The sequence below is a fragment of the Bos indicus genome, chromosome 7, assembly GCF_029378745.1.
Source record: "Bos indicus isolate NIAB-ARS_2022 breed Sahiwal x Tharparkar chromosome 7, NIAB-ARS_B.indTharparkar_mat_pri_1.0, whole genome shotgun sequence".
Taxonomy (NCBI): Eukaryota; Metazoa; Chordata; class Mammalia; order Artiodactyla; family Bovidae; genus Bos; species Bos indicus.
In genome coordinates this window covers 24,960,072-25,248,429 of record NC_091766.1, presented here as the reverse complement: position 1 = coordinate 25,248,429, position 288,358 = coordinate 24,960,072, and positions in this window count along the sequence as shown.

Here is a 288,358-nt window from a genome sequence, read left to right as displayed (position 1 = left end):
CAAACCTTTTATTTTAAAAAGAACTTTAAAATATTACACTTACTTTCAAGTTATTTTTACTTTTGTTTGCCTTTTCCAGAATAGTTTTTGGCTATTTTGTTGGCACAATTTGCAGGAAATGGATTTAATTTTTTCTGAAACTTTTAAAATATAGTCAATAAATACTCTACTATCTATTTTAAAAGAAAGAATAATCAAGTTTTTGCTTTTTCCTCCCCCATCAACCAAAGGAATTTCTCAGTTAATTTAATTAAGAGTATTTCCTCAGGAAAACTTAAAATAGATGCAGTCGATAGACTTGCTAATAGACTTATATGTTTAATTTAAAATTTTTTTGAATTTCTTATGGATTTGTCTGAATTTCTTTTACACACTCCTATTTCTTTTACTTCTGTCCCCCTTCATCTCTCTGGAATAATGAAAGTTTCTTATGAAAGTGGAGTCTTACAGTTTCAAATTTCCCATCTTTAAACTATATTAGGCAATTCATGGAGTGGATTTTTCAAGCCAATTGAAATAGCACATTTAAGATTCTTGGATGAGGAAAGCCTTTATAAATAAGATTTTCCTGTTCAAATATAGAATGGCTCCATGCTCATAAGAAGAGAAATTTAAGCTAGTGTGTTAAAGGATGTTCATTCTTAAGATATTTCTTTCTCCACAGTCTGCTTTAAATGTCTTTCTCAATATATAAATCAAGTAAAATTACTTTTCTATAATTTTTCTTACATTTGTATCAGTACTTTTTTAGTGACTTTATCATTAAGTTGATATTTGAAAAGTTTTACTGAAGAATTTTTAAAGTTTAATTCTCTTAGTGTTTCAAAAGAATAACATAGACTTGGCTACCTTTAATGTTACAATAGATGGTTTTTTTTTCATTCAAAAAAGTGATACTGAAACATTTTTACCTTCTTTAATGTAATGGTTTTTTAAGATGATCTTGGAATTGACATAAAAACAGACCATTATTGGTTCTCCTAGGGTCACCATCTTAGTGCTTCTCTATTTTTTCTCTCTCCAGCCTGAATTTTGCTTTGCAGAGTTTCCAGTTTCTTAACACTCCATTTTTATGACCTTGTTTCAAACTCACTTTGCCCCCAAACTAGATGCTACTTAGCTTTCTTAGCAACTCTCATGTCACAGTAAATCCCTCTTTATATTGACATATTTTTATACAGCATTAGACTGAACACGGAGAAGGCAATGGCACCCTACTCCAGTACTTTTGCCTGGAAAATCTCATGGATGGAGGAGCCTGGTAGGCTGCAGTCCATGGGGTCGCTAAGAGTCGGACTCGACTGAGCGACTTCCCTTTCACTTTTCACTTTCATGCACTGGAGAAGGAAATGGCAACCCACTCCAGTGTTCTTGCCTGGAGAATCCCAGGGATGGGGGAGCCTGGTGGGCTGCCATCTATGGGGTCGCACAGAGTCGGACACAACTGAAGTGACTTAGCAGTAGCAGACTGAACAAGTCATCTTCCTCACTCCCACCTCAGACACAGTATCCCCCCTATTTACAGCTTCTAAAATAAAATCCTGATTTAGAATATATTCCAAGATATCAACTACCATATCTCATGCTTGGTAATACCCTTGGCCTGGATTTTCTTTTATATATATGTAATTTTATTTATTTTTGGCTGTTCTGAGTCTTCGTTGTGGTGCAGAATTTTTTTCTGGTTGTGGAGAGCAGGGATGACTCTCTAGTTGCGGTGCCTCGGCTTCTCTTGTGGAGCACCAGTGCTAGGGCATGTAGGCTTCAGTAGCTGGAGCACGTGGTCTCAGTAGCTGAGATTCCTGGGCTCTAGAACATAAGCTCAATACCTATGGTGCATGGACTTAGTTGCTCTGGGGCATGTGGGATCTTCCCGGACCAAGGATTGAACCCATGTCTCCTGCATTAGCAGATGGATTCTTTACCAGACCACCTGATCTGCCTCTTGAGAAATTTGTATGCAGGTCAGGAAGCAACAGTTAGAACTAGACGTGGAACAACAGACTGGTTCAAAATAGGAAAAGGAGTACGTCAAGGCTGTATATTGTCACCCTGTTTATTTAACTTATATGCAGAGTACATCATGAGAAACGCTGGACTGGAAGAAACACAAGCTGGAATCAAGATTGCCGGGAGAAATATCAATAACCTCAGATATGCAGATGACACCACCTAAAGTGAAGAGGAACTAAAAAGCCTCTTGATGAAAGTGAAAGTGGAGAGTGAAAAAGTTGGCTTAAAGCTCAACATTCAGAAAATGAATATCATGGCATCCAGTCCTATCACTTCATGGGAAATAGATGGGGAAACAGTGGAAACAGTGTCAGACTTTATTTTTCTGGGCTCCAAAATCACTGCACATGGTGACTGCAGCCATGAAATTAAAAGACGCTTACTCATTGGAAGAAAAGTTATGACCAACCTAGATAGCATATTCAAAAGCAGAGACATTACTTTGCCAACAAAGTTTCATCTAGTCAAGGCTATGGTTTTTCCTGTGGTCATGTATGGATGTGAGAGTTGGACTGTGAAGAAGGCTGAGCACTGAAGAACTGATGCTTTTGAACTGTGGTGTTAGAGAAGACTCTTGAGAGTCCCTTGGACTGCAAGGAGATCCAACCAGTCCCTTCTGAAGGAGATCAGCATTGGGATTTCTTTGGAAGGAAAAGCTGAAACTCCAGTGCTTTGGCCACCTCATGCGAAGAGTTGACTCATTGGAAAAGACTCTGATGCTGGGAGGGATTGGAGGCAAGAGGAGAAGGGGGCAACAGAGGATGAGATGGCTGGATGGCATCACTGACTCGATGGACATGAGTCTGAGTGAACTCTGGGAGTTGGTGATGGACAGGGAGGCCTGGCGTGCTGCGATTCATGGGGTCGCAAAGAGTCGGACACGACTGAGCGACTGATCTGATCTGATCTTTACCACCAAGCCACGAGGAAAGTCCTGGATTTTCTACTTCTGTGAAATGAGTGAGATTTGTCTCTTGTCCCACATGTGACTGTCCAATCATAGTTATTTTTATCATTATATTGATATGATCAATATGATCATATTGATCCCGGTGGTGGATCTTTACAGTCATGTTATTGTCTCCAAACTTCCGCATGTGTTACTTTACATAGAATATAGTTTTTATTTTTTTTTTTAGCAAACTGTATTTTTAAAATGTATCCCCTCCACACTATCTTTATTAATTCTTCTAGTGCATATTTTCTCACTATGCTAAAGACTCAGACATAAAATTCTTCCATAGAACTGTAATTAGTTTGTACTTGCTTGTAGCATGCTTCTCATGTGTGTGTTTATATAATCATTTTTTAACTGATGAAAGAGAGATCACCTGTCATTTTGGACCAAGGGCTTGGTATTAAAAAAAAAAAAAACAAAAATAAGCATTCTTTATTAAGATGTCTGATATATTCTGTTACTGTTTTCTAAGTTGTATGTCTTTTCAATGGCTTATGCAGACGAATACATTGCTCTAATAAGTTGGAACTCTATTTTTAAAAAAAGTAAAAAATTGAAGTAAACAAGCTCTTAGAAGTCAAATATATCAACACCATGAGTGATTTCCCAATGGAGTCACATAAAAAAGACCTTCAGTTTAGGACTGAATGTCTGATATCATGATTAATGAAGCAAGCATAATCTGTCTTAAATATATTTACACTTTTGTGAAATGTAATCTTGGATCACATAGAGTCCATAAATTAAATCACAAAAGAAGATTCCAAGATGAAATCACATTATTACATAGAAACGCTCAATTTGTCAACTTTGAAATCCCATAATGATGTCCTTTTATTTCTTGATATCCATTTGCTTGTTTTGGTGTTTAGCCCAATGGAAGATATCTCAGGAGATCATATGTTACAAGTGAGTGCAAACATATGAAGCAACTTGATGGTCTGGAGTTTATATTTAAACAAGTTTGCATTATCCTAGTTTAATTATGTTGCCCATAATGTAGACAAGTCATATTTTTATTATAGTGAAAAAAGGCTGATCTCAGAAGCACATAAACTGGAACTGGTGGGTCACATGAATGTATAGAATCAGCTCTGCTAATTCCATACAGATGTGCTAGTACATTCCTGTAAATTTTCAGACTGAAAAGGAAATGTTAGTTACACCCTTCCCCTTTACAGCCTTGGGTAAAATACTTCACATATTGTACATATGTTTTACTAACAGAAAAGATAAAAAGGCCAAAATTAAGAAGTAGTTACTTTGGGCTTAGTATTTTACAGTAAATATAAAAGAACAAGTGTGTTTAAAACCTATATACAATTCTTTTTCAGATATCAGTCCCTGTATTTCAATGTATAAAAGTGTGGTTTGTATTTTTTTTTAGCGATTCAATTACACACACACACATATATATATATATCTATTCTTTTTCAGATAATTTTCCATGAATGGTTATTACAAGATATTGAATATAGTTGCCTGTGCTATACAGTAGGTCTTTGTCCTTTATTTTATATATAGTAATGTGTATCTGTTAATCTCCAAACTCCTAATTTTCCCCCACCCCCTTCCCCCTGTTTCTTTTCTAGATCTGTGAGTCTGTTTCTGTTGTCTAAATAAATTCATTTGTATCTTTTTTTAAGATTCCATATATGTTACATCATGTGATATTTGTCTTTGCCTTCTTTCACTGAATTTGATGATCTCTGCTGCTGCTGCTGCTAAGTCGCTTCAGTCATGTCCGACTCTGTGCGACCCCATGGACGGCAGCCCACCAGGCTCCCCCGTCCCTGGGATTCTCCAGGCAAGAACACTGGAGTGGGTTGCCATTTCCTTCTCCAATGCATGAAAGTGAAAAGTGAAAGTGAAGTCTCTCAGTCCTGTCCGACTGTTAGCCACCCCATGGACTGCAGCCCACTAGGCTCCTCCGCCCATGGGATTTTCCAGGCAAGAGTACTGGAATGGGGTGCCATTGCCTTCTCCAAGGTCCAACCATATCATGGCAAATGGAATTATTCCATTCTTTTTATGGCTGAGTAATATTCCATTATATATGTATGTATATCATACATACATATATATATATATGGCTGAGTAATATTCCATTGTGTATATATGAATACATACAGGCTTATATGTATATATATATATGTGTGTGTATATATATATGTGTGTGTGTGTATGAGATATCACCTCACACCAGTCAGAATGGCCATCATCAAAAAGTCTACAGATAAATTCTGGAGAGGCTGTGGAGAAAAGGGAACCCTCCCACACTGTTGGTGGGAATGTAAATTGGTATAGCCATGATGGGGAACAGTGTGAAGGTCCCTTAAAAAACTAAAAATCAACAGCTACTATATGATCCAGCAATCCCACTCCTGGGCATATAGCCATAGAAAACTCTTAACTCAAAAAGATACATGCACCCTCAATGTTCACAGCAGCACTGTTTACAATAGCTAAGTCATGGAAACAACCTAAATGTCCATAGACAGATGAGTGGGTAAAGAAGATGTGTTTTATATATGTGTGTGTATTGGAGAAGGAAATGGCAACCCACTCGAGTGTTCTTGCCTGGAGAATCCCAGGGACGGGGGAGCCTGTTGGGCTGCTGTCTATGGGGTCGCACAGAGTCGCACACGACTGAGGCGACTTAGCAGCAGCAGTGTATAAATAAACCTGTATATGTATATATACATTCATATATATACACAATGGAACAATGGAACATTACTCAGCCATATGTATGTATATATGTGTGTATGTATGTGTGTGTATGTGTGTGTATATATATATAGGCTTCCCTGGTGGCTTAGTGGTAAAGAATCTTCCTGCAATGCAGGAGATGCAGGAGACTCAGGTTTGATCCCTGGGTCAGGAAAATCCCTGGAGGAGGGCATGGAAACCCACTTCAGTTTTCTTGCCTGGAGAATCCCATGGCCTGAGGAGCCTGGCGGGCCACAGTCCATAGGGTCACAAAGTGTCAGAAACAGCTGAAGTGACTGAGCACACATATATATATGTGTGTGTGCTTTTCTCCACAGCTTCTCCAGAATTTATTATTTGTAGGCCTTTTGATGATGACCATTCTGACTGGTGTGAGGTGATATCTCATTGTGGTTTTGATTTACATTTCTTTAATAATTAGCAATGCTGAGCATCTTTTCATGTGCCTGTTGGCCACTTGTATGTTTTCTTTGGAGAAATATCTATTTAGATTTTCTGTCCATGTTTTCTTGGGTTGTTTTGTTTTTTGATATTGAGGTATATGAGATGTTAATATATTTTGGGAATTAATTTTATTTAAAACCTACACACAACTCTTTTGCAGATATCAGCTTCCATATTTCAGCATATAGAAATGTAAACTGTATTTTTAAAGAGTGATTGAGGGAAACAGTTGATTGAGAAAACTGATATCCATTTCTATTATTCCATGATAAATAATATAGTTATCATGTGGGCATGTTCACCTTTGGAGAATTGATATAATTATACTCCACAGATATTAACAGGGGTATTGACCTCCCTGAAGGAAATATATAGTGACTAAGATAGCACTAACCTGGAATCTTTGACTGGTATTTCTGTATTCTCCAGACCAATACATCCAAAATGGCTCTTTCGATAATAGGCCTATTTAGAGATGAATCACTGGACCAATGGTCAGACACAGAAGACAACTTTAATGTCTGCCATGGTTTTGCTTCGAATGGAGGAATTAGAAATCATCTAGTCCAGGAGGGGCAAATGCATAGTATGAATACTGACCCTTCTCCTCTCATAATCTCCTTCCCCAAAGAGTTTGAACTTTACTATAGAATCTTTTTTAATACAGCACTGTGGTTAGCCATTGCTATTCAAACAGAAATGGCACACGAACTGTCATCCCTGATTTAGTCCAGTGCTCTCAAATGGCAACCCACTCCAGGATTCTTGCCTGGAAAACCCCATGGACGGAGGAGCCTGGTAGGCTACAGTCCATGGGTCACAAACAGTTGGACACAACTGAACGACTTCATTTTCTCCTTTTTTGAAGAGTAAATAGAGGCTGGGAACGGCTAAGAAACTGGTTAGAAATACCTGGCAAGTAAGTGGCAGGAATAGAACCTGAGTCTCTGAATTTAGTCTTGAAGATTTGTATTCCAATAGTTCTCTGGTGGATATGGAGATTTCTTAATAAGCATTTTAACCAACCAATATCTAAAGACAGCTAAGATCAGGTATTCTTTGTTAAAGTACTTTGCTATAGGGAAAACCATCTGCACCTAAAATAGTGCATGGCACAGAACAAGGACCCTTTTTTTTTTTTTTTTTAACTGAAATAAACAAATGGATGAATGAATAAATAGATTGAGAGCTTGATTCAAGCTAGTGGCTGCTTCTGACATAGGAAGCCAGGGGGAAGTAAATGGTGATTTGCCCTTTCCAGAAGCAAATCACCTCCTTTCTTTTGATTTTTCCTTCTTAAGTTTCCTGTTTCGTCATGTGGAGACAGGAGAGTTGGGCAGGCATGGAGGCCTGTGGTACTCAGCCACCATAACTCCAGCCAGAAATAGACAGACAGGAGAGGGGTAGCCCTGCTGGAATCGTGCAAGTCCAAGAAAACGTGTCTCATTCCTGCATGGCTTTCCTTCTGAGCTGCACTAAGAATCTAGCCACCTACCGCCCTACTGTGGACAAACAGCACCCTTGCCAACTCACTATGTACTTTAAAGGAAGGGGCCATCTCACTGTGTACCGGAGAGGACTGCAAAGGAGGAAGCTTTGTAAGGACTTTGGTGGATTCTAATTTTACTGCCCATGTCATCATTACACTACACTCTGAAAATTCTGTTACATAGGTATTATACCTGAGTAGATTGACAGTTTATCTTTATTTACAACTGTTTTCAATGATGTTACACTTTCTCAACAACTCAGTGCTTGCTGATGAAACACAGTGTCTGTGAACATCCCACGGCAACAGCTTTTCCACTACTCCTGCGTTCCTTCCTGCCATTGCCTTTTCATCATCAATACAGATGTCTCTATATCTTTGCCAATTTATTTGATGTGTTCTAAAAACTGATTTAAACACTGAAGAATTCATTCTCCTGTTGTATATGTTTCAAATGCTTTATGAAGCAATAAATCAACGTAGGTGAACATGGACAATCTACAAATGTCCTTCCTCTTTTCTTCGTGAACCATAAAAATTTCATATGTCTTTGTCTAAGGACTAATTTTTCAAGCATGTCCAGAGTGCATTGTTCCTGAGACTAACTTACCAGATGATGTTATTAATTGTGTTTTTGTGGTATTGCTTATACTTACTGCCTTAATAATACCTGTTAGTGTTCATAAACTCATCTCTAGAAGCATCTATACTCTTTTATGTGTGATGTTGTAACTTGTTTTCAGAGAACTTTTTAATGAATTCTTAATGTTGGGGCAGTGGATAAGTCAAAATTTCGTTTGTATATACTTTTCAATTTCATTAATCTGATCCATTTACATCAAAGGAAGCTGAGACCCTTGCTGTTATGTTTTATTTTATTTCAGAATGATGTAACTTAGTAGAGACTATAAAACATTGTGTTTCCACAAACATAAGATGGTCAAATCTAAACATTTAAACATAAATGGCAACCCACTCCAGTATTGTTGTCTGGAGAATCTCAGGGACAGAGGAGCTTTGTGGGCTGCCGTCTATGGGGTCGCACAGAGTTGGACATGACTGAAGTGACTTAGCAGCAATGCCATTAAAAATGTAGAATTTTTATTCTTTTCCAATAGATATGTATGATTAATGTGGTAAGGGTCCTAGGGTTTCTCTCCTCCAATAAAGGCTGTTTTTAAATTGGTTGTTACATTTTAGATATAAGAAAATGTGTTATTCTGTGTGTTTTAACTGCATAAAACATATTGCACTATGTACCTGGGTGTCCTAATTTTTGAGTGATGATCTACATCTTTGCAGTACTTTTCCCCCCTTCTCATTCCTCCTGTCAGTATAAGCAACGATAGTTGAGGTTTAGTAGACCCAGTATGGTGTTATTTGCTGTTTTTGCAGTGAGAATAACTGACACTCACCCATCTCGTTCTGGTTTTGCAGGTGCCTCCCATGAGTCCTGGGAGAGTGTTTCTTTCTTATACTTCCACTAGTCTTTCCTTCTATGAGAAGGCGTGAGTTTAAAATACCCACCCTCTCTGCGTCTATGAACTAAGAATTTGCGGGGAGGCACAGACAGCACAGTTTGGGCGCTGGTCTAAGGCATGGGGCAAGATACAGAAAATGTTCCCAGCCGAATCTAGCTCCTTTTTATGTGTCTTTCCAGGTGGAAAGTTTCCAAACCAGACAGTTCACAGGGAAATACTCTAAGGGTGCCTAGGATCTCTCTACATCCCTTTTTCTTATTGTGAGGGTCAAGGAGAAACAGGAGAAGACAGGACATTAAGGAGGGCTACTCAGGAGATGAGGAGGCCCATTTAATTTATTTTACAAGGTGTTGGTTTCCTTTAGGAAATTCCATAGAACATGAAGAGTTTTGGTCACTTGTTCATTTCTTCAAGGGCAACAAAGTATATTTCTTGAGAGATCATAGTCTCTGGAGGATAACCATCATGACTTCATAAATGTGCTAATTTTATTCAGATCTCATCAGACCTTCAGTGAAGTATCTCCTTGGATCCACCTGTGAGGGCTCTCATCCCTAAAACATCATCCCATATTTTCATCTTTCTCAGTTTTTCCTAAGCACCCAGCTTAAAAAACCAATAAATCCATCAGGTCCTCCTGACTGAGGCACTCAAGGCCTCAGGTTTACCCCATCATTTACACAAGTCTATTGTACCCACAGAAAATAGAAGACAATTCTCATAATCTGACCAAGTTACAGTCAGATTACTTCACCTCCAAGTAATTGATTTGGCTTTTGAAAATACATAGAGGCAATGCATTTCAGCTCTGACATACAAAGAGCTTGGAAGGGGGTATTTCTGTTCTCAAATAAGAAAAATACTGAACAAATAGAAAACCAATGACTTAGATACATCAGAAAACTGGGGTCACAGGGAAGACTAATACTGTGAAATATGGAGAGTCAAGGTGAACACAGAAATTCACAGTCACAATAACTTATTTGGAGCAGAAGCCACTAGAGCCATAAACTGGTAGGAAAACTTTGAGCCTAGATATATCACCCAACAACAATTTCCATTTTTCTCAAACTATCAAGGAACATTTTAATGAATTGGTGGGGGCCAACTATGAACTAGCTTGAGAGAGAGAGAGAGAGAGAAACTCATGTGGATCCAGTCTTGGTGGGGATCCAATACTTTGGTGGTTATTACCCTGTTCTCAAGGTGAAGATCTAAGAAAAATCCTCTCATGTTTCTGGCAGAAAGAGGAGAAAAGCAGCCATTTGGAATTATGCCCACAATGCTCTCTGTAGCAAAGGCCTACTAACCGCAGGAAAGGACTTAAGTAGATCTTTTCTGACCCGGGGAAGGGCATTTAGCCAAATCAGTTCCCTCTAGTTCTTCTGTTTTAGGTTTTTGGCGTGGTGGGGGCGGAGGGGCTATAAAACATTTTCGAAGGTCACAGTCCAAGGACTTAGGCCCATTCAAAGAATGAGATAATATTTTAAATTATTGAACCTTTCAATTTCCCACATCTTACCATCATGTTTCCAGGGCCACAGAGTATCAAAATAGGCAAAAGCTGATAGAACTGCAAGGAGATAAAGATAAATCCACATTCTAGTTGGAGATTTCAACACCCTCTTCCTTTCCAGGAACTAGAAAATCAGGAAGGATGCAGTCAAACTGAAAAGTATCACTTATTGACTAGATCTGACTGACATTTATAGACCACAACACCCAATAACAAAATACTGGACAGTTTTTTTCTCAGTCTTACACAGACAATTCATCAAGGAGATCATATTCTTTAAAAGTATATAAATTATTCCAAGTTTTTTCTCAGATTGCAATAGAAACTTACTAGAATTCAGTAACAAAAAATTAGCTGGAAAATCCCAAATGTTTGGAGACTAGATAGCATGGAGATAGACAATTAATGGGTACCCAATAGCAAGTTCGCAAGTCACAATTCAAAGATCCATTGGGTTGGCCAAAAGGTTAAGTTTCTTACTTTTTTTTTTTTTAAGTTTTTGCCTGCAGTCTGAAAGGAAGGAATAATATGAAGCTTTACCTTCCTCTTTTGACCAGGCGCCACAGAGAGAGATCTGGGACACCTGTCTTTGAAAATTCTCACCTTTCAACCTCCATTAGTTTCCCCAGGAGCCCATCTGCAGGGTGTGGAGGGAGCAGAGTGTCCCAGTGGATCTCATCCTGGTCACCAGAAACTGAAGAGGAGAAAAAAATAATTATCCCTTCACACCTTATGGTGGGGGCTTCCCTCATAGCTTTGTTAGTAAAGAATCCGCCTGAAATGCAGGAGACCCTGGTTCGATTCCTGGGTCGGGAAGATCCCTTGGAGAAGGGAAAGGCTAACCACTCCAGTATTTTGGCCTGGAGAATTCCATGGACTGTATAGTCCTTGGGGTCGCAAAGAATCAGACATGACTGAGTGACTTTCACTTCATTCACACTTTATGGTGAGTGCTTGACTGAGACTGCTTTTTCTCTAATATGCTGCATAAATGGTTAAAAGTTCTCTACTGTGACCACTATAATTCAAAATTGTTTTTGGTAAGATTAACCTGCTTATTCAGCTTAAAAACAACAGTTGGATCACAGCTCAGCTTAAGTCGGACCCAGCTCATCTCTCCACCCGGTCCGATTTCCAGGCAGGACCCAGTCCGTCCCCAGACGCAGTCCGGTTCCTAAGTCAGGCCCAGTAGACTCACGCTTGTTTCTCTAAGTCCTCTGGAAAAAGAAATACTCAAAGTCTGAAAGCTTGTAAATAACACAAGCTGTGAAGCTAGAATCCGCAAAGAACTTCCTCCGGACCTCCTGGGGCATCGAGAGAGCAAGAAGCTCAAGGGGCTCAACAGGTACCTCCGTTTTTGCGGTGCTCCTGAGGGCCGGGTCGCCTTCAGTTTCCTCTTCTGGCGCCAAAACTCCTAAAAAAAAAATTGAGATACCTGAAAAATTTTGAGTTTATTTCAATAAAAATCATTTGAATCTGGCAGCATCCAATCTAACAGATATAAAAGGCACTCTGAAGAGATGTACACACTGAGACTTTTATAGGTAGAGGGGAGCAGGAAGGTGGACCTTATTATACTGAGGCAAAAAAACACAAAAAAGCAGGTTGGTTAATTGCGTAGTTACTTTCCTTAGGGGATGGCAGGAGTGTTTCGGGGAGATTACCTTCCTAACGCTGATGGATTGGTTTAAGATTCTGTTTCTGAGAGAGCTGCAACTAATTAAAGTCTTGGTTTGGTTGCGTGGGATTTAGATTAAGTGACCTCATTTGGGGCTTGTCTTTTTTTTTTAAACAGAACCAAAGCTGCCGCAATTATGATTACGGCTAAAATTTGAGTCTTTATTATTCTAAGAGTTATACAAATGTTTAATACGTTTTTATCCTCACAACAATCCCCAAGAGGTGGGTATTATTATTTCTATTTTTGAAATAAGGAAACCTAGGCACAGAAAGGTTAAGTAATTATCCATGGTGTGTAACTGAAGGCAACAGAGGAGAGATTTGAACCCAAAAGTCTTGATTCCCCAACATGTACCTTTAACCGCCTTGGAAAAATCTCTGTGCACACGTGCAAGGTGTTCTAGATTACAAAGGCAGAAATGAAATTGTTGGATTACACGTGTGATCATGGTCTTCCCAGCTGGCGCTATCTTAAATAACCTACTTGCCAATGTAGGAGATGTAAGAGACACGCAGGTGGATCCCTGGGAGATATAAGAGACATGCAGGAGGATCCGTGGGTGGGGAAGATCACCTGGAGGAGGTCATGGCAACACACCCCAGTATTCTTGCCTGGAGCCAGTCCACAGTGTCACACAGAGTCGGACACGACTGAAATAACTTATTACCCAGAACACGTGTGAGCATTTGACTACTTTTAGAGTTACAGTACCAGTTTATAGTCACACCATCGCTAAATGAGTGTTTTATGTCCCAGTCTCGCTCCTCATGCGGAGAGCAGATATTCTGTGTGGTCTAAACTGATCATATGTACTTGCTGATAACTTGAAGCCTGGAAGTTCTGTGCCTTCAGCTACACTTACAACATCAAATTTTGTTTTGGTTCTGTTACATTTTTTGAACATGGTTGTCTTTAAAATTTTTTCTTTTTTAATCTTGTTACAAGTTTGAATAGACAGCATCCTCAAAACATGAACTTTAGCACTACTTGTATCATCAATTCATTTTTCACTATAACCACCAAATATTTCTTTTAAAAAATATTTGAAGTATAGTTGATTTACAGTGTTAATTTGCTGTATAGTAACATGATTCAATTATACATATGTATATTCTTTTTCGTATTCTTTCTTTTATGGCAACTGTAAGTCTGTTCTCTAAGTCTGTGAGTTGGTTTCTGTTTCACGGGTAAGTTCATTCGTGTTATATTTTCGATTCTACATGTAAGTGATATCATGTGGTATCTGACTTTCTCACTTCATTTAGTATGATAATCTCTAGTTGTATCCTTGTTGCTACAAATGACCTTCTTTCTTTCTTTTTATGACTGAATATTATTCCACTGTATATATGTTCCACATTTTTATCCATTCATCTGTCAATGGACATTTATTAGGTTGCTCCCATGTCTTGGTTACAGTAAATAGTGCTGCTGTATTATAGAACATAGGGGTACATGTATCTTTTCAACTTAGTTTTCTCTGGATATATGCTGAGGAGTGGGATTTCTGGATCATATAGCGACTCTATTTTTAGTTTTTTGAGGAACTTCCGTATTGTTTTCCAGAGTGGCTGAACCAATTTTATATTCCCACCAACAGTGTAAGAGGTTTCCCTTTTCTCCACATCCTCTCCAGCATTTGTTATTTTCAGACTTTTTCATGATGGCCATTCTGACTGGTGTGAAGTTATACCTTATGGTAATTTTGATTTGCATTTCCCTAATTATTAGTAATATTAAGCCTTTTCATGTCTTTTGGATGTCTGTATGTCTTCTTTGGAGAAATATCTATTTAGTTCTTCTGCCCATTTTTTGAGCAGGTATAACCACCAAGTATTTCTTAAAACTCTTATTCCTTTATTGTGTTTACCAAGGCTCAACATGTGTTTGTTGGTCATCTTTCTGATGAATAAGACACTGTGCTAAATTCAAGGGAAACAAAAATAAATTAGGCAGAATTCCTTGCTCTGAAGAACTTATTAAGGAATTAGCTACATAATCAACTAATTATAATGAAATTTGATAAATACTGGAATGGAAGTATAATCATATCCTATGAGAATATTCATAATAAAGTATTTCTTTTTGCTTTAGGTGGGGCTTAAGGATGGTGATGTATATGCTGGGAACTAAAAAATAAGTAGTTTTTTTTTAAAACTTTGAGAAGAAAGTGAAGTTATTTACTGAAAGGAACATAAACAATTTCTTGAAGGCCTGAAAATTCATAGCATATTAATGAACCAGCAAGTAGTGTCAGTCAAATGGTGGATGATGGGATTTGGGAAAAGAACTCATAGTTTATATGATTGAGAAGGTAAATCGGTCAAAGCTTTGCAAGTGATTGCCTGTGTGGCAACTGAGAGGAGAGAAAGAGTTGTAGTTCACTTTACCTTCCCATTTTGGTTTTTATTGGTTCTCTATGCATTTTAACTTCACATATCACTTTTATTCCTTAAAGAAATTTTTACCTTAACAGCTCTTGAAAACTTATACCACTTTTAGACAATGACTTCTTGTTTTCCAGTATAATGGGGTTTCCCCTTAAAGTCCACTAAATAAAAGTTGGATAAAAAGTTATATTTCAACGTTACTGTTTCAAACAAAGGCACACTCACACATTTATTTTATACAACAGTTTCTAATCAAAGAATACTACTTGGAGCAAATTTGAAATACATGCTACATTTGGATGAACCGTAATGTTGTGTTTTGCCTATGGCTGCCAAGCAAGAGAAATTATTATGTATCCTCTTTGCTACTCTTCATTCTTGTGCATATATATGATTTCCTCATGTTTGAAAGTGCATACTTTTCTACTCAAAGATTCCAATCTTTTCTATTTATGTCAAAGCCTTCCGTTTCAGGTAGTTATTTTAGGGTTAAATTTTTAAGAGGAAGAGAATTCTCAAGTTCATACAATACTTATATTAAATGGTTGCCCAATATTCAAACAAGTGACTTTACTCCAGCTTTTAAAGAATGATGTTTTACCATTCTTCTTCCAGCCATAATAAATCATCCTCCTTGGGGAATATTATAAAACTTCATTACATTAATTTATATGTACAAACAGCATTTATTCACTGTTACATTGATTACTTTTATAAGCATTTTAAAAAGATTTATTTGTTTGTTTCTTTTCTCTTTTTTTGGCTGCTCCAGGTCTTTGCTGCTGTGCACCAGCTTTCTCTGTTTGCAATAAGTGGGAGCTACCCTTCGTTGTGGTGTGCAGGCTTCTCATTGTGGCATTTTCTCTCATTGTGGAGCACAGGCTTTAGGCACATGGGCTTCCGTAGTTGTGGCTCATGGGCTCTAGAGCACTGGCTCAGTAGTTGTGATGGGATAAATTGCTTCACAGCATATGGAATCTTCCCTGGTCAGGGATCGAACCTGTGTCCCCTGAATTGGCAGGTGTATTCTTAGTCAGTGGACCACCAGGGAAGCCCTGTAAGCATGTTTTTATTATTCAGTTAATGTACTATCTGTCTGAGAAAAGGTTGGATATATTAGACTGGTATGGACACATCCCATATTTTTATAGTTACCAACTTTTCACTTAGCGGCATTATTTTGGAGAATAAGTTAAGGCCATTACAGGAGGAATAGGTGCATATGGATTTCACATAAGATCTCATTTATGAGAGCACAACTAATAAAAACAGAATTGTAATCTACTTCTGTAGATTGACACGATTATGCCTATTACATTTGATTTCAAGAAAATAATTAAGTTCTGATCACTTAAGCCAAAACAGATAATTTATTGGGAAAAAAGAAACAAACGACTGTGTATCAGTTATTTCATCACAGAATGTTCTAAACAACCAGTTTGAGAGGGTAACAGTGAGGGCTGCTAAGGTTCCTGGTAGTTAGCAATCCAGGACTATCTTTTTATCTGTGCTGTGGTTCTAGTTGGCTTAATTCTTGTCTACCTCTGCATCAGTTTTAGATTCCAAGGAGAGATATCTAATTGGCATGAACTGGTTTACTCCTGCACTTCAGTGATGACTTTAAACAGGACACAGTTTCCCAAAGTAGGTTTTTTATTGACTATAAAAATGAGAAAGGTGCTTGTTACAGGAAAAACAACAGATGCCCACCAAATTTTATCAATACCTTCCCCTGTGGCTCAGATGGTAAAGAATCTGCCTGCAATGCAGGAGTCCTGGGTTCTATTCCTGGGTTGGGAAGATCCCCTGGAAAAGGAAATGGCAAACTGCTCCAGTATTCTTGCCTAGAGAATTTCACGGACAGAGAAGCCTGGTGGGCTACAATCCATTGGATCATAAAGAGTCAGACACAACTGAGTGACTAATACACACATACATACATACCAGTTCATACACACACAGAGGAATATATTTTCCTCCACATGTTGTTGTTCTTCAGTCGCTAAATTGTGTTGGAGTCTTTGTGACCCCATGTACTGCAGCACATCAGGCTCCCCTCTCCTTCACTATCTCCTCAGATTCATGTTCACTGAGTCAATAATGCTATCTAACTGTCTCATCCTATGCTACCCTCTTCTCCTTTTGCCTTCAATCTTTCCTAACATCAGGGTCTTTTCCAATGAATTGGCTCTTCACATCAGGTGGCCAAAGTATTGAAGTTTCAGCTTCAGCATCAGTCCTTTCAATGGGTATTCAGGGTTGATTTCCTTTAGGATGGACTGGTTTGATCTCCTTGCTGTCCAAGGGACTGTCAAGAATCTTCTCCAGTACCACAGTTTGAAAACATCAATTCTTTGGCACTCAGTTTTCTTTATGGTCCAACTCTCACATCCATACATTTCTACTGGAAAAGCCATAGCTTGGTGATATGGACTTTTGTTGGCAAAGTGATGTCTCTGTTTTTTAATATGCTATCTAGGTTTGTCATAGCTTTTCTTCCAAGGAGCAAGCATCTTTTAACTTCATGGCTGCAGTCACCATCTGTAGCACTTTTGGAGCCCAAGAAAATAAAATCTGTCACTGCTTCCACTTTTCCCCCTTCTATTTGCCATGTAAACTTTTAAAAATACCTTTAGCTGACATAATGAATCTATATCAAATAGAAAGTGCTCTTAGAACTGTAGAGCAGACTAACCAAATGATAACCATTTAGTGTATTCAGCTTTGTTTGGAATCTCTGGATTATACACCATCCTTGTTTCTGCAGCTAGTCATAAAGCCTTACCCCAGCCTTTTATGTTTTTCCTTCACAATGCTTTGTGTGTGTTACTGTTGTCATTGTATTGTTTTTCTGAACACCTTTTAGACAGTGTTGACCTTCTGGTGAACAGTCACATAGTGCATAAATATTTTTAGCCCTGGTCTATTCTGAGAGTTCCACTGGGGAAAACTATTGGTCAATGTCCATACATCAGTATAGAGACTCTTCTTATGTTATCTTTCTTTAAAAAATAGCAGATAAGAAGAGGTGCAATTCCAAAGACTGCCCATTGGAAAGATTGTCTTTCTCCACTGTCTTTCAGGGCCACAAATAAGTAGGACTGTAAATCAATAGACGATTATACTAGCTGTTGGTGAAAACTGTTGGAGAACCATCTGAACACCAGTTTTCATCCTCATTCATTCAATCAAAAGGAACTGCTAATCTATTGATATAGGTTTAGGAAGAAGTGCATCTTTGAAATGTTTGACATAATACAAATCTTTGAAATTCTCCCATGTGGTAGACTACTGTCTATTCACCAAAATCACTGTGCTTTTATTCTTCCCAGAATTATTTGTAGGTTATGTCTAGCAGCTTCCTTTATAGTTAGTTAGGTGTGATTATGTGACTGTGTTCTGGCCAATGAAATGTAAGCTACCATTTTCAGGGGAAGGCATTTAAGAAGTCTTGTGCTGCTTTTGCAGTCTTACAGACCCCATGTGATCAAGTAGATGCAGAGGATAACAATGTTCTTCTTAGAACACTGGTTGGAACATTTGGTTATGGCAGAGATTTAAGAGGCAAAGATGCTGAATCTCTGTGAATGCATGCCACCGTCCAAGAACACTCATACAGGAGTTTCACATGACAAAGAAATTTACTGCTATTGGGTTAAATGCCTGAAATTTGTATGTATTATGAAAGTTAGTATATTAGGCTCTGGATTGAGGAACACTAATACCTTGCATTTGGCCCTTCCTACCATAAACTTTTACTCTAGATCAGTGAGCTAGTATAGGGATTCAACCAGTGGCTAAAGACAGCCATTCAAATATACATCATTAAGCTAAGAAAATAATCATTGAATAGGTTTGTGTTCCACTGGCCTTGGGCAAGTACTCCATTTTGGAACTTACCCTATTAACCTTACTCTGACTGTCAGACCACAATAATTTAATGGGTTTCTGGAACTAAGGTTAGCTCATAACCCAATACCACCTAAAATGTTTTGGTAGTAAACACCTAAAATACTACCTTTCTTTAATTTTCACAATGCAAAGCATCTTAAGTTTCTTTGGGGAAGACTGCAAGAAAAGGCTAGAGAACCTATGTATGGTGGTATAGTAAATCCTTCTTTAGAGTGTGATTTTTGTCTTTACTCAAGGACCTCTAAGTTTGAAAAACTGGCCCAGAGGCCGTGACTGTAGTGGATAACTCAGGTTGGTCTCTAGAATATTTTTGGTTATACAGAGCTAGTGAAATCTTACTACCTACCATTGCTACTTCTGTGGTTCCACGATTAACACACTTCAGCTAGAGGTCTCTGTGGGTCTGGCATTCTTGGAACTAGCATGATCATCTTGACTCTATTTTTGATGTGAAAACCGGGATGACATTCCACTAGTACACACTGGAATCTTGTAGTGCCCAGTGTCCATTTTGATTCCTGGTACCTGTACTCTACTGTTTGTTCATTAACTATGTTGAATTTACCCCTGGTGATAAAGATGTATACTGTACTTCAGCCACCACCTGGACTTGGCAACCCAGAGATATTTTCATTCCTATTTTTATTAAAGCCCAATTATGGTGGTTCAGAGAAGGCAATGGCACCCCACTCCAGTACTCTTGCCTGGAAAATCCCATGGATAGAGGAGCCTGGTAGGCTGCAGTCCATGGGGTCACTAGGAGTAAGGCACGACTTCACTTTCACTTTCACTTTTCACTTTCAGGCATTGGAGAAGGAAATGGCAACCCACTCCAGTATTCTTGCTTGGAGAATCCCAGGGACAGAGGAGCCTAATGGGCTGCCATCTATGAGGTCGCACAGAGTCGGACATGACTGAAGCGACTTAGCAGTAGCAACAGCATGGTGGTTGGGGGCTAGTGGAGATGATATGTTTATCTCAGAGGATATATATTTTAGAAAAGTTGTTACATTTCTCACATGATTTTACAGTGTGAAAAATCTTCATCAATTATAATAATTGAAATATTATAAACCAGATTATTCAATTACATACTACTAATGAAAACTTTCTACTCTTCCGGTTCACAGAAAGAAATATAAGATTGGCCACCATGGAAAAGCCACAGTTTGCTAATATTATGTCCATGTGTTTGTGCAACTTTTATAAATTTAATAATTCACATCTTTTCATCACCAAACATTTTAGTATAAACTAATATTCCAGGGAGCTGTGAACCCATTACTCCACCACTTACCTCCATATACACATATAATGTACTATGAGATGCATAGCGAAAAGTTACAGGCACAATTGGAAGTCTACTAAAAATGTTTTAAGGTCATTCCAGTGCATCTATTTTTTTTTCAGTAATTAAGGATTTTGTAATGCATTGAGAGTCAAAGAGTGGTAGAAGAATGATAAGCTTGAGGATAGTGATAAATGGCTGAAACTTTATACTTAGCTTTGGGAAATTGGAAACACAATGGATTGGTAAAATGACTACCAATCAATCAGTAATAGCCCTCCTTTTTCACACAGCTGAAAAATGATGATCTTGACTAGAATTGAAGCCAAAGTACCATGAGGTCTTTGCTCCTTCTGCTTTACCGTATTGCCTGCCATGGGTACTTGATCCACCTCATTACATCAGTCTAGATCTATGTAGTTAATAAAATGATGTTTGCTTCAGGTATTAAGATGGATTTACGATGGTGGACTTGGAATAAATATTCTTTTTCATTGATATTCCAGGGCTGAGTAATCAGGGAAATGGTGAGATGGAAGCTAACGCCCAGGGGCTGTAGTACTGAAAGTAAAATGTAGTGGAAGCCTTCCTTAGATCTCAGAGTGAGCAGCATGTACCAATGCAACATGAAAATTCATAGAGCCTCTGTGTTTCTCTTTAATGCTACACAAGAGTGAAAGAAGTGGCCTAACTTATCAGGCATGAGTTTGAGTAAGCTCTGGGAGTTGATGATGGACAGGGAAGCCTGGCGGGCTGCAGTACATGGGGTCTCAAAGATTTGGACGTGATTGAGCAACTGAAATAAACTGAACTGAACTGATCAGATACTTGGAAGGTAAAAGGATTTGTTTTTCTGGTATTGAAATTTTTCTATGGTTAAAGCACTAGTTTTATAGTGTTGTAGAATAAACACTGTGAAGATTCTGTGTCTTATCATTGGCCTGAATGTTTTGTCTCTCTGTGTGAGAATGTCAAACTGTTATACAATATTACTTCACACAAGATTAACAACCCTCACTTCATTGTTGAGACAACACCTGAAATAGAGTATCAACTATATTTTTTTCCAGTTAGGCTGAACGGAACAATGAAATCTGAATGGTTATCCTTGTCTTCTCTTTCAAAAAGGGTTTGTCAAGGGACCGAATATGGCAGTAGTCTTTGAAAAGTCTCTCTAGGTTCAACTCCAGGAAGCTCAGATCTTTTATAAAAACTCCAGCACTCACTGAGTCCCCTAAGAGTGATCAACTGAAGATGTGTAATATGAAACTTTGGTATGAATTGTTAACTTCCCTCAGATGGGGCAAACCACTGTGTCTTTTAATGCACTAATGGTATCAAGATTCATAAGCATCAGATGCAACCGCATTCTCACATTTGATACCAATTTGGTATTTTAATAATAAATTATAATGCAGGGCATTAGGGAAATTATAGCATATCCTCACCTTCAGCTTACTATGGCTTGACAATTTCATAAAGGCTTCTTTCAATCAAACCCCCTTCCCAGGTTTGAATAATAGGATCATAACAAAGAGAAAGATAAGGCAGAAATTCAAATTTAGGACTCCTTTTTGTTAACGAGTAATGGATTTCCCATATTCCATTGAACACTTTAACCATTGCTCATTGGCTCATGGGGAGTATTACTTTCCCTCTAGTCTCAAATGAAATAGAAATAATAAAAATACTTTAGGAAATTTTTTTTTCAGGATCTGCTCTTAACTCATATTAACACTTATGGAAAGTTATGCAACTACTGGACTTTGAAAACAAATGGAACCTTTAAACACCTTTTTTTTAAAATGCAAAGTTCCAACTATGAGATTTGACCATAATCACATTATTGTGATTCAAATGTTCTCATTCACGATTTCCCAGCTTTCATCAGTTCATGTGCTCAGTTGCTCAGTCGTATCCATCAGTATTTTATATTAAAATGGAAAAATTAATACCCTATGCTTTTCCTAGGAACATATCTTAGTTGCTAAAAAATTTTACAAAATTAAAATGTCAGAAGGGTCATACGGATACCTAGTCTTACAGGCACTCAAAGTTTTCATTTATTTCTGTATAGTTCACAAAATGCAAAAGAGAGAAAATTATTTAAAATATATACATAGTAGTAGAATTCTGTTGCTGTAATGTTTTATAACAATCCTAAAAGGGAACTTCAGGCCCTTCATATCTCATCTTTTTAATAAATGATATGAATCCAAAATTACAAGTCTTATTGCATCTCTAACTTCTGCAATATCTGTTTTAAGAATGAATTAACCCAGCATCATTAATATCCTTTCTCTTCCATATATTTTAAGGTAAAGCATATGGAAGAATTGACAATTCTAAACATAGTTTCCCAAATTAGATATATTGATGGTATACTTGACTGTAAGAAATGTGATCAGGGTTGTCAGTGAAAGTGGCTGTATTGTAAAATGGAATTTCGTCATATATTTGCAAATATTTCATGTTTGTCAGTTGAACAGTAATTTTCATACTTGGGCTTCAGAGAAAACAGCCACTAAAACTTTCATTTTTACTTGAATTTCAGATGAATTTTTAGAGAAGACAAGTTTGGAGGTCTTTGCATGTTAAGTATAATTATACATTTCTCTTCTGCAATAGTGTATGATTTCAGGCCTCAATTTTAAACAACAACAACAAAAAAGATTAGAATAAAAAGATGAAATGTATGGTCAGCCAGGGGCTGACATGAATTTCGGGTTTCCAGAAAACAAGGAATTTTCCTACAAAAAAATAGGCTGAATGTTTTTTTATAAAGTTCACGAGTTGTAACCCCTGGGTGTGACAGTGTGTCTTAACTCTCACTAGGTCAAGCAAGTGCCATTCTTTTCAAAGTGATAGGTTCTTATTTCTTTAATATCAAGTGACAAAGTACAGTTTCAAAATGTAATAATCTTGTCTTCTGCATTCAGCAATGTTTTATCTCCATCAGTCAGCTTGGCTACTTCTGGCTTACATAATAAATAAATAAAGGATTCCTTTAGTATAGACGTAGAACTTGAAGGTCATGGGGACAGGGATGAGACTCTAGAAAACAAAACTGAAGAATATCTTATTGCCTACAAAGTGTGGAAATTAGCTATGGAGTGGAAATTAATAACAGAAAAGCACTCAAGTTTATGAATCATTCATTTATTCAGAGACTTTTTATTGCTTACTGGGTAGTAGATAGACTGCTATTGAAGAGCACACAGTTGGCTGCCTTGGGGATACTGACAAATAGGCAATGACAACTTGGCGATAGCCTTTCCAGAGCTTCAGACATAGTGTTAAGGTTTGAGCAATCAGCGAGGCTTCTGGCCGAGGCAATATCTGAACTGCAGTTAGAAGGAGGAGCAAATTTAGCTAGGGGAATAAGTGTGTAGAGAAAAAGACATTCAAAGCTCTCCAGGCAAAGCCTAAGGACAATAAAACATGATATATATGGGGAAATGCAAGTAGAACTACAAGGCAAGAAGTGTTAATAATTGCACTCAATTGGCAATAGAGGCTACTTAGCATACTGAAGATATGCTAAGGTGCTTGGACTTCTTCCTAAGGCAGTGAGTAGCCACTGGATAATTTTAAGCAGAGAAAGGATTTGTTTTAAGTAAGTCATTTTGGTGTGCTGTGTAGTCAACATGCATTGCTGGTGGAGCACAGGAGGTTAAAGTTCTAGAGGCCTTGAGGGGCTACTGCTTGTAATTCATTTGTGATATCAGAAAGGTCTGCCCAAGGGAATGGTAGAGAAGTGGACAGCTTTGAGAGAACTGGTGAGGAGCGGAGAGGTAGGCCTCTAAGTCAATTCCATTTATTTGCTTTGGGGAATCTGGATGATTGTGTTGAGAGAGGGAGTGCACGGGAAGTCTGGGGCTCACCAGGAACGTCTGAAATAGAGATTGCATTTGGGCATTACGCCGCCTTACTATACCTTCAAATAAATTCAGCTGTATCTGGCTGAAAGGGGATAGCTGGCCAGGACCAAATCTTTATTTCCGGTGCTAGATTTAGATTAACAGAGGAAACTTGAATTATTGGCCTCTATGAAAGCCCCTGACTGCAGAGGAGAAATTCTCCCTTCAGCAGTGTTGGGCTGTAGTCCATTTGGAACAAAAAACCTGGAAGAGGAAAAGACAAAACCTTCATTTGGATATTGTAAAAGGAAAGAAGATATTTCAAAACTGACTGAGTAAAGAGGAGTTAATACCAGTATTACACTCTGTAGCAAAACTCTGTTTTATGTATAGTCATTAAATTGTAAAGAAAAGTTATTTATGTGGAAAGTTTATACAGTTTTTGAGTTTCTGCCTTGACTTACAGAAGTTCACTTTGTAGACTTTTTACCCCCTCTGCTGTCTTGCTGAATATAATTCTCAATTCTGTGGTGTTTCCAAAAATTAATCAGTAGTTTAATTAGTCATACGTATTTCAGGGGTTCCATTATGGCAGCATCTTTGTACTTAATTACTTCTTATCTGCTGAATTACTCTGTTTTTGGACATCTAGGACAGGGAAGATCTTTTGGGACCTGAATTTCTGAAATTGTAATATGAAGTGTATGCATAGGTAGTTGACACCTTTGTCAAGTAGAAAGTGATTAGAGTTGGTGCCTGGACAGGCAAAGGGTCAGGCTTTTCCAGGTCTCAGGTGTAAATCCTGTGATGTTTCCTCCTTTATTTTTCTCTCATTTATATTAACTCGAGGCAGAGATTTTGGCTCAGCATTATCTGACTTTCTGACGTATTTGGTTCCTGGCTGTAGGCAGAAAGGGTCTCTTAACAAAGCCATATATTCTCCCCTTCCTGCTTTCAGATGGATTAGCCCTGATGAAGTGGCCACCTCATCTAAAGTAGTGAAGCAATTTTGTCTCACTTGGCTCTTATAAGTAATGGAAAACAACTCTGTCTGATTTAAGGAGAAGGAATTTATTAGAAGGATAAAAGGTAGGAGATGAGAAGAGGCCAGAAAATGAGAGCCCAGGCAGGGTCTTGCCTCGGAAATGCTCTGGTTAGAGTGCTGCCTCTGCTGTTGACAGTGTACTGACAGTAAAGCTATTATCCTACTCATCCCTGCTACTGACAGTGCGTCATGACCTTTCATCTCTGCGTCACTCACTGAAGGTGCAGAAACTGGGGAGGAGAGCTCCATGTATGAGACTAGGCACATGTACCTGTTGCTGTTTGAGGCACGAGGAGGGCACACTTGGCTACCTGTGTATCAGGAGTGAGCCATGTCTCTCTCCCAGACTCACACAATCAGGATTCTTCCCAGTTAGAAGGGGTTTATGTAGCCAACAAATGACAAATACCATCCTAATTTATTCTTTTGTCTACCTCTGTTTGTTCTGCACACATTTATGTTAAAAATACCTTCACCCAAGATAATGTAACTATTCCACATACAACTTAAAATGTGTTTCTTCCTTCTCCAAAGGCAGAGAGCCCAAAGTGAGTCAGGGTCCAAGTCCAGAATCTCTGGGTGATGTCTATTTTCTCTAGTTTTGGTGCAATCCCACTTCAGAATTCTGCCATTCGTGGCATGCATTACATCAATACTTAGTACCAGCAAACCTCCTCCAGAAAAGGAAACTTTATTAAAATGTGTAGATAAAGCCCTGACTCAACAAGGAAGGAAAAATAGCGGCATTAGTCTTTGTTTCTGCAACTGGCTGCAAGGCAGTAGCTGGTATTTATAACTTTCTTCCTCCACCAAGTGTTTCTGTTTGCTTTGCTCTCTGCTAGCACCTCAGCTGGCCGGAATTCATTACCCAGTGGGGTCACTCAAACCTTCACTCCTGAGGGATCTAAGCTTTTGGTGGTTCTGCCTGAATAGATTGCCAGAGTCTTTGATTAACTTTTAGCACTGGACTTGGTAATATGAGAAGGTGTTCTGTTTATTCTCCTCCCTGCTTCCATTGTATAACAGCAATCCTATTTTTCCTTGAGAACTAGAATCAAACAAGGAAGGCTAAAATACTCTCTCTCTCTTTTTTCTGTCTTTCTTCATAATGACATGAGGAGTGTAAAATGGCCCAGTGGAAGTCTCACTTCCATTAAATGTTGAAAGCATTCCTCTATTTTCTATTATTTCTACACCAGTAAAAAGAGTCTGGAGATGATGGAATGGAAAGAAAAATTTTGTGAAGTATCATTAGTAATGGCAACCTACTCCAGTATTCTTGCATGGAGAATTCTATGGATACAGGAGCCTGGTGGGCTACAGTCCATGGGGTAGCAAAGAGTCGTACACAACTGAGTGACTAACACTTTCACTTCCACACTAATTGTGAATAGCACCATTTTTCCAGTCCTTGGTTCCTGGATTAATACAACTTGGCTTTGAGAAAAACAGAATCCACTTACTTCTTGCTGGTTCAAAACAGGTACTGCATCTGAGGAACCACGCCATTAATTTTCAAAGTATTTCTCCTACATGATGACTTAAATCAATCTTCACTAGCCTATTCTACTTATTTTGACTCTAGATGTTGCGTACATGATAAAACCAGTGTATCCACTGGTCTTGTTTAAAGTAAAAACCTTGGTCAGAAGCAATGTTGTGTAGGAGGCCAAGACCCAGTTTACCTTGATGTGGACAAATGACCATCAGTTTTCATTTTGTGGATAGAGGTGGACAGCACTAGAATCCTAGGTTCTTAGGAATCAGTGTCGGCTCTCAGTGTGCATGTGTGCTAAGTCCCTTCAGCTGCGTCCAACTCTTTGTGACCCAATGGACTATAGCTTGCCAGGCTCCTTTGTCCATGGGATTCTCCAGGCAAGAATACTGGAGTGGGTTGTCATGCCCTCCTCCAGGGGATCTTCCTGACCCACATCATTTGTCTCCTACGTTGCCAGGTGGGTTCTTTACCACTAGAGCCACCTGGGAAACCTTTTGGCTCTCGGACAATGTCTTATATTTCTCTAAATATTTGAATTTTGTCTTTCGCTGTAACACAGTTAATGTAGTAAATATCCCAAATCACACAGTTGGTAAGAGATGGAGCCAGAATTTGAATTCAGGTAGATTGACTCTCAAATACAGGCTCTTATCTCTATTCAATGCATCTCTTCCCTGAAATTTGTTACTTGCAATTGTATTATCTTTCAAGATCACTAACCTCTTCTTTATTGGTAGAGGCTTGGGTCTGTGAAATAACTTTGTTCTAGGAACTAAGAGAGATGTCAAGGATTTAATATCTATTTTGGTAGTCTTTTTTTTCTTTTTTAACCAGACCCCAAAGCTTTTCAATTATTTAAGTCAAGTAAGACTTTAGTGGGTTGTCCTTCTGTTTCAACTCCAGAAACTCCAGAGTTGATTTATCATTGCCAGATTATCTTGGCTGGAACATTCTGATTGCTATAGTAACTATGCTTTCTTTCCCTCAGCAGATTAAATGCCACATAATGGACATCTTACTAAAACCAAGGAATCTGATTCATTGGACATTACTCCCAGTAACATCCCCAAGAGAACTATTATGAAAATACCTTTCTAAAATGTTGGTGCTATTTTCACTAATGTATATCTCCTTGGTGAAAAAAGTGAGTTCTGGGCCCTCTCGGGGAATGTAGAGAGTGAATTAGACAGCTCACACATGGTAAATCCACTATGGTCTTCCTATTTTCTGAAGTATTTGCATTCCTTCCTTTTTGACGTACCAAGGAATGTCTGGTATTTCAAGGGATAGGATATGGAAAAATAAACCCTCACTATACCTGTAACTGCAATAGATAGAAACACTTTTTTAATTAAATTATAAATTTTATAAAAGCAAGTGAATGCACACACTTTTAAACATGAAGGAAGAAAATAAGGCCTATGACAATAGGCAGCAGCCCCTCTTGCATACCCATTTCCCCCGTTTCTGCTTTCAGGGACAAGGATTATCAACTATTAGTTCTTTCTTCTGCTATATTTCTAAATAGTCTGCTTTTTAAAGTTATTTGGAACTTTCCTGATTTTCAGTTATAGGTACTATCCATCACTTCCAATGTAGTTATAGCATAATTTTGGGTTATATCAATATTGAAGGTCTACATTCCTTTGACTATATTAATGTTATTATCAACTAAGCTTATAGTGTAGAGATATTTTACTGTTTGGTAAAACTCTTAGTTTTTCTTGGAGTTGGTAATGAATTCTTTTAATATTTTTGTTTATTTTGTATTCACTTATTGCTAGCAATCTTCAGATATGTGGAACTCACATAAAATCACAATAAAATCATAAATCAAGTACAACAGATAAGCCATCAATCTCACTTTTTTTTTTCCCCATGAGTGACATCCCTTTTTGAACTGTCTGTTCTGCAGTGTTTATTGTTAGACCAAGTGCACATTTGGTGTCCTGAGGCTTCTTGTTACAATTAAGCTAAGACGTCTTACATTGCCCTTATATTGAATTTCATTTGCTGGATGCCATGTCTTCCTTTTTCTCAATTTACTCTTTTGTATTGGTAGAAGCATATCCTACTGAGAAAAGATTTTTATAGGCAAATTTTCTGAGATTGTTAACCCCAAAATACCTTTATTCTACCCTTACATTATCTTCTAGATTGTAGTCTGATGCCATTATTTTGTTTTGCATATTTTTTGTGTGTGTGTATAGCCTCTTGAAGTCAATAGGATTTTTAAAAAATCAGCAGTGTCTGGGATTTCTTATGAAAAATTTTAACTGTAAGGCAGAAAGTGAAGAGGAACTAAAAAGCCTCTTGATGAAAGTGAAAGAGGAGAGTGAAAAAGTTGGCTTAAAGCTCAACATTCAGAAAACGAAGATCATGGCATCTGGTCCCATCACTTCATGGGAAATAGATGGGGAAACAGTGGAAACAGTGGCAGACTTTATTTTTCTGGGCTCCAGAATCACTACAGATGGTGACTGCAGCCATGAAATTAAAAGATGCTTACCCCTTGGAAGGAAAGTTATGACCAACCTAGATAGTATATTGAAAAACAGAGACATTACTTTGCCAACAAAGGTCCGTCTAGTCAAAGCTATGGTTTTTCCAGTGGTCATGTATGGATGTGAGAGTTGGACTGTGAAGAAAGCTGAGCATCGAAGAATTGATGCTTTTGAACTGTGGTGTTGGAGAAGACTCTTGAGAGTCCTTTGGACTGCAAGGAGGTCCAACCAGTCCATCCTAAAGGAGACCAGTCCTGGGTGTTCATTGGAAGGACTGATGCTGAAGCTGAAACTCCAGTACTTTGGCCACCTGATGCAAAGAGTTGACTCATTGGAAAAGACCTTGATGCTGGGAGGTTTTGAAGGCAGGAGGAGATGGGGACGACAGAGGATGAGATGGCTGGATAGCATCACCGACTCGATGCACATGAATTTGAATGAACGCCAGTAGTTGGTGATGGACAGGGAGGCCTGGCATGCTGCAATTCATGGGGTCACAAAGAGTTGGACACGACTGAACGACTGAACTGAAGCTTCATTCTTTTTTGAAACGAGTCGCCAGTCCAGGTTCGATGCACGATATTGGATGCTCGGGGCTGGTGCACTGGGACAACCCAGAGGGAGGGTATGGGGAGGGAGGAGGGAGGAGGGTTCAGGATGGGGAACACAGGTATACCTGTGGTGGATTCATTTCGATATTTGGCAAAACTAATACAATATTGTAAAGTTTAAAAATAAAATAAAATTTAAATAAAAAAATAAATAAAAAGCTGTCTATTGCTTATGAAACAAACTGTCTTAAAACATACTGACTTAATACCATAAGAACTTATTATTTCTCATAAATCTGTGGTGTGACTGGGAAATGTTTTTTGCTTAATACAGGATTGGTTGGGGGCACTGGATAGGTTAGAAAGTCCAAAATAGTCTCATTCACATGAATAGCCACTGGTACTGGCCCCTTGCTGGAAGCCTAGCTGGGGCCCCAGTTCTTCTATACTTGGGCCTCCCTGCATGGCTTCTTGGACATACCCAGAATTGGATTCCAAGATGGGGCATTTCAAGAGAGTAAGTCCTAAAGTACAAGCACACAAGCTTTTGCTTACATTATGGGTGCTAGTGACCCATTTACCAAGGCCAGTCACATGCAAGACCAGAATCAGACAGAGGAGAGACTCTTGGGATGTGTGCTTCATTAAGGGCGTTTGAAGTTTACAACAACCTCCCTTAAGTGTTCCTTGCTCTCATTCTCTGTTTATGTAGCTATTTCTTTTTTCCTTGATGGCTCATTTGTGATTCCTTCTACAATGCTAATTTTATAATCTTCTAAAGGGTTTGTTTGTTTGTTTTTTTTTTTTTTGGTCTCAATGCAATGTTTGAGCTGTCAGGGAAGCCCTGCATGCAGGTCGAGAAGCAACAGAACTGGACATGGAACAACAGACTGGTTTCAAATCAGGAAAGGAGTACATCAAGGCTGTATATTGTCACCCTGCTTATTTAACTTCTATGCAGAGTACGTCATGAGAAACACTGGACTGGACGATGCACAAGCTGAAATCAAGATTGCCGGGAGAAATATCAATAACCTCAGATACACAGATGACACCACCTTTATGGCAGAAAGCGAAGAAGAACTAAAGAGCCTCTTGATGAAAGTGAAAGAGGAGAGTGAAAAAGCTGGCTTAAAACTCAGCATTCAGAAACCTATGATCATGGCATCTGGACTGATCACTTCATGGCAGATAAGTGGGAAAACAATGGAAATAGTGAGAGACTTTATTTTTTTGAGCTCCAAAATCACTGCTGACGGTGACTGCAGCCATTAAATTAAAAGACGCTTGCTCCTTGGAAGAAAAATTATGACCAACCTAAAGAGTATAGACATTACTTTTTCAACACAGGTCTGTGTAGTCAAAGCTATGGTTTTTCCAGTAGTCATGTATGGATGTGAGAGTTGGACTAGAAAGAAAGCTGAGCGCCAAAGAATTGATGCTTTTGAACTGTGGTGTTGAAGAAGACTCTTGAGAGTCCCTTGGACTGCAAGGAAATACAACCAGTCTATCCTAAAGGAAATCAGTCCTGAATAGTCAATGAAAAGACTGATGCTGAAGCTGAAACTCCAGTACTTTGGCCACCTGATGGGAAGAACTGACTCATTTGAAAAGACCCTGATGCTGGAAAAGATTGAGGCAAGAGGAGAAGGGGATGATAGAGAGTAAAATGGTTGGATGGCATCACCATCTCGATGTACATGAGTTTGAGCAAACTCCGGGAGTTGGTGATGGACAGGGAAGTCTGGTGTGCTGCAGTCCATGGGTCTTCCAGAGTCGGACACGACTGAGTGACTGAATTGAACTGATGCAATGTTTGAATGAAAATTAAAAAAAAAACAAAAACATTTTTTAAAACAAATATAATTTAAAAGCAAAAAAAAAAAAAAAAAAAAAACAAAACCCAAAAAACCCATGATGTTAATATGAGAGAGAACGAAGAGGTCCTAATTTTTCCCTTTTTCCTTATACTGACATCTTAAATTATATCAGCATTCAATTATATATATATATTTAAGAAAATATAACATCTTGGTTTTTCATTTTGGTGTTTTTGCTTTCTACCTTGAAAACATTAAGGATGTTTGGAAGGAGTTTACTTGACAGTAGTTGACTTGACTCCACTGTTTAACTTTTAAGCCTGACATTATAGAGTGCTATGAATTAAAGTTCTGTCTTAAAGCCTTTTACTTTTTAAAAAGCCATGCTTATTTTTACTATACAATGATAAAGGACCTTGGTAATTGTGGATATCACTGTTTAAGCACATTATGTTTTAGAGTGGTGATGGTTAGAGATAGTGAATTCTGAGTACATCTTCTTTACCAGTACGGTGTGAATGATTTATATTGAAATGTATCCCACGGACAGAGAAGCCTGACAGGCACAGGGTTGTGCAGAATTGGACATGACTGAAGTGACTGAGTACGTATACCGTATATAATTTCATGTATCACTTTCTAGATAATCCTAACCTCCCCTTTTCCCCACCAAAGCTAACACTGTGGATTCAAATATATGTCACCACACCTTTTAAAAAACTAAATCTGTGGGATTGAATTTAAATTAACCATAAATTATAGTTAAAAACCAAGGGTAGAAGCAATTGATTACACTGACCAGCTCACTATCAAGGATGCACTAGTAACAAGGCATCCTGAAAAATGTGTGAGAATTCTAATTATTGTCTCATTGCTAATCTATGTATGGAAGCCAGTAGATTCAACACTTTTCTTAGGAATGTAACATAAGTACTTAAGAAACTTATTTTTCTATTCTTCTAGAAAAACCACTAGAATATGGAAAATTCCAGCATTTTAGAAATTTTACTCCTCTTCTGGAAAAACTATTTGTACTTTCAAATATATTAGAAATACCCTAACTTCAGGGGTGGTCTGTTTTCCTCTTCTGTAAAAATACACACACTCAAAACTGTCTAACCTTCAGCATCAGGAGGGACAATCTACTTTGGAAAATTGGTTATAAAACCCCAATTGTGCTGGGGTTGAGTAGCTGTGAGATAAATTTTAATCTTACTAGTCAAACCGTGGCTTGTGCTTGATGTCATTGGGAGTGATATAAAATGTACTAGGTCTGCCACAATAAAATGTTCGTTGTTTCTGAATTCTACCAATTTTTTGAATTATGAAGAAAAGTTTTTCTCTAAGAAAGTGACTGAGGTGAGATAGGACAAATTGAAGTGGTTTTTTAGTCCATTTTTTTATATGAATGGGGACCCAATGGATGCAACTGTCATTTTCCCACTTCTCTGTTAGTGGCTGGTCGTTTCCTCCTCTTTCCCCCCAGAAACTGAACAGTATTTTTATTTTTTTCTAAAGTTTTTTTTTTTTTTTTTAAGTTAAAATAGAACCTATGTGTGCAGTCACTATTGACTAAAAATCACATGCCAAAAAATCCCATGGACGGAGGAGCCTGGTAGGCTGCAGTCCATGGGGTCGCTAAGAGTCGGACACGACTGAGCAACTTCACTTTCTCTTTTCACTTTCATGCATTGGAGAAGGAAATGGCAACCCACTCCAGTGTTCTTGCCTGGAGAATCCCAGGGACAGGGGAGCCTGGTGGGCTGCCGTCTATGGGGTCACACAGAGTCAGACACGACTGAAGTGACTTAGCATAGCATATATACTACAGAGATATATTTGCCTGATTTCAAATTGCAAAATTTTCTTGGCATTCTTAAATGAAGGAAGCATTTAACTTTTGAATTAATTAACAACAAACCCAGGTGCACACTTTTAAATGAAAAATCAACATTTGAGAACATCATAAATATTCATTCATTATAAAAAACCTGAAAAATATGACTGAAAGAAATAAAAAGCAATTTAAAAGCTCAGGAACCCATGAAACACATTATTAATATTTTAGACTGTATCTATTTTGACTTTAAATATATATAAGATGTAAGATAATTTATTGAAATAACAATTTTTCTTTTGTCCTTCTGCTGTAGGCAGTTTCTTCTTTCATCTTCCAAGATAGTGGCCAAGTCCTTGTTCCTTTACCTTAGGAAGTTAATAATGACTTTTGTGTGGCAGAGCCAGAAGTAAAAGTTGCCAGACAAAAAGCAATACCTGTTGAGACTTTTTCTTAAGGGTGGATTCATGGAGCAGTGAAGTCAGATTGTCTAAGTGGAGAAGGACCTCCAGGAACTGGGTGGAGCTGAGGAGGAGCTTCTAAGACTGGATGTGGAGAAAGTTGTCTGAGGCCTTCTGCACCCTGTGGTTTCCCAGGACTCCAGGGACTGTTGGGGCTTCTAGGGGACTAGATGGGTGGCTTCCTTGGAGGCTGGGTACCAAATACTGTGGTACTCCACCTTGGTCCTGGGCTCAAGCTTGCCATCTCACCTGCAAAGCCTTTGAGTTCAAGTTTCCAGGCAGAATGGGATGATGACCATAACTGCTGCGACCTGTTTGGACTACAAACCAAGGGGACTAGAGCACGGAGAGTTTTCCCAAGTGTCCTGGTCTACATGTGCCTCTGGGCTTCTTGCATAAGCCAAAAATGGAAGAAGTCCTTACAAACTCAACTGAAATAAAATTTCCTACCATTCAAGTTGGTGGAGATTTGGAGGAAATGCTATTTTAGAGACACATACTAATGTGCAAAATGCTAGGCTGGATGAATCACAAGCTGGAATCAAGATTGCCAGGAGAAATATCAGCAACCTCAGATATTCAGAACTATACAAAAAAGATCTTAATGACCCAGATAAACACAATGGTGTGATCACTCACCTAGAGCCAGACATCCTGGAATGTGAAATGAAGTGAACCTTAGGAAGCATCAATACAAACAAAGCTAATGGAGGTGATGGAATTCCAGCTGAGCTGTTCCAGATCCTAAAAGATGATTCTGTGAAAGTGCTTCACTCAGTATGCCAGCAAATTTGGGAAACTCGGCAATGGCCACAGGACTGGAAAAGGTCAGTTTTCATTCCAATCCCCAAGAAGGACAGTGTCAAAGAATATTCAAACTACTGTCCCACTGCGCTCATTTCACATGCTAGCAAGGTTGTGTTCAAAATCCTTCAAGCTAGCCTTCAGCAGTACGTGAACCGAGAACTTCCAGATGTACAAGCTGTATTTAGAAAAGACAGAGGAACCAGAGATCAAATTGCCAACATTTGTTTGATCATCAAGAAAGCAAAGGAATTCCAGAAAAACACCTACTTTGCTTCATTGACTACCTTTGACTGTGTGGATGACAACAAACTGTAGAAAATTCTTAAAGAGATGGGACTACCAGATCACTTTACCTGTCTCCTGAGAAATCAGTATACAGGTCAAGAAGCAACAGAAGCATGTTCCAACAGACATGGAACAATGGACTGGTTCAAAATTGGTCAAGGAGTTTGTCAAGCCTATATATTGTCATGCTGTTTATTTAACTTATATGCAGAGTACATCATGCAAAATGCTAGGCTAGATGAATCACAGGGTGAAATCAAGATTGCAGGGAGATATATCAACAACCTCAGATATGCAGATGACACCACCCTAATGGTAGAAAGTGAAGAGGAACTAAAGAGCCTCTTGATGAAGGTGAAAGAGGACAGTGAAAAAATTAGCTTAAAACTCAACGTTCCAAAACCGTAGATCGTGGAGTCTGGTTCCATCACTTCATGGCAAATAGATGGGGGACAAAGTGGAAACAGTGTCAGATTTCATTTTCTTGGGCTCCAAAAGCATTGCAGATGGTGATTCCAGCCATAAACTTAAAAGATACTTGCTTCTTGGAAGGAAAGCTATGAAAAACCTAGGCAGTATATTAAAAAGCAGAGACATTGCTGACAAAGGCAGTGCCGTATAATCAAAGCTACAGTTTTTCCAATAGTCCTGTACAGGTGTGAGAGTTGGACCATAAAGAAGGCTAAATGCTGAAGAATTGATGCTTTCAAATTGTGGTGCTGGAGAGGACTCTTGAGAGTCCCTTGGACAGCAAAGAGATCAAACCAGTCAGTCCTAAAGGAAATCAGCCCTGAATATTCATTGAAAGGACTCATGCTGAAGCAGAAGCTCCAATACTTTGGCCACTTGATATGAAGAGTGGACTCACTGGAAAAGACCCTGATGCTAGAAAAGATTGAAGACCGAAGGAGAAGGGGGTGGCAGAGGATGTGATGGTTAGATAGCATCACTGACTCAGTGGACATTAATTTGAACAAACTCCAGGAAATAATGGAGGATGGAGGAGCCTGGTGCGCTATGGTCCATGGGGTCACAAAGAGTCCAACACAACTTTGCAGCTGAACAACAACAACTAATGTGACATTTTAAGGTGAAATTCTGATCTACTGTACATAAGAGTCCATCTGAGACTGCACTCAAGATGAGTCACAACCCATGGAACTGCAAACATTTGATTAGGTACTCTAGTATGGCTAAGATGACATTTCCTTCCATCTGAGGATCCAGAAAGTGATATAAGTTTATTTGAAGAAAATTTTAATACTGTCCTAGTTCTTAAAACTGAGCCCAGTGGTTCAGAGTGGAAACTCTAAACTGCTTCATAGGTTCAAGATGTACCTCTGCCATTTAGGTTCAGTGTGACCTTGGAAAAGTGACTTAGCCTTTCTATTACTTGGTTGTTTTAGCTATACAATGATATCAACAGTAGTACCTGTGTCATAGGGTTGTTTCCAGGAATGAATGAGTTAGAACAGTAGAGCCGTGTTGGGCACATAGTTGTTGACATACCTGACACAGCTGCTAAGTTGTGTCCGACTCTGTGTGATCTCATGGACTGAACGTTAACTGTTGGTATTAACTTTTATGGTTGCCTAGACTTGTTCCCATTACTTTTGGGTCCACATCCAGAATTGCTGAGCATGTTCTGTAGCACACATTGTTCCAACAACTCATTAGAACCCTCAAAGAAGGTTTTTTTGAATCAGTATTTTCCCTCTTGTTGGTAAACTGTTGGTCTGAGATGAAACCAACTATCAGAAGGCATTGTGGCTTCTGGGTTCATTAAGAGACAGTAATGAGAGTGAGTTAGAAAGGATCATAAAGAATGCTTAAAAACCTCTTAGTGGTTAGAAGATGATAAAGGAAAGAAGGGAAAGCAAATGCAGCCTTTTTCGTATTTGCTTATGACATGACTTTCTCTAGGATTTTTAGATTACAGAAGAGATGTAGCTAGTGACTATTATCAGAGAAGGCAATGGCACCCCACTCCAGTACTCTTGCCTGGAAAATCCCATGGACAGAGGAGCCTGGAAGGCTGCAGTCCATGGGGTCGCTGAGGGTCAGACACGACTGAGCGACTTCACTTTCACTTTTCACTTCCATGCATTGGATAAGGAAAGGGCAACCCCTTCCAGTGTTCTTGCCTGGAGAATCCCAGGGACGGGGGAGCCTGGTGGGCTGCCGTCTATGGGGTTGCACAGAGTCGGACACGACTGAAGTGACTTGGCAGCAGAGATGTAGAAGGTAAACTCTGAGAGCTCTATTTGAACTTTGAATTTCTACAAAAACAAAAACTGTTCTTGGAGAGTGGGAAGCACCCATTGACTGCTATTGGTCTGAGTCCTAGGGTAAAAACATGCAGTGGTACTGCTGAGAGCATGGTCTAAGATTCTGGGCCAGGAAATGAGGGAGAGTGTTCTGCTGTGAGGATAATAATAAATTATTGAAAACTGAGGGTCGGTTTCTTAAAGGAAAAAGTCATTAACCACCCTCTAGCATACCACACATGCCCATCTGAAACTTGCCTTGGATGTTTAACTAAGAAGTAGCAGCAAGAGTGGTTTCATGGGCTGAGAAATGGTGACTGATGGGAGAATTTAGGTAGAGTGCTGGCAGAATTCCTTCTGCTGTTTCACTCTTAGGTGTCTTATTTGGTGTAGATTTTTGGTATATAAGCATTAACAAGTTAAGGAAATTCTCTTTTATTTCAACTTCATGGGTTTTGTTTTTGAATGGTTTTGTATTTAATCAAGAGCTCTTTCTGTATTTGGGGCTTCCATGGTCGCTCAGTGTTAAAGAATCCACCTGCCCAAGGCAGGAGACTTGGGTTTAATCCCTGGGTTGGAAAGATCCCCTGGTATAGGAAATGGCAACTCATTCCAGTATTCTTGCTTGAGCATTCCCGTGGACAGAGGAGCCTGGTGAACTACAGTCCATGGAGTCCAAAAAAGTCACACACAATTTAGCAACTAAACAATAACAACAATTCTGTATTTGCTGGGGTAATCATATGTTTCTCCTTTAATCTATTATACTGGTGAACTATAGTAATAGGTTTTACATTAAATCAGGCTTGTGTTTCAGTGAAGAAGCTTTCTTGGTTGTAGTATATTGCATTGTATACATGGTTGGAATCAATTTGCTAATGTTATATTAGGGTTTTTTAAATCTATGTTCCTAAGTAAGATTGGCCTATAATTTTCTGTTTTTGTAGTACCCTTGTCAGATTATGATATTTGAGGCTATATTCATCTCATTAAATGATTTTAGGATCTTTCTACTTTTTTAATTCTCAGAAACTTTAAGAGATGATCTTTCTCTTGAATATAAGTTAGAATGTGCCTGTTTGTCTGGTCCTGGTAGGATCTGTGTGATTCCTCCAGATTAGGGCTGTTTTTGCTTCAACTAAGCTTGGGAGCCTTATACTTCTTAGATCACCCTGAGTTACATTTGTGAATTGAATAATTTTGGTCTTCTTGGGTAGTATAGGTTTAGGTTGAAGAAGGCTACTTTTTAGACCCAGATTTTCAATAACTACTCCTCTCTTTTCAGTGTCTATTTAGAGGAGACACTGTTTTTGACTGTCTTTTGAGCAGTTTACAACTTGAGAGTCAAGTTTTATAAGCAGAGGAAATTTTCTCTCCTTAGAGTCTTCCTTTTGATTCGGCTTTGAAGCTTATCCTTATCTCTTACTCTTACCTACATAAGATTTTGAAAATCTAAGTTTGGGGCAGCATCAGGGAACTGTTTACTGACAGCTCATCTTTGCTTTTATGAGGATTATTTGACTTTTAATCTAAGACTTTCAGTTGACTTCAAAGAAAGGGTGATCCAGAGCTTGCTTTGTTAATAGAAACTCAACAGTGTTATATATTTATCTTAACATGTATAAGAAATCAGAGAAGGCGATGGCACCCCACTCTAGTACTCTTGCCTGGAAAATCCCATGGACGGAGGAGCCTGGTAGGCTGCAGTCCATGGGGTCGCGAAGAGTCGGACACGACTGAACGACTTCACTTTCACTTTTCACTTTCATGCATTGGAGAAGGAAATGGCAACCCACTCCAGTGTTCTTGCCTGGAGAATCCCAGGGACAGGGGAGCCTGGTGGGCTGCCGTCCATGGGGTTTCACAGAGTTGGACACGACTGAAGGGACTTAGCAATAGCAATACTAATTCCCTGGTGGCTCAGATGGTAAAGAATATGCCTGCAGTGTGGGAGACTTGGGATCAATCCCTGGTTCAGGAAGATCCCCTGGAAAAAGGAATGACAACACACTCCAGTATTCTTGCCTGGAGAATTCCATGGACAGAGGAACTTGGCGGGCTATAGTCCATGGTGTCATAAAGAGTTGGACATGACTGAGTGCCTAACACTTTTCACTTTCAATATTCATTAAAATAAAGAGGGAATTTAAAATTGGTTGAAAAGTATGCCAATCAGGTGTAAATCATGAAGACAGTAAGCCACATGACTATTGTGTTAACAAATGTAAAGAGTAGGTTTGCATTGATTGTGAAAGCAGATGCAGATATACTGGGGTACATTATATAAAGCTGATATAGTCAGAGAGTGGAGAATGAAGCGAGAGAAGCCACAGTTAAGAACAGAAAGAAAAGCAACATTTCTTAAATATATATGCAAGCTCTTAGACCTCAAAGGAGAAGGCAATGGCAACCCACTCCAGTACTCTTGCCTGGCAAATCCCAGGGACGGAGGGGCCTGGTAGGCTGCCATCTCTGGGGTTGCCCAGAGTCGGACACGACTGAAGCGACTTAGCAGCAGCAGCAGCAGCAGACCTCAAAATCTTATCAGGGTGTCAGACAGTTTCAAGTGGTAACATGAATTACATCAGAGCTTCTGGAAGCTAATCTGTGTCCTCTAGGCCTACCTTAAATATGGAAGGCTGGAGTTATTTATAGGCAGACTGCTGGGCTATGTGCTGGACATCCCCTCGTCATGAAGTGCTAGGTACAGCTCATCAGTCTCTCAAGATCATATGAATAATATGACTGAAGAGCACATTTTGATACAAAATGCTCAGGGCAGGAACACAACCCCCATCTACTACCTTCTCCCTACCTTAGGCTGCTCAAATCTGGTTCAAGGATGCTTCTGAACTCAGTGCTATGGCACAAGAAAAAAGGTAAGTTTCTTAGACTTATCTGACTACAGAGTCCTTACATGAACAGTGGAAGTTTTAGAATTGCAGGTCTAGCAGAAATAGCTTGTCAGGAATTATGTGTATCAGGCAGGACCTCAAAGGAAAAAACTATCACACTCAAATTAGAATAATTTGAAAAGAGTTTATTTATAAAAGAGACTGATTACCAAGGTGTGTGCGTGTGCTACTGGTGGGTACACAAGAGGGAAAGAAAGGCAGAAACCTGGAGCTAACAGAAGCAAGCTTTCAACATCCCCAGAGCTAAATGGACAATGGGAAGGAGATATTACCAGAATCTAGGAGAGAATATCTCATAGAGCAGCCACCTAGAGTGGAAAAGTGACCTTCTGTCAAGGACACAGGCTGTGCAAGGTGAAATAACAGAGTAGCAATTAGGAAAACAAATACTCTGGCCTCCGTTTCCTCCCATTCTCTGTATCCTTCTGGCCAAACCAAACTGGAGGTCATAGGACTTGGGAGCCTATTGGTATAATCCATGCAATTCAGCTTCCCTAGATAGTGAGCAAGGTAGAAAAGGATAGGGAGTCAATTTGGAGGAGGAATGAAGTCAGTGATTTTTGAAATATTAGAACTGAGCTGTAATTGAAGATTAGTCAATAACTGCATCAATTTGTAATCAACTGAAATGTCTAATGCTTCACATGTGTTGAAAGTTGAAAGTGTTAGTCACTCAGTCATATCCGATTCTTTGCGACCCCATGGTCTATTCATGGAATTCTCCAGTGGGTTGCCATTGCCTTCTCCAGGGGATCTTCCCAACCCAGGGACCAAACCCAGGTCTCCCACGTTACAGGAAGATTCTTTACTATCTGAGACACCAGGGAAGCCCATGTGTAATTATCAGTAAAATTTTTACACTCTTATTTCAACAAGAATTTATTCATTGTGTCAGTCATACCAATTTTCTTCATATTTTGTAGTTCAGTGTTTCTAATTTCACCTATTTTATTCTCTTTGGATGTTATTCTGATTATAGGTCTTTCAGAACTTTCTCAAAATATCTTAGTTTTCCAGGAACTCTGCCACTGGCCTATTTTTCACTCCTCCAAATTTTTGAACTGTCTTGGATAAAATCCATGCAGACAGAGTATTTATTGATATTGGGTCATGCTAACTCATTTATCACTTCTGTCTTACTGACTTTGAACTCAGTGCAGTGGGGTATGGAGCCAGTTCAGAAGAATGTTCACTAGGGCTTTACCCTTTTCAGGAATCATGTTGATAGTGATTGTATGGTGACTTTTATTGATGATTATAATACACTTGAGTGCATAGATGAATAATATATAGCTTTGATGTACTTTGAAAATTTTATTTGATAACAGAATTTGTAAAAACTTAAAACATTTGAATATTGGATTATATTATATTTCTGAGAGGAAATCATGGTTTAAATGAAGTAATACCAATATACCATGTTGTAGAGAAGATCATATAAAGAGGAAGTACAAGGAGTTATTATTTTTCGATCACTTACACAAGTCAGTTGATGTGTTTGATATTTTACAAATGGTATTTAATTGAGTCACAATAACATTACTAGTCAGATTATCTGAACTGAGAGAAACATATCTTGTGCTTCCAGAAAAATATTATTGGATTGCATTTTAAGGTCCTTATACCAACATAAAGTAAATATTTAATGTGGAAGTCTCTCTGCCCAGTGGAAGCCAAGTAATCCAGCTACTATTCAGTTAAATTTCCAGGGACACTTGAGGATGGCAAGTGCCTGGATGACTATAGTGTTCTCCCTGTTGTTCTCTCTGCTTTCCTGGGTGGTTCCTCCATTCTGTCACTACACTATTACTGTGAAAGTGCTGTACTCAATATGCCAGCAAATTTGGAAAACTCAGCAGTGGCCACAGGGCTAGAAAAGGTCAGTTTTCATTCCAATCCCAAAGAAAGGCAATGCCAAAGAATGCTCAAACTACTGCACAGTTGCACTCATCTCATATGCTAGTAAAGTAATGCTCAAAATTCTCTTAAGCCAGGCTTCAACAGTACATGAACCATGAACTTCCACATGTTCAAGCTGAATTTAGAAAAGGCAGAGGAACCAGAGATCAAATTGCCAAAATCCGTTGGATTATCAAAAAAGCAAGAGAGTTCCAGAAAAATATCTATTTCTGCTTTATTGACTATGCCAAAGCCTTTGACTGTGTGGATCACAACAAACTGGAAAATTCTTAAAGAGATGGAAACACCAGACCACCTGACCTGCCTCCTGAGAAATCTGTATGCAGGTCAAGAAGCAACAGTTAGAACTGGACATGGAACAACAGACTGGTTCCTAATCGGGAAAGGAGTACATCAAGGCTGTATATTGTATATTGTCACCCTGCTTATTTAACTTCTATGCAGAGTACATCATGAGAAATGCTGGACTGGGTGAAGCACAAGCTGGAATCAAGATTGCTGGGAGAAATATCAATAACCTCAGATATACAGATGATACCACCCTTATGGTAGAAAGTGAAGAGAAACTAAAGAGCTTCTTGAGGAAGGTGAAAGAGGAGAGTGAACAAGTTGGCTTAAAACTCAACATTCAGAAAACTAAGATCATGGCATCTGGTCCCATCACTTTATAGCAAGTAGATGGGGAAATAGTGAGAGACTTTATTTTTGGGGGCTCCAAAATCACTGCTGATGGTGACTGCAGCCATGAAATTAAAAGACGTTTGCTCTTTGGAAGAAAAGTTATGACCAACCTCAGTTCAGTTCAGTTCAGTCGCTCAGTCGTGTCCGACTCTTTGCAACCCCATGAATCACAGCACGCCAGGCCTCCCTGTCCATTACCAACTCCCGGAGTTCACCCAGACTCATGTCCATGGAGTCAGTGATGCTAGACAGCATATTAAAAAGCAGAGATATTACTTTGCCAACAAAGTTCTGTCTAGTCAAAGCTATGGTTTTTCCAATAGTCATGTATGGATGTGAGAGTTGGACTAGAAAGCTGAGCGCTGAAGACTTAATGCTTTTATTTTTTATTTTTTTAAATTTTATTTTATTTTTAAACTTTACATAATTGTATTAGTTTTCCCAAATATCAAAATGAATCCGCCTCAGGTATACATGTGTTCCCCATCCTGAACCCACCTCCCTCCTCCCTCCCCGTACCATCCCTCTGGGTCGTCCCAGTGCACTAGCCCCAAGCATCCAGTATCATGTATCGAACCTGGACTGGCAACTCGTTTCTTACATGATATTTTACGTGTTTCAATGTCATTCTCCCAAATCTTCCCACCCTCTCCCTCTCCCACAGAGTCCATAAGACTGTTCTATACATCAGTGTCTCTTTTGCTGTCTCGTACACCGGGTTATTGTTACCATCTTTCTAAATTCCATATATATGCGTTAGTATACTGTATTTATGTTTTTCCTTCTGGCTTACTTCACTCTGTATAATAGGCTCCAGTTTCATCCACCTCATTAGAACTGATTCAAATGTATTCTTTTTAATGGCTGAGTAATACTCCATTGTGTATATGTACCACAGCTTTCTTATCCATTCATCTGCTGATGGACATCTAGGTTGCTTCCATGTCCTGGCTATTATAAACAGTGCTGCGATGAACATTGGGGTACACATGTCTCTTTCCCTTCTGGTTTCCTCAGTGTGTATGCCCAGCAGTGGGATTGCTGTATCATAAGGCAGTTCTATTTCCAGTTTTTTAAGGAATCTCCACACTGTTCTCCATAGTGGCTGTACTAGTTTGCATTCCCACCAACAGTGTAAGAGGGTTCCCTTTTCTCCACACCCTCTCCAGCATTTATTATTTGTAGACTTTTGGATTGCAGCCATTCTGACTGGTGTGAAATGGTACCTCATAGTGGTTTTGATTTGCATTTCTCTGATAATGAGTGATGTTGAGCATCTTTTCATGTGTTTGTTAGCCATCTGTATGTCTTCTTTGGAGAAATGTCTATTTAGTTCTTTGGCCCATTTTTTGATTGGGTCGTTTATTTTTCTGGAGTTGAGCTGTAGGAGTTGCTTGTATATTTTTGAGATTAGTTGTTTGTCAGTTGCTTCATTTGCTATTATTTTCTCCCATTCTGAAGGCTGTCTTTTCACCTTGCTAACAGTTTCCTTTGATGTGCAGAAGCTTTTAAGATATTCCTCCTTCAGCGGTTACGAGACCAATATTTAGTATACTGGGCACAATCCATCTGGTGGCAGGTAATTATCTAATTGTCATTACCAAAAAGAAAAAAATAGGTGAATTTTTCAATCATGTAATCTGGAAAGCAACAGATTTTGATGTCCTTCCTTATACAAAGACGATGTTGCACTTAACTGATATTCAGTTACAAGATAATAAAACTTTCCTAGCAATGATGAACCATGTCTTGAGTATGGATGGGTTTTACTTTTCAACAACATATGATTTGACCCATACTTTGCAGCGGCTCTCCAACACTAGTCCAGAATTCCAGGAAATGAGTCTCTTGGAAAGGGCAGATCAGCGGTTTGTATGGAATGGTCATCTTCTCTGAGAACTTTCTGCTCAGCCAGAGGTCCATCGGTTTGCCCTTCCGGTATTACATGGCTTTATTACCATGACTTAATGCTTTTAAACTGTGGTGTTGAAGAAAACTCTTGAGAGTCCCTTGGACTGCAAGGAGATCCAACCAGTCCATCCTAAAGGAAATCAGTCCTGAATAGTCAATGAAAAGACTGATGCTGAAGCTGAAACTCCAATACTTTGGTCACCTGACGGGAGGAACTGACTCATTGGAAAAGATCCTGATGCTGGGAAAGATTGAAGGTGGGAGGAGAAGGGGACGACAGAGCATGAGATGGTTGGATGGCATCACCAACTCAATGGACATGGGTTTGGGTGAACTCCGGGAGTTGGTGATGGACAGGGACGCCTGATGTCCTGTAGTCCATGGGGTCACAAAGAGTCAGAACCAACTAAGTGACTGAACTGACTGAACTGACTGACTGACACTATTATCTGTATTCTTTTGGAAAATTCAGTCTAGCCATATCGCTTTTTTTACTTAAAACTTTAATTTTAATAGTAGTCATGGCACTGAAACTAAAATAGAAATCCTCAGTATGCCCCTATGAAGCCCTGAGTGACCCGACTCTCTATTTCCCTAGCTTTATTTCACCCATTTCCTCTACTTTTATTGCCTGGATCATCCTTACCAATTTCTATTTCTGAAAAATTCCTGTCCTTTCAGGTTTCAGATTAAATGTTACTTCTTCAAGGAGGCCACCACTCACCTTTCTACCTCAGTAAGGTCCCCTGCTATTCTTTCCAATAGCATCTTTCACTTTTTTTTTTTTTTTCAGATTTATTACTTTACTTTGTAAGTATACATGTGTTTCTGTCATTGGCTGCCTTTCCCATAAGACTGTATGTTCCATGAGGTGTATTTGGTTCATTGTGGTATCTCTATGAATGGTCTAAGGCCTAGCAGTAACTAGGAGGCACTTAACTATCTGTGCCTAGTGAGGGAATAAATGACTGAAGTGCTGTCCTTGTCCTCAAGGGGTTTCATGTTAGAGGTGGCAAAGTAAAGAAATATGATCCTTTCAGTGTGGTAAGTCCTAGGAAAGCTGGTGCACAGTAACACACGCAGAGCACATCAGAAGGGTCCTACATGTAGGCTCAAGCCATTGCTTCCTTGGAGAAAAAAATAAACTCTTTCTTTTTAATAAATACCATATTAAATATGTGATAACTCAGCTAGTGACAAGGGGCTGAATGGTAGAGACACTCAAGGTGATGAGAACACAGTCACAGCCTTCCTGGCATTTGCATCAATTTCCACTATCAAGGTCTAAACAAAAAGCAAAAGAAAATTAAATGTAAAATGAAGTTGTGTGCTCAGTTGCTTCAGTTGTGTCTGACCTTTTGCATCCATGTGGACTATAGCCCACCAGGCATCTCTGTTCATGGGATTTTCCCAGCAAGAATACTGGAGTGGAATGCCATGTCCTCCTCTAGGGGAATCTTCTCAACCCAGGGATTGAATTTACTTCTCCTGCATCTCCTGCATCACAGGCAGTTTCCTTACTACTGAGCCACCCGGGAAAGCCTGATCAGCCAAAACAGTCTTGAGAAAAAAGAACAAAGCTGGAGGTATCATGTTCCCTGAATTCAGACTATGGGACAAACCTACAGTCATCAAAACAGCATGATGCTGGCGCAAAAATAGATACATACATCATTAGAAGAGATTGGAGAGCCCAGAAATAAACCCCACACATATGCCCAATTAATCTATGGCAGAGGAGGCAAAAGTGTACAATGGGTAAAAAACTGTATCTTCAATAAGTGGTGCTGGGAAAACTGGACACATAAAGAATGAAAGTAGAACATTTTCTCATACTACATACAAAAATAAACTCAAAGTGGATTAAAGACCTAAATGTACGACTGGAAACCAGGTAGCTCTTAGAAGAAAACATAGGTAGAACACTCTTTGACATATATCACAGCAATATCTTTTGGGTCAGTCTCCTCAGGAAATGGAACCCAAAACAAAAATGAACAGATGTGATCTATGTAAATTTAGAAGCTTTTGCACAGCCAAAGAAACCGCTGACAAAAATGAAAAGACAGTCTACTGAATGGGAGAAAATATTTGCAAATGATATGATCGAAAAGGGGTTAATATCCAAAGTATATAAATTGCTCATACAACTCAATATAAAAAAAAGTAAACCCAATTTTAAAATGAGCAGAAGACCTCAATAGACATTTTTCCAAAGAAGACATACAAATGACCAGTGGATACATGAAAAGATGCTCAACATTGCTAATCATCAGAGAAATGCAAACCAAAACCACAATGAGATATTGTTTCACATATGTCAGAATGGCTATTGTCAAAAAGGCCCAAAATAACAAATATTGGCAAGGATGTGGAGAAAAGGGAACCCTCCTACACTGTTGGTGGGAATGTATATTGATGTGGCTACGATGGAAAATAGTATAGAGGTTCCTCACAAAACTAAGAGTAGGACTATCATGATCCAGCAATTTCACTCCTGCATATGTATCCAAAGAAAACAAAGATACTAATTCAACAAGATACACGATCCCTCATGTTCACAGCAGCATTATTTAGAGTAATAATAGTCAAGATGTGGAAGCAACCTAAGTGTCAGTAGAGGAATGAATAAAGAAGATGTGATGTATGTATATGTTGTTGTTCGGTCACTAAGTTGTGTCTGACTGTTTGTGACCCTGGGAACTGCAGTATGCCAGGCTCTTCTGTCCTCCACTTCTCTTGGAGTTTGCTCAAATTCATGTGCATTGAGTTGGTGATGCTATCTAGCCATCTCATCCTCTGCTGCTGCATTCTCCTTTTGCCTTTAATATTTCCCAGCATCAAGATCTTTTCCAGTGAGTCAGCTCTTCACATCAGGTGGCGAAAGAATTGGAGCTTCAGCATCAGTCTTTCCAATAAATATGCAGGGTTGATTTCCTTTAGGAGTGATTTCCTAAAGGAAATCCTAAAGGTATATATTTATGATATATTAAGGTATATATTTATGATATATGGTGTATATATTTAAGTATATTAAGTGAAGTGAAAGTCACTCAGTCATGTCCAACTGTTTGTGAGCCCATGGACTATACAGTCCATGCAATTCTCCAGGCCAGAATACTTGAGTGGGTAGCCTTTCCCTTCTCCAGGGGATCTTCCAACCCAGGGATCAAACCCAGGTCTCCTGCATTGCAGGTGGATTCTTTACCAGCTGAGCTATCAACTTTAAAAAAGAATGAAAATTTGCCATTTGCAAAAACATGGATAGACCTGAAGCATGTTATACCTAGTGAAATAGCTCAGACAGAGGAGGATGAATACCATATATTATTGCTTATATACGGAATCTAAAAAGTAAAACAAATGAGTGTAACAAAACAGAAACAGATTCATAGATATAGAGAACAAACTAGTGGTTACTAGTGGGGAGACGGAAGGAGGGAAGGCCAAGACAGGAGTAGGCGATTAAAAGATGCAAACTACTATGTATAAAATAAATTAACAAGGATATATTGTACAGTACAAGAAGTATAGTGAATATTTAATAATAACTTTAAATGGAGAATTATAAAAATATAAAATTCCTATGGTGTACACCTTAGAAAAGTTATAGCATTATAAATCAACTATACTTTAATTAAAAATGTAATGGGAGCCATGCCTGTACAGGGCTCACCTAAACAGACCCTCTGTGGGTTATCTTCCATATTCTCTGTTTACCTTTCTGCTAGATGATTGGAGAGGACCCACAAACACCTGAGAGTTGAACTTGAAGTTCCTAGAGACCATATAGAATGTCTCTCCCCACCACGAAAACTCATGCTGAACTTTAGTATAAATGAATAAATATATATTGTGTTTAGCTAGTGAGAAAAATTGTAACTAGGGTCAAAAGAGAGGTATACCTTAAGCTGTGTGGGTAGTAAAAGAAGGAACTGGGTCACCCTTAGAGGGACTCCTAATGCAATACCCCTTTGACGATGACCTTGAAGCATCAGCTAGACCTAGGTAGGTGAGATGGGACAGTGGAGAGGAAAGGGAAAGATTTATTACAGGCAGAAAAAATTAGGTACGAAAAGGTACCTAATACAGTATCCTAACATAGTCAGGATACTATGGGAGTGGTTTGCAGTAAGGACTTGTCTTGATTCAGCTGGGAATATTGGTTAGGGCCTTAGGTAAGCAGAATTCTAAAATACCAAAGATTTCATTTTCTAATCCTTGGGACCTATGAATATGATGAAATTGCACAATTATGAATACATTACTTTACATGAAAAAAGGGGCTTTGCTACCTTTCAACTTTCACTTTACCTTTTCTGTGGTCTTCAGTCACAGCTGTGGCCTCCAAGCTAGATTTCCAGGGGACTGTTCTTCTCTGCATTTCTTCTCAAATATGACAGAAGCTCCTCTTTCCAAGTGCAGTTTACACAGGCTGGAGTTTCAAAATGACTTTGGGAAAAATGAAAAATATATAGATAGTATAAGCAACATCACCATTTTGGTGTGCAAAGCACACAATTCTGAGTTGTTCACTACAGAGCCCTCCACTTTGCATCCTGTCTGGAGTTAAGTGCAGGCACCTACAATTTTCAGGAAAGTCTCTACGTCCTGGCCCTCACATCCCTGTGGTCACCATTATCCTAATGCCTTGCCATTTGGGCATGACCCTATGGAGATAAATGTTTGTCTTGTAAACATATTGATCTTAATGAATCAATCAGTGTTTTAGGATTTAAAAAACTTTTTTTTATTGTGTAAAACTTGAAAATAGGTTAAATTATAAGGAAGAAAATGAAAAATCTTGTAATCTCACCATGTGTTTACTTTATACATGGATATATTTTTAAAATATAGAATATTTGGATATTAGCTCTCTTCTCTTGATTACAGATTAGATAGCTTGATCTTTCTTCCATTGTTAAGATCAGGAGAGGTAGAGTACCTTCTGCTTCGCTTGGGATCTCAATTTTATAGCCTTAAATTGAGAGTCTAAAACATCACGGCATCCACCTGTTAAGCCTCCTGTTTCTTACCACAGAAGTGTGACTTTGTTGTTGCTGCTGCTGCTGGTGCTAAGTCGTTTCAGTTGTGTCCGACTCTGTGCGACCCCATAGACAGTAGCGCATCTGGCTCCCCCGTCCCTGGGATTCTCCAGGCAAGAACACTGGAGTGGGTTGCCATTTCCTTCTCCAATGCATGAAAGTGAAAAGTGAAAGTGAAGTTGCTCAGTCATGTCTGATTTTTAGCGACCTCATGAATTGCAGCCTACCAGGCTCCTCCATCCACGGGATTTTCCAAGCAAGAGTGGGGTGCCATTGCCTTCTCTGGACTTTGTTGTTACAGGGCTTTAAACAGACATCGTAAGCATGCTTCATTTAGACAGCATGTTTAAGACAGTTCAATTTAAGTACTTCTAAGTAGGAGTGTGTACTGCAAGAATCACACATTCACTTCACCTATCTAGCTTTTGTGGGCATTTGAGATTGTGACCATCACCTTAAGGAGATCATCTAAAGTAATGAATAATATAAAAGAACAAAATAACCATCTTCTTATAACGTAAATTACTTAAGTATGTAATAGGAGATTGTTCCCTTCATACAAACCCACTATCTATCCATTATACATTAAGGAGGAAATAAAAATAATGGCCCCTTATGGAAGAAGAAAGCCACAACTGTGGTACAGATATGGTTCACATTTGAAGGCTGTGGAGATGTCATCCTGTACATAATGCCGTCAGAATTCTCTATCAGCTGCTAGGAGAGAAATGAAAGTTTTCATATCCTATAGGTCTGTGTTAAAATACTAATAGTTGTGAACAGAGTGACACACCAAAGCACTGATGTGCACTAATATATTACTGCATATTAATTTATTATATCAGTACATGTCATCTAGGATAACAAGGAGGGCTGGAGGAAATGGAGCTCGAGATGAAAGAACAAAGGAAGAAAAGGTCCAGATTGTGGTGCACAGTCTGAAGTTATGTGCAAGCTGAGCCTCACAGTGAGGGACTCACACTGAGGTTAAATAATGAAAGGGAAACAATCAGGAATGCTAGAAATATATCTCACTACACTGTTTTGGTTGAATTCAGTTCTGATTCCCAGGCCTCAACAGTTTGTTCTCCAACCTTTCTGGTCAAAAGAAGCATTATTCCTCCAGTGATGATAACGGTTCCAAAGAACAATCAGATACTCCCCATCCAACCGTCTAGTTCTGAAATATGCCAGAATATTCTTGGTTTGTGCTGGGATGAATAAATGGATGAGGGGAATTAAGAACTACTGACTGGAAAATGATTTTTAAATGCAGCCAAAGAGGCATAATTTTCTTTTTTTCTCAAGAGGTCATTCAAAGCAGACAGAAAGACAAATAGATTATCTTTCTTCTAAAGAGACTGTAGCAGGGGTGTTCCATAAAGAGAGTCCTTTAAAGCTGTTTGATGTAAAGTGTTCTCTTACTGTATATTAGTTAAAAATATTAGAAATATACAATTGAGGTATTTTGTTTCATAGTTTAAAGTTTTTCTGGATTATAGTTTAAAACATCATGTTCTCTTAGGACACTTAAAGAATTTTCAGTGAAACATCTTAATTATTTTGAATATTTTCATCAAATTGGATTTGGTTATTTCACTCCAAATTATAAATTAAAAAGAATGTTTTTAGAGCTCTAATTTATGTAATTCTAGCTTAGTTTCCCTTGGGATGAACCTCTATGAAGTATATTTTTCATATTTTTAATTATTATTCTATTATTTTCATATCACATTTGGTTTTCATACAGTCTTCTAGAGTTTAAAATAAACGTGTTTCTATAGTTTGTAATTATCTTTGTGTAATAAAAGCCTTTTTATTTTTCATTCATTTTAAAATATCAGTCAATCAAACAACTTACTTTTCTTCAATTGAAAATCAGTAGTAACAATGAAATTTGCTTTGAAAATCATCTTTACTCAGTGCTTCCTTTCCTAAGAGGTCATATTTTCTGAGTATTAAAAAAAAACTACTATAGAAGTAATATCTATATTCTTATATCTAAATGTATAATACTATGGAAAGCAAGTATCAATGCACATCAAAACGATGAAATAGCTTGCTTATGGATAGCAATAATCTAGAATATAATATAGTACATTACAGGAAAAATTCAGCTTAATTCTTTATGTTAAAGAGGGCAACATTGTTTGGAAGGGAGAAAATTTTCCTCTTACCTTTTCATGTGTGTGCCAAGTTGTTTGAGTAGTGTCTGACTTTTTGTGACCCTGTGGACCGTAGCCCTCCAGGATCCTCTGTCCATGGAATTCTCCAGGCAAGATTACTGGAGTGGGTTGCTGCGCCCTCCTCTGGGGGATCTTCCTGACCCAGGGATCAAACCCACATCTCTTATATCTCTTGCATTGGCAGGTGGGTTCTTTACCACTAGCTCCACCTGGGAAGCCCTTACCTCCTCATGTTTACTTCTAAATATCATGACACAGGACAAGTTTGTCGTTATGTGTTGGGAACATTATATGAAATAGAGGACTTCTGTTGTGGAGGCTGCCACATGCTCACTCATTCTTGCTTCTTCCTCCAGGACACACAGATGTCCTATATATCTTAGTGTTCTTTGCAGTTTGATGTCTCCAGGCAACTGAATTCTCTCTAATGCCACATGGATAGAATTGATGTGCCTTTCAGGCCTAGTCCACTGAAAACTCTTGCACTGTTTCCAGTTGTTATTCTCTGTGTCAGTTTCCTAGGTGTATGCAGAAAAGTGAGCAAGGGATTCCTAGGCCTTAAGGAAAGATTGAGCCAAGTAATAGGAAAAACTTTGGTTCCTGAATGATGCCGAGCAAGAACTCAGAATTAGACTTTGTAAGAGTGACAGTCGAACTTATATTGTGTATGCCACTGAGATTTGAGGATCTATTTGCTAGTTGATTGACTTACCTTAGCTAATACAGCTTAGAACCAAGGATTAGAATCTCTGATATGAAGTTCTGAGATCTCAAATTTTATTTTTTCAGTAAACTTACATTGAAGTTAAGGAAATTGGGCTTTATCTGGCTGTGGGCAATTTGGTTTTCTCCTTCCAAGTAAAAGCTGATAACTTAGACATGTAAAAATGTTTTTCATCTCTTGAAGTCAGTAAAAAATTTAAAATATAGAAAACATATACTAGATCTAAACCAGTACCAAAAATCATTTAAGAAAATGAGAAACTCAGTTAAATAAGCTAAATTGATAGTAAAAAAAAAAAAAAAGGTCTTTTTTTTTTTTTTTTTTTTTTTTAAGTAAGTTGTGTGCAGAGGAATATTAGCCTAAATCCACAGTCTGCTTGTGGTTCAGAGAAGATGAAACAGTGCTTTTAGAATGCCGTTCGATTCTCAGAGCAACCAGAGCAGAGCAAGAAAAGTGAACATTTTCTAGGTATTCCTGAAATAATCAGGATATTTTGCTCCGTAGCATATTAAGTTCCAGGTTTAGTTTCTTTAAAGAGGGGCAAGAACTTAAAGAGAGCTGTGATGAAATCAGCGTGCAGAATCTTTCTGCATTTTTGTTCCAATCTTATTCCATTTTATCACTTATGCTTAAAATAATATCATTTTATAGTGACTTGCCATTATCAAAAATTACTTAACATCAGAAAAAAAATGATTTTTTGCATTCATTTTTCTTTGGTTTACATAACATTTGATAAAAATTTGTTTTCAGTCACAAGGATAGTAAGTTTTATAGCAGAATGATTGAGTCTTGGTAACCACCCATGTGGTGGTAGCCAAATTGGGTGGCCATGGCAGAGGATACTTATAGCAGTGAGTATTCAGCAGACCACTGTTGGAGAGAGTCTGCTACTTCTTAATGTTATGCTTGGGAAAATGGTCTTTAAGGAGAAGATACAAGGAGAAAATTTCTTAGGAGAGAACACAGGGTGCTGTGAATAGCCATCTCTCCTCTCAAAGGTGTAGGGATGGGGTTGCATTACCTCTTAAGTCTCACATGTAGAGAGGAGGTTTTAATGAGACCATTCTAAGAGTAAGGTATTACTCTTACCTGTGAAATCTCTAGAATGAGTGATACCAGGCATCATGCTGGCAGTTAGCAAAGGAGAGTGACTTCATTTAAGGGCTCACTTTCAGATTTTCTCAGGACTAGGAAATATTATCCATGAATCAGGTATGGAGATAAAAGTCAACACAAAGAAGGTCCTATGAGGGCAGGCAGCCTAGACTGAGGGATAAAGATTTTTGAAGGAGGAAGCTGAAGTTACTGTTATATTTCTTTGAGCTGAGAAAGAGCTACAGAAAGGATAGAAGATGGCTTAACTGTAAAATAAACTCAGAGTTTTAATTATTAAAAGGTTCTGGACATTTTAACATTTCTCTTGGGACTGTTACATCCAAGGACAGGGAAAATCTAGCCACATTAAAATTAAGAGATAGTTGAAGACAAAACAGTGTTTTAATATAATTAAATTATATTAGTTGTGTTTCAACTTAACTGAATATAACTTTACACAATACAGCATTAATGCTGGTTTTCAATAATCAAATACATTAAACTGCTCAGAAGAATGATATATACTTAGAAGTCTATCACAGGAATAAACTTATGTTATCTATTTATATTTTCAAAGTTTAATTGTCATGCTACTTTCTTAAACGCTCAAATACTAACCCATTATATGTTATGTACAGAATAACCTGAATACTAGCCAAAATAACCTAAATGAATAAGATAAATCTGTCAACCACTAATATTTAAAATAACTGATTTGTTTTTCATTTCTAATCCAAGTTATTTTTTTATCTCTTCATAAAACCCACCCTCTTCACCTCTAGTATCATCATATTTCTTTGAGTCCCATTTTTAGTATGATTATATCTGTTGAGCGTGTATCATCTCCTGTATTTCAATTAGACACTGAGGCAGAACCTTACTACCATAAAAATCTCATAATGATAACCTTTTTTTCCACTAGCGTCTTAGGATAATCTGTCACTGTGTACACTTATTATGTTTAAGTACAATCACAACAATATTAAGACAGTGTTTTATTTTATGAAACATCTGTATCTTCTCATTCACAGTTACTTGCTGACTCTTTTATTTATTTATTATTTTTTAATTTCCCAGAGGCTATTCATGGTAATTGCCTCTTATTTTCCTAGTAATAAATCCCAATACTTCACTAACCTCATCTTTAACCCCATTAATTACATCTTCATTAAAAATTTTCTTATCACAGTATGTTTCTTATGTTTGTTCAGATGGCAGTTTCTTTTATTTCCTTAATAGCAGAATAAATTGCTGTTATTCTTCTTGATAATGTAATTCCCTATTCTTTTATAACTGACTTCAAAGTTCCATTTTCTTTTTATTACTAGGTGAAGGATCTAAAGTACACTGTTTTCTCTAAGTAGGTTGGACTCAGAATTTGTACAGAGAAAGTGAAGTATGTAAGTCTAGAAAAGTAACATAAAAGGTTGATAGAGTAATCTTAAATACATACTAAATGAAGGAAGCCTTTCTTAAAATCAACATACACTATGATTTCAAATATATGACATTCTAGAAAAGGAATAATTGTGGAAACAGTAGAAGTATCAGTGGTTTTCAGGGGTTAGGGGTGTGGAATGGATGACTAGGTGGAGCTCAGAGGATTTAGGGAGCAGTGAAAGTATTTTGTATGACTCTGTAATGGTGGATACACATCACCATGCTTTTGGCAATACCCATAGAACTACAACACCAGGACTGAACCCTAATTTAAACTAAGGACTTTCACTGACTGTGGTATCAAGGTTGGTTTATCTATTGTAATAAATGTACCACTCAGGGAGGAGATATTAATAGTCAGGAGGGCTATAAATGTGGAAATGGGCATATAAGAATTATCTGTTCTCTCAGCTTTGCCTTGAGCCTAAAATTGCTCTAAAAATAAATTATATTTAGAATAACTTCTCATTTTAGTAAGTGGAAATTCCATTTCCATTCTTGTGATTGCTCAAGAAATCAAAACCAAAAAGCCCTAGACCCCTAGCTCCAGAGTCATTCTTGATGTCTATTCTGTTCATATACCATATCCTATTCATTAGCAAATTCCATTGGCTCCATATTTAAGATTTACTGAAAATCCATGTACTTTTCAACCACCTGCACTGTTACCACCACAGTCAAACCACCACAATCTGTTGTATGGGTTATTATAAAAATATTTTCTAAAAGGTCTTACTGTTTTACTTTGGCCAGTTCAGTTCAGTTCAGTTGCTCAGTCATGTCCAACTCTTTGTGACCCCATGGACTGCAGCACACCAGGCCTCCCTGTCCTATCTTTTTGCCTTTTCATATTGTTCATGGGGTTCTCAAGGCAAGAATACTGAAGTGGTTTGCCATTCCCTTCTCCAGTGGGCCACATTTCATCAGAACTCTCCACCATGACCTGTCCATCTTGGGTGGCACTACATGGCATGGCTCATAGTTTCATTGAGTTAGACAGGCTGTGGTTCATTTACTTTGCCCACCCTTCCCTAAAAGCCATAAAAATAGACCTCTTAAAATAGATTCTAGTTGACCAAAAAATTGATAGCTGTAAAGAAAACATTTGACAAAGCAAATCATCATTCATAATAAAACCTTTCAACAAACCGAAGAGAACTTCCTTAAGCAGAAAAAACATGTTTATAAAAAACCTACTTCATACTTAGTGGTGAAATACTGAATGCTTTCCTTCTAAGATTGGGAATATACAGAGATGTTCACAGTCACCACTTCATTTCAACATTATATTGGGGATTCTAGCTGGTGCAGTTAAGCAAGAAAAACAACTAAGTCATTCAGATTGAAAAGGAAGAAATAAACCTCTATTCACAAATACCATAATCTTTTACCTCAAAAATTCTAAAGAATCTATTTTAAAAACTACTAGAATGAATAAATTAGTTTAGTATTCTTGCAGAATACAAGATCAGTACACACAAAAAAATCAGTTGTATTTCTACATACTGGCAATAAACAATCCTAAAATTAAGAAAACAATTCCAATACTTAGGAATAAATTTACCTAAAGAAACAGAAGACCTATATATAGAAAACTATAAAACACTGATGATAGAAATCAAAGATGACACAAATGGAAAAATATACCATGTTCATGGATTGGAAGAATCAAGGTAGTGAAAATGAGTATACTATCCAAAGCAATCTATAGATTAAACACAATCTCTATCAAGCTACCCATGGTATTTTTCAAAGGACTAGAACAAATAATTTCACAATTTGTATGGAAATGTAAAAAACTTCTAATAGCCAAAGCAATCTTGAGAAAGAAGAATGGAACTGGAGGAATCAACCTGCCTGGCTTCAGACAATACTTACAAAACTACAATCATTGAGATAGTATGGTACTGGCAAAAAGACAGACATATAGATCAATGTAAGAAAATAGAAAGGCCAGAGGTAAATCCAGGCACTTGTGGACACCTTATCTTTGACAAAGGAGGCAAAAATATGCAGTGAAGAAAAGACAATCTCTTTTACAAGTGGTGCTGGGAAAGCTGGTCAACCACCTGTAAAAGAATGAAACTAGAACACTTTCTAACACCATATACAAAAATAAACTCAAAATGGATTAAAGATCTAAATGTAAGACCAGAAATTATAGAACTCTTAGAGGAAAACGTAGGCAGTATACTCTCTGACATACATCACAGGAGGATACTCTATGATCCACCTCCCAGAGTAATGGAAATGAAAACAAAAATAAACAAATGGGACCTAATTAAACTTAAAAGCTTTTGTACAATGAAGGAAACTATAAGCAAGGTGAAAAGGCAGCCTTCAGAATGGGAGAATATAACAGCAAATGAAACAACTGACAAAGAATTAATCTCCAAAATATACAAGCAGCTTATGCAATTCAATACCAGAAAAATAAATGACCCAAACAAAAAGTGGGCTAAATAACTAAACAGACATTTCTCCAAAGAAGACTTACAGATGGCTAACAAGCACATGAAAAGATGCTCAACATCACTCATTATCAGAAAAATGCAAGTCAAAACCACAATGAGGTACCATCTCATACCGGTCAGAATGGCTGCTATCAAAAAGTCTACAAACAGTAAATGCTGGAGAGGGTGTGGAGAAAAGGGAACCCTCTTACACTATTGATGGGAATGCAAACTAGTATGGCCATTATGGAGAACAGCTTGGAGATTCCTTAAAAAGCTGGAAATAGAACTGCCATATGACCCTGCAATCCCACTGCTGGGCATACACACCAGGGAAGCCAGAACTGAAGAGACATATGTACCCCAATGTTCATTGAAGCACTGTTTACAAGAGCTAGGACATGTCCATCACCAGATGAATGGACAAGGAAGTTGTGGTACATATACACAATGGAGTGTTACTCAGCTATAAAAAGAATGCATTTGAATCAGTTCTAATGAAGTGGATGAAACTGGAGCCTATTATACAAAGTGAAGTAAGTCAGAAAGAGAAACACCAGTACAGTATATTAACACATATATATGGAATTTAGAAAGATGGTAATGATGACCCTATATGCCAGACAGCAATAGAGACTCAGATGTAAAGAACAGACTTTTGAACTCTGTGGGAGAAGGTGAAGAGAATAACATTGAAACATGTCCATTACCATATGTAAAATAAATGACCAGTGCAAGTTCGATGCATGAAGCAGGGCACTCAAAGCCAGTGCTCTGGGACAACCCAGAGAGATGGGGTGGGGAGGGAGGGGGATGAGTAGACACATGTACACCATGGCTGATTGATGTCGATGCATGACAAAACCCACCACAATTTTGTAAAGTAATTAGCCTCCAATTAAAATAAATTTTAAAAAAGAAAAAATTCCATTTGTAGTCGAATCAAAATATGACTGTGTCATATTTCAGTTCCGAAACCTTTAACAGTTTCTTTCCATTCATAGAGTAAAATTCCAGTGTGCTCATCATGTCTTGTAAGGCTCAGCAGTGATCTTATTTCCAGCTACTTCTCTGACAGCATCTCTCTCATTCACTCTGCTTCAATCCTGTTGACATCTTTTCTGTTCCTCAAGTATGGCAGGTATGCTGCATGGAACTCCTGCTTCTCATATAATTGCATGGTCTGCTTCTTCACTTCTTCCTGCTACTTCATCTTTGCTTAAATATTAACGTATTAGGATCTCTCTCATCACAGACATAAAACAATACCCTTATCTCCATTCTCATTACTTTATCCCCTTATTTTTCTGTATATATATGCACATACACACATACACTCTTATTATGCTACAGTATTTCACATTGAAAACCTTGAAGATTATAGAAAACCTGCAAGAAGGGTCATTCAATACCTTATACTGTGTGCATTTCCCAAGATCACGATCATTCTCTTAATCATGCAGGTTTAATCTCTGCGTAGGGAAGATCCCCTGGAGAAGGAAATAGCTACCAACTCCAATATTCTTGCCAGGAAAATCCCCTGGACAGAGAAGCCTGGCAGGCTACAGTCCATGGGGTCACAAAAGTGTCGGACATGACTTAGCAACTGAACAAGAAAAATTATATTGGTCCATTGCTATTATCTAATCATTAGTCCATATTTAAATTACTCAGTTGTCCTGATAGCTTTATTTATATCTGTTTTTTCCTTCCATCTATGGCTACTGCCTGGGGAATCCTATGGACAGAGGAGCCTGGCAGGCTACAGTCCATGAGGTCACAAAAGAGTTGGACATGACTTAGTGACTAAACAACAACAATAACAAGGAATCACACCAATAAATACCTCTGTCTCAACCACAGAGGATGTGATACTGCCTGGTTTTCCACACTTTCTTGCTTGTTTATCTTTCTCTCTATTAGACTATAAACTCTATAAAAGCTAAAAGTGTGCATTCTTTGTTCACTCTTTCATCCCTAGATCTCATGGGTATTTGGTAAATATTTGTTGAATGAATGAGTACATCCACAACCTACCAGATTTTTCTCCAGCAGAACAGCTGACCGCCCTAGATTGCCATTAGGGAATGGCAGGCCGTAGGTCCATTGACTCAGTATTCCACATACAGAGATGGCTGAGAGGTCCCAGAATAGGGGGCTGCCTCAGAATTTGGGATATCCATTTAGATAAACATTATTAATCATGTTTCCAAACATATGTATTATCTATTCATTTATACATTACATCCATATGCTACTCTTCTATTCTAGGTGCATACTAAATGTATACATAAAAGGGTTTTTTATGAGTTAAAAAGTAAATGTAAGAAGTTGTGTTGTTTTCTTTCCAGACCCCGGTGGCTTGTTTCCCCATTCCTGGGCTGGGGGAAGGTGGTGGGGTTGGTCCACAAACTTCCCTTTTGAAGAACACTATTTTTATCTTTCCTTGAGCAGAGAAGTTTTAGTGTTCTGAGTGACCTTAGGAGTCTCTTCACTGTTTAGAATCTTGAAAAGGGTCCCACAATTCTTAGCTGATTTTTGGACAGACAGTCGTATGTTGCCTTGTCCTGTTAAATTCCAGTTGTGTATTTTGAGGCCTACCTGAGAGACTCCTGAAAGTTGCTCAAGCTTGATAATATTTAAGATAAAGATGCTCAAAATCCCAATTTTTGACTTCTAGACATTCAGCCAGGAAATTTCTTTAGTTCTTGGAAAATGGTAAATTCTCAGAGGATAGCCCTTCCAGACCAGGCTTTAAATGATGCAGCTCAAAATGTTACTAGGAATCTGAATCATCTAACATGCCTTTGAAAATCAGTCCCATAATTATCTGAAGGGATCCTTTAATTAAATCCATGTTTCAGGATGCTTAATCCAAACTGAAACATTCCAGAAGTGTACTTACCGAAAATAATATATTGTGACTGTTTAAACCCCTGGTGCTTTAAATCAGCTACACTAAAGTTGGTCCTCTAGTATCAGGGTCTTTGTTCCCAATTCAAAGTCTCATTTAAGAAGGATAACTTCCCAAAGTATAATATCAATTCACGTTACTGTTTCTTTACAAATTTTTTTTTTTTTTTTGGCCTGGTATGTCCCTATGTATCCTCCTTTCCTTATGATATTACATTAAATAGATTTGTCTTCAAGACCTTAGGTGTTTACATTGTCAAAGTTTTAAAGTTACTCTTCACCATAGTCCTGTGATTTAGGGCACTGTTGCTTAATGAATAATCAAATCACCTTTGAAGGTGCAAAGACCAAGTCTTCCAGAACAATTAAGTGTCTTTTGTGAAACACAGATTTTCTGGGAAAGTATGATTTTGCTTCATCTCCTGAATCATGTATCCTTCAGTGGTCTCAGTGTTATTTACAGTGGGGTTGGCTGTCCAGTGAGTGCATCACGCCATTTGTTTAAATTAAGGAAATTGCTTCTTAGTGTTTTTCTTTGTTAACATTTTTACAATAAAGGCAGCTTTACATTTGGAGACTTCAAAAAGCTTTGATGATATACATTTACTTCAAATGAGTGTACAACTCCTAAGGGGATGAAAAGTCCAGTCGGTGTTATAAATTATGCTTGGCAAATGTTATTGGAGAACATTTAAGATATTTTAGCAATAATTCCACTCAATCTTTTATTTGGGACACGTTGTCATTTTCCTTGTGAGCCTGTGAGTGATTAAAGGTCTTTTGGCCCATCTCATTAGGCAGAAATTGTTGACCCTATAAACAAGACATCTTAAAAGACTAATGTCCAGAGAGTCATAAGCAGAAAATAAAAAAAATAAGAAGCCATGAATTCAAAAGCATAACAGATACACTCATATTTTTTTATGTATAATCAGTAGCTGTGGTCATTGGCATCTGCTCTGGGTGTGCAGTATTAAACTTTACAGTTTTCTAAGCATCTCAGGTACCATTTTATACCATTCAGTTGTATCCAGCTTTCCATTATTGCTGGCAGTACATCCTTTGGAATGTCTGCTGTACTCAGGGAATGATCTGGTGCCAGCCTCTCATGGAGAAAGAGACAAAAAAAAATCTGTAATTTAAATAAAAAATTGTGGTATAATAATGTTGGCAAGGAGGTAAATGTCTTTAAAATCTTCATATCCTGAACAAAACTCCATTTCAGAAGGGTGGAGTTTTCCCAAAACATTTAAAATGATAAGGATTCTTGAGAAAGATACCTTTCCTTATCCTCAGTGAGCAGTTACTTGGATTCTAAGTCAGTAAAACATCTTAGAGACATCTAAGCATGTTTTAAAATTAAAAATTAAAAGCTGGCCTTGCTCAAAGTAAACTGAGACAGAAATGATCTTGGATATATTTTCCATAGAAGCACCTGCTTTGGGTACAACCACACATAGAAGGATTTTGGCACAATAAACTGTCTAACCTATTCAAGGGATGATATTTTGGATACTGTTCATGGCACCTTTTAAAGGCAATTTTTAGTGTTCTGTCTAGACTTATGTTCCAAGGTCAGCACACAGTGTTAGAAAACTTTTGTTGGTTGAAATCAGAGAAGAGACGAGGAAATTAAAATTAAAGCCTCACCCTCTTTAATGAGACTGTGCCTCAGCCTACGGCGATTCTGGGGAGAACACCACTGTAAGAGGCCAAATACATCAATATGAGCCAAAATGGATTGCCTTTGTGACCAGGATTACCTTCCTAATATTACCTTGTAATACACTTTAAAATCTAAAATATATATATATATGTATTTAGCTTTTATGATTAAAACATAGGAGGATGACTCAGGTCACTTGACAAAATTATATTACAGTTATTCTATGTGTGCATGTATGCTAAGTCACTTCGATGGTGTCCGACTCTCTGTGACCCCATGGACTATAGTCCACCAGGCTCCTCTGTCCATGGGATTCTCTAGGCAAGAATCCTGGAGTGGCTTGTTCTGCCCTTCTCCAGGGGATCTTCTCGACCTGGGGATTGAACCCGTGTCTCTTAGCATTTCCTGCATTGGCAAGTGGGTTCTTTACCACTTGTGCTACCTGGGAAGTTATTCTATATTGTTCATGAAATATGTGTGTATCTTTTTTCTGGTGACATAAACATCTTTTCAGCTTATTACTTTTTTATTCACTAATACTGGAAACAACCTTGTAAAGCACATCACTTTATGGGATACTTGAGATACTAAAGATGTTAATTGTATCCCTTGACATTAATTGTGTCTTGTCACTTGGTGGCCATGAGTAATCCCTAGAAGGTCCCCCCTACTCCCCAGAGTGGAGTTCTACATGAGCAGTGTGTATCTAACACAGTGAAGCTATAACCTTTCAACTCTGCGATTAGAAAGTTGGAGCCTGAAATAAACTTTCTGTTTCTGGTTCTTAATACAAGTCTAACAGATACAAATGTGAAAAGCAAAATCTAAATGAAAAAATTTTATGCCATTCAGAAACATTACATTTAAGTTGTTTCCCTGATATTTAAAACAATACTGATTATCTATAATCACTCAAAGTACTGGTCATGTACTTTACTTGTTACCTGATTTAACCATTACTCCAACCCCGTTTTACCTATCAGTGTCCTTAAGCTAAGAGTTAAGTACCTTTGCAAAGAACATCCAGCTAATTCAGTTCAGTTCAGTTTAGTCGCTAACTCATGTCCAACTCTTTGCGACCCCATAGACAGCAGCACGCTGGGCTTCCCTGTCCATCACCAACTCCCAGAGCTTGCTCAGACTTGGGTTCATCGAGTCGGTGATGCCATCCAACCATTTCATCCTCTGTCGCCCCCTTCTCCTCTTGCCTTCAATCTTTCCCACCATCAGGGTCTTTTCCAGTGAGTCAGTTCTTTTCATCAGGTGGCCAAAATACTGGAGCTTCAGCTTCAACATCAGTCAGTCCTTCCAATGAATACACAGGATTGATTTCCTGTACGATTGACTGGTTTGATCTCCTTGCTGTCCAAGGGACTCTCAAGAGTCTTCTCCAACCACACAGTTCAAAAGCATCCAGCTAATTAGTGCCCACTAAATACTAAGTGTTAGACTTGAATCCAAATTTAACTAGCCCCAAAACTAAAAGTTGTACTTCTGAATTATGGTGCTATGCTACCTATACTGTGTTTCTTATGTTTCCTTTGACACTATGGGAAAAAGTTTATATTCCTCTATATCAGGTGCTTTTTTAACTCTAAAAGCAAATGCAAAATTATACATATATGTAGGTATATGCATTTCTTCTAGAATCATGGAACATAATTTCTATCGGGTTTTCCAGCTTATCTGTCACTTAAAAATGAAAAACACTGATACAGCAGCATTTTAGTAATTGGCAAAGAATCACCCCTTAAACAAAAAATCAAATACATCACTAGACTGTTCAAAGAATATGTAATGTGAATGCAAATTACATGTTGACGTGTTTAAGAAAAATGCATGGTTTGTTTCTACTCTTATTTATACCAATAATGTTTTGTAATTTGTTACAGTTATGGTTCTCTTCAAATTTTAGATTTAGGTTATGTCAACCAAAAAGAAACTTTGTTCCAAAAAAGTAATGGAAAATACATTAATTTATGTGCAACATGTTATTGGGAGACGTATTTTCTTCATGTTGTATACATTAGCTTAAGGGGAAAACTTGTTTAGAGAGGCATAGCATTGCACAGAGAAAAGTGATGAAACCAAAGGAAAATAATGGATAAATCACAAGTGTTTCTGTTATAAGCCAGATGTATCAAAAGTAGTTACTATTTCTTTAGTAATGACAATTAGGGAAAAAATAAAGTTAGGTTATATACAGATTATTGTAATTGATGTTTAGGGTGATAATATGCTATTTTATGATTTATGTAAATTAACACTGGCATTATGTTATATTTCTTGTTCCAATCAACTTATACCTACAAGACTTAATCCCTTCTCACTGTAATCACGATCTCCACTTTCTTCTGTACCTTCAGATGCTTTTTATGTCAGTACATAAGCATGATTTAATCTTTCCCATCATATGACACTGGCCTTAATAAGTCTTCAAGCTCTTTCCCCTTCCTTTCTTATCCATTATGAATCTGACCTATTATTGCAGTGCTCATGGCTAGGGTTATTCATTACCTCCTCAAAGCTGTCTTCTATTGTCAGTTTTTAGACTGAATCTTAAATAGTGGCTTAGAAGAATTTGTTACTATTAAACATACTTTCCTTACAATTCTCTCTGTCTTTTTTTTTCTGTACCAACACTTTTTCATGGCACATCTTCAAGTTTGATCTTTCTTCCATTTTAGTCTCTTGGCATGGGCTGCTTTTCTTTGGCCAACTCCTTAAATGTTGATGTTCTTCAGGATTCTGTTGCTAACCTTTGTCTTTTTTCATTCTATATTTGCCTCTTCTGCCCTCATGCATTATTCTAAACCACCTAAATTATGAAGACTTTTTTTTAAATAAAGAATATCATTTTGTAATAATAAGGGAGTAAATTCATCAAGAGGATATAAAAATCCCCAATATTTATGCATCTAAAAGAGTTCAACATTTGATATGCAAAAATGGATAGAACTATAAGCAGAAATAGATAAATACATTATTTTAGTTGGAAATTTTAAGTCTTTCTTATTAATTAATATAATAGATGAAAAATTTGTGTGTAGAAGACTTCACCCAACTTGACCTAGACACTGATATTTATAAAACAACTCACTGAATAACAGTAGACCACACGTTATTTTCAAGTACACACTGACCGTTCATCAAGATAGTCAATGTGATGCATTATGAAACAAATCTCAACAAATTTAGAAGGATTGAAATCACAAAGAGAATATTCTCTGATCAAAGCAGAATTGTTAGAAATCAAAAACAAAAAAATTTGGAAAATTCTCAAATATTTGAAAAATAAACAGCACACCTTTAAATAAGCTTTTGAGCAAAGAAGTTACAAAGGAAATTAAAAAGTATTTTGAACTGAATGAAAATAAAAATGCAACATTAAAATTTATGGATTACATTAAAGTAGTTAGAAAAAATGTAGTTTTAAATGCTTAGCAAAGGAGATATATCTAAAAACCTATCATCTAGACTTCTACCTTAAAAAGCACAAAAAGAGGGAAAATTAGATCAGAAGTAAATTAAAAAATAATGAAAAATCAATGAAGTAGAAATCGAGAAAAGTAGAGAAAGTACATGAAACTCAAAGATGGTTCTTTGATAAAAAATCAGTGAAGGTGATAAACTGCTAGACTGAACAAGAAAGAGAGAGAAGACACAAATTACCAGTATCATACATGAAAAAGGAGACATCAAGATGTATCTTACATTGACCAAAAAAAAAAAAAAAAAATGCAGTAGTACCATACAACAAATGGAACAACTTATACAACAACTTATAAACAACTTATACACTTATACAACTTTATACAACAAATGGAGCAACTTAAATGAAATGGAAAAAAATTCTTAAATTAATCCAATTACAAAAACTAATATAAGAGAAATAGGAAATCTAAACATTTTGGTATTTATCTAAAATATAGAATTCATAACTCAAAATTTTCCAGCATGCACACACATAATTCTAGGAAAGACGACTTCACCAGTTAATTCTACCAAATATTTAAAAAGAAACTGTACCAATCCTATTAGGACTGTGTGAAGCAGTAAAGAAGTTGGGAGTACTTCCCAACTCATTTTACGAGTTCAACATTACTCTGTGTCCAAAACTAGATATTATTAAAAGAACTGAAAACATTAGACAAATATCTCTCCTGAACTTAGGTATAAATATGCTTAATGAAGACAAAGTATACCAGATAATATATAAAAAGAACAATATATTAATATAATGGTCATGTAGAGTGTATTCCAGGAACCTCAGATTAATTTAGCTTTCAATCAATATATAATTCATCATATTAAGAACATTAAGGAAAAAGTCATGACCATATCAATAAATTCTACTGGGAAATATATTTGACAAAATTTAATACTCATTCACATTAAAAACTCTGAGCAGACTGTAGATAGAAAGGAGGTTCCTTTAAGTATGTGTGATGATATGTTAATTAGCTTGACAATAGTAATGATTTTACTGTATATCAAATCATAATGTATTCCTTAAATATATACAGATTTTCTTAATGTATATCTATATCTATATATTTAAATCTACCAGGCTAATAGGTAGAAGGTGTATCTCATTTTAGTTTTTAAAGTTTATGCTAGTGAAATCAGTTTTTTATATATATTGGCATTTGCATTTCTTTCTGTGAAATGTCTCCTCATATGCTTTATTTTGTTTCTATTGAGTTATTCATATTTGTCATTTGGATTTATAAAAGCTCTTTATATTAAAAGCTTATATACTTTTCTGGCATAAAAGGAACTTCCTCATCTATCTCATCTAAGAAAATCTTAAAGCTAACATCACGTATTTTAGTGAAAAACTGAAAGTTTTTCTGTAAGATCTGGAAATGGCAAGTAGGTTTGTTCTCAAGACATCAGCTCACGTTGTACTGTAGATTCTAGCCAATTTAATTCAAGTAGGACAAATAAGAGGCATACAGATTGGGAGGGAAGATTACATAGATAACTCAGAGGAATCTACCAAGAAAAAAAAAGATACTATAACTATTCAGTGCATTTGGCAGAGTTGTAGAATATAAGCTCAAATTGCAAAAAATCAGCATATTCCCATATACTAGCAATTAAAAAATGGAAATGAAAACTTAAAAATAAAAAAAATTTAAACTATAAAATATTTAGGGAAAAACATAATAGCATATGTGTAAACCTGCACAATGGAGAATATGCCAAGAAAAAACCCTTAGAGAACTTTTTGACACCTAAATATATGTGGGTCTTAGGAAGCATACTATGAACAAAGCTAGTGGAGGTGATGGAATTCCAGTTGAGCTATTTCAAATCTTAAGAGATGATGCTGTGAAAGTGCTGCACTCGATATATCAGCAAATTTGGAAAACTCAGCAGTGGCCACAGGACTGGAAAAGGTCAGTTTTCATTCCAATCCCAAAGAAAGGCAATGCCAAAGAATGCTCAAACTACCACACAATTGCACTCATCTCACATGCTAGCAAAGTAATGGCTCAAAATTCTCCAAGCCAGGCTTCAGCAATACATGAACCGTGAACTTCCAGATGTTCAAGCTGGTTTTTGAAAAGGCAGAGGAACTGGAGGTCAAATTGCCAACATCTGCTGGATCATCAAAAAAGCAAGAAAGTTCCAGAGAAACATCTATTTCTGCTTTACTGACTATGCCAAAGCCTTTGACTGTGTGGATCACAATAAACTGTGGAAAATTCTGAAAGAGATGAGACAACCAGACCACCTGACCTGCCTCTTGAGAAACCTGTATGCAGGTCAGGAAGCAACAGTTAGAATTGGACATGGAACAACAGACTGGTTCCAAGTAGGAAAAGGAGTCCGTCAAGGCTGTATGTTGTCACCCTGCTTATTTAACTTATATGCAGAGTACATCATGAGAAACGCTGGGCTGGAAGAAGCACAAGCTGGAATCAAGATTTCTGGGAGAAATATCAATAACCTCAGATAGGCAGATGACACCACCCTTATGGCAGAAAGTGAAAAAGAACTAAAGAGCCTCTTGATGAAGGTGAAAGTGGAGAGTGAAAAAGTGGGCTTAAAGCTCAACATTCAGAAAACTAAGATCATGGCATCCCATCACTTCATGGCAAATAGATGGGGAAACAGTGAAAACAGTGGCTGACTTTATTTTTGGGGGCTCCAAAATCATTGCAGATGGTGATTGCAGCCATGAAATTAAAAGATGCTTACTCTTTGGAAGCAAGGTTATGACCAACCTAGACAGCATATTAAAAAGTAGAGACATTACTTTGTCAACAAAGGTCCGTCTAGTCAAGGCTATGGTTTTTCCAGTCGTCATGTATGGAGTGAGAGTCAGACTATAAAGAAATCTGAGCACTGAAGAATTGATGCTTTTGAACTGTGGTGTTGGAGAAGACTCTTGAGAGTTCCTTGGACTGCAAAGAGATCCAACCAGTCCATCCTAAAGGAGATCAGTCCTGGGTGTTCATTGGAAGGACTGATGTTGAAGCTGAAACTCCAATACTTTGGCCACCTGACTAATTTGAAAAGACCCTGATGCTGGGAAAGATTGAGAGCAGGAGGATAAGGGGATGACAGAGGATGAGATAGTTGGATGGCATCACCGATTCAATGGACATGAGTTTGGGCAAACTCTGGGAGTTGGTGATGGACAGGGAGGCCTGGCGTGCTGCAGTTCACGGGGTCGCAAAGAGTCAGACATGACTGAGCGACTGAACTGAACTGAACTGAACTGAAATACATGTAGCAATATACCATGTTCATGAATTGGAAGATTCAGTTGATAAAATGTTAGTTTTCTTTAAATTGATCTATAGATTTCATGTGTTGCTGTTCAGTCCCTAAGTCTCATCTGACTCTTTGCCACCCAAAGACTGCAGCACAACAGGCTCCTCTGTCCTCCATTTTTTCTTGGAGTTTGCTCAGATTCATGTGCATTGAGTCAGTGATGCTATCTGACCATCGCATTCTCTGCTGCCCTCTTCTCTTTTGCCTTCTATCTTTCCCAGCATCAGGTTCTTTTCTAATGAGTTTGCTCTTTGGATCAGGTGGCCAAAGTATTGGAGCTTCAGCTTCAGCAGAAGTCCTTCCAATGAATATTCAGATTTAATTTCCTTTAGGATGGACTGGTTTGATCTCCTTGCTGTGCAAGAGATTCTCAAGAGTTTCTTCAGCACTACAATTTGAGAGCATCAATTCTTTAGTGCTCAGCCTTCTTTATGGTCCAAGCTTTCACATCTGTACATGACTACTGGAAAAACCATAGCTTTCCCTGGTGGTTCAGAGGTTAAAGCATCTGCCCGCAATGCAGGAGACCTGGGTTCTATCCCTGGTTCAGGAAAATCCCCTGGAGAAGGAAATGGAAACCCACTCCAGTATTCTTGCCTGGAGAATCTCACGGATGGAGGAGCCTGGTAGGCTACAGTCCATGGGGTCACAAAGAGTCGGACACAACTGAGCAGACTTCACTTTACTTGACTATACAAACCTTTGTCAGCAAAGTGATGTCTCTGCTTTTTAATATGATGTCTAGGTTTGTCATAGCTTTCCTTCTAAAGACTAAGCATCATTTAATTTCATGGCTGCAGTTACTTTCTGCAGTGATTTTGGAGCCCAAAGAAAATAAAATCTGTCACTGCTTCCACTTTCCCCCTTCTATTTGCCCTGAAATGATGGGACTAGATACCATGATTTTAGCTTTTTTAATATTGAGTTTCCAGCCAGCTTTTTCACTCCCTTTCACCCTCATCAAGAGGCTCTTTAGTTCCTCTTCACTTTTGGCCATTCGAATGGTATCATCTGCATATCTAAGGTTGTTGCTATGTCTCCTAGCAATCTTGATTCTAGCTTGTGATTCATCTAGCCCATCATTTCACATGATGTACTTTGCATAGGAGTTAGATAAGCAGGGTGACAATATACAGTTTTGATATACTCCTTTCCAAATTTTGTGCCAGTCTATTGTTTCATGTCTGTTTATACTTGTTGCTTCTTGACCTGCATACAGGTTTCTCAGGAGATGGTCTGGTATTTCCATCTCCTTAAGAATTTTCCACAATTTGTTGTGATCCACACAATCAAAGGCTTTAGCATAGTCAATGAAGCAGAAGTAGATATTTTTTCTGGCATTCCCTTGTTTTCTCTGTAATCTAACGGATGTTGGCAATTTGATCTCTGGTCCCTCTGCATTTTCTAAACCCAGCTTGTACATCTGCAAGTTCTCAGTTTACATACTGCTGAATCCTAGCTTAAAGGACTTTGAGCATAACCTTGCTAGCATGTGAAATGAGCACAGTTGTATGGTAGTTTGAACAGTCTTTGGCTTTGCCCTTCTTTGGGATTGGAATGAAAACTGACCTTTTTTAGTCCTGTGGCCACTGCCAAGTTTTCCAAATTTGCTGATAGATCAAAATTCGAGGAGAATATTTTTGTTAGAAACTGACAATCTGATTCTATCATTTATGTGAAAATGTAAAAGGACTAGATTAACCAAAACAATTTTGAAAATTAAGGACAAAATTAGAGGACTGATTTCAAGACATTATAAAACTGAAGTTATCGAGGAAGGGTGGTATTGGTATTAGAATAGTCATATAGATCAATAGAATAGATGAGTAATTTCAGAAAGGGATCTGCCCATATGTGCTTCTATTTTTGTATAAGATTCCAATGTAATTCAAAGTGGGGAAAAGGTCCTCTCAATTAATGATGAACTGAATTTCCATTTTGGAAGAATAATTAACTGTAAGCCTTAACTTAATGCTTTTGAATTTTGGTGCTGGAGAAGACTCTTGAGAGTCCCTTAGACAACAAGGAGATCAAACCAGTCAGTCCTAAAGGAAATCAGTCCTGAATATTCTTTGGAAGGACTGATGCTGAAGTGAAGCTCCAATACTTTGGCCACCTGATGCGAGGTGCCGACTCACTGAAAAAGACCCTGCTGCTGGGAAAATTAAGGACAGAAGCAGAAGGAGGAGACAGAGGGTAAGATGGTCAGATACCATTACCAACTCAATGGAACTTGAATTTGGGAAAACTCCAGGAGATAGTGGAGGACAGAGGATCCTGGAGTACTGCAGTCCATGGAGTGGCAAAGAGTTGGACGTGATTTAGCTACTGAACAACAACAACAATGCCTTACTTCATTCCATACTGAAAAATAACTTAGAATGGATCTATTCTTAAAAGTATATAGTGGTTTTAAACACATCTGTGAAGTTAACGTCCCTTCAAAATGCTAAGTTTTCTTAAATATAGGCCAGCTTTGAATATGACTAGCCTTAGCAACTTTAAGAAGAGAATGTAGGTGACTACCTGACTTTGGAGTCAAGGTCATAAGAAGTGTGACATCTTTCTGGATGTTGTTGTTCTTGATGTTGTTCATGATGTTGTTTGAACTCAGCTACCATATTGTGAGGAAGTCCACATGTAGCTGTTCTGGTCAATAACCTCAGCTATGATCCCAACTGACAGATAATATAAACCACCAGGTATGTGAATGAACAAGCCTTCAGATGATTTTCACTCCTGGCTTTCAAGCTGCCCCAGCTGACACTGAGGAGAGAAGATATAAGTGCTTCTCACCAGGCTTGGCTCATATTGTAGTTTCATGAGCTAAATGAATATTGTTGTTCAAAGCCACTAAATTGTGGTATGTTTTGTTATGCAGTAATAGACAACTAGAACAATGTAAAAGCTGCTGCTGCTGCTAAGTCGCTTCAGTCGTGTCTGACTCTGTGCGACCCCATAGACGGCAGCCTACCAGGCTCTGCCGTGCCTGGGATTCTCCAGGCAAGAACACTGGAGTGGGTTGCCATTTTCTTCTCCAATGCAGGAAAGTGAAAAGTGAAAGTGAAGTCGCTCAGTCATGTCCGACTCTTAGCGACCCCATGGACTGCAGCCTCCCAGGCTCCTGCGTCCATGGGATTTTCCAAGCAAGAGTACTGGAGTGGGGTGCCATTGCCTTCTCCAATGTAAAAGCTATAGAACTTTAAAAAGGAAAACATAGGAAAATATTCATGGCTAGGGTTATGCAAAGTTTTCTTAAAGTGAAACTAAAACATAAACCACACAAGAATAATATTGATAAATTGTTCATCAACAAAATTAAAGAACTTCAGCTCTTCTAAAGATCCTATAAAGAAAATAAAAGGGAAAAATTTGTAGTGAACAATTATTGATGTTTTGTAGATATTGAAGGTAGTAGATTTTTTTTTTATGTATAGGGGCTTCCATTAAACTTTAATTTTTATCAGATATATAATTCCACATAAGAGTATTCCTGGATATTTATAAATAAAAATTTTTCCAGAATATATAAAAAGTGTACCAATAGAATCAACTCTTTTATGTTATTTTAATTTATTTATTCCTGGCTGCACTGGGCCTTCATTGCTGCATGTGGGCTTTCTCTAGTTGCGGTGAGTGGAGGCTGCTCCTTAGTTGTAGTGCCTGGGCTTTTCATTGCCGTGGCTTCTCTTGTTGCAGAGCACAGGCTCTGGGGTGTGTAGGCTTCAGTAACTGTGACATGTGGACTTCCCGGCTCTAGAGCACAGGCTCAGCAGTTGTGGTGCGTGGGCTTAGTTGCTCCACAGCATGTGAGATCTTCCCAGACTGTTTATCACTGAAACATCAAGGAAGTCCACAATCAACTCTTTTAAACTCAGCTTTCTCAAATACAGATAGAGCAGTCTCTTTATTGTCTACAGGGAATTGATAAGCATGAATGAAAGAAGTATTATATTTTCTCTGGGGAAAATATACATATTAATAAAAAATTTATATGCTTTTTCAGTAAATAGTCTGGAATAGAATTTCTATTTTTGAGGACAACTCAGTCTCCAGAGTATATTCCTCTACTGTAAACCTCAGTTGAAGGACTAATTTACATAGCTCATGGATCAGAATTTCTATAGAGAATTGTGAGAGCCTCCTATAAGAGCGGGGCAAAAAAATTCAAATCAATTCCAAATGTTTTATGCTTCAGTTAGTGTTTATCTTGAATTTTTATTCATTACTGAGAAGAATTGGCTGTGTATACATAAAAAATAATATCTTAAGTGTCTAAATTTTGAAATATATGTGCTTTGTGACTGTTGACAGGCTAGTCTAATGGCATTTTGAATTATGTTTTTATTACATACTTTTATTAAGAACTGTTTAAGTTTGCATTTCATTATTAGTTAAGCATTTCATGTTCATGGTTAATATATGTTTATCTTAATATAATGTTTACTTTTCTAGGGGTAGAGAGGCATCATTTCTATCCAGATGAAAACTATAAATGACTATTTACATGAACATGGAAATAAAGGGAAAGGGAAAAATTTTACTTGGTTCTTGAAATTTTGGGGAAAAGAGCATCTGTGTTTAGCTAAAAAGTCTTTTAAGTGGAATGATTTGTGGAATGAATCCCTACAAAACCAGTAACTTCAAAAACAGAGGTCAGATGACAAGAAACGATGGCACACAAAAACCTCACATTCCATGTATCTGAAATATATTTCTCCAAATTAGTTCTTGTTATGGTATTCTAGACCCACAATATATACTAGTACATATGCCATAAATCTAGAATTTATGCTAATCCTGTCCTTTTACTCACCTTCCAAATTTAATTGGTTGCTGTCTTGTAATTTTACCTTCAAAATTAGTCTTGAACTTAACTTTTCCTCTTTGTCAAGCTCCTCTCTTTCCTTCTGAGTTATAATAAGACTTTCTGAATAAATTCCCTAACAGTAACCCTAAATCTATCAGGCCAGGCTGCTAACATAAATAATGAGCAATTTGAAGGCTGCGGCAACAAGAGTTTAAGCCCCATTTAAACACAGCAGTTGCTAATCAACCTCACTGATTGTTACCATGAGGGACTATGGCAAAATCTCGAGTTTAGCAAATCCATTCATTTTCCCAGGAACTGCATACTCCTAAACATACACACACATACACACACTCACCAGCTGGCAATGGGTAGGGGGCGAGGAGGGGGAAGAGAGAGTGAGGGAGAGGGGAAAGAGAGAGAGAGAAACACCCACAGTATAAGAAAGCTCATTAGTACAAAACTGGCAACTGTGCTTTCCTGGAAGCACTGTTCATTCTCTATCATGTCCTATGCCTCAAAATGTTGACCTTTATATACTATATCCTTGAGATCCCTTGGGTTTGTCTAATGAAAGATATAAATAGACAATCAGAGTGAGAAGAAGAAAGTGAGATCAAGGTATTTATTTCCTTGGAACCTCCCTGCATACGTGCCTATGTCCCCATTCTATTTTGGCTGTGTCTCTATCCTAAAGTCCTCAGCTTCTGTCAAGTATCTCTCACCATACATTTTTCTGGGCTCCAGTGACTACTACTTTAGCTGTTCTGAAAGCTTTTGCCAGTCTTAGTAGCTGCGAGTCAGGGTGGTGTGTACAGTCAGTGCTGTTATGCTCAGAAGTTCCTTGGAGTTTAATGCTCTGTAGTTGCCCTCTTGAAATTCTTAGTAATTTTATCTTGGAATTTGTGGTTTATAAGTGAAGTTTGATGGGACAATAGAACAAGTAGCAGGGCCCCAGAGTCTTAACTCAAGCATTGTCCTGCCTCTCACCACCTGCCTGAACATCTGGACAGGTTCTCTGCTGCCCAGTCCCCCACTTCTAGGACCCTGACCTCACTTGGCATCCCCCTTTCAACCCTCACTCAGCGATTGCCTGCTGCAACCCACTGCAAGGCCTCATACAGCCTCCCTTTCCTATCCACTTCAGCAACCATCGTTGCCTTCTGTGCACAGTGGGGGCCTGCATGTGGACATGAGAGAAGACTGTGACTTGGGGGACATGGTCATGGCTGTCGATAGCCTGAACTGGCAGTGGGGTTTCAATGAATGACTCAGTAGGAGTGAACCACTCACCCATCCTTGATCCTTGTGTGTTCTAGCACAGAGGTTGCATTCCCACAGATGTTGCTCATCTCTTATGGGTTGATGAGGTATAAGGTGGGAAGTGGGCACTGACTCTCCCAACCCTGGCTGGCAGGAGGAGAAACCCAGCAGTATGTAGGCTGTATGTGCCAAACCATAGGGCAGACTCTGAGATGACTGTGAGCATCTGCATTCACCCAGTGAGTATTCCCATGCTTGATACTAAATAGCAAATGAATAGCAAATGTGTGATACTAAATAGCAAACAAAAATCACAATGATCTGACAAAAGAGAGATTCTGAAAGAAAGGGAAATATTTTATATTTTAGTAATTTAATGGTACCTTTTATTCTACTTTTGGAATAAGAATCCCCATATTTTCACTTTATGAAGCGCTTCACAAATTATGTAGCTGATCCTGCTGAGATTCCTGGGTTCTATTAATCACAGGAGATATTGCCTTGAGTTATGTAAAGTGAGAAGTTTGAATTTATACTCCTATGTAAGTCAAGACCACTGGAAGGCCACACTGTGAAAAGGAAGACTAGGGAAAAACATCCATGGTAGCAAAGGGAGACAGTGAAAACAACCTTGTATCTCAGCCTGGACTCTGGGTAGAAGATAATAAAAATTTTCTTGTGTTACTTTTAAAAGATAGATAATGCTCTCATGTAGATCTTGGGTTCGAGATATTTCTATTTAGTAGTTAAATGAAACTACAAATCAAGAAATTTAATCCGTTATCCCAGAGTAATAAGGTAGTGCCTAAGGGCACCTCACAGAAGAAAGAAAACTCTTTAACTCAGACCTACCATGATTTCCAAATGAAAAACCTAGACATTTGAACATTTGAATTGTGGAGCTCACAATCCACAATTACAAAGCACAAAAAGAAGAGTAACTAAAAATAGAATAGAATAAGGCAAAGCAGAATATTCACACAAGAACTCCTAACATTGAAATTATCTCATATACAATGTAGAATAATTATATTTGAATTGTGTAAATAAATGATTACTCTGCACCTCTTCAATCAGTTGAAGGGTTTAAGAGCAAACCTGAAGTTTCTGGAAGAAAAGCAATTCTCAAGACTACAATATAGAAACTTTAAGTGGGTTTCCAGCCTATTTCCCTGTGAAATTTGGGCTCAAAGACACAACATCAACTCTTGAATTTCTCTCCTGCCCTACAGATTTTGGACTTACTGTCCCCACAGTTGCATGTGAATCGATTTCTTAAACCTCAGTTGCTCTCTTTCTCTCATCAGAATGGGATATTTTAATAATACACTTGGCTCTCAGTATTTCAAGTATCAAGCAGACAAAATCAGTATGGTTGTGGACAATTTTAGCAATATAATCAACAGTGGGACCCTGCATCTAATAATTTGAATGTGTACATTCTTCTTAAATACACATGGAATGTTTACAAAAATCAACTGTTGGTTAGGTTCATAAAGCAAATCTTAAGATATTAAGAAAGTGGTATTGCAAAGGCCACATTTGACCACAGCACAATTTTAGAAATCCACAAATTTACCTAAATACATTTGATTAATGAATAACTTATAAATTGAGGAATCAAAAACAGAAAATATTTGGAACTAATATTTGGACCTAAGTGATAATGGAAATCTTCTATCACAATTAATGGAATATTGCCAAAGTTCTTGTAATTTATAAATCCTGTATATAATAGAAAAAGAACAGAAAAAATAATGAACTACATATTAAAACTTAAAAAGTTAGAAGTACGACAGAATAAATGAAAAGAATAAGAAAAACAATGAAGAAATCTGGAAATGACATAGAAAACAAAAATTGCTTTGGATTTATAGGGAATTAATATATTTGCTGGTCAAAAATAGTTGAATCCTAGCAATTACAGTTTAACCTAAATACAGTTGAGATAGTAAACTGTAAACTGTAAAGCCTAAAGTTGACCCTGTGGAAATATGAGTAAAATAGAAAGAGAATGGCTGTGAGTGTGAATGAACAAAGCTGGAAAATTCTCTTGTCACTTGTTATTTGTATGACATTGAACAACTGACTTTTTGACCCTCGATTTTCTTATAAATAAACATGAACAATAATAATTATCTTCTATTATATAAGAATTTAATAAGATGTAATATACTTATAACATTTCTTGCAGTTTATTTTATATGTGTGTGTGTGTGTGTGTGTGTGTGTGTATAGTTACCATCCCTTTTCCTTAGAATACAAGATAGCATTCATTCTTTCACCCATATTTTCTTTCAAAAAGCAGAAACATCTGCTAGGTTTTATTTCTTAAATTAGAAAGCAGAACCTTTAAGCTCATTTTTCTATAGAAGAACCTCAAAGAAAATGTCGTATGAATACAGATGATTTGTCCAGTGCAGAACACATTATAATTAATATCATTATGTTCAACCAAATTATGTTGCTAAGAAGCTATCATTCCCGACTAGCAATGAGATACCCTCTTGTAGCATTTTACTATGGATTAAGAAGAACTAAAGAGGAGAACACATACCAGAAGAAAAGATCCTCAAATAGGACTTTAATCAGGAGTCAGATTCTAATTCTGTGCCAATTGGATAGGCTTCCTCCTGTCTTCACTGTGTAGCTCTCCATATGTCTCCAATTTTAAACAAAACCACTCCCAACAGGAGCTCTACCTCAAAGAGGCCTGAGAAATGGCTGAGTGTCAGAGTCTTCAGGGTACTTAAAATACATTTGCTCTGACAGGATCTTGAACACCTGCAGTTATTTCAAAGGAATTTTGATCCAACAATAATTCACATAATTTATCATCTGGAGATGCCAAAAATTCTTTGAAAAACTGTGCCGTGGTTAGCAAAAGGAAAAAAAAAATGATGGTGGGTGGTAGTATTTTCACATAGGATGTTTTCACAGGAATCATTAAATTCTTATGTTTTTTCTTTCTGGTCTTTGTTTTCTTGTGGTTGAACCATTGACTGTTGATTTATTTTGGAACTTTATTGCATGTTTACAATTAACACAATAGAACTATTCTTTCATTTCAAAGGATTTGGGTTTGCAGTTTTGTTTTTATCTCAAATGAGAGAATATCTGGGAGTCTTGCCTTAAAAACATTGATCATTTTTAGAAATTCCATGATTTCCCTTTGAGCAAAATCACACCAAGATTGAAAATATTTAGCAAATAAGTGAAGAAACACATTTGATCAGAAAGAATAGAGATTTGGATTCTTTACAACCACAGTCATAAAATAAATGTCTTTCATCCAAATTGAGGGAACTTAACAAGCTAGAGCAGCCAGGACACTGTGTTGTGATTCCCTTTGTGAAAACAGAGTGCTCATGAAAAATATCTGTGGGGAGATAGGGACAGTCTGAACATTGTGGCTTATAGAGAACCAGCTTTGACTGAGAGAAATTAGGGAACTATTGGATCAATTCAACATTCAGAATGAGTAAGAGAATTAATACTTTCATAAGCAGATGAATGCAAAGTAGAGTTCATTGAAACAAATCTGTAAAAAAGCTCCAGGTCATCATGATGGAAAAGTTATTTAGAAAATAATGTTTATAAAAGTTCATTTCTTTTTAAGTCATTTAATGTGTATCTTTGTATTAAATAGAAATACTAATATCAGATAGGAAGAGGGGAGCTGGTGCTATCATCTAGCTGCTTTAAAAACAAAAATTATTGAATCAATAGATTCAATAGATGCTCTCCTGCTCCTCTCATAGCAGCTGAGTCTGATTTTGGAGAGAACTCTGATTTCTCCTTTGGGCTGGCCCTCTGTGGAAACCACTGAGCAGTGTTGTAGCTTTTAAAGTGAAGGCTGAGTTTCTTGGAGAAAAAGGGAGCCTTCTACATTTTCTCAGTCTCAGGTTGTTCCTGTTTAATAGAAGAGACTCTTCAGAAGAACAGAATTATAAAAAAAATCAGTGTCATTTCAATCAGCTTAAACACTTGAGTAATATTTCTGATGCTTCATCCTGAAAAACCTGGATTTCATTGATTTCCATGAATTAATGAGAATTCAGAAAGGGTGGTTAAAGGATGTAGTGTATGCAAAAATGAAGTGCCCATTTTCAGATTGGATCAATTTTGCCATAGAAATTATTGCCAACGTCATTTTCACTTAGCCCTTCCAAACCTCAAGATTTGGCTTTCCTGCTTGGAAAAAAATATATTGCATGATGCTCCTGAAAGATTTTGTTTTGCACCTCAGAAAACCAAGTTATACCCATAGAGGTGAATGAAAAAGCACGGATGGCCTAAATGAATGTCTCTTCCAAATGGTAAGGGAGATTAGGCAGTGGAACATGAAAGCAACGTATTTAAACAAGCATTTCTTCTTCATCATTTTCTTAAATGTCCAGATTGATTGACCTACCAGAGAGCAGAAGTGAAGAATGTTGTGGTTTTACTTGGGAGGTGGGTTCAAAAGCTTTTTGCTGCTAAATAGTATGGGTAATTTTTATTTTATATTATGATGGAAAAATAGGCTTATCCTGAGTAACCTTGTTAGCAAAAACCCAGTCCAGTTTTTCAAATGGATACTATTGAATTAAGTGCGCTAAGTTAATCTTCAGTTTTCTGGCTTCAGAGAAAAAGCATACCATGTCCATTCTGAAATGGAACGAACGTTAAACACAGCTTTCTCTTGTGCTCCTGGGTGGTTTGACACAATTCTAAACTAAAGACTGGTGCACTCACAGCATGACCAAGACTGCCTCCCCCTCCCTCTCCTGCTGTTTCTTTATGGTGGCCCTTGATTGCAAACCTGCTATTACAGCCTTCTGGAATTCTTAACCCTTTCAAAGTAGTTTTTCCTTTCCTCTCTTTCTTAGTTTGCTCTATATTTCAGTGACGGGTCTCAGAACCTGTGATTTTCGTAGACCTATCATGTGATCAAAATGTTCATAGGTTTCTATGGTGCAACAGTGGTGTTTATTAAACTTCAGTTGTTAGATTATACTCTTATTAAAGGCCTGCTTACAGCTTACGAACAAGAGTCTTGGTTCAGAGAGTGAGGTTTAGAGCCAGACAACACTTCTTGATTGTAAAATGGAGCATTTCTTATTGACTTTGTGACTTTTGAAATATTTTGGCCTCTCATTAGTTGTCTTATCTAAAAAAGAGTTGAGAGTGAAAGCTACTTCAGAGGGTTGTGAAGATTAAAAAAGCCAGTGTATATAAAGACTCTAACTGTGCTTGTCACATATGAGCTCAGTAAATATTCACTGTCAATCACTAAAGGCAGAATGTAACTCTTAAGATGTGGGATAGAGCAAATTTTTCAAAATTTAAATGATTCTCAGAATCCAACACTGATGATTGATTTAAACTATCTAGCCATACTATAGATGCCATTAAAAACTAAGATATAAGATATGTAAAATTTTAATCTGTATGATAGAAAAAGATTTCTAAAATTTTATACAGCCTAAAGAAGAAAGTAGGCTTATTATAAAAGAATTAGCCATATGAAAGCATTTTAAAAAGAATTATAAATAGATATCAAATGAAAATGTTCCATCCTAGGCTTGTGAAATCCAGTGATGCTCTGAGTTTATAGAGGAAATAGCTTCTTGCTGCCCCATAGTGGCAGTTAATGTCAGTGCAGTTCCTCCTTGCAGGTGGACAGTGGGACTCCTTGAGAATACAAGTACTCAAGTAAAACTGCTACAAAGGTAAACAACCTACTGTAGTCTTATTAGTGAAGACCATTGGGGAAATTAGCTGATAAGAAGAAGAACAGGATTCTAGCTACATACAGAAAAAAACAGATGGGAATTACCTGGTGGTCCAGTGGTTAGGACTTCATGCTTTCACTGCTGAGGGCCTGAGGGCCCAGGTGTTCCATCTTTGGTCAGGTAGCTGAGATTCTCAAGCCATGCAGCCAAAGCAAACAAACAAAGAAAAAGACATGTCAGAAAGAGACATCCTGGGATCCTGAGAAGTATGTTGTCTAGGAAGATGCCATTAATTTCTCTGTTTCTATTTTTCACATAATACTACCTTTGTGGTAGTACCTGACATAGGTAACTTGGAAGCCTGGTAACTTGGGTGATGCTTCAAGCCATTAAATATTTTTTAAAGTATCTTTTATTTAAAAAGGAGGCTGAGCTTATAGGCTAAATGCATGCTACTGAACATTGCAGCTACCTTATCTTCTCTGCCATCTTGAGCAATTCAGCTCTGCCTCAAAACTTGCATTTCCTACTCAGCAAGCAGAAGTTATAGGATTAACTAGACTACCCATTCTTAGAAGGCAATTTGTGATCACTAGTTTTTCTAGAGAATGCCCCTTATTAATGCCAAGAAGCCTATCCAAATATTCACACCCCACATATAGATATCTCCCTATTAGGAGTCCTGATAGATAGTTTCTTCATCTCACTGTAGTTTTGATCAGATATTGGCAACTGCTAGATATTGATGTCTCAGATATTACCTGGTTCTGCTCTTTCTTTTAAACTTGATTTCACCATCTTCATGGTTCCCACACTTAGTATGTTGTCTGATTTGGATCATTTTGACCTTGTGGTATCATCTCTCCCCACCATCCTTTTTTCTCCATTCTCCTGATGCTGCCAAGCTCAAGCTCCAGTGACATCTAAATTTTGCCATAGCTTTCAAACTTACTTCTCTCCCACCCTCCATCAAAAAAAGTATGGTAGAGATAGCATATGCTTTAGAGTCAGAAATATTTTGGTTTGAATTCCAGTTTCATGACTTTGCTGAGTAATCTTTGGCAATTGATCTTAATATTCTTCATCTTAAAATGACAAAATAATTTACTCAAAGGCTTATTCCTACATAATATACAACATACTGTTGGGTACAATGTTGATATTTAGTGAAATGCCAGTTTCCATTTCGTTCTCTTCCCTGTGGAGGATTTAAGAGCAGGGTAGTGGAAGGAGCCTGGTAGGCTGCAGTCCATGGGGTTGCTAAGAGTCGGACACGACTGAGTGACTTCACTTTTACTTTTCACTTTCCTGTATTGGAGAAGGAAATGGCAACCCACTCCAGTGTTCTTGCCTGGAGAATCCTAGGGACGGGGGAGCCTGGTGGGCTACCGACACAGAGTCAGACACAACTGAAGCGACTTAGCAGCAGTGGAAGCTGTTGCCTTGGTTACAGGTAGTGAAGGAGTGCATTTTAAATAGTAGATAATTTAAAGCAGTAGTGTAAATGACTAAAAGATCATTTACTTGTTATTACATCAGACACTTGTAACTCTAAACAATGTCAGTGATAGAATATTTCTCCTTTAAAAATCATTTTTGGTATGTATTCTAAAGAATTGATGCTGTTGCTATTGGATTTCAACAGTAAATTCAAGTTATTGTAGCTTCAAGTCAGCATGTTTGTATTAATTACCTTTTAATAGACATTGAGTTGTATGGAGCCATTAACGAAGAGAACTTGCTGTAGACCGTCCATGACACCTGCAAACTAAGCATGTTCCTTTAGTAAATTCATAGCCAGTTGTAAGAGTTTAAAGATGCTTCAGATATGATTTGGATCTCCCAACCCTGTGGTATTAAATATCTTGCATTTAAACAGTAGATCTGGAGTATCCAATGGTAGATCAAAATCTGTAAAGATAAAAAGTGGAATTTGACTTTGTTCCACTCAGTTAAATACTCCATTTGGAGTATTTATTTGTGTTTAAATTTTTATGAATTGCCAAACATCTTTATGTTTAAGGCTGTAACTACCAATAGAATATTGATTGCTTCAGGCTATAGTCCATGGGATCTCAAAGAATCAGACCTGACTGAGCATGCATGCACATGTGAAAGAACATTTTCAAACTTAAAATTTATAAAATATGTTCTTTAGTCAACTCAGTGAAGAGAGACTGACAAATCTGGCTAAATTTGCTATTGACTAGGAATATGCAGAAATCTCAGTTTTGATAAAATTGCAAAAATAAGACTCTTAACAGAAACTTTAAGGTTAATATTCGTGATTGTGACAGATATATATATATGGTATTCCCTTTTTCTAAAACTACATTTAAAGACATTAGCAAGTTTATCTATATATGTATATGATTGATACAATATTGATTTTGTTTAAAAATTTTTAATGCCATAATTATATCACAAGGCTACAGGAAAAATCTTTATTGTGGCTTTTCTTTCCTGTATATTATCATTACTTACTTTATTTCATGGTTATTAATAAAAATAATTTTGTGATTAAAAGGGAAGTGCTGCTAAAAAAGTGATTGAATTTGCATGTGAAGTGTGCCATTGGCCCACCTTAACTCCAATCTTTATCTCTTCTTTATCTATTTTACACATTAATGCAGTTATATTTCTTGAAGCACAGGTTTGACCATGCCATTTACTTGTCAGATATTTTCTAGGGTTTATTCTTCCACATAGAATAAAATCATATTAAACTCCGTTAGTGTATCACAGCTTGCTGCCTCCTAGAGAACATTATCTCCCCGTCCTCTTTTCAGGTGTCTTCTGCTTCAGCTACTTGCAAGTCTTCACGTAGGTCCTATCAGGTCTTGTCCCCTCCCCTGTGCCCTCTCTCTCCATATTCTAATCCCACACTGGACTAAGGTCAACTCTATGCTCTCCAGTCATATAGCCTTTCCTGATGTTCTTAGGGCAAAAATCATGCTCTTTTATTCTGTGTGCCTATTGAGTATAAGATCCCAGAAAGCAAACTATCATGTCTTATCTAATTCAGAGAACCATCGTGGCTGCTTGGATAAGCATGCTGCCTCTTTTGCTTCCTGTTTCCCCTCAGTGTTTGTGCTGAGAATGTCTCATTTGGGGATCTTCAATCAGCCTGGGATCTGAGAAAGCTCTGAAGTTGGACATAAAATTGTATGTTTACATGTGTAACTGTTAGATTAAATGAACTGAATTCAAAGGGATTTATTTATGAGCCACGATTCTTTCCAATATGTCCATTGGGCTAGTTTTTCTTGATCTTGGATAAAATTTTTGAAACTTTCATAGATTTTTCAGGTCCTTTCCTCGCTACTACAGTTTTATTGCAGAAATTGAAAAGTCCTGACTATGCTAAATTTTACTTGAACCCTTTGCTACTGGAAAACAGTGATGTCTAAAAAATTCCCTCAACTCCTTTGTATTCTGGCAAATAGCCTATTGCAAATTACCACCCTTCCCTATGTGACTTAGAGAAGACAAATGGGTGCCCCCTTGTTTACCTATGACAAGGCCAGACACAGATCCTGCAAATTCTCTTTCTTTGCCTCATAAATGATTGACTGAACTGCTTGTCCCCACTGATCAATAGAAACAAAATCCTTTATTAACCAAACTTTGGTTAAGTTTCTGTTCTTCCTCCAAGCCCCTGAATTTTGATCCATCCTCAGCTTGAGCATTATACAGTCTCTCCTAAGAGTAGGCTGACTTCAAAGTAAAACATTCTCTGATCTGTTCTCCAGTCATACCACCCTTTTATCCCACTTTCCAACACCTGGTTCTTTCTAGTCTTGTTTAATCCTCCCCATAACAGAAAAACTGCCTAAACCTTGAGATGCTTGCAGATCTTATGGTCAGAGTGTTCTCCTTATTTCAGTAGTCCTTTCTTTACTTTTCTGTAATCATTTTGAATAAAGTCTTTCCTTACAAAATCCATATCTTTAAAAATTTGATGTTATAATGCAGTGTAACAATCAAAACTGCAAATTCTTCTCTAATTTAGAACTTCCTTGTGCTCAGCTTAGTACTGCTTTAGATCCAGATGGTCTGTTGGCATCTTTTCTCCTTACTTTGTCAGCTCTTCACCTCTTACTAGCTAAGTAATCAAACCATAATCTGCCCATGGGAAACAGAATTTGTAGAAGGGATTCGAGCAGATATCACTAGGATTTGTTATTGATGATATCTAGGCCTTTTTTTCCCTTTGTATATTTTTGTGAGGTTCTTGGAAAGTTCCACCACTGAGAATATCCAATGCCATATTCCCTCCTCCAGTCAGCCACCTCAGTCTCTAAGCCTCAGAAATCCATCTGGAACTTTTACTTACCAACTTCTTTTCCCCAAAACAATACCTTTGGGTAGAGTCCTTTTCAAAAGGATCTTAGGCCAGTTCTCTCCTGTGGTGCCATTTCTTTGGAGAAATATTACTCGCTCCGCGTGTACCCCAAGTTTTGTTTTCTCTCTCTGCCTCAGTCACTCAGTGTTTTTATACTTCTCAGTCATGAGATAGAGCCTAGCTCCTGTGTGTCCCACATATCTCAAGTGGATCCCTTGTAGTCTTTCACTTGACTCTACCCCTCCCTCTGCTCTCTCTGTCCAAACATGAAGCAATGAAGGAAGTACCATGTCCTCTCTCAATTCTCCCACCTTGTGATAACATCCTCCTCCTCCTCCCTCAAAACTCTTATATGACCTCAAGCCACATGGTGAGCAAAAGATTTCAAAACTAGTTTTTGTAATCCCGTCATAGGTGTTATAGGAGCTTAATCTAGAATATGGGGATCTGTGACACCTACTTTGGGGCCTTTGTTAAAACTATGCAGAAAAACACCCTATAACACATATTACAGTGATTTTTGCATATACATATTACAGTGTTTTTGTTTTTTCCCTGGAGCAATTTGATCAAAGCGATCATCAGATTCTCAAAATAGTCTCTACCACAAAGAATAATAAGACTAATTGGTCATACCAGAAGGCCCACCACATGCTTTTACATTTACATCTTTCATTTTGTTTGCTCAGCCTCACTGCTGTTATCTCTTTCTCAGTTTAATTTCTGTTTATCAGCGGAGGAGCCTGGTAGGCTGCAGTCCATGGGGTTGCTAAGAGTCGGAAACGACTGAGCGACTTCACTTTCACTTTTCACTCTCATGCATTGGAGAAGGAAATGGCAACCCACTCCAGTGTTCTTGCCTGGAGAATCCCAGGGACAGGGGAGCCTGGTGGGCTGCCGTCTATGGGGTCGCACAGAGTCGGACACGACTGAAGCGACTTAGCAGCAGCAGCAGCTTGCTTGTTTGAAGTCAACCTTTCGCTGATCCTTCATTTGAAACAAATTCCTACCTTCCATGTGCTTTACCACCAGGCTTAGTCACATCTCTGCCTAATACATCCCTTTTAATTAAATCTTACATTTAACAAATACAGACTGCCCCCAACGTGTCAGGACTTGTGTCCAGTCATGAAGGTACACCAGGGAGCAAGGTCAGTGTTGTCCCTGGCCTCATGTTGCATTGTTTCTCCTGCCACCTCAGGAGCTCAAGAACAAGGGCTTTCTGTTTATTAATGTTTCATCTTCAGTATGTACCTTATGGGAAGTGTTCAATATATATATTAAATAAAGGAATTAATGAACACACAAAGCCTTTAATGTGTAAGACTTTGTGTTAAACCTCATCAGCTGAATGCAAACTATTATGTATGGAATGGATAAACAACAAGGTCCTACTGTATAGCACAGGGAATTATATTCAGTGTCTTGTAATAGACCATCAAGGAAAAGAAAATGAAAAAGAATATATGTATATATATATGGAGAAGGCAATGGCACCCCACTCCAGTACTCTTGCCTGGAAAATCCCATGGGCAGAGGAGCCTGGTGGGCTGCAGTCCATAGGGTCACTAAGAGTCAGACACAACTGAGCGACTTCACTTTCACTTTTCACTTTCACGCATTGGAGAAGGAAATGGCAACCCACTCCAGTGTTCTTGCCTGGAGAATCCCAGGGATGGGGGAGCCTGGTGGGCTGCCGTCTATGGGGTGGCACAGAGTTGGACACGACTGAAGCGACTTAGCAGCTGCAGCAGCATACATATATGCTGTGCTGTGCTTAGTTGCTCAGTCATGTCTGACTCTTTGTGACCCCATGGACTGTAGCCTGCCAGGCTCCTCTGTCATGGGCATTCTCCAGGCAAGAATACTGGAGTGGGTTACCATGCCCTCCTCCAGAGGATCTGTCCAACCCAGGGATCAAACCGAGGTCTCCCACATTGCAGGTGGATTCATTACCATCTGAGCCACCAGGAAAGCCCCAAAATACTGGAATGGGTAGCCTATTCCTTCTACAGGGGAACTTCCCAACCCAGGAATCAAACCATGGCCTTCTACATTGCAAGTGGAGTCTTTACCAGTGGAGCTACTAGGAAAGCTACTGAGTTGCTTTGCTGTATAATAGAAACTAACACAACATTGTGCATCAAGTATACTTCAGTTTAAAAAAACTCATCAGCTTAAAAGATAACTGTCTCAGAAGAAAGAGAATAATCTCATAAGGCCTAAAAAAAGCTTGTGAAACCAACTATACTGAAGACTCAGAATTTGTCAGCCTAGTAGCTTCTGTGGTCTTGGTGTGTCGCTTGCCTCTGGAGCTAGTGCCTTCCAGAGAGATACAATAGAAGGAAGGCCTGCTCATACATTTTTGTGTAAAACTATAGGACACCTAAAACTATAGGAGATCTAAAACTATAGGACACCACTGATAAATTGTTATGGTATTACATTTACTTAATATATACTTAGTATCTACAACATGGGAAATATGTGCTTGGCAGCAGTGAAGATCAAAGTATAGTAAACCAAATTGTCTGTCCTAGAGGAGCTTACAACTTGATGAGGAAAAGAAAGGCAAAAAAGCTAACTGTATGACGTAAAGCAAAATATATGGTAAATTTATAGTTGGGAAAGTATAGATGATGGTATGGAGGCTCCAGAGGTGGAAAGAAATCACTTGGAATATGGTTCTGGAGAAAATCTTCTTCATAAAGTTGATACCATTGTAGCTGGAACTTGAAAGCTAGAAATTGTGAAAAGCAAAGCTCTTCAACTGAAGAGCAGAAACAAAAGCAGAAAGATGGGAAAGTACAGTTTATGTTATAGATGTGTGAATATTTACATGTGTGGATTTCTCAACACTGAGCATTTCCAGTGTAGAGTCTGTCATTTGTCCCTAAGCGCTTCCTTTAATCTTTAAAGAACAAAGTGATATCTTTAGAGCTTGTGATACCCCCTGATGACCTATAGACGCTATAGGATGTGTTCAAAGGCTTTGGGAGCCCAGGGGCTTGCCCCTTTCTTTGGTGTCTGCTTTTGGTGGGAAGCAAAGCAAGTGGACAAATTTCTTATTTTAAACCAACAAACTATTTGCAACAGTTTTCTTGTTATAGCTAAAAGTCTTCTCATATTTTAAAGTTACCGTTAACTTTACATACAGATGCACTAAAAAGCCAGAATCTAGGTCAGTATGTTCTTGGGATCACATTTAAACTTGGAGACCACCATCTGCCCTGCCTGGGAAGGGTCACAGCTTTATCGGTCAAATATTTGACTCAGAATCAAAATAGTTTTCCTCTTAACTTAGCCTTTTTCTCCCACATTTATCTGTATTCTCATGTCGATTTTTCGTGTTTTTGTCAACCACCTCTCCCTAGATTTTTTTTTTTTTTGGGGTGTACTTCCACTTCCTGGCTGCCTGCACAAGCCAGGAAAATGCTCCCTTGCTTGGTTTATTTTTCTGTGTCTTTAAATCTGCATGGATTGTTGCTTAAATGATAAGACTGATTTCAATTACTCATTAACCCCACTGGGTGTAGCCAGCACTGGGCTATCTGACTTACACTGTTTATATTTTTAATCCTCATCATAATCCTTAAAACAGATAATCCTAGACCACAGTTGAGGAAACTGATGCTCAAAGAGATTAAGTAAATCCCTTAGCAAGGGTCAGGGCAAGACATTCAAAAGCTCTGCCTGCCTTTGAAACCTCTTCTTTCATTGCACAATCTTTAGGCTTTGAGTTGTGCAGTTAAATTTGGGTATATGAGAACAATTTGCCATAAATTAAAAAAATTGGTGAATACTTAAGAAAATATATTTTAAAAACTATTTGTATATAATAGTCATTTTGTTTAGGCTACAGCCATCAATGTTAATACTATAGATCATCTCCCCTTTTTACATGTTCCATCTGTCGCTATTCTCAAATAATAGAACTTGTAAAATACAGCTCAGAAATTGCTTAGACTTACAGGCTGAGCTTAGAGATGCTCCTAGCCCCACTTGCTCCTCTACACACCAAGAAACTGAGGACTGGGAAAGCTGAATTCTCTTCTGAAATTATCTCTTCTCTTTGCCACCGTCTGAAACATAGATGGTGGCAAAGCATGTCTAGAAGATGATTCCTGACCTCTACTACAGGACTTTTTGTGATTAAAGCATATGGAAATTCTTATTTTAACAGTATTAAGTCTTCCAATTCATGAACACAGAATGTCTTTCCATTTATTTGGGTGTTCTTTAATTTCCTTCACTGATGTAGTTTTAATTACACAATCTTTTACCCCCTTGGTGAAGTTTATTTCTAAGTATTTTATTCTTTTTGATGCTCTTGTAGAGGGGATTGTTTTCATATTTCTTTTTTTCATATAATTCATTGTTAGTGTATAGAAATGCAACTGATTTTTGTGTGTAGATTTTTTTTTATCCTTCAACTTAACTTAATTCATTTATTAGTTCTAACAGTGGTCTTCTCAGGAGGCAGGTAAGGTGGTCTGGTGTTTCCATCTCTTTAAGAAATTTCCACAGTTTCTTGTAATCCACACAGTCAAAGACTTTGGTGTAATCAATAAGACAGAAGTAGATGTTTTTCTGGAACTCTCTATTGCCTTTTTGATGGTCCAATGAATGTTGGCCATTTGATCTCTGGTTCCTCAGCCCTTTCTACATCCAGCTTGAACATCTGGAAGTTTGTAGTTCACGTACTGTTGAAACCTGGCTTGGAGAATTTTGAGCATTACTTTGCTAGTGTGTGAGATGAGTGCAAGTGTGCAGTAGTTTGAACATTATTTGGCATTGCCTTTCTTTGGGATTAGAATGACAAGTGACCTTTTCCAGTCCTGTGGTCACTGCTGAGTTTTCCAAATTTGCTGGCATATTGAGTGCAGCACTTTCACAGCATCATCTTTCAGGATTTGAAATAGCTCAACTGGAATTCCATCACCTCCACTAGCTTTGTTCATAGTGATGCTTCCTAAGGCCCACTTGACTTCACATTCCAGGATGTCTGGCTCTAGGTGAGTGATCACACCATCGTGATTATCTGGGTTGTGAAGATCTTTTTTTGTATAGTTCTTCTGTGTACTCTTACCACCTCTTAATATCTTCTGCTTCTATTAGGTCCATACCATTTCTGTCTTTTATTGTGCCCATCTTTGCATGGTATGCTCCCTTGCTATCTCTAATTTTCTTGAAGAGATCTCTAGTATTTCCCATTCTATTTACCTCTATTTCTTTGCGTTGATCACTGAGGAAGGCTTTCTTATCTCTCCTTGGTATTCTTTGGAACTCTTCATTCAAATGGGTATCTTTCCTTTTCTCCTTTGGCTTTAGCTTCTCTTCTTTTCTCAGCTATTAATTATTATATTAATATTAGCAACCTTTTTAGAATTTTCCCTGACATTGACTTTTTCACCTATCCTTTTGAATCTTTCTTTGTTACCTCCTGTGTATTTAATATTAGCTGTCTTTTTGTTGTTTTTATGTAATCTATCAAAGCTAGCTTTCATTTCCATAGAGTAAGCACTGTTGGTGTATTTCATCTTTCCTAAGAAAAGGCAGAGGAACCAGAGATCAAATTACCAACATCTGCTGGATCATTGAAAAAGCAAGAGAGTTCCAGAAAAACATCTATTTCTGCTTTATTGACTATGCTGAAGCCTTTGACTATGTGGATCACAATAAACTTTGGAAAATTCTGAAAGAGATGGGAATACCAGACCACCTGACCTGCCTCTTGAGAAACCTGTATGCAGGTCAGGAAGCAACAGAACTAGACATGGAACAACAGACTGGTTCCAAATAGGAAAAGGAGTCTGTCAAGGCTGTATATTGTCACCCTGCTTATTTAACTTATATGCAGAGTACATCATGAGAAACACTGGGCTGGAAGAAGCACAAGCTGGAATCAAGATTTCTGGGAGAAATATCAATAACCTCAGATATGCAGATGATACCACCCTTATGGCAGAAAGTGAAGAGGAACTCAAAAGCCTCTTGATGAAAGTGAAAGAGGAGAGTGGAAAAGTTGGCTTAAAGCTCAACATTCAGAAAACTAAGATCATGGCATCTGGTCCCATCACTTCATGGGAAATAGATGGGGAAACAGTGGAAACAGTGGCAGACTTTATTTCTTTGGGCTCCAAAATCACTGTAGATGATGATTTACTGGTGGCTCAGAGGTTAAAGCGTCTGCCTCCAGTGCGGGAGACTGGGTTCAATCCCTGGGTTGGGAAGATCCTCTGGAGAAGGAAATGGTAACCCACTCCAGTATTCTTGCCTGGAGAATCCCATTGATGGAGAAGCCTGGTAGGCTACAGTCCACAGGGTCACAAAGAGTCAGACATGACTGAGCAACTTCACTTTCTTTCTTTCTACTCCTTGGAAGGAAAGTTATAAACAACCTAGATAGCATTTTTAAAAGCAGAGATATTACTTTGCCAACAAAGGTCTGTCTAGTCAAGGCTATGGTTTTTCCAGTGGTCATGCATGGATGTGAGAGTTGGACTGTGAAGAAAGCTGAGCACCGAAGAATTGATGCCTTTGAACTGTGGTGTTGGAGAAGACTCTTGAGAGTCCCTTGGACTGCAAGGAGATCCAACCAGTCCATCCTAAAGGAGACCAGTCCTGGGTGTTCATTGGAAGGACTGAAGCTGAAACTCCAATACTTTGGCCACCTGATGCGAAGAGTTGACTCATTGGAAAAGACTCTGATGCTGGAAGGGATTGGGGCAGGAGGAGAAGGGGACGACAGAGGATGAGATGGCTGGGTGGCATCACCAACTCGATGCACATGAGTTTGGGTGAATTCTGGGAGGTGGTGATGGACAGGGAGGCCTGGCGTGCTGCGATTCATGGGGTCGCAAAGAGTCAGACAACACTGAGGGACTGAACTGAACTGAACGGAAGTATTAACAATATAGGCGCTGCTGCTACTGCTAAGTCACTTCAGTCGTGTCCAACTCTGTGCGACTCCATAGACGGCAGCCCACCAGGCTCCCCCGCCCCTGGGATTCTCCAGGCAAGAACACTGGAGTGTGTTGCCATTTCCTTCTCCAATGCATGAAAGTGAAAAATGAAAGTGAAGTCGCTCAGTCGTGCCTAACTCTTGGCAACCCTATGGACTGCAGCCTACCAGGCTCCTCCACCCATGGGATTTTCCCGGCAAGAGTACTGGAGTGGGGTGTCATTGCCTTCTCCGAATATAGGCACTAATTGTGGCTAAAAATTTTGCTGTGGTTTCTAGTTCTATAAAAAATGGCATGGCTATTTTTATGGGGATTGAATTAAATCTATAGATTGCTTTGGATAATATGGTTATTTTCACAGTATTAATTCTTCTAATACAAGAACACACATGGTAGCTTTCCTTTTTTTTTTTTTTGTATCACTTTCAAATTCCTACATTTTTGTTTTCTAGTTTTCAGAGTATAGATGTCTCACCTCCTTGGTTGAGTTTATTACCAGATTTTTTAGGTGTTTTATTTTGCTTTGTCTTGCTGATAGTTCATTATTGGGGTAGAGCAACAAAGATGTGTATGCTAGTCTTATACCTGCAACTTTACAGAATTCATTTATTAGTTCTTATACTTTTTTTTCTTTAGTAAAAACTTTAGGGTTTTCTATATATAGTATCACGTCATCTGCAAATGGGGACAGTTTTACTTCTTCCCTTCCATTTGATTGACCTTTATTTCTTTTTCTTATCTGATTTCTATGGCTGGGACATTGAAATTATATTAAATAGAAGTGGCAAGAGTTGAACATCCTTGTTTTGTTTCTGAATTCAAAAGAAAATCTTTCAGCTTTTTACCACTAAGTATGATGTTAGCTCAGAGAAGGCAATGGTACCCTACTCCAGTACTCTTGCCTGGAAAATCCCACGGGTGGAGGAGTCTGGTAGGTTGCACTCCACGGGATTGCCAAGAGTCGGACACGACTGTGTGACTTCACTTTCACTTTTCAGTTTCATGCATTGGAGAAGGAAATGGCAACCCACTCCAGTGTTCTTGCCTGGAGAATCCCAGGGATGGGGAGCCTGGTGGGAGGCCGTCTATGGGGTCACACAGAGTTGGACACGACTGAAGCGACTTAGCAGCAGCAGCAGCATGATGTTAGCTGTAGGTTTGTCATAAATGGCCTTTATTATGTTGGGATATGTTTATGCTATACAAACTTAGATGAGATATTTTATCATGAATGGATGTGGAATTTTATCAGATGCTTTCTCTGCATCTATTGAGATGATTATGTAAACTTTATCTTTCCTTTTGTTAATGTGGTATATCACATTGATTGATTTGTGACTATTGAACCATCCTTGTGACCCTGAATTAAGTCTCACATGAACATGGTATATGATCCTTATATTGCTGAAGGTTTCTAAAAAATCTATCACTAGAAATACTATATGGTTTAGCAATTCCACTCCTGGGTATGTATCCAAAGAAGACAAAAACATTAATTAAAAAAGATACATGCACCTATGTGTCCATAGCAGCATTATTTACAAAAGCCAAGATATGGAAGCAACCTAAGTGTCCACCAACAGATGAGTCGATAAAAAGGATGTAGTGTATATGTGTGTATACATACAATGGAATGAAATATTAGTCATACAATGGAATATTAGTCATAAAAAAGAGTGAAATTTTAGCATTTGAAGCAACATAGATGTACTTGGAGCATATTATGAGTAGTGAAATAAATCAGAGAAGGATGAATATTGTATGTTATCGCTTATATGTGGAATCTAAAAAATAAAACAAGCAAGTAAATATAACAAAACAGAAACTGACTCACAGATACAGAGCACAAATTAGTGGTTACCAGTGAGGAGAGGGAAAGAGAGGGGCGATAGAAAGGAGTATGGGATTAAGAGATATAAACTGCTATGTACGAAATAGATAAACAACAATGTTATATTGCAGAGCAGGGAGAAATATAGCCAGAATTTTGTAATAACTTTAAATGAAGTATAGTCTATGAAAATACTGATTCACTTTGTTGTATATCTATATCTCTTTCATTGTTTTATCTTCCAATACAAAAGGTTGTAGCAAATTTAGAATTTTATGACTTTTCCTTTATAACTCTTACTATATATTTCAATAGATTACAGCAAGATTCCAATACTGTCAACTTTATTATTGTTTTTTTAACCTGGAAGAAATTGTGTCAGAATTTTTACAGTAACTCACAACTGGCATAGATGATAATTATTCAAATCTGATTTCTCATTTTCCAAGGGTGTTTTCAGGTATCATTAATATTTTGTGTAATTCCTCAGAGGATTTTCTAATTTCAAAAGTATCTGTTGGAACAAAAGATAAAAAAGATTTACAATAAACTAAATTTCTGGAATTGCAAATCAATTCAGCAAAATATGAGAAGTGAATTTTGGATCCATGCAGAACCCTATCTTTTTTGTTCCATGATTCTTTCAGAATATCTCATTGCTTGGTGCTTTGGATAATTGTCTTGGGTAGGTTTTGGTTTTTGTTTTCCTTATCGACTTTGGATTTAAAACACAAATGGCATTGAATTAGCAGTTAATAAAATATACCACATACCACATTTATTGGTAAAATAACTTTGAGTAAAATCTTTTCATCTAAAAATATGTGTAAGGATTGAGTTAGGAAAGGTCACTGCAGGCTATTAAACACATTGGAATTCTAGGAGATATAAGACATGAACAGTTATTTGAAAGACTAAAAGTCAATTTTAGTTAGGAATATAGTGATCATTATATTTATTACTTGATATGAATTATGTTAAAAGTGTACCTGAAAATTTTTGGTAAGCTTCCAAACTGACACCATTCAGGTTAATCATTTTGGGAAGGAGAGGATACAGAGAACGAAGCTCAGTCTCTGAAATGTTCTTTGAGCCAAACTTGCCGTGACTTTCAGCTTTCATTTCCAAGATCTGTTTTGCAACCTTTTAGCAGTGAGGGCTGAATTGTTAACAGAAATTTAACATTCATGTTTCTGAAGATAAACTCAGGCTTATATTTTCAAACTCATAGTTCAGATGCAAAAGGGTCAGAACTTGGTTGACACGTAGGACAGATCTCTGATTTTTCTTGAATTGTTGGTATCTTTTTTGTCTAGGCGGTTTTCAATTACAAGCCCAAGGACAAGGTAACATTCAAGTGATGTGATCCCAGGATAACTAGGAGCCCTTCTCCCCCTGCCAGCTTACCCAGATTTCATCCATCTGCTCTCTGGTACTTGAAATTCCCTTAATAAAGAACCTAGATTTAAATTCCACACTTGAAGATAAGAGAAGTGGGGATTAAAACACAAATACTCCCTTTGAAAGAGAACACATTGACTTAAAGTCACACTAAAATATCTGGTTATATCAGATCCTTGACTCAAAGCAGGTTTTGTTGTCCAGGTAAGAGGAGAAGAAGTGAACTTAATAGAAGGAAATATGCATTGCTGCTGCTGCCAAGTCGCTTCAGTCGTGTCCGACTCTGTGCGACCCCATAGACGGCATTAGCTGAGTTTTATAATGAACACTGTTTCCACTTTTCCACCTTCCTTAGGCAAATTCATTTCAGCTACAATCAAGCATAGGTCCCTTTCTTTCATTTGGTAAATACAGTAAGTACTTCTCTTTTTTTCCCCCTAGAACAGTTTGCTCTGAAATATTAAATTCTCTAAGTGCAGCTCAGTCTGCTAGTTTGGAAAAAATTACAAACTAGAATTCTGTAATTTGTGTGATTGGCATTTTTGAGCCTCTGCTTGACAACCTGTGAAGTGTTATAAGAAACTTATAGATATTTGAAGATTAGATTGTTCTTTTTTTCTGAAATTCACAAGAAAGTAAATACTTCAAACTTTTTACTGGTCTTGAGAAACATTCCAGAACAAATTATTAAAAGATTGGCTATGTGAGTTTAATAAAATGATAATCACTGACTTTATAAAAAAGGCATAACCAGTTTTGGATTTATTTTCTTTTTAGACTGTGGGCCAAGGCCCTGCTATAGCCATAGTTCTTCCTAATTTTGCTAAAGCATTTGCTAGATTCTCAAGGTACTAGATGGAGAAATTTGAGCTGGAAAATAGTACAGTTAGATGGATTTGTAACTTGTTGGGGAACTATGTGCAAAGATTACTGATTAAAATTAATTTATGTTATCCTTGGCCCTGTTCTGTTCAATATTTTTAAATGTGACCTTGATAAAGTTGTAGATGATGTGAGACAGCAGAATAGTGTATCAGATGATAGAATCAATGTCCAAAATTGATTGGCTGCATTATATACTGTCAAGCTTACAGTGAATAGGAGTAATGTAGCACTTCAATCTCACTGCACAAATTTAAAATGAATTACATATTGGTTAAAAGCAACACGTGTGAGAAAAATTTATGGGTAAAAGTAGTATATGAAAGCAAGCATGATGGCAGACCCCCTTTACATAGGTCAGATCATACAATGTGATATGTATAAGACATGATGTCACATTTTTAATTGGAACACAGATCAACTATAGTGTGCAAGGAGACAGACTTAAGTAGTGAAAAACCTTGTTGCTTATACTATGAAAGTTTTATATATATAAAATCTATATAAAAATTTTTTTTGTATATAAAATCACTGTCTTCTTAATTCTCTGTCATGTGGGAGCTGTCATTTGTTGAAGAACCATGAAATATTTCTTGAATTTTTGTCAGTGTTGGGGACAGTGATAATTTCTGTATTCTGGAGAGAGTATCATCCTCTGTCTCCATTATGGACTATGGGAAGTCATGGAATATAGCTCCAATGAATTAGCGAAAACATTCCTTGCTTTCCCAAAATTGATGACAGAAGAAAAGAGAGAGAATGCATGGATCCATTGTATATCAAAAAGCAGTAAAGTAATCCAAATTTTTGGTTTCATGTTGAATTGCTAAGAATGCTTATTAAATGGTAGGAACTAGTGATTTCTGCCTTTTGTCCTTCCACCTTAATGATAATTTTCAGTTGAACTTTTTGCTGTATTATTCCATTGGTAATCTGAACATTCAGAAAACTAAGATCAAGGCATCTGGTTCCATCACTTCGTGGCAAATAGATGGGGAAACAGTGGAAACAGTGACAAATTTTATTTTGGGGGGCTCCAAAATCACTGCAGGTGGTGATTGCAGCCATGAAATTAAAAGATGCTTGCTCCTTGGAAGAAAAGTTATGCCTGACCTAGACAGCATATTAAAAAGTAGGAACATTACTTTGCCAACAAGGGTCTGTCTAGTCAAAGCCATGGTTTTTCCAGTAGTCATGTATGGCTGTGAGAGTTGGACTATAAAGAAAGCTGAGTGCCAAAGAATTGATGCTTTTGAACTGTGGTGTTGGAGAAGACTCTTGAGAGTCCCTTGGACTGCAAGGAGATCCAACCAGTCTATCCTAAAGGAAATCAACCCTGAATATTCTTTGGAAGGACTGATGCTGAAGTGGAAACTCTAATACTTTGGCCACCGGAGGCAAAGAACTGACTCATTTGAAAAGACCCTGATGCTGGGAAAGATTGAAGGCAGGAGGAGAAGGGAAAGACAGAGGATGAGATGGTTGGATGGCATCACCGACTCAATGGACATGAGTTTAAGTGAACTCTGGGAGTTGGTGATGGACAGGGAGGCCTGGTGTGCTGCTGTCCATGGGGTCACAGAGTCAGACACAACTGAGCAAGCGAACTGAACTGACTGAATCTGAAGGTTATCTGCCTTCAGTATATGTTAAATGAAATTGTTAATTGACCTCTTTTAAATTTATACATAAAACAATGATGACAAGTATTTTCAAAGAACAAAAGATGTATTTTTCATACAAAAACCATAGAGAAGAAAACCTGGAAATTTTGAAGTGACCTGTTTGTAGAGCTGCAAAACCAAATTCTATTTAAAAGTCCGGAGTCCAAAACATTTGGCTTGGGTATTTCTTTAACCTCTGTCAAATTTAAGGAACTTTATTTAAAATATAATTTGGAAGCACATACTAGCCACTTCATAGCACAAAGAGGAATGGAACGGCAAAAAATAACAGCAATTATAGAATTTGTCATTCCAGAGTCTACAAGGTAAAGTATTAGCAACCAGAAGGGATAAAGTTACACATCCTTTTGTTGCTGGCACCAATAAGAGAAGAAAGAGAAACTGGGAAAATAAAAGAATAAGGTATTTGCAATTTTGTGGCTTGGGTTACTAAGCACTTGCAATAAATAAAGCTTAAAACACAAGCACATCATCTAAGACAGCTATGTATTAGAAACCCAAAGACCTTCAGAACTAAAGAACTTTTTTTCCAGAGACTGAAGTAAATTATTTTGTAGGAACAAAATACTCAGAATGACTGGCTAATTTAGATCATTTAAAACAGTCATATTTGATTGTTTTAGCCATAACTTTTAAAGTGTGCAGTTGTTTGATAAGATAAAACCACAAATTGAGGAGGGGCTAGTTTAAAGTATACACATGAGTGTACAGATGATATTTATGTGTTCCTTTGCTATTTAAGGACTCGTCAGGGTCAGAAATTAAATGATTGATCCCAAGAGTAAATTCTTCTGATAGCTACCAAATTTCCCCCAAAAGAAAATGTTTTGCAATTCATCAGGAGATAATTAACCTGTGATTATAATATAGAGAAATTTCTAACTTTCAGTGTGATCAAAATGATATGAAAGTTGGTGATTTAAGAGAAATTTTAGTTGTTACTGCTGCTTTGCTAGTAACACTTAGGTAGCATCTCCAAAGCAAATGAAAATAAATGTGGGCAGAGCTTGCAACTTTGTTTTTATGAACCTGAGTACTTTGGCATGCAAGAAGGCAGAATCGTTATTTTAGGAGGCTTTACAAATAGCTGAGGAAAGAAGAGAAGCGAAAAGCAAGGGAAAAGGAAAAAATATACCCAACTGAATGCAGAGTTCCAGAGAAGAGCAAGGACAGATAAGAAGGCTTTCTTAAGTGAACAATGCAATGAAGTAGAGGAAAACAATAGAATGGGAAGGACTAGCGATATCTTCAAGGAAATTGGAGATATCAGGGAACATTTCATGCAAGAACGAGCACAATAAAGGACAGAAATAGTAAGGACCTAACAGAAGCAGAAGAGATTGAGAAGAGGTGGCGAGAATATACAGAAGAGCTATACAAAAAAAATTCTTAATGACCCAGATAACCACGATTGTGTGGTCACTCACTTAGAGCCAGACAGCCTAGAGTGTGAGGTCAAGTGAACCATAGGAAGCCTTACTACAAACAAAGCTAGTGAAAGTGATGGAATTTCAACTGACCTTTTTAAAATCCTAAATGATAATGCTGTCAAAGTCCTACACTCAATATGTCAGCAAATTTGGAAGACTCAGCAGTGGCCACAGAACTGGAAAAGGTCAGTTTTCATCGCAGTCCCAAAGAAAGGCAATGCCAATGTTCAAACTTCCAGACAATTGGTCATTTCTCACGCTAGTAAGGTTATGCTCAAAATCCTTGAAGTTAGGCTTCAGAAGTATGGAACGAACAACTTCCAAATGTACAAACTGGGTTTAGAGAAGGCAAAGGAACCAGAGATCAAGTTGCCAACATTCATCAGATCATACAGAAAGCAAGAGAATTCCAGAAAAAACATCTACTTCTGCTTCATTGACCACTTGAAGATCTTTGATTGTATGGATCACAACAAACAAAATTCTTAAAGAGATGGGTAAATCAGACCACCTTACGTGGTTCCTGAGAAACCTGTATGCAGGTCAAGAAGCAACCTTATATGGAACAACTGACTGGTTCAAAATTGGGAAGGGAGTAAGACAGGCTGTATATTATCACCTATATTTAATTTCCATGCAGAGTAGAAGTTATTCACACACCCTGTGAAATTCCAGGTTGGATGAATCATGATTGCCAGGAGAAAGGTCAACAACCTCAGATATGCAGATGATACCATTCTAACGGAAGAAAATGGGGAGGAACTACAGAGCCTCTTGATGAAAGTGAAAGAGGAGAGTGAAAAAGCCGGCTTAGAGCTCAGCGTTCAGAAAACTAAGATCATGGCATCTGGTCCCATCACTTCATGGCAAATAGAAGGGGAAAAGGTGGAAGCAGTGACAGACTTTATTTTCTTGGGCTCCAAAATCACTGCAGATGGTGACTGCAGCCATGAAACTAAAAGATGCTTGCTCCTTGGAAGGAAAGCTATGACAAACCTAGACATCATATTGAAAAGCAGAGCCATCACTTTGCCAATAAAGGTCCATATAGTCAAAGTTATAGTTTTTTCAGTAGTCATGTGTGGATATGAGAGTTGGACCATGAAGAAGGCTGTGCGCCAAAGAATTGATGCCTTTGAACTGTGGTTTTGGAGAAGACTCTTGAGAGTTCCTTGGACTGGAAGGAGTGCCAACCAGTCCATCCTAAGGGAAGTCAGTCCTGAATATTCATTGGAAGGACTGATGTCGAAGCTGAAACTCCAATACTTTGGCCACTTGATGTGAGGAGCTGACTCATTGGAAAAGACCCTGATGCTGGGATAGATTGAAGGCAAAAGGAGAAGAGGGTGACAAAGGATGAGATAGTTAGATAGCATCATTGACTCAATGAACAGCAATTTGAGCAAACTCTGGGAGACAGTGAAAGACAGGGAAGCCTGGTGTGCTGCAGTCCATAGAGCTCCAGAGTCGAACACGACTTAGCGACTGAACAGCAAAAAAGGTTGGATACTTTTCCTGTATTTACTTTCTATTTGAACGTTCTCTTTTAGATGAGTCTGTTCAAATTTTTTATCTGTTTGGGGAGACATCTTTTTCTTTTCCATTTTGATTTAGGGAAGTTCTTTTTGTATCTGTGAAATGAGTTGTTTTTCAGTTTTAAGTACAGCAAAACAAAACAAATCAGTACCTTGTATTATTTTCACTCTCTTTATGGTGTACATTGATTTTAAAAATATTAATCTTAATGTGGTCACATTTGTCAATGTTTTCTTTGAAAATAATGCTTTCTTTGTTGCTTGAGATGCTTTCCCTGCCCTAAAATTATTGATGTATTCTTCAATGTTATCTTCTTAAAGTTCCCACTTTTCTAGTCTCTGAAAAGGTTTGTGTAAAAATTAAATTTGTTCCTTAGATTTTTGGTAAAATTTACTGAGAGTCATTTCCCATCTTTGTAGGAAAAGTGTAAACTATTGATTCATTTTATTTAATGATTATAAGACTGTTCAGGCTTTCTATTTCTTCTTGAATTAATTTTTTCAAGTTATATTTTCCCCAAGAATTTCCCACTTCAACTGTGTTTTCAAATTTATTACTAAGGTGTTCATAACATTCTTTTTATTACCTGTATGCAGCATGTATATCTTTAAAAATCTTGTTATGAAATATATTTATATATTCCTCTTTTTACTGGTCTTTTAATCTCACAATATTTTGTCAACAGTTGTTTTCAAATAAAAAATTTTTGGCTTTATGTTTATATATTTGCCTTTCTTTTCATTAATTTGAATTCTCTTTATCATTTCCTTTTTTCTTTCTTTATGTTTTTTTTTTTAATATTTTTCATACATGACCCATATATTTAGCTTTATGCTTTGGTCATTAATTTTAATTATTCTTAATTTTGATATTAACATCTTAGGACATATATTATCTCCAAAGGACAGCTTTAGATGTATCACTAAAGCTTTGATATATTGTATTTCCATAATTATTTGATCAAAATGCTTTATAAATCTGTTTTCTGGACTCTCTGAATACCAAGATTAGTCATTAATAAAATTCTTTTTATATGTAAACCTTAGAAAGTAAAGATTTTCTTTACCTTGAGATTATTGCCTAAACCCCTCTGTCTCTCTTCCATATTCCTTTATGACTGGGCCCAGTGTTGGTTAATTGTGTCCTTGCATCTTTCCTGATGTTTCATCATTCTTTTCACCTTGCTTCTTAAAATCACTTTGCTTCTCATGTCTTTAAGCTATATCAGACATTATCCCTCTATTGATTTCATCTACAGTTCCCTTGGTCAGTCTTTCAGTGTTCAAAAAGTTTTGGTTCTTGACTCATTGCCACTTTTCCCAACACCGCTCATCAGAATTTCTTGTGAAATAAATATCCTCATAGATATTCTTTCCAAAGTTCTGCACTGTTAAATTTCCTCATCTCTCTCCTCAATTCATCTTGTCATCAACCATGCCTTGGCTCTTAATCCTTTGGTCATATCCTCGATGTTGTTATTAATAAAAAGTTTCATGAGCTTCGCAGGTGGTGCTAGTGGTAAAAACCCTCCTGCCAATGCAGGAGACACAGGAGATATGGATTCAATCCCTGGGTCAGGAATATCCCCTGGAGAAGAGCATGGCAACCCACTCTGGTATTCTTGCCTGGAGAATCCCATGGACAGAGGAGACTGGTGGGCTACAGTCCATGGGGTTACAAACAGTTGGACACGACTGAAGTGACTTAGTTTGCATGCATGTAATAAGTTTCATGATATCACTTTAAAGCATCTCACCCCTCCCCCACCAATAACTATTTTTCCTTTCTCCTTTATTTCCTCCAAGAACCTGAAGCAAAGACTATTTACGTTCCATATGTCCCCTTGGTCCAAATGTGTTCACCTGAGTTCAGATTTCCCAGCGTATCGATAGCACTCCAGCTCAATCACCTGTACCTTTCTTCTTCTGTTTCTCTTCTTTTCTGAAAGCTTTCTCAGAGAAAAACAATTGAAGTCACAGGAAGTTCTCCCAGTATGTGTAGGCACACCCCAGAAGTAGGGAAGGGGCACCTAACAGTCCCATGGAAAATCATCAGCCATTAGGGATAGAGTCAGTGAATAAGATCGCAGTCTCCCTGTCTTTGGTAGGACAATTCTGAGGCACACCCTACATGATTTTCAGATTGTCCCCTCTAAGACCGAATTCTTGTTGCTCAGCCTTGCTGAGTTTACTTGCTTCCTTGTCTTACTTCCCCACTTTCTCATTTTTTTACTTGTGTGCTGGAATTGTCTGCACTCAAGTCCTTGCCTCAATGTCTCTATCGCTCAGTGCATTTTTTCATGTTCTCATTTTTCTTCTCAGTCATTTTAGATTCCATAATACAAGATTATATTCACTTCCTTGACTATGTCCTCAATTCTCTTGCCCTTCCCAGTCTTTGTCATATTGGACTGAATAAACCCTGACCTTTGTTCAGCTTCAATCTTAGACTACTATTTATCCCTTTCTCTGATTTACTATGGCAAATCTGGAAGAATATATAATCTACTAATTTGTTTATCTGTCTGTTGCTCCCTGCTAGAATCTAAATGCCATGAAATCAGAAATTTTTGCCTGTTTTATTTCTGTTTTCAGACTGCCTAGAAATGTACACAGTTGAATTAATACTTAATACATATCTTGAATTTCTGAAGAAGGCTAGAATGAATGTTTTAGGCAGTGTGGATCTCAGAGTTATCTGAGGAGGAGGAGGACAACATCTTTCCATATATTTCCCTTTGTTTAACTCTCACCTTTCTCTATTCATGTCTTCTTAAAACAGGTGATAGATATCATGACTGAAAAACATGTGTAAAAAAAGATATGTTGGTACAAAAACTGGTATTTTGGAAATTATTTTCAAATATTTAGCATCTGCCACAGTGATTTCCCTCCCTTTAGGATGGATCAAAACATATAACTAGCTTAGAATAGTTTAGTACATCTTTCCCTCTTGCATAAATGAGGAATAGTATAGAGTTGTACTAATTTTCTTCTCATGTAAAATATTTAAAATTGTAATAATAATTTTTTGAACACTTACTATGTAAAAGGCACTGCTATGAATGCTTTACATATGTTGATTCCTTTAGTATATGATCAATTCTGTGAGAAAGATGCTGTTAGTTTTATGTGAGGAGGAAGAGTTGCAGAGAGATTACTGAATGATTTTCTCAAAGTCTCATAACTAGAGAGTAAGGGAATTGGTGTCTCCGTGCTGAACATCAAAGCCAGGTTTTTTTTATTTCAAACTCTAGGCTCTTAATTGCTGTTCTGTTAAACTGTTCTCTTTTATTTCACATAAAAATAAAATAAGACAGACAATATGCTAGTGGACATTTACAATGTGCCAGGCACTATTTTATGCATTATATGAGAAAGCCCCTGAACAGAAACATGTAGTTATAACATTGGATTGCAAACTGGGAGACTAGATCTGTCTCCGTTGTCCCTGGAACCATAGACAACACGTTTTAGTTCTCTGGTCTTAATTATTTTCATCCACCCAACCATATGTTACTGCTGCTGCTAAGTCACTTCAGTCGTGTCCGACTCTGTGCGACCCCAGAGAGGGCAGCCCACCAGGCTCCCCCGTCCCTGGGATTCTCCAGGCAAGAACACTGGAGTGGGTTGCCATTTCCTTTATGTTAAACACCTCTTAAATGCCTGAAACAGTGGCAGATCTTGATCGAAAACAATAATGAAGGAGAGTGTATCCAAAATGCACTCTCAGAGGTGATTATGGTCTAGTGAAAGAGACAGTCAAAAGTGGCCAGTTAATACACAGTGCAAAAGGTGCTATGACAGTGGAAAGTATGGGATGTTTTCGGAAACATGAAGGACATGAACTGGGGAGGGTGTTTCCTCTGTAAAATGAACGCAGAGGCCCCTACCAGTGGCCCATTATACCCCAGTTAGTTAGGGAGGAGTCTCAGAGAAAGCAGTCATACTTCTTTGCCTTGAGTTACTATCTGCAGAAAGTTAAGAACTCATTTTAACATTATCACTCTATATCTTTAGCCTTTTTTCTTTTTTTACCCAAGTCTAGACCATCCCTTTCACCCTATCTTGACACTGTCTTTTTCACATGTAGAACCCCTGTGTCATTTCTACTTTACATTCCAGAAAAAAATTCCCAGTGCCTGTGTTCCTCCCTGACCCACTGATTCTGACTCTCAAGAGTACAGGCTGTAATGATAACTCTTTAACTAGCTTCCTAGGTGATAACCCAGAATGTACATTGTACTTAGAAAAGAAACTACCTCATAATAGAAACCTTCATAAAATAAGGTTCTTTGGATAGTCAGAAATTAAACCCTCTATGACAAGATCTAAGCCATTAATAAAAATCAACTTCAAGAGTAATGTTATATGGTTTTACTTAATAATAATCATCTGTAACACCTGACCTGCCTCTTGAGAAATCTATATGCTGGTCAGGAAGCAACAGTTAGAACTGGACATGGAACAACAGACTGGTTCCAAATAGGAAAAGGAGTACGTCAAGGCTGTATATTGTCACCCTGCTTATTTAACTTATATGCAGAGTACATCATGAGAAACGCTGGACTGGAAGAAGCACAAGCTGGAATCAAGATTGCCGGGAGAAATATCAATAACCTCAGATATGCAGATGACACCACTGTTATGGCAGAAAGTGAAGAGGAACTAAAAAGCCTCTTGATGAAAGTGAAAGAGGAGAGTGAAAAAGTTGGCTTAAAGCTCAACATTCAGAAAACGAAGATCATGGCATCTGGTCCCATCACTTCATGGGAAATAGATGGGGAAACAGTGGAAACAGTGGCAGACTTTATTTTTTTGGGCTCCAAAATCACTGCAGATGGTGACTACAGCCATGAAATTATAAGACACTTACTCCTTGGAAGGAAATTTATGACCAACCTAGATAGCATATTCAACAGCAGAGACATTACTTTGCCAACAAAGGTTCGTCTAGTCAAGGCTATGGTTTTTCCAGTGGTCATGTATGAATGTGAGAGTTGGACTGTGAAGAAAGCTGAGCACCAAAGAATTGATGCTTTTGAACTGTGGTGTTGGAGAAGACTCTTGCGAGTCCCTTGGACTGCAAGGAGATCCAACCAGTCCATTCTGAAGGAGATCAGCCCTGGGATTTCTTTGGAAGGAATGATGCTGAAGCTGAAACTCTAGTACTTTGGCCACCTCATGCGAAGAGTTGACTCATTGGAAAAGACTCTGATGCTGGGAGGGATTGAGGGCAGGAGGAGAAGGGGACGACAGAGGATGAGATGGCTGGATGGCATCACTGACTCGATGGACATGAGTCTGAGTGAACTCTGGGAGTTTGTGATGGACAGGGAGGCCTGGCGTGCTGCGATTCAAGGGATCCCAAAGAGTCGGACACGACTGAGCGACTGAACTGAACTGAACTGTAGTATCTGTGTTGTTACAGTGTTTCAACTTTAAACCAGCTTCTCTGTCAAAAGGGGAGCAACTAACTGATTTGATGTCTCTACTAGCAAATGACCTGAGCTTGGGCCTAAGTCTTTGCAACATTAACCTTGGAAAGTGTTGTCCATGTGGAGAGATACATCAGGCTTCTCTAGAGGAAAGCTGAAATGTAGTTACTTCCCATCATGTAACTTTGATTTGGGGCGGTAACTTTAGAGGAGCAAAGATTATGTCTGCAGATTTTGTCAGTGGACTCTGAGAGGCTCTCTTTAATTGTTAGCAAAATATTAGAAGATCTGGAACCCTTGATGATAACTCTGTAGTTACCTCAAGATTCATCCTATTTCAGATTTAGGAAATTATGGGTCTCAGAGTTATCCTCAGATGGCTTCTGAGGAGGACAGCATCTTTTCATATATTTCCCTTTTTTTAACTCTCACCTTTCTCTACTCATGTCTTCTTAAAACAGGTGATAGATATCATGACTGAAAAACATGTAAAAAAATGTTTTGTACATCTGAATACTGTTTGCAGGATTAAGCCATCAAGATTTGTTTTTATCTCAGTGCCACCAGCAAATAATGATTACACTTTGCAAAACATGAGTTCATTATTGTCAATACCTTCTATATAGATGGTCATAGGATCCTTATAAGAAAGAAGTAGATATATTACATTTACTAAAAAATGAGGTAAAAGGCATAGAAAAGTTAAATAATTTGCTTAAAGCAAATAGCTCATAATGGAGCTATCTCTGTGGTTCCTTGGTGTCAGTACCATCTCATGCTGCTTTTTCCTTGAATAAATCAGCTCTGAGAGTAAGTGGAGGTTTGTTGCCTGGTTAAAAGAAATGAGGCATTAAAAACTTATCTTGGTGTGGGAGATTAAAGATGGTCACCTACTGTTTGCTATTCCGCCTGTAAGGAGGTAGAATATATTCCTTCACCATCTTTGTTTCTGGGCTGGCCTTCACGACACTTTACTTAACCAATCGGTGGGGTAGAAATCACATTCCAATGCAAGGTTACAGCTTCTGCCTGACTTCCACAGCAAGCATTCTCAGCACTTTGAATCACCATGAAAGAAGTTAGACCACTCTGAAAAAGAGCATGTGGCGAGACCCTGAGAAGGAATAAAGAAGGGGAAATGCCCAGCCAAGCCCAGGCTTCCAGCCTCCTCATGTCTATCAGTTGATGCTTAATGGTGCCGAAGAATCAACAGTCGAGTTCTGCTTGGAATTCTGTCACAAGAAATAATGAAATATGGTAAAATTGTTGTTATAGCCTAAGTTTTGGGATAGTTTGTTATGCAGCAAAAGTCCCATTACTTCATGGCAAATAGATGGGGAAAAAATGGAAGCAGCGACAGATTTTATTTTCTTGGGCTCCAAAATCACTGCAGATGGTGACTCTAGCCATGAAATTAAAAGACACTTGCTCCTGGGAAGAAGAGCTATGACAAACCTAGACAGCATATTATAAAGGGGAAACATCACTTGGCCCACAAAGGTCTGTATAGTCAAAGCTATGGTTTTTCCAGTAGTCATGTATGGATATGAGAGTTGGACCATAAAGAAGGTTGAGTGCTGAAGAATTGATGCTTTTGAACTGTGGTGCTGGAGAAGACTCCTGAGAGCCCCTTGGACAGCAAGGAGATCAAGCCAGTCAATCCTAAAGGAAATCAACCCTGGATATTCACTGGATGGACTGGTGCTGAAGCTCTAATACTTTGACCACCTGATGTGAAGAGCTGGCTCATTGGAAAAGACCCTGAGGCTGGGAAAGATTGAGGGCAGGAGGAGAAGGGGACAACAGAAGATGAGATAGTTGGATGGCATCATTGACTCAATGGACATGAATTTGAGCAAACTCTGGGAGATAGTAAAGGACAGAGAAGTCTGGTGTGCTGCAGTCCATGAGGTCATGGAGTAGGACACAACGGAGTGACTAAACAACAACGAGATAACCAAAACACTATTAAAAACCCACAAAGAACAAACACTAAAGGAAGTACTATTGAACTAAGTATTAAACCCTCAGTAAAATCTCCAATTGCAGCATTCATCTAAATATCCGTTATTTCAGTTCCCAAATGATTGCTTTTCTTTAGGCTTGAGTTACAATGAACTACGGGCTCTTTCAAACTACTGGTCAGTTAACCTTACATATTAGAGGTGAACTATATACCTCTTGATCCTTCCCATCACAGATTGTTCATCATTTCATGACTTCAGTATCCAGATTCTTGACTGCTCTGGCACTCTGCCTCATGACTACCCAACAACCTTGATTTTGTTTTGGCATGTCCAACTCTTTGTCACCCTATGGAGTATAGCCCACCAGGCTCCTCTGTCCATGGGATTCTCCAGGCAAGAATACTGGAGTGAGTCTCCATTTCCTTCTCCAGGGTATCTTCCCCATCCAGGGTCTGAAACCACATCCCTTGCATCTGCTGCATTGGCAGGGGGATTTCTTTGCTAGTATTGTCACCTGGGAAGCCCATCCAACCCTCCTTAATTCTATTCAATTTATCTCCAGTTTTCTTTAGGTTTTGGCTGGTAATATTTGTCTTTGACCTAGTTATTCTTGAGAAGTGTTCAGTCTCATCTCTTACTCCTTACTCTGATCACAACATCCTCTCTCACATACCTAAAATTTTCTCCGAAGTTTGATGGTAGTTTTTGTCTTCTCTTTACATTATTGTTACATTATTCTTGTGGCTTCTTCATTGTCATGGAGATAAGAATCCAGGTCAAGATTTCTCGTTATCAAGTTTAAAGTCACATTCTTCTGCAGCCAAACCTCTTATATTCAATATACCATGAATCTTACTTTTCTTTTCTTAGCACCCTATTTCTGTAAATTTCACTATCAGTTTTCTGAACTCTGGATTCCACTCCCAGACCACTTAAACTCTTTCTTTCTTGGATCTGATCTCATTAGGCTCATCTGATTTCCCTTTCCCTGTTCTTTTCACCAGTCCAGCCACACTCTACTTCTCTCAGTTTCTTGAATAAATCTCAGTCTCTCCCAATTTGAGCCCATCCCTCATACAACTAATTTTCTTTCCTAGAATGTTCTTCTCCCTTCCCTCATGTAGCTGTTTCCTACTCATCTTCCGTGTCTGTCACTGTTACTTGTCTCCCTAACAGCTCTTTCCCTCTTCCTCTTTACTGATAGAAATCTCCTCCACAAAATTTATTCAGATACTGTTTCTCACATACTTCATGAGTCTTTCTCTATGTGCAAAGTTGAATTTTTATTAATAGCAAACATTTATTTATTATAAATTTATTTATTAATAATAATAAACGTTATGGTAATTCTGTTTTTCTCACCAGTGGTTGCTTTCGGCATTAGCACAGGAATAATAGGTATCAGTAAGGGTATATTCAGGAGGCAGAAACTATATCTGTTATTACAACAGAGAGATTTAACATACTGACTAACCAGGATTGGAGAACTGAAAAGGCAAAAGTAGAATACTCAAGTATTGTGTAAGAAATAACTGCAGGAAGAAGCAAAGAGAAAAAGTTGAAATTATTAAATTTAGATGTGCAAAGATGGGGCTCCATGGAATGAAGCCCCAGATATCTATGTTCAAAGGAACATAATGAAGTTGGGGCCTTCCAGGTGGCTTAGTGGTAAAGAATCCACCTGCCAATGCAGGAGACACCTGTGATGTGGGTTCAGTCCTTGAGTCAGGAAGATCCCCTGGAGGAGGTCATGGCTACCCACTCCAGTGTTCTTGCCTGGAGAGTCCCATGGACAGAGGAGCCTGGCGGGCTACAGTCCGTAGGGTTGCACAGAGTCGGACACAACTGAGTAACTGAGCACACACATATATAATGAGGTTGGTTCCGGTCCTGTGGCAGACAACAAACCAAAATTATTTTGCTGCTCCTCCAGAAACAAACAGCTGCCCCCAGACTGAGGAAACGTTCTTGGGGTTTTCCTGACAAGAAGAGAAAGCAAACAGGAAGGAAAAAATGCCTTCCCTCATGCAGCCTCAGAGTCTCTCTCTCTCTAGCACCCACTATTGGGAAAGCAGGACAGTTAGCAAGAATTCTTTATTCCCAAGCATCACCCATGTTCATGTTTCTTTTATGCATTTTTAAATGCCATTGCTTTGGATTACTCCAGACACAGACTCCTCTCATAAGTTCATAATCCTCTCCATCCTACATGGTCCAGCTCATGACCTACTATGTCCATTATACTTTCCAATTTAATATGACCTTTTCCTTTGCTGATTTGCATGCCTCTCTTATGATGTTTATTTTTCTGTCTCCTGTTATAGTTAGTTATGTGAATGCCTTGACTCAGACATTAAAGGCATGGATTTGGAGTCAGATAGAACAGGGTTCAGATTCTGGGTCCATTACTTAGTGACTCTGTGACCTTAAGTAAATTATTTAAACTCTCTAAATCTCAAATTATACACGTGTTAATTTAGAGGCACAAGGTTCTTAAACAGTCTCTACTTAATGAAATTCTTTTACTAAATAGAATTTAAAAGATCTTGGTATAGTTTAGTGATCCCTGTACGATATTACATTATATCTAAATGTTAATTGTTTTATATACTGCCCTTTTGTCTTACTAATAAAGGTATACACATCACCAGAAAGATTTCTCTGTAAGTTTAGTGAATTAAAATGGAAATGGATACAATGCATTCTCTTCTTTCTTGATGAGTTAATACTAGTAGATTCATTTAGATTCTTTCACAGAAAGACAGGCTGAAACAAATGGCTCATTTCAAGGATGATAGACTATTAAGGTTCTAGCCACTGAAAGTTTCTACATAACAATTGTGGGTGTATTTTCATCAGTAAAAGTCAAAGTCCTATTATCTATAGCTTTATAAATTATAAATAAGTCATGAAAGATTTAACAAAGGTTAAAAGAGAACATAATTTATTGTTATGTTTTGTTTATAACACATATACTTAGAAGACTATTAGGAGAAAACACAGAATTCTGATAATGTTGAATTTGAGGGATCCAAAGAAATCCTAGGGATTTGTTGGCTAATCTTTTGTCCTTTTCGAAATTTGCTATTAATCATTAGACATAGAATTTTCTGAACATTTCTCCAGCTGTTTCAGATTGAAAGTGGTGCTGTCCCGCCAAAGTCTGGCTCTGTAAGAGCCCAGTGTATTTAACAACAGTGAAAAGGACGGGAGGAAAATATCACCAACCTGGACATGGGCCAAACTGAAAGGGAGTTAAATTCCTGCTGTTCTATTCTTGTTATGGACAGTACAATAATGAAAGTTTTGCATAATCTAAAGGAAATTTAATTTGCCTAAAAGTCTAAGCTGTTTCTAAAATATGGTGAAGAGAGATGAGGGGTTAGGGTAAAGGAGAATTTTAGAGATAGATTGGAAAGAGAAGGATGTCAAATATGTAAACCTAAATTGTATACGCATAGTTTAATGGGGCTTTGAAAGCAAAGCTTAAATTTCCCTGCTATGCTTTAGAGTTTTTCAAGAGTGAATTGCATCTTTCCTAAAAGCCGGTTTAACCTCTAGTAAGGAGGATATAATCTAATCTCCTGCAAGGACTATATTAGGAAAATAAAGGTTGTATTATTCCACATGGTTTGAAAGTGAATGGAAACTCTAACCCCCAGCTCCATCAAGATTGGCTTAACCACCAATGTAAATCACTCTTATTTGGTTATTGATGTCATATGCTAATGATTTTTGAAGCAAGAACAGGCAAACAGTTCAGATTTGTAGTGAAGTAGGCATGGGCGTCAGTGCTGGTATAAGCTTGGTGATCGTGGAAAAATTCCTTCATTCCTCAGCCTCAGTGTCCTCTTCTGTAAAGAGTCAGTAATGCATAGGTTGCAGTTCTGAGAGTCCTGTAAAGTGCCTGATACAATTTCTGTAACACCGAGCACATACTCATAAGAAATAACTACTATACCTATTATGTTTTTTAGTGTTCAGGTCTGAATTATAGGTCCTAAAGAGACTTTGATAAAAAAGTAATAACACATTTCTATTATACCTAAAATGGCAGATTCTTAATGCATACTCTTCTGTGGAAGAGAGTCAAACTAATACACAGTTTTCATCCACTTCCACTCTGATTCATCGTAATCCTGAGTTACCATCCCCGAAGTTATTCCTGTTGTCTCTGTCACATCAGTGGCAGGGAAGGCAAAGTTGATCTTCCTTAGGCCTCAGATAGTCTCAACATTGTTATGGAGAAAACAGCAAAACATGACCAGTACCAGCTTGGCAGTTTCAGGAGGAGGCAAAACTATTAGAAAGCTTTTCTGAATGTGATCTTTATTTTGAAACTGTACTGGAAATTACAGAGTTTGCCTCTTCTATTCCGTTATCCCCCTGAAGTTAATTGAGGCTAAATTACATACTGCAAGCTTAGACGAGGAGACTCCTAGGAAATGTTTCCCGCTCTCCATAGTGTATTATTCTACATGTCAACTTTGAGAATTGCAGAACTGAATAATTAAAGTTCACCGGGTCACAAATAAGGTAATATGATACAATTAATTCTTTACAGTTTAAAGCAGGTCGTCTTTTCTTAGAGTTCTTGTTTCAGGTCCAATGAGGAGTAGCTGGGTCCAGATGGAGAACATCAATTCTTTGTAAATAAAAAGATTCTTATATTCTGTTCAGATTCATGTGTGTGTCTAAACAAATAAAAGCCAAGAGACAACTTTTGTGTATGATTGAATGAACAGAGCTTGTTAACTGTTTTTCTGTAACTTTCTGATATTGCTTCATTGTTTTATTTTTTATTTTCACTTGATCATAATTATTTATTCTTAAAGAAGTTTTGTTTATTTGTTTTCACTATTTTTTTTTTGACTGTGGGGTGTCTTTGTTGCTCTGCACGGGCTTTTCTCTAGTTTCTCTAGTGGCCAGTGGGGACTTCTCATTGTGGTGGCTTCTCTTGTTGCGGAGATTGAGCTCTAGGGCACGTGGGTTCAGTAGCTGTGGCTTGAGGGCTCCAGAGCATAGGCTCATTAGTTATGGTGCACGGGCTTGGTTGCCCCACGGCATGTGGGAGCTTCTGGACCAGGGATCGAACGCAGTGCCCCCTGTATTGCAAGGTGGATTCTTAGCCACTAGACCACCAAGGAAGTCCCAGAAAGAAGTTTTAATCATGTCAAAGTACTTTTTCTCACCCCTTATTCACCTCCCTTTCTTTAATCTCATGGTTGACTGGAAAAACGAATAAATAAGTTCCTAAGAGGCCAAACCCTAGGTCTTTTCATGATACAGAGGGAATCCAGATGTTCATCCTGCCACTTACCTCATATAAAGATTTTCATGGAATATCTTGCTGGCCATAATGTGCCTCCTAAAAGAGAGGAGACTTTTTTACATCTAAAGTAATATTAAATTAACTTTCAACATCTTCTTTGAAGTGGCATAGGAAAATCCTCTCGTTCAAGGCTGACTTCTTACCTTCTCTGACTAGATTCTGTGTGTTCTCATAGGTGCACCATGTCCAATATGATGTCATTTAAGAATTAGTTATATTTGAGATGATTCATTTCAAGTCTGTCCTTCTGTGCCTCTAATTAGTCATATAGACAACTACTCTGTTATGCTGTTCTTTGAGAGGAAGGTAGACACCAGGATGATCACCAAAACTTTAGGCAGTAGGATTCAGTTTTATTCAACGTGATTTAATTTAACTGTGTGGAAATTATTTTTTTCTTGACTAATTTCAGACAATTAAGTCTCAGAGTTATAACAGGCTACATTCTCCTAGAATTTTTTTCCCAACTTCAAAGCACATATTTAAGAAATTTATTTATGAAATATGCTTCTGACAAGAAAGAAGAATGTTCATAAAACCCACATACATTTGGTAATTCTCTGGCACCATAAACTGTTTTCTCTTATGATCTTATCCCCACTGGAATACAACTGAGTGAGCAAGTGGATCTTGCCCTATACCTGAGAAGTTAAAATAAAACACAGATATAGTTTAACAAATGAAATTCTTGTCACTGTTTCCAAGGATAAATACCCAGACTACCCCTAGAAATTCAAGCCCAATAAGTTAAAAGACAGATGACTGAATAAACTAATAACCCCCAAAAATAAAGACGGTAGGATAGAGAGGTACACCCCAAAGCAGAATGCTTCTAATTTAGAAGAGAAATTTGAAAAGGAAAGTCAATAAAGTATATTAGTGTAGTAGCTGATTTCAGGGCACAAGTAATTCTGAACCAGTATTTTATGGCTGAATGAAATTCTGAAATTTGAGATGGGTCTTCATGAGTTTCAGGGCACCAAATAGCAAATGAAATCACAGCTGGGCCCCTTGCTTTGAAAAAGTCTGGATTTTTTTAGTGGGTTAATAATGGTAGCAATTCTTAAGATAAAAATCTTTTAGAAATGTACAGTTGGTTTAGATTTTATATGTTTGCCTAACAGACTATGGAAACTCAATATATAGTATTCTATTTGCAAAAAAAAGAAGAAAAAAATTAGAAGAATGTATAAACTATCCAAGGTAAAACAAAATCTCTGTCCAAGTTTTTCTGAAAATATAGGTTATGTTTGAAGAATAAAAGGTTTCAATTATCACACTCTTACTCTGCCAAGAGAGCAAACACAGGCAGACACTTGGATTTATGAGACTGTCAGTGTCGTTTTACTTAAAACAGAACTTTCCTCCCATATCTATTCTCACCCTCTGAGATATGGGATTAAGATACTATTCTCACATTCTGGGATAAGGGATTAATAGTTCTGCACTGTTGTTTCTCATTCTTTATAGCTCTATTACCATGCTCCATTGAGAATATAGCATTACATGTAAAACTACAGCAGAAATTGCATCAAAGAATTAATGAACAAAAAGATGTAAGGAAGGAAAACTCTATGAACCTCAGAATATATTTATAAAGTCTTCATGTCATTTACTACTTTATATGATTAGAAATAATACAAGGAAACTTTGTAAAACGGAATTTTTGTGCCAGACATGTCAATCACATGGAACGTGCCCACTCTCATGAAATGAAAGTGCAGCGTGGCAAGCTGCATTCTGGAGCCTGGGGCCCTTCTCAGTGACAACAACCGATTGGACCAAAGTAAGCACCAGATACCAGGGCTACTGATCCATAGGTGGGGAAGAAACCCTTTCCTTTGTCATACATCGCTTAGTCCAAATAAGGACAGCAGTAATTACCTAGACCTATCAAATGTTCTTTCCTCTCAAGGATTTGACCAGGGAGTATGAAAAGAATCAACTGGACAGCAACAGGAATAAAAGTAGGTTGCTATAGAGGGAGGCACACACATTCAAAATAGTTCTGAAATGGTAATGCCGCTGATAGAGCTAGCAAGATCACCAGATTCAGTATCCATGAAAGTGGGTTTAGATTCCTGCCAAACTTCCTTTTCTCTTACTGTCACACATATTTTAATCAACTCCCACTGCAAAAGCTAGCCTAGTTATGAATTCTTGCAGTCAAAATAACCTACACCAAGCAGAGAGGGAGATGACTGTCAACAAACCAACCTTTACAGAGCTCGTGATTGTGCAGAGCGCAGCTTTGGACAGGGGATGCCAAGGGGAGCTTATTCTATATGCGCTCTGATTTGAGGGATGGAAAATAATAAACAGTATGAAATACACTAAGTGCCAAATATATAATATTCACCAAAAACCCAATTGGAAAGGATCATTTTAGCACTAGAGTACTAGGTAAGAATGCAGGCTTTGGAGGTATCTGAATACAAATCCTACCTGACTCTGCCATTTGTTGACTCAGTAAATTTGAACAAGTTATTTAGCTTGTATGTGTGTGCTAAGTAAATTCAGTCATTTAAGACTCTTTGTGACCCTATGGACTGTAGCCTGCCAGGCTCCTCTGTCCATGGTATTCTCCAGGGAACAATGCTAGGCTTTTCTGTCCATTGGATTCTCTGGGCAAGAATATTGGAGTGGGTTGGCATGCCCTCCTCCAGGGTATCTTCCTGACCTAGGGATTGAACCCACATCACAGGTTTCTCCTGCATTGTCAGGAGGGTTTTTTCTTTACCACTAGTGCCACCTGGCTTATTTAGCTTAGTGGGTCTCAAAGAGTCTCCATACCAGCAGCATCAGCTTTCTTAGAACTTGTTAGAATGCAAGTTCTCAGGCGCTACTCTATATCTATTGCTTTAGAAACTCTGGGGGTAGGGACACTTTTTATCTTAACACACCATCCAAGGGATACTGATGCACAATGAAGTTTGAGAACTACAACTTAAACCCTTTCTCAGGATCCTTGTTGTGTGTTGTTATGAAGACTGACTGTTCAGGATGTATAATAATGGGGTCTGGAAATTGCAGCTAATGTATTATTGTCAAAGTGCAGAGGAGAAGGTTGTACCTAAACTAAGCTTAGAAGATGAACAGGATTGGGTAAACATGAAGGAAGAGGAGGTGGTACTAGGGAATGAAAACGTATAGTGTTTTCAAGGGTAAATGACTAGAGATTTCATCAGATATTCGAATCACATTGATTCTGGGCAATGTTTGCAGGTAGACAGATAAAGGCTCAAATCTCTCCTGTTCCCACCATTTATGTCTTCTGTGATCTTGGATAGTTTACTTAATTGAAACAAATTTATGTAAAATTAGAATAATAATCCTCTTAGAGAATTATTGGGAAGGTTAAATGAGATTATGTAAGTGATGTCCATATCAGAATGTGTAATATTTACTAATATTAGCTATTGCTATTATCATTATTATCTGTTCATTGCTAAATTGTTTCTTATCTCTTCTTTTGGTTTTCTCTTTATCTGTTTGTTTTGTTTTTTGTTGTTAAATAGTTAATTCCTCCTCAGGAATTAGCTTAAATATCTTCTCCTCAGTGAGACTTTCCTTATGAAATAGAGTAAATAAAGGCCCTTCCCCTTTCTGTATCTTGGACCCTGCTTGTTTTCATCTTTATTTATTTATTTAAAGGATTCTCCCCTGTTAGCAATACCTTTGAGTATGGTTTTTGCTCTTGGAGTAGTGCCTAGTCATAGTAGAACTCAATAAATATATTTAATAGTTGAATGAATTTTTATGATTCACATAATTATTCACGGAAATCATGCCTACCTGTGGCATCTTTGAGCAGGTATCTAACTTGCATCAAGCCATTCTCCAAAACATATCTCTGTTCTACCTGTGGCCAAAGATAGATGATAAAAGGGGCCATCTAGAAAGAAGAAAAATGGAAAAATGCCATTTTTTTCTTTTGGGGATGAATTGATGATAGTGATCAAAACAAAGCCATTCTGGTACATATCTACCCAGGGTGACAGCTTGCAGGTGTACCTTTTACACATCTTTCTGGCTCTCCCTACCTATTTGGTAAATTCCTTAAACACACATTCATAAGTTTCCCTGAAAAGGTGTACCTTTCTTTTAGCAGGTAGCAATGGTTTAAGTTTTGTTATTTCCTACTGAAATTTCTGAAAATGCAAAATCAACAGATCTCCAGCAAGGTCCTTTTTGAAAAGTATGTCTTTAGGGGAGATACTTATATCCTGCTGTAGCTGAGAATATTTGTCTTATTCTTATATTTCCCTTCTCTTTATAAATTTTTGCAAGATTATTTTAATAAATGCAGACCATTAGTATGTTAATACTGTCATGCATTCTTGGTTAATGCAAAAGTACATGTTTAATTTCCTGAAAGATTAGCATAAAAAAAGAGTATACAGTGGTTACATTATTCTGAAAAACAGAATCAAGCTATAGATTTTTTTAAAAAGTTATTTATTTATTTTGCCTGTGCTGGGTCTTCGTTGCTGTATGGGCTTTTCTTTAGTTGCTGTGAGTGTGGACTTCTCATTGGTGTGGCTTCCTTTGTTGCTGTGTACGGGCTCTGGGGCACGTGGGCTTCAGGAGTTGTGGTGCATGGGCTCAGTGGTTGTCGCAGAGTCAGTTCAGTTCAAGGTCAACCTCTGGACAAATGCAGGAGTGGAGGAAAACTAGGCTACTGACTGGGATAAGAATATGGAACTTTCAAATAATCTTGAGGCAGAAACAAATGAAATTTAGGAAGCAGGCTGATGTATAGCAGTCAGCACTGTCACCCAAACACTGTCTAGGAAAGAACTGGGGGGAGGGTGAAAGAAGGATGACCTTCAGCAGCTCGGCGTGTCTTTACAGTCTGGGGGCGACCTGGCCTATGAACAGTTGTGACATAGGGGCTCTTTGGTGGCTCCACTGAAGAGAGCTCCCAACGTTTCTCCATGTTTTAAAACAGCTGTGCACTGAATTCCAAACCAGACTCTGGACCGTCATTCCTCTTCAGTGTTATGTCTTAGCCATCATGAGTCATGCATCAAGCTTTTCCTAGCAAAGCACCACTACAACACGGCTAGGCACGTCATGACTTCTAGGAATGGCTAGTAGGAAGGCGAAAGGAGGAGAGCAGAATAATTTTAGATCTTGGCATAATTATAGTGGAAGATTGTAGGGACAAATGACCACATACGGTTTTGATTTTCTGTTTCTTTTATTTGTGATGGGCTGCCTTCCCTATTATTATGAATAATGAAGCATAATCCCCAAATAAATATCTTTTCTGTTAATATAATATAACATGTATTTGGTAACTGTAGGACATAAAAAAGTACATTTTGGTAAACAATTTCAAGATTCAAATGATGGGCTCTATGATGATCATCTCAGATGTGTTTCTCTGTGATTATTCTTAAAACTCAGAAAATTTATCCAGTAATCAATCCATCACAAATCAAGATACTTCTTTTTATTTTTAAGTATGAATCATGTTTTAAAAACATTTTTGGTTTTTAACTAATAGGGATCTTAGATTCTCCAACAGGGAAATACACATGCCAAAGATAAAGGGAAAAAAAAAAGAGGAAAATTCGAATATTTTTCACCCGTGTTGTCCCTTTCAAGTGGTCTGGAAAGAAGGGGTTCAGTGATAGAAATTGAAAGACTTTGTCCATGTTTTTGATAGTATCCACAACTTAAATTCCCATCATGGGTTGAAGATATATTATTTATATTTTTGATACTTCTTTCACTAAGAAAATGATTACAGAATGCAAGCTCTTAATTACACTTTAATTTCTCCAATGAGCCCTTGGCAAACAAAGATAATAGTGTCATTTTGGATGCAATTCAGCTATCTGATGAATGCTAACTTGAAATTTGTTTGATCTAATCCCTCTCATTGGCTCAGCTGATAAGTTAATTCCAAGTGATTGTCATGAAAGCAAGCATCACAAGCCTTATCCTATTGTTGGAAGGCATGTTCTTGGCAAGAAAAGACACCCATGTCTGTGAAGTCTATAAGCATGTCCCTTTATTTTCTTTCATTCTGAGATCAATTTTTTTTCTATTTCATTAAACCTAGGTACACATCCAGTTGGAATTCAATCCCTATGGCTTCACATACTTGCATTTGAACTGATGGATGTTAAACATGGGTTTGAAACTGTTATCTGAGTTCCTTTTTGGTGCTAAGACTCCTTCAGTCAGCTTAGGTTCTCCAAACCAGTCCTTGTTCAAGCCCATGTTTCACTGTAAACAAATAACCCTTGATCAAGAAGAGAACTTTTTATTTTCTATAAGGTGGGCAAATATTTCCCTCAAATTCTAGCCCATCCCTGTTTGGCTGAGTTGCTTGTATATATGAAAAAAGTCTTTGCTGAAGAATTTCAGTGCAATTTCTGAAAAGTCACTTAATGAGAGTGTTTTTATTCATAAAACAAAGGGGATAGAATAGGGCTAGATCATTAAATAGTTTCAAATTCTGAAAACTTTTAAATTGAGAGCTTATAAATGTAGCATGTGATTTGAAAATTTATTCCAACAGTATTATCCTTATTCTAGATAATGTTTTTTTAATGTCATGTTGTCAATGTAAATAATTTTTTTCAAGTAATGATCTCATTGCAGCTGCAGTTACCTAAACTTGCCCTAACCAACTCATATGTTTCATACTTTTTCAGATTTGCTTTTGTTTAATTTTAATCTTATTGTAAACAGTGTCATCAGAAAGTATACCTTTTGCTTAGATTGTTTTTGGAATTCAAAGAATGTTTAATGATACTTGTAAAAAAATAAGTACCTCTTGTACTTTATATCTGTTGTTTATTCAAATCTATCTAGATTTGAATATATAGAATTATTTATATATTTTATATAGAATTATTTATCAGCCTGTGAAATGTTTTGCATATTTCCTTCTACTTCAAAGCTTCCAAAATAATCTGAAAAGCAGCAGAATCACCACAAAGCAGCACCAAAAGAGGGATAAAAGCCCCTTAGATCTGTTTTTGCAATAAATTAACTACACTTTTTTAAAAACCCTGTCATATATTTATCTACTTGTTAAAATGTTGTTATATATTTAGAATAATTTGGGAAAAGGTAAAAGAGAAAATGGAGACATCCTGGATGTTTGAGAGTCCTTTGATAGAATTATATAAACTAAGTTCAAACATCAGTGGTGGGAAACCCCTGGTGCCCGACACACAGATTTCTCCTTTAGAAGGCGGACATCTGGTGATGCCAGCTTTTGGCTTGAAGCAGTTGCCAGGGGAGTTTCAACTACAATTCCACAGGATTCCTTTACGGCTCTTTATGGTCTTGCTTTTTTCCTTGCTGGCACTAAACAGGTGAGATACGTTCTCCTTTGATAATTAGTGTCATCTTCCTTGGGGCCTCTGCATCTCTTCCTAGTTTCCAGTGTAGTTTGCATTTATTGCATCTTCTCCCATTTTACATTTGTCACATTGAACCAGCTCGGATAATTCTAAAAAATAGAACACTCTGAATTTCTCTTCCTTTTGATGCTTCCATTTCCCCTTAAGTGCAGCATTTTTTCTTTAAAAGGTATGTATTAGGATCTTCCCCGGAGGAGGGCATAGCAACCCACTCCAGTATTCTTGCCTGGAGAATCCCATGGATAGAGGAGCCTGGCAGGCAGTCCATTGGGTTGCAGAGTCGGGCATGACTGAAGCGACTTAGCACACGTGCATTAGGATATCTTAGAGGCCATTCTGGTCTCACTAGTCTTTTTTGGATTCACAATTTGCATTTGGTTCCAGTTAGCTCCTTAGCTATTTACATGTACATATTTACTGAGTATAAAGGCCTTTAGATCAGTGATATGATACAACTATTTAAAGTCAGTCAAAATACAAGCGTCATAAAACTCACCACACTGATCATGCTGCTGCTGCTAAGTCGCTTCAGTCGTGTCCGACTCTGTGCGACCCCATAGACGGCAGCCCACCAGGCTCCCTGGTCCCTGGGATTCTCCAGGCAAGAACACTGGAGTGGGTTGCCATTGCCTTCTCTGACACTGATCACAGTTTGGTTTAATTACTTTTTTGTTGTTGTTTTTATTGAAGTATAGTTGATTTATAATGTGTCAATTACTTCAGTAAAGCAAAGTGATTCAGTCGTATGTATATATACATTCTTTTTTTAATATGTTCTTTGCCATAAGGTTTATCATAGGATATTGAATATAGATAGGTCTTGGCTATACAGTAGGACCTTGTCATTTATCCATTCTGTATGTGAAAGCTTAGATCTACTAACTCCAGCCTCTCACTCCATCCCTCCTTCAGCCCCCTCCCCCTTGGCAACCACCAGCCTGTTCTCCGTATCCATGATTCTGCTTCCATCTCATAGAAAGGTGCATTTACGTCATGTTTTAGATTGCACATGTAAGTGATATCATATGATATTTGTCTTTATGACTCACTTCATTTAGTATGATAATCTCTAGTTGCATCCAGATTGCTGAAAATGGCATTATTTTGTTATTTTTTGTATGTCTGAGTAGTGTATTCCATTAAATATATGTACCACATTTTCTTTAGTCATTCATCTGTCAATAGACATTTAGGTTGCTTCCTTGTCTTGGCTATTGTGAACAGTGCTGCTATGAACATAGGGGTGCATACATCTTTTTAATTTATAGTTTTGTCCAGATATGCGCCCAGGAGTGGGATTGCTGAATCAAAGGATAATTCTATTTTTAGTTTTCCAAGGAACCTCCATACTATCTTCTATAGTGACTGCACCAACTAACTTTTCCACCAACAGTTAATTATTTTTTTAATGCTCTTTTTTCCCCTAGCAAGAAGCTCCACGAGGTCACAGCACTTTTCTTTTGTTTTCATTTAGTTTGGTTCCCTTCTGTATCTCACAGTATCCAGCACAGCGCCTAGTATACAGTAAGAACTCATAGAATTCTTGCTGTTACTGAATGTTGGTGATGATGATATTCAAGTCACGTCAAACAATGATAAACATTTATTGAGATTACTATGCATAATTCATCTGATACTATTGCATAATACATAGATTATTAAAGAAAATCTTCAATGCATGATTCACAGGGAAAAAATTTAAGGAAATTTAGAAGATCCCTTTTCTCCTCAAATGACATGCCCATCTTCTAAAGCCTAGAATGTGAGTTATAATGGGCCAAATGTGAAAGCTGGACATAGACAAAGGCTGAGGTCAAAGCCAGACTGGAGGTTAAGTAAAAGATTTCCATGTAAGAACAGTCCTCTGAAAGATAACATCTTCACTAGATCACTGAGAGGTTCCTCATGGTAAACAAAAAAACCCCAAGAAACAATGAAACAAAACCCACACCCATGGAGGTGGAAAGTGACAATATATACCTTAGTTCTGCATAGAGCAGAATATGGAAAACAACCCCCAGAGAATTTGTAATCCCTATTCTGCACCCATTCAGATTGGAAGTCAGAATTCATAGTTGCCTGGTGTGACACTTTAAAAAAAACACTTGTAAACATTATTTAAAGTGGCTCTAGACTGATAGTCCTCCTAGGCATCTGCCAGAAGCAAATGTTCACTCTTCTGAGAGAGAATAAATTTCAAACCCATACTTCAAAGAGTTCTCCCAGACTGTGGTTCACAATTACATTATCTCACCATTAAAAAAAATACTCATTCACAAGAAACAAATTATTACAAGTGAGAGTCATGGGAACAGCAAAGCACAGAGTCCAATTTGCAAGAACCATGATACTTGAGATCAAAACTGTATGATATAATGTGTGCTCTGCTGCTGCTAAGTCGCTTTAGTTGTGTCCGACTCTGTGTGACCCCATAGACGGTAGCCCACCAGGATCCCCCATCCCTGGGATTCTCCAGGCAAGAACACTGGAGTGGGTTGCCATTTCCTTCTCCAATGCATGAAAGTGAAAAGTGAAAGTGAAGTCGCTCAGTTGTGTTTGACTCTTAGCGACCCCATGGACTGCAGCCCACCAGGCTCCTCTGCCCATGGGATTTTCCAGGCAATAGTATTGCAGTGGGTTGCCATTGCCTTCTCCAAATGTATGCTCACTGTATTTAAATGAATGAAGACATTTAAAATGTAATTTAAAAACAAGATTAAAAGATTTAGGTAGTCATATTTAAAAATTAATTAGATAAAATTTCTAAAAATGAAATAGTTTAAATTATAAAAACCCTTTGGAATAACTAAACAGCGGATTTGACACAGCTAAATAATCAACTGAAAGACCTGTATGAAGAAAGTATAAAAAATATAGTCCAGACAGGAAAAAGACAGAAAAGGTATCAAAGAACCGTTAAGAGACATGATGGACAGAGAAGGAAAATTCAATGTACATATAATCAAATGAAGGAACAACTAGAAGAATGAGTGAGTGGCAACTGTCTTTAAAAATAGCTGAAAAAATATCAATTAATGAAAGATACCAACCAACACATGGATTCAGGAAGCCCGAGTCTTAAATAAAAGTGACTAAAGACACAGTGTGTACGTGTTCTCGTTAAAATGCAGAATACCACAGGCAAAGGAATTTTTAAAGCAGACAAAAAGAAAAGGAAGAAAGGCGTTTCTGAACAGCACCTAAAGAACAACAACTCTGGAATGAAGATGTCTATGTTCACATGCTGCCTCAGACGCTCACTAACTGGGTAACTTTAGGCAAAAGGGTGAGCTCTCTGTGCTTTAAAATAACAAAATAGGAATAACAATTAGAGTATCTACATCAAACTCACAGAGTTGTTATGAGGATTACATAAGTTAGTACTTGTTAAGTACTTAGAATCTAGCATGTGGCAAATGCTAGTTGACTATTTTATGAATAAAATTTAAAAATACAAAGGAATAACATACTGACTTCTCAACAGCAGCAGTGGAATAAAACAGAATAATTATTCAAAGTTATAAAAGCAAATAACAATTCATCTGGAATTGTGCAAAAGAGGTATTTCTAGAAATGTGCCAAGCAAAGATATCTGTAATCAAACAAAGAATAAACAAACTCTGATAGTCCAATGACTGCTAAAAATCCTTCTAAAAAATGTACTTAAGGGAAAATAAGTGATCCCAGAAAAGGTCGGAGATCCAGAAAGGAAAGATGAACAAGAACAACAAAAGTGGTACACAAGAGTGTAGATTTAAACAGATGTTGACTACTTAAGAATATAAAAACAACTTCTTAAGTAGCATGGAATAAAACACTGGATAACAACAGCATATAATTACAAATGAGGTGAGAGGGGTTGGTTAAAGCATTTTTTGAGATCCATTTTACTCTTTGAGAAGAGAGTGAAACGTTACCTAACGTTATAATATGCAAGGATAAACATTAGTATACAACTTTAATACAGATCCTAGAGATGGGAATGGCAACCCACTCCAGTATTCTTGCCTGGAAAATACCATGGACAGAGGATCCTGGAGGGCGGGCTACAGTCCATTGGGTCACAAAGAGTTGGACATGACTGAGTGACTAACACTCTTAATATGGAATATGAAATTCCTAGGGGAACTAGAGAACACTCATGGAGAAGGCAATGGCACCCCACTCCAGTACTCCTGCCTGGAAAATCCCATGGACGGAGGAGCCTGGTAGGCTGCAGTCCATGGGGTTACTGAGGGTTGGACACAACTGAGTGACTTCACTTTCACTTTTCACTTTCATGCATTGGAGAAGGAAATGGCAACCCACTCCAGTGTCCTTGCCTGGAGAATCCCAGGGATAGGGGAGCCTGGTGGGCTGCTGTCTATGGGATCACACAGAGTCGGACACAACTGAAGTGACTTAGCAGCAGCAGCAGCAGAGAACACTCAAAGAATAGACTAAGAGTATATCCTAGGAAGAGAAAAGAGAGTGACTGTTTGGAGTAAAATCAAGCCTCTATAAGATCTGAAGTAAGACCACCCCTCTTTAGGCCATCACTGCATCACTTTCAAGTAAGACTACACTTGATTTGACTCTGAATCTCCATCAGCAGGAGTCATTGGCAAGAACTGACCTGCTGTTCCCTCTCAACACTAGCAGTTTCTAGAGCAACCACAGCCTCTCTGCCTTGGGATCTTCAGTTCCAGATCCTCCAGTTTCTTCATTCAGTTCAGTTGCTCAGTTGTGTCTGACTCTTTGTGACCCCATGGACTGCAACACGCCAGGCCTCCCTGTCTATCGCCAACTCCCAGAGTTTACTCAAACTCATGTCCATTGAGTCAGCAATGCCATTCAACCATCTCATCCTCTGTCATCCCCTTCTCCTCCCACCTTCAATCTTTCCCAGCATCAGGGTCTTTTCAAATGCATCAGTTCTTTGCATTAGGTAGCCAAAGTATTGGAGTTTCAGCTTCAGCATCAGTCCTTCCAATGAATATTCAGAATTAATTTCCTTTAGGATTGACCAGTTGGATCTCCTTGCAGTCCAAGGGACTCTCAAGAGTCTTCCCCAACACCACAATTCAAAAGCATCAATTCTTTGTCACTTAGCTTTCTTTATAGTCCAACTCTCACATCCATACATGACTACCGGAAAAACCATAGCTTTGACTAGATGGACCTTTGTTGGCAAAGTAATGTCTCTGCTTTTTAATATGCTGTCTAGGTCAATCATGACTTTTCTTCCAAGGAGCAAGTGTCTTTTAATTTCATGACTGCAGTCACCATCTGCAGTGATTTTGGAGCCCCAAAAAATAGTCTCTCACTGTTTCCACTGTTTCCCCATCTATTTGTCATGGAGTGATGGAACCAGATGCTATGATCTTAGTTGCATTTTAAGCCAACTTTTTTACTCTCCTCTTTCATTTTCATCAAGAGGCTCTTTAGTTCTTCTATACTTTCTGCCATAAGTTATCTGCATATTTGAAGTTATTGATATTTCTCCTGGCATTCTTGATTCCAGCTTGTGCTTCTTCCAGTTCAGCATTTCTCATGATGTACTGTACATAGAAGTTAAATAAGCAGCGTGACAATATACAGCCTTGACATAACGCCTTTGCTGATTTGGAACCAGTCTGTTGTTCCAGGTTCAGTTCTAACCTGCATACAGATTTCTCAGGTCAGGTGGTCAGGTATTCCCATCTCTTTAAAAATGTTCCACATTTTGTTGTGATCCACAGAGTCAGAGGCTTTGGCATAGTCAATAAAGCAAAAGTAGATGTTTCTCTGGAACTCTCTTGCTTTTTTGATGATCCAATGGATGTTGGCAATTTGATCTCTGGTTCCTCTGCCTTTTCTAAATCCAGCTTGAATATCTGGAAGTTCATGGTTCACATACTGTTGAAGCCTGGCTTGGAGAATTTTGAGCATGACTTTGGTAGCGTGTAAGATGAGTGCAATTGTGTGGTAGTTCGAGCATTCTTTGGCATAGCCTTTCTTTGGGATTGGAATGAAAACTAACCTTTTCCAGTCCTGTGGCCACTGCTGAGTTTTCCAGATTTGCTGGCATATTGAGTGCAGCATTTTTATAACATCATCTCTTGTGATTTGAAATAGCTCAACTGGAATTCCATCACCTCCACTAGCTTTGTTCGTAGTGGTGCTTCCTAAGGCCCAGTTGACTTCGAATTCCAGGATGTCTGGCTCTAGGTGAGTGATCACACCATCATGTTTATCTGGGTCGTTAAGATCTTTTTTGTATGGTTTTTCTGTGTGTTCTTGCCATCTCTTCTTAATATCTTCTGCTTCTGTTAGGTCCATACCATTTCTGTCCTTTATTGTACCCCTCTTTGCATGAATTGTTCCCTTGGTATCTCTTATTTTCTTAAAGAAATCTCTAGTCTTTCCCATTCTATTGTTTTCCTCTATTTCTTTGCACTGGTCACTAAGGAAGGCTTTCTTATCTCTCCTTAGGATTCTTTGGAACTTTGTATTCAAATGGGTATATCTTTCTTTTTCTCCTTTCCCTTTTTCTTCTCTTCTTTTCACAGCTATTTGTAAGGCCTCCTCAGACAGCCATTTTGCTTTTTTGCATTTCTTTTTCTTGGGGATGGTCTTGATGCCTGCCTCCTGTACAGTGTCAGGAACCTGCATCCATACTTCTTCAGGCACTCTGTCATTCAGATCTAATTCCTTGAATCTATTTGTCACTTCCACTGTATAATCATAAGGGATTTGATTTAGGTCATACCTGAATGGTCTTGGAGAAGGCAATGGCAATCCACTCCAGTAACCTTGCCTGGAAAATCCCATGGGCAGAGGAGCCTGGAAGGCTGCAGTCCATGTGGTCACAAAGAGTCGGACATGACTGAGGGACTTCACTTTCACTTTTCACTTGAATGGTCTAGTGGTTTTCCTTGCTTTCTTCAATTTAAGTCTGAATATGGCAATAAGAGAGCTTCCCTGGTGGCTCAGATGGTAAAGCGTCTGCCTACAATGTGGGAGACCCCGGTTCAATCCCTGGGTCGGGAAGATCTCCTGGAGAAGGAAATGACAACCCACTCCAGTATTCTTGCCTGGAAAATCCCATGAATGGAGGAACCTGGTAGGCTACAGTACATGGGATCACAAAGAGTCAGACACAACTAAGTGACTTCACTTTCTTTCTTTCTTTATGGCAATAAGAAGTTCATGATCTGAGCCAGTCAGCTCCCAGTCTTGTTTTTGCTGACTGTATAGAGTTTCCCCTTCTTTGGCTGCAAAGAATAGAATCAATTGGATTTTGGTATTGACCATCTGGTGATGTCCATGTGTAGAGTCTTCTTTTGTGTTGTTGGCAGAGGGTGTTTGCTATGACCAGTGTGTTCTCTTGGCAATACTGTGTTAGCCTTTGCCCTGCTTCATTCTGTATTCCAAGCCCAAATTTGCCTGTTACTCCAGGTATCTCTTGACTTCCTACTTTTGCATTCCAGTCTCTTATGATGAAAAGGACATCTTTTTTGGGTGTTAGTTCTAGAAGATCTTGTAGGTCTTCATAGAACTGTTCAACTTCAGCTTCTTCAGCATTACTGGTCAGGGCATAGACTTGGATTACTGTGATATTGAATAGTTTGCCTTGGAAATAACAGAGATAATTCTGTAATTTTTGAGATTGCATCCAAGTACTGCATTTCAGACTCTTTTTGTTGACTATGAGGGCTATTCCGTTTCTTCTAAAGGATTCTTGCCCACAGTAGTAAATATAATGGCCATCTGAGTTAAATTCACCCACTCCAGTCCATTTTAGTTGGCTGGTTCCTAAAATGTCAATTTTAACTCTTGCCATCTCCTGTTTGGCCACTTCCAATTTGCCTTGATTCCTGGACCTAACATTCCAGGTTCCTATGCAGTATTGCTCTTTGCAACATTGGACTTTACTTCCATCACCAGTCACATTCACAACTGGGTTTTGTTTTTGCTTTGGCTCTGTCTCTTCATTCTTCTGGAGTTATTTCTCCACTCCTCTCCAGTAGCATATTGGGTATCTACCAAATTGGGGAGTTCATCTTTCAGTGTCCTATCTTTTTGCCTTTTCATAATGTTCATGGGATTCTCAAGGCAAGAATACTGAAGTATTTTGTCATTCCCTTCTCCAGTAGACCACATTTTGTCAGAACTCTCCACTATGACCCATCTATCTTGGGTGGCCCTACATGGTATGGCTCATAGTTTCATTGAATTAGACAAAGCTGTGGTCTATGTGATCAGTTTGATTAGTTTTCTGTGATTGTGATTTTCAGTTTGTCTGCCCTCTGATGGAGAAGGTTAAGAGACTTATGGAAGCTTCCTGATGGGAGAGACTGACTGAGGGAAAAACTGGATCTTGTTGTGATGGGCGGGGCCATTCTCAGTAAATCTTTAATCCAATTTTCTGTTGCAGGGCAGGGCTGTGTTCCCTCCCTGTTATTTGATCTGAGGCCAAACTATGGTGGAGGTAATGAAGATAATGGTGACTGCCTCCAAAAGGACCCGTGCATACACTGCTACACTCAGTGCTCCCAACCCTGCAGCAGGCCACCGCTGGCCCACACTTCTGCCGGAGACTCCTGGACACTCACAGGCAGGTCTCAGTCAGTCTCTTGTGGGGTCACTGCTTTCTCCTGGTCCTGGTGTGCACAAGGTTCTGTTTGTGCCCTCCAAGAGTGGGATCTCTCCAAGGATGGACATCTTCTTTTCACGCATCTCACATCATTAGGCCTGCAGGTTGCATGGGTTTTTTCCTAGATTTCTTTTTCCTAGACCCCTCTATCTTTGAATCACACATCATCAGATTATACCATTTACTACTTGAATTAAGTTCAGTTATCTGTTTCCCCTTTATCAGGGACATATCCCTTCCTTCCTTAAAAATTAGCTCCTGGATTATTCTCTGCAAGTTCCTATAAATTTAAAGTGCACATCTCAGTGGATTATTTTTATTCAGAGGCTGGTGGTGAAGAGGGAGACTCTGCTCTGTGTGGTCATTCACAGATTGAGGGCAATGCATGCTCTGCTATCTTCACCATATGATTTCTAAGGACACTGTTGAGGTCAAGGTCCTAGTGGCAGACAGCAAAGAGAGAATAGGATCATGAAAAATGTTTTTCTGAGGTGGGAAGGGAGACTGAGAAAGCTAAGTCGGGTGGAGAGTACCCAAGAAGAAGCTAGTTAGTGAATAGCTAACCAGTCTCTGTCCTAGTCTTTGCTTCTGGCACCAACTCACTCTCTTTTTTTGTTTACCCATACACTCATCCTCACCAGGAGGGAATAACCAAAAGTCCCATTCATTTACTGCATCCATTGCAAAGGTCTGGATCTCTAGGTGCTGATAGTACTATTCATCAGGTCTAAACATAGCTCTAGAGGCCTATAGACTAAAGACAGATTTAAGGTCCCTACCCTTCCAATTCATCCATACACACACACACACACACACACACAACACAGTGTCTAAGCAGGGACAAGATAATTACAATTCAAATTTGTGCTTTGAAAAGAGATTCACAGCCATGATGCAAGCCTGAGGGGTGAGCGTTGTCCGTGCTGTGACCCCTGGTGATTGGAGTTCCTCTCTTAGACCTCGTTTGCTCTCCGGTAGGAATGCTTTTGTTCATTGTTCTTTGTGAACTCTGGTTCCCCTTTCTGGGTGGTTTGTCCTTGCCTATTATCTTCCACGGCCACAACTGAAGTGGATTTAAGGGACTATCAATTCTGGGGCTGTAAAACTTTTGTAGCCCACTCCATTCTGGCACACAGTTGGAACCCCAAGAATTGTTTTTTGGCCCTAAAACTCAAAGTGCTTTTCAGTTGGGTTTATTTTGTCATTACAATTCCCTTGAAAACTTAGTAGGCTTTGGGTTGATTTGTTATTATTAGTTTACCCACAAACTTCCCTAGACATATTGGTCAAGCCCAGTGTCTGCTTCCTTGCTTTTAGGCCACTCTCTCCACAGAATGTCACCAGATCTGAAGCCATTAGTTTAAGGGAGAAGATCTTTCCCTTAATCAGATCATTGCCACAGAGTTGAGTCTTAACGGGGCTGTGTTGTTTAAGGGCTTTTTATTTGTATTTCCTATGTTTTGAGTTGGTAGCTATGAGCTTTGCAAGCACTGTGAGGCCACAAACCTCTATTTCCTTTTGTTGCTGCTTCTAAATAGCCAGTTCTTGCCTGAGCTTATTCTTTCTTCTGAAATATTGCTACATGCATCTAGTAAAAATCAACCACACTTTAAACATTTTTCTAACTTTCTCACCTTTGAACCAAAGATTCAAAGGTAGTTGATTGACTTTCCAAGTAATAGAAGTGTCAGTTATTAGGATGCTTGGTCACAGCATAGCAAGGGCCTCCATCTTTCTAGTGTCCAACAGGCATCATTGTTAGTTGGCCATTAAGCCAATGCCATATGTTCCTTCTGTGATCTGGACCGACTGTTGCTCCTGATGTCATCTTTCACTAGCCTCCCCATGACTCCTCATACTTCAGCCACACTGGCTTTCCAAGATTCTATTTACCTTCCTAGTTTAAAGCCCTTGATGTTATCTTTCTGGGTTTAGAATATTCTTCTCTCAGATATTAACATACAAGTTTCCTCTTACAGATTTTTTTGGTGAAGCCTTCCATAGCGACCCCACTACCAATCAGTTAAATCGTCATTTTGTTTTACTTGTTTTATCCACAGTTTTGGCTAGTGTGACACCTTCAAACTAGCTCTTCTGTAGCTTCACTCAGTGTGACTTCCCCCATAACCCCCGATTTTGGAAAGCTTCTTTATTTCTGACACACACAAAAAATGTGTTCCAGGCTCACGTAAGGCCTTCTTTATTCTTTATCCCAATTTTAAAATTAAAATTTTCCAAAAAAATCTGATCTTTCCGAAGATGAAAAAAGAGTTTAAAATCTGGATGCTATGGCTACTTATTTAGCTGACATTGCTTTTAGACCATCAGTAGACAATTAATTTCAGTTTAGGGAATTGTTTTATAATTAGTTTAAACTTTTTCAAGTAATAATGCATTTTCATGATTCAAAAGTTAAAATATATACATATATATATATACACACACACACACACACACACACACACACACACATACACACACAGTGTTTTGCTCTCATTCCTGCTCCTTGCATTTTTATTCCCTTGCCCTCTACAATTGACCTTTGAAGCACACTGGTTGAAATTACAAAGGTTCACTTATATACAGATTTTTTTTAGTAGTGAATACTACAGTACTATACTACATGATCACTGTTGGGTGAATCTGCAAATACCACAGAACCAAAGATATAAGAAACCATGATACCAAACATGCTGAGTCACTTCAGTCGTGTCCATCTCTTTGTGACCCAACGGACTATAGCCTGCCAGACTCCTCTGCCCTTGGAATTTTCCAGGCAAGAATACTGGAGTTGGTTGCCATGCCCTCCTCCAGGGAATATTTCTAACCCAGGGATGGAACCCACATCTTTCATCTTGTGTATTGGCAGGCAGGTTCTTTACCACTAGTGCCACCTGGAAAGCCCTATATATAAGGAGGGCTGACTGTAAGTTACACGTGGATTTTTGACTGCATAGAGGGTGGCACCCCTGATACTGACATTACTAAATACTCAACTATATATTGATTAATTTCTTTCTTTTGCTTAACCCTCTGCATCTTACTCTGTGAACTTTTCCCTACAGATATACAATTTTATTAGTTTCTTGTTTACCTTTTCATTGTTTCATTTTGCAAATACTCATTGCATTTTTTTTTCCTTCTTATACAAAATATAGCATAAGATAGATACTCCTCTGTACTTGCATATATTTGCTTAAGAATATATGAAGGCAATCTCTCCACATCAGTGCATGGTCTTCCTTTTTGAAAACTGCTTAGAATTGCACTGAGTGGCTGTATCAGACTTTATTCAACTAATTTTTTATTGCTAAAGACTTGAGTTTTTTCCCCCAGTCTTTTGCTCTTGCTGACAATGTTGCAGTGAATACCCTTGTACATACATGATTTCATACTTGCAAAGACATATCAGTAGAATAAATTATTGGAGGTAGGTTTTCCCCAACTAAAGATAATATCTGGAATTTTGTTAGAGGTGGTGAAACTCTTCTGCATAGAAGTAGCATCATTCTGTTTCCCACCAACAATATGAGCTTTTTTCTGCCAAGTTGATAAATAAGAAATGGTACCTTGCTGTATAGTTTTACTTTACATTTCTTAATATGATTGAGAATGAGCATCATTTAATGTGTTTAAGGGGCATTTTTTTCCTCCTATGTACTCTTTGTTCAAATCTTTCCCTCATAGTTCAGTCAGGAATTTTTGGTCTTTTTTCAATTTCTAGTTGCTCTTCACGTATCAGGAAAATTTACCTTTATCTGATAGTTGTTGCAGGTTTTTTTTTTCAATGTGTTATTTGTCTTGCAATTTTCTTATATTCAGTTCATTTCAGTTCAGTTCAGTCGCTCAGTCGTGTCCGACTCTTTTCGACCCCATGAATTGCAGCACGCCAGGCCTCCCTGTCCATCACCAACTCCTGGAGTTCGCTCAGACTCACGTCCATCGAGTCAGTGATGCCATCCAGCCATCTCATCCTCTGTCGTCCCCTTCTCCTCCTGCTCCCAATCCTTCCCAGCATCAGAGTCTTTTCCAATGAGTGAACTCTTCACATAAGGTGGCCAAAGTACTGGAGTTTCAGCCTTAGCATCATTCCTTCCAAAGAAATCCCAGGGCTGATCTCCTTTAGAATGGACTGGTTGGATCTCCTTGCAGTCCAAGGGACTCTCAAGGGTCTCCTCCAACACCACAGTTCAAAAGCATCAATTCTTCGGCGCTCAGCTTTCTTCACAGTCCAACTCTCACATCCATACATGACTACTGGAAAAACCATAGCCTTGACTAGACGGACCTTTGTTGGCAAAGTAACGTCTCTGCTTTTCAGTATGGTATCTAGGTTGGTCATAACTTTTCTTCGAAGGAGTAAGCATCTTTTAATTTCATGGCTGCAGTCACCATCTGCAGTGATTTTGGAGCCCAAAAAAATAAAGTCTGCCACTGTTTCCACTGTTTCCCCATCTGTTTCCCATGAAGTGATGGGACCAGATGCCATGATCTTCGTTTTCTAAATGTCGGGCTTTAAGCCAACTTTTTCCACTCTCCACTTTCATCAGGAGGCTTTTTTGTTCCTTTTTAGTTCCTTCTCTTATACTATTTTCCCCCAATTCTTGACATGTATAAGTTTTTAATATTATGTATTTTCCTTTGTCAGTCTTCTCTTATGGCTTTTGGAATTTATATATTTAGGAAAGTCTTCCCTAGTTTAAAGTAATAAGACAATTCACTCATGTTTTCATATCATATTTTATATGGTTTTCTTTTAAAAAAATATATATCTGTATTCTTTTTTGGAGTTTTTCTTGGAGTATATAGTGAGGGATCAGTCCAGTTTTATCTTTCTCCAAGTGGCTATTCAGTTGTTCCAAAACCAGTTGTTTAAAAGTGCATCTGAAGCTTATTGATATGAAAAGCCTGGTTTATAATATTTTTTATTTCCCACATGTATTTGAGTCTAGTTCTGGAATTTCTCTTCTGTTCTTTTGGTCTACCTTGTTATTCATACTGAGTACAGTACCATTTTTCTTTCTGATATTTTGTGGCATATCGTAGTACCTAGTTCTGTCAATCCTCTATTGTTCTTTGTCTGAGTTTCCCTGGATACTATTGTTTATTATTTATTTTTCTGTAAAAGCTTTAGAATAAAATTTTCAAGTTGCAGAGAAAAAAATTCTTTTAGTGCTTTTATTGGGATCTTGTGCCTCTTTTTATTATAAGATACTTAAACTAAGATGGTCAGACTGAGTATTCACATCTCAGTTCCTGAAGTTCCTAACTACTAAAAAACAGGCTTTTCTGATTCAAATTCAGAAATAATAATCATATACAACTGATCTTTACTTAAGGCACTGCATATTTCTGGTACCTACGATTCCAAATTTTTCCATTTATAGACTTAAAAGCTTTCTGGAAGCTTTGCCCATGCTGGTCACTTGCAGGCGAAGAGTTCACTTTGCAAGGTCACTTTGTCAGTCTTTTTTCCCAACACTCTGTACAGTTCCAAGTTTTACGCTTTTTAAAATAAAACTATTTTCTCTTAGAATGATTAAAAGTGCTCTAGGGAAGAACCACTGGTTTGGAGGTCTGTATACAATTGTGTCATTTCTGGCTCAAATAACTTAACTTCTAGTTTGCTTAAAATTTTAACAATAGTTCTGAGGTTTTGCACATTAAACAAACTTTGAGCTTTCAGCTGAGGAGTCCTGGTTGACTGATTTGAATATTCTTGAGAGATCTACACCTGTGAATAGCAGTGGAAGAATATATTTATCTCTCTACAAAAGACTCCATCCTGAAATTTAAATTGCATTTTTTTAGAGAAATTACTTGAAAATATATATTCTACTAAAATGGAGAAAAAGTTTACTATATGAAAAGAAGAAAAGAGTCTAGTAATATATGAGGGAAAGCTATCATAATAACTATATTTCTTCAACACTGCACGTATATAATTTTTGTGATTACTACTTACAGTATTAATGGGGTACCTTAGTAGATATTAGGGGCTTCCCTGATTACTCAATAGGTAAAGAATCTGCTTGCAATACAGGAGCTGCAGGAGATGTGGGTTTGATCTCTGGTTCAGGAAGATCCCCTGGAGAAGGAAATGGCAAACTACTCCAGTATTCCTGCCTGGAGAATTCCATAGACAGAGGAGCCTGGTGGACTACAGTCTATGGGGTCGCAAAGAGTTAGAAATGACTGAACGACTAATATACATACACACACACACACACACACACACGCACAGACAAACTGAAAAAAAAAAAGTGTTGATAGTACTTAGGCACATAAGAAATACCGTAAGTAACTGTAAGACAAAGCGATAAGAACTTTTCAAGCACTCTCATTTAAATTTATAACAACCTGATGGCATAAAGGGAAGCCCAGGTGACTCAGCAGTAAAGAATCGCCTGCCAATGAGGAGCTATAGGAGACATGGGTTCAGTCCCTGGGTTGGGAAGATCCTCTGGAGGAGGAAAGGGCAACCCACTCCAGTATTCTTACCAGGATAATCTCATGGACAAAAAGTCAGACATGACTGAAGCATCTGAGCACACATGCACAATAGCTTAAATCCTATTATTACTTTCCATTTTATAGACAAGGACTGTGATGGACTTAGCAATGTCAGTTATAATATGGAGGCATGCTCAAAGCATTAGGAGACTGCCGAGTAGCCTGGAGCTTGGAGAAAGAAGTAGGGTGTGATGGTCATCTGTGTCTTTGTGAGAAGCAAAAAAAAAAAAAAAAATGGGCTCTATTCTAGATAACATGATATAGAGAAGGTGATCAGTAAAGAAATATGTAGTATGTAGACTAAATATCACATGTTGATAGACTGGATATAATTGAGTCAAGGGTAATTAAGATATGTCTTCCATTGTTTCTTGCTTAGATGATTGGTACAATGAAGTGACTGATGGAGACTATAATTATGGAAGGTGAAATGAGTTATGGAGAGATGATAGCTTGCTTAAATATAATTTTGGATGTTTCTGATTTATTATTTATTATTCTTCTATAAATATTTTACTTTTATGTTGTGTATTTTCTTTGCTTATAAGAAAAGACAGGTATAATGTTTTAAAATACTTTCATTTCTTTCAACTGAACTATAAAAAACAATCCATAAAGAATTATCTAAAATCAGGGCAAAGGCAGTTACAAGAGGCAGAGTTGGAGAGACCTTTGAAGAGATTACTTTTCCTCTGTAGCACAGTTTATGGACACACCTTCTTATTTTCACTTTTCTGATTCAAAGTCATTGTTGAATTCTCTCACCAAACGCTGTCCTGCAGACAGAGTATAAGATCTCCTTCCTTTGTCCCTGCTGTTGTTGATGTCCACACATAGACCTTATCCTCAGTCAAGCAGCTTGGGTGGGTAGGCAGTGATGGGGCGGGGTGAAGGAGTCTTAGGTCTAAAAGGGCTCTGCTGCAGCTGCTGGACGATCATCTAGGAGGCATATGCTGCAGTGAATCTAACTGACTTGGAGGTTAGCAGGAAAGCTTGATGCAAATTCACTAAAACTCTGGGGCATCAATTTCAAATTTAACTTTTACTGGAGCTGCCTTGATATCATCATGATAAACAGTATTATATAAAAACACCAGGATGATTCATTCATTCCACAGGGCTTGGTTCACACAGTAAAGAATCTGCCTGCAATAAAGGAAACCTAGGTTCTATCCCTGGGTTGGGAAGATACCCTGGAGAAGGAATAGCAACCCACTCAGTATTCTTACCTGGAGAATTCCATGGACAGAGGATTCTGTTGGACTACAGTACATGGGGTCATAAAAATTGGACATGACTGAGCGACTTTCACTTGCTTTTTTTTTTTTTTCAGGATGACTCCATGGTACAGAGTATACATAAATCTTACTGGATATTTAATAAAGCTTAGGTCCCTGAGACTCAGATAGGGAGATACTTCTTGGAGCTCCCCAGCCCTGTTTCTTCTTCTTCCTGGGCTGTATTCCCAATCTTCCTTCTAAGTAGGGTGTAGCCATGTAATAGGTTCTTACCAACGGAAATATAGGAAGAAGTGTGTGTCATTTAAAAAGTAAGAATAGCTTCTCCAGGCTCTCTTTGCCTATTGACTGGTTGCATTTAAATGACCATGAGGTCACCATGATGATGAATACTCAAGGTGGAAGGATGCGTTGTTCCTGAATCTTATGTGAAGTCACCTGCCCACAAGGAATATCAATTTTGGTTTTACATGAGAAGGATACTTGTCTTAGCTGAAGGACCCAGACAGTTTCTCTAGAGGAACTAATATTTAAATTAAGACTTTAAGTTGCAAAAGAGACCAAGTGGTCTAAATAAATTTTCAATCATGTTTGGATTTATCTATACCAAATCAAAAATTTCATGAAGGATATTTTTAACTCACTCTAGCACAAGCTGGAATCAAGATTGCTGGGAGGAATATCAATAACCTCATATATGCAGATGACACTACCCTTGTGGCAGAAAGGAAGAGGAACTAAAGAGCCTCTTGACAAAAGTGAAAGAAGAGAGTGAAAAAGTTGGCTTAAAACTCAACATTCAGAAAACTAAGATCATGACATCTGGTCCCATCACTTCATGACAAATAGATGGGGAAAGAATGCAAAGAGTAAGAGAGTATTTTGGGGGGCTCCAAAATCACTGCAAATGGTGACTGCAGTCATGAAATTAAAAGATGCTTGCTCCCTGGAAGAAAAGCTATGACCAACCTAGGCAGCATATTAAAAAGCAGAGACATTCATTACTTTGCCAACAAAGGTCTGTCTAGTCGAAGCTATGGTTTCTCCAGTAGTTGTGTACACATATGAGAGTTGGGCCATAAAGAAAGCGGAATGCCGAAGAATTGATGCTTTTGAACTGTGGTGTTGGAGAAGTCTCTTGAGAGTCTTGTGCACTGCAAGGAGATCCAACCAGTCAATCCTAAAGGAAATCAATCCTGAATATTCATTGGAAGGACTGATGCTGAAGCGGAAACTCTAATACTTTGGCCACCTGATGCGAAGAACTGACTCATTTGAAAAGACCCTGATGCTGGGAAAGATTGAAGGTGAGAGGAGAAGGGGATGACAGAGGATGAGATGGTTGGGTGGCATCACCGACTCAATAGACATGAGTTTGAGTAAACTCTGGAAGTTGGTGATGGACAGGGAAGCCTGGCATGTTGCAGTCCATGGGGTCACAAAGAGTCAAGACACGACTGAGTGACTGAACTGAAAGTGAAAAAGGGGATGTGCTTTGAAATCAATAAAGTTGACCAAAAAATACCCTTCATGGAATTTCTAAATGATATTTCAATATTAACCAAAAAGTAGTCATTGAATGGAAAGAGGGTATTTTAAAAATTTGTACAGTAGTGAGATTCACTTCACAGTCATAAATCTATTCTATTTTCTTCATTTATTCAACTTATTAAAGATCAAATATCAGGTGTATTATATCTTGGAGCTATAAATTATGAATAAGACAGTCTCTCCCCTTATGGATAGTCTATTGAAAAAGAAAGCAGTTACACAAAGGATCATATGAAGGGAAATATAAAGACAAACTGAAATTAGTATGAAGGAAAAAAACAAAACAAAACTGGGAGATATGAAATATTCCAAGGGTTTCTGATCTAGTCTGAGAGGTAGTTAGGAAGCACTCTCTGAGGCAAAGTGTTTTTGATTTGGGATCTAACAAGTGAGCAAAAGTTAACATGATGAGAAGAGACAGGGGTGAGACTGCTGGGGAGGTCTGAGCAAGGAGGAAGGATTAGAAATTCTGTAGGCCAGAGTGGTTGCAGTATGATAATGCAGGAGGTTTTAAAGCTGCAGCAACCGAGGTCAGAGAGGGATGATGTGAGGCCAGTGAAGAATTTTGCTGTAAGAATAGTAAGATATCATTGTTATTAGTAACATTTTTGTTATCGTTTTGAAAATTCATTCTGGTTTAAATGTGGACGGGAATTAGAAGAAGTCAGAGTGGATGTTGGTAGAGCAGTAAGGAACCTATGGAAGTCCTTGCAGGAAAGCCAAGATGGTGGCTAAGCCCAGGGTAGGCTGTGGAGCAGGAGAAAAACAGATGGATTAAGAAGATATTTTTAAAGCCTGAATAAACAAAGCAACCAGTAGTGGCATGGAAACAATATTCAAGAGAGTTCATTTTAAAATTTCTGATTTATTGCCTAAAATCCATGGAATAACATTAATAGGACTGAAAATGTCTTTCATGATCTTGACATTCCATCCAATCAATTTGTTCACTTTCCTCTCAGTGTTCATACATTTTTCCTGCATATGTGTATCTAAGATATTTTCTAGACTTTCTGCTTGTCTGTCTTCAATAAAAAACAATTTCTCCAAGTAACCTAAAACTACAGTTCTTCAAAATTAATTGAAAACTTTACAGTAGTTTTCTTAGTAGAAAGCAGATAGGGTTTAAAACTCTGAAAGGGGATTCTGGATTTAGTGTGGAAGGATCTTGCAATAATGTATTCCAGATGAAAACACAGAAAGATTGGAAAGCCCCAGTCCCCAAGGACTCTTACTTCTCAGTTCCTTTTCTGTCCCCACAGCCTCAACTCTCCACTGTACAAATGGAGAATTCTTCCAAATTTCCAGAATTTCTAATGTTTTTCCTGTATTTCTTCAGAATTCTCAAATGATCAAGTATCCTACTCTCATTGTCTTCTTTTTTCCCTTACTAAAACTGTACATATACATCTTTTGAACAACCATAGTTTTAAAAATTATTGGAGAAGGAAATGGCAACCCACTTCAGTACTCTTGCTTGGAAAATCCCATGGACGGCGGAGCCTGGTGGGCTGCTGTCTATGGGATCTCACAGAGTCAGACACAACTGAAGCGACTTAGCAGCAGCAGCATTTTAAAAATTTACTTTCCCAAACCCTGGGTTCATATCCTATGCTTCACATTGTTCTTTCCCATCCTAAGTGTGAACCTTTTCTTCTGCTTATTTGTACTTAACCAATTTTATTGTTTCTCATTTTGAAAGATTGTTTATTTATTATCATGACTATATAAGTCATGTCTAGAGAAATTTTTTTTTAAATAATTGAGGAATGTCTCTTAACAGATAGTAGAACAACTATGAGGTTGGAATGATGTAGGTTTGACCACAAATAGCATCAGAAAAATAAATGTGAATCACAAAGTCTCAGTAGAAATTCCTGGAGGTGGACATAAAACTAAGATAATAATAGTATTATAGTTGGAATATGAATTAAGCCAGTATTCTCCACAACAAATTTTGACTTTTATGGTTTCATCAGATCAAAATTCTCCTTCATAGAAAGCAGAAGAGGTGTGTATCAGCATTACTTTTAGGAAAATGAAAAATTTAACATTAGTTTTTAATCTTCTTGACAGCAGAAAATTGAAAGTTGATAGATGGAATGTACATACGTGGGTGATTATTAAACTTTCATTTATGCATAACCACTTTGGCCAACCCACTTCTGATCAACACAAAATTGGAAGACTTTGCACTTAACTGTGGAAGATGGTCCTAGAGAAGTAGATTGAAAGAGAAGGAAAAGTATAAAGTGGTTACATGTGGTACCCCTGCATCCCTCCCTAGCCAGAGGGGTGAGGTGCAAGCTGAGTTTGGGGAAGCAAGGCAAGCAATTGCCCTCAGTATGCCTCAGCCAGAAGACATTGTATTCTTGGCTACAGATGTGGCTTTGAAAGAGAAGAGCAAACTATAAGACACTGCAGCTGTCATCTTACTTGACTATAATGGGATCATAAGCAACCTAACACAGGCTCTTTGTTGAGTGAAGAAAAGCATTTCCATGGGTATTATTTTGAACTGTGTTCCAAAAATTCCATTGTGAATTAGCTGTTTGTTATTTAGAAAGCCTCTTACCACAAACCGTATTACAATTTAATGTATATAATTATAGTTCCAGCTGAACTATATACTAGCTGAAGTTTCGGCTTCAATCAACCACCCAGTGTAACATTCCTTTCATGGCAAGGCATTCTAATTTGGAAGAAGAAAAATATCTTCCCATTTCTGGCATATTGCTTATAAGCAAAGAGAGGAATGCTTGGTGTAGAGAAGGTGACAGACAATAATATTCTAGGGATCATCCCACTGCTCATTCTTTCTTCTCCCCTGTCCTCATGGGCATTAGTCCTGGAGCTAGGGTTTGTGGGTCTTTAGAGAGCTCAACTGGCCCATTAAGGGGGTGAGAGTCCAGAGTCAGTAGACATCCCAGACAAGAATAGTTTTTTTTTTTTTTTAATTTTTTTGAACTTCAGTTGATTTGCAATGTTGTATTAATTTCTGCTGTATGGCAAAGTGACTCAGTTATATATATTCTTTTTGGTATTCTTTTCCATTATGGTTTATCACAGGATATTGGATATAGTTCCCTATACTGTAAACGAGGACCTTGTTGTTTATCCATCCTATATATAATAGTTTGTATCTGCTAACCCCAAACTCTCAATCCTCTTTTCTCCACCCCCTTGGCAAATACAAGTCTATTCTCTATATCTGTGAGTCTGTTTTGAGTTTTGGAGAAAAGTTCATTCGTGTCATATTTTATATTCCACGTGTAAGTGACGTCATATAGTGTTTGTCTTCCTCTTTCGGACTTACTTCACTTAGTATGATACTCTAAGTCCATTCCTGTTGCTGCAAATGGCATTATTTCATTCTGTTTTATGGCTGAGTACTATTCCATTCGTAGAAGGCAATGGCACCCCACTCCAGTACTCTTGCCTGGAAAATCCCGTGGACGGAGGAGCCTGGTGGGCTACCGTCTATGGGGTCGCACAGAGTCAGACACGACTGAGCGACTTCACTTTCACTTTTCACTTCCCTGCATTGGAGAAGGAAATGGCAACCTACTCCAGTGTTCTTGCCTGGAGAATCCCAGGGATGGGGAAGCCTGGTGGGCTGCCGTCTATGGGGTCGCACAGAGTCAGACACGACTGAAGCGACTTAGCAGCAGCAGCAGCAGCAGCAGCAGGAGCACCATTCCATTGTGTGTATGCATGTGTGTGTACATATATACCGTCCATATGGTCACAAAGAGTCAGACACAACTGAGCAACGGAGCTCATAGCACAGTATTCCATTGTATGTGTGTGTTTGTGTGTGTGTATTTACATTCCTCCCAACAGTATATTCCTACCAACAGCTTCCTAGGTGGTGCTAGTGGTAAAGAACCCACTTGCAATGCAGGAGACATTAGAGACGTGGGTTTGATCCTTGGGTTGGGAAGATCCCCCACAGAGGAAATGACAACCCACTCCAGTATTCTTGCCTGGAGAATTTCATGGACAGAGGAGCATGGTGGGCTACAGTCCATGGGGTCGCAAAGAGTCAGACATGACTGAAGCGACTTGGCACCCGTGGGCACGTAATGTCTTCTTTGGAGAAATATCTATTTAGATGTTCATTCTTTGATTGGGTTGTTTTTTATTGTTGAGTTGCATGGCTGTTTGTATATTTAGAAATTAAGCCCTTGTTGATCACATTATTTGCAAATGTTTTCTCCCAGTGTGTAGGTTGTCTTTTCATTTGTTTATGGTTTCTTTTGCTGTGCAAAAGCTTATTAGTTTAATTAGCTTCCATTTGTTTATTTTTGCTTTTATTTCTGTTGCCTTGGGAGACTGACCTAAGAAAACATTGCTACGATTTATGCTAGAGAGTGTTTTGCCTATGTTCTCTTCTAGGAGTTTTATGGTGTTGTGTCTTATGTTTAAGTCTTTAAGCCATTTTAAGTTTATTTTTGTATATAGTGAGAAGGTGTGCTCTAGCTTCTTTGATTTATATGCGGCTATCCAGTTTTCCCAGCACCACTTTCTGACAGACAACAGTAATTTGTTAATTTGCAGTAAAGAAAATAATTTTTTAGCTTTTTTTTAAATAAGGAAATATTATTTTTTTCTATATTTACATAAAAGTGAATAAATTCCTGTTTAAGTTGTTCTCAACCTAGATGCTGTAAAGTGAGAAATAGTGTGAGGATAAAAGTCTACAGAGTGGATTCCCTTCCAGCCATTTGTTTGCAGAGGGGGAAATGCAGGGGTGTAAAGCAATGACTTTCTCTGAGATTCATGAGGACTAGGAGCCTTTTACAAAATCAGCAACAGTGTGAAGGATACATCCATAACTAATAATTTTATACACACTATACACATATCTTAGTTGGATAAACCTTGAAAAACCGTTTACACATAGCCTTGCTTAAGCTGGCCTTCTGCCCTGTGGGCCCTGCCTTCACTGTGGTAAAATTGCTGATGGCTTTCTATATAGATGAGATAACATTTGGGATAGACTTTGTTCTAAAGCTGTCTTCCAGATGTCTCATATCTAAACCTGTACTAAAAGGTTTTCAGTGTTTAAACATATATTAAAATGGCTATAAGTTATATTCTTATATTTTGAAGGAAAATGTTTATAAAATTTTAGTCCTATCCCAATATGAAAAATATGAAACAACTTGCAATACAAAAACAAAGATTCTATAACAGTGTCAGGAAGTGTAGTTTTTAATGCACATCAGTACTGGCATATATAATTCTGATAATTCTCTACAACTAATAAGGGAATCATTTGATGCAGGTGATAATGATAATATTCCACAAATAATATACTAGGTACACTACAGTGTATAGATTTACTTAACTTATTATATTTTGTTAATCATTCGTATTTGTATTTTCCTCCCCACCATTGTTAGGGGAAGCACACTGACTGAAACCTTCCACCCTGGCCAGGCACCATAGTAACCATTTGCATGAGTTGTTTTACGGCAGGAGGTCCTGGTAAGGAACATGGAACTAATAAGCCACCACCAACCAGAAGAGTTCGGGAAAGATCAAAAGGAGATATGACATGTCAGACCACCTCCCAGAATCCTCTCTGGCATCCATCTTGGCTGAATAAGTCGTGCACCACCAGGAAGGAGTCTGAGTCAGAATGATTGGCTAAAGAAAACCCGAAAACTAATCCCTTTAAAATATCTTGCTTTGTCAGCACACGTGTCTCCTCGGACAATTCATTTCCGAGTGTTAGACAAGAGCCCACTTTCAGACCCTGGAAGGGGTCCCCTTTCCTGTAACACCATGACCAACTTTTTAAGACATGTCTAGTTTACTTTTATACATTTCTGATGTTAACTATAGTAAATCATCAAATATATTAGTTGAAGAAATAAATATATTCTTATACCGATACCTGTTTCCTTTTTTTCTATTTGTGTTATGGCTAACAGAGACAGTCTGTGGACCTTTGAATATCCTAGAGGAAATGACAAACTAGCCAGTTCTTAAGAAATTTTCGTCAACATTTTCTTCTTAAAATTTTGCACTCCAGTGGATTTTACAGAATTTTTTTACTTTCTTTTCCAACCATAAAATTATGTTCACTACAAATTCCCATTTATACTAGATTTAATTTGATAAATAATTTTTAAGATTTTACCAGTTTTCAACTTTATATATTGCAAAAGTTCATTAAAATCTATTCATATTTGGGTTGATAATGTATCTTCTTCATCTCTGTCCTATAGAAAATATAACCAGTCAAATGTATGATTTACTTTCATAATTGTGTCCTCAATCCAGTTCTTCATTAGTATGTATATTTGCCAGATCCTATGATAAATTTGCAGATAATATTAATTTAAAAAATTAGTCCTTTCTTCTTTGGACTTATTAAAAAACTTGATTTCTGGACATTGTTGCAAAACTGATGGTCTTCTATAAATTTTTGAAAATGTTTGAGGATTTATTTTGCCAACAGATCAATACTGATAATCTAGGTATCATTCTTATTCCAGACAGCATGTTGTAATGAACAGAGATGCCCTTATACATGTTGTATAGGTTCTAATTACAAGATGAAATGTCAGGGATGGCCTAACTTAATAGAGCTTTGTTTCGTCACCTTCTGGACAAAAAGCAGGTGAGTTTTCCCTTTATCTTAAAACTTGGCTCCCTATAAGAAGGCAAATACTGTAAGGGTCATGCTTGAAATTTGCAGCCATTTTTATTTTGATATAATAAAGGAAAACAACTCTCAATATATTTATAAAAAGCAGAGATCACAAAGATGAATGACTAAGAAAGATAAGATGTAGCACAGAAAGCCAAAAAGGACCTAATGAGACAATCCTGTGGCCAAGGATAAATGTCAAAGACTATCTATTATCTCAGTGATAGTTTTCAAGATTGAATACCATGCTTATTCCAGTGACCACACACTATAGTCAGTCAACAAGTTAAGCACTAAGCTTTTCTAGGAGTAACATAGGACATGCTTGTTACTTCAAATGACGGATTCCAGTGACTTGAAACCAAGAGGAAAAAATGAAAGTCATGGTTCAGAATAACTGTGCTGAAGTTAGGAGCAGAATCCTGGTGTACACTAATAGTGTGGCAGATAAAATAGTTCTAAGGAACAGCTGTAGGGTAATGGAAAGGGCTATGATGAATATAATTCTGTTGGGATGAAGCTCAGGTACTGCAGGAATAAATGCCAATATTTTTCCATACAGGATTAATTACATGGTCAACAGCTGGAATTTACAAGGAGGTGTATTAAATAAAATAGCAGGCAAGCTTGAACTGCATTCCCACAAAAGCCATAAAATGGGAATACCAAGAGAACTGGCAAATGTAATCTTTCACCTATTTTTTTAGGCACAGCTGTCCATATTCAAGTTGGGGAGGTGGAAATTTGTGAGTAGCCAACTGTGTGCCACATTAGAAAGATTTGATGTGAAAAATTTTATGCAGCAATGGAAAACAAGCAAGCAAACAACAAAAACTTGTTCCTTTACAATGGAAATTGTCTCAAATGCACTTGAATTTGAGTTTGCACTATTGTTATTTCCATTCCCAAAGAGAATTCTCCCATTTATTCGTTGGCTGCATGAGCTTACTTTGTACATGCTGCCTCCAAAAACATTGGAAAGTCAGTCAGTTTTCTTGGAACTTGGTAAGATTTTGAAAATGTGAGATGGAATCTTCAACAATCAAGGTCAAAGAATGATTTACAATAACTTTAGCTGCATAGCCTGATTTATCACAATTCAAAAATTACTCAACCCCACTATACTTAGAAATAAATACAAACTCTTCACTATTGCTTACAAACCCTTGCGTGCTATGCCCCTGCCTCTCTTTCCAACTTCATTTCCTAACCCCTTCTCCTCTCTCACTACAGGGAGATGCACTGGCCTCCTGCCAGTTCTTCAAAAGGCTCCTTCCAGCCTAGCGGAATGTGGTCGCCTCTCCCAGGAATGCTGTTCCCCCTGCCCTTGGTATGTTTGTCTCTTTTTCATCTTTTGGGTCTCAGCTTAACTTACTACTGCTTCAAAGAGGTCTTCTTTGACCACTCTTTACAAATTAGGTCTCCTGATTTTATCAGAATTCCGTCCTGGTTACCTTCATAGAATATACTACAAATTATAATTATTTGCTTATTTCTCGAATATCTCCCGTGCTTAACTGCAGCCACAGTGAAGGTTGAAAGTGCCTTCTGAATGCCTAATACAAGGTCCAAACATTCTACACTGCTCTTAAAAACTAGGTCATAGAATCTGATTGTGAGACATGATGAACATTTAAAAAAATTAATAGAATAGAAAACATCAGAACACATTGTACAGTACAAGTAGTTTTTAATGAAAATGGTGTTTCTGAAGTTGGCATCTGTGTGTGTGCATGTGGATCATGGTATGAAATGTGGGCCTCAGGGGAGAAAAAGTAAAAGCCACAGAAAAAAAGGTCCAGTAAATATTCACTGAATCAATGAATTTTTTCAGGTGAAAATGCTTGTCTACAAGTCTGCCTATACTTAATACTGTTCAGAGTAGGAAGTTGCTGATGTGCATTTTCAAATGTACTAGAAAGTTGTCTTTGCTCAAGAAAAGAAAGCTTGTGCTGGTTCCCATCTGAAATTGCTTAAAGTTTCATTCCTTTGCTTTTTTACTGTGTTTCCATTTTCATTGCAGAAGGTGTTGTGACATGTAACACTTTGATACTTACTGATTATGTATACATTAGTATTCTTAAGACCCTTTCCCAAAAGGAGATTTTGATGGAAGGAAAGACTGAAGGAAGAGCACAAGTCCTTCAGGGAAAACAGTAACTTTTGGAATGGGAATATATTGTCAGTGGAGTTGAAGAATGTGAAAAGTAGCACGTCAGGTTAGCTTACTCCAAATATTTGTCTACTTTACAATTGGCAAAAGCAGGGTCCTAATGCTTCCTGTGGTCAGCCAAAAAAGTGTAGTAGTGGAAAGGAAACCAAAGCGTGTGTTTTAATTTACTTTGGTTATTTGAACCGATCTGCTGTGGTCCCATTGAGCTGTATCCGGTTAGGTCACTGGCTTCTAGTTCCTGTGTAAAAAATGTATTCCACATATTATAGTGATATTAAAACATATTTGAACATTGCAGTTGAGCATTCACATTTGAAATGAAGGATAATGAAGAATAATTTGCTTCCATTCAGCAGTGTAACTCACTTCAGAGACTTAAGAATTCTTTCCAACATGGTTAAAATTTAAAATACTTCCAAAATTTCTTACAGATCAGAAAGAAAAAAACAAAATAAAGAACAAATAATTAAAATTAAAGCATGGTTGTCAAATTGGGAGCTCAATATAATTGGATTTTTCTTTGGAGTTGAGTTTGCTGCGGCAAGGTCTTTCCTCACATTCCACCTGAACGACCATCATCCACACCCACTTTCTTTTTAAAGGAAACATTTACTTTTGTGACTTGGTCATAATGAAATACAAAGGACCTCTTTGTGTGTGAAAATGAAACTGGGTGTGAGCCTTTTAAGGAAAAATTAAAGAAGGATGTGTATGTGGGGGGTGAAATTCCCAAGTCTTGCTCAGCTGTTCCTGCCTACCTCCTACTTAGAAACCGGGCTGCCCTGCACAGCCAGGCCCAGATGTTGTGTGTCAGGAAGCAAAACAGCACCTCCAATGGCTCACAGATGAGGTGCTCAAACAGCACTGGGCGAAGGCTGTGAACAGTGCCGTTACAGTGTCCTGGCCAGAAAGAATCTCAACCAGGCTGCATCTAACAAATGTTTTCTACAGGAATGACTTGTATCTCCTCCTGAAAGTTTTGAATCCTCTTTAGATTTTCAAGAACAACAGCGTGCAGTTAAGAGTACAGCAAATGGGGATAACCTAGTTGACGTGACTTAGTCACCTGGGAAAATTTGGGATAGGATTGGTAGTGCAGGAGGACAAGTCAAACACTCAAAAATGTAAAAAGGAACAGCACCTTTAAGGAAATTTCTTGAATTGGCTAAGAGATTCTTGGAAACTTGTTCCCTAGCAGTACCCGCCTTCTCCATTCCCTCCAGCATTTTTCCAATCTTCAACTTTCTGTCTGTCATCCAAGTTGCTTCCAGCACACCGAACCTTTCTTCTCGGCCTGTAGACCTTTGTGGTCTAGCCTATCCTGAAACCAACCTTTGTTTTCCCCTCACCGTCCTCTACCTGCTCACTGGCAGATTTCTTAAGCAAGTAGTTTGTACCGTATCTCTATTTGTTGAAAACCCAGTATGGTCCCACCATGGTACCAAGACTGTGCTATAGAAATTTACCGATTTCTTTATGCTTAAAATGAAATGGTCTTCTCCTAGCCTTGGTGCTTCTTATTCTTTCTCTAAAGCCTTTGACACTATCTCATTATGTGTTTTGATAATCCTCTTTTAGTTTCTTTTTTTTTTTTAATATTGTAATCAGTTTATCTCACTCTTTATCTCCTGTTTAGCTGTGTGTTTTGTTGTCTTTTTTTCCCCCCAACATTCCCTCTAGAGTCTCTCTGAGCTATGTCCTGTGACTCTAGATTAACCTTTGATTAGGTCATACTTCTCACTTCCCCTTTGCCCTCTCTACTGTCTTGGACCTCTGTTCTCACTGCCTCAGCCCATACTAATTCTTTGAAAACATCTAATCATACAATATCAACTCTGAACTCAAAAACCCTTCAATAGCAATCAGGCAATCAAAGCCAAATTCCTTACAATTGTTATAAGATCCTGAGATCTGGCCCAGGCTGTATTCCTGAGCCAGGGCTCCTGACTCTGTCCTCTGCTCACTCTCACAGGGACTCACTCCTTCAAGACCTCCCTCAAAGTAGCTTCACACATCCTCTCCCCAGGATGGCGTGCAGGTGGCTTGCTACACAGGCCACAACATTTAAACTATCGCAAAATAGTTTATCCCTGTCACTCCTTAACTTCTTTTCTTGCTTTTATTTTCCTTTCCTGCTTTTACTTTCCCCGAAGGACTTATCACTATTGTACGTAGTATTTATTTTTCTTATTTATTTTATTTTTTTCCTTCCCCAAATGGAGTATAAACTACTGGAGGATAAAAATATTTGAATGCTTTGTAAATAGTCCTATTTTCAGTGCTTATTATGGTGCCTGGTGTGTAAAAGATACCCAATAAGTATTTGTTGAATAAATAAATGAATATTCAAATATCTTTAATGTTGAAGATCTATAACCATAAATGTGTGGGTTTGTTTCCTGGTGCTCTATTCTGTCTATATTAATCTGTGTCTATCCTTATGCCAACACCACACTGTCTTGTGGTGAATCTATACAGTAAGTATTGAAATCAGATACCAAAAGTCCTGCAACTTTGTCCTTCTTTTTGAAATTGTTTTAGCTTTTCTAGTTTCTTTGCCTTTTCATATACATTTTATAGTCAGATTATTATTAATAGTTTATTTAAAAAGTCATCTAGGATTTTGATTGGGATTGCCTTGTGTGTGTGTGTGTGTGTGTGTGTGTTAGTCACTCAATTTTGTCCTACTCTTTGTGACCCCACCATGGACTATAGGCCATCCGGCCCCTCTGTCCATGGAATTCTCCAGGCAAGAATACCAGAGTAGATTGCCATTTCCTACTCCAGGGGAATCTTCCTGATCCAGGGACCTCCCACATTGCAAGCAGATTCTTTACCATCTAAGCCACCATGGAAGCCTAAGAAGACTTTGGAGGTCAGATGTTAAAGACAATTTTTAAAGTTGAAGAACACAAGATAAAACAGAATAAATATTCACTAGTAGAGTTGAACTATTCTTAGTTATTTAAAAATCAGTGATACTGTGAAATGAAAGTACTTTCCTGTCTTAAATAAAATAAGACAGGCATTCTTAAATAAAATAAGAATTAACTGACTCCAACTACTGTTCAAAGAAAAGGAGAACACCTCAAATGTACAAAGGAAAAGTGAGGAAAAGATTTATTTCCAAGAGGATGAAACATATACAATGAGGTGGGGAAAATCACATTTCTGTAAGCAGCTAATATGACAATTTCATTCTTATGACAACTTCTTTTTCAGGAACTATTTGATAGGAGTAGGGTTCTAAGAGAGACAGAGCACTGGGTTCATGAGGCTATGAAGAGTTGAGGAGGAACTGGCTCTCCTCAGAGAAGACATGGGGAAGTGAGGAGGAAGAGAAGCAACAGTTTCTCTTTGACTTGTTTAGTCAGTTAGACTGACTTTGAAACAGAAATGAGAAGAGTCAAAACACAACAAAAGGACATTTGTAACAGAGCTAGCTGTTATTTAAATACCCAGCAGAAATATCTTTTGAAAATGAAGATGAATAAAGATGTTTTCAGGAAAAAAAAGATGGTTTGTTTCTATAAGATCAAAATTATAGGGAGTTTTTCAAGCAGAAAGAACATAATCACAAAGGGAAATTAAAAAAACACAAAATGAACTAAAGAGCAATGGGAAGAATAAATAAATGTACAAGACAAATGAGTATTGAGTGCCTGTTGATCATACAAAACAATGATAGTGATAACAAAGTTTTATGAGGTTTAAAATATATAGAATGAAAATGCTGTCACAATAATGCAAAGGGAAAAATAGAAATAAGATATTTTAAGTTTCTAGAATAATAGGAAAGTTACAAAAGTAAATAAAAATATTTTAGGCTACAGTATAAATAAAAAAACTTCTATAAATAATAGGAGACAAAAGAAAAGTAACCAGTAAACAAATGGGAACAGTGATTTTATCTGGCACTTCACTAAAGAGGATATCCAAATTGCTAATAAACAAGAAAAGATGCTCAAATTGCTTAGTCAATCAGAGAAATGCAAATTAACTTAGCAGAATAAGTAAAAAGGCAGAAAATTTAAGGAGTTGGTAAGAGTTGCTAGAAGGAATTTTGCCATATTGCAGGAGGGATTGTAAATTGGTACAACTGCATTGAGAATAGTTTGGTTGTGCCCACTAGAGCCAACATATGCCTCCTCAGTCAGAGAGGACTGAGCGACTAACACACACTTGACCTAGCAGTTCTCTGAGATAGGCAGTCATTTTCTTCAGGTATATTGTAAGGTGTGAGGGCCCGCTGCATAATTTGCCGTGTTAAATGCAAAACGGAAACGAAGGACACCTTGTTCAAGGAGAGATTATTATTATTGTAGACTGAAAGCTGGAAAATTTAATATAAATATCTCAGCAGACTAGGAAGACAGAAATAATTAAGGATAGCTCAGGAACTGAATGGGCTTCCCAGGTGGCACTAATAATAAAGAACACCGCTGCCAATGCAGGAGACATAAGGGATGTGAGTTCAATCCCTGGGTCAGAAAGATCCCCTGGAGGAGGGCATGGCATCCTACTCCAGTGTTTGCACCTGGAGAATCCTGTGGACAGAGGAGCCTAGTGGGTTACAGTCACAGGGTCACAAAGAGTCAGACACAACAGAAGCGACTTAGCACTCACATATGTAGGAACTGAATAATTAACATGGTAAACCTCTTGCTCTTTTTTTAGATACACGTATGTGCACACACATGCATGCATACACGTGGGCACACACACACAAACACATACCTTATATAGCAGTACCCATAAAATATTTGTAAATGTCATATTAGATTTCAAAGGATAAGTAATATATTCTAAAAGAGTAGAAGTTGTATATAATGTATGCAAAAAATTCTCTCCCCTTATAGAATAAAACCAGAAAAAAAAAAATCAAAAGTCTCACGACTTGTAAAAATTTTCCCTTTAGCCATTTTGAATTTTATTAAATCAAGAATAAAATTTCATAATATTTTTAAAACAGCAAAAAGAAGATATTGCATGATATAATATCCAAAGGAAAATTCATAGAGTTAGAAAAGATTCTAACTTTTCTAACTCTAGGAATTCATAAAGAAAAGATTTGCAAATATTAATAAAGCATTAAATATCTGAAAGTTGACAAAAGAACAAAATAGTCAAAATTAGAGATAAAACAGAATTATTACATATGACAGATAATAGTTAATCAGCAAGAAAAGGAAGAAAGCACACGTAAAATTAAAAGATAAAATTGAGAAAGAATAGAGAAAATACTGTTAAACTTTAGAAAATACTCTATTTAACTCTAGATACATACAGAATTGAAAACCTATAAGAAATGTTTGATTTTCTAAGAAACCAAGGACCAACCCCCATAAAAGGTAGAAGTATTTAATGAAATGAAGAAAGTTTTTAGACTGCAATCCATTCTTCCACAGCATAAGAATGAAATGTTGACAGGTGAGTACATTGTGAAATGAACAACTCCAATCTTGTTTAAGCTATTTTGAAACACAGAGAGCTCTTAATTCTTTTTATGAAGAAAATCAGCATTGCAATGATACTGAAACCTGACCAAGGGGGTATTAAAAAGAAAAATCAAAGTCTTGCTTCTTTTCTGACTATTTGTGCAAACATCCCAAATGAAACATTAGCAAATAATATACAGCAACAATCAATCATCAACAAATAGGATACAATTAATATAATTGATCACAATCATGATAAAAGAAAAAAGATCATTTCTCCAGATGTTGAGGGAAATAAAAGCTTATAAAATCTAACATGCGTTTCTGATACAAATTTTATTAAATAGGAAGAGAATTCTACATTTTTTGTAATACTTTATAGTCTTTTTCAACTTAAAAAATTTTTAATATTTATGTAATCAGATCCATCTCAGAAAGGCACTTCTCACTTTAATATTGAAAATGCATGTACCCTTTAAACTACTGACATTGCTTATTAGACCTGTTTTATAAAGAAGCATTCATATTCAGAAAAGGATGTGTATAAATAAGGATAGTTATTGAGGCCCTTTTGTTCACAGATTAAAAAATGGAAGAAATTATTCATCAGTGGGGAAATAATTAAATAAATACAATTTATCTGTACTTCAGAATAAAAAGTCATTTTAAAGTATGAGATAAAGATGTCCAAAACATACTGTCATGCATTACTTATTTAAATACAAATTTTTAAAAGGATATTAACATATCTTAAGGGACTCATAGGACCTCTCGGTTTGAGAGAAAAAGACAATTGCTGGTTTTCTGTAAGTAAAAATTCAACTTTAGTTTAAAAAACTAAATTATCTAAATCAGAGTTACTGGATTTTGTTAGGTAAAAGTGTCCCATTAAGAAATACATTTTCATTCAACACGTTTAAGAAATAATATAAAATTATTGTTTTATGCAATGATGGTTCAGAAAAAGAAAGTAAAAAGTGACCAAGATGACATTAAAGTTAGAAAGTAATGATTGAACAGGTAAAGAAAATGATTGGAAAAATGAAGTAACGTAGAATGGAAGAAGTAAAGAGGCACAATCACAGAGCCGTTTAACACCAAGACTTAGGTCAAACTTGAGGGAAGCACCAAGAACCAAAACTAAATTCATTTGAGGGAATAACACAGAAATAGAAACCCAGTCAAATAGAAACACAGTCAAGAAACACAGTCCACCTTGTGAACATTTTAGAATTTTACCCTAAAAACCAAAAGCTGTGCTTCATATGCAAAACCCTATACATGTGTGTGAATATTTTTAATAGAATAAGTTAGTCTGTGCCATGACAACTAAGAAAATGACCTCTAGCAATGCCTGATTTATGGACTGAGCCTGTTGATGTTTAGAGAAAATTCTAGAAGTTGCTGAGGAATGTGGGGAGGAGTTTGTAAGCACTGCTGGAACCAGTATTCGTGAACTGACTAGATGCTATTTATCTTCTCTCACTGGGACAAGCTTCTCATATATTTATTGACTGTCTAATTAAAATAAGTTCATGATTAACTATTTCAGTTGTTGAAGTAAGAGTGTTCACATATCTATTAATATCTTGGCATAATATCTGTGTGTATATGTGTGTGTGTGCATGTGAGAGAGAGGGAGACACAGAAAGAATTGAGCACTGTAAAATATAGATTCCGCAAGAAATTTTGGTGTTATATTTTCACCTAGACCATCCGTAGTTCCCTCACTGAATAAATTGCTGATGTTTTACAAAGACGGATGTTATTCAGCGATGATCTCTCTTTGGTTATTGTACCACGGCAATGATGGCAGCTTCGCTTTTTGTTACTATATTCGTTTCCAAATCATCACAAAACATGGGTCAATGGCCCTTTGACTGTTGGCCTATAGGATAGTAAGGTTAGAATTTCTAGATTGTAGCAATGTTGAGATTATTGATAAGTTAATTCTTACAAACAAGGAAGATTTTGTACAAAAGGAAGTAGCAAAAGAAAGACAAAGTAAATCCTATCTATCATTCAGTGAATAGTTACTGTGGACCATGAAATTGTTAAGGGGCTTACAACTACTGTTTTCTTCTTACAAATGAGGTAGCTGTAACACAAAGACTTTCTTAGGGACGCACAGCTAGTGAGAGAACCTAGTCTGGCTCTAGAGTTTGTGTTTGACCATAGCACTATACTATCTCTCAAATGGGAGTAATATTTGTAATGAGACCAAACTAGGGTAAGAATAATTCTTAAAGAAAAGTAAAAAGTGATGGAGAAGGCAGTGGGCCAGAGAGTCATTCATGCTTCACACTCATAACCATTCTCTAAAAGAAACGTGCAGATGTTCTGGCTTGGATAGAGCCAACTTACTACAAAGCAGATTTAGCTTATAAATAGTATAAGCAAATCATTTTTATTTTTTCCCTCTTATTGCTCTTTTCTAAGACATGTATTGGGAACTCTTATTCAGGGTTGTGGAATTTCTTTCCGATATATAATTACATGTAGCTGTCTGAAGAATAGTTAGAGAAGATGCTCAGAAAAAGGGGTAAAAATAAACACCAAAGATCTATAAAACTCTTAATCTTGCGTGGGTATAAAAAAGGTAAAGGAAAAGTTATACAGCTTATAAACTTTTAAAAGTATATAAATTTGATAAACACAAACCTATGTATATGTACATATAGATTTATATTTAAAAGTATTAAATATTTACTAAATTCCTAAGCCCCTGACATTTTTTTATTATTGATGAGAAGTTGGTTTAAATAATGATGCAGGGTAAATAATTATTGGCTTTTGAGTCAAAGACCAAAACTTTATAAAAACAGATTTATGCAGAAAAATAAGGTAAATACAAAATATCATTACCCCATATTTGTAGTCATCGTTATTGTTGTTTGCTGTTGTTCAGTCTCTAAGTCATGTCTGGCTTTCTTTTATGACCCCATGAACTGTAGCCCATCAGCCTCCTCTGTCCACGGCATTTTCCAGGCAAGAATACTGAAGTGGATTGCCATTTCGTCTTCTAGGGGATCTTCCCAGCCCAAGAATCAAACCTGCATCTCCTGCATTAGCAGGTGGATTCTTTACCACTGAGCCACCAGGGAATGCTAGTATTTGCAATGGGAGCCATTAAAGCCACCTCCTAATCAAGAGTTACGTTTTATAAAGGAGGCTGGTTAGTTGGGTTAAATGTTAATGATGTCAGTAAGGCAAGTAATCAGGGAAAGAAATGCTCGCTGAGCAGGCAGCATGGTGGTCATCAAAACTTGAACGGATTGCTCAAGAAAAGTTGCCTTGCAGAAGAAAAACTTTGCAGGAGGGTGGGCAAGATGGCCCAGGAAATCTTCTGTGGCTCCAAGAACTCTGCATTTGGGATTTTGCCTTTGCCCTCCATGTCATTTGTCTCCTCTTCTGGGCTGTGTTATTTCAGGCTCCCCACAGAGTGAGGCCCCTCATGTTAACTGTGGGTGCAGAGTATCCCCATGCTAAGACAGTGTCTCAGTTCCAGTCTAGACCTGTTAAAAACATGCATAAGATGTGCATTCAACTCATTTTCTTCTGTGTTTCTAAAATAAAGTCTGGAAAAAGTCCAGGGCCATCTTTTAGTCATAGTAAACCACACCCCAACCACAGATTGATTATGGATTTCATGACTTTTAAATGCATCATGAATTTAAGGAACAAAGGTGGTTCCTTGCTTTCTGGAATATGGCAGTTGGAAACGACTTTAGTTCAATGTAACACAAAAATTACTTTGTGTGAGAACACAACATTCTCTGTAGTGTGTTTTGTTCCTGGCAAAGGAATATATCATGTAGCTGGCTTGATCCTCTCACCCATCTGGAGGGAGTGGTAACCGAAATGAATGTGCTGGAGTCTGCCTCTCGAATGTTGCGTGTTTTCTTTTCAAACATCCTTTTTCTTTAAGGGGAACAAATGTTTTCTCCACAAAGGCCGCCTCTGCCTCCCTCCCGGCTGCTCGGGTTTCTGCCTGCCTTTTGGTTACCGTGTGGCTGGCGATTTTTCAGGGTCCCAGAGGACGGCTCATGCTAGCTGTTAGGACTGAACAAACAATCCCAGCCGAAACCAGAACAGAATCTCAGCACACGGCTTTCACCATCCCAAGCTTCAGCTCTGTTTCAGTTTCCTGGCCAAATGAGATATAATATCAAACACTGAGATGCTGCCAAGCTCAGCAGCAACACACACTCAGAGTAATCTCTGCCTCCAGATGCCAGGCCTCGTACCAGGCAGTTTACGTAATCACACTGCATTTAATCCTCACAACAATATTCTGAGGTAAGCATCACCACCGCTGCTTTACATTCAAGAAAATGGAGGTTTAAAGACCCAGAGAGGTTAAGGAAATTGCTCATGGTCGCAGGTCAAAAGTGTCTATGTCCTAATGTTTCAGAAACGTGTCACTCAGCTTTTCCTTTCTCTTGTCCTTTAAAAAATTAAAATTTGATTTACTTCTTGATCTAGCCCCTGGCTATCTTTCATTCCCAGTGAACTAACGTTTATGGAGCCTCTTCTACCTGACAGGCTTTGTGCCTGGCACCAGGGGAGGAGGTAGACAGAGTAGACACATCCTGACTGAATGGAACTAATCTTTCCAGCCTCATCTGTTAACACTCTCCCCATGCAGCAAATCTTCCAGGCACACCACATGGCTTGAAGTTGCTGACTGCCCCAATCCTCTCTCACCTCTGTTTCAGAACTGCTGCCCCTCATGGAATGCCCTTCTCTATGGTTCTCTGCTTTTCTAGCTCCTGCTCTTCTTGCCAGATTCACTGCACGTGCTCTGCTCCACACAGCCTTCCCTGAACTCCTGAAGTAGAGTAAAGGATCTTTCTTCTGTGTCTGGACTCCACAAGGCCAAATACCACTGAGCCTAGCTATTTGTGTATTATTTATGGCTGCTTTTGTGCTACAATGACAGAGTTAAGCCATTACAAAAGGAGTTGGCAAACTTTTTTTGAAAATGGCCAGATAGTAAGTGTCTTAGGCTTTGTGAGGCAGATGGTCTCTATCATGAAAATCCTGGGAGGTGAGGAAAGTCCTGTCTCTATCTATGAACAGTAGAATGGCCTCTAAACCAAGCTTAGTGGATTGTGTTGCTTAATAGTTATTTTAAAAATCAGAAGTTAAAGTATGCATGGTTGGGAATATAAGAAGTAGATTGTATTGGAGAATCTCTCTTCACCATGAGAAGAGACCATATGATATTTTTGTCATCATCTTCAAGAGGTTTATCCACTCATCTGTGAAATCTCTCTTATACACAAAGTTTTAAAGAAACTTGGAATTCAAAATAATGAACACTCATAGTTATTTATTTTATCTACCCATTTATCCAACCACATGGTGTTTAATGAGGGACTTCCCCCGTGGTCCCGTGGTTAAGACTCCACACTGCCATTGCAGGAGGCATGAGTTCAGTCCTTGGTCAGGGAACTAATATCCCGCATGCTGCATCATGTGGCCAAAAAGGTGTTTAATGGGCATCTACTACTTCTAGATTCCATGGTGGGAAAAGAGTACATAGCCAAGAATAAGGCCTGCTGCTGGTAGCTGTTACAGGTTTTAACCTGATGACCAAAGCTTCCCATGATTTCTCCTGTGGTCTCACTTCTTGACTCAGCACCTTTCTCACAGATAACTTGCTACGGTTGTTTTATTTAAATCTGTTTATAAAAATTGTTTAAATGAATTTTAGATGCATTTATTATAATCATTTATTAAACAAATATCTACTATACACCAGACCCTAGACCATGTTCTAGATGCTCAGGATGTAGTGTTGAATAAGACATCAAATTCCTTGTCCTCTGGAACTCGTATCTCAGTGTATTGCTTTATATGATAGTAGTATTGTCTGTGCAAAGGCAGAGGATCCATGTCACCAAATTTAACTTCTAATGTGTTACTTTGTGACACATAGCAAATTCATGTCTGATAAATGCCAATGAGAGTTTGGCTCCCACTGTGGTTTTTGCCAGCTTTAGCCATTCCACATTCTTCTGATATCAGTACCCCATATTTTTCTTGGGAAATGCAAAGAAGCTTAGTGATACAGAGGTGAAGTATTAGTCTCTACAATCAGACTGCCTTTGCTGACACCCTGATATGACTATTTACCATCTCTTTTATCTAGATCAAGGAACTTCACTTCTCAAGAACTCAGCTTTCTTCTCAGTAAAAGGGTGTCAATAACAGAAAAAACCAGCCTCACAGGGTCACTGAGCTCGCTTTGGGACCCACATTTTGAGGATTATCAGTCAGTCTTCCTTCTCCACCTTTCTTAGGGCTGGACATAGGACTCTTCCCCAAGAATTCAAATCTTATCGCTTTTCCATCCCAAGAGAAGTGCTCTAATGAGTCTGTTAGTTCCTGATATTTAAGTCTCCAGAGCTTCTCTGGATGCTGACCTTTCCAAGCCTTGATCTTCAGCTCCTCATGGATTTCAGGAGCTACTTCATACCTTTACAGTAAAATCGCTGCTTTCTTAAGTTAACTGGCATCTCTATCAGTTGCTTACAACCAAAGAACCTGGAAGCTGATATAATACAGTGGTTCACTGTGGTCCTCATCTGTGCAGTAGACTAGGATTCTTCTCACAGGATGAGTGTTCATTTTGCCTCATCTTTTTAAATTTAAAGAATGGATTATATAGCCAAACTGTTGGAATTGACATACTCCAGTTGTAGCCCTGCTGCTGCTACTGCTAAGTCACTTCAGTCGTGTCCAACTCTGTGCAACCCCATAGACGGCAGCTCACCAGGCTTCCCCGTCCCTGGGATTCTCCAGGCAAGAACACTGGAGTGGGTTGCCATTTCCTTCTCCAATGCATGAAAGTGAAAGGTGAAAGTGAAGTCACTCAGTCGTATCCGACTATTCGCGACCCCATGGACTGCAGCCTACCAGGCTCCTCCATCCATGGGATTTTCCAGGCAAGAGTACTGGAGTGGGGTGCCATTCCTTTTACTCTTTCAAATGTTTGAATCTTTGACTTTTACTTTACCCTATCAAAAAAACATGTGTGAAACCCAACACTGAAAAGTTTTTAGTCTGTACCAAGGTTTTAAAGAGAACTGTAATGTCAAATATAGTCTTTTTTCCTACTGCCCTTGGGGGAAGATAGGAGTCAAGCAGATCAGAGGTCCCACTGATGTCACCCATGTGAGTACTGCTGGGATGCTACATCTGTCTGGGCTGACCTGGTCACTTCATCAGATGTTCTTCAGAAGCTGGTGCTCTCTTTCTTCCTCACAGACCTCTTAGAGAGAGCATTTTCTCAAAATCAAGATTACTCTTAGTCTCATGGTATGTAGAACTCCAAGAGTATTTTTAAGGAAGAATTTCAGGTTCATGATCGGATTCTTTACTCCAGAGCAAGAGTCCCCAGAACTAGTGATAACAGTTTCACTGAATCTCTTAGAAAAGTATTAACAGGGGAAGTTGGATATTGGCTCTGTATTAGTTTGCTATCGCTTCTGCAGCAAGTACCAGAAAATGAGTGGCTTAAAACAACACGAATTTATGATCTTGTAGTTCTGGGAATCTTAAGTCCTAAAAGCAAGGTGTCAGCAGAACGTTCTTTTTCTGGAATTTCTAAAGGAGAATCTGTTTCCTTGCCTTTTTCAGCTTCTGCTTCCATTTCTTGGTGCATGGTCCCTTCCTCTACCTTCAAAGCCCACAAGGCAGCCTCTCCAAATCTCCCTCTCTCTCTCTGAGCTTTGCACCTGTCATTACATCTCCTTCCCATTATATCTTCCATTTCATCTCCCTCCCCCTTTGCCTTACAAGCAATTTTGTGATTACACTTTTCCCCACAAATAATCTAGCATGTGAGATGGGGACCTCTCTAAACACCATCTCAATATTCTTGCCTTAATCATGTCTGCAAAGTCCCTTTTGCCATATTTACAGGTCTGGGGTTTAGGACATGGACATCTTTGTGGGGCCATGATTCTTTTCATTGGCTCCATTTCAGTGTAAAACCAGGTAAGCAAGTGTGCAGCTTTATAATACAAAGGGATTACAGAAAAGAAAAAGGAAGCTGAAAATGATTCACCAAGCAGCAGTCCTACCCTGTACAATATTCTAGATGGCTGCTTGGAAGAGTCCCAAATAATCCAGATTCCCTTCAGTGATTAAACACACACACAAATAAGAAGTTCTATGCAGTCATTTGTCAGGTGGCTGTAGATCTTGATTTCCCAGTATGCAGACAAGAAGCGTGCAGGTTACCAATCATCTTGTTCTGCATGCTTCCATATAAGTAAACTTATTATAAATCATGTGTGCATTTATGCAGAGAGAGAGAGAGATGTCTAAATATTCATCACTATGTGAAACCTTAATATATCATAAGTAGTGTGATTTTGGCTTATTTTTGAGGTTCTGTTTTGTACATTATCAGTTATTTTAATGTTTTAATAATATCTTCTATAAACAGTATGACTTTTTAAAAAGGCAGAAAATTTGTGAAACAAGAGAGTAGAAGTATCTTTTGAATCCCTGAAAAGTATAAAGATAATTGAACGGCTGTGGATTAAAGTCCTGGCTTTGGGAAAAAGAGGTGAAGAAGGGTCAGAAGAGAGAGACAACACGGGCATGGTGGGTGAAGGAGCAGCAGGCGGGCATCAGGGAAGCAGGGCAGCCTTTGGCGAGGGGCAGCAGCTGCCCCTTGTTAGATTTGGCAGCTGCAGCTAGAAATCATGCCAAAAAAGGTGGACTGAGACATGAGTGGAGGGAATTGGGACTGGCTAGGAGTCAAACCAGACATTAGATGGGGAAAGAACAAAGAGGTTTGAGTTAGAGGCAATGCAACAGGAGTCGTGGTGGCAGATACAACTTTTTGCTCCTGATATGAATTACTCCAAATCCTTAGAAATGAGAGCAGAAAAAGTACTTGGTATTCTTGCATTCTTGCCCTTCTATGGACTGATGGACAGTTATGAACCATATGACGGGTAGAAGGGAGAGGAGACCACAGGGAAGTTAGTGTGTGAAGTCAGGTAAAATAATTCGCATGGGACTATGAACCCAATAAAAATTTTGTGAAACTCGAGGAACCAATTTTTAGTGTTATTCATGATCCAATGGTAATGTCCCTAGGCATGGCCATAGCTGACTGAGAGGCAAGCAGATTGGTGATTTAATAGACTTTGGCTTCTGCATTTTGGATCAATGACTATTTGTTGTATTTTTCATGGGTTATTGATAAAGAGGAAAAACCATAGTCTTTTATAAAAATTGCCCATTTTGCAATCCTCAGACTGTATGAAGCAACAACAACAACAAAAAAGAGCCAGAAATGAGATTCTGAATAAAGATAATTCTAGAAAGGGCAATGCTATTTTTCATATGTCCTTCACACCATAAATCATACAGAGAAGCAGGGCAAATAGCCACTAACCTTGGTATTCTCAGATTACCATTGGTTGTAGGCTCTTAGGGCTTTCGTCCTACCTAGTGGCATATTAAATACAACATTTTGTGGTTAGGCGATGCTACTTGGTATGTGATGGCATACTAACTAAACCATACTTCACACCTCACTATTCATGAACATGAATTCAGTAGTTCCTGTGATGCTATAATTTAGACTCTGTGCCTCTGCACATCCATCAAGGGTGGCACAGCATCGCCTGTAGCTTGATTGCCTAGGTCATCCTTGAGCCACAGCAAACTCTTTTCTCCCAGGGAACCCTCTTACACTGTTGGTGGGAATGCAAACTAGTACAGCCACTATGGAGGACCGTGTGGAGATTCCTTAAAAAACTGGAAATAGAACTTTCATATGACCCAGCAATCCCACTGCTTCGAATACATACTGAGGAAACCAGAATTGAAAGAGACACGTGTACCCCAATGTTCATCACAGCACTGTTTACAATAGCCAGGACATGGAAGCAACCTAGATGTCCATCAGCAGATGAATGGATAAGAAAGCTGTGGTAGATATACACAATGGAGTATTACTCAGCTATTAACAAGAATGCATTTCAATCAGTTCTAATGAGGTGGATGAAACTGGAGCCTATTATACAGAGTGAAGTAAATAAAAAAGAAAAACACCAATACAGTATATTAATGCATATATATGGAATTTAGAAAGATGGTAACAATGACCCTATATGGAAGACAGCAGAAGAGACACAGATCTAAAGAACAGACTTTTGGATTCTGTGGGAGGTGGGGATGAGATGATTTGAGAGAATGGCATTGAAATGTGTGTATTATCATATGTGAAACAGATCTCCAGTCCAGGTTCAATGCATGAGACAGGGTGCTTGGGGCTGGTGCACTGGGATGACCCTGAGGGATGGGATGTGGAGGGAGTTGGGAGGGGAGTTCAGGATGGGGACACATGTATACCCATGGCTGATTCATGTCAATGTATGGCAAAAACCACTACAGTATTGTCAAGTAATTAGCCTCCAATTAAAATAATTAATTAAAAAAAAAGATCTTTAGACAAAAGTGCCGTTATCAATTCCATCATAGAATCATTTGGACTCTAGAATAACGCATCTAATGAGATCACAAAGATAGTATTTAAGCATGTTTATTCTTAAAATAAATATTATTTCAAGTTATTAAAAAAAACATAACAACTCTTTTTCTCCCCTTCTTTTCTCTTTCTTCCATTCCTCTCCAGCTCAGCCAGCCCCACTATCACAGGTCGCCTGAGTATATATGAGGCAGGAGGGTACCCGAACTCTAATTTGCATCATGTTTCCCTTCTTCCTTGTATTTATCAAAACTGTAACAATACCTTTATTTGTATGGTTGTTTTTTTTAAATATATGGTTCCCACACTAGATTATAGGTTTCACAAGGCAAGTAAATATATCTGTGCTTGATCACCACTGTATACCTGGTACTTAGCACAATGCCAGCCACCTTAGAAACACTAAGTACTTGTTGAATAAAAACAAGTTAGATCATTACACCTTCACTATACTGTGGCTGGGACAGAAAGATTTAACTCACAAGTTTCTTCCTTCCCTGCCAGAAAGGGGATGTTCTTCAAGGAGATTATTTAGCTTCAAGACAACATAAGAAATCCCTTCATTTTAGAGATAAGGAGTTGCAAGTCAGAGTAGTTCAATGACTTATTCACAGATCTAAGGCACTCACTGGCTGAGCCCATTTCATCCAGAACAACAGTTGAGTCAGTCAGAGGTGAACTTGGCAGAAGCAGCAGGTCAGTTTGGCTTTCAGGCATTAGATCCTGATGTTTCTGGCACAACATTAACCAAGAATCACATCACAAGACTTCTTTTCTGATTGCATAGGCTATGAAATTAATCTTAACAGTTTGAACAGATAATGATTAGATGAACCCCAGTTGGAGAAGTTTATTAGGAAAGAGTTGGCAGTGGAACAAATAACCTCCTCCTTAATCCCTGAAACCAGGCGACCATCAAACTATATGTCCTCAGTGATTAAGCTATTTAGGCAGTAACATGTAAACCTCTGCCTTATGCTTCCGCTCTCTAGAGTGATTCATGTCCGTAAAGATGCTGCTGCTTTGAGGAAAACGTGAGCCTCTTTGATGACAGTTGTTGCAACAAGACAAAAGCATTTTTAGAATTATTGCTATTATCTCATGTGAGAGATGCTGACAGTCTCTCTCCATCTTGCCCCCATAATCCCATTAGATTTCACAAACTTTACAAGGGCAGCCTTGAGGCCATGGCTGAGATAAAGTACTTTGAGGAATGTTTCTTTTCTGCAACTAGAATTGTGATTCATATTTCAAGGGATTTGTAAAAACAGATCCTGTTCACAAAAGATAGAAAAGACTAGAGTTGCAGCAGGGTAGTGAAGGGCTTTGGAAATCATCAGTTTTTTCCCCTTCCATGTAAATTGAATACAAAGAAAAAGTTTTGTGAAAATAGATAGATACCAACAGACCATTCAGGTATGACCTAAATCAAATCCCTTATGATTATACAGTGGAAGTGACAAATAGATTCAGGGGATTAGATCTGATAGACAGAGCACCTGAAGAACTATGGATGGCGGTTTGTGACATTGTACAGAAGGCAGTGATCAAGACCATCCCCAAGAAAAAGAAATACAAAAAGGCAAAATCATGGTCAGAGAAGGCCTTACAAATAGCTGAGAAAAGGAGAGAAGCTAATGGCAAAGGAGAAAAGGAGAGATATACCCATTTGAATGCAGAGTTCCAAAGAATAGCAAGGAGAGATAAGAAAGCCTTCCTCAGTGACCAGTGCGAAGAAATAGAGGAAAACAATAGAATGGGAAAGACTAGAGATCTCTTCAAGAAAATGAGAGATGCCAAGGGAATATTTCATGCAAAGATGGGCACAATAAAGGACAGAAATGATATGGACCTAACAGATGCAGAAGATATTAAGAAGAGGGGGCAAGAATACACAGAAGAACTAAACAAAAAAAGATCTTCATGACCCAGATAATCACGATGGTGTGATCGCTCACCTAGAGCCAGACATCCTGGAACGTGAAGTCAAGTGGGCCTTAGGAAACATCACTACGAACAAAGCTAGTGGAAGTGATAGAATTCTAGCTGAGCTATTTCAGATCCTAAAAGATAATGCTGTGAAAGTGCTGCACTCAATATGCCAGCAAATATGGAAAACCCAGCAGTGGCCACAGGACTGGAAAAGGTCAGTTTTCATTCCAATCCCAAAGAAAGGCAATGCCAAACTACCGCACAATTGCACTCATCTCACACGCTAGCAAACTAATGCTCAAAATTCTCCAAGCCAGGCTTCATTCAATAGCACGTGAACTGTGAACTTCTAGATGTGCAAGCTAGATTTAGAAAAGGCAGAGGAACCAGAAATCAAATGGCCAACATCCGTTGGATCATTGAAAAAGCAAGAGAGTTCCAGAAAAACATCTGCTTTATTGATTACGCCAAAGCCTTTGTGTGGATCACAACAAACTGTGGAAAATTCTTCAAAAGATGGGAATACCAGACCACCTGACTTGCCTCCTTAGAAATCTATATGCAGTTCATGAAGCAACAGTTAGAACTGGACATGGAACAACAGACTAGTTCCAAATTGGGAAAGGAGTATGTCAAGGCTGTATATTGTCACCCTACTTATTTAACTTATATGCAGAGTACATCACACAAAATGCCAGGCTGGCTGAAGCACAAGTTAAAATCAAGATTGCTGGGGGAAATATCAATAACTTCAGATATACAGATGACACCACTCTTATGGCAGAAAGTGAAGAAACTAAAGAGCCTCTTGATGAAAGTGAAAGAGGAGAGTGAAAAAGCTGGCTTAAAACTCAACATTCAGAAAACTAAGATCATGGCATCCAGTCCAATCACTTCATGGCAAATAAATGGGGAAACAATGGAAACAGTGACAGGCTTTATTTTCTTGGGCTCCAAAATCACTGCAGATGGTGACTGCAACCATGAAATTAAAAGACACTTGCTCCTTGGAAGGAAAGCTATGATCAACCTAGACAGCATATTAAAAAGCAGAGATATTACTTTGCCAACAAAGGTCTGTCTAGTCAAAGCTATGGTTTTTCCAGTAGTCATGTATGGATGTGAGAGTTGGACTGTAAAGAAAGCTAAGGGCTGAGGAACTGATGCTTTTCAACTGTGGTGTTGGAGAAGACTCTTGAGAGTCCCTTGGACAGCAAGGAGATCCAACCAGTCTATCCTAAAGGATATCAGTCCTGAATATTCATTGGAAGGACTGACGCTGAAGCTGAAACTCTAATTCTTTGGCCACCTGATGTGAAGAACTGACACACTAGAAAAGACCCCGATGCTGGGAAAGATTGAAGGCAAGAGGAGAAGGGGACGACAGAGAATAAGATGGTTTGATGGCATCACTGACTCGATGGACATGAGTTTGAGCAAGCTCCAGCAGTTGGTGATGGACAGGAAAGCCTGACGTCCTGCAGTCCATGGGGTCACAAAGAGTCAGACACAACTGAGTGATTGAACTGAATTAAATAAAGCCAGAGGTTCCCTGGGAAATATAACCCTGTAACTTTCCTTATAATCTTCTAATTTGTCCCAGAGTCTTTTGGTACATGTTGTGTGAGTAAACGTGAGCTGTTATAATTCTATTTTTGTCCTTTCCTTGAGGAAGTCTCTGCTAGGATGAGTGGGTGAAGCCTGAGTAAGAATTCTTTGCTATCAGTTTTCAGTACTTCCACTGTCCCATGTATTAGCAGTGTTTTTTTTTTTTTTTCCAATTGAAGATTGGATGTCATTTTTCAGATTTTTTTCAGCGAGCCTCAGAACTTAATAATGGGTGAAAGAGCCAGAAATTATATAAATAAATACAACCCAGTCTTGGTTATTTGATTTCTGAAGTCCTAATATTTGTATAATCATAGCCTTATTTCCCCTCCCATTGCTCAGTGTCTCACCATGTGATTGCTTTTAGGTTTTCTAATAGGAGGAATGGAATGGGAAGGCTTCCCTGGTGGCTCGGACCATAAAGAATCCACCTATGATGCAGGAGACCTGGGTTCGATCCTTGGGTCAGGGAGATCCCCTGGAGAAGGGAATGGCTACCCACTGCAGTATTCTTGCCTGGAGAATCCCATGGACAAAGGAGCTTGGCGGGCTGCAGGCCACGTGGTCGAGAAGAGTCAGACGTGAGCTACTAACCCACATCCACACACACCCCCACACAACAGAAGAGAAACACAGAGTAATTTTTTTCTGTTTGACTCATTTCGTTTTTATTGCTTTCTGTTGGGTAAGGAAGTCATTACACTCTGAAGGAATAATGAGAGAAGAAAATATGTGAAGAAAAAATATCCAACAGCTTATACTACTATGACATTAACACAAAGCAGCTAAGGGTAATATAGGCAGTCACAGTCATTTCTGGCTGGGTTAGATTGTTTTAGAAAATAAAACTGGACCTGGACATTAGAAGTGTCTGCAAAATAAAGTGAAAAGGAAGGGAAAAAGTACTGGGAACTGTTGGTGGTGATGGCGGTAGGAAGGGTGGAAGCTGTGGTGGTGGTGGTGAGGGTGGGGAGGGAGGTGGAGTATGGGCATTGCAGGCAGTGATGATGGCATCATCATCACGAGGGTAGTAGAGAGGTGCTGAGGGGAATACTCACCTTCAGTGACGCTTCCTATTGTCTATAGAGATTTTCCACCACATGGTGGAGAGACCTGATGTGGTGGTAAATGAGGACGTGGAAGGAGACCCCGCCATCCCTAAGGGAGATTCACTGCTCTCTCTGCTGCCCCCGTAGCTATTTCACAGTGTAGTCCCTCTTTGAGACCAATCTCTTTGTGTTATGAGTTAGACACATCATCTTTCTTCAGTAAATGTTCTAAAATGCTAGTTTGTATTTCTAAGTACCAGAAAATGATTTCAAAAATGGATATACCTTAAAACAGAGGGCGGAGTAAACCTTTAATACAAAGGTGTTCTTTCCAGCTGCGTATAATGTTGGTTTTTTTTGTGATTAGTGGGAAAGAGAGCATTTGAAGTGCGATTAGCTTCATTGCCAGTATATTTGTAAAGTTCTTGCAAGAAAGACATTACCTAAGTTCTGTGTCAGTTCAGGAGAACAGTATTTAATCCAAAATGTGCAGGCTGATGCCAAGGAAAATGTTCCCAATAGAGACTGGAGCTGCACTGGCTCTGTCCCGTTTTTGAACTCAAATATGGAACACGATGTATTTCATTCTAGGAGTGAACAAAAAGCATGTTCCTTGCATAGTGAATGTTGGTCTCTTTCTGCCACAGGCTCTTTCTCATTTTATCAAGAATTTAACATCTCTTTACCTCTGATCTCCCCTGCCTAATGCAGATTTGCCAAGAAGAAAAAAAAAAAAAAGCACCACATGACCATATTTTCTAGATTGTCATTTGAATGACTGTAATAAAGGGATAAAAGTTATTTGCCATCTTGTCTCTCCTCTGTAGCCCCATGGCTGTGTGCACGAGGTGTTGCTGATGTAGTTCCAACAGCAACATCTGGCTGTCTGGCAGTGTGCTCTGCTAACTGTGCTGACCCACTGATGGCTCTAGAACTGTTCAGAAATGCTCTACAGGTTGGCCAGAATATGTGGAGGCCATAGGGGTTTTTTGTTCATTCTCCTGGGGACTATTTGTCTGTCAGTCACATTTCATTCTAAGGAATTTACTGTACTTGTCTGTGTCTATTTGAAATGAATAAGGAAACTCCTCATTAAAGATTGGGATTTATATGGCCCAAATGGGAGTATTCCCAATGCTGTATTTAGGAAAGTGGAGGAGCTATGCTATTGGTTGAATTGTCCTTAAAATGTCAATTTTCCCCAAGATGGTTTCGGAGTGTTATACACAAATAGAAGCCAAGATGAAGTCTTTCCCCCCCACCCCCCAGGGGCTTATGGGATGGGGGGATGTGTATAATGATTGCTAATAGAAATTAAAGTTTTAGAGATTTATGTCAAAGTTCTCAAGGGGAAAAGGTCCTGGTAGAGAAACAAAGTATGACTGAGATCCGGTGGAAAGGAGCCAGACGATATGAAGAGGGAAAAGGGAAAGGAAAGGAAGTAAGATTGTGATGCCAGAAATGGGAATTCAAGTTTAAAAAGGAGACAGATTATTGAATATGAGGTTGTGATTAACCAAGAGAAAATGTATGTTGATGGTAATATAAAGTGGTGAGCTTTGAGAAGAGAAGCAAAGGGAAAAATTGCTTTAAAACAAACTATTAGAAAAGGGAAGAGATGTCTAGAAAATTGAAAGTGTATCTTAAAAGGAAAAGGATATATGGGAAAAGAGATTTATCAAGCTAAGAAAGAAGTAAATAAATGAATATTAATAAGCTTATTTAAATTGGACATTAAACTATGATGAATCACAGCATGTTCTCCAGAAGGCAAGCTCACATCCTGCTTTTGAAAAGATAATCTATACAAATAACACGAGAGTGTGTATTTTCCACTGGGGTGAGTGATTTTTCTCCCTGGTTCAACTGTAAATGAGAGTGTCCACATGGAAATAAAATGCTTTCTTTGGAATCATGTGGGAAAGAAATGAATAGTACTGAAGCTACAGTATGGTTTACTTCATTTACAGACTTATGACATTAAAATTATTCTTATAATAGTAGCCAATACTTACATACAACTTGCTATATGCCAGATAGTGTTTTTAGCAATTTTGATACATTAACCCATTTGATCCTCACCAACAAATCTATGAAGTAGGAGCTGTTTTAGTATTCCTATTTGTAGATGGGGAAACAGACACAGAGGCGGTGAGTAACTTGTCCGAGACGCTAGGATGGTAAGACATAGAGTTGAGATGTGAATCCAAGCAGTTCAACTTCAGGTTCTGTTTCCTAACACTGGGAGTTGATGGCAAATATCAAGCTTTCATGTGGAGATCGCTGACCCATGTGCCCCTAAAGTGAGGCTAATATATTAATTTTTGTTCAAAGCTAATAAGAGGTTGTAGGCATTAGGCTACAGCTATTGCTGTCTTCCCTGTTCCCAGCACAAGTTATTTAATCATCATGAAAAGTAGATAGAGTTTTGCACAGTACCACATAAGAGTGGTAGATTTTGACATGGTAAACAAAACAATTGCTTTGTTAAAGGTTTTATGATGTCTAGAAAATAAATGGTTCTGCCATCATCCCCCTTGGTAAAGGCTATCAGTGCTTCATAATTACTAAAGTGATTGTGAAAACTCTCAGACAGGTGACTAACTGCATTGCTAATTACTTATTCCCAAAATGATTTAAATATCAATACCTCTACTAGGAGGAGATGGTGGTTTGTTGACAGAATTAGGGAAGTCTTTAAAACTTGTTATCTAAAAGGCCTGGTAGAAGTGCAAAGTATTATTCTCATTTACAGTCCAGCCAGATTTAACAAAAGGCTGAGCATCATAAACCTGCAGACAGAAGGAGTTCCAGGGGGAAAGTAGAGGCTTGCTCATAAGCCAGCTGTGTGGAGGGCTGGACTCCAGCTTCCCATCACGGGTGTGCAGCCCAAAGAATGTTGGCTGCCTCTGGGGCCAGCTGGCTCACACAGGGACCGTGCTCCTGGAAATCCTGAGATGTCTGAGCAGGACTCCAGCAAATAGAATTTTGGTTAACAGAGGAGCAATCTCATCGGCCAGATTTGAGTCAAGCTGTTTTTCAAAAACTTGCTAACTTTAACACGTGACTGGTGAGATGGTCAAATGGGGCTCCTAATACCCGTGTTTAGGGTTCTTGTGAGACTTCAGTTAAATAATTGATACAAAAAGCTTAGCACAAAATCTGGCCCAAGCTAAGAACTCAATAACTGGGTAGTCATGGTCATGGTTTTGAAGTTTCTTTTCTGCAGTCCCATGCCTTTGGTGCCTCCTTCACCTTCCGAGGCATCTCTTCTTCATGGTTCGTGACTGTGTATGACACACACGGACAGATTCCTGCCCAGGGAATCGATGGAATATTACAACATAATGGCAGGTACAGGCAGCCCTCCGCACATGAGTACCTCGCTTGACAGCAGCGATGGCAGAGTCTTACCACAATTCCTACGAGACTAGAGCTAGGGTGGCCTCCAATTCTAGAAGGGCAGTGGGGCAAACGGCTTCCCCAGAAATGCCCTCTATCTCCATGGCAACCACCTTGGTCTGCCAGAAGAAATTCTCTCCCTTCCAAGAACTTGGTGAGTGATGTTTAGTCCCATGACTAGATCCTCCACCGTGCCAAAGTAGACCGGTGCGGCTTGTGGCCAGTGCTCCTGCTGGTCGCTGCCTAAAAGAGGCATCACCTGACATTCCTTAGATTTTGCTGGAACTCCTTTGGGCCAGGTTAGGTCAAAGGGCAAACTGAGAGGAGTTAATGAGTTCAAAACTCAGCAGAGCTGGCCTGCCTGCTGGTGTTAGGTCCAGCAAGTTTTCATTGTCCCCAAATTCTCTTTACCCCAGTGACCTAGAGACAGCATTGTTTTTCTCTTTTTCCCCCTGTTAATATTTTACTAACATTAAGCTAGTTCTTCTATAAAGAGGGTGACAAAGAGCTCCTGGCAAACATACAGTAGTTTGTATAATTTAAATAATAACAGTCTCCCATATGAAATAAAATTTGTAGGCAAAACATGAAGTAAAGTTGATTCTTTGGCAAATGATACTGGTCAAGAATTAGTGAAGAGTCCAGACTCTGCCTTATAAAAACACTGACTTAAACTCCACCTAATACCCCTTCAGTCGGTAATTCTGTCCTGGCAATTTTCTTAATGGCCTCAGCTCGGGCCTTGTTTATTTCCTGTTCATAACATTGCTTGCAAAGCCTAAAATAAAGTATGTATTATTGTTTTATTGATAGTGTGCTATGTTCTAAGATTACACCCAAAGATGATAAAAGGAATGATGATAAAAAGGAATTAGCCTTACTGGCTTAAGTGAAGATCAGAACGAAACTGAGGTAATGAAGAATAACAGCTCTGCATTTTCAGCATTTCCAAAATGAAGTATCTGTCTATAACCCTATCTGGATGGGGACCAGCAGGTTCTGGGAAGAATATTAACCTGAATTTGTTGCAGTCTTGTTTCCCAAACTGCTTTATAAACACTTCCCCATATGTGCTGCCAAACTTTGCATTTAATGAATCATCCAAATCTTTTTGCCATATATCCTGTGTAGCAACTGATGATGGAATACATGTTCCTGATTTCTGAGGAGAAATGAGAGCAACACCTACATTGCCAACCAAAATTGCCTTATAAGATAAGCCTCTTTTAATGTTTGTTTTGGTTTTTAAAAATACTGACTGCTAAATTTTAGACCAAATTGCCTTGTGATTTCCTATGGACCATCTCATCTACTTGATACCTGGTCTTTATTCTGATTGAACAGAAAGGAAGTGTAAATTATTGTTTAGTCAACACTCCCATTTCTGCTTTATGATCTTTTGCACTCTTGATTTTACCTTTTTTTAATGAAGAATTGAGCAGTAAAGGACAGAGGTTCAGAGCACAGATTTTAGAGTCAAGCGTGTTATAATTCATGTTCAAGTTCTGCCTCTGAGGAGTTATATGAACAGGGCAAATTACATAATATCTCCCACCCTCAGCTTCCCCATCTATACAATGGAAAGTGACAATACTTTCCAACTCTTTTGGCTACCATTAAAAAAAAATGTAGTGAGTTTTTAGCCTGTTCCATGATGCCTGACTCTGGAGCAGAACTGGCAACCCACTCCAGTAGTCTTGCTTGGAGAATTTCATGCACAGAGGAGCCTGGCAGGCTACAGTCCCTGGGGTCTCAAAGAGTTGGACACGACTGAGCGACTAACGCACACACGCACACATGATGCCTGACACATCAACTATTATGTATATATATGTTGTCTAATTAGTCAGTTTTGGATCTCCACTGTTGAAAAGGGCTACAGAATTAAAAATTCATCATAATTGCTTTACAGCAGTGTGTTGATTTCTAGCAAACATCAACATGAATCAGTCATAGCAAACTCAACTCTTAAGTCCAGGGTTTTCTCAATCATATCCTTTTGTTGTTCAGCCGCTCAATCGTTTCCGACTCTTTATGACCCCATGGACTTCAGCACACCAGGCTTCCCTGTCCACCATCTCCCGGAGCTTGTGCAAGCTCATGTCCAAAGAGTTGGTGATGCCATCCAACCATCTCATCCTCTTGTTGTCCCTTTTTCCTCCCGCCTTCAATCTTTCCCAGCATCAGGGTCTTTTCTAATGAGTCAGCTCTTCACATCATATGGCCAAAGTATTGGAGCTTCACTTTCAGCATCAGTCCTTCCAATGAATATTCAGGACTGATTTCCTTGAGGATTGACTTGTTTATTCTCCTTGCAGTCCAAGGGACTCTCAAGAGTCTTCTCCAACACCACAGTTCAAAAGCATCAGTTCTTTGGCTCTTGGGCTTCTTTTTTTGGCACTTAGCCTTCTTTATGGTTCAACTCTCATATCCATACATGACTACTAGAAACACCATATCCTAGGCATTGCTATTATAAATAATAATACCCCATCCACAACTCAATTGTAAGCATTCTGTTCCTTGACAACCATGTCCTATATTTCCTAGTTAAAAACAAATCCAACAGTACTTCAACTTCACCAGGATTTCCAGTCCACTGATCTTAACGCTTTGCTGTTTACCACCTTTATCAGATGTATTATTTGTAAATACTTCTCTTATTCTGAGGCTTGCCTTTTTTACCCTGTTGATAGTATCTTTTGATACACAAAATTTAAAAATTTTCATTAAGCTCAACATATATATATATATATATATATATTTTCTTTTGTTGCCTATGCCTCTGGTGTCATATACAAGAAATCATTTCCAAATTCAGTGGTCATAAAGATTTTGCATTATGTTTCCTTTTAAGAATTTTATACCTTTAGGGTTTATATTTAGGTCTTTGATCTGCTTTGAGTTAATTTTTGTATGTGGTATTAAGTAAGGGATAAACTTCATTTTTTTTTCTTTTTACATGTAGATAAGCCAGTATTCCCAGCAGCATTTGTTGAAAACACTGTGTTTTTACCATTGAATGGACTTGGCACCCTTATAAAAATTATTTGATCATAAATGTAAAGGTTTGTTTCTGGGCTTTCTATTTTATTCTATTGGTCTATAGATCTGTCTTTATGCCAGTACTATACTTTGATTGCTATAGCTTTGTAGTAAGTTTTGAAATAAGGAAATGTGAGTCCTCCAGTTTTGTTTTTCTTTTTCAAGACTGTTTTATCTATTTAGGCTCCCTTGAAATTCCACGTGAATTGTAGGGCGGGCTTTTCTATTTCTGAAAAAAAAAAAATTCATTGGGATTTTGGTAGGGATTGCATTGAATCTGTAGATCACTTTGAGTAGTATTGACATCTTAACAATTTTAAGTCTTCCAATATGGGATGTGTTTCCCTTTATTTGTATTTCCTTTAATTTTGTTGAGCAATGTTCTATAGTTTTTATTATATAAATATTTTACCTCCTTGCCTAAGTATTTTATTCTTTTTGATGCTATTATTAATAGAATTGATTTCTTAATTTTCTCTTCAAATTGTTTATTGTTAGTGTACAGAAATGCAACTGATTTTTGTGTATCAACCTTCAATCTGCTACTTTGGTGAATTCATTGATTGTTTCAATGATTTCTTTAAAGAATCTTAAAAATTTTCTGTGTATAAGATCACATCATCTGCAGGCAGATGATTTTACTTCTTTCTTCACAATTTGGATGCCTCTTATTCCTAGTTCTTATCTAATTATTCTGCCTAGAACTTCTGTGTCGAAAAGAAGTGGCAAAATGGACATCCTAGCCTTGTTCCTGATATTAGAAGAAAAGCTTTCAGGTTTTCACCATTCAATATGATACTTGTTTTGGGGTTTTCATATATGCTTTTTATCATGTTGAGATAGTTTACTTCTATTCAAAATTTTTAGGTATTTTATCATAAGGAGTACTGAATTTTGCCAAATGTTTTTTCTGCATCAATCCAGTTCAGTCACTCAGTCGTGTCCGACTCTTTGCGACCCCATGAATTGCAGAACGCCAGGCCTCCCTGTCCATCACCAACTCCCGGAGTTCACCCAAACTCATGTCCATCGAGTCAGTGATGCCATCCAGCCATCTCATCCTCTGTCATCCCCTTCTCCTCCTGCCCCCAATCCCTCCCAGCATCAGGGTCTTTTCCAATGAGTCTACTCTTTGCATGAGGTGGCCAAAGTATTGGAGTTTTTCTGCATAGATTGAGATTATTGTGTGGCTTTTTTCTTTCATCCTATCGATGTGGTGTATTACATTAGTCTATTTTTGTATGTTGAACCGTCCTTATATTCTTGGTTTAAATCTCACTTGATCATGATGAGTAATACCTTTTAATATGCTGTTGAGCTCAGTTTGCTAGTATTTTGTTGAGGATTTTTGCATTAGTGTTTATTAGGGATATCATTCTGTAGCTTTCTTTTCTTGTAATGTCTTTGTTTTTGGTATCAGAGAAACACTAGCTTCAAAGAATGAGTCAGGAAGTGTTTCCTCCTCTTCATTTTTTGGGGGAATATTTTAAAAAGATGGGTTCTTGTTTAGATATTTGGTAGAACTCACCAGTTAAGCCATCTGTTCCAGGTTTGGTTTTATTTCTGTGGGTTTTTAGTCATTGTTAGGAGATTTTTATTGCTAATTCATTTGCCTTACTAGTTATAGATCTATGTAGGTTTACTATTTCTTTGTGATTCAGTTTTAGTAGGTTTTGTATTTCTAGGATTTTGTCTATGTAATCTAAGTGGTCCAATTTGTTAGTGTACAATTTTTATAGCACTCTCTTATAACACGTTTTATTTCCATAGAATCAATAGTAATGTTTCTAATGAAGTAAACTTTCATTTCTGATTTTAATATTTTGAATCTTTCTTATTCCATCCAACTAAAGTTTTGTCAATTTCACTGATTTCAAAGAATCAACTTTTGGCTTTATTTCTTTTCACTATTGTTTTTCTACTCTTCGCTCCTTGTTTCATTTATCTGTTCTAATTTTTACTGCCTTTCTTTTGCTAGTCTGAGGTTTCTTTTTTTTTTCCTAGTTCCTTAAGTTGTAAATTTAGGTTTATGATTTGAGGTCTTTTTTGTTTTTTAATGTGAGCCTATAAATTTCCCTTAGTATCACTTTGACTGCATTTCCTAAATTTTGATGTGTTGTGGTGGTGTTTATATTTAACACAAAGTATTTTCTAATTTTATTTGTAGTTTTTTCTTTGATCTTTAGGGTTTTTTTTTTTTTTTTTTTAAGTGTGTTGTTTAATTTCTACATTTTTGAGAATTTTCTAGTTTTCCTTTTGTTATTGATTACTAACCTCATCCTTTGTGGTTCTGAGAAAATTCTTTGTATGTTATCTATATTTTCAAGTCTACTGAAACTTTATTTGTGGTCTAAATAGTTATCTTGGAAAATATCCCATGTGTACTTGAGAAGAATGTGTATTCTCTTGTGTTGGATAAAGTGTCCTGTATGTATCTGTTAGATTGTGTTGTTCGAGTTTGTTTTTCCTTACTTATCTTTTGATGGTTGGTCTATTGTCGAGTGTGGGCTATTGACATCTCCAGCTCTTATTGCAGAACTGTCTATTTCTGCCTTCAATTATGTCAGATTTTCTTCATATATTTTGGTGGCCGTAATTGTGAAAGTGAAAGTGAAGTCGCTCAGTCGTGTCCAGCTCTTTGCAACCCCATGGACTGTAGCCTACCAGGCGCCTCCATCCATGGGATTTTCCAGGCAAAAATACTGGAGTGGGTTGCCATTTCCTTCTCCAGAAGATCTTCCTGACCCAGGGATTGAACCCAAGTTTCCTGCATTGTAGGCAGACACTTTACCATCTGAGCCACCATATCTTTTTGCTGTTTTGAAACTTTAAAATACATAATGCCCTTCTATGTTTCTTTTTTTATTTAAAGTTTGTTTGACTGATATTAGTTTAACCAACCCTGCTCTTCTTTGGTTATTATTTGCGTGCAATAACTTTTTCCATCCTTTCACTTTCAATCTATTTGTATCTTTGGAACTAAGATGAGTCTTTTAAGGAGGGTATATAATTAGATCATGATTTTGCGTGTGTTTGCTATCTCTGTTTCTGATGAGAGTTTAATCCATTTACATTTAGAGTAATAACCAATAAGGAGGAACTTATTCTGTCATTTTGCTGTTAATATTTACTTTTCATATGCCTTGTAGGTTTTTTTTTGGTCTTCTTTACTCCTGCATTGCCATCTTCTTATGTGTTTAGTTGATTTTATGTCTTGAACCATTCAAATTCCTTCCTGATTTCCTTTTGTGTATATTCTATAGCTATTTTCTTTGTGGTTACTGTGGAGACTACATTTAACATTCTAAGTTAAAGCACTATAATTTGAATTTACATAAGCTTAACTTCAATAACATACAAAAACCCTGCTGCTTTATGGCTCCAGCCCACCTCTTAGTTGTTGATATTGCAAAATTATATCTTTACACATTGTGTGCCACAAAATCTTTTTATAATATAACTAATTTACATGTATGGAGACATTTAGATTTTTTCATTCCCCCTTGCACCTATCTGGATTTTTTAAATTACATAATTTATATCATGATCTAAACATATCCTATAAGTACTTGTTTTTACTTCACAATATTAATACATAAGATAACTTTTGATACCATTTTATATATGTATATGTGTGTATATATATGTTGTACATATGTATGTATATGTGTGTATATATATGTGTGTGTGTGTATATACTTACCACATTATACTTACTAGCCCTATATTATAGTATTTCATAGAATAGATATATAAAAATTTATGTATCTAACTACTGCTTATTTTTATTTTCTAGAAAAGTGAAAGTGAAAGTCCCTCAGTTGTATCTGACTCTTTGTGACCCCATGGACTATACAGTCCATGGAATTCTCCATGCCAGAATACTAGAGTGGGTAACTTTTGCCTTCTCCAGGGGATCTTCTCAACCCAGGGATCGAACCCAGGTCTCCCGCATTGCAAGCAGATTCTTTACCAGCTGAGTCACCAGGGAAGCTCTTATTTCTAGAGGACCCTGACAAAATTTTCAGTTGAGATTCTGAAATATCCTATTTGCATTTCTGCTCTTACTCTGAGACTAATCAGTATAGAAACAAAGAAGCAGCAATAAAAAAGGAGAGTCCCTAGCTTTTCTCCTAGCAGACCTGGCCAACACATCTTTATCTGTGGCGTGGTTAATTTTTTAGGGAAGTTACATTCTCTTTCCTCAGGACAGGAAAGCCTGGCGTGCTGCAGTCCATGGAGTCACACAGAGTTGGACACGACTGAGCAACTGAACTGAACTGACATTCTCTTAAGGACCAAGACATGTAAGTAAATAATATTAGTAAGAAATCATAAGTACTGTGCTGAAACTTTTTTCAAAAGCCTAAAATTTTATTCAGAAGCCTATTAGATCCCATTAGAAGAATTTTTTTTCTTCTTTGGTGGATTTGGGAAATTTTCAGCAGATGATATTTGGGTTATACTTTATGGATAAGTGGAGGGGAATGGGATAAGTGAAAAGTGCAAAAAAAAAAAGTGCATTGGAAGTTTGGTTAGGATATGTGAAAAGGGGAACTATTTTTCTGATAGTCACAATCTGAGCCCATATTTTAAAGAGTTAATAAGGTTGTTCTGATAGGACGTTTAAGGCAATTAAATGAGAAGAAAAGAAAGAGGAAAGTAGAGAGTAAAGAGTAACAGAGACTGGGCAGGGAAAGTTGGAGGTAAAAACCAGAGAGAAAGTAAACTGTGTGCTGGGAACCAGATAACTGCCAACAGGGTCTTAGAGTCAGGGTCCTTGCCCTTGGGGTGAAGAGAGTAGGCCAAGATGAAGGATAGGAACACCATTAAAGTGTTCAGGATTAAAGTGTTCTGCAGTCAATCCTGCCCTGTCTTCATGTGAGTGCAATCCTTCTGAGTCACCATTTTACCAATCCTCTATCTACTGTTTCTTCTGGGAGTGGAGATCTACTGAGATCATCTCTCTGCCATTGTCCAGTTTCTATAAAATCATTTTCTAAAGGGTGTTCCTCAGCACAGCCTTCAGAGAGCTGATGAGCCCTGGGAATTTACTGAGGTAACAGGAAGGAACTCTATACTGGCATGAGCTGACCATGCGGTAGGACAAGTGGAGACACAAATAGCTTTGGTACAGGCATTGAACATGCTAGCAATAGACTCATGCATTGGAAATTACTATTCTCATTTGTGAGGTTACTACAGTCTCAGTAAAATTAAGCTCTTTGTCCAAAGTCAAGTTTTTTTTCTTGAGACTGTGTTTTGCCTTTCCAAAAAATTTTACTCATATAGTAGACACTGTGTTTTTTATTCATGTGTGTGTCTGATTGTATCTAGTACAGATGCTTTTAAATAGCAAGAAACTGTAATGTGTGGATAAGGTTGTGATGATAGAGACAGTCAAATTTGAGTTAAAAGTCAGATACTGCTAATTTCTACCGGTGAGATCTGGGCAAATTACTTTTCCTATAGGAGCTAAAATTCCCTCATTTGTCTGGAAAAGCTTCTAATACCTTTGCATCACTGTAATGAAATAACTCATAAAAAGCAGTTAGCCTAGTGTTCTACATGATCATTATATAATTATAAGTGTTACTATAATTACTTGATAAATATTTTTAAGTGAAAATGTCACATGCCCATCAAGAGAGATAATTCTTTGTACAAGAACTATTTTCACTATCATCAACACATCAGTATCTGACATAATGATAAAGGAAGCAGAGTTGTTTAGGCATGAAAAATGGCATTTGGCCATTTGCGAGAAGAAACTCAATCTCTTTCTAGCTTGGTGAATTCTGTTCACGAGCCATTATGAGGCAACTAGCTATCATGGTTTATATTTTAGGCAACATCAAAAATGAATGTAGGTGAAGTAAGGGCCTTTTCAGCTTTTGATGGGTGACTGGAGAGACAGAAGCCAGGAAATCTTGCGTTTTGGTGAATACAGTAAAATACGTTCTTTATACTGTGTGTCCACATCTTTTGATGAAATTGCATTTTGAAGATGTCATAATCCTAACAAATGTTCCATAAGGTATAGTAATATGAAGCATTCAGAGTATAGTAGTATGAAACAAAACAAAAAACAAATTACCCTAATTTCCCTAAAGATCAGCCTTAGACAAATGTCTTGCACATCGCTTCCATTTTTTCACTCCCATCTTCCATTCCAGAGTGACTAAAATCTTTCATCTTTTACTCCTATGACCACCCATAGGAGAAAGATAATCATGAGACAGTTGCCCTGCAGATGACTGAGTAGCAGAGAATAATAGCCCCACCAGCATCTTGTTTTTCTTTCTATCTAGAAGGGAATGTCTTAGCAACCACTGTGCTAACAATGAAAAAAAAAAGGACAACTGTGAAAAATCTAATAAGTAGAGAAAAAAATAATATCAGTCACTATCTCTTTCTTAAAGAGTAGTCACCTTTGAAAAAAGACTGACTTGATGGAATTTTTAAGCCTACCCTGTGAATCCTTTAGTTTCTGCGTCTTTCTAGCTGCTGCTGCTGCTACTGTTGCTAAGTCGCTTCAGTTGTGTCCGACTCTGTGCAACCCCGTAGACAGCAGCCTACCAGGCCCCGCCGTCCCTGGGATTCTCCAGGCAAGAATACTGGAGTGGATTGCCATTTCCTTCTCCAATGCGTGAAAGTGAAAAGTAAAAGTGAAGTCGCTCAGTCGTGTCCAACCCTTAGCGAACCCATGGACTGCAGCCTACCAGGCTCCTCCATCCATGGGATTTTCCAGGCAATAGTACTGGAGTGGGGTGCCACTGCCTTCTCCCTCTTTCTAGCTAGGTGGTATTTATTAGTAATTACATTTCCAACTTCCTTTTTGCTAAGCAGTACAAAGACTACAAGTCACATAGTACTTTAATTGGAAAAAAACAAAAAGGCCTGTGACTTTTGTAGTAGCACGATTACTTCTGAGTTAGGGTGACCGTCTTATCCTGGTTTGCCCAGGACTCCCCAGATACAGCACTCTAAATTCATACCCTAGAACCCTTTCACCCTACAGTGAGCCAGGACTGTTGGTCACCCTAACTGAGATGATTTCTAACCCCACATAGCAGTGATTATTCATGAAAGTTTGAATAGCAACAATAACAATCACTTAAATATGACTGCATACTGAAAACCAACTATTTAAGTGCTGTAGCTCAGTATGTTCATAGAGCACTTTGAGGGAAGTATTAACTTTACTTTCATTGTGCAGAAAAGGAACCTCACATTTAGACAGGTTAGGTATTTTGCCCCAAATTACACAGGTGGTAACTGTTAAATGTAGAATCTTAACTGAGACTGACTCCATTTATTCAGCTGCTACCCCAAGCTACTTCTGTGTTACAATGTCCCCTCATATCTGTGGTCACCACAAAGAGTTACTTTTAACCCTGCCTTTCTGGTTAAAGCTGACTCATCCAGGGACGAGGACCTGAGCCAGAGGCCAGTGGTCTTTAAGGAGATTTGGTGTGGGAGTCTCTGCTAATGGTTTCCTGTTTCCATGCTTCACTCTGCGTCCTTTGCTTCCAAGGCAAACTGAGTATTTCATTCTTTCTTGCACTATGCAAGAGTGTATTTATAAGATCAGAATAGAATTAACATGGTTCGCTATAATAGTACCCAAGCCCTCATCACTGCCTCCCTAACAAGCCCAAATGAGCATTCCACACTAACTGTGGTTTTGATTATTTAATTTGTGTTTAGTCCCACTGACCCACATAGTGCTCTAGCAGTATCCACATCATATGGTTCATTATGTAATTGAATTGTGTTCATGCTATTTGGAGCCAGGAAAACAACATTCCATGTGGTGAGCCAAATGAAGCTGTTCTTCTAGTATGAAGTGGGAAAGTCGAAGAGTCTGAAGACAGGACTTTTAGATTTTGATTAAGAGAGATTATTTGCTTCTTGGGGACGTGGCCTTGGGCCAGGAATTATTGTTTTGAAACATTTGAAAGGATAAAGACCCTGGATTCAGAATTTAACAGTGTTCCCAGTATACCCCTACATACCACTGTTCAGAGTGTGTAATTGGCTCTAAGGAAAAAAAAAAAAATATATATATATATATATACACACATATATAACCCCCAAGTTCCAGGGAGGTGCACTAGCATGTACGATGTCACAAGGGCTGGCACTTCTAGTTCTCTGCTCTTTACACCAAGGCATGTTGGGACCATTAGAGAGAGACTCATTAGTGGTCACATCAGGGGAAATGAGACAGTGTATTTTTAGTTTGGATTGTGGGTCTCTAAGGGAACTAAGCAAGTAGTTTACATAAATGCTAAATAATAAGACCTTTTCTGTAAATAGAACATCAGTGTAATGGTATTTAGTTTGTTCAAGTTGTCGTGGTAGGGACTATGTTGAAAGTATATTAAAGCAAGATATGTTCCCTCCACTTTGCTAAAAGTCATAAATTTAAAGAAGTCCCTACAGTGGAGACAGATTAATACATTGCAGTTGAATGGGATACAATTGGGTTCTTTTGAGGAGCGTGATGATAGAACCATTTTTAAAGTTCTGAATCAAATTGACAATTAAATTGCTCTTGGGCAATATTCATGAAAGGAACATCACCATAGATGATAGTAAGTTGATGGCTCAACTTACTGGTAAAGAATCTGCCTGTAATGCAAGAGACACAGGAGATGCAGGTTCTATGCATGCACCAGGAAGATGCCCTGGAGAAAGAAGCGACAACCCACTCCAGTATTCTTGCCTGGAAAATTCCATGGACGGAAGAACCTCATGGGCTACAGTCCATGGGGTTGCAAAGAGCCGGACACAACGAAGCCCCCCCCGCCCCCCCAACACACAAGGGACTATTTGAACATCGTCTGCAGCATTTCAGAGTCATACGAGGCACAGTGTGAGCACATGCTTTTCATAAGGGTAGTAAACTGACTTTGGTGGACAGAGAAAAACATAAAATAAATCCTCTTGTTAAACTCCTTTCAACTAATAAACAGGATGTGTGGTGCATGGTACTGCGAAAGCAGGCAAGTGTCCAAGGAAAACAAAAGAGGAAATCCTACCCATGTGAAGTGAGATTCAAGGATTTGGCTTGTTAGAAGTAATGTTTTATTCCTACTTGAGCCTAAACCTATACTTGCCAGTATTGGACACTTTCTATCATTATACCAGAGACATTTGAAACTAGATAAATGACATGCTTGCAAGACTTGGACAGAATTAAAAACAATCAACAGCTATACACCTGAGAGGTCCTTTCTTAATATGGGAGAAGCTTATGTGATAGCCTGGATGCAAATAGATACAATAACATACCATCCACAAAACTTTTTACACTTTAAACACTTGTTCTTACTTAAAAGCATGTTTATTAAGCAGGTTTACTTTGTAAAAGCATCCTTATTTCCAATGATTAAATGGGCACCTGGGAAAATCTCTAGATAGTAAAACCAAAGCACTTTTATCTAAATATTGAAATAATTGACAAAAGGTTGTTAATATTCATTTTAAAATTAGTTATAGTTTCATTTTATGTTTTTTAGACCAATATTTAAATAAATTCTTTCAGCAGTTTTGGTTTTCTGATTTAAGAAGCAATGCACACTTCATTTTAAACTCATAGTGTCTTCAGTGTTAAGAAGACACTTGAGAAAAATTCTCAGGGGAGCTGCAGTTCTAGTCTGCAGAACATCAGAATAAGCAACAAGAATACAGGACAGTTTGGCAAGCGGCTTTGTCCATGTATTTGATTGTGGACTAACTCTTGGATCTGAAACCTCTTTATAATACAACTACCTGGATTAGTTTAAGGGGAATGCTTGGTGATATTTCTCCTGGTCAAACAGATGTTGTTTTTACAAGAAAATCAGTGTCTTTGTTTCGAGGCCTTGTTCTGTTCCTCCTCATATTTCTGAGCACGGTGGAAATGTGATCAAGAGCATGGGGTAGAACAGAAAAAGTCAGACCCACCAGGGCTCAGATTCTGGTTCCCCTAGTTATCAGCTAGATATTTGATAAGTTTCCCAGCTACGGGTCTTATTTCTTCACATCTGAAATGAAGATGATGCTACTGAACTTGCAAATTTATAGTGGTGTATTGTGTTAGTGGATGAACCAGCCAACAAGGAGTGCTGTGACATCTAGCAATCCTGACATTTAGATGGCAGACCACAACCGTGCATATCGTTATTGGGGGTGTTTAGTACACCCCTGTGGACCTCTTTTACTTCACTGTGAGCTTCTTCTTGGCTCATCTAGCTCTCCTATCCTTCTGCTGCCTTTGACTGTGTCCCTGGATGCAGGCAGTGGGTGAGGCTACAGCAGATTTTAAGAAGCCAGATCTAGGTCTGTAGACCAGCCATGTTCCCATTCTCAGTGTAGTTCTGAGCATCACCCCTATCTATTCTACCATCAAAAGGAACATTGTCATTCCGAACCGGTAAATGTTTGAGGGAGAGCCTCGGGAAGGTCATCAGTACTTTTCAACCTGTGTCAACACATTAATTTATTCCTCAAAGAAATATATATTGGGCCTAGAATATATATTTATTGTTGCACACTAAGTGTTAGAGATTCAGAAATGGAAAAAAAACAGATATGGCTATTAACTTCACAGAAGCTTATAGATTAGTAGAGAAAAGAGACTTTAAAAAAAAGAGCCATATGCTGCTGCTAAGTCGCTTCAGTCGTGTCTGACTCTGTGTGACCCCATAGATGGCAGCCAACCAGGGTCCTCCATCCCTGGGATTCTCCAGGCAAGAACACTGGAGTGGGTTTCCATTTCCTTCTCTACCATATACGTATAGTGACACAAAAGGTAACTGTTGATAGAAAGCTTGTGAGTTTTGAGGAGATAACTGATCTTATTTTAAGAAACTGTCTTGATGACTTTTCTGGGTGTCCACAGGACGTGGCTGAGATAAACTAGGTCGATCCAAAATTAGAAATAAATCACTTAACATATTAAAATTGGGAAAGTTTTTAATTTTCTGAGGCAAATTGGAAAAGAGCAATTCAGGGACCCAAGAGCAAAAAGGAGATGGAGTAACAGACATCCAACAAACAACATGATCAGATGCTGGGAAATACTTAGGAGGAAAATTGGCTAGTCAGAAGTTCTAGAGCATTCTCTGCAGGGGAATGGAAAAGGATCTTATTATTGAAACATGGAGCTCACTTTTCCAAATCAGAGCCCAGTTATAATCACACCTACTGTTTCTGTGTATTCAAGTATAATCAATTTTTGTAAATTATTTAAACTCCTCTTTTTCTGTCTTAGTGGATATATCATTTGCCTCTCAAGCTGGTAGTCTATTACTTTGCTAGACTTGGCTCAGCTACATTTGAAAAAGCATGACTCTCCAAGGTGATGCTGCTACGGTCCTAACTTTCATTTGGAGTTGATTATACTAGAGGATAGCCCCTTCTATTTGGGTACTTAAACTTTGCTTGTGCTGAGCATCAGTGCGTTTCAGAACTGTATTCCTCTCAGTGCTTTTAATTAAATGATGCTTTTGTTTGCCTCTGAGAAAGCCTGTCTTTCCTTAGTTACCATCAAATGATTGTCCATCTCCAATGATCTTTTGATCTATCTCAAAATTCTTACTTAGGGTCTTGTTAATGAGGAAGTGAGATTTACCTGTCATCAGGGTGGCATTTGTTATACACACATATATTTACTACATAAATATAATAAAAGAAAAATTAATACTAAATTTATGAAAATTTGAAATCCTCCAATAACCCTTTCTCCTTCTTGACCAATTCTTAACACATGATATTATGAAAAAATTCAAAGAATTTAAATTTTAAAACTCTTAAAAATTTCGCATACATTACTCATTATGAAAGAAAATATTAGTAAGGTCCCTCAAGCCCCAGAAAGTCCATTTTTTAATTATATAGCTTATATTTTACATTCAGCCATCTCAAACATATATGAGATCTAGATTATATCTAACAATTTTTATATAGTTTTAGAAGTTAGGAACTAAATTCTGTTTATAGATATTAAAGGAAGGGTGATCCTACAAGGCAAAATTATTTGGGATCTCAATTGACTGTGTAGTCAGAAATGTAATAAGTGCTATGGATGAATAACATGGATTGTTTTGAATTCATGGAACAGAAGAACATGATCTGTAATGCAGTGTCAGGAAAACTTTCTATGAAGAAGTGAATTTTAAGCAGGGACTTTTATGGACATTTAATTCCCAAATACATGGAGTTTTAAAAGTATCTTAGATGTTAATTTCTCATTTAAATACATTCTTCTCTGCAATTACCCTCTGTGTTTTTTTTAGCTTTTTTAACTTTATTGAGACTTTCAATGGCTAAGTCATATCTCTCTTGGTAAATATATTGGTAAATATATGGGTTATTTTCAAGTATCTTCTGATACTGATTTCTAACATAATTCCACAGTGATAAGAGAACAGATTCTGTATGATTTCAGTACCTTTAGACCATGAATTTTTTTCACCTTGTTTTATGTCCCTGGATATGTTTCAGTATCTCCTGGTTTGTAGTCTATGGGAACTTGAACAGAATTTGTATCCTACTGATGTGTGAAAATTGTATAAATCTTAATTATGTTGAATTTGTTCATAGCACTCATTTTCAGGTTTACTATATCCTTCTACTGTTCTGTCCATTCTATTAATTTTTGAGAGTTTGTTATTGAAACTTCAACTAAAAATCTTAATTTATCTGCTTAAAAAATAATTGAAATGAAGAGTCAGACATGACTGAAGCAACTTAGCAGCAGCAATGGGACTATATGTAACTTCATTTTGTATTTTCCAAGTCTCCTGAAAATGTATTATCATACTTTCATAATTAAAAAAAACACACACACACACACAGGGACTTTAAAATTGACAGTAGGATCAAAAATTAAGCCAGATGAGCGGAGTGGGTGTGGAGATAGTGGAATGGGGGGGAATGTTTCAGCAAGGGATGGGCTGGGAAAAAAGACTTTGAGGTTGAAAAGAGAACAGTCTTATAACTAGGGGGAAGAAATAGGGCAGTTTGGAGTCCAAACCTGGAGAAGATGCACAGGGGCCAGATTATTGTGACTGGAAGATTATGCTAAGTAAGGGATTTTGCTCTCAACCTAAAAGCAGCAAGATGGCACTCAAGAGTTTTAAACTAATGATCAATTTGAATGTATCAGAAAGAAACAAACAGTTTCTGCAAGAAACATCATGGTGATCAGTTAGAAGGCAGTTTCCATGGGTGAAGTCAGCATTACTAATATCAAGATAAGGAATTTCAGACATGGTAGGTTTTAAGATATTGAATATAATTTGAAGGTAGAATTGTCAAGTTTCAGTGACTGGAAACGACTGTGAAGGACAATACTCAGACTCCTAGTAGAACCATTGAATGAATCATCAAAAGTAAAAGTGAAAACTGAAATTTTAGGTTCACGAATATACTGTTTTTTGCTGTCCTAGAGTTATGTGGACTAGGTTCTTAGTCATCGATTTCACTTTACTTTAAATCTACGAAGACTCACTGATTCAACTTACAGTATCTTTACTGACCCCTGGTGTTAGTCAGATAGTTTGGTTGCAAATAACAGAAACCACTCAAACTAATTCAAGTCAGGGAATAATCTGTAATACCAATTTTCAGGGGAAAAAAAGGAAGATTTTTCAGCCATGGTGGTTAGGCTTCACAGGCACAAGGTAAGCCTGCACATGCTCAGATAGGCGAGGGCTGGCATCCAGAAAACATTTTAACAAATGGTGGGCCATTCAGGGATGCAGTGCTGCTTTTTCATCAAATAATAATAATGCTTATTATTTGCCTATTATTATTATTATTTGAGAGCCCTCTTTTACCAGTTAACAAGAAGTAGCCATTCTTTTCATCTCTATCTTTTCTGTATATCTTTCCTCTTCAGTTTCCTACCCAGCTCTGAGTTCCGGACCCCTGACTCTTTCTGAGTTCCCAATTCTAATTCCTGGGAGAGGTTCCCTGTGGTAGCTATTGAGTGAAGCTCTAATGCTAGGCTACCTCACGAGTTGCTTGTCCACCCTGTAGATCAGTTTCTTCTCTGTCATATACCATCCTTGGTCCAGCATCCATGGTTAGAACATTACCCCTTTTGAATAAGGGGTTTTATGAAATGCTTCCTTTGGCAGGAACTGGAGAGATTAACAGTTTCTCTCAAAATAAATCTATGGACAAAGCAGGTACTGTGAGGTTAAAACATTCTGTTCTAGCATATTTCATTAATAATTTTATAGATTTTCTTTTAAGTTTTATTTGTTTTGTGTTTTTCTTCCCCCTTCTGGGCAATGAATAAGTAGACCCAGGGTGACCATGAAGAACTCAATAACTTCAAAACACCAAAATAGAAAATGAGGCTGAGATGAGATTAGGCTTTAAGATTTAAGATTGATTTAAGATGAGGCTGAGATGAGAATGGGGATGCAAACACGTGGTGCCAAGAGTCCCTCCAAAGTGGATGACACAGAAGCACCAGTATGAAGAGTGTTACAAGAGATCATTTCTCACTGGGGACCCCTTTTGTACATACAGTCACCTTTGTTTATCACCACATTACAGGAAATTTTTTTAAAAATTGACTAGCAATTATTTCCTGTCTCTCTCTTTCACTTTGAAAAGCATGAGGTGTCCTGGTGAGCTCAACATACTATAGTGATGACGACAAACTCCTAACAGCTAATAATTTCAATAAAATGACCTGTGTAAAGACTGCACTTATTACAAATGGGTTAGAAGCCACATTTTAAAATGTTTCTCTCCCTCTTTTCTGCCCTCTTTCTTTCTTCCTCTCAGTTTTCAAAGTCCATGTTTTTTGGACATCCTGAGCTCTTGCCTGTAAATCTGCGTGGGTGGATGTGATGAGAAGCAGTTGAATAAACTTCCCTTAGAGCCTCTAAAACTCTTGTAGAGGCTAACAGAGGCCAGGGACTGAACAAATGGTCTGGAGTTAATGAGAGGACCCTGAGTGCTGATATTTAATTCACTGGTCTCCCCTTCCCCAAAACACAAAAGAAAACATTTTCATTAAAAAAAAAAAATGAAATCCTGATTAAAGTTTATTGAGGAATTACAATCTGTTATATGTCGTAATCTTTGTGTGTAATCATTAAACTGCAGATTTACCCTTTTGCTTATAAGATAAAAACCAAAAGCATTTAAGAAACTTTTTGTGCTTAGTTGCTCAATCACATCAGACTCTTTGCGACCCATGGACTGCAGCCCACCAGGCTCCTTTGTCCATGGGGATTCTCTAGGCAAGAGTACTGGAGTGTGTTGCCAGGCCCTCCTCCAGGAAAACTTTCCAACACAGGCATCAAACCCAGATCTCCCTCCTTTCAGGCAGATTCTTTACCAACTGAGACTAGAGAAGCCCTTCAGTGTTCCCTTTAGGGAAAGTGTTCCCTAAGACACACTGATTTTGGTGCCCAAAATAAAGTCTCTCACTGTTTCCATTGTTTCCCCACTTATTTGCCATGAAGAGATGGGACAGGATGCCATGATCTTAGTTTTCTGAATGTTGAGTCTTAAGCCAACTTTTTCACTCTCCTCTTTCACTTTCATCAAGAGGCTCTTTAGTTCCTCTTCACTTTCTGCCATAAGGGTGGTATCATCTGTATCTCTGAGGTTATTGATAATTCTCCCAGCAATCTTGATTCCAGCTTGTGCTTCATCCAGCCCAGCATTTCGCATGATGTACTGGGTATATAAGTTAAATAAGCAGGATGACAATATACAGCCTTGACATACTCCTTCCCCAATTTGGAACCAGTCTGTTGTTCCATGTCCGGTTCTAACTGTTGCTTCTTGACCTACATACAGATTTCTCAGGAGGAAGGTAAGGTGGTCTGATATTTCCATCTCTTAAAGAATTTTCCAGTTTGTTGTGATCTACACAGTCAAAGGCTTTGGCATAATCAATAAAACAGAAGTAGATGTTTTTCTGGAACTCTGTTGCTTTTTTGATGATCCAACAGATGTTGGCAATTTGATCTCTGTTTCCTTTGCCTTTTGTAAATCCAGATTGAACATCTGGAAGTTCATGGTTCATGTACTGTTGAAGCCTGGCTTGGAGAATTTTGAGCATTACTTTCCTAGCATGCAAGATGAGTGCAATTGTGTGGTAGTTTGAACATTCTTTGGCACTGCCTTTCTTTGGGATTGGAATGAAAACTGATCTTTTCTAGTCCTGTGGCCACTTCTGAGTTTTCCAGATTTGCTGGCATATTGAGTGTAGCACTTTCACAGCATCATCTTTTAGGATTTGAAATAACTCAACTGGAATTCTATCAGCTCCATTAGCTTTGTTTGCAGTGATGCTTCCTAAAGCCCATTTGACTTCACCTTCCAAAATGTCTGACTCTAGGTGAATGATCACAGCGTCATGGTTATCTAGGTCATGAAGGTCTTTTCTGTATAGTTCTTCAGTGTATTCTTGCCACCTCTTCTTAAAATCTGCTTTTGTTAGGTCCATGCCATTTCTGTACTTTATTGTGCCCATCTTTGCATGGTATGTTCCCTTGGTATCTCTAATTTTCTTAATGAGATCTCTAGTCTTTTCCATTCTGTTGTTTTCCTCTATTTCTTTGCATCGATCACTGAAGAAGGCTTTCTTATCTCTCCTTACTATGCTTTGGAACTCTGCATTCAAATGGGTGTATCTTTCCCTTTTCTCCTTTACCTTTAACTTCTCTTTTCTCAGCTATTTGTAAGGCCTCCTCAGATAACCATTCTGCCTTTTTGCATTCCTTTTTCTTGGGGATGGTCTTCATCACTGCCTTCTGTACAGTGTCAGGAACCTCCATCCATAGTTCTTCAGGCACTCTCTCTATCCAATCTAATCCCTTGAATCTATTTGTCACTTCCACTGTATAATCATAAGGGATTTGATTTAGATCATACCTGAATGGCTTAGTGGTTTTCCCTACTTTCTTCAATTGAAGTCTGAATTTGGCATTAAGGAGTTCATGATCTGAGCCACAGTCTCCTCCCGTCTTGTTTTTGCTGACTGTTTAGAGCTTCTCTGTCTTTGGCTGCAAATAGTATAATCAATCTGATTTCAGTATTGACCATCTGGTGATATCCACATGTAGAGTCTTCTCTTATGTTGTTGAAGGAGGGTGTTTCCTATGACCAGGGTGTTCTCTTGGCAAAACTTTGTCAGCCTTTGCCCTGCTTCATTTTGTACTCCAAGGCCAAATTTGCCTGTTACTCCAGGTATCTCTTGACTTCCTATTTTTACATTCCAGTCCTCTATGATGAAAAGGACATCTTTTTTGGGTATTAGTTCTAGAAGGTCTTGTAGGTCTTCATAGAACCATTCAGTTTCATCTTCTTCACATTACTGGTTGTGTATAGACTTGGATTACTGTGATATTGAATAATTTGCCTTCAAAATGAACAGAGATCATTCTGTCATTTTTGAGATTGCATCCAACTACTGCATTTCAGACTCTTTCGTTGACTATGAGGGCTACTCCATTTTTTCTAAGGGATCCTTGCCCACAGTAGTAGATATAGTGGTCATCTGAATTAAACTCACCCATTCCAGTCCATTTTAGTTGGCTGATTCCTAAAATGTCGTTTTTCACTCTTGCCATATCCTGTTTGACAACTTCTAATTTACCTTGATTCATGGACCTAATATTCCAGGTCCCTATGCAAAATTGCTCTTTACAGCATTGGACTTTGCTTCCATCACCAGTCACATCCACAACTGGGTGTTGTTTTTGCTTTGGCTCCATCTCTTCATTCTTTCTGCAGTATTTCTCCACTGTTCTCCAGTAGCATATTGGGCACCTGCTGACCTGGGGGTTCATCGTTCAGTGTCCTATCTTTTTGCCTTTTCATACTGGCTGAATTGGGTTTTCTAGGCAAGAATACTGAAGTGGTTTGCCATTCCCTTGTGCAGTGGACCACGTTTTGTCAGAACTCTCCACCATGACCCGCCCGTCTTGGGTGGACCTACGCGGCATGGCTCATAGTTTCATTGAATTAGACAAGTTGTGGTCCATGTGATCAGTTGGATTAGTTTTCTGTGATTGTGGTTTTTATTCTGTCTGCCCTCTGACGAATAAAGGTAAGAGGCTTATGGAAGTTTCCTGATGGGAGAGACTGACTCTTTGACTTTAAGGAATCTAAATCTATATTTAAAATCTCATCATTTATCTATGTGGCTTTGTATTTGTTTTTGGGTCAATAAGTTTATGTGTGTGTTTGGGAATATATTTCATGTCCTTGGAAATGGAATATTCAATTCCTGCTTTCCAAGTATCAGTTTTCCTAACAAATAGGTAGATACACAGAATGAGACAGAAATGGATGGACAGGACTATAGGTCTAGGCTATGAATGCAATGAAGCAGATTAGTGTTATCTCATAAACTGGAGGCTTGACAGAATTAAGCCTGACTTAAAAGAAATACTAGACATTGGTAAAGAAATTATAGAGACTGAAAAAAATTATTTATTTTGTATATTCCTTTTCATTATGAAAATTTGTTTCCATAGTTCTTTGTGAATAGTAGACATTCAAAACATGACAATTCTTTTCCTTTGGCTGCTTTCTCTCAGGTCTCTGTATTTTATTCTGGGATGTATTTTCCAAATATTTTTTCATCACTCACATAAAAATCAGTTTCAGTAGCTTAAGATATGCTGATTCCATCCACTTAAAATGTAGTGAAGTTTACTACACATATTTCTTATAATATGTGATGGTTGTTTACTTATTACTGTTCTTGCTAGATATACTTGAGTATCTCTAAAAAAAATACTTAGGCCTTGAAGACTATGGTAAAAATATATACACACAGACTAATTTTATTCTATGGTGTGAACTAAGCAAGAATATGAGAATATAAATTTCTGAAATCAGAAAATAAAAGTGCAAAATATATTTACTTGGGTTTTGCTGGTGCATGAAATAATTCATGCAGTTATTTATTTCTTTTTGCGATTTAAGAATTCTTAAAGGGAACAGTGATGCAGACAGCCAAGTTCAGCAGTGGTAACGGCGTCAAGTGGGGAAGCAGTTTGTATCAGGTTACATTCCCTGGGAATTGGTGTCATTTTTTGAGAGCACTAAATTTCAAATTTCTCTTTTTCCACTGATTTTAGGGAGCTCTTACCTAAACATTATAATGTTCCTTTGATAAAAGAAAAGAGAAGTAAGACATATTTGTGGAAAACTGAAAGTGAATTTCTTTCTGTTGTAAGAGCATAAAATTTGCTGAATTATGTAAACATTGTTCCTATGACTTTCATTTAACTTTATTAGACATTAAATTTTAAAATATCAATTCTCAGTATTTAAGTTGCCTTCAGTATAAAAACCTAAGGAGATTCTGGTGGCTCACATAGCAGTTAGAACCTGGAATGGCTTGATGGATTTAACATCTGCTTCAAATTATGAAAGTATTTGATTTAGATTCTGATGTTATTAGAATTAGATTGCTGGTGTATTTTTAAAGTTTCCATTACAGATTAATTCTTGCTAATTTTAAGATAAAGATATCTAAACAATCTTATTTCAACTATAAGATTATGAAAATTAGTGAGTGAACAATTTATCATTTATCTGTAGAATTAGAGTGTCTCTCTCAATATGCCCTCTTGCAACTGAGTATTTATCTATAAAACATGTAATGTACAACTGTATGGACATTTTCTCTTTGTTTATTGAAGTCACTTAATGACATTCATTATGTAATATGAAATTGATAAAATTAGCATCTCTACCACAATACCTTCAACCAGAGTTTGTAGCCATACCATATGGATAATATATAATTGAACCAAATGCTATAGTACTTTGACTAAGCCAAAACCATACGTAGAAGATCACACTCAGGTATAGCTAGACGGCTCGTCATGGTTACCCAGATTGGTTTTTATGAATAGCATGTCTTGTTTTGGCTTGTGCAGTATCCTTCCTCCTTATATCTGGTAAGTTCAGTTCAGTCGCTCAGTCGTGTCCGACTCTTTGAGACCCCATGAATTGAAGCACGCCAGGCCTCCCTGTCCATCACCAACTCCCGGAGTCCACTCAAACTCATGTCCATCGAGTCGGTGATGCCATCCAGCCATCTCATCCTCTGTCATCCCCTTCTCCTTCTGCCCCCAATCCCTCCCAGCATTAGAGTCTTTTCCAATGAGTCAACTCTTCGCATGAGGTGGCCAAAGTACTGGAGTTTCAGCTTTAGCATCATTCCTTCCAAAGAAATCCCAGGGCTGATTTCCTTCAGAATGGACTGGTTAGATCTCCTTGCAGTCCAAGGGACCCTCAAGAGTCTTCTCCAACACCGCAGTTCAAAAGCATCAATTCTTCCGCGCTCAGCTTTCTTCACAGAACAGTGGTAAGAACAACCCTAATTCATTTAGACATGGTTGTACACGTTCTCCTCCCTAAAATCCTGCTCTTTATCCCAGTCTATGTGTTAATTGAGAACTCTTTAAAAAGCGATTAATTGTTACCAGTCAAGCAAGAGATGCCAGCCAGAAGTGTTTGGGAGGAGAGCAGAGATTTAGTTTTCTCTCTTCACTAGCCTCTTTGTACTGTATTTAACTCCTGCTCTTGTTTCTGAGGGGCTTCCCTTGTGGCTCAGCTGGTAAAGAATCTGCCTGCAATGTGGGAGACCTGGGTTCAATCTCTGGATTGGGAAGATCCCCGGGAGAAAGGAAAGGCTGCCCACTCCAGTATTCTGGCCTGGAGAATTCCATGGACTGTGTGGCCCATGGGGTCATGGGGTTGGACATGACTGAGTGACTTTAAATAAAAATTCCAGTTCCTGAATCCCTGCCTTTGTTACACCAACTTTAACTTAGAACTAATAACTTTTGGACAAGCTTCTTAAGTTCTGCAAGAAAGAGATTATCTTTGGTCCAAATTGGTCTGTCTAAAATCAGAGCAATAAGAACATATAATATTTCTAAAATAGGCCTTTCTCTTGGAAGTATTAATCCTCTTTGACTGAGTCAAGTCAACATATACTCCATACATACTTCTCACCAAAGCGACAGGTAGAGGACCCAGGCCAGGCCACAAGATAATGGTCCATGTCCAAGGAGATTAATTTAAAGAGGACATTGTGACTCAAAGCAGACATTAAGAATTCTCCCAAAGATTTGGTACATGGATGTTGAAGACCAAAGAATGCCTATTTTTCTGTTGTACTGAAAGCTGTAAGAACAATATAAGCAGGAGATATATGTTGCCATTATTTCATTTTATTTTGCTTTGTTTTATTATTATTGTGGCTGAGCAGGGAATTGAGATAGGTACATTCTGACTATGGAGAACTTGGCATATCAAAGTAACCAGCTTGGTCTTGATTCTAGTGGAGAACTACTTGATATCTTTAAATAGAGGAGAGAGATGAGCAAATTAGTATTTGATATTCATCACTTTATCCATTTTGTTGCAAAAATGTCTTTATCAACTCAGAGTGATTTTAATAATGCCAGATATGGTCAAGTTAATAAACATAACTTATGTCATAAAAGCAACTATGACACCATTATAAGAAATGAGTTTTGAAATGTATTTTGAACAAATAATGTATACTTTTATAGAAAATATATTCTCATTCTACTGACTGACTGTACTTGTGGTTACCTATCCTACATATCAAGTATTTTCAATATTGGCATGTTAACATTTTTTAAGACAATTTTTTTAGAGTGTGACTATCTTTTCAATTCATGAAAAGCTCTCTTCTGTGACAGGAAATAATCTACAAACAGAATCTGGATTGAGACATTAAATAGCTGGATCTATAGTGCTTAAAGTTAGTATACCCTTGAATTTTTAGTTCATTGGCAAAAGAAATTCCTATTTCTGTGAAAACATAATTTGAAATGTCTATCATTTGTAGCAGAAAAACTTCTGTTTACCACATGTGACAAAAATCACATTAAACCAAGTCTGCAGATTCATATTTGTATGTTTTACTTACCGATTAAGTAATGATTGGAAAGATTCATATATTCAGTTTAGTGCTTTATGCAGTTAGTTTTATGCTTTTAGCATTGGAGATATCTAAACTTAATTGACTCAACTGCTAGGCAAGTCAAAATATTGTTTGGAGACCAACTTTTTTTTCCCCCCCTAACAAAAAGGTCAGCTGTTTTTTATTATTGTGTCTGGGGTAGAGATGCTTTTAATCTCTGTGGTTTACTACTTACAGAAGGATACTGTCCTTAAAACTGCAATCCCAAGATTCTTTGGGCAATAACATAGAAGATAGTACCAAGAATAGCATATATTGGTGTTAATTGATAGGGTGGCTAATGGAAAGACTCTTAAAAGTACAGACATGAATAAGAAGAAAAAAGTAAGCAGATTTTTGAGGAAGTAGGTTTAATTGTTCTACTAATGACATCTGCCATCTATATTGTGTTGCCATGTCCATTTTATTCAGCTTTAATCTTTTTCCTTAAGCAGCTGTTAATAACCACTACATATTTTTACAGGAAAAGTGACTTTGCAGGTTGACTGACAGTCATTTCAGTTAATCGAATATAAACTGGTATTTCTCTTTCTTCCCTCTAAGCTTCTTCAGAGCCCACTCCATTTCTAGTGCACCACTGGGGCAGGATGCATAATGACTAACAGCCTGGCAGAGACTTGAGACATGTGAACAGTGCACCTTGGCCACAGCCAGTTAGCCTGGAGCAGATGCCAAGGTTTATTGTCATTGCAGTTTCCTGGCCTCCACCAGAAAGAGGTGTCATGGCTCTCACCAGACTTCTTAGCTAGACTATTCATGAATTGCATATTTATAGGCATTTCATAGCAAGAGGTCTTATTGTATGTAAGTCCATGGCCAGAGAAGACTCCCTCATAATGCAGTTAGAAGAGAGTCACATTATTTTATGGTTATGTTAGGCTGCAAAACAGAGTCCATGTGTCCCTCTGTTTGTCATTATACTCTTATATATAAACAGGCATGAGAACAGGAAAAGGTATTTATAAACTTTGTTGTGTGTCCTGAAGTTACCGGCTTATAAATGAGAATGCTGGTTTAGCAGAGGCCTGGTGACTTAAGAACAGTCTCAACTTGGAGCTGGCCTTGACTAAGTCTCCTTGTTCAGCTTTTGAGATCATTTAACAAAGAAGCATTCCTCATACAAGTGGAGAAAATTCTTATTCTGACCCATATTTATTTTGTTTTCTTTAGCCGTCACTCTCATGGAGAGGATCCTTGAGTTTTCCTGGTCTTGACATTGGAGACCAAAAATGAGAAGCAAGTCCTCTGGGGTCAGTTTGGAAGTTCTACTCACTCCTCCCTATTCTGGTCTTCCAGGATCCAAGTTTCCCCATTTTCATTGGGAGCACACCTAGGTCTAGACTTTCCAAAATTGTTCAGGTGCAACAGAGTGAAGACTAAGACAGTTCATTCGCATTCAGGGTTCACTTTTTAATGCATAAAATACCTTGTAATAAAATCTAGAAATCTAGTAGAGAGTCATTTAGGATTCCTAGTATTCTTGTGATTTGTCCCCCATAATACTTTAGGAGATATTGTTTGGGGTTTTGAAAGACTTATTTGTAAAATGTACTACTTCACTTGAAATTGATTCAAATAGTTCATACTTTGTTATAGCATCAATAAAACCCAGCTTGAGATACTAGTAGGTAGAGAGAAGAAACACCGCATATTCATTTTCTGCCAGTGGGAAATTTTACATCAATAATTGTCCCAAAGGGTCTAGAATCTTACCTTAAGCTCCCTAATTGCTTCACTCAAAAGCCTGAAAGATATGTCTTTATGATTCCTTTGAATCACCCTCTAAAATGATGACACTAATACAGCAGATCGAAAACACAAATTTCATGCATAATATCATAAAGACTAACATCTCCAGTGTTTCTGGATTGCTGAGAGAAATGCTTCATTTACTGCAGCAGTAGCATATTCCTAGACTTCTGTTTTTGCTAACAAGTTGATAGAGATCTGGTTTATCTACATGTTGATATCCATCATTGGTCTTCTGTTTTTGTGTGTGTTTATCAACTTAAAAAAACAATTTTTTCCTGAAGATCCCTAAAGAATTTCCTGACCTTTAAACTAGAAGTGTAGCCAGTTTGGGTATACAGCTTAATAAGGTCCCCACATAGAAGCAGAGGGTTTCACCCCACCCCTCAGCTAAGGACAATAATTCCTAGCCTAGGTTCTCTCTGTTCATTCCATGGAAACCACTAGGTTCTGTGAAACTCATCAGTGACTTAGATACAAGACTAGCATGAAAAGTAATCAATATTTCTTTGATTCCCAGTATCACAGAGTTTTTCCAGGATCATCTTCCCTTATTCTCAAAATATGATGTTAGTCAATACCCAATTAAGTAGTTATAATGTAACCCTAAGATAAATAAGATATTTCTTCCAGTTGTGAAATGAATTAGGCATAGGGATCTAACGTATAGCATACTGAAGACTGTAAGTAATGCTGTATTGGATATTTGGAAGTTGCCAAGAGTATAGATCTCAAAAGTCCTTATCCCAAGAAAAAACATTTGTAACTATCTGTGGTGACAAATGTTGATTAGACTTATTTTGAGGATCATTTTGCAATATATACAGATATCAAATCATTATGTTGTGTACCTGAAACTAACAATGTTATTATACCTCAGTGGAAAAAAAGACATTTCTAACATGCAGTCCTTCAAAATATAAAAATTTTATATTAGAAAATAAAAATATAGTAAAATGAACAAAGTGTAAAGTTTAAAGAGCTGAGAAAAGAATAAAAATGCACAATGAAAACCAAAGGAGTGAATCAATAAAATTAAAAGTAGAGATCAATCAAATATACAATATAAAAAATAGTGAACAAAATCAATATGCTTTATCTGTAAAGTTTAATGAAATAGACCTCTGGGAAAAATAAGAAGGCCCACTATCAACATCACAATTTAATACAGTACTGGAAGTCCTAAATGATCCAATGAGTCAAGAAAAATGCAAGCTACATGTCATTAAAGAGTGTGTGTATATCAGATACATGTGTGTTTCAGGTATCTGTATCTATATCTATATTTATATCTATATCTTTCTCTGAATGAAAGAAAAAACAAAAATGATAGTTATTTGAAAGTAAGTAACTTAGAAATCACTGAAATAATAAGATAATTCAGAAGGGCGATTGAATAAAAGACTAATTAATATATGAAAATCAGTAAGATTCCTATGCATCAATGATAATCAGTTAGAAAATTTTATGCCAAAGTCCTATTCACAAAATCATAAATGAGTTAGACATAGGCATAGCAGGAACTGTATGTGACTGCCTGAAAGAAACAGTAAGCTGTTGCAAAGAATTTCCTCCCCAGCTGCCATAATACTTAGGCAAATAGAAGAGGCAGATCATGGTTTATATAGACTCAACTCATGAAGGTGCTAATTTTTGAGAAAATTAATAATCAAATTCAATGTAACAATGAAAATCACAGTAATATTTTTCATATATAGTGACAAGCTTATTCTTAAGATTATATGGACATGATGCATAAAATACACAAGAAAATTTTGAAGATGAACAGTTACTCCAGATATTAATCAGATTACAAATCCGTGCTTTATGTAGACTAGTATTAGGACAGGCAAGTGCAGAAGAAAAAGTGGAAAACAATGGAGTCCAGAAACATTCTATATATTAGATAATACAATTTATGATAAAGAAGATTTTTAAAATCAATAACGAAACAGTAGATGCTTTATTTAATGTTCTGGGAAAATTGACCATCTTTTGGAAAAAATTAATTCAAATCCATAGTTTACAGTATACATAAAAATAACATGAAGAACTATGTGTAAACTTTAACTAAATAAAACTATAATGTTATTATAGGAAAATCTAATAGCTGTTAGTCACAAAAGGAACCAAAAATATATGAATATTTTCTTAGCTTCACTGACAATCAAGGAAATATTAACATAATAGAGATTTTTAATTCCTTCAGAATATTGTTTGTAAGATATTTTGAATCTTTTTTATAGTCTAACTTTCAGAAGTCAATTGATTAGTATTTCTCAAACTTAGGAGTACATATATCCTTACATCCAACAATTCCAACTCTGGGATGTAACTTAAGGAAATAGTTACTCATTTGTGCAGAAGTATAAGAGTACTTTTAATGGTAAAATGAGGAAACATGGTAACTGTCCAACATAAAGAGGTAGTTAAGTAAATTATAGTGGTGGCATACAGTGTAGTGCTATGCATTTAAAAGAAGTGAGCTGAATACCTATCAGTCAGTCAGTCAGTTCAGTCGCTCAGTCGTGTCCGACTCTTTGTGACCCCCTGAATCGCAGCATGCCAGGCCTCCCTGTCCATCACCAACTCCTGGAGCTCACTGAGACTCACATCCATCGAGTCAGTGATGCCATCCAGCCATCTCATCCTCTGTCGTCCCCTTCTCCTCCTGCCCCCAATCCCTCCCAGCATCAGAGTCTTTTCCAATGAGTCAACTCTTCGCATGAGGTGGTCAAAGTACTGGATACTGAATACCTATAGACACTGACATAAAAATATCCCCTAACATAACGGAGAAGGAAGTTTCAGAATACTGTATTTAATTTAATGTTATTTATGGAATATAAAAGACATTTGTTTACTTGAAAATATATATGTGAATGTGTAGGAAGAGGGCAAGAAGGTGGAAGAATGTATAACATAGGTTGAAACTTTCACCTCTGGGAGGAAAATGGGGTTGAAAGACAAGAAAATTGAGAATGTCATATATTTTTTATCTGAATATGTCTTTATTCTTTCAATCTTGTATAGCCAGTATTATTTATGTACTATTTGTATAATTTTAAAATGTTTCAAATAAATTTTAAAAAAAAGTCCAAAGAAAGGCAGATGAAGGCTCAGAGTAGGAGAAAGATACTTAATCACAAGGAAAAAGATCATGGTTAGAAAATAAAAATCACACAAGGAGGGTGGAAAGTTGGGTTTATTAGGCAAGATAAAATTACCAGTTTGAAAGTCAATGTAATTGTTGGGAGATTATGGAAACACAAATAAGTTATAATTTGATGAAATGAAAAGTGTTTTGGAATGCTGGCTATAGAGGGATACTGTGCAGAAATAGAGAGGAAGATGATTTAAAGGGAACCAGTTTAAGGCACACACCATTGAGCATATATACTGAACATTACTTAAAATTGTTCCTAAAAAGTGAGGCAAGGTAACAATTGCGGGGATGCAGAAATTTTTAAGAAAGGAAAAGCATTAAATTTTTATGAAGTATAATTTTTAAAAATTCCTCTTATGATTGTGCTTTTGGTGTCAATGAAAAGACCATATTTCCTCTATTGAATTGTCTCTGTACCTTTGTCAAAAAATCAGTTGAGCATGCTTATGTGTATCTGGTTCTGGGCTCTCTATTTTGTTTCATTAATTTATATGTTTCTCTCTCTGCCAACTACCAGTGTTGATTACTACAACTATTTAATAAGACTTGAAATTGAATAGACTGATTTCTACCACTTTATTCTTCTTTAAAAATTATTTTAGCTCTTCTGTCCCTTTGCCTTTTCACGTAACATTTAAGACGATCTTACCTATTTCTTCAAAAATCTTGCTGAGATATTGATAGAAGTTACATTGAACCTATCAATTTGGGAAGAATTGACTCCTTTATGGCCTGGTGGGATGGAAGTCCCAGCTTCCTACTTAGCCTTCTCTCATATCTCCCTGTTACAAGTGGAGAGAGAGAATGGGGCTGAGATACCTAGTTACTGTTTGGTGAGGCTGAGATTCTAAGATCTCTGTTCAGCTTTGTGGGTGTGGAGTAAGATGGAACCATAGTTTTCTTCTATTGTATTTGCCTGCCATAGAGTGGTGTTGTTGCTGTGTTAGTCACTAAGTCGTGTCTGAATCTTTTGCGACCCCATGGTCTGTAGCCTGCCCAGGCTCCTCTGCCCATGGGATTTCCCAGTCAAGAATACTGGAATGGGTTGCATTTCCTTTCCTTATCAAGGGATCTTCCCAACTCAGGGATTGAACCCATGTCTCCTGCATTGGCAGGTTGATTCTTTACCACTGAGCCACCAGGGAAGCCCTATCATAGAGTAGTTGTTATCTAAAGTCTTCTGTCTTGCTGGCTACCTATTTCCTGGTACCTTGTCCAGAGATAGAAAGCTCTTCCTGGGGATTTTTTTGGTCTGTACTCATTGAGGTTTCCAGGTTGCTGTCTCTTCCAGCTCCTACTCTGGGATATACGAGGCTCCTGTGTTTTTCCTTAGGTCCTGAGGTCCCTAGCTGGTCTGCCTTCCAATCTCCACCATTCAGATTCTTCCTAGTATGTTTTACATATAACATCTTGGATTTTTGTTGTACTTGGTAGGAGGAATAGGGGAAAAGTCAAGTTTTTCAAAGGAGGCTGGCTTCTATTAATGACACCTTCAAAGAGAAGGGCTGGCTAAACCTGGCATTTGATAAAACTCTCCACAAGTTTCATGCCACAGTTTCTGCACCCATATCTGACTTAAAACAACCTGCTTAATCCCAAGCACCTTCTAGGAAGATACCATCCATCATACCAGACTCTTTGGTGGTTTTGCACTTTGGCCAAACACACTGAAAACTAACGTTTAGAGTTAGACCACCCAAGATATTTTCACTTCTGTGGTTAATCATCTTTGAATTCAAGTTTCTTGGGGTTAAAAGGGTGTTCACATTCTGAACACATTAATGCTTCCAATTTTCTATATTCTTACCACCACATTGATACCACAGACATTGGCTTCTCCCTGTATATACACTAGGAAATTTGGACTCCAACAATAGTTTTTTAGCTTTAAATTCATCAAAGTCACCTATTTTATTTTTCACCATGGTATTTATTATTTCTCCTGAATTTTATTTATTGGGGAATAAATATAAAAATGCTCTGGGTATCTGGTAGCCAGTCAGTTGACTACCATGCCTAGCAAAGTACAGGAAAGAAATGAACCAGAACTATGAGTAGAGCAAGGTGGAAATATTTTTTTCACTGTAATTTATGTTGACTTAGAGAATCTTTACATAGCTCCATCCTACTTGGTTCCAGATGGATTATAGTTCTCTGTGAACCAGGATGCAGGCATAGTATAATTTATAGCCTGTTTCGGCTTGCATTGATAAAGAAAATGTTATCTTCCTTCTTAAAAAAATATAGGCTGCATAGATTATGCCATTGTTTATGGAGGTTATAAACTTGATGTCAGTCCTTACCTTGCAGAATCTGCTTTTTCATGTATGTAAACTGATGTTCTTTTATTAAAATACCCTAAGATAGACAGTAGCAATGGTATTGGGAAACAAAGCATCATGACTATTTGAAAGCAAAGCAACAAATTCATCTTTTGAAATTATTTTAGGTTTAAGGAAAAAAGAAAATACACCTGATTTTGGATTTAGCTGGGATATTTTTGTTTGAGTTCAGTTCATCTAAAAATGTGCACTTATTATTTTTATTAAGTACTGTGATCACAGTTTAAAGAGTTAAATCCTATTATACAGCTTGCAATGATAAAAGTACTTCAAGTTTTACTCCCAGAGTCTGTTATTACAATTTGGATTTTTTTTTTAATTTTTAAATTATTATTATTATTTTTTACTTTACAATATTGTATTGGTTTTGCCATACATCAACATGCATCCGCCATGGGTGTACATGTGTTCCCCATCCTGAACCCCCCTCCTGCCTCCCTCCCCATACCATCCCTCTGGGTCATCCCAGTGCACCAGCCCCAAGCTTTAGAATTAATAGAATTCTGAAACTCTTCTCAAAATAATTAAACACTATAGGTAACCAATGAGTTCTGTTTTTCCCACTCAAATATCCCTTTTTGAGTATCAACCATTTTTGTCCCAGATCATTCCTTCCAATAAATCACCCTGACATGCCTGTTTGTCATCTACATTCCTCATCCCCTGAATCCTGAATTCCTCTTTCTTGGTTTACAAACTTTATTTTGGTGGTCCACATGCTCCTGTAGCTTCTTGAGCAAGAGTTGATAAGAGGTACAGTTGTTGTTGTTTATATACTTTAGTCTGCTTGTGTGGAGTGTCTTACCTTAGGTAGATAATTATTTTCACTCAATTTCAAAGGCATCTCTCTACTGTCGACACCTAACATAGTGGCTGGTACAGAGTAGGTATTAAATAAATCATTGTTGAATGTTTTCTAGCTTGCAGTATTACTATCTTGAAAAATCCAATACCATATGCTATTCTAATGATTACTTGTTCATATAATACCTTGCCTTTCTGTTTGGAAACTTTCAGAATCTTCCCTTTATCTCTAGAGATCTTATTTTTTTAAACTTTAAACTTTTTATTTTGTATTGGGGTATAGCTGATTAACAGTGTTATGATAGTTTCAGGTGAACAGCAGAGAGACTCAGCCATACATATACATGTATCCATTCTCCTCCAAACCCCACTTCCATCCAGGCTGGCACAGAACATTGAGCAGAGTTCCATGTGCTGTACAATAGGTCCTTATTGGCTATCCATTTTAAATATAGCTGTGTGTACATCACGTTCCCAAAGTCCTTAACTATCTCTTTCCTGTGGCAACCATAAGTTCATTTTCTAAGTCTGTGAACCTCTTTCTGTTTTGGAAGTAAGTTCACTTGGATCATTTCTTTTTAGATTCCATGCATAAGGGATATCATACAGTGTTTCTCTTTCTCTATTTGACTGACTTTATTCAATATGACACTCTAGGTCCATCCATGTTGCTGCAAATGGCATTATTTCTTTCTTTTTAATGTCCAAGTAATATTCCTCTGTGTGTGTGTGTGTGTGTGTGTGTGTGTGTGTGTGTGTGTGTATCACATCTTCTTTATCCATTACTCTGTCAATGGACATTTAGGTAGAGATCTTATTCTTTTCAATAAAGTGCATTGGTTTAGGTTTTTTAAAAACTTATTCTGCTGTGAATACATCAGTTCAGTTCAGTTCAGTTGCTCAGTTGTGTCCAACTCTTTGCAACCATGTGGACTGTAGCACGTCAGGTCTCCCTGTCCATCACCAGCTTCTGGAGCCTACTCAAACTCATGTCCATCGCGTCAGTGATGCCATCCAACCATCTCATCCTCTGTTGTCCCCTTCATAGAGCATTCATTGAGCCTTTTTATAGAGAGATATATGGATTTGTTTTATTATGGAGGATTATTGATGGATAGGGAGGCCTGGCATGCTGCAGTCTGTGGGATCACAAAGAGTCAGACATGACTGAGTGACTGAACTGAACTGATTGTACCATATTTTAGTTTTGTTAATTTCCCATTTTCCATTCCTTTAGTCCCTTTTACTATAACTTTTAGTAGCAGAATACTGAATTTCTTGAATAGATTGTCAATTTTTAAAATCCTTCTGTCAAAATTTTTGTTATTTGGACATTTAATTCTTTCTGGGCAATGTCTTCCATTTTATCTTTCAATCCTCTGTTGTACTTTTAAAATACTTTTATCAATTTTCAAACTACCAAGAACCCTTTGATTTTAGGTGTCAACTCGAGCAGCATCTCATCTGGGGCTATACATTTGTGAATTGTCCACACATATGGAGTTTAAAATCTTGAGAGTAGCTGGGATCACCAAGGAAGTCAATGGAGACAGATAAGAGAAATCCAGGTACTAAGGCATTCCAAATTTTAGAGTTCATTTTGATGAGGAAGAACCAAGATAGGTAACAGGCTTGTGAGCAAGGGAGAAGGAACACAAGAGGGTGTGGTGTCTTGGAAATCAAGGGACAAAGTGTTACATGTGATGAATGCCACTCATAAGCCAAGTGAAATGAGAATTGAGAATTGACTACTGGACTTAGCAATAAAGAAGTCATTGAATCGGGGGTGTTCTCAAAATCATGCCATTTAAATACAGAAGCTGGTGGCAAAACCATGAATGCAGCAAGATTAGGAATGAATAGGAGGATGCGTATTATAGCAGAAATTATACTCAATTCCTTTGCCATGTAGGAGAGCAGAAACGGATCTGTGGAGGGGAAAGTGGTGGACATAGAGGTTTTTCTGGAAGAGTGGGGAAATGAATGCTTCCCAGAGAATGGCAAGCACCACAAAAGCTGTGGAAACTCAATGACTTCCAGGCAGGAAGAGTTTTAAAAGATGAAATAGAGCATAATATTTAAGTGACATGGAATTTTCACCAAAAAATACTATATTTATCAAAATAATTGTTCCTGTAGTCATGATTTTGCTGAGTACTATCAAGCTAATGCAAAATAGAGAGTGAATTTCGATGTCTTAGCTTGTGATATGTTTTTCATTAAATTCAACTGCTATTAATCAGTATTTAATTATCCTGACTTTTTGCAAGTTTCTGCTACAAAGTGCTTTCAGATGTTGAGAGGGGACTTTCTTGTTTGATAAATCTTTGTCTTGACTATGCAAGGAGTCCGTTTCCTATATGGGTGTGAGCCACCTACTTTTATGGAATAATACTCTTTTATTATTCAACTCCACTTTCAACTTCTTCAGTCTTTTTGCAAGATTGGCAACAGAGGATGCTAGTTTTCTTAGGGATATATTTATACTTAGGTTATGATGATTTCTTCCTTTTTATTTTTGAGGAAAGCCTTTCACTGTGCTTTGTAAATATGCCATTTTATTTTAACTGGGAGAATCTACTTATTAAAAGAGCAAAATTTTCTTCTATGGAAAACTTTAAGGCTTAGAGTCAGCATAGTGGAACCATTCTGTTTTAAGTTTTTTTTTTTTTTAATTGAGTGAAAGATTCTTTTAATTCTATAGTGCTTTATAGTTTCCAAAAGTTTCAGGAACATGATTTCATATATTCCCATAAAAACCCTTTTTCCTCCTCTACCCCTTTATTGCCCTTCCCTCCATCCCACTTCCCCCTGGTAACTACTAGTGTGCTCTTTATATCTGTAAGTCTGCTTTGTTGTTGTTTTTGCTATTTTATTTACTAGTTTATTGTTTTTTTTTATATTCCACATATTAGTGATATCATATAATGTTTGTCTTTCTCTAATATTTCACTTTTAGCGTAATGTCCGCCATGTTCATCCATGTTGCAAATCTCAAATTTTCATTCCTTTTTATGACTGAATAGTATTCCATTAGATATATACAGCACATCTTCTTTATTCATTCAACTCTTGATGGACTCTTAGGTTGCTTACATAACTTGGCAATTATAAATAATGTCAGCAGAACCATTTTTAAACAGAGCCCTCCTTTCATAGCAAAGTCTCCAAGAGAATGTGGTGACAGGTATGTAAAGAATATAGTATTGAGCGAATTACTGAAAGGCTCTGAGTGTCACTTTCTCCTAGTCCCAAGGCTTCCTGCCTTTTCTGTCTATGTACTCTGGCTGAGCCCTTTGTTTTAGTATGTGGCAAGCCTCCAAGTCCTTTCCAATGAGCTGCCTCTTGGCAGCAGGCGGCCAGAGAGGATGAGGAAGAGATGGTTGGATAGCATCACCAACTCAATGGACATGAACTTGAGCAAACTCCAAGAGATAGTGAAGGACAGGGAAGCCTGGCGTGCTGCTGTCCATGGGGTCACAGAGAGTCAGACACCACTTAGCGACTGAACAACAACAGTCCTCAAAGTGTCTATAGGCTTGTATCTCTGCCGATTTTCCTCTGAGATCCAGTTCTCCCTGCTGCTGCTGCTGCTGAGTCACTTCAGTCGTGTCCGACTCTGTGTGACCCCATAGACGGCAGCCCACCAGGATGCCCCGTCCCTGGGATTCTCCAGGCAAGAACACCAGAGTGGGTTGCCATTTCCTTCTCCAACCAGTTCTCCCTAGCATACATTTAAAACACTTTAAAATCTTCATTTAACATGATCTGGAAAGCCTTACATGTTCTGTCTCTGCATCCTCTTTTACCCCATCCTGCACAGAATTTGGAAACTATACACTGGCCCCATACTCTCCTCATGAGAGCCTTCCTAGGTGCACTGGCTTGCTGTTTTTGGCTATTGGTTGCCCAAGTGGTATTCTGGCACTCATTTTTATTTCAACTAGTAATTGAAAAGAAGTAACACCATATCAACTTGTTTTCTAGTTGTGACCAACGTTCCATGTGGTTACCCTTAAATATTACAAGGAAATAATATTACTTCACACAGCTATTCTTTCCCATACGTGTTACAAACTTGTACTAATTCTTTGTCAGAAAGTATTTCAAATACCAGTTTGTGAAACATCAGTGATTGTATGCAAATAAGAGAACACACACTCTGAACACTCCTAACTGCCTGACACATTCAACACTGGGGAGAACCCTGCCAAAGGCATTTCCTCCTTCCTTTCCTTTTCTCAAGACCATGAGATAATCACCTATTCTGGAGATCCTTCCATTCTAACTGGATTATTTTATAGTCATTTCCTAGGGCTGTGGTAAGAAAGAACCATAAATGAGATGGCTTAAAATAACAGATATTTATTGTCTCACAATTCTGAAGATCAGAAGACTTAAGTCACAGTGTCACCAGGGCCATCCTTCCTCTGAAACCTGTAGGAGAGATTTTCCCCCTGCCTCTTTCTAATTCTGGTAGCTTGCCAGGAATCCAAGGCAGCCCTTGGCTTGCGGTAGCAGTGCTTCGGTCTCTGCTTCCATCATCACAGACATGGGCAGGATGGTAGAGTTCTTTACATATGGAATAAACCAACCAGGATAGCAAATAGACTTTAAAGAAAACCCATGCAACTTTTTTTGTCCTGGCTCTAAAAACAAATAAACTTCTTGAAAAAGATATAAAATAGCTCTTAAAAGGATCAATGGGTTGACCAGAGTGTAAGGAATTCTTAGTCTAGGGACTGAGAACTAAGTGGACCATGGCAGCTGGATTTTACTCAGATGCTATTTAAATTAACTTACACTAAATTACTATTTACATTACTTTTTATGATATTACATGGATGAAAAAAGAGACAAGGTCGAAGTTCCACTCATGATGAAGATTCTGATAGACAGCCTCACCCTCTCCAGACATCTGAGACCCCAAATGGTAACACTCTCAATGTAAAATTACATTGGGGAAAATTAATCCCCAATCATGGACCTAAAAGGAAAGTCAGCCCTTTCAAACAGAGGAGCTGAATGGGAGGGAAAACAAGACTGTTGAGAGTTAAAGCCACAAACCAAGAGAATACCTAATTACACAAAAATACATGGGTGGTCAAAAATCTCAAACCAAGAATTTAATTTAGAGAGATTCCCAAATTGTTGAGGTCCCAAAGACCACCTGGCAGAAGCAAATGCAAATCTCTGCAAAAATCCATTGTCTTGCCAGTCCCCAGTGACTTTCCATAAGAAACCCTAAGGCAATTAAGAAGCCCACAAACAAAAATAACTAAACAAACACAATGAGGAAGAACCAGCAGGAACAGACTCTCAAGACTTTTAAGGACAATGAAATATAAGACACAATTTACAAAATACCTTTGATCTCTTATATTTCATTGAAAATGTGTGTAGGGTATGAGGAACTATAGCAAATGACAAAGTACCTTTGAAAAATAACCAAGTAAAATTTCTAGAAATAAAATATATAATTGGAATAAAAATGTCGAAGGATATTTTTAATAGAAAATGCTCTGACAAAAGAAAGATTTGGTGAGTTGAAGATTAAATCTGAAAAAACAAACCGGCAAAGAAATAAAAAAGTATGAAGGATAGATTAAGAGGCATTGTGAGAACATGTGAAAAATATAGCATTTGTCTCATTGGAATCTAAAAAGAAGAGAGCATAGAGTAGGGGCAGTATAAGAATAAAAAATGTACAGGAATCTTCCAAAATTAAAGAAAGAGATCTCAGCATCAGATTCGAGAATCTAAACAAATCTCAGGCAGATTAAATGAGAAGAAATCCACACTTGACAAATATTGGTGAAAGCAAAGATCACTGAAAACAAAGTATAGGTCTGTTAAAAGAGTGTAAGAAAAAGAGTAAGTTAAAAGAGGGTAAGAGAAAAGCATAGATTATATCTGAATATTCATCAGCAATAATTATTAAGAAATGGAACAACCTGAACAAGAACAACATACAATAGGAATCCCAAATGGCCGAAACGGCACATGAAAAGATGTTTAGTGTCATGGGAAATACAAATTTAAAACAAATTAAGATACCATTATGTTTCTGCCAGATTAAAGAAAAAACCAAAAGTCCAACAATACCAGGGAATAGCAAGGGTGTAGAAAAATGAGAACATTTGTACATTGCTAGTGGGAGTATATATTGACCTGATCAACTTGGAAAATAGTTTGGCATTACCTGTGAATATGAAAATATGTCTAATCTATCAGTTCAGTTCAGTTCCCTTGCTCAGTCGTTTCCGACTCTTTGCAACCCCATGGACTGCAGCACGCCAGGCTTCCCTGTCCTTCACCATCTCCTGGAGCTTGTGCAAGCTCATGTCCATTGAGTTGGTGATGCCATCCAACCATCTCATCCTCTGTTGTCCCCTTCTCCTCCTGCCTTCAATCTTTCCCAGCATCAGGGTCTTTTCATATGAGTCAGTTCTTTGCCTCCGGTGGCCAAAGTATTGGTTTCAGCTTCAACATCAGTCCTTACAATGAATATTCAGGACTGAGTTCCTTTATTTTATTTTATATTTAATTTAATTTTATTTTTAAACTTTACATAATTGTATTAGTTTTGCCAAATATCAAAATGAATTCCTTTAGGATGGACTGGTTGGATCTCCTTGCAGTCCAAGGGACTCTCAAGAGTCTTCTCCAACACCACAGTTCAAAAGCATCAATTCTTTGGCTCTCAGCTTTTCTTATAGTCCAGTTCTCACATCCATACATGACTACTGGAAAAACCATAGCTTTGACTAGACGGACCTTTGTTGGTAAAGTGATGTCTCTACTTTTTAATATGCTGTCTAGGTTGGTCATAGCTTTTCTTCCAAGGGGTGTCTTTTAATTTCATGGCTGCAGTCACCATCTGCAGTGATTTTGGAACCCGCAAAAACCTAGCAATTTTACTAGTGGGCAAATACCCTAGTAGTTTATTTAGTAAATACACATATGCACTATTTATGTAGACCCAGGATTCTCATAGCAGCATTGTGCTGTAGTTGTGAAGAATTGGAAAAACTCTGATATCCATCAACATTCAAAGCAATAGTGTACAAGAGTTTTTCTTTCCGACACATCTTTGTCAGAACTTGTTATTTGTGTTTTTGATGATTGTCTTCCTCACAGGTGAGAGATGATATGTCATTACAGTTTTGATTTCTATTTCCCTGATACTTAGTGATACTGAGCACCTTTTCATGTACTTGTGGGCCATCTGTATGTCTTCTTTGGAAAAATACATGTTCAGATTCTTTGCCTGTTTCTTAATTGGATTATAATAAAGTAATTAACCTTTTGAGGTTACTGCTCTGCTTCATATTTGGGAGACCTAAAGTCACTGTGAATTTTTCTTGCTCTAAGATGAGGGACTGAAGAGTATTGTAAATGCTCAAAGAATCAACCTTGCATTCTTTAAAATGGGATGTTAGTTATAATTGACATATTTTCACTTATTAAATATGCTATAAGAATTACATTTTATCTGGGATCACCAAATGAAAACAGTGTGAAGTTGCAGCTTAGAGTATTTTGTTGCTATAGGAGTGTTTTCCTCATTTATTATAGAGTTCCAAATTCAAAGTCTTAGAAGTCAGGAAATTGCTAATTAAATTTCTCATAGTAGTAATGTCCCTTGAATAATTTTGGTCGCTTTTTTATAGATAAAGAAAAGAACCTCAAACTTCCTAGCCTTGGGGTAGATCTGAGATCACCCTCGATACATTTTATTTTACCTTTTTAGCTTTATTATTAAGTAAGGGGAGGACGCCTCCATTATATCTTGTCACTATTCTGCTCAAAATTCTCCAATACCTTACCATCTTGTTCATAGTAAAATGCAAGCTCTCTGCAGGGCCTGGAGAGCCAGCCCTACATGACCTCACCTCTGGACATCACCCTGACATCCTATCCCCTCCCTTCCCCCTTCCTTGGCTGTGTGTGTGTTCCTCCCTCGGGGCTTTTGCCCTGGCTTTCCCTAGGCTGGGAATACTTCTGCACTGCTGTTTTATGTGGCTCCCACCTGCCCCATTTTTTAGGTCTTTGTCCTCTTTTGGAAGTCTTCTCTGACAATCCTACTATAAATCACAATACTCTCTCCTAACACACATTCCTTTTACCCATTCCATGCTTTATTTTTGTTCATAGCATTTTGAACATGGCACTTGAATATTTTACCTATCAAGATAAACAGGCAACTGTCTTCATTAAAATCTGGCCTTCATGAGTGTAGGTACTTAAGCTTTTTTTTTTTCTCATGGCTATGCTCAGTACCTAGAATGCTGCCCAAAGTAGATGGTCAGTGATTTAGTCATTGGGTAAGTGAATGCCTAATAGTGTTGTCCACAGTCTTTAGGATCATTTGCTGAGGTTGTTTATCCAGTTGGAACTTTGGCTATTGGCTTATGTCCTGACGCATCCATAACTAAATCGTGGAGTTTTTGTCATGGCCTCTGATTTCAAAGTCTCAGCAATCTGTGCCAGCCTTGTTCTGACATAAGAATTTTTGATTCTATCAACTTCTTTGATGCTTCCTTTTCCAACTTTCCCCTAACTCTTCTAGAACTAACAGGAATGTCCTTCTGATATTTCTATTAGTTGTGAATGAGGAGCTTGAGATGAGTTTCATAGGCCAATTCTCTGCCTAAACAGAAGTCAAAATGGGATTTGTGTCCTTCTCTAGCTGTCCCAGGACGGTGCAAGGCAATTGTTATAAGCTGATTGTTCTCAGAGCTCAAGCAGGAATATGGTTATATGCTTCTCTGCTTTGTGATTCTTAAAACTATGCATTGGGTCTCTGGTCCCTTATTTCCTTAATGCTGGCATGTGTACCATGTATTCCTCATTATCATTCTTAATGATATTAAGACATTAACTGGTAAATAGATAATTCCTCTTGTTGTTTAGAAGAAAAAAGGGAGTTGTTTTTGTTGTAATCATTGTGTTTTATTTCAAAAGATTGGAAAAAGAAACCTCAGATATGATTGACAATGTAAGCTTTTTATCAGAGCCCAGTACAAGAGGTCATATTATCAAACACGTTAGTACTGCTTCCCTTTTAATGCGCTTTCCCCTGTAGTGTTTGTGTTTGTAGAGCAGTTTCATAAAAATAGGGCTTACAACCAAATAATTTACTGTGATGAGCTTAATTTTCAACTCAATTTATATCTGAAGTGAGGCTTTGGAATTTAATTAAAATTATTGACATTAAATTACTCTTTTTATATTATGTATCTTACCTTTCAAAAATTGGTTTTGGTATTTATTTTCTATGTGGTAACAAAATGCATAATTCTTTGGTATAATATCCACATTGAACTAATTTCAGTACTTATCACCAGATTGTTAATATCAAGATCTTAGTTTTACACCTGTTTCTAATTTTTTTTCAAGTATTTCTATTATAAGAAACTTTGCCTGGGTGGATAAACAAAACAAAATTTTTTTGTTAAAAAATAAAAATAACAGAACTTACCAGCTCTTTAGCCTTATAATGTCTGTTTCTAAAATTTAAAGAAGTTGGATTAGAATCTGACCAATGGTTATTGTCATTTACCTACAGATTAATCTTAGGAAAACTTAAAAAAAAACATAGCTAATTCCAGTGTATATATCATGAAACAGCAAAGTGTTCATTTATTTGTGCAAAAGAAAGAAACTTTTTCTAAGGTATATTTTAAACTTTCAGTGGAATTTTAAAGTTAACCTCCTTATGCATGCAACTTATTTTATAGTTGATACTTTTCAAAGTCTCATTCAGCTCCAAGAATTACTGCCATTAGCCATACCTCGAAACCTTTGGAGCAATCCATGGGATTGAATTTCAGTAATTCAGGAAAGTCTTGTGTAGGCAAAAGACTGTTTGGGGATCTGGCCTTGCCATAGCAGCTTCAGGTGTTCAGGTCTGCTGAGAGGCCAATGGCTTCTTGATTAGTGATCATCCCATCCTGAGACAGGAAGAGTCAAGGGCAACAGAGCTCCAGTTGGAGAGTATACCTCCTGAACCGGAAGCTGTGACTCCCTTGTTCCCTAGGGCAGAGTGAATGCTTTCTACATCATATTTTACCAAATCACAGTTTTCTGAGAATGTCCTAGGAATTTCAAAATGACATTTTTATGTGGCTTATTGTTCCTAATTTGCTACAACTTATGTTACATCTCTACTTAACTAAACCAAGGACCAGATGGAATACATTCTGGTCAGGCATCCAGACAGTTACTATTTAGGGGATAATGTAGCCCTTTAAAATTTTTCACAAGAGAGTAAGAGTCTGATTTTAGTACTCTCTATTCACAGGATAAATTTTATGCCAAGATAAATTTTAGCTCCCAATATTACCTTTTAGTCTGAAACATTTTATCTTGGTTTTAGGGACCATTTGGTTTTCTTATAGTTTTTGGTAACAGTTTGGTAACATTTAAAATGAGATATAAATATTTGGCAAAGCATATAAACACTTTCTTTTATCTACTATAAAAATATTGAATTTCTGTTTCAGCATAGATACAGTTAATGCAAATTATGAGATGTAAGAATGGTTGTATGTTGAGACTTAGAAGAGTTATTTAATTAAGTACTTGAAAACATTTCTCTTTAGTCAGTTCAGTAACAAATACAATTTGAAATAAGTAACTTTTGGGGAAAAATGTATTTCTGATAGACCAACTACTCTTTCAAAAGCCAAAGTCGACATCCTATTTGTTGGACCAAGTAGCCTTTTTCCAGTCATTCTCTTATTTAATTACTGACCAATTGACACTGCTATTTCTTCTCTCCTTTATACTTTGCTCCTGCAATATCATTCCTGGTTCTTTATCTCTGTGAATGTTTCCATACAGCTTCTGGTATTAGTTTCTTTCTATATTTTTACTCCATAATTATAGGTATTCCTTGAGATTCTACCTTTTCTTTTTTTGATTCTGTCTCTTGTACTCCTCAAAAACTTAACCCAACTAAACCAGAACAAAACCCCTCATCAGTTGCATAGCTTCAACTAGGTACTGTTTCAATGCAGATGCCCTAATTATTCTCTCCTGAATAGTAATTCTGAATTTCTGGCCAGCTGCTTATATTTTTACATTTGCAATCCATACAACCATCACATGTAACCATTAATAATTAAATTCATTACTTTTCCCTTAAAACTGATGTCCATCCTAATTTCCCTCTGTATATGCAACAGTAGTCTCCTTATCACTCAAGCTGAAAAATCCAGGGCTTTCTTTAATCCCTCCTTTCTACTACCATCTAATTTGCCACCATGTTCTGTTCAATCTGATGCTAAAGTGCCCTTGAGGAAGATTTCACCAAATTATAATTTACAGTCTGTACCACTAAGTATGAAAACTTTTCTCCACAGCAGTGTCAACATTGTGTACTAAAAATTGTTTTAATCTTTAGAAGTAACATTACTACCAATCTTTCAGAAATAAAAAGTACTATAAGGTAATACTGTGAACAATTGTATGCTGAAAAGTAAGATAACTTAGACAAAATGAACAAATTTGCAGAGAGACACAAATCATCAAACTCACTAAATAAGAAATATAAAACCAAATAGATCAATAATAAGTAAAGAAATTAAATTTTTAATTTTAAAACTCCTCTAAAGAAAAGCTGAAGTCCATATGACTTTGCTCAAAATTTTATCAAACATTTGCAGAAGAACTAATAATTCCTTACAAATTATTCCTCAAATATAGCAGTATAGAGAAAACTTTTCAATTCTGTCTATGACGTCAGTACTATCTGGATACCAGAACTCGAGAAAGATATCACAAGAAAAGAAAAAGGCAATAGATCAGTATCTCTCATAATTATAGATGCAAAAATTCTCAGTAAAATAATGGCAAACCAAATCTGACACTACTTTATTTTGTGTGTGTGTGTGTGTGTGTGTGTGTATCACTAACATACTTGCTTTATTTTTTATTCTCTTTTTAAATTGAAAATGTGGTATCTTAAAATGATTTTTTAAAAGATGAACACTGAAAACTTGATCTCCTTCCCACCCTAGGTGTCCAGTCACCTTCCACAAAGATGGTTCCTTAATAGTATTTTATGGATCTTTCCAGAAATGCCATTTACTCTTTTAAGAAAAAATTTTAAAATGAGGGCATAACAAACTCAAGTTGTCCTGAATTTGTGAGGTCTGTCCAATATAAAGATGTAGTTTTTCTTTTGCTGTCAAAAAAGATCTAGTGATAGTCTGACACTGTAAATGTCCCTTTTCCCAATTAGGTTTCACCACACGGTTTTGAGCGTGCATTGATAATCCTGGTATGAATCAGTTATTATTTTAGAATTTGCAGAATGGTTAGTTTCCAAGTCTGTCATGTCTTTGCACTAATTTGCTGTCATTTCTCAGTGAAGAAGAGCTTTATCTCATTAACTGGGATGAAGTGCAGTTCCCTAAAAATGGCAGGATCACTATTTATTTATTTATTTTTTTCAGTTAGTTTTTTTTTTTTCTCTACTTTTTTTTAAAATTTTATTTTTAAACTTTACATAATTGTATTAGTTTTCCCAAATATAAAAATGAATCCGCCACAGGTATACATGTGTTCCCCATCCTGAACCCTCCTCCCTCCTCCCTCCCCATACTATCCCTCTGGGTCGTCCCAGTGCACTAGCCCCAAGCATCCAGCATCGTGCATCGAACCTGGACTGGCATCTCGTTTCATACATGATATTTTACATGTTTCAATGCCATTCTCCCAAATCTTCCCACCCTCTCCCTCTCCCACAGAGTCCATAAGACTGTTCTATACATCAGTGTCTCTTTTGCTGTCTCATACACAGGGTTATTGTTACCATCTTTCTAAATTCCATATATATGCGTTAGTATACTGTATTGGTGTTTTTCCTTCTGGCTTACTTCACTCTGTATAATAGGCTCCAGTTTCATCCACCTCATTAGAACTGATTCAAATGTATTCTTTTTAATGGCTGAGCAATACTCCATTGTGTATATTCTATTGTGCCATTCTACTTTGGCACTACTTTAAAAAAGGATTATATACTACAAACAAGTGTGATTTATCTCAGGAATGCAAGGTTGATTTAACATTTGAAAATTAATTAATGTAATGCACCACATCAATAAAATAAAAGACAAAGACCAGGATCATCTCAATATTCACAAATAAAACATTTGACAAAATTCAACATATTTCATGATAAAAACAGTGAAAAGTCGGAATAGAAGGGAAGTTCCTCAACCTGATGAAGGGCATGTATAAAAATCCAGTACTAATGCTGGGAGGGATTGGGGGCAGGAGGAGAAAGGGACGACAGAGGATGAGATGGCTGGATGGCATCACTGACTCGAGGGACGTGAGCCTGAGTGAACTCCGGGAGTTGGTGATGGACAGAGAGGCCTGGTGTGCTGCGATTCATGGGGTTGCAAAGAGTCAGACACAACTGAGTGACTGAACTGAACTGAACTGAATATCATACTTGATGGTAAAATCTAAAAGTTTTCCCCTTAAGATCAAAAACAAAACAAAAATGACCACTTTTACCCCTGGAGATTCTAGTCCATATCAATAAGGCATGAAAAAGAAATAAAGATCTTCCAGATTGGAAAGGAAGAAGTAAAACTGTCTGTTTTCACATAATGCATGATCTTTTATGTAGCAAGTCCAAAGAAATCCAATAAAAACCGTGAGAACTAAAAATAAGTTCAACAAGGAGGCAACAGACAAAATCAACATACATAACTCAGTTGTATTTCTGTATATCAGCAATAAAAATCTAAAACTGAAATTAAGCAAACATTTCCACTTACAATAGCATAAAGAGTGAAATTCTTAAATTTACTTAGCCAAAGAAGTGCATGATTTTAAACTGAACACTGTGAAACATTGCTGAAAGAAATTACAGAAATTAAATGAAAGAAACTAAATAAATGGAAAGACATCTAAAGTTCATTGATTAAAAGACAATAATGTTATATGTTAAGATGCTCCAAATTATCTGGAGATTTAACACAATTCCCCTCAAAATCCCAACTGAATTCTTTCTAGAAATTAACAAAGTTATCCTAAAATGAATATAAAAATACAAGGGACCAAAGATAGTTAAAAGAATCCTGAAAAAGAACAAAGCTGAAGAACTAATACTTCCTGTTTTCAAAACTTACTAAACTTACTTAGAAAACTTACTAAACTATAATGTGGTACTGGAATCATGACAGACATACAATTCTGTGTAATTGAATTTAGAATCTACAAATAAACCCTAAAATTATAAATTCTTAGAAGAAAACATGGTAAATTTTTATAATCTTGGTGTAGTAAATTTTTGTAATCTTGGTGTAGGCAGGGACGTCTTAGACAAAATGCAAATATTAAAGGAAAAAATAAGTAAATTTGATTTCATCATTATTCAAAACTTTTTTGCTTCAAAGGGCAGTATCAAGACAGTTCACAAAATAGAAGAAAATAGATAAATTTGCAAACCATTTATCTAATAAAGAACTTATGGCAAGAGTATATAAGTTATACTTGTGTGAAAAGATACTCATTTTCACATAGTCAAATGATTAGGGAATGATTAGCAATCATTCCCTAATTCCTCCCAATCCTAAACAATAAAAAGACATTCCAAAAACAGACATTTCTCAAAATAGCTATTAAAAAAGATATTAAGAAGTGTTGGTAAGTATCTGGAAAAACTGTAACCCTTATGCTTTGCTAGTGGGAATGAAAAATGGTACAGCTGCTTTGGAAAATAGTTTGGTTGTACCTCAAAATATTAAATATGCAGATACCATATGACCTAGCAATTTCACTTCTAGGCATATACTCAACATATGTATATACACGTCTGTTCAAAGCCGTGCTTGAATGTTTATAGCATTACTACTCACTGTAGCCAAAAAGTGTAAATAACCCAAATGTCCATTAATTGATGAATAGATACATAAAATTGGACATTATATGGCAGTTTAAAAAGAATAAGAATACTGATATTATGCTTGCAAAATGGGTGAATCTTGAAATTATGCCAAAAGAAGGAAGCTGGTCATGAAAGGCTATTTTGTGACTGTTTATATGACTATGATTCCATTTAAGTGAAATGTTAAGAACAGGAAAATCCATCACAGAGAAAGATTAATGGTTATCTGGGGTTGATATATAAGATTGGGAGGAATTAGGGAATGATTGCTAATGGGTTCAGGGTTTCTTCTGAGGATTTGAAAATGTTTTCAAATTGTATGATAGTTGCACAGTTCTGTGAATATATTCTAATTGGGTGAATTGAGAAGTATATGAATTATATAACATCACAACAAAGCTGTAAAAATGTTTTAATCTCTGCAATAAAGTGAAAAGTATTTACATAATTGGCATTTTAGTTTGTATATATTTGACCACGTGAAAATGAGTATCTTTTCACACAATTATAAGCTGTTGCAATTTTTTGTATATGTTGACTGTTGATGAATTTGACATTTTTCAGTTGGGCTGTTGGATTTTCCTTATTGATTCATAATTAAAATAATACTTTTAATTACTAAGTAATGTAATATTTTTATTTATAAGTAGAATAATACATTCATTGCCTGATGTGTGCTGTAAACACTTTTTTCATTTATTCACTTATCTTTTTGTTTATGGCAACTTTTGGCCTTGTATAAAAATTTAATGTGTTTAATCAGTTATCAACTTTTACTTCCTGGTTTTCTTGAATTGTTTATTGCTTATTTACAAAGACCTTTTTCAAGATAAAAACTCACCCCATATATTCTTCGATTATTTTTCAGATGAACCATTTGGAATTTATTTGAAATTCAGTTTGAGGTAATAATCTATTAACTATTTCCACATTATTAGACAGTTATCCCTATATGATTTACTGAATTCCCTTTTATCCACCATTTTGAATACATGGGGGCTTCCCCGGTGGCTCAGTGGTGAAAAATCCACGTGCAGTGCAGGAGACGTGGGTTCCATCCCTTGATCAGGAAGATCCCCTGGAGGAGGGCGTGGCAACCCACTCCAGTGTTCTTGCCTAGAGAATCCCATGGACAGAGGAGCCTGGCAGGCTACAGTCCATGGTGTCACAAAAAGGCAGACATGACTGGAGTGACTGAGCACGGAGCACAGTGAATACATAGAGTGCATTAGATTTGCATGGTTACTTAGATCTTTTTCATCTCTTCTATTGTGCTACCTGTCTAATCACTCTTTTCTTTAGAAGCATCTTGCCTCACAATGTTACATTTATTCTCATGCTTGAATATGAGAGTCACCCTTCTTATTTTTAGTTGTCTTTTGGCCATATTTGCACATTTACTTTTCTACACAAACATCAAAATAAACTTGTCTAAAAGGTAAAATAGCGGGAACCATATAAGCATGCATATAAGGAACCATATACACATATGCATCTTTAAGATGTTGAACTACATGATATTTTTAAATTAAGAGAAAGTTTGTATCTTTATTTGCATTTTCCTAGCTAAAACAGAATATAACTTTCCAACTCTCAATTCTTTAAAAAATCATTTCTCAGTAAATTTTCTATTTCCTTAAATGGTTTGTTTATATGTATGTCTAGGTACTGTCGCATTGCTGTTGGCTCTTTTCTTTCATTTTGTTTTCTATAAGTTAGAATCATGAAATTGGCTTGTTTTCTAGTTAAAAGAATAGAGGAATTTTGGCAATTTTATATGATTCAAACTAATAACGGGTTGTTATTTAAGAAATGGGATAATACTTTTCTCTTATTAATTTGTGATTTCACTTATTAAACTAATAATTGGTTGCTTTTTAAAAAAAGGATAATACTTTTCACTTATTAATTTGTGATGATCTAACTTCTTAAATTCTTATTGTTTTAATGTTTTTAATTTGATCATTTTGGGTTTTTGGTCTAATATCAGATTATCGTTTTTATTTTATGTTGTACTATTCTTCCTTATTTTCAAAGTGTTCTATCTTTCCTTTGTTATTTGACTCAACTAGTACATCTGGGACATTTAAAAATTATGATAGTGATGCTTGGCATCGTTCATTCAATAGATTTTCATTGAGTATCTACCATGTTCTAGATCTTGAGATTCATCACTAATCAAATCAGATAAAATTCCTAATGGAAATTCTAGCATTCATCCACTCTTCTTGATTTTAATGTGAATGAGCCCAGTGATATTTAAAATACTATGCTACTTTTTTTTTTTTAAGTAGGGCATAAATATTTCCTATGTTAAGAACATTTCCATCTTTTCCTGTTTTGTAATGATCATTTCTATGAATGTATGGCTTTTGTTATCTACAGGAATGAGCATATGCTTTTTTGTATTTAATCTATTAATTTTATGAATTTTAAAAATAATTTTCAATTATTTTATTCCTGAGATGAGCACCAATTAGGCAAAGTGAATAATTCTTTAAATATTTTGGAAGGTTTTATTTACTAATACCTCAGATTTTTGTGTTGATATTGATATACTGTTTTATAATCTGTGTGACTTTTGTTCTATTGGCTTTGTAAGGAGTAAATTTGTGTATTCACTTAAAAAAGAGCTTAAATATCATTAGAAATTGCCTGTTCCTTGAAACTAAAAGAATATAGCTTTGAAGCTAGACTTGATGTATACTTTCTTTTCTTGAATTTTCCTTTAATAATGTTTATTTCCCATATGATAATTCATTTTCTGCTCGAGTTCAGTTTTGGAAATGTATGTTTTTTGAGAAAATAATTTGTTCATTCAGGCCTTTGAGTTTATTAACATAGATGTGAGTGAAGTAGTTTGTGTAATTACTCTATAGTCCCCATATTTATAGTTATTTTTCTTAAGAACAGATATGTTTAAATGACTCAAGTGTAAGCTCTTTCATGTATGGCCGAATCTCCGGGTGGTGCAGACTGGATAAAGGGAGAGAAATGTGGGAGGGAACTGAAGAAGGGTCCCTGTCCCACGAGGGGTGTTTGCTGGAGTGAAGATAAAGAGTAATAAAGGCTAGCATTTACTAAGTACTTACTTCTCCTATAGGAGCTTCACCAGTAAATTTTTACAACAGCTGCCAGGTTTGTATGGCTGTTCATTCCTTTTCACAGACGAGGAAATTGGGGCACTGAAGGGCTCAATAACTTGCCCAAGATTGTATGATCACAAGAAGGCTGAATTGGGATTTGAAAGGAAGCAGCAGAGCCTACTCTTCATAATCAGTGCTGTGAGCTGAGAAAGCGAAGGGTTGCATGATATGGAATGAGGAATTTAGACAGTTCAGTAGCAACTAGGAAGAATATCGGCTTTTAGAAATTTGCAGACATTTTGGAAAATGAACTCCCAGATACCAACCAGAATGTAATGGGTTCCAGCTGAATTTACCTAGGTCTTCAGCAGCACAACGTGTCCTCTGCCTATCAGGATGAGAAACTGACTACACAAGGGGGTAAGGGACAAAACACATAAAAATAAAACTTTGACCCACCACCTGCAGCAGCCAGCTCAGGAAACCAACCCATTATCTAGTTAAAGACAGCCACCCTGCTATCTACAGAAAGTCTGACTGTCTTCTCTGGTCACTGGTACTGGAAGCCAAGCAATAATCCCTTTAATGATCAATTCAAAATTTCCAGGACTTGATTAATAACTGACTGATTCCTTAATTGTGTCCCCACTTCCAACTTAGACCCAACCAGAGAAAGCCAAATACACATCCCTAATTACTTACATAGGATGCCTGATTCTGGCTAAGCTGCCTACCGCCAAAATGCCAACAGCCTCTAACCAGGGCACACTGAGCCTTACCTTTCCCACTCTGAAGTTCTCTACTCCTCTACCTGCCTTTGTGTCTCTACCAGATGCCCGTGGTGGTGGCTGACTCACTTGCTGTACCAGGCTCTGAATAAATATTGCTCACTTTTTCTCATTTGGTGGGCCTTCATTTAGTTCTACAAGTATTACTATTCTGGGTATATATGTCTGTGTTTTCCATTGCATTGCATTTCCATGGCAAGAGCTTGAAGACTAGGCTCTTGATTTATTCTTAGTTATATCTCCCTGAGCATAACCTAGTGTGTTTTACATTAGAAGGGAGCCAGAATATTTGCTGAATAGAATTTTTATGAGAATTCGATTAGCTTATGTTTCCTTGTATGATATATAATACCTCCCTCTGTAGTAATTACTTAGAGTTTAATAAATTATGTTGAAAAGGTATTGCCCTTGTTCTATAGTAGCTTAGATAATAATAACAATAGCAGATTGATATTTGTATATTAATAATAGCAGTACTAATCACACACAGGCATTAATTTAGTTGTTTCAAATATATTAACTTTCAACACAGCCCCAGAAGGCAGGTATTATGATGACTCCTGTTTTACATATGACAAAGCTAAGGGGAAAAAAGCTTAAGTCACCCAAAGCCACAGAAACTAGAAAATAGTGGAGCTGATACTTAAACTCAAGGAATCTAGTCCTAGAATCTTAAATGCTCTTAATTACTAAACTGTAATGTATCTCAATTTTAAAGAAAGATTTAATAGTGTCCACTTCGGTTTTGGGATCTAGGCATCAAGTTCTGGAGGCACAAAGGTAAATAAAATAGGGTCCCTGCTTTTTTTGGAATGTGGGAATTTAAAAAAATTCCACCTTTGGGAAGAAGAATGAGGACATTGAGGGACTTGTAAAGGAGGGGATCTGGGGTGGGTGTTGGAAGATGAATTTTGTGGTGAGAAGTTTTTTTTCCCCCAGAGACACAGCACAAGCATGACTGGAGATGAGATTTGTGGGGGGAGTGGAAAATGGAAAAGTTTTTGGAGAAGGAGACAGAGATGAAATCCTGGAGTTTTTACTGGGCTACATGCAAGAGCTTGGATTTTATCCAAGTTTTATAAAAACAGCACATCAAAGAATTTAAACTGTGGTGGGGGAGTGTGAGTTGACATTATCTAAATTAAATATGTATATATTCCCTTCATTTGGGGTTCAGTCCTCTTTCTTTTATAGAACAGAACATACAATAAATAAGAGTTTTTGAGAGGACATAGTGGAAGGCCTGGGCTTGGGGATAGGTGGGTGATACATTTAATCTCACCACATCCGCTAAGGGAGATGGCACCAGATAAGAAGCCAAGCCAAAAGGTGAGAAAGGGGTGAAATGGGATAGAGAGTCAGGTCTGCCTGACTTGTATAGCCTCACTGAGAGTTGCTCCTAGTCCTCATTCTAATACTGAGTGAATCGCTTTAACTACTTCCAATTCCTGTTACCTTAAGTATAAAATAAGGCAATATTGGAAAAGACCTTGATGCTGGGAGGGATTGGGTGCAGGAGGAGAAGGAGATGACAGAGGATGAGATGGCTGGATGGCATCACTGACTCGATGGACATGAGTCTGAGTGAACTCCGGGAGTTGGTGATGGACAGGGAGGCCTCGCGTGCTGCAATTCATGGGGTCGCAAAGAGTCGGACATGACTGAGCGACTGAACTGAACTGAACTGAACTGAAGGCAATATTAACCCTCAATCTTTAGGATTCTGTAATTCTAATCACAGAAGTGATTCAAATTTGGTGAAATGCTTAACCTTCTCGAATGCAGACAATATTAACAATGTCCAAGTATAGTGGGCTGAGGTCTTGTCATTCCTAAAAGTGAACCCCAGTGGGTTATTGCTTTCCAAACACAATAAAGGGGCCATGAAACAAAAGTGATTGAAATTCTACCAATATAAACAGAATGCTGCTTCTATATGAATATATAAAACGATTATATAAAAATAGAAAATTCCTTGCAGCCCCAACTGTCAAATCTGCCCCTGAGTTCCAAGGAGTGTACATCTCCCGGGGCAGATTCTAGATTTTAAAGATGCTCTGAATGAAGACGAAAAAATTCTCTCTGCCCTGGGCGAGTCCCAGGAACATCAACACTGGTGGCCTGTGAGCTTCCACCTCTGCTGCTGTCATCTCTAAACAGTAATCCTCTTAGTTGTAGCTAGCACTAGGTAGGAAAGGTCTGAGTGGCAAAGAATGGGACAGAGGTCCTCTGAGTATGATTTTCTGCATCATGAAAAGGCCAGTATGATGGGAGACCTTACACGATACACATATTTCTAAATTTGCTCTTTAAAAGTGTATGTTTTCCACTATAAAGTTAACATTTTATAAAATTAGTTATGTTTATTAAAGAAAATCTAGAAAATACAAAAAAGTAAGAGCTAGAAAGATTATTCCTGGCCCCACACTAGTTCCATTATCATTGGTGTATTTTTCCCAATTTTTAGGATAATGAATACATTTCTGATTGCCTTTTTATATAGGTCCTACAATGTTATAAACAACTTACATCCTCCTAAAACTTATTATTTTTAATTTAATAAACAATGAAATGCTTTATTAAAATTAATTGATTAATTTAATGTCCTGAAAATAAATCCATGGACCCCTCCATAAAGAAACATAATAGAAACATAAAATAACCAATATTGTTCAGCATATTCTAAACAAAAATTACAAATTCTAAAATAAAATAACACCTGATAAGTACTGTGTTTCCATATGCCAAACAAATGTGGTTATTCAATTTTAATACAAAAATGCCAAATCACTCTAGTTATGGAAATTAAGCAAATAGAAAATGAAGTACAGAAAATGTTAAAAGTTTGATCAAAATTAGAATATGGATAGAAGTCTTTGCAAGGAAGAGAAGCAAAGAGAGATAAATATCCATTCATACAGGAGGTTGGGGGGTGCCTGTCTCTCTCGCTGTAATTTTTGATCATGAAAGGAAAAAAAAGCTAATTAGGAGGGATATATCTACATTAGGAAGATGAAATAAGACAAAGAAAGCTGTCCTGAGAAAGAAGAATGGAAGTGGAGAAATCAACCTACCTGACTTCAGGCTCTACTACAAAGCCACAGTTATCAAGACAGTATGGTACTGGCAAAAAGACAGAAATATAGATCAATGGAACAAAATAGAAAGCCCAGAGATAAATCCACGCACATATGGACACCTTATCTTTGACAAAGGAGGCAAGAATATACAATGGATTAAAGACAATCTCTTTAACAAGTGGTGCTGGGAAATCTGGTCAACCGCTTGTAAAAGAATGAAACTAGAACACTTTCTAACACCATACACAAAAATAAACTCAAAATGGATTAAAGATCTCAACATAAGACCAAAAACTATAAAACTCCTAGAGCAGAACATAGGCAAAACACTATCTGACATACATCACAGCAGGATCCTCTATGACCCACCTCCCAGAATATTGGAAATAAAAGCAAAAATAAACAAATGGGACCTAATTAACCTTAAAAGCTTCTGCACATCAAAGGAAACTATTAGCAAGGTGAAAAGACAGCCTTCAGAATGGGAGAAAATAATAGCAAATGAAGCAACTGACAAACAACGAATCTCAAAAATATACAAGCAACTTCTACAGCTCAACTCCAGAAAAATAAATGACCCAATCAAAAAATGGGCCAAAGAACTAAATAGACATTTCTCCAAAGAAGACATACAGAGGGCTAACAAACACATGAAAAGATGCTCAACATCACTCATTATCAGAGAAATGCAAATCAAAACCACTATGAGGTACCATTTCACACCAATCAGAATGGCTGCGATCCAAAAGTCTACAAATAATAAATGCTGAAGGTGTGGAGAAAAGGGAACCCTCTTACACTGTTGGTGGGAATGCAAACTAGTACAGCCACTATGGAGAGCAGTGTGGAGATTCCTTAAAAAACTGGAAATAGAACTGCCTTATGATCCAGCAATCCCACTGCTGGGCATACACACTGAGGAAAGCAGAAGGGAAAGAGACACGTGTACCCCAATGTTCATCGCAGCACTGTTTATAATAGCCAGGACATGGAAGCAACCTAGATGTCCATCAGCAGATGAATGGATAAGAAAGCTGTGGTACATATACACAATGGAGTATTACTCAGCCATTAAAAAGAATACATTTGAATCAGTTCTAATGAGGTGGATGAAACTGGAGCCTATTATACAGAGTGAAGTAAACCAGAAGGAAAAACACCAATACAGTATACTAACGCATATATATGGAATTTAGAAAGATGCTAACAATAACCCTGTGTATGAGACAGCAAAAGAGACACTGATGTATAGAACAGTCTTGTGGACTCTGTGGGAGAGGGAGAGGGTGGGAAGATTTGGGAGAATGGCATTGAAACATGTAAAATATCATGTATGAAACGAGATGCCAGTCCAGGTTCGATGCACGATACTGGATGCTTGGAGCTGGTGCACTGGCACAACCCAGAGGGATGGTATGGGGAGGGAGGAGGGAGGAGGGTTCAGGATGGGTAACACATGTATACTTGTGGTGGATTCATTTTGATATTTGGGAAAACTAATACAATTATGTAAAATTTAAAAATAAAATAAAATTTGAAAAAAAAAAAGAAAGAAAGTGAATAAATTGTAACATTGCTGTTGTTCTTCAGTCACTTAAGTCATGTCCAACTCTGCAACCCAGTGGACTATAGCACACCAGGCTTCCCTGTCCTGTATTATCTCTCGGAGCTTGCTCAGATTCATGTCCATTGAGTCGGTAATCCCATCCAACCATCTCAGCCTCTGCTGCCCTCTTCTCCTTTGCCTTCAATCTTTCCCATCACTGGGCTCTTTTCCAGTGAGTTAGCTCTTTGCATCAATTGGCCAAAGTATTGGAACTTCAGCTTCAGCATCAGTCCTTCTAATGAGTATTTAGGGTTGATTTCCTTTAGCACCACAATTCAAAAGCATTAATTTTTCAGTGTTCCAGCCTTCTTTATGGTCTAGCTCTTCTATCCGTGCATGACTATTTGAAAAACCATAGCTTTGAGTATACAGACCTTTATTGGCAAAGTGATGTCTTTTTTAATATGCTGGGTTAGGTTGCCATAGTTTTCCTTCCAAGGAGCAAGCATCTTTTAATTTCATGGCTGCTGTCATCATCCACAGTGATTTTGGAGCCCAATAAAATAAAATGTACTGTGTATTATAAAGAATTTATTTTCCAAAATGTAAACAACATTAAAGAATAAACACTGAATATTGTCTATTTTATCCAGTAAAATAACAGACCTTTCAAAAAAAAAAAAAATTCAAGAGCAAAGCAACCTGGAAAAAAATAAATTTCCTGGAATGTGTTAACACAATATTAAATGGGTGTTTTTAGAATATGTTTTGGCCCAATTAATGACATGATTACACAGAATTTTAAGAGTATTCAAATAAATGATAATTAGTGGTAACATAATTATTTTGCCAATTCCTAAGCCAGATGCTCATTAATTGAATCATGGATATTCATGGAATTTTTATTTGTGGAGTAGCGATATGGTTGATGTGTATGAACTTTTCATATAGTGAGGAAGAATTTGTGCTGCTTCCTGGTTTCATAATCTCAGGTCAGTTACTTAATCTCTCTGTGCCTCATTTTCCCCATCTGTAAAATGGGAATAATAATATCAACCTCATATGACTATCATGACAATAAAAGGAGATGAGATATTTAAAGAATATGACACAGTGTTCACATATTGACCCAGAAAGAACCAGTCATTGTATAAGATGAAATAATTGTGAGAATCAGATTTAGAATTTATATTTTCTTCCCTCCTGCTTGTTGTTACTTAGCAAGTACTATGAGTATTTTTACCAAAGACATTATCATGGACAAAGTCAGCAACGCCTCACTGATACAGTTTGTGCCCTCAATTTATGCAAGACAGAAGCAGAAAAAAAGAACACTAATATTTATTACTTCTGACCTGAATTCCTATGCTTTTGAAAACAGAAGCATGAGTCAGAAATTTAACAACAAAAAAAGAGGTAAGAATAATCAGATAGGGGGAAAAAAAAATCTCCCCAGATGACGTTTGAACATGGTTTAATTATCTTTTCTGTGCCACCTGATGTGAAGAGCTGACTCATTGGACAAGACCCTGATGCCGGAAAAGATTGAGGGCGGGAGGAGAAGGGGATGACAGAGGATGAGATGGCTGGATGGCATCACTGACTCGATGGACATGAGTTTGGGTAAACTCCGGGAGTTGGTGATGGACAGGGAGGCCTGGCATGCTGTGGTTCATGGGGTCACAAAGAGTCGGACACGACTGAGCGACTGAACTGACCTGTACTGTGCTATTTAATGTTTCACTAATTTTAGTTTTGAATATAATCTCATCCTGGGCTTAGTGATGGTTAAACAAGAGCTGCCTAATCTCTACATCAACTACTAAATAAAAATGTAAAAGTGCAAATGTAAGCATGTGGTCATATGCTTACCCTTCACATGACTTGCTAACAGATGTCTTAGTGTCTGGTGAAATAAAGACAGGTCCTGGGGCTGATCCCACGTGAGCCAGTTAACTGCTTTAAGACATGTTTACCTCAGTCAAACCTGGCCGATCAACCTTCAAATGCATGATTTTGGAAGGAACAGTAGTAGTTAAGTTAATGGATAAGTGATACTTAAGAGGGTAGGGGAAAGGATTCATTCCTAGTGATGGCAGGTTACTTCAATAACGGAAGATTCATCCTGAAAAAGATTGTGTAAAGTGATACCTTCATGTAGAAATACCTTCATGTAAGTCATATTGTAGAGGTCAAAATATAAAAAGTTTAATTTCAGTTTGCTCTATGATCGTATTCACTGAAAAAAAAAAGTTAAATATTCCAATAATCTCCAAAACCCATTCTAACTTCCTCTTTGTTCCAGCTGTTTTCATTAGCTTTACTTCTCCAAATAAGACCACATATTGGGCCTGTTTCATATTTCTGTAATCTTCTTAGGAGGCCAGGCCCCAGATTCCTGCTATGGCCTTCATTACTCATAAGATAAGAGTAGATTGTTTTCTCACCTTGAGAGAAGTGACAAAACGCTAATGTAACAGACTCTCTTCCAATCTTTCCATCTACCTGGACTAAAGATGCCTGGTGGGGCTTGATTTCTTTTATCTTTTATTAGGTCACAGTTTGATAAGTTGGTCTGTGACATCCTAGCATCTCACTTTCTTTTTGGTCTTTTATTGAATTAGATTCCCTATGTTTTGGAGTTGGGAAGGAAAAGGACAATTTATTAAGAGTAAAGGGTTGCAGGATCTCTGAAATGTCATTCCATATGATCTTCCATTCTGTTATGAATTGTGTGTAGAACATGCTCCTATCATCTTCCTTTGCTTGCTGAGTGCACACTTGAAAAAAATGCTGCGATGTGAGATTTATGAAGCTCCCTCCTTCTCCCAGCCTATTTAAGTTTACTATCCAGGCCTCAGGCTCCTCCTGATAGATAGGATGGACCTGGTGCTGGTAGGCACTCCCAGCCAAGTCTGTCTTTGATGTTTTATTAAGTGTATGATTTACTGTTTCTTCCTTTGATTTATCAGTGGAAGTAAGAAACAAGAACCTTAGGTTGGTAACAAAATCCAAATGATCACTTTTATGGAGTTGCTTTAAATGTGTCAGTTTATAGAATAGTGAGACCTCCGCTAGGAATATTTTCCCATCATCACACATATGTTCAAAGTTGAAATGGTTCTGTGATCTAACAGTATCACTTGAAGAAATTTACACGTTTTGCACTGGAAGGAAACGTGGTTATCCTGTGTGTGTGCACGTGTGTGTGTATTCATGTTTGTGTGTGCTTGCACACATGCCCAAAGGTTAGCAAATTCTTTATGCTGGCTTAAAAAAAAAAAAAAAAAGTAGCAATGATGTCACTTCGTCTAGTTCCTTGCAGCCTTGAAAAGAGTTAGAAATTGATCAGTGTTGCAGGCTTTTCTTCCTTCCTCGAAGGTCCTAATAATCCCTCTATGGTCCTAATATTATCATTTCTGAACACTAGAAAATAAAATGCCAGATGTGTATCGCTACTCAGTACTTCCAAGGATGCTACAGGGTGTGCTGACATTTTGGATCTTGGGACCTTGTTATGCTTGAAGCGTAACTGGTGGGACATCAACATTCTTTGCTTTCTCTTTGCAAAATATTTGCTGTAAGGTGTAAATAAAGAAAGGGGAGTATTTTTTCACATTGCTATGCTAAAACATCTGGCATCTGAGGTTGTGTTTATACCCTTCTGCACTGCAGGCTCGTCCTTCAAAGCAATCTGGATTTTTCTTTCACCTCCTTGAATGTCCAAAAAGTAGCTTTTATGTTTTTCTTAGGAAGACAATTTTGTCCAGGCATATGGAGCATCTTAAATACTGGGGCCAAAAAAATAAGTCACTAAAAGAAAATCTCCAGTTTATCTTTACAGCACACCTGTTTATATCCCAAGGGCTCAGTGTCATTCAGGGCTCTGTCTCCATTCTCAAAATGTCAGATCCAAAAATAACATAGTGCTTTTTGGAACATAATTTCACTCAAAAATGCATTTCTACCTTGCCTTGCTCCAAACAATATGATTACAAAGAATCACTCAATGTGATAAAGCAAATAAGTAAGAACTGAGAGAAAATAGTGTATAAAATATTATCACGGAAATTGAACATAATGTAGGGATAAAAAGCAAGAAGTAAGCATATTACACAAAATAGTGCTGTACACTCACAAAAGGTGAGCTACAGACTTGGCTCTGAACTTCCTAGTAAACAAGCAAAGAAGAGAAACAGGATTAATCATGTGAGTTTCAAGGTGGAGAAAGAAAAACAAACCAGCTGCTCAGAAGAAATTCTCTCTTTCTGGTACAAAGCATCATGAGAAGTTTTCCTCTGTGTCATCATAAAAAGAACATGTTAAGGGTAAGAATAGTATCTTTAGTATTATTCTTGTTATGATTTTGCTATGGGAAGCAATGGCCTTCACAAGGCGTTGAAATAATGTTCCTTAAAGTGGATCCATGAAGTTCCTCCAAAGCAAAGTTCCATAATAGGAATCCTAAGATGTCATCCAAGATCACAGATCACTGGTGGTCTCACAGAATCTGAAATGATATTTTACTTTATGACTGTTTAGACTTAAGAAAAATTCTTCATAAATATCCATTCATACATTTAACAAAAAAACAAAAACAAAAAAAAAACACGTATTTGTTAAGCACTGGCTACGTGTCAACCACTGTTCCTGGTACTGGGTTTGTAGCAAAATAGACAAAGTCTCCATTTTCATGGAACTTAAATCCTAGTGAAGATGGGAGAAACAGACAATTAAAAGGTTAAAAAAAAAAAAAAAAGAATTTCAGAAAATTATAGTACGAATGCCGAGTCAAAAATTCAACAGGGTAATGATCCAAGAAGGGACAGCTTTTGATGGGTTGCTCAGGAGGTACTTCCCTCAGGCAGTGGCAATTGAGTTGATTTATGAATGATGAGAAGAACCAGGGAACAATCTGGAAAACCCCAGCAATCCCAGCAGAGTGAACAGTGATGCAAATTTCCAAGAGTGAACTTGAGCTTGATGTGTTGCTAGGGCTTGTGGGACTGGCCTATGTTGAACAGGGGAATGGTAGCAGGAAGACCTTGAATCTGCATGGCTCTGTGACTCCATGTGCAGATTAAGAAAAGGGCTCATCTACTCTAAAACATTTGAATTCCATCATTTGATAGTTTTCATAATGCTGTATAATTATGGTAATTGTTTGATGTGTTGTAGTATGTCAGAAGAAGACCTTTGGCATATGTTAGAAACTATCATAATAAATACAGACATATATGATGTCATGTGAATCATACTGATTGATATCATAAAAATACTCCAATATAATTTGGGGAACCATCACAGTTGGTAGGGAACCACAGCTAACATGGCAGTTGAGGTCAATCAATAGATCTTCATATTGTGAAATTAGACTCACTAATTTCAGTGACACTTTCTAACATGAATGTTCACAGATCCTGGATGTCTGTCGGATGCAAGCCATTCAGTGTCAGATGTGGAGGAATTCTTTCAGGTGCTAAGGGGTCCCTGGAGCACTGGATTAGAGAGAGATGGTTACTAAATCATCACTCAAGCTGCAAATCATCTCCACAGGTCTTTAAATGTGAGCAGGGTACTCCCTCACTCTTGGTAAGATTAGAAAATTACAGTGAGGAATGGGACCATACCTCCTAACTAGAAAGATAATCTAAAGTTTTGAAAATCTCTTGTCTAGTTAAGCAATAGCTTGCTGAAATTCATAAAATACCAAGCACAGCGATAGGACTGGAAATGGAATATGTAACAGAAGGATGAAATCCATCATTCATTCAGCTCTTAAATGAATCCTAATGTTTAAAGATGGCCTCCTTCAATATTCTATTAATTGTTATAAAGGATGCTTATAAATGCAGATTTTACTAGGAAAAAGAATAAATGCACTTTAAAATGAAAGTGACATCATCCTGTAGGATTTGACAACATCTTGGAAACAGCTGCCACAACAAGTTTTTATCATGTTTTCTTAATTAACACCATTGTGACATCAGTCTATGCCTGCCAATAAATTATCACTAAAAAAAGAAATCTGTTTAATACTGCAAGATTCCAGAAGGGAAGCTAGTATTTAAATCTGGAAAGCAAAATAACTATATTCTTTAATAGACAGTTGATAAAGCAATTATCCTCCAATTAAAAAATAAAAAATAGAAAAAAGAAAGTTGTACACAATATTTCCTTATTCTAAACGCTATATAAGAAGTTAATTAATAGGTAGTAGAAGTAGAAAAAGTTCTTAGAAAACAGCAAGTATACTCCTACTTGCACAGATTGTTTAAAATTTGCTGTGAACTCCAAATTGCTGTTCAGCTCGAGTACGTGATATACCCATTTCTTTGGTATTATATCTTCTTCCCTTTAGTTCACTTTGAAAGGAGGACAGGAACCTCCTTCAAAGAATGCCTAGCCTTTTATTGACTGTTATTAACTGATAGCTGGGGCCTATTCATGTTAGAGCTTTCTTAAGTCTCTTAAATTCATGTTCAAGTTTTCTTTCCTTCTAAGAATCAGTGAACAGGCACAAATCCATTCTTCCTATTCATTCCCTCCTTGCCTTTGTGTATATATCATCAACTTGTGTGAAAGATTGATAGAACCGTGTAAAAGGAAATAAAATGTCAAGACATTTTGAAAACTTTAACAGCCAAATTATGTCATTAGTTAAGGGGAAAAGATTAGTTGCTCTACGTGCAAAAAGTAATAGAAGTCCATTCATATTAGTCAGAAATTTCCACACTAAAATAATCTCATCATTTATCTAGGCTTGAAGATTCATTTCCACCCCTCCAAGAGCTAACTAAAAATTCCTCGCTTTGCCACTGTTAGGCACAGCATATTTCTAGAATGTGCAAACATTAATTCTCTGTCTGTACTGCAGAAAGTTGAGCAGATACTTGGCAGTTGTTCAGTTACTTGCACCAGTGGAGACAACCAGCTGTCCTGAATTATTTTATCAAGCTTCACAAAAAAATGCTCACTTAACCTGATAGCTGTGTAGACTTCACCAGACAGTGGACCATTAGAATTAACATAAAACAGCATAATTTGCTACAACATATGCTAAAGAGCATAATGACCTTCTTCAAATTTTTCTGGAACAAAACCAAACAAATATTCAAGATCCATGATATGCAGATGCTTTGTTACCGCCAAAAAAAATGGGGCATTTCTCTTGAAGAATGCATTAGAGATAAAAGGACCCCGTGGTAGTAGCTAATATGTCAGTAGGCTCTTCCTCTACTCCTGACTTCTTGCTGAGCTCCTTATGTGCATTATTTCATTCTTTCATCACAAAATCCATGTGGACTCTTTATTATCATTGCCATTTCACAGCATCAAGGTTTAAAAATGTACACTAACCTCAAGTTTAGACAGCTAGTAGGTAAGTGAAGTAGTTGATCTTAAATCCTGCCATCTGCCCCCTTAGCATCTTTACTAGAATTGTGGGAAGCTCAGCTCAGGATCACCCAGGATCTGAGTTTTGATGGGCTGAGAGATATAATATCATGAATACTAAATAAAGGCAATAGCTATTTTCTGAAACTAATACAGCTAGTCTTGGAGATAAGACTGTCAATTAAAGCCTGAATCATGCTGATTATTTACAAAAGAAAGTCAAAACTGACTCTTCAAAAATATGACTTTCTAACTTGTATCAGTTGATTCATTTCCATTTCACTTCTAATATCTCTTTGTCTTTGAAATTCTAAAGCACTATGGGATGAAGGGAACAGAAGGGCTTCCCGGGTGGTGTGGTGGTAAAGAATCTGCCTGACAATGAAGGGGATGTAGGTTCAATCTGTGGGTTGGGAAGATCACATGGAGTAGGAAACGGCAACCCACTCCAGTATTCTTGTTTAGAAAATTCCATGGACAGAAGTGCCTGGCCAGCAGCTACAGTCCATGGAGTCGCAAAGGGTCAGACATGACTGAGCATGCGTGAGTATGGACTGTTAGGTCTCTGGAGGGGACAGAGAATATTAGAGTGGAATTTTATGTAGAATTTAGTAAAAGAAAAATAACTTTAAGATGAAAAAATTAGTTTACATAGTAAGGCATTTGCAATGAACCATGAAAATAACTGAAAATTTATTTGATTGAATGAACAGCCTGATTGAAAGTGTCCTCCTCATTCCTTCAATACTTTTATTTTTCATATTAGAATCCCAATCTGGATATAGAAAGTATAAATGGTTTAATGTCAATAAGACAGCACTACCCTCTGTGTCTCATTCCCTCTTCATAGTTTTGTAGGAAGAACAGAATGTAGCAGCAGTAAACTCTGGCATAATTCTGGTACTTGAACATCACATGTATTCAAAGAGTACCTGCTAATTGAATTAATAAAAGAATATCTTAAGTAAGTAAGTTATATTAGAGTCATTTTTAAAAGTCAATTAATTATTTTTAAGGATAGAACATGATTATTTCTAGATTTATGAGGAAAGGAACTTCACAGTTTATATTGTTGTTATTATATATAAATAACAGAAATGTCATCTATATGGTAGAAAAAATGAGTTTACCGGTACATTTGTTTATATCCCCTGAAATAACTTCACTGCTTATGTCCACCTCACTGTCCCCCAGGCATTTAACTCAGAGTCAGAACCTATTCCTCCCACAGCCTGAGAAATCCATGATCCATAGGGCAAGTAAGGAAGATCAAGAGGATTTTTGTTTTAAATTCCATGTAAATGATGCCAATATTGAAATTCAAAGTTCTTATTCTAACCAGGGTGGTCTCAAGAACTTTTCATTTTTCAGAGAAAAGGGGTCTGGCATTATTAATTTTCTTTTCTTTTATTGGCCTTATTAGTCTGTAAGGAGCTGAAGGGAATCAATGAGGTGTCTATTTGTTGGTTGTCTTTCCTCATCCTCTCTCCTTTCTTTCTTAATTTCACTCCGAATTTTCTGGCCATGTGGTTTTCCAGGAATTTACCACACCCAACTTCTATGGAGTCCTGACTTAGACCAATCTCACAATTCATATTCTGAACAATAACTGGGTCAGTGTAGACATGTAATACGTGCCAGGCAAGTGAAGACCAGAAGATGCAATTCTTGGATTTGGAACTGATCTATCTGAGAAGCAGACATTCTTATTTTCCACTTGAAATGGACAAGGAAGTACTGAACATCTGCAACCTCTGAAAGATAGCTTGTTCCACTAGGAGACCCATCTGAGAAGGGAGCATCCCCAGGAGATCAGAGCTGACAAACAGGGAGAGAGAAACCAGGGTTTGGGTTATGTCGTTGAGCCGACAGATCAAGTGAAGCCTGTAAACATGTCAGTCTGATAGTCCCCAAACTTCCCTTTATTTTAAAAGACAATTCGACTTGGCTCTAGTGTTAATTAGTGACATAGCCATATCTACTTTTTATTAGGCAGTGCCGTACACAAAAGAGTTAAAGAGTGGAAAGTCCCTGAAACATGTTCTCTCAAACTTTGATTTTTCCAAAATGACACTTGTGTTTTATCATGCTATTTCAGGACATCTGAACATTACTTTACCTAAGGTCAACCAGAGAACTGCAAACTATTAAAACTTATAGTTCAACAAATTTACCTTTAACTTGTGAGTTATTTAATTCCTTGGACATTTGTAAGGTAGAATGTACATTCCTTTCCTACAAATCTTATTTGTAATTTGTAAGTTTTTGTTAGCCTATCATATATTTGCTCAGTTAGTGTAAACAAATAGCTTTTAAAATATATCTTACACTACTAGTATTCACTCTGATAAAGAAGTTAAACTGCCTTTTAAATGTTTTTAGAAGTCAATGTAATTTTTTTAGGCATATTAATATTAACTGTCCCCATACTGGGCTTCCCTGGTGGCTCAGATGGTAAAGAATCTTCCTGCAATGAGGGAGACCAGGTTCGATCCCTGGGTCGGAAGATCCCCTGGAGGAGGGCATGGCAACCCATGCCAGTATTCTTGCCTGGAGAATCTCATGGACAGAGGAACCTGGTAGGCTATAGTCCATGGGGTTGCAAAGGGTCAGACAATTCCTGCTAGGAAACCCTAGATGCCTTGCTGATGCTATGCGAGACAGACACGAGTCAGGGTTTCATGGTGTGCCACAACGTAGTGAGGTTACCTGTCACTCAGACCAAAGTGTGCTCCCAGCGTCTCAGTAGTCTTTGGATTGACTGCCTCCTAGTGAATTAATTACTTCATGGTATTATTTATGACTCCAGAGATAAGTCACACCTCCATTAAAGCCAATATTTTTAACTTTAGTCCCTGCAAATAAAACCCTAATCTTGGGTTAGATAGCTCTTTTTACTTTGAAATGGTAGAAGGACTAAAGGAATACTCAGTTCAGTTCAGTTCAGTCACTCAGTCATGTCCGACTCTTTGCGACCCCATGAATCGCAGCACACCAGGCCTCCCTGTCCATCACCAACTCCTGGAGTTCACTCAGACTCACGTCCCTCGAGTCAGTGATGCCATCCAGCCATCTCATCCTCTGTCGTCCCCTTCTCCTCCTGCCCCCAATCCCTCCCAGCATCAGAGTCTTTTCCAATGAGTCAAGTCTTCGCATGAGATGGCCAAAGTACTGGAGTTTCAGCTTCAGCATCATTCCCTCCAAAGAAATCCCAGGGCTGATCTCCTTCAGATGGACTGGTTGGATCTCCTTGCAGTCCAAGGGACTCTCAAGAGTATTCTCCAACACCACAGTTCAAAAGCATCAATTCTTCGGTGCTCAGCCTTCTTCACAGTCCAACTCTCACATCCATATATGACCACAGGAAAAACCATAGCCTTGACTAGACGGACCTTTGTTGGCAAAGTAATGTCTCTGCTTTTCAATATGCTATCTAGGTTGGTCATAACTTTCCTTCCAAGGAGTAAGCATCTTTTAATTTCATGGCTGCAGTCACCATCTGCAGTGATTTTGGAGCCCCCAAAAATAAAGTCAGCCACTGTTTCCACTGTTTCCCCATCTATTTCCCATGAAGTGATGAGACTGGATGCCATGATCTTCGTTTTCTGAATGTGGAGCTTTAAGCCAACTTTTTCACTCTCCACTTTCACTTTCATCAAGAGGCTTTTGAGTTCCTCTTCACTTTCTGCCATAAGGGTGGTGTCATCTGCATATTTGAGGTTCTTGATATTTCTCCCGGCAATCTTGATTCCAGCTTGTGTTTCTTCCAGTCCAGTGTTTCTCATGATAAAGGAATACTAATATGTATTAAATGGTGCCTCAGTGTCAGATGCCATAGTATATGTTACCTCATTTTAGTCTTACAGAAACCTTAGGAGTTTTATATCATCTTCATTTTACAGGTGAACTTATGTTATATCTCATTGACAATATGATAAAATTAATACTGGAAGAAGAAAGAAATTGGACTCTCTTGCCAGGGCTAGCCTGACCTCATCTTTTAGCTTACCAAACTACCTCTCAGGGCTAATGGTTGTTTCTCAGGACTTCATAGGACTGACCCTAAGTGTTTTTTCAGGTATAACCTAGATTATTTGTCAAGGTGAAAGTGTTAGTCATTCAGTCGTGTCTGAGTCTTTGCAACCCCATGGACTGTAGCCTGCCAGCCTCCTCTCTCCATGGGATTCTCCAGGCAAGAATACTGGAGTGGGTAGCCATTCCTTTCTCCAGGGGATCTTCCCTACCCAGGGTTCAAACCTGGGTCTCCTGCATTGAAGACAGATTCTTTACCATCTGACAATGGAACCTAAAAGTCAGTATGTATCTTAAAGCACATATATGATAAAGTTGCTATTTCCTTAAAGCACAAATAATTTACCTTGCATCCAATGTTGTTAAAAAAAAAAAAAAAAAAGAAGAAGCCATAAGTATACAAATCTTTAAAACTGTGAGAGACACTAGGGATTGTTTGATTTATCTTTTTCATTTTTCTCAGAGGAGGCAACTGAACATATAGGCTCATAGTCACAAAACTCTTCATACAGAACGACTTGAATTGGAACTAAATTGCCCTGGGTTGATATTTCATACTCTTTATCCAATTCTAAGAACAAACTAGTAATAAAGTGAATTAAGAGAATTTAGAGAAAGAGAAAAGGACTTATTGGGGGAGGGCTAAATCCAAGTCAAAAGTAAGTTACCCAAGTGACAATTTAATATGTTTGTGGGTGAAGAAACACAGTTTTTATTACTAAGGAGAAAAAATAGACTAAACGTAGTGAACACTTGCTTCTCTCATATTCGTTATTAAGAACTGCAATATGATACAGGTGTATTAACTTTTATTATTTTTTGGAGAAGAGTGAAAAAAAAGGAAAATAAATAATAAAATAGCATAAAACTACAGTAGCAAAGTAGAGATTGGTGATAGAAAACAAAAGAGAGAAAATGGATTTTTTTTAATGATTAATAAAAAGTTAAGGCAAAAAACTCCTAGGGCAGATTTTAATTTCTTCTATATATTATGGCATCCCAGGTGGCTCAGTGGTAAAGTATTTGCCTACCAAGTTCGAGAGGCCAGTTAGATCCCTGAGTCAGGAAGATCCCCTGGAGAAGAAAACGGCAACCCACTGCAATATTCTCGCCTGGGAAATCCCATGGACAGAAGAGCCTGGCAGGCTACAGTCTATAGTATCACAAACAGTCAGACACAACTGAGTGACTTGAGCATGCAGCACATATACTGTGACATTTTCTTAAACATTTTGATGGCACATATCAGTCAGTACTTTCATGGGATAAGCAAGAGGACATAGCTGGAAATAATTCTGCACTCGGATATAACCTTCAGCTTTGTCAACAAGATTAGGGTGTGTGGCCACACATGTTACGCATTGTAAACTCAAGAGGGCACCATTCATATAGACTATGATGGTGCCTGAGTTGGTCACTGAATGACATACTTAGTTGCATCCCTGTCTGATGGAAGTTATAGGCTAGTTCGTTATGTCACAAATGCTATAACCCATGCTGCTGCTGCTGCTAAGTCGCTTCAGTTGTGTCCGACTCTGTGCGACCCCATAGACGGCAGCCCACCAGGCTCCCCCGTCCCTGGGATTCTCCAGGCAAGGACACTGGAGTGGGTTGCCATTTCCTTCTCCAATGCATGAAAGTGAAAAGTGAAAGTGAAGTCACTCAGTCGTGTCCAACTCTTAGCGACCCCATGGACTGCAGCCTACCAGGCTCCTCTGTCCATGGGATTTTCCAGGCAAGAGTACTGGAGTGGGGTGCCATATAGCAGTAAATAAATTATTTCCTCTTATTTTTCAAGGTATAATTTGGAGATATGTTGTTAATTTCTTTCAAAAACAAAAATCAAGATGGTCATGGGAATGGGCTTTTCCTAAAGGATCAAGCAAGACACACATATATCCCAAAGCTGGTTATCTGGTATGTTCACATACACAGACTTCCAGATTCAGACAAGTGGAGAGGAAGATTTATTTGAGAAGTATCTATGTTACTTTAAACAAAGGGCACAACATGCTTTCTTAAAAGGTCATCTTTTAAATATCTTATTGTCACACTGTGAAACCCCACTCACTGCTGACCAGCACAGTTACTACACCTAAATAAATAGAGAGGAAGGGTAGCCCCATGAAATACTTAAAGAAAGAAATGGAGAAACTTGCAGATTCTAACCTCAGCTCTGACCCTAACATGGTGTGTGGTCCTGAGAAAGCCATTTAACCTCTTGGTGTCTCAGATTCCCTTTAAAGTCTCAAATTTCAGGGGGTGAAGTGAGGATAGAGTTTTGGAATTATCTCCCTTAAAGCCCAGGAATGCTCCAAGAATGAATGAGTATTTTCTAAATGCAGAATAAAATGAAGTTTTCAGTAGGAAAATATTTTGGCTAGGAGCTCTGTGTGAGGTAGATAAAGGAGTTTAAGTGATTTTACATTTTGATATCAAATTACTTTTTTTTTTTTAATTTCCCAGAGGAAAACTTAAAATCTTTGTGGTTTAAAGAAAAATGCAATTTTTACTAATAAGAAAAAACAGATTCAATGGTTTCAGCATATTAATATTTGCTACCCCCATATCCATTATTAAGAACTGCAATATGATATAGGGTTATAGCTCTCTTCTGTGGTATGTAGAAACGTTTCAGTAAATGGGATATGTTTCTATATGGTAACAGGTCAGTTTGTATAGGACTAGTAAAGCACATTTCTGGCATCTAAGGAGTGAAAAATCATTTCCAGCAATTCCAGGCCCAATTGCAAAAAAAAATGTGTGTGTCTGATAATTATGTATAAAATATAGACATTTTAATATGTGCAAATGCTCTGGAGACCTTAATCTTTGGAGTTTTATGCTATAGGTCTTTAGAATAGACTCAAAATATGGCTAACATTAAAAGTAGTTACTGTTAATTGAGCAGCTAGTATATAATATTTACTCATTTCATATTTAAGTACTTAACAAAGAAGTATTTAATGGAGAGGGAGAAAATGATTCAGAAAATCTAGTTGAGAGACTGTTTTAAAGGCCTAGACCAGAGACTGTGAGATAGGGACTGTTGGTAGCTCAGTTTTAGAAATGAGGGGACAGAGGCCCAGATAGGTTGTCATTTGACAAATGTAAATGGGGAGCAAAAAAGAGTTCTAGCGTAGATTTATGGATTATATAAGATGTGGTACATTATGGCTTTACCGTAAGAGCAAATGACAACTCAAAGTGGGAGAGTTAGGGCTTTAGGAAATGTTACACATACCTAATTTAAAACTTGTTGTTTGAGGTAATCACTAGGTGACCCAAGTCAGGGCACATCTGTGTCAACTGAGTAAATACTCCAACTCTAGTAGTTTTGGGAAGAAAAAATAGATATTACAGTCCCAGCCACAATGGCTTAAAATCCATCTCTCATGGATATTTGTCTATCCTACTTTATGACATTTGTTTGACTGTAGGACTTCAAACTAAATATTTCCCCAAAACCTTCTATCTCCTAAGAACTGTGCTAGGTACCAGGGATTCAAACATGACTGATACACAGCTCAGGCTTTCAAGAAGTCTCAAACTCAGCAAGGTAGCCTGACAAATATACAAAGCTCATGATACCAGGTGGGAAAGTTCATCAAGGCTGCATGAACAAAATATGGGAGCCTAAGAGAGGGCTATTAATTGTGTAGGGAGTTGGAAAGACAGATAAGTGTTGGTGAGTGCGGATGGCTGCAAGGTGAAGGGCAATACCCCACATGAGTGTACATGTGAATGAACTGTAAGTGGTTGATTCTGGATGTGGTGAGCGCTCAGGTATCCCCATACATCTAGAACTAGAAACAAAGGGGTAACTCACAATATGAAATCAGGTGGGGGCTAGATTGTGAATGCCATGCTAAGACATCATAACTCTCTGGTATTATGGGGATAGATAATGGAGAGTCATTAAAAGTTTTGTCTCTATGGAAGCATCAGGTAGCTGGATATGAATTTTAGGAAGATAAATTTTAAAACTGGGTGAGAGAGAATGAGAGCAGGAGACTCAGCTAGGGTATGTTTGTGATACAGGAGATGAGAAGCATTAGGGAAAACAAAAGCAGAGAAGTATATTGGAGACAGGAGTTTGTGAACCATTGTTGTTGGGGCAAGAAGGACTGAGATCAAAGGAAGTGGAAGTTAGATTTGACTCCCAGGTTTCTCACTTGTGCAGGTGAATTGCTTGTGACAAGTGAGAAAGAAGCATAAACAGAGAAGTCCACTTGGAGTGCAGGCACAATGTGTGCTATACTGGACATACTGATGTGAGGAACCTGTGAAATATGTAAACGAAGGTGGGATGTTTTGTTGGCACGAGTCAACCTGGGTTGACCTGGGTGAAGAGTTCAGCACGGGGATTGATTGGACTTTTATATGGGTTTAGGATGGATCATTCATACACAGATAACAGAAGATGCATGGTAACAGGTGAATTCTCTTAATAAGAGAGTGTAAAATAGGAAGCAATGCAGGTGAGAGAATAGAATATGTTTATTTCAGGCAGCGTGTGTGTACACTAAGTTGCTTCAGTCGTGTCCGACTCTTTGTGACCCCGTGGACTGTAGCCCGCCAGGCTCCTCTGTCCATAGGATTCTCCAGGCAAGAGTACTGGAGTGAGCTGCCATTCCCTTCTCCTGGGTATCTTCCCAAACCAGGGATTGAACCCACATCTCTAACATCTCCTGCATTGGCAGGCAGGTTCTTTACCACTAGCGCCACCTGGGAAGCCCTAAGACCTTAGATTAGCAGCATCAGAGTCAGCATTTGTCAGAAATGCAAATTCCCAGGGCCTACCACAGACTTACTGAATCAGAAACTTTTGAGTAGAATACACAAATCCATGTTCTAAGTGTTTCTGATGCACAGTAAGGTTTGACGTCCACTGATGTACTACATTGAAAGAGGACCAGGAACCATCAGTAAACAGTCAGAGAAGTAGGAGGCAGTCCAGGAGATGTGATGTCACAGAAGTTTTCTTGGAGAGAAATTCAGGCATGGTCAGCGTGAGATACTGCAGAAATTTCAAGTATGGAGGGGGGATTTCTGGATCTCTGTGTTAGAAGCTTTGTGAGAATAAGAACAACAAAAAAATCAGAAGTAGAGTGTAGCTGGTGGAGACAACAATTCTTAGTCAAGATTACATCAATTCTTAGTCAAGTTACTTACTCAATACTTTGTTAAAGAAGTAAGATGTTGCTGTGTTGGTGACACTTTAGGGAGGTAGGGAAACAGAGAGAGTTTCAGGGAGGTTTTTTGAAATGAAAAAATTGAATATGATTTTATGTTAAAAGGAAGTAAGATACTAGTTGATGGAGCAAGATTCTAAAAGGAAAATTGGATAGAATGGAATGAGATGAAGATCAGTCTGAAAGACTGGAAAAAGTGTTGGAGGCAGTCCTCTACTTGAGGAAAGAGTTGAATTTTAGTAAACATAAGGCTAAGTTTGTATCAGGAAGAGAAAGAATTTGAGGAAACTCGTGCCAGCACACCTCTGTTTCCAGAGAAGCAATAGGCAAGCCTATTTTCTTTGAGCTGGCAGGACTAGAAGAACTTGAGAGTGGTCATGATTTGAAAAAGATCTGTGGAAATAGGAACACTGGAGGAAACCCAATGACCTGTCAACCAGAAATGGCCTCAGTTTCCTCTTGTTGCTCAGCCCTTAGGTTTTTGCAGATTTCCCAAGTTGCAGTATGTCAACACATTCTTAATGCCCCACCTTGTGGCCTGGCAGAAGGAAAGATTTTCTTTTGCTTGAGAGACTCACCCTCCTCTGGCACCAGTTTGACATCAAACTCCGGTCAGCAAAATGGGTAACAGAGGTACTCTTTAGTTCAGTCCACCCAGATGATCCAGATAAGAGACTGAAGAGCATTGTTTATAGGCTTAAAAAGACCTAGCCAAAGAAGTAAATGAATTAATTTTGAAGATCTGTATGCCCAGGAGTAATGATAATAATGCTTGAGTGTTAAAATCTTGCACTTACTCTGCATATCGGTATTTGCATGGGCCCCAAATGAATTAGGTAAATGCGTTTTCCAAATCTTTCCCTTATTTTAAAACATATAATGGTATTTCAATTTATGTAGTCCAGACTTGTTATCTCATACTGCTATTAAGCCATCGAACTCACAGAATTTCCCAGGCCACAGATTTTCTTTGTGGCCATTTTCACTCATCACTGCGTCCCACCAACGTGCACATTACTCATAGATGTGAGACATAAAAGGAGAGCGAAGTTAATATTGTTGGGTAACTATGCAAATTTGAGAACGAATCCTATCCTTTTGATGCATTTCTTAGAAGTAATCCGGGTTAACATTTGTAGATGCTCCAAATAGCTGAGGTCTTTGACCAGGGATAGTTTAAATTTTGGAAACTTGTTCTTTCAACCCATCCAGAGATAAAACTCTGGAGGACCAAAGAATTCAGTTTGAAAACTGCTGAGAAGGGATAAGCTACATAATACACACTTTACTTCCATTCATTAACAAATATACCCTAGCTTTAAAGTTCATGAATGGAATCTGGGAAACAGACAATATCAGATAGCTGGATACGCCTATTAGTTCACCTCCTAAAGTCTCATCAAAAACTTTGAAGGTCATGGATATGAATTAAAAAGTGGAAAAGGCTTGGGAAGCTGCGAAAGGCATAACAATGTAGTAGACAGAATTTGTTTTGACTTTGTATCTTGGAATTTAGAGGAGTGTTCAAGAATGAATCATTGTTCTTTGTGGCATTTCTTTTTAACAGGCAATCTAGAATGGCTGCTAAGTAACTATCTACACACCAGCTTCTACTAAGAGTGGAAAGAAGTAAAAATTTGATCATTTAAAACTTACCATCTTCATATCTATCTAATGATTTCTTTTTTGTAATTCTAAATACCTTTAGTTATTAAATTTATTCTTTGATAAAAAACTAAAGATATTTATACAAAAAGTGTTTTTTTTGTATAGAGACAGGGGATAGTGAAATCTCTTCTCATTGGAGTCTTAGTATACATCTTAGAATTGTAAAATTACCCAAACTATAACAAAGTATGAAAATTCCCAACTGCAATATTTACTACATTCTGTGTATTCCATTCCTAAATCCATAATCCATGATTGTATACAAAATGTTTCTCTCTAAAATACCTCTACAGCATTTTCTTTAGAAAGAAAAAAAAGCTTTAAAATTCAACTAAGGTAATAATATTTTTATTTTCAACTGGAGGATGCTATCAAGTCTATCCTTTTATAAAAAACATACAATGCTTCTTATATAATTCTTATATCATTCTTCTTATATAAAATTCTAACTATACAAGAAATAAAGTTAATGGTGAAAATTTACTTCACGTTTGCTCACACCTACTTCCTGTCCAGAGTAATCAGTGCATCAGCCAACATATTTATTTCTAGAACTTTCATTATGCATTAATTTTCTTAGTTTTGATAGTAGTCCAAAGAGTCATAGACTACTCTCTCTATACTCAGACTATACAGAAAGTTTAAGGAAATGGCCTGCTTAAATAGGCCAATGAAAAATTTGAAGACCAGACAGTTTCTAATGCCAAATAAATAATCTTAAGCCCTAGTATTTTATTACATAGTCTCATCAGTGCCAGTTTGATGCTTCAAGTAGTTTGTACATTTGTTATCATTTATGTCCTGTTGCCTTATAAAAAACCAGTGTGCTAAATAAGTGTTCAATGTGCTCTTGGAATTTACATTCTGTATGAAGATCTCCTCTATATGGTCTTCAAAACTCTGAGTTAATCATTGAAATAGTGAGAATTTTTAAAGAATTTTTAAAAAATTATTTTGTCAGGGAATTGACCGTTCAAATTTCTAGGTGACAACAAAATTAAAATTTGTGAAACACTGCCCTCTAATGGATAAATAAGTATTTGCTATACTACACACACATACACACACACACACACACACACACACACACACACACAGGGTATAGTTCTGTAAAAGACACAAAAATTGAATTGCTAGTATCTAACATAGTGTAATCTAGATTAGTACACACATACAATAAGGTAGAGTGGGATGTTTTGGAGCCAATACTATAACTTGAGTTTTGAAGACTTGTATACTGCAAAAACATCTCTTGAATACGAATCTTGTATGAGACTTCATGGAAATCATGCTGTAAAATACCAGACATCTTGTATAATTATAGGTCTGTGCCAACATAGACCATGTCATCTCAAACACTGCCGACTATTTCTCAGAAATAGTGTCTTTGAGCCCACCATACATACATCTCACAAGCATACTACCAACAGAAGGAAGATAATTATACACACACACATAAATGTAAAAAATGGTGAAGAAGGGAAATAGTAGAGTGAGACAAATGTTTGGACTTCAACATTTCCTACTCCATGTAATACCCAACATCTCAGATGACCCCCAGTTAAAGAAAGGCCTCTCCACTCTCACCCTCCTTAGTCCTAACTTACAAATGAAACCATTTGTTTCTGGGCAAATTAAGTGAGAAAAGTTCAATTCACTCTTGTGATGTTCTTCTTAAGAAGTCACTTACTCTCGCCTCTTTGGTTATCTTTACAACCAGAACAGTTATATTTGCCATCTTTTTTTCCTTCATTAGGGTGGTTCAATAAATATTTTGCTTGCTTTTGAATGCTTAACTGTGATTGTTAACTCTTTGAAGGTAAGGACTGAGCAACTCATCAATCTATCCCTGTCTTAGAGCAATGCTTAATATTTTACCAGTCTTTTAAATCTTAGTGAATGAACTAAAATCTGCCTTAGTTTCTGTATTGGTTTGCCAGGATTGCCATAACAAAGATTAAAAACAAAAACCTGGGTGACTTAACAGAAGTGTATTGTCTCAAGGTTCTGAAAGCTAAAAGTCCAGAAACAAGGTTTGAGAGAAGAATCTATCCCAAGTCTAGCTCCTTGACCTTGTAGATGGCCACCTTCTCCCTGTGTCTCTTCAAACCATCTTCCCTCTGTACATGCTTGTTTCTATGTCCAAATTTCCCCTTTTCATACAGTCATTGGTCATATTGGATCAGATTCACTGCACTACAGTCAGATTGAACTCAGCTTAACCAGTGATACCAGAATTGACCCTATTTCCAAATAAGGTCACATTCTGAGCTACTGGGGATTAGAACATCAACATATGAACTATTAGGGGATGCAATTCAACCCATAGCACTATTTCTTTACGGACAATCTAATTATCAGCAAGAACCCTAGGCTTTGAAAATAATCTGATCTAAAATATAATGCTGTACATTTTTGGTAAGCTTTACCAAAGCTTTACCAGTGGAGAAGGCGATGGCACCCCACTCCAGTACTCTTGCCTGGAAAATCCCATGGACGGAGGAGCCTGGTAGGCTTCAGTCTATGAGGTTGTGAAGAGTCGGACACGACTGAGTGACTTCACTTTCACTTTTCACTTTCATGCATTGGAGAAGGAAATGGCACCCCACTCCAGTGTTCTTGCCTGGAGAATCCCAGGGACGGCGGAGCCTGGTGGGCTGCCGTCTATGGGGTTGCACAGACTTGGACACGACTGAAGCGACTTAGCAGCAGCAGCAGCAAGCTTTACCAGAAAGAAAGAAACTTAGTCCTATAAAAATATCTCCTATTTTCTCTCCGTCTCCATCTAATCTCCCTTTCTTTTTCTCTTATTCTTGTCACTATCCCTTTAAATACCCTCAGCATTTACGGAATGCACAATGCAGGCTTGAACAAAACTCTGGCTTTACAAGCACTTTTTTTTTTTTTTAATCTGACTCAATATTTTTTTTTATTCCTGCTTCACTATTGACCATGTACAAAAGTCTTTTAATAATACCAAATAGTAGTTTGGTAGAGGCACTTATACCCATTTTTAAAAACTATACCATATTAATAAGAAGGATCACATGGAACAGTTCTCATCTCTCCATGCCCAGCTCCATTAAACCTCAAGTTGAGAGCCTCTAGAAACTGAAGACAAAGAAAAGAATGTGACGTTTCTTTTGCTTTGGATCACATCTACCTCTTTGTTCAGGATATAGACTTTGACCCTGAGCCATCTATTATGTGTTTTTGTTCCTGACCTTGGTTATATGTTTCAGATGTGAAATTGCTCACAGATGGCTCAGTGATGGTCTCCTGTTATACCTTGGAAAAAATTATTTTTGTGTCTGTACATAAGAAAAACAGTATCTGTGTATGAGAAAGGAGAGATGGAGGAGTGCCCTGTAATTCTATTGAGGATATTCTGATAGTAAGCCTGATCCAAAATATTTAATCAATGAGACCATAATATTTTGATTTTCTGCAGCTTGTTCCATGCACTATCCAAGATTATGAATGTTTTAAAACTCGTTTTAAGATAGAATTGAACATCTTTCTAAATTCCATATATATGCGTTAGTATACTGTATTGGTGTTTGTCTTTCTGGCTTACTTCACTCTGTATAATAGGCTCCAGTTTATTTAGAAAAATGGTAACGACAACCCTGTATGTGAGACAGCAAAAGAGACACAGATTTATAAAACAGTCTTTTGGACTCTGTCGGAGAGGGAGGGGGGGGGATGATTTGGGAGAATGGCATTAAAACATGTATAATATCATATAAGAAACAAATTGCCAGTCCAGGTTCAATGCAGGATACAGGAAGCTTGGGGCTGGTGCACTGGGACGACCCAGAGGGATGGTATGGGGAGAGAGGTGGGAGGGGGGTTCAGGCTGGGGAACACGTGTACACCCGTGGCAGATGCATTTTGATGTATGGCAAAACCAATACAATATTGTAAAGTAAAAAATAATAATAATAATAAAATTTTAAAAAAAGATAGAATTGAACAAATCAAAAATCATCTTTGAAGTATGTTCCTTGATAGGTTCATGAATTCCTATTGATCAGGATGTCAACATATCTAAGTTGTTCAATTAAACATTCAAGATACAAATTATTGAGTGGTTTAAACCTTTACTTTTGTAAAAGTGTGTATTTCCAAATTAGGAAATCTTTTTTCTTTCCCTCCAGGTGTTCAATACTTTTTCCTTCCCTATTCAACAAATCTTACCCTTCTAGAAAGATCTGAAACTCATTTGTAAATATTGGGGTGTATGTGATAATAAAGTGTTAACGACTTCCAAGAAGAATTATAATTATTAATAGTATTGTTAGCTGCAGTAGGTTGTTCAGTCGCTAAATCGTGTCCGACTCTGCGGCCCCATGAACTGCAGCATGCCAGGCTCCTCTGGCCTCCACTGTCTCCTGGAGATTGCTCAAATTCATATCCATTGAGTTGATGATGCTATCTAACCATCTCATCCTCTGCTGCCCCCTTCTCCTTTTGCCTTCAATCTTTCCCAGCATCAGGGTCTTTTCCAATGAGTCAGTTCTTTGCATCAGGTGGCCGAAGTATTGGAGCTTCAGTATCAGTCCTTCCAATGAATATTCAGGGTTGATTTTCTTTAGGATGGACTGGTTTGATCTCCTTGCAGTCCAAGGGACTTTCAAGAGTCTTCTCCAGTACCACAGTTCAAAAGCATCAATGCTTTGGTGCTCAGCTTTCTTTATAGTTCAACTCTTACATCCATATATGATTACTGGAAAAACCATAGCTTTGACTATACGGACTTTTTTTGGTAAAGTGATGCCTCTGCTTTTTTTTTTTTTTTTCATTGGACTTAAGTTTTATTTAAGATAATATTTAAATACTGTATCTCCTTGGCATTAAATAGCTTCATTAGCAGTTCTTAATCTGTTGCCTGCAACTCTTTGGATTGAGAGGTAGATGTTTTCTGTAGTTAGTAAAGCGCTCTCAAATCCATTTGCTCATCAAATATTATCTGTAGACAAAAGTAATAAGGTCTAAATACCTATATGCATTATACTTACATATGCTGTGTACTGTGTACTAAGTCGCTTCAGTCGTGTCTGACTCTTTGCAACCCTATGGACTGTAGCCCACCATACTCCTCTGTCCTTGGGATTATCCCAGGCAGGAATACTGGAGTGGGTTACCACCTCCTCCAGGGGATCTTCATGATCCAGGGATCGAACCCAAGTCTCTTATGTATCCTGCACTGGCAGGCAGATTTTTTACCACTAGCGCCTCCTGGGAAGCCTTACACTTACATATATGTTTAACATTTATTACTTTGTACATCTATACGTATGCATATACATTTATATTTGAAGAATTGTTGTTCTTCAGTAGCTAAGTCGGACTCTTTGTGACCCCATGGACTGCAGCACACCAGGCTTCCCTGTCCTTCACTATCTCCTGGAGTCTGCTTAAACTCATGTCCATTGTGTCAATGATGCCATCCAACCATCTCATCCTCTGTCGCCCCCTTCTCTTAAGGTCTCTGCTTTTTAATACACTGTCTAGATTTGTCAAAACTTTCTTTCCAAGGAGCAAGCATCTTTTATTTTTATGACTGCAGTCACTGTCTGCAGTGATTTTGGAGCCCAAGAAAATAAAATCTGTCGCTGCTTCTGCTTTTTCCCTTTCTATTTGCCATTAAGTGGTGGGACCAGATGCCATGATCTTAGTTTTTTTAATGCTGAGTTTCAAGCCAGATTTTTCACTCTCCTCTTTCACACTCATCAAGAGGCTAGTTCCTCTTCACTTTATGCCATTAGAATGGTATCATCTGCGTACCTGAGGTTAATTTCTATTTCTCCTGGAAATCTTGATTCCAGCTTGCATGGCATTTCATATAATATACTCTGCATATAATTTAAGTAAGTAGGGTGACAACAAACAGCCTTGCTTTATTCCTTTCCCAATTTTGAACCTGTCAGTTGTTCCTTGTCCTGTAGTAGATACTGAATCTTTAACATAAGGCAGCTAAGAAATAACAGGCATAGTTCAGGTATCTGTAATATATTGGAGGGAACAATTTTAAAAGAAGATGGCAGAAATAATCTGTCTGCATCTCTGAAGTCCTCTTGTATGAGTGAAAACCATCTCTATAACCTAAGGTAGACTTTTCAATTGAAAGTTTGTGAACTATTAGATTTTCATGAAATTAATTTAGTAGGATACAACCAGAAGTTTTAAAATAAAATAGAACAGAGTTGAAAGGAATTGAATAGAAAATACCAGTCTTGTGTACATTTGTACATATCATCAAAACAAAAGCTTTATTTAAAGTACTTTTTATTAAGCACTGAGTCTCTGTATAAAGTGTATGTTTTATAGGGTGTCATGGTGGAAAACACTTAAAAAGTACTCACAGAGGTGGAAGACACAGTTTAGAGAATACTTCAATGACTATTCATAAGAATGACCTTAGGACTGGCAAATTTGTGTGTTTAGAAAGTCAACTCTACTTTCAATCAGAAGAGAAAATCTTCCATTCTTCTAGTATCATCATTCAATAGATATTTCCTCAATGCTCACTGGGTCCAGTGAGTATTTAACACAGGAAAAATAAGTCAAACATTCAGGGTCTCAACCCTTAAGGCATTCACATTCTTCTGGAAAGGTAGAACAAAAAACATCTACAATGCAGTGTGAGAGTAGGAGTCATCACTCCTACAGAGAAATCTAGAAGACAAAAGAAGAGCTGCTAACCAAGACCAGACAGGCTTCTTGAAGGTGGTGACCTCAGACTTTACGGACAGATAGAGTTAATCAATTCTACTAAGGTCCAGTCAGAGAAATGGAAGCCACTCCATGTAGTGCAAAAGAGAGAATTTAATACAAGAAGCTGCAAAGGTACTGGTAGAGTTGATAGAGGAAGTAAAAAAGAGGAAGCAACTCAGAGATTGTTGTTGTTGTTCAGTCGCTAAGTCATGTCCGACTCTTTGTGATCCTATGGACTGCAGCATGCCAGGCTCCTCTGTCCTCCACTATCCCAGAGTTTGCTCAAGTTCACGTCCATTGAATTGGTGTTGCTATCTAACCATGTCATCCTCTGCCGCCCCCTACTCTTTTTGCCTTCAATCTTTCCCAGCATCAAGTTCTTTTCCAATTAGTCAGTTCTTCACATTAGGTGACCAAAGTATTAGAGCTTCAGCTTCAGTCCTTTCAATGATTATTCAGGGTTTATTTCCTTTAGGATTAACTGGTTTTATCTTCTTGCAGTCCAGGGGACTCTCAAAAGTCTTCTCCATCCCCACAATTCAAAAATATCAATTCTTCAGCACTGAATCTTCTTTATGGTCCAACTCTCATTCCCATACATGACTACTGGAAAAACCATAGCATTGATTATATGGACCTTTGTAGGCAAAGTGATGTCTTTTGCTTTTTAAAATGCTGTCTAGGTTTGTTATAGCTTTCGTTTCAAGGAGCAAGCGTCTTTTAACTTCATGGCTACAGTTAAGCACCTGAAAAAACCAACCACTTTGATTCTTAGGGCTGGAGAGAGAAAGAGAAGTGGCTGTATTGACAGGAGCAGGACAGCTGGGGTTACCAGGTGGGAATAAAGCCATGGAAGGGTCTGCTTACCAGGACCTGGGACCATCAAGGACATGCGGCACTGTCAGGGAAGCTACCATTAGCAGAGATGTAAGGGAAAACACCCTGAGTTTTACCTTTCTCCGGTATGTAAGTTTCTCATCCCTGCCCCTTACTGCCCAGGCAGGGGAGTTGAGGAATGTGTTTTGCAGAAGTCAGCTCCTAATGATGCAGAGCAGAGCATAGGAAAGATAGGAAATGGGTGGGAGACCCAATAGGCAAATAGCAAGCAGAAGAACATACAAGAATGTTGAGGAGCAGGAGAAAAAGAAGAATCTGGAGGAGTTGTAAGTTTTTCAGTACAGCTGGATTGCAGATGGATGTTGGAAACTGGTAAAAGAGGATAGACAGGTAAGCATTTCTAGGTCAGGCATGGCCTCATGATCATCCTATGATTTTGCATTTTGTGTCGGGAAGATGGGAACCATTGACAGTCCTGCTGTGGTTGTGTGCCTTTATGTGCGCACATACAAAAGTTTTGATTAAATCAAATTAGAACAGGTACACAGTTAAATAAAAAAGTACAGCAGCAAAGGATTTTTGCTGAAAAGCAACTTTCTGCCCACCATCCATTCTCTTCCTATCTTTACTTTACAAAGGAAAAACTTTTAACCTTTTCTCCTTTAGTACTTCTGGTAGTTTCACTGACAAGTTTAAATGTAATGTTTTGTATTATGATATTTTCTTGATTTTAAAACTTCAGATAGTATATTTTGACCAATCTTCCATTATGGAAGATAAGGTTTACTTAAGCTGAACACCATTTCTCTCTTCTTCTCCTGGTTTTTGATGAGTAGATTTATTATTTTCAGCTCTCACATTTTTGTTTGTTTGTTTGACCTTTTGGAGCTTTAAATGATCATTCTTTTTGTTCCAGCAACATTTGACAATATCTCTTGATACCCTCTCCCACTTCCCAGGTGGTGCTAGTGGTAAAAAATCTGCCTGTGAATGCAGGAGACGCAAGAGACTCAGGTTTGATCCCTGGGTCGGGATGAACCCCTAGAGTAGGAAGTGGTTACCGCTCCAGTGTTCTTGCTTGGAGGATTCCATGGGCAGATGAATCTGGCAGGTGATAGTCCATGAGACCACAAAGAGTCAGACATGACTGAGCAACTGAGCACATCACACACTCTCTCCCATCTTGTCTTGTGAAGTGAGAACAGGAATGTTCCTGTATTCCCTGTTGCTGTTGATTACCTGCTTATGTCTCCTAATTTTTGTCACATTTAAATGGTTTCACATATTAGTCTGGTAATTACTTATTCATAGATGCAGTGCTCTGACAGTAACACAAGTGATGTGATTACATACCATATTCTTACTAAAATGATGGCTCTATTATTATTTTCTAGAATTAGATGATCAAATAGACAAAATAATTTTAACTATCATTGAAATAATGGAAATCGTTTTCCTAAAGAGTCAACTTAAGGGAAAAGTTAGCTTAAACCTAAATGGTAAAATAAATTAAAACTGATCTGTCTTTGAAAAGCATAAACAGAATCTTTCATGAAAGAGAACCATCAGAGTGTCTATACCTTTCTATATACAGTTGATGAAGCTTTAAACACTTGCATGCTAATCACATGCTTATAAACAGAACTCTATTTCAGGATCATTAAGAGACCTCACTATTCAAAATAATTCCATGATGAATCATTCATAAAGCACAGAATTCTTTTATGGTGCAAATAATCATCTTCAGTTTATTTTTCAGTCAATCCAAATTTTCACATATTGAATTTGCTTAACTCACGACACAGCTGTGTTTATGGAGAAAACTGAACTCTTGTAGATGAGTAACATTATCATCATTCATTTTCTCTAGACTATGAAGGATAGTCAAAGAAGACAGCTATGATCCTTAAGTCTTGGCAAGAGCTTACCAGAGTGATCTTTTATAAACATGCTATGGATATTTTACCTAGGATACATACACTTTCAGTATCTTGAAGAAAGTTTCTGTGAAGGCTCAGCCAGGATGAAAAGATAAGACTTGTTGACCACCTCTATCTGCCCTCTGTCCTCTTTGCTTCCTTCACACAGCCTCACTTAGAGCTTAATAAGGAGGCTCTTCATTGTTTCTAAGAGTCACTCGAATGAGAAGCGGCCAGTTTCCTCAGCTACTTCCCTGTTAGTCCCAGAATTGCTCTTAGTTGTATCAAGGTGTCATCTGTCTTAAAATAGTGTGACTCCTCATGGCATGTGTTAAAAAATATTTCTTTTAATAAACACTGGTCTATCTAGTCTACCAAAGGTGGATCATAATGTTGGCCTTATGTTTTATATCCATTCAGCCATTCTATGTATTTTGACTGGAACATTAAGTTCATTTATATACACTAAAAGTATATCATGACCCTGTCCTGCCAACCAGCACCCTGCAGCCTCCGCACAAGTTAGGGCCTGGCAACTAAACCAGACTGGGACCAGTCACATCCACCAGACCACCCACAGTATCAGTCTGTCACAACAGAAGGACCCACACAGCCACATAATGGGCACCACTAGAGCAAATAGCTCTGGTGACCAGAAGGGAGTGTGGCACTGGGGCATAAAAGACATCTTCCACAAAAGGCCATTTCTCTTAAGTCAGAAAAATGTAACCGACCTACCAGATACATAGAAATAAAAACAGCAAGTTAGGCAAAAGGAGGTGCCAGAGGAACATGTTTCAAATGAAGGAAAAAGATAAAGCCATACAAGAACTAAGTGAGGTGAAGACAGGAAATTTATCTGAGAGAATTCAAGGTAATAATTGTAAAGACAATCTAAGAAACTGGGAGATGAATGGGTGAACAAAGCAAGAAGTTCAGTTCGGTTGCTCAGTCATGTCTGACTCTTTGACCCCACAGACTGCAGCACACCAGGCTTCCCTGTCCATCACCAACTCCCGGAGCTTGCTCAAACTATGTCCATTGAGTTGGTGATGCCATCCATCCATCTCATCCTCCCGCCTTCAATCTTTCCCGGCATCAGGGCCTTTTCCAATGAGTCGGTTCTTCACATCAGGTGGCCAAAGTATTGGAGTTTCAGCTTCAGCATCAGTCCTTCTAATGAATATTCAGGACTGATCTCCTTCAGAATGGACTGGTTGGATCTCCTTGCAGTCCAAGGGACTCTCAAGAGTCTTCTCCAACAACACAGGTCAAAAGCATCAATTCTTTGGCACTCAGCTTTCCTTATAGTCCAACTCTCACATCCATACATGACTACTGGAAAAACCATAGCCTTGACTAGACAAACCTTTGTTGTCATAGTAAGTGTCTGCTTTTCAATATGCTGTCTAGGTTGGTCATAGCTTTTCTTCCAAGGGGCAAGCCTCTTTTGATTTCATGGCTTCAGTCACCCTCTGCACTGAATTTGGAGCCCAAGAAAATAAAGTCTGTCACTGTTTCCCCATTTATTTGCCATGAAGTGATGGGATAGGATGCTGTGATCTTAGTTTTTTAAATGTTGAGTTTTAAGCCACCTTTTCACTCTCCTCTTTCACTTTCATCAAGAAAGCTCTTTAGTTCCTCTTCACTTTCCGCCATAAGGGTGGTATCATCTTCATATCTGAGGTTATTGATATTTCTTCCAGCAATCTTGATTCCAGCTTCTGCTTTATCCAGCCTGGCATTTTGCATGATATACTCTTCATATAAGTTAAATAAGAAGGTTGACAATATACAGCCTTGATGTACTCCTTTCCCAATTTGGAACCAGTCTGTTGTTCCAAGTCCAGTTCTAACTGTTTCTTCTTGACCTGCATACAGATTTCTCAGGAGGCAGGTAAGGTGGTCTGGTATTCCCATCTCTTTAAGAATTTTCCACAATTTGTTGTGATCTCAACAGTCAAAGGCTTTGGCATAATCAAGAAACAGAAGTAGATGTTTTACTGGAACTCTCTTGCTTTTTCAATGATCCAACGGATGTTGGCAATTTGATCTCTGGTTCCTCTGCCTTTGCTAAATCCAGCTTGAACATCTTGAAGTTCATGGTTCACGTACTGTTGAAGCCTGGCTTGGAGAATTTTGAGCATTATATTGCTAGCCTGTGAGATGAGTGCAATTGTGTGGTAGTCTGAACATTTTTCGGCATTGCCTTTCTTTGAAATTAAGCTTTTAAAGAATAGTTAGAAAATATAAAGAAGAACCAACCAGGGATAAAGAATACAATAATTGAAATGGAAAGTATGCTAGAAGGAATAAACATACCCTTTAAGAGAGGAGTCTATTTCCCATAGTCCTCTGGGTCTCCCAGGCTTCCCTGGTGGTTCAGATGGTAAAGAGGCTGCCTGCAGTGTGGGAGACCCAGGTTCGATCCCTGGGTTGGAAAGATCCCTTGGAGAAGGGAATGGCAACCCACTCCAGTATTCTTGCCTGGAAAATCCCATGGATGAAGGAGTTTGGAGGCTACAGTCCATGGGGTTGCAAAGAGTTGGACACAACTGAGCAATTTCACTTTCTTTATTTCTTTCTGGGTCTCCCAAAAGCAAACCCCACTGGCCTTTAAAGCCAAATATTCTGGGGACTCATCTTCCCAGTGGAGGGCCCCTAGGCTAGGGAACACTTTGTGGGGCTCAGACCCATCACTTCTAGGTGAGAAACTCTGCAGTTGTAATTATTCTCCTGTGTGTGGATTGCCCCCTCAGGAAGTGGTTCCTGACTATATTGTGAGACTGTCCCTTCTTGTCTGTCTTGTTGTGGTTTCTTCTTTATATCTTTAGTTGTAGAAGATCTCTTCTGGTATGTTCTGGTCTTTTTCACTGAAATAGTATGCCATTTGCTCTGTAAATGTAATTTTGGTGTGCTCATGAGAGGAGATGAGCTCAGAGTCTTTCTACTCAGCCATCTTGGGAACTCCTTGGGATAGAAATATCTTCATGATGAAAATTATACTTCTTAAATACCATGCAGTGTAGACAATCTGAAGAAGTTAGGCCTTTCTGAAACACATGAGTTTCCTGCTCAACTCATATTTCGTATACTTCATATATTATGTGCTTGCTTATAATTGCAGAAACCAACCACTTCTCTTTAGAATAGAAGGATAATTACCTAGCTTTTTCCTCCAGGCTTCAGCAAAAATTCCTAATTAGTAGGCAATGGCTCACTCAATATCTTCTGTTTTTTTCTTGTTCATATTCCTGGCTGGGCTGTGATCTTCATGAAAGCCAACATGCAGTCAGTCTTATTCCCCACTGCATCATGAGTGTTTATGAGATTACCTAGCAAGAGGTAGGACTCAGTAAAAATTTTTGAGTGAATAAATAAAAGAACTAGAGTAAAAGTTACTGTTCTGTGGTGGTTAATCTTAGATATCAGCTTGGCTAGACTATAGCGCCCAGGTGTGTGGTTAAACTCCAGTCTAAATGTTTTCTGTGAAGATTTTTTTTGGATGCAATTGGCATTTAAATTAATAGACTGAGTAAAGCAGATTAGGTAATCCTCATGAAGTTGGTGGGACTTCACCAACCATTTAAAGGCCTTAAGAGAAAAATTTGAAGTCCCCTGAGGAAGAAGGCATGCTCCCTTCAGATTGTTTTCAGATTCAAATTATGACACCAGTTCTTCCCTGAGGCTGTAGCCTGCTGGTCTGTTCTGCAAATCTTGGGCTTGCCAGCCCCCCCCGCCCAATCACATGATCCAATTTCTTAAATGAACAGTTTCCCTCTTTCTCTCCTGTTACCCCGAAGAACCCTACTTAATGCATGTGTCTTTCATTCTTTGACACAATATTTAAGGGTCTACGGAATGTAATACTAAGATGGTTTCTGGCTTTTCAGTAGATGTGGCTGCATGCAGCATTTCCAGTTCAGCTGGGGATGTTCACTTGGAGTCACAGTCTTGGATCTCTGCTCATCATGTTGCTTGTTTTCTTACTCAGAACTTGGTAAATACTAGGTTTCTGGGCTGTGAAAGGAGAGGTTTACCTGTTGTGAGTTTCTTCTAGCAGCCAAACCACCAACTTGGGGTTCCAGGTTACAAGTCCAGTCTGTTCCATATGAATGATACTTGGGCTGCATTGCAGTATCTCAAGCCAATCTTTCAATCATATCATTCTCTAATCCAGTTTGTATGGCCATACCTGGATAATTCACCTTTTAATTTCCATATTGGCAGCCAGGTATGTGGATTGCTCCACTGTAGCCAAAGATTTAAGTCAATTTATAGCATTAAAAGTAAATCAAATCACAGTCAAGGCCTATTGGTTAAATTTCAACATTTGAGAAGTTGTTAAAAAAGAAAAAGAGCACAGAGTCCCTTTGACAGATGGAAACAAAGCAATGACTAAAAACAGAGCAGAAAGTGTGTTAATTTTTTTTTTGTTTAAGCCAAATTGTCTAAGGAACATTTCTAAATTGAGTGTTTTAAGCAGAAAACAATCCATCAACCCAAGGAGGACTGCAAATATTGCCAACTCCTTGTCATTTTCACCAATTGAGAACCAGCAAATTAAATTAAGAAGACCATGTAAATATTGTAGCTTCAGTTCAGTTCAGTCGCTCAGTTGTGTCCGACTCTTTGTGACCCCATGAATCGCAGCACACCAGACCTCCCTGTCCATCACCAACTCCCGGAGTTGACTCAGACTCACATCCATTGAGTTGTGATGCCATACAGCCATCTCATCCTCTGACGTCCCCTTCTCCTCCTGCCCCCAATCCCTCCCAGGATCAGAGTCTTTTCCAATGAGTCAACTCTTCGCATAAGGTGGCCAAAGTATTGGAGTTTCAGCTTTAGCATCATTCCTTCCAAAGAACACCCAGGACTGATCTCCTTCAGAATGGACTGGTTGGATCTCCTTGCAGTCCAAGGGACTCTCAAGAGTCTTCTCCAACACCACAGTTCAAAAGCATCAATTCTTCAGCACTCAGCTTTCTTCACAGTCCAACTCTCACATCCATACATGACCACTGGAAAAACCATAGCCTTGACTAGACAGACCTTTGTTGGCAAAGTAATGTCTCTGCTTTTGAATATGCTATCTAGGTCGGTCATAACTTTTCTTCCAAGGAGTAAGCGTCTTTTAATTTCATGGCTGCAATCACCATCTGCAGTGATTTTGGAGCCCCCAAAAATAAAGTCTGACGCTATTTCCACTGTTTCCCCATCTATTTCCCATGAAGTGATGGGACCGGATGCCATGATCTTTGTTTTCTGAATGTTGAGCTTTAAGCCAACTTTTTCACTCTCCTCTTTCACTTTCATCAAGAGGCTTTTTAGTTCCTCTTCACTTTCTGCCATAAGGGTGGTGTCATCTGCATATCTGAGGTTATTGATATTTCTCCCAGCACTCTTGATTCCAGCTTGTTCTTCTTCCAGCCCAGCATTTCTCATGATGTACTCTGCATATAAGTTAAATAAGCAGGGTGACAATATACAGCCTTGATGTACTCCTTTTCCTATTGGGAACCAGTCTGTTGTTCCATGGCCAGTTCTAACTGTTGCTTCCTGACCTGCATATAGGTTTCTCAAGAGGCAGGTCAGATGCTCTGGTATTCCCATCTCTTTCAGAATTTTCCACAGTTTATTGTGATCCACACAGTCAAAGGCTTTGGCATAGTCAATAAAGCAGAAATAGATGTTTCTCTGGAACTCTCTTGCTTTTTTGATGATCCAGCAGATGTTGTCAATTTGATCTCTGGTTCCTCTGTCTCTTCTAAAACCAGCTTGAACATCTGGAAGTTCATGGTTCACTATTGCTGAAGCCTGGCTTGGAGAATTTTGAGCATTACTTTACTAGTGAGATGAGTGCATTTGTGTGGTAGTTTGAGCATTCTTTGGTCATTGCCTTTCTTTGGGATTGGAATGAAAACTGCCCTTTTCCAGTCCTGTGGCCACTGCTGAGTTTTCCAAATTTGCTAGCATATTGAGTGCAGCACTTTCACAGCATCATCTTCCAGGATTTGAAATAGCTCAACTGGAATTCCATCACCTCCACTAGCTTTGTTCATAGTGATGCTTTCTAAGGCCCACTTGACTTCACATTCCAGGATGTCTGGCTCTAGGTGAGTGATCACGCCATCGTGATTATCTGGGTCATGGAGATCTTTTTTGTACAGTTCTTCTGTGTATTCTTGCCACGTCTTCTTAATATCTTCTGCTTCTGTTAGGTGCATACCATTTCTGTCCTTTATCAAGCCCGTCTTTGCATGAAATGTTCCCTTGGTATCTCTAATTTTCTTGAAGGGATCTCTAGTCTTTCCCATTCTGTTGTTTTCCTCTATTTCTTTGCATTGATTGCTGGAGAAGGCTTTCTTATTTCTTCTTGCTATTCTTTGGAACTCTGCATTCAGATGCTTATATCTTTCCTTTTCTCCTTTGCTTTTCGCTTCTGTTCTTTTCACAGCTATTTGTAAGGCCTCCCCAGACAGCCATTTTGCTTTTTTGCATTTCTTTTCCATGGGGATGGTCTTGATCCCTGTCTCCTGTACAATGTCACGAACCTCCGTCCATAGTTCCTCAGGCACTCTATTGTAGCTTGGTGAATATTAAAAATAGACATAAGAGAAGTGACCATAAAAAGTGATTTGAACCCAGTTTGGATAGGACACCAGGTAGCTGATAGAGATGCTTTGTGTTGCCGAGCATGCATTTGGACGTAGGTTTATTGGCATGAAGTAATGACGGCTGAATTCTAGGGACAATGAGATGATAGGAAGGACTTAGTGGGGCATGAGAGTTTAGAGTATTAGCAGCAAGAGGATGGAAAAAATCATTAAAATGACCAAGACGTTGTACATTTCCATATATTGAGATTCTGATTGGCTAGACCATACATTTTAACACAATCATTAGAACTTTATATTCCTAAATTCTAACGCAAATATCTAATTGCTCCATGTTACCGCTGCTGCTGCTAAGTCGCTTCAGTCGTGTCCGACTCTGTGCGACCCCACAGATGGAAGCCCACCAGGCTTCCCCGTCCCTGGGATTCTCCAGGCAAGAACACTGGAGTGGGTTGCCATTTCCTTCTCCAATGCATGAAAGTGAAAAGTGAAAGTGAAGTCGCTGAGTCTTGTCCAACTCTTAGTGACCCAATGGACTACAGCCTACCAGGCTCCTCCATCCATGGGATTTTCCAGGCAAGAGTACTGGAGTGGGGTGCCATTGCCTTCTTCGCCATGTTACCACATACTCCCCCAAATGGTTAGTGCAGAACTTCCTCTCCAGATTTACCTACTACACTCATGCAAGCGAGCTATAAGGGTGCTACTGTGACTAACACGCTTGTTACAGATGAACCAGTTATGATGGTCTCTTTCTGGAAAATTAATGTGTCTGTGTTTTGGTTACCACTTTATATGATATCCCTTCCAGATTCTCTGTTGTAGGTAGGGTAGTCTTCTACCATTGACAAATCCTAATAGGCCTCCTTCTTGGCAAACAGATTTACTGTATGCACAAAAATTGCTATATACTTTTCTCCTGTTTTGGAAGTTTACCCTCTATAGTATCCCCAGGTTAGTCAAGCTCTAATACTCAAAGCCTCTGATACCCTCAGAGGTTCCACCAGGGCTGCTGCCAAGAGGAAAGAGGAGTGAGCTTCGACTGTGGGTCACTCTCAAGGTTAAGTTTATTATGCTTTGGTAATCAATATAAGAGTTTGTTAGAAAAAGGTTCCAACTGCTTTCAATAGAAAACAAATTTGAAAACTGATACCTAAGGTTACTTTCTTTCTCAGATTCTGATCTGCACCATTAAAGTGGGCAACAATATAAAATTCTGTGTACAAATTTAGGAACAGTTTTGTTTTCAGGGATGAAACATAGCAAATCTATGGTAATAATTGTACAATCAATACTTGTGCACTAATGACATTGAATTTGGACTTTAACAAATAAGGGTATTCCCAATTAAATTTGTGTCATAGAGCTAGATGAAGGTATATTCATTTCTGCTTAATTATTCATCTGTCAGGTGTTTAGGAACTTGTAGATTTATTTAGAAGCTGGTTCATGGAGTTTCTGATTTGTGTTAGTTTGAAGATTCATTATTGTTGTACAAGTCCTTTCTCTACATGTCTCCAGTGCCCGTATCATACAGCATGTGAGTGTCATTGGACAATGTAGTGTGTGACTGAAAGAAGCTCACGAGGCATTTGGTGTGGAATATGGCCTTTATTTTATTGCCACTCTATTGAGAGTTTTTTTTTTTTTTTAATCTTTACACTTATAATAAGTGGAATACTACCCTCCTCCCGACCCCCAGAAAAGCTGTCTACATTTTAATCCTTGGAACCTATTGTCTTGCTTGGCAAAGAGACTCTGAAGATCTGATTAGGTTGAGAATTCTGAGACAGAGAGACTATCCTGAATTATCTGGGTGGGCCAAATGTAATTACAAGGGTCTTTATAAGAGAAAACCAGGAAATTCAGAATGAGAGGAAGGTTTAAAAAATACATTGCTGATTTTGAAAATAGAGGAAGGGGCCATCCAAGAAGTGCAGACAAGTTCCAGAAACTGGAAAAGATAGGGAAGCAGGGTCTCTCCTGGAGCCACCAGAAAGGAATGGATCCCTGACATCTTCATTTTAACCCAGCAATTACTTTTTTTTGGATTTATGAGTTGTTGTAAGCCATTATATTTCTACTAATTTGTTATAACATTAATGGAGACTAGTAAAATGCCCCCCAGAATTGCAAAATTTGGACAGGTGAACAACATCAAGTATTTGAAAATATGAAGAGATGGGAAGGTTGTAACTGCTTGTGAACGTATAGCCTGGTTTTTCCATTCTGGAAAGCAATTTGGAAATATTTTGTAAAATTAAGTGTGTATTTGTTCTATGACCCAGAGATCTTGCTGCTAGATATATATCCCAGAGAAATATTTTAATATAGTTCTATAAAGATAGTTGTGTTCAAGTCTATTTGTATAGCATAGTTAGTGCTAGTGGGAATTAGAAGGCTACCTAAGTATTTACTTTTGGTTAAAAATTATTTATTTATTTTGTTGTTGTTCAGTCCCTCAACATCAGCTGTGTCTGACTCTTTGTGACCCCATAGACTGCGGCACACCAGGTTTCCTGTCCTTCACTATCCCCAGTGTATGGTCACACTCATGTCCGTTGAGTTGACTCATTGATGATGCCGTCCAACCATCTCATCTTCTGTCACCCTCTTCTCCTCCTGTCCTCAGTCTTTCCCAGCATCAGGGTCTTTTCCAATGAGTCAAGTCTTCACATCAGGTGGGCAAAGGATTGGAGCTTCTGCTTCAGCATCACTCCTTCCAATGAATATTCAAAGTTAATTTCCTTAAGGATTGATTGGTTTGATCTCCTTGCTGTCCAAGGGACTCTCAAGAATCTTCTCCAGCACAACAGTTCGAAAGCATCAGTTCTTTAGTGTTCAACCTTCTGTATGGTCCAGCTCTCACATCTGTACATGACTACTACCATAGCTTTGACTAGACGGATCTTTGTCGGCAAAGTAATGTCTCTGCTTTTTAATACGCTGTCTAGGTTTGTCATAGCTTTTCTTCGAAGGAGCAAACATCCTTTAATTTCATGGCTGCAGTCACTGTCTGCGGTGATTTTGGAGCCAAAGAAAAGACAGGCTGTCACTGTTTCCCTTTTGGATGCCGTTATTGTAGTTTTTGAATGTTAAGTTCTAAGCCAGCTTTTTCACTCTCCTGTTTCATTTTCATCAAGAGGCTCTTCCTTTCCTCTTTGCTTTCTGCCATTAGGATGGTGTCATCTGCATATCTCAGGTAATTGATATTTTTCTCGGCAATCTTGACTCATCCAAGCTAGCATTTTGCGTAGTGTACTCTGCATATGAGTTAAGTACGTAGGGTGACAATATACAGCATGACACCCAGTCACCAACAAAGACTGGGTCTTTGTTGCTGCACGGGTTTTTCTTTTGTTGCAGTAAACAGGGGCTACTCTTCATTGCAGTGCACAGGCTTTTCTCGTTGTGGTGGCTTCTCTTGGTGTGGAGCACAGGCTCTAGGGAATTTGGGCTTCTGTAGTTGTGGTTCCCAGGCTCTAGAACACAGTAGCTCAGTAGCTGTGGAGCATGGACTTAGTTGCTGCATGGCACGTGGGATCTTCCTGGATGAGGAGTTGAACCTGTGTCTCCTACATCGGCAGGTAGATTCTTTACCACTGAGCTGCCAAGGAAGCCCTTAAGTATTTATTTCTAAGATACAGGATATGTATACTGGTGAAATGCTATATATTGTTTGGAAACAGGAAGCAAATATATGTAACTATAAAGTTAGATCTTCAAAATAAATTAAAATGAAAAAAAAAACACAGTAGATTTATTTTTTTCATAAAGTTATTTCTCAGTATACCGAGAAATAAATCTACTGGGTTTTTTTTTTTTCATTTTAATTTATTTTGAAGATGTAACTTTATAGTTACATATATTTGCTTCCTGTTTCCAAACAATACACAGCATTTCACCAGTATACATATCCTGTATCTTAGAAATAAATACTTAGGGGCTTTCTTGGCAGCTCAGTGGTAAAGAATCCACCTGCCGATGTAGGAGACACAGGTTATTTCTCAGTACTATTTATACAGGAGAAGGAAATGGCAACCCACTCCAGTACTCTTGCCTGGAAAATTCCACGGACAGAGGAGCCTGGTAGGCTACAGTCCATGGGGTCGCTAGGAGTTGGACACGACTGGGCCTCTTACCTTGTCTCTCTGCTTTTGCCTTCGTACCCTGACCGCCTCAAGATCATCTTTCACAGTCATGTTAGATGGCATTGCCCCTCTACTCAAAATCTCTGATGGTTCCCAGAGTCAATGCCCACCTGCACAATGGTGTAAAGACCCTTGACATTGTGTACCCTTCCACTTCTCTTGACTTCTCTGATCTCATTTCCTGCTACCCTCCATCCTCACTGACCTTGCTTCCTTCTGGAACCCACCAGGTGCCTTCATCTTTCAAGGCATTTGCCAGTTCCTCTGCCTGCATGCCATTTCCTGAGATGGCACTACTCTCTCCCTCTCTCAGGATTTTGTGCTTGTGCTACCTACTCAGGGTTGTCTTCCACCACAGTAAACTTGCAATCATTTCCATACCAGGAACTCACTCTCTCCTTTCCCTTCTTTATTTTTTTCCATAGTGGTTTTCAACACTAGCTTACTATATATTTTACTCTTTCTGTTTGTCTTAAGTCAAAAGGGACATTCACGAAGACAGGGATATTTATTACTTCTGTTGAACCCAGAGCAGTGTCTGGCACATTGTAAGTGTTTAGTACATCGCTAATGATTGAACTAGTTGAATGGAGGAACAATTTCCTTTGGTACTTTACCAATCACAAATGGGGCAGATAGTAATATGTCTCTGTTCAACATTTGTTGAGGCTGGATTCATGTTAAAATGCCATTCTTTGATAGAGGTTTTCCTCTCCCTGCACTGGAACTCGCCTGTAGTCAAGGAAGGAAGCTGGGCTTAATGGCCATGGCAGCAACAGGATGGTGTCAAGAAAAAGGGAAGAAAGTGGCAGGAAGACAAAGTGGGCAGGTTTCAAAGTTGCCTCCTGGTTGCACTCTCCCTGCAGACAATGCACTCCAGAGGCTACTGTCACCATCTCTAAGTCGTTTCCAGCGGAGCTTTATTTCAGCTTAGTGGCCAAGGGTAATCTGAATAAAATGAATAAGGTGGGTTGTTCAGTTTTTAATTGCTATTTGCGCAACTTTTTCCTAATTGCATTTTCCACGTGCAATTTGTGCCAAAATGAACATTCCACTAATGATGCTGGCAAGACAGTCTGTCAAACACTGACACCTAGTGAATGTTACTATACAGACCTTGTTCTGGGCTCGGTTTCAGGTCCAAGAAATTCCACAGACATTCAATTTAGGAGGCAGTCAAATCTCATTCACCTACTTTTAGTATTAGACTTGGCAGAGTTTGACTCTGAAGTGGTGCTCCTGCTCATTACCGGGCCCCCACGCACGAGTGAGTGTATGCCCTTGGAATGCTGGGGAAATTCTTAATCTTAGAAAAGCAACCAGACAGAAGAACTCCTGCAAAATTACCTAGAGATCCTCTCAAGTCAAATAGAAATATTTTGTTTTCGTCACCTGTCCTGGTGTGTGATCAGCACTGCTCCTTCATTGCCAGGTGAGAAGAACTCAGTCTTCCACTCTCAGGGGGTTCCCCAGGCGGGATGCTGGGCTTGATCTACAATAAGAATGTCTTAAAATTGAAGAACTGGCACGTCAGTGGTATTTGCTGCCAACTGGTGTGATATAATGGAGGGGTTTAGACTCATCGAGAGACAAGGACTTTTGTGGGGTATGATGGAATCTGAATGGAACTTGGACAAACATCACAGGGAACAAATGAGCACTCCACCAGAGTGGTGCTCCATTTATTTACTAAATTTCTCTGCTGTGCAGTTTATGATGCTATTAAAAAGAGAGCTCACCAAGGCCCACGGTTCTGAGAAGCAGTGAATGAGATGTGCAAGGAAAGTGTCTCAACCATTGCAACATCCTGCCCTTTTCTTTCTGCTCCCTTGGAATCACTCAGCAAGGGGCTGGGCCAAGCTGAAAAGCAGGTCTGTCTTTGAGCTGAATGTTTTCTTTATCTCTGTGTCTCTGCCTTGGCTGCAAGCGTGCCCTGACATGTAGAAAGCCCTAGAGCAGGTCTCCTTGCCCTTCTCACAGCTTGTGACCGGGACTTGGACCATCCACACTGACATTGTCCAGAGAGAGGAGAATGATCTCAGGGCCCCAGCTTCTAGCCCTGCTTGCTTGTGTGCAGCAGGCTCTCACACCTGCCTCTCTGAAGACCTGAGGCAGTCATCCTTCAGGTTAAGAGAGAGGCTCTAAATCAAGTTACTTAGGTTCAGAACTCTGCTCCACCTGTTATTAGTCGTTACACCCCAGACAAGTAACTTACACTCTCTCTCTGCCTTGATACTCCCATCTGTAAAATGAGGACAAGACAAATCTCACCCCATAGGGCTGCTGTGAGAATTCAGTTAGTGCAGTGTGTGATCCCTGGGTCAGAAGATCCCCTGGAGGAGGAAATGGCAACCCACTCCAGTTTACTTACCTGGAGAATCCCATGGACAGAGAAGCCCTGGCAGGCTACATCCTATAGGGTTGCAAAGAGTCAGACCCGCGTTATTAGTATAGCTAATAATGTTGCCATATTACTATAACGTAAGTTATGTCAGTGTGGGGTTGATGTGTGGAATGTTCCCTGGAGAAGACAAGCGTGATGGATTGTCAGCACCAGACTTGCTTGTTTGTGTGGTTTTTGTTCTGGTTTGGCAGAGTTTAGATTATGTTATGTCCCATCCTTTGCAAAGTCTAGCTGCTTGCAGTCTCATCTTACTCTTGGGTGTATTGCTTCAGCCCCATGTGGGCTTCTGAGAAGCACCAGCATTGGTTCAGCCTCCTCCTTCCTATGCCCTCCATTCTCCTCCTCTCTACTCCTTTCCCTTGCCCCTTCCTCTTCCTCTTTCTTTTCTCCCTTATTCTTATCCTCTCTCTCCCCATCTCTTTCTCCCCACCCAACTCCTCTTTTACTCTTTGATGGAAGGCTGGATGTTTTTTTCCTTTAATGGCGCTTAGTTCGTCTTCAGCACCCTACTTTGTCCTGGCTGCCCCTACTTTGCCCAGAAATCTCTCAGCAGCTACAGGAAATAGCGTGCACATGCATATATATGTTCTGTTCATATATGGGTTCTGTCTATTCTTTGTTGATATCAAATTAGAAATGCTTGCCAAAGTAGGGCTTTTCCTTCCTCACTCAAGGTTCATCTCAGGTGGCAAGAAAGTCCAGTGGCTACCTGGGCACCTCAGAGTTACCTTAACAGCTCACTGTAGGTTGGAAATTTAGTCTTGGTTCAAGTAAGGTGAGATCTGGAGCAACTAGAGAGACAGAAGCAAGCTCAGTGCTTTGATCCTAAGGGACCAAAATAGATCTTTGTCAAGTGACATTCTTGTGCTTCTATTACCGATTCACAGGTCACACTAGACAATTTTCCAAGCACTTTGTATGATTATACAAAAACATTTTCAGGTGGCATTTTCAGTCCCAGAGGCCAAATCCTCATCCTGTTAATTGACTTCCTTGGGCTCTTCTACATGCCTTTGGACTGTTTGCTAACTCAGAACCCTGGCCATTTCCCTTATCTGCTTTTATTGTTTTTAGGGAGTATTTCAGCTGTCACAAAAAGTTAGAAAGGTAGTATTATGTACCCACACCTGTCAAAAAACATGAGAAGTGCAGTTTCCTTTTGCCATAATATCAGATTGTAAAAGCTACAGTTATTTATGTTATGTGCCTTTTTTTCTTTTTTAATGTAAGTTCCCCTGTTTTTTAAGTCCAGTCCTTGAATGGATGTATACTGAATTTAGCTTAATTAAACTTATTCGATTTTATTTCTGTGATCATATTTTATGTTTTCCATTGGTCCATGCTTGTTTTTCCCTTTATAAATTTTGTTTCGATTGATCATCTTCTTTTACTATCCTTTATTGGCTTAGAAACAATATATTCTATATGTCTTTTTTATGGTTATTCTTAAACTTTTACTACTTGTAGATAATTAAGAAAGTCAATCAGTACTTTTACTGTGTCTAAACAATAACTTATAATATTTTAACTTCAAAGATTACCTCCATTACATTAGTTCCTTAAAAAATTATTCTATTACTAGTATTTTCCTTAGAGTTTATACAATTATTTCTTATGTATATATTATGACAAATTAACCAACTCTATTGCTCATAATTATTTCTTTTGCCTAAGGTCTTTTTTTTCTGGGAGAAATTAGAATTCTAAGTGAAAGTCTCTTGGTAAAAAATTTCCTCAATATTGTTCCTTTCAATATGTCATAATTTTAACCTTGTGCTTGAAAGATAGTATTTCAGAGCTATAAAATCTTAGTTGACAGTTATTTTACCTCAGCACTTTGAGGCTTAAGGCTACTACTTTTCTTCTACTTTTAAGGTTTTTTTTTTTTCTTTTTCTAGTCAATCTGTCTTTTCTGTCTGGCTGCTACAAAGCAGATCATTATAGGTATAAAATACTACTCTGGTTTAATTATATTGTATTTAAGTATGAATTTGGTCTTATGTATCTTGTTTGTGACTTAGTGTATTTTGTGAATTTGAGGACCCAACTTCCATTGCACTGCAAAATTCTGAGCCATAGTTTTTCAATATTGCCTTTGATTTGTTAGCTCTGTTTCTTCTCAAGATTCTCGTAAGATACATAATGGCCTTTCTCCTCATCTTTAATTTCATTTTTTTTGTGTGTTTTCCACTTCCTCTTTTACACAGACTGCATTATAGATGACCATTTTAGAACTTTAATCATTTAGCATTATAACTATAGTTGTGTCTGATGCTGTATATTAACAATACATTGATTACTTTTAATTTCAGTGATTTTGTTTTCTTACTTAGTAGAAATTTTCATTTAATTTCTGTTCAAATCAACCTAGTATATTTTGAAAGTATTATATCTTTTTATTTTATTTTTATTTCATTTGTATTTCTCTAAACAATATAACATTTTAATGTTTTGACTCATGCTTTCATAGTCTGCTTTACAGTATACTTATACCATTTTCTGTGTTTAAAGCCTTAATTGCGATAGCTTATATTCTCTTATGTCTTATAATTTCAGACTACATGCTTAAGTTGGAAAGGATCATTTCAGTTCAGTTCGGTTCAGTCGCTTAGTCGTGTCCAACTCTTTGCGACCCCTTGAATCACAGCACGCCAGGCCTCCCTGTCCATCACCAACTCCCGGAGTTCACTCAAACTCACGTCCTCAAGTCAGTGATGCCATCCAGCCATCTCATCCTCTGTTGTCCCCTTCTCCTCCTGCCCCCAATCCCTCCCAGCATCAGAGTCTTTTCCAATGATGGTGGAGCTTTATTTAAGGAAGGCTTATGGGGACTGGATTGAGGGTATGCCTCCAAAGTTACTTTATGCTATACTTTCTTCTTCCATGAACATTACTAGATGTGATGACCTGACTGGTTTTGTGCTCAAATACTAGCATCTGTATTCCCAGACCACACAGAAAATGTACACTTTATTTAAAATATGCTTGAGGGTACACCTTTGGCTACAAATTCTCAGAGGTCTTTTACCCAGATCCTTATACTTTCTACCCCAGATTAGCATGGATGAGATTTCTCTGCTCATCTCCATAAACTGGCGGATGACTATGGCTTTTCCCTATATAGCTTTCTTCCACCAAGTGTGGGTCTCTTGGGTGGTTCTAGCTTGGCACACACGCTTAGTCTGTTCTTCAACTTTCAAAGTCCCAACATTTGTCTCCTACACCCTGCTGAAAATCTAAGTAAGCCTCTCCCATACTCTGCTACCCTGGCTTTTACCTTCTTTCACCTTCTTTGCTTCCTGAGTGCTCAGATAGGGATTTAAAAACTTGTTTGTTACAGTTTCCCTTTGGGAGGGCCACTATCAAAACATCAGAAAACAACAAGTGTGGGTGAGGAGGGGAGGAAATTGGAGCCCCTGACCATTTCTGGCAGAAACATAAAATAGTGCAGCCACTATGGAAAACAGTATGACAGTTCCTCAAAAAATAAGATATTGAATTACCATATGACTCAGCAATTCCACTTCTGGGTATATTCCCCCAAATAATTGAAAGCAGGGACTTGAACAGATATTATCACACCAACATTCATAGCAACATTATCCACAATAGCCCAAAGTAGAAGAAATTCACTGAAAGATGAGTGGCTAGATAAAAATGTACATATGTACATATAATATAATAATATTCAGCCTTAAAAAGGAAGAAAATTCTGATACATAGTAAAACATGGATGAACCTTGAAGATATTATACTAAGTGAAATAAAGCATTGGCAAGAGGACAAATATTGAATAATTCCATTTGTTTGAGGTTTCTTGCTAGTGGTAAAGAATCTATCTGCCAGTGCAGTAGATACAAAAGACACAGGTTCAATCCCTGGATCTGGAAAATCCCCTGGAGGAGAAAATGGCAACCCAGTCCAGTATTCTTGCCTGGAAAATCCCATGGAAGGAGGAGCCTGATGGGCTACAGTCCATGGGGTCACAAAGAGTCAGACATGACTGAACACAGTGGCAGTGGCCTGAGTTATCTAGAGTAGTCAAAGCTTCGGAGACAGAAAGTAGAATAATTGTTGCCAGGGTAGAGGAGGGCAGTGCAGAAAGACCAAGGAGTTGTTTAATGGCTATGGAGTTTCAGTTTTGGAAGATACAGATTTCTGGAGATGGATGGTGGTGATAGTTCTGCAATAATGTGACTGTAATTAATGCCAATAAACTGTACATTCTAAAGTGATTAAAATAATAAAATTTATGATATATATATATACATATATAAAATGAAAAAAAGTATATTTGACACACATTTTATCCAGCATCCAGTATTTCTAGGTATTTTGTATCAGAAAAATTTCTAGGCTCTTTGAACTGTAATTTTCCCAAAGTAGGGATTCCCTAATTATATTACTCTTAGGACCTTTGGGTTTTTATTATATGCCAATGTATTGCTGAGACAAATAAGCAAGACAGCAGAGAAAATAAAACTTGAGGCTTCATTGTTAGAGAATTCTTGTTCTCTTTAGTCTTATTTGACTGCTAAGGTAGTTGTGTTATATGAATCTATTAGGATACCAGGGATCTCAAGACTTCAAAGATGAGAAGCAAAGTAGTATCTGACCTCACAAGAAACAGAACTGTTATCAACATGTCCAAACTCATTCTGCTTGCTGCATGATAGTCCAATAAGTCTGGGAGATGAGGTGTTGAGGCAAGACTTTGACTTTATTCAGAAAATCAGCTGACCAAGAAGATGGCAGACTAACGTCTCAAAATAACCATCTTTTGGGGAACTGGAGGCCAGGTTCTTTTATGGATCAGAGATAGGGAGAGGTGAGGAAACAAAGTAAAAATTCTTACAAGTATCTCTTAGAATATCAAGGCAGTGGATGTGTTCATTTCTTTCTTCTTCTGTCTACAGGTGGACAGGGTTATGAACAAAGGCACCTTAGTTTAAGTCAGGCAGAGGAGAGAGGGTTCCATGAGGCAGGCCAATACATATAGTCTAATAACAAAAGCAGCAGCAAACAAGGATTAAAGTCACAGAAATAGAGCCAGTATGGAGTTAAAGTTAGCCCTTTCGGGTTACAAATGCAGTTACATGGTCCTTGAGACATAACCTGTCTTAATCTCTCTGGCTTTTCTATTTTCTCTAATAATTACCCCCTTATTTTCATTTTCTCATGGTATCCATTCCTATCAGCTTGTTGCAACCCATTGGAAGGGAACAGATTCTCTTTACCTCATGAAAATTTTTGATGTAGTATCTTGGCATCTACCTTTCAGAATAAGGGCTATAGATCCTTGACTTACCAGAGGATCCCTTGACTTGAGAGGAGTCTGATTTGATGATGATTTTCAATTCAAACATCTGGTCCAGATATGTTCATTCACTAATAATGAATACACTACCTGGCAATGTGAGGGGCTCCATGGACCCACTCCCCAGCAAAACTGGTGGAAGTTATTTTTAAAAACCCAAATAATTTTAAGTTTCTTGAAATAGTCCTAAAGGCATACAACAGATAAAGAAACACTCAGGAAGGCCTTCTTAAAATGTGGTAAAAACAGCAAAAATGTGTGTCATTTGAACCACCACCAGCTCCCTCCACCCCCCTCCCACCCTATTCAGCTCAGCATAATGGAAACTGAACTTCTGATGGGTGCAGCCAAAGACACAGGGTTTTCTCTTCCCCCAGCTCCCAAACAGAGACTATGGTATCTTCCCAGAAGGGCAAGATGTCAGTATTTCTCATCCTGCCCCCAGCTGTATGTGGTAAAGGCTAAGGTCTAGCTAAGTATTGCCAAGAGTTGGGGACTCTCTTCTTCCATCTAGCATCTTCTCATGGGACAGGACCTCTACCTTAGATAGAGTGAGTACTGGAGCCCCATCACACTTGGCCTGTTCACAGACAGAGGTTCCATGTCACAGGTGGCAAACTGAGATTGGAGCCTACTGTCCTCAGCCTCCACCTCCCTTCCAAATGTCCCAGGTCCTGAAGCAGGGGTGTTGCCAAGAGAAAGAAGTGTGTTACTTTCTCTACTTTGAGCTTCAGAGGAAACCAGAGATTTTGCCCAAGAATAAAGGTAGGTCAAAAAAAGAGCAATTGTAGCCCTTCCTAAAGGAACTCACTTTATTTGCAACAGAGTTTGGGGAAATTCAAGGCTAAGGGCACTCTCAAAAACAATGGAGATTGTAGTAAAAAACAATTGAGTGGATTTATAGATTCCATTAGAGATATAAGCTAAACCACCATCCAGTTAGTTTACCAGAGAAAACCAGTAAAAGGGACAATTAAGAGGAGTCTTTCTAGGGTCAGAACAAATCTGAAACACTGCCCTCAAAAACTGTCACTAACAACACATCCTGATTTTAATTAGCTCAGTCTGTGGAGCAATTTATGCCCCAGAGCATTATTTAAAGCAATAGAACAGTCAGCTGGCAATCAATGGGGCTTAGCAGCTGCTTGTGTTCAGGGAAAGAGACAGTCAAAGAGATCTCTGCCAAAATCACTGCCATCCCAGAGTGACTGTGCATGCTCCATGCTCCACAGGCTGCTCCATCTAGCAGCAACACTAGAAGTTTCACAATGAAGGGAAAAAAAACAGACTTTGTTAAACTCATCAAGCCAGTCTCTAAACAAATAAGCAAAGCAGAAGATCAATAGCAAACCCTGGTGTGAAGGGCCAGAGAACCAGTACCTAGTTTTGCTTTAATACAGTACCTAAAATATCTAGTTCCAAAAGGGTTAAAAATGTTTGCAAGACATACCAAGAAAGGAAAGCCTACACGTGAGAGAAAATAGCAGGCAACAAAAACTGCCTGTGAGAATAATCAGATACCAGATTTAATAAAGACTATAAAGAAGCCATTATAAATATGTTCAGAGAAACAAAGGAAACCATGCTTAAAGAAATAAAGGAAGAAGTGTTGACAGTGTCATCTCTGATAGAAAATATAAAGAGGTTGTTAAAATTAATGACTTTTTCAATAGATTAAAAAAATTTTTTTGGCAAAGATATCATTTGAAAGGACCAAATGGAAATAGTTTTTACTGAAAAGTGAAATAACTGAAATAAAAAATTCACTAGAGGTTCCAACAGTACATTTGAACTGTCAGGCTAAAGAATTAATGAACTTGAATATAATTTTTAGACATTATGCAACCTGAAGAACAGAGAGAAACAGAAATGAAGGAAAATGAACAGAACCTCAGAGAGATGCGGGACACCACTAAGCACACTGATATTTGCAAAATGAGAATACCAGGAGAGGACAGGGAGGAGCAAAAGAAATATTTATGGACAACTCAATGAAAAACATTCATCTACACATCCAACATCTTGTCTGGTCTGAGAGTGGGGGCACACGAACACAAATGAAATCATTGTGATTCGTTCTAACAGCTCGAAGGGGGAAAAAAATCCATGTCTGTAGCAGAATTATTAAGTAATCAGCTGTTTTCAGGGAGACCTGGCGTGCTGTGATTCATGGGGTCGCAAAGAGTCGGACATGACTGAGTGACTGAACTGAATAAAAATGTATCTAGTTCACATCAACAAGAATTCTCCTTTAATGTGAATCTTGAGGTTCTATAAAACACCAATCTAACTTCATAATCAAAGATGTATTAAAATAATCAGTGATGATTTGATGATTAAATACTATGTTAAGTGTCAACTTTATTGACTTAAGTATTTGACTAATAGAATATTAATTCATGTTATCTAATAGTAGGGAGGATAGTTTCTAAACTAACTCTTCTACTCCTCTGGGATAGAGCATGTCTTACACGTAGAAATTAAGGTTTGAGGGTGTCAGTGTCTCCCCTTCCCAAATTTACTTCTCCTAAGATTTATTACTTCTAGTTAAGCCCCTCTTCCAGATGCAAATGGAAGAAGGACCCTATTTAAAGCTGGATCAATCTTTCACATGAATCTGAGTGAGCTAGTATACCTCCCTAAAGTATAAAGTATAAAGCTAGTATACCTCCTAAAGTGAAAGAGAGAAACCGGAAGGACCCTTAGAGTCACTAAGACTGGAAAACAACACAGCTCGGGCAGTGCCCTGATGGTATGAGAGTCAACTTTGATTGCTTTTAGACCTTATTTATACCCTGCTCGTGTAGGGGATTTGAAAAGCAAATTACTTTTCCTTTAGGTAAGATAATTCAAATTTGTTAAACTTATTTGTCTCTGCTTTCACCCACAAAATTTTTAAATGACTATAATTTTAGGAAATGACAGAAAAACACATAAAGGAAAAAGTGTTCTGTAGGGAGCCATGTATACTGAAGCTATGTTGTAATTATAGAACATAATACAGTTCTGAGGCTTTTTGATTGAGAGGAAAACAACAGTAGGGATTGGTTTGTACAAAGAGAAGTAAATGCTTAAACACTAATGAGTTTGATCATCACATTCTCTCGAGGATTATAAAATTGAGAAGGAAGGGATGCCAGATTATAGAGACATGTTCTGTTTATGAACAAGCTGTATATCAAGTGGTTTCAAGAATCTGGTATCAGTCAGGCCATAAGAATGTGCCCTCTGAATTGCCCTAGTAAAGTGCTGTAGCATTAGCATCTTCACTCCTTTGAGTTAATCTCAGCATCCCTACCTTCTAGGGTGCAAGCGTGTGGTCAAAAAGGAAATACACATTATTTTTCAGTAATTCATGAAGCCTGATGGAAAATATATTTTATTGTAATAAAACTACATTGTGCTAGTTAAAACATCAGTTTACTTTTGTCTTAAGTTTTCTTTTGGATGAAAGGACACAGAGCAGGGATGCCCATGAGACTTGTGGTGGTGGAGAGCATGAGGAAGGCTAATTACTGCGCTCAGCTCTGAAGGAAAAATAAGCACAAGAAGTAGTTAGGGCAGGAGAGGTGTCCAAACAAAAGAAGCAGAACATGTAATGTCCAGAGGGTAAAAGTGAGCATGATTTTTTACTGGGACCTGTCAGTATATTAGCACTTCTGAAGGATCGAGTGTGAGAGGGAGAAGTTAGAATACTCCAGCTATGAAGAGATGTGGCTGAAGAAATCAGTTAGAGCTTCTGCCCTAATCTAGCACAAGCTGGCAGTGAAGTGAAGTAGAGTCAGTTGGGATGACGAGAAGCGAAGCAGTTCTTGAGATGGGATGAGGTACAGATAACAGAACGTGGTATCTTTTGTGAATGCTCAAAAAATTGGAGTCAAGCATTTATGTCCTGGAATCAAGATTGCTGGGAGAAATATCAACAACCTCAGAGATGCAGATGACACCACCCTTATGGCAGAAAATGAAGAAGACCTTAAAAGCCTCTTGATGAAAGTGAAAGAGGAGAGCAAAAAAGTTGGCTTAAAACTCAACATTCAGAAAACTAAGATCATGGCATCTGGTCCCATCACTTCATGGCAAATAGATGGGGAAACAGTGAAAACAGTGACAGACTTTATTTTTCTCAGCTCCAAAATCACTGCAGATGGTGATTGCAGCCATGAAATTAAAAGACACTTACTCCTTGGGAGAAAAGTTATGACCAATTTGGAGAGCATATTAAAAAGCAGAGACATTACTTTGCCAACAAAGGTCCATCTAGTCAAGGCTATGGTTTTTCTAGTAGTCATGTATGGATATGAGAGTTGGACTATAAAGAAAGCTGAGCACCAAAGAATTTATGCTTTTGAACTGTGGTGTTGGAGAGGACTCTTGAGAGTCCCTTAAAGGAAATCGGTCCTGAATATTCACTGGAAGAACTGATGTTGAAGCTGAAACTCCAATACTTTGGCTACCTGATGTGAAGAACTGACTCATTGGAAAAGACCCTGAGGCTGGGAAAGGTTGAAGGTGGGAGGAGAAGGTGACGACAGAGGATGAGATGGTTGGATGGCATCACTGACTCAATGGACAAGAGTTTGAGTAAACTCCGGGAGTTGGTGATGGACAGGGAGGCCTGGCATGCTGCAGTCCATGGGGATGCAAAGAGTCGGACACGACTGAGCAACTGAACTGAACTGATTTATGTCCTGGTGTCTGATTTAAACAGGGAGCTGGTATTCCCCTTTCCTGCAAAAGGGGGGCTATGGTTAGAAGGTGCAGTCAAGGTGGGTGCTAGGTGGGGGCAGAGGTCAATATAACTGACATTTCTACAAATGTATGTTTCATCTTTATAAGGCATAGATTTTATGAATACTTCTTTCTTTTTTTGGTCTCTTTTGTACAGAATGGGCCCTTTATCTCTAAATTTTAGCTGAAACGTTTGATGAGAACAGCAGAAACACTCATATTTGCTGCCAGCAAGGCACTTGTCTCATTCTATCAAGGAGTGTCCACAGCTGAGGCATTGTTCAAGCAATTCAGGCCAAAACAAGTTTTCCTGAACTATATAGATCATCAAAGATAAATAGGGGGAGTAATTTTTCTGTTAAACAGGGGCAAGTATAATTTCTTCACATCTTCTCTTTGTTTGATGCCTGTAATCACAGTGAAGCGTAAATGATTTTAAATAAGGGAAATATAGACATTTAAAAATAAGTATCCTTTAATTGTAAATAAATATAATTTGTTTTCCATAGTGACTATAGTTAGAACGTGTTTTAGATCATCAGCCACATCTAGGAACATCTAAGAATGCTGTCTGGGGTCCAGACTTTTTTTTTGTATATATCCTTAATGGTAAGTTAATTTGATCTTCATAAGAACTGCCTTGGCTGCTGTCAGAGTGTGACTTAAAATGTCTGAAGTTTGAGAGGAAACAGACCATTTGGGGAAGTAACTTCAGATGACGAGCGAACTACAGCATTCAAACCACATCAATCATGGGGGTGGAGGACTACCGCTAAGCACATATGAAAATAGTTGGGAAGTTTCCAAAGGCATGGAGAAGAGCTATAGCAAGCACTTAATGTTTAGTTTTAAGGGTGTGGTTCTTTCTTTTAAAACATTTGAATAGTTTTAAAAGGTTACATTTCCTTATATATTGCACTTTTATTTTTTTAATACTAGCTGAGAACAGCACCACTGGGAAAAGATCTGGGTTGTCTTTGGTTGCTAGAGGATACCTATTCTGTTTGGATAAGAGACACGTGTAATATTGCTTGCTGCCAAAATTATCATCTGCTAGTCTACTTTACATAAATGTAAGTCCACCAGTAGAGTTTTTTTTTTCCTTAGAAAGGATAACAATTTCTGATATTTACATATCACCTAATAATATCTTTCACATGCAACAGCAGGGAGAATAAAGTGAAGGAAGCACAAGATGGGAGATGGAGATGAAACTGAATACCTAGAGACTCACAAGGTATCCTGATATGAGAAAAGAATGAGAATAGGGGCAATGGTGGTTGAAAAGGGGAGTGGAAGAACACATTAAAAAAATTGACTGACTTCACAGTTTTCATGGAGCTAAGTCCAGAGTCAGCAGGTAATTGAAGAGGAGGGGGGGTTGAGTGACGACTGCATATATGATCATGACTCATTTTCCAGTGGGCTTCCCTGGTGGCTCAGATGGTAGATATAGAATTTGCCTGCAATGCAGGAGACTCAAGTTCAATCTCTGGGTTGATAAGATCCCCTGGAGAAGGGAATGGCTCAGTATCCCACTCCAGTATTCTTACCTAGAGAATTTCATGGACAGAGGAGCCTGATGGGCTACAGTCCATGGGGTTGCAAAGGATCGGACACAACTGAGTTACTAACACTGTAATAAATATCATGAGTGACTTCTCTTTTAATTTACTCTAAATGCACTATTTAAAATTCAGGTTCTGAAATTTTCGTAATGTTTTTGGTTAAAAAGAAAATAACCAGCTTCCACTAACAGATTCATAGAAAAAAATGTCTAGTTATTTTGACCATTCATTCAACAAAATATTTATTGGACATCTATATGGACAAGACTCTTCTAGATGCTAGAGATACATCAATAACTAAAATAGGGGGAAGAAACCTGTCCTCACAGAGCTTATGAAGTAATGAGCTAAAATTGTTCTGATACACCACAATGGATCTTCCCAAACCAGAGTTCCCTGATGACTCAGGTAAAGAACGTCTGCTGATGCAGGAGACAGAGGTTCAATCCCTGGGTCAGGAAGACACCCTGGAGGAGGAAATGGCAACCCACTCCAGTATTCTTGCCTGAAAAATCCCATGGGCAGAGAAGCCTAGTGGGCTACAGTCCATGGGGTTGGAAAGAATCAGGCACGACTGAGCAACTAAGCACGAGCACAATATAACACAATACATACGTTAAGCAAACTGAATACACTGAATATATAGTATTTTAGATAACGATAAATATTGGAGAGAAAACATCAATCAGGAAATGGAGTGTTAGAAATGTGTGTTAGAAATGCACTAATTTTGAACAGGCCAGCCAGCCAGCCAGGTAAGACATTACTGAGAAGCTGATATTTTTAAAAAGATCATAAAGACTTGCGGAAGTGAACTTCATGAATACCTGAGGGAAAAGCATTCCAGATACGTAGAAAATAAATATAATATCAAAATGGCAGACATAGTGCCTACCTTATAAGTAAGTACATTAAATGCAAGTGGGCCAAATTCTTCAACTGAAGGTCAGATGCTGGAAGAATTTGTATAAAAACATAATCCAATTATATACTGTCTGCAAAGACAGCCTAATTCAAATAGCCAAAAAGTGGAAACCATCCAAATTTCCATCAACTGATGAATGGATAAGCAAAGTGTGGCACACCCATGCAATGAAATATTGTTCAGTCATGAAGTGTAATGAAGCACTTATACATACTACAATATGGATGAACCTTGAAAATATTATGTTAACTGAGAGAAACAATACATAAAAGGCTGCATATTGTATGACTGCACTTTATAAAACATGTGGAATAAACAAATCTAAAAAAAAAAGAATGTAAATTAAGGTTGACAGGAATTGAGTGGAAAAATAATGGGGGTACTGTTTATGATTTGGAGTTTCTTTTGGATGTGATAAATGTGTTATAGACTCAGATAGTGGTGATGATAGCACAACCTCATGGCTATACAAAAATATGGAATTGTATACTTTAAGACGGAGAAGGAAATGACAACCCACTCCACTGTTCTTGCCTGGAGAACCCCAGGGACAGGGGAGCCTGGTGGGCTGCCGTCTATGGGGTCACACAGAGTCGGACACGACTGAAGCATCTTAGCAGCAGCAGCAGCATACTTTAAGATCGTGAATTTTATAGTATGCAAATTATGTCTCAAAATAATTACCACTGTTCAAGAGGACAAATAACATATCAGATTAGGCAGCAAAATTGAAATTCTAGATTTGAAATGAATAATAATTAAAACCCAAACTAATATATGGTGGGAGGGGGAGGGTTGAAGATGATGGAATAGGAAGACTCTGAGCTTACCTCCCCCTATGATTACATCAAAACCACAAATACATATAGAAACTCTCTCTGGAATGACCCAAAGACTAGCAGAATAGCTCTTCTACAAACAAGGCTGTAAATAAGAACCGTGTAGAGTCTGGTAGAAGGGAAGGAGTGGTTGTTTGCACCTCTAGTGGGTGACCCAGAAGAGGAGGGGGATGTACAGGCTTGGGTGTCCTCCCAGGAGAGGAAGGGGTTTAAGCAACATGTTGGGTATTCCAGCCCTGGGACTTGACACCAGGGTGACAAGTCCTCTTAGCTGATTTGAAAATCACTGGGGCCTACCAGAGCGCTGTAAGAGATGGACAACAGTTTTATTCTTAAAATGCGTTGTCAATATTTAAGTATACAAAAGAGCACTTCATAAACAAACAAGTCCAAGCAATGTTCCATTGTTTGTATTACAAGCAGTTCTATCTTTTTGACTGAACAAATTCTCATGTCTTTGTCTAGTGAGTCATAATTAAGAGCATTTGACTAAAGATGGTTATATTTGTGTATTCTGAATACTGCTACCTCTCCAGCTTCCCCATGCCTTATTATTCCTATCTGTGTCAACTATTGTATGTGTTTTTTTCCCTTGCTATCACTATCTGAAGAAATCATGTGTACTTCTTTATGAAGAGAAATACTGGAGGTTAAAAACTGAGAAAAAATGGTCACGTATTTGTCAAAGTGGCCTTAGAATTATAATATTGAAGATAAGACTTTGCAGCATAACTAGTTGAGTAAGGCTAAAGGAAAATGTATCCATTTGTGAGGGGAAAAAAACCCTGAAGACCGTTTTTGAACACTAGTAGTGAGGAACTTGGGTGAGAAAGCTTAGTTAAGGGACATCATAAAATGCATATGAACATTTAATGCATTAAAACAGTAAAATTGATTAAAATTACATTTGTGGAGAGAGAGATAAATAAAAAATATTTGTATAAAATTAGCAATTAGTTGACCAAACTTCATAGAATACCATTCTATTTAATCTACTCTACCACAGTAAGTTGATGATGAAAGGCAAAAAATAGAGATCAAGAAGAAAATATGTTGTATGAAGACATTATGATACAAAGGAAGAAACCTGACCCTGCAGTTAATTATTATGCAAAGCAAATCTGATGTGCTCCAGTAGATGTTCAAGTAAATCTCTTCAGGAAGAGAAAAGGCAGTGATATTAATTGTGGCTTAGAGAATCTGGGAGGAGATGGGTCTTTCAGCTAGATATTAAAAAAATGGAGAAGATTGCCACAGCTTGCTTTGGAAAGGAAGAATTCAAGATGTCAGAAAAGCACATCAGCAATGTCGACATTAGAGAGGGTGAACACATATTCAGGGAACGGAAAGCAGTAGAAACAAAAATGAAGGGCGCTAGATTGGGAAAGAGTGTAAGGAAGCTGACTCCTTCTGCATGGCGAAAAGAAAAAACGATCTAATAATGATGACACGGGACTGTCATGTGAGCACAGTGAAGAAGGGACTAGAAATAATAACTCAGCGTTGCTAAATATTAGAGAAAAGCAAATCAAAACTACAATGAGGCGTCACCCACTCTGGTCAGAATGGTCATCATCCAAATGTCTACAGACAGTAAATACTGGAGCCTGTGTGGAGAAGGAACCCTCCTACACTGGTGGTGGGAGTAGAAGCTGGGACAGCTACTATGAAGGACAGTATGGAAGGTTCTTAAAAAACTAGAAATAGGGGTTTCATATCCCACTCCTGGGCACATATCCAGAGAAAACCATAATTTGGAAAGATACATGCACCCGAGTGTTCATTGCAGCACTGTCTACAATGGCCAAGACGCGAAAGTAACATAAATGTCCACTGACAGAGAAATAGATAAAGAAGATGTGGTATGGAATAGTACAATGGAATATTACTCTGCCATAAAAAGAATAAAATAGCATCATTTACAGTAACACAAAAGGTTCCACATTGGGAGAGGAGTACATAAAGGCTGTATATTGTCATCCTCCTAATTGCTAAATTCAGACTGAAATTGAAGAAAGTAGGGAAAACCTCTAGACCATTCAGGTATGGCCTGAATCAAATCCTCTATGATTATATGGTAGAAGTGACAAATAGATTCAAGGGATTAGATCTGAGAGAGTGCCTGGAGAACTATGGGTGGAAGTTCGTGACATTGTACAGGAGGCAGTGATCAAGACCATCCTTAAGAAAAAGAAAGGCAAAAAGGCAAAATGGTTGTCTGAGGAGGCCTTACAAATAGCTGAGAAAGGAAGAGAAGCGAAACGCAAAGCAGAAAAGGAAACATACACCCATTTGCATGAAGAGTTCCAAAGAAGAGCAAGGAGAGACGTGAAAGCCTTCCTCAGTGATCAGTGCAAAGAAAGAGAGGAAAACAGGAGAATGGGAAAGAGTAAAGATCTCTTCAAGAAAATGAGGATACCAAGAGAACACTTCATGCAAAGATGGGCACAATAAAGGACAGAAATGGTATGGACTTACCAGAAAAAAGATATTAACAAGATATGGCAAGAATACACAGAAGAACTATACAAAAAAGGTCTTCATGACAAAGATAACCATGATGGTGTGGTCACTCATACCAGACTGGCTTTCTGCCGTCTATGGAGTTGCAAAGAGTCAGACACGACTGAGTGACTGAACTGAACTGACAGTTAACACAGCTAGACCTCGAAATTATCATACTAACGGAAATAAGCCAGATGAAGACAACTATCATATGATATCACTTTGTATGTGGAATCTAAAAAAAAATGTGTTACAAATGTACTTATATACAAAACAGAAATAGACCCGCAAACATAGAAAGCAAACTTACGGGTACCAAAGGGGAGGGATGGATAAGTTAGGAGTTTAGGAATAACATACACAAACTACTATATGTAAAATAGATAACCAACAAGGACCTACTTATAGCAGGAAACTATGCTCAATACTTTCTAGTAACTTATAAGAGAAAAGAAGTGGAATACATACATACATATATATATACTTATATATATATGTATAACTGAATCACTTTGTTGTACGTCTGAAACTAACACAACATTGTAAATCAATAATAGTTCAATTTAAAAGATGAAAAATAAAATAATTCAGGTTGGAAATAAGCAAAGTGACCACATAATTTATCCTTCAAACTGAAACACTGGAAACCAAGGTGAAAATTGTCAGTCATCTTCAGGCTAGACTTGGAACTAACATATTATCATTTCTTCAATACTCATTAGCCACAGAAGTCAAAGGTTAGCTTGGATTCAAAGGGAAGAAACATCATACCAAGTTAAAATGGAAGAAGCAACAAAGAGCTTGTGGCCATCTTTAATAAGCTGCTGCTAAGTCGCTTCAGTCGTGTCCGACTCTGTGCGACCCCATAGACGGCAGCCCACCAGGCTGCCCCATCCCTGGGATTCTCTGGGCAAGAACATTGGAGTGGGTTGCCATTGCCTTCTCCAATGCATGAAAGTGAGACGTGAACAAGCTACACATGGTCAAAATGGGCTCAGGGTAACACCAGAATGTCAGTACACAGCCATTCACTTCCTGTTAAACCCAAATACTATCAACCGTCCTTACTCAAATCTGGCAACTCAAATGTATATAGTCAGTCTCATGATAACACTAATCTCTTGCCTATCAATTAGTCAGATGAGTGACTACTGGCACCATCTATGCACAAGACACTGGATCCATGTAAACTGCTATGGAATGAAAACATGAACCCAAAATTCCAACCCTTAAAGAGCTAAGACTCTATCAGAAGGTAATCATTCTCAGGCAAGCACCATAAAAAAAGGGATGTGAATTCATAGGGAAGTTGATTCCCGGTGTCCATTCAAGGGTATGTGCAGGCTTACTTATCATTGAAAGAAAAATGTTTATTGAAATTACATAACATTAATACATAACTATCAAGTCCATTTAACATTGTATAATCTTCATTCTTAATATTCTAAGATATTTAGTTATGGTAACACAATTTAAGAAGTAACCACACAGTGTTAGGCCTCTTTTACTCTTAATGAAAGTGAAAGTCGCTCAGTCGTGTCCAACTCTTTGCAACCCCGTGGGCTACACAGTCCATGGAATTTTCCAGGCCAGAATACTGGAGTGGGTAGCCTTTCCCTTCTCTAGGGGATCTTCCCAACCCAGGAATCAAACACAGGTGTCCCTCACTGCAAGTGGATTCTTTACCAGCTGAGCCACAAGGGAAACCCATTTGGCCTCGGTAATGGTTTTGTTTTAAAACACTTTGTTTATCCTTAAAATTAAAGCGTTTGAAAGAAAGAAAATGATGTAATTTGTAAAGTGTGGCATTAATACAAGTGAACTTACAGATCTGGACATACAAAAGTATTACCTCAAGAGATGGACCCACTTGTGTGCCAGACCCAGGAAATCCTATAGAGGTCATACAGGAGTCTCACACACACACACACACACACACACACACACAGAGCAAACTGGACATCTAAACTGTTACTTTGACTTATGATTATAACTATATGAAAAAAAAAGACAGGCCCTAAAAATAAGTGGTGGAAAAAGCCACTGTTATCTATACTGGGAAAGAACTGGTCTAATAACCCTGCAGCTAGCAGCTTCAGAGAAAGCAATGAATCCTCTCTAAAGAAACATTAGCTGTAACTCTGTAAAGAATTATGAGTTTCCCCACTCAAGGAATGCAACAAAAATTAGAAAAACTACATAGACTGAGACTACAAGGAAGAAGAAAGGACAACCACATGAATTATACCTCAGGAGATTTAAGTTTACAAGCCAGGTTCTCAGAAGTCAGCAAAAAGTAACTTATTCATTCTGAAATTTCTAATAATAGCAATGCCATCAGAAACCCCCTCCTCAATAAATCCTCAAACATAATCCATGTTGATTAATCTAAACAAAGATATGTAAATGTGCTATAATGTGGGTCTCACTGCACACATTTATTATGTTCATCCTTTTCTTGACTCAAAGCAGATTCCAGCAGAAGCATCACCTAACAGAGATTGTGGAACTAGCTCCTTGTTTGTTCATTCTTTTTTGATATTGAAATATTCCTATTCAAGCTACAAAGTATATCTCTACTCAACCTGAAATGCAGAAAAAGAGATTAGACTTTGGATAATTTATGTGCTAATCAGTCACTACAAGTGGGATTTGTATGACAAATTCCATCTGATTTATTTCGTATATCTGATATTCCTGTCTGGTAGTTATTGTTATTATTATTAGATGTGACGGGTTTGGGTTTTTTTGTGTGTGTGTATGTGTGTGTGTATGCTGCTCAGTCACTCAGTTGTGTCCAACTCTTTGCAACCTTATGGACTACAGCCCACCAGGCTCCACTGTCCATGGGATTTCCCAGGCAAGAATACTGGAGTGGATTCCCATTTCCTTCTTCAGGGGATCTTTCCAACCCAGGAATCAAACCCACGTCTCTTGTGTCTCCTGCATTGGCGGCCAGATTCTTTACCATTGTGGCATCAAAAACTGTTCTAAAAATAATGAATTTTCTTTTTAGGAAAAATTCAATAAAAAAGAACAATAAAAATCAACTGCAATCTAGAGATAATTCTGTATACATTTTGTCACATTTGTTCAGTATTTTAAAAATCTGCACATGTATGTATAGGATCATGTTGTGTGTTGTGTACTGTATCTGTATATGTGTATGTGTATATGTGCTACACATAAATGGTAAGAGATGGGTTGATTTCAGCATTAAATACACTTAGCATCAAACTCTTTGTATTTCAGAAGAATGTATAAATCAGATAGGTCTGAATGGAGATGGGGTAGATACTGGAAAATATCTTAGGTTGGATTCCCTGGAAAAGCACTAAGAAAAAGAATTACGTGTGCAGAAATTTAATTAAGGGGGAGTGGGATGATGCCCCTCTCTTATCACCTATAAGGAAGTGGGGAAATCAGGACTGGGCTAACAGGGAAATTGAAACAGGGGTCTAAGGCAATCCAGTGGGGAATTTAGAGCTTGAATGGTCCTTGAACAAGGGGGCCAGGCATTGAGAAGTGATATTTTTCTTTTATTTTGGAGGAAATGTCTTGGCACACTCCATACTACTGGACTCCTAAAATCTGAACTGATGTGTTGTCCCCTTGAAATTGTGTACAGTTTATTTTTCATCTTATAGAATGTGTCTGGACTCCTCCAACATACATTCTTCTTGGAATTGATTAAAAAAAAAAAAAAACAACTAATGTATAGAACACAAG